At 42.2% G+C, this 269,066-nt stretch overlaps 1 protein-coding gene and 1 long non-coding RNA gene across 2 annotated transcripts; both read right to left on the reverse strand.

Moving 5' to 3' along the window:
- Positions 1-93,976: 93,976 nt before the first annotated feature.
- Positions 93,977-232,750, reverse strand: Ola1 (Obg like ATPase 1). The gene is made up of 11 exons (XM_059260699.1): positions 232,582-232,750; positions 231,172-231,272; positions 215,640-215,783; positions 212,084-212,211; positions 162,055-162,230; positions 147,771-147,851; positions 147,365-147,462; positions 101,102-101,242; positions 100,319-100,415; positions 98,177-98,299; positions 93,977-94,896 (listed from the first exon to the last, which is right to left on the reverse strand). Exons 2-11 carry the CDS (start codon positions 231,270-231,272, stop codon positions 94,795-94,797), a joined length of 1,191 nt encoding a protein of 396 aa, XP_059116682.1. The 5' UTR covers positions 232,582-232,750; the 3' UTR covers positions 93,977-94,794.
- Positions 232,751-258,890: 26,140 nt separating this feature from the next.
- On the reverse strand, positions 258,891-261,783 carry LOC131908117 (uncharacterized). Its single transcript, XR_009378549.1, has 2 exons — positions 261,578-261,783; positions 258,891-260,155 (listed from the first exon to the last, which is right to left on the reverse strand). It is a non-coding gene; the product is annotated as an uncharacterized LOC131908117 (long non-coding RNA).
- Positions 261,784-269,066: the final 7,283 nt, after the last annotated feature.

The raw sequence follows: 269,066 nt of genomic DNA on the forward strand, positions 1-269,066 counted from the left end.
CGCGGTTGAGAAGTAATAAGCAAACCCCCACTTGGAGCCCAGAGCTCAGAGGGACTCTACTCGGCTACCAGACACCCCCTGGTTACTTAGGCAACTGGTGGACTCCCCTTCCCACACTTGTAGGCCTGTGGGTGTGCAGGGGGAGGGGCCTGCCCCCACTGCCTCGTTCTTAGTGCTTTCTTGGCCATCTGCCTGCCTTCCTCTGGCAGGGCTATGCTGCTCTTGCACTCTTGGCTTATTCCATAAGAGAAGGTCTCCCCGCCTCCACCCTTCATTCTGTTTGGTCTCTCCCCAGATGTCTCAAACTTTCTGTGGGAAAGAATGTTCTTACTGCTAAAGTGAGACTGTCAGGCCTTAGGAGTCTGCCTGGTCTAGGTGGTGGGTGAGGGGTACCACCAGGAAGACACCACTGCTCTGCTCTCTCTGCCCGCCTCTGGGTCCCCCCAGGTACCCTCTGTTCTCTGATTCCAGAGCATCCAAATATTAGGTCTTTGTCCTGAGAACAACCCTCCAGCAGCAGGATTGATGCAGATGTGCACCATGGATGCGGTCCAGCTCTGGAGGAGCAAGCAGTTTCTGTTTGGGGGTTTTGCTTTAAAGGCTTTCTTGAGCAAAGAAAATCCTCTCCATTCACACAACCTGTGCCTCCAACTTAGTGAACTTCTTTACCTAGACTTTTTCTTTCTTTCGTTCTTTCTTTCTTTCTTTCTTCCTTCCTTCCTTTCTTTTTTTTCCGTGTGTGTGTGTGTGTGTGTGTGTGTGTGTGTGTGTGTGTGTGTGTGTTTGAGACAGGGTCTCTATGTGCCCCTGGCTGCCCTGGGACTCACTATGTAGTCTAGGCTGGCCTCGAACTCAGAAACCCATCTGCCTCTGCCTCCCAAGCCGTGAGATTAAAGGTGTGGCCCACTGCACCGGGTTTTGTTACCTAGACTTTTGAATGTTTTTCTCTTTTTGCTTTTTCCAAAAGAAATCCAGGCAAAGACCCCATATGAGAGAGGGATGTCAGATAATACAGCAGTGGGAGAGTCAACCTGTTGTATCCCAACACTAAACACGCGTGTCAGGGGCTGTGCTGGTCATCACCTCTCTCTCCAGCACCCAAACCAACGACACAGCTCCCAGGAGCAGATGTGTGGGTACCTCCCGTCTCTGAGAATAAAAGCACCCACACAGAAAACTGTATTTGCAGCCTGATCTGATAGTCAGCAAGACACTCCTCCTGAAATACTGTTAGGACTTTAAAACCTGTTGGAACCATCACAGATTGTGGTTAGGAGCAGAAATGCCCCAAAGGCAGATCCTCCCACTGAAGCAACTGACAGGAAACACCCCGCCTGGAACAGATATTCCTTCTGCAGGGGCTTCTTGCAATTCTCAGATTTGTGTTTTTGTTTTTCTTCTTTTAGAAACCAGAAAACACGAAAGAGAAAAAAAGGGCTCTGGTTGTAAGCATCTCACCGAGGCCTGGCCCCATGAAAACCAGGAAATGGCACCAGAGGGCAAAGCTAAGCTCCCAGCCCTCATCCACCCTGGTGAAAGACAAGGAGCCTCCTCAACAGCTCGGGGTAGAGGACGGAAGCAGCGGGGAGGGGGTGGGCAGTTTGCACAGCGTGCAGAGCAGCATGGCAGAGCAACAAAATCAGAGAGCCACATGTCAAAGAATCAATATAATAATCATCATGACAACAGTAATGGCCACGGGACTCTTTTTTTTTTTTTTTTTTTTTGGTTTTTCGAGACAGGGTTTCTCTGTGTAGCTTTGCGCCTTTCCTGGGACTCACTTGGTAGCCCAGGCTGGCCTCGAACTCACAGAGATCCGCCTGGCTCTGCCTCCCGAGTGCTGGGATTAAAGGCGTGCGCCACCACCGCCCGGCAGCCACGGGACTCTTACCCACCTCTGCCTTGTGACCTTGGGCAAATCGTTTAAAGTTTCTCTTCCTTCATTATAGAAAGATCACTGTGTACCTTGCCCATGGCTTGTCATAAGAACCAGGTGAGAGTATGTGAAAGCTTTAGAAATATAAAGTTGATTTATAAACTGTTTCAAGTATTCATTATTAATACTACTTAAAATGAAATAGATCTTCCAAGACAGATACGATGCTTAAATATTATTCCCATAGGAAGTATGGTGATTACCTTTTGATAATTGACTGTGCAGGATTTGGTGAATCCATCTGCCATGTCGTATTTTTCTTGTAATATTCCAAAGTGTTCTTGGAGATATGTAAACAGCCTCATTATGTAAAAGCAGTTTTCGTGGCTTATGCTAAAGTGGGTTTCTACCTAGCAATATGGTAGAGTTTCAAGGATCCCCGGGGATCCTCTGCACAACTCTGAGTGGGTGGTGCAAGTCTTTAACGAGAATACATAAAAATTATGTCTATTCTCATTGAATGCAGCCATCGCTATGATTTGTGAGTGGGCTGCTCAATGAATTCAGAAAAACATTCCCCTCCAGCTCCAGCTGGCAAGATGTCAAGACTGAAAAACACATCTCTTGGTTCTTCTTCTTGCCCCAATTGGGATAGATGAGCCTAATTCTCACCACCCCATTTCCTTAAGCCATTAACAGTGATTGAATCTCTGCCCATCCCAGTGAGCCGCACACAGACCATTTCGATGCACAGTAGCACCCGTAATATGGGAAACTATGTTGTGAAACTTCAAATCTACTTTTAATTCCGTCTTTGACAGACCGAATTGAAGCCATGGGTTCTGCTTTGCTATGGCCACTTAACAGCATCTGAAAACTCAAGCACCCTCAGGTTGAAAGCTTCTCTTTCCTATTAGTGTCGGGTCAGACACTATCTGGATGGTTTCAGTCCACGGAAAAGGGTTTGTGTGGACCGGAGAGGGGGCAAAAAGGACAATCAGACACTATTGTTCCTGAAGAGTCGGGGATGAAAAAGGAAAGAGATGATGGGGCAACCTAGAGACCGTTTGCTGTGTGTTTATTCGATATGCATAACCTACGAGTTGCTGAGCTTAGGAGTTTCACGAGACACAAACCCTCCGAAGCAGCAGGAGCCGTCAGTTTGCGGGGGTGGAGGTGGAGGGCTTCTCTCTGCATCCCTGGTTATCTTGGAACTCATTCTGCAGACCAAGCTGGCCTTGAACTCACAGAAATATACCTGCCTCTGCCTCCCGAGTACTGGGATTAAAGGCGTGCACCACCACCGCCTGTCCCTTAGTCACTCATCCTTAAGTGACCACAGATCATTGTATTTATTCATTTCAAAGTGTTTGTTTACGTTTTTCATCTACTCTGCTGTGCACTGTCAGAGGAAGAAAAAAGATAAAATAACATCACAACTAATTATTATTTCTCTTTATCTTACAACAAACACATGAGGTACTTATGATCCTTGTTCCATAGATGAGAGGCTTAGCAGCATTGCATAACTTCCTCAATATTTCCTAAGTACTTGGTGGCAGAGAACAGTTCCAGCCTAGATTTATCAGATTCTTTGCACTTAACTGGTACATTCATCTGCCTCCCAGAGTCGAGAATCTTTTTGTTTTGTTTTGTTTTTTCAAGACAGGGTTTCTCTGTAACAGCCCTGCTGTACTGGAACTCGCTCTGTAGACCAGGCTGGTCTCGAACTCACGAAGATCCACCTGCCTCTGTCTCCCAAGTGCACTACCACTGCCCAGTGGGAATCTTTTTTAAAATTAATTTTGAATTGGCTTTTCAGGGTAACATATGTGTTTGGGGTGGCCTTGGGTTGCAGAAGAAGGGGAAAGAGTGTATTATACATCTGAGTTCATTTCCTCAGGGCCCCAAACAGTGTCTAAACCAAGTATCTATTAGATGGATGGATGAATGGATGAATGGATGAATGGGTGGGTGGATGAATGGGTAGATGGGTGGGTGGGTGGATGGATGGATGAATGGGTAGATGGGTGGGTGGGTGGATGGATGGGTGGATGATGGAGGGGAAACAGTTTAAACAAAACCATGGAGATGAGTATCAGGATAAGAACCAGGGCTGGGAAACATAGAGGAGAAAGGAGAAGAGGACAGAACAGAGAAGGGTGTTCACTCTAGTCAGGTAGGAGCCAAGGCCAGCTAAACCAGGGAGAACCATTTGGTGGAGGGCTTAGAACTCCAGGGTGTGGAGTTTGAAGTCAGTTCTATGAACCACTGGGAGGCTAATGCCTGAAGATGGGCCTGATAAGGCAAAGGCTGTGCTTGAGGGTTCATTTGGCTCCAGGGTGTCAAGGAGCCTAGAGATGAAGACATCAGAGAGCAGGGCAGAGGATGACTCACAGGAGCGCCCTTGGATGGCCTGAGGGCTCAGATTTGAGGAGTTTGCCAGGCATCCTGCCATGGCTGGAGCCATGACAGAAAGCACAGGACTTCAGGCTTGCTGCCCAAATGGGCGCGTTTAAAAGTATTGGGTCGGGGCTGACAAGATGGCTCAGCAGGCAAAGGCACTTGCTACCAAGCCTGAAAACCTGGGTTCAATCCCTGGAACCTCTATGGTAGAAAGAAACAACTCCTGCAAGTTGTTCCCTGCCCTCCACGGGTGTGCTGCGGCATAGTAAACCCACCCCCACCCCACCCACCCCCTGCGCCACCAATAGACACACCAAGACATACAATAAATAAATATAATTCAGCTGGCAGTGGTGGCGCACACTTTTAATCCCAGCACTCAGGAGACAGAGGCAGGTGGATCTCCGAGTCTGAGGTCAACGTGGTCTAACAGAGCAAGTTTCCAGAACAGTCAGAGCTACACAGAGAAATTCTGTTTTGAAAAACCTAAATAAATAAATAAATAAATAAATAAATGTGATTAATTAAAAAAAAAAAACACCTTTAATTGTCAGGCAAAAGGATTGACTATTTGGAGGTACAAGTAGGTACAAGTGCTTTTTAAGCCATCTTAATTGGCCTGAGAAGAAAAAGAGGCCCTCAAGTTAGAGCAGTCCCTTTGTCGAGGCTGCTGATAAAAATCAAGAGCCATGAGGCAGCCAGGACTGTGAAGACTCCCCTGGTGGTATGGCAAACCCATTAAGAACAACAGCAGAAACAGCTCCGTTTTGAAGCCTCCCGGAGAGGTCAGCACCAGACATACAGAAAGTTTCATGGGTCACCTTGATGGTCTCAAAAAACAGTCTACTTCCAGCTACCGTCTCGTGCAGAGATGCCATCAAGTGATTTTCAAAGACTACTCAAGGAGCAGGGTGTGGTGATGCACATTCCTAATCGCAGCACCCCGGGGCTTGGGCGGCCAAAGATAACTGAGGCTTCGGAGGGAGGCCTGAAAACAAAAGCCAGCTCCTCAGAGGAACTCGAACCCCAAACATCTGCACCTCCACTTTGATCACTTAGAGGGATCCTGCCTTCAAGAAATGTACCTCATGCCCATAGTCCCAGGCACTCTGGAGGCTAAGGCAGGGGAGTCTCAGAATCAAGGGCAATCTGGGAATCAGGGTTGGGGAGAGAGACCAAGGCCTTCCTTGGGGTTAGGAGTAGCCTGTGGAAGAGGACTGGGAGGTGTAGACGCACAAATGTTTGTCTAGTCCTTCAGCAATGTTTACTATCTACCTACTACAAGCCAGACTCAGTTTGGGGCATTAAAGTATCTTTTTTTTTTTTTTTTTGGTTTTTCGAGACAGGGTTTCTCTGTGTAGCTTTGCGCCTTTCCTGGAACTCACTTGGTAGCCCAGGCTGGCCTCGAACTCATAGAGATCCGCCTGGCTCTGCCTCCCAAGTGCTGGGATTAAAGGCGTGCACCACCACCGCCCGGCTAAAGTATCTTTAATCAGAAGCAGCTCAGTAATCTTGCTGCCACGGAAGTCTCCTTCTGGTAAAAGGAGATGATAATAAATAGTAAACATAGTAAGTCAGTTACTAGATCAGAAAGTGGCATGTGATACGGAAAACAACTATGAAGTGTAAGGGTTGGGGAAGTATCGTAACTGTAAACAGGTCACCAGCAGGCATCATGGAGATGGTGACACTGATCAGAGCCAAGGACAGGACTGTCTTTGATGTCCCTTGGTTATAATACTTACATTTAACATCTTTTTTAAAAAGATTTATTTATCTTTATTTTCTTTGTAGAGTGTTTACCTGCAAGTATGTATGTGCATCAGGAAGAAGACCCCCTCCCCCCAGAAAAGTGGCTTCTTCCCAGATCCCGGGTTAGGCACGAACCACACCCAAACATGTGTTTTCACAGAGAGATTCTTTACTAAGTGGGGAAGAAAAGTTAAAGTGGCTGCTTTCTGACTCAGGCAGAAAAACAGTGGCCAATGACCTTGTGAGTGTCGTTTTTAAGAGGAGAAGAAGAGGAGGTCTCTGTTAGGATGGGCTAGGATGCAATGGTAAAGGAGACAGGGGAGGAGGAGGAAGGGGACAAGGGAAAGGAGGCAGGAGTATTTGTCCCAGAGGGACAAAGGACTGCCTCTGGATGGAGAGGAGACAGATGTGGCACATAAGAAAATGGTGGTTTATAGAGATAAAGGGGGATCCCCACCCCCACCTCGTGTTAGGATGAGGTGTTCAATTTTAACTGGGCATGTTAATTATGTGAGCCAAAGGGGGCTTCTGATTGCTGGACTTCGGCAGTCAGTTTCAGGAGGAGGAAGTGGCCAAATAAGGGAGTGGACCTCGGGGGCTAGCTTTAGGAATGTAATCTAACAGTTTTCTGCAAGGCAGAGGGAATGGGGGAGAAGGGCAAGGCCTGCCAGAGCCATGCTCGCCTCGTGCCCTGAAGCTGGCCAGAGTCCTTTTACACTACACATGCAGGTCTGGTACCTTCGGAGGCTGATAAAGGGAGTCAGATCCCTTTGAACTGGAATCATAGAAAACTGTGGGCTGTCACGTGGGTGCTGAGAAACAAACCCAGGTCCTCTGCAAGAGCATCAGGTGATATTTACCACTGATGTCTCCAGTCCATTAACATCTTTCTTAAAATACCAAACTTCAGGTAAAAATAAGACATTTGTTTATAACTGATATAAGAAGAACTGGAGACATCTTTTCTCAGGATGAACCTAATTAGATACACATTCTATGCTTGCATTTAACAATAAAAGCAATTAGGAGACTTTTTTCCCCCTGGGGCAGAATTTGTTCAAATACTACTTCCTAAATCTTTTTTGTAAAACAAAGGTTACTTTGTTAAAACTCTGGGTCCAAGCCCGGCAGTGGTGGCGCTTGCCTTTAATCCCAGCATTTGGGAGGCAGAGCCAGGCGGATCTCTCTGAGTTCGAGGCCAGCCTGGTCTACAGAGTGAGATCCAGGACAGGCTCCAAAGCTACACAGAGAAACCTTGTCTCGAGAAAAAAAAAAAAAAAAAAAAAAAAAAGGAAGGAAGGAAGGAAGGAAGGAGAATGCCCATGCTTCTGCTCCACGGACTATGACTGGGTTTGTGGGTGGTGTTCACTGCTGCTAAGCATCGATCAGAGAGTCGCCCCGGGCAGCCTCCCTGAGTCCACCTCCTCCTCCACATCTCCCCTGGCCCCTCTGTATCTTCAGTTCTCACTTTGCTCAGCACAATTCCTGACTCCTCAGCATTGGCTGCCAAGACCAGAGTGCATGGCTCAAACTTGAACTCATGTGAAAGCAACCCACCTCCTCCTTTTGATGGGCAGTGGCTTTATTCCCATTTTCTCTATTAAGCAATTCCACCATCACAGAAAAACATAATCAGCAGCTGTTTCAAAATCCAAATCATGAAAACAGTGATAATAAATGAAACTGTGCTAACCCTTGATGTAGCTACCCCAATTCACCAGCCATACCCGGCAGTGAGCTGTTAAGCCTTTTCATAGGGGAAAAAAAGTTTTAAAAAACATGTCCTTACAAAGAAAATAAGCCATGGTTTGTAGTGTGAAGTAGCAGGAAACACTTCCCATTCCAAGCAAGAGTATCTCCGACCACTAAGCACTTTGGTGTTGTGATCTCAGCTGAGTGTTAACGACACCCCTTCATTTCCCCATCTTTGCTCAGAACTCAAGTCCAAGGCTAGAAACAATCGATCCTGTTAACGCACAGCAAGAAATGGGAGCTTGCTTTTTTTTTTTTTTTTTTTTTTTTTTTGGTTTTTTGAGACAGGGTTTCTCTGTGTAGCTTTGCGCCTTTCCTGGAACTCATTTGGTAGCCCAAGCTGGCCTGGAACTCACAGAGATCCGCCTGGCTCTGCCTCCCAAGTGCTGGGATTAAAGGCGTGCGCCACCACCGCCCAGCCGGGAGCTTGCTTTTATGGGAAGTTGCAACACAGCAACACTTCTGTGACTTGTCCATGTGTTCATTCTTACCTGCACCTACTGGGCAGCCCTGTAGCTCACCGGAACTTCAGCCACACCCCTTATTGTGGAGATGAAGTCACTTCCGCATGACTTGTGCACAGGGGCTTGGACTGCAATGGGACTGGGGGCCCCTGGCTCCAGCCTGGCACTTACCAACACTCTTTCATCCAAAGTTACTAGAGTAATTATCAAAAAGGTAAACGATCTATCAGTGTCTTAGCAACACCCGGCTCTCCAATGTCTCCGTCTCCCTCCACATATGCAGCCTGGGACTCTTATAAGGGGGACCTTCTTATTGCTGTCACCCACATATGCATCCAATGTCTCTTTTCCATCCTTTGCTTGAGAGCCGCCTGCCTTCCATACAGGGCTGATATTCAAGTTATCAGGCACGGCCACTGCCTAAGCAAAAGAGACACGGCCTTATTGCTGGACCAAGGACAAAACTCATCTCCTGCAGTATGTCGGGTTAGCTGCAGGTTCTGGTGATGGCAGGAGAGTCTCAGGCCCCGCTGAGAGGCAGCTTCTCCAGGAAGCCTCATGGAGGTAGACATGCTGGAGAAGGGATGATTGATGCTCAGACAGCTACACACAAATATGAAAGTGTTTGGACCTTGGTTTTCCCATCACCTCCAGGTCCAGCCTTCTGGGATGTGTATATACAATGTGGAGAACATTACGGGAAATACAAAGTCAGTCAGACATTGCCTTATGACCCATCTCTACTTCCTGGTAGAACAGATAAGAAATCTGCACTGCACAGTTGTTCCTGTTTACAGATGTGTCTGGGGAAGCAGGTGTGGCAATTAGAAATGGAATTTCAAAAGGAATGGTGGTCTTCTCAGGTTGTAAATCATAGGCGGTCCCTCAGAGCACTCATTTCAGCTGGCTTTGGAAGTGTCGGGGAGGGTCTAGCAGGGATAAGCAGTGGGGGTGGGGTGGGTGAGGAGTCCGGCATTGGTGGGAAAGAGCAGCCATCTAGTCTGGCTGACCTGAGGGACGCCTGAGGTCACCTGTAGCTCAAGTGCTGGCATCAGCACCCAGCGGATGTGGCTGACAGGTAAAAGAGAGGATAGGCCACCACTGCTCCTGGCTGAGGCTCCCCAAGTTCAAGATCTGCTCCCTGGAGTCCTCACACTTCTAAGCTTCACCAGGCACCTTCTTACGGAATGCATGGTTCCAGCCACCCCAAGGAAGAAGCGGTTATTTACCAAGCCGTGGGGTTACAGACTCTCTGGGGAGGAACCTAAGAAGAATTGGCAACTGAATGCTACCCCCTGGAATGAGCAAGCGTTCTCCAAGGCTGCTTGGAGGCAGCCCAGCCCCAGCCTGGCCCTCGTCCAATCTGGCATGACAGACTGAAGGGAGTGCGTGTCTGTGGGCGGTGGGTACTCACTGGTTCCTAGCACCGACTCAACAGAGCCTGGGGGTGGGCACATGCTAGGGGAATGAGTGACAGCCCAGGCTGCTGTGGACAAAAATGAGCAAGTGTTCAAAAGCAGTTTTGCCGTTACCTCGAGTATAGAACGGGTCCCTCATAATTTCAGTTCAAGGACAAAAAGTAGCCCAGTGCTGACTGGAAAGGTGCGGGCTGTGGCATTTCACCCAAGTCCCCTTGTAAGTGGAAAGCAATTCTATTTACCTAGAAATACTGTTGGCAGGAAGGGTCTGTGAATTCAAAATGTGAAGTCTAGGAAAAGGTCAGAGGGAGAGAATCAGTCCCTAGTTCTCTACCACGATGCAAAGAAGAGGGTGTCGTCTGCCTGACGGGGAGAGCCTCTGCAGAAATCTTTGCACACCGATGCACACAGGACAACGAGCTTCCCTTAACTAGCACCCGTTCCCTGACAACAGCTGACGTTCCTCGGTCTACCAGTCTGCCTCCTACTCTGCACCCCTCTTCCTGCATGAACCTGCTTGGGAGCATCCTGTGAGCATACACTGCCCAGCTCTCAAACAGGCCTTTCTCCCTATTTAGATCGGAATCTAAATCATGGCCTCAGAGCCGAAGAGTTCATTATAGAATATTTAAGGTTTTTTCATCTGTCTTCATTTTAAGGATGAGTAAATGTTTTCACACACATCAACAAACATCACTGCTGTCTTTTGAGAGAGCCCAGCAGGTAATAATCAGCAACCACTCTGGATTTGTATCGGTGACTCTATTGATCAAGTGATCACCTCTGTAGGGCCCTGGTCTCCTCCCATATTGAGTAAAGCCGTTGCCTGCTTGCCGACCTTGACCAGGTGTCCTCCCTATGCTAATTCCCTGCCGGTATCCACCCTCCTGAATGCTTTAGGGAAGTTCCTTGTTTGTGTATCCTGCGTATTGGGCGTTAACAGCTTAGATGCAAGAATGTAGAACATTCAGTAGCAAACTTCTGCCCTCAGGGGATCTGCCATTGTGCTGTAAGCCTGTATTTAAGGTTTCCTCCCTCTTTCAATAAACGGCATTTGGCATTTGGCATTCTGCTGAGGCAAGTGACCCGCTGTCTCTTGTCCCTTATTTTTTAATCCACAGCCCCTCGCTCGGACATGGTGAACGGGTGACAGTAACGCGGGCGTTACTGTTACACACCTCAAGTCTCCTGCTAGTTTAAATTAAATGTTAAGCTGAGATATATTTGAGAGTGTACATGATTCCAAGTGTGAGAGATACTTTTTAATTAAAAAAAATTACCTTCTCTATCTCTGTTTGTGCATCACGTGTATGCCTGGTGACTAAAGAGTCCAAATGAGGGTGTCGGATCCCCTGGAGCCAGAGTTACAGACAGTTGTGAGCCACCATGTGGGTGCTGGGAATCAAACCTAGGTCCTCTAGAAGAGCAGCCAGTGGCCTTTGCCACTGAGCCATCTGCCCAGCACCTGAGAAATACTTTTGATAATGAATAACTCAATGAGCTAGTTTTCAATTGGTCTCTTACAAGCATAAAGCTGTGGGATGGATCCTTTTCAGCTTAACTATCTTCAGGGAGGGGGCCCAGGGGTTACTGGATCCATAAAGCTGAGGACCAGAACTCGTTTATTACTACCAATCTATTGCCAATCGATGAAGCAGCTGTCCACACGGTCCCCTCCTGAAAAGCTCTCGCTTCTATGTGACAGGTGTATTGTAACTAGGTAATCACTCAGACTGGTCTTAGATTGGAAATAGATTTCTCTTATCCTGGCTAAGTCCCTTAATAATTGATTTGACTTCAGCAGCCCGTCACATGGGACGCTGTGCTGGGTCGGGTGGTCCTTGGTGCTAAGTGGACCTGTCTCTGCCCCTGACAGGGTACCCTAAGGAGTTTGCAACTCCACGAGAGAACAGTGAGATGGGGACACGTATGGGAAATTCAGGGGCAGGGTGGGTAGGGAGCTGTCTCTGAGCTCTGAGATTAGCTCTGGTGGGACTATGAATGGTTTCCTCCAAGGTGCGTGGGCCTGAGCACTGGCATGCAGAAAAAGGAAAGCAATACACCTAGACACACCATATAACCTTGCTCAGAAGCACTCCACACAGAAGACAGGCCTGACTGTAAGATGCAAAGCTATGAACTCCTGGGAAAAGAATGGAAGAGGAAACCTAGATGGCCTCGGGCCAGTGATAGGTTTTTAGACATGCTACCAGAGGCTTCTGTGCTGGTTACTTTTTGTCAACCTGACACAAACTAGTCTTCAGGGAAGAGAGAACCTCAGTTGAGGAATTGCTTCCATCAGATTTGCCTGTGTGCACGTTTGTGGAGCATTTACTATATCAATAATTGTTGAGGGAAGGCCCAGCCCACTGTGGAAGGAGCAGCCAAGGGCAGGTGGTGCTCTGTTGTGTAAGAAAGCAGCTGAACAAAGTATGCAAGCAAGCCAATAAGTAGCATCCCTCCATGGCTCCTTCTGCATAAGTTCCTGCCTTCAGGTTCCTGCCTGCACTCTCCTTGAGATGATGGACTTCAATCACAATGTGTAAGCCAAATAAACCCTTTTCTCCCCTGAGTTGATTTTTGGTCGTGGTGCGTATCACAGCAATAGAAAGCAAACCAGACCAGCATCCGATAAAAGAAAGAACTGGCCTGGCATGGTGTCACACGCCTTTAAACCCAGGAGGCAGAGGCAGGTGGATCTCTTGAGTTCGAGGCCAACCTGGTCTACAAAGGGAGTTCCAGTACAGCAAGGACTGTTACACAGAGCAACTCTGTCTTGACAAACCGGAAAAAGAAAGAAAGAAAGAAAGAAAGAAAGAAAGAAAGAAAGAAAGAAAGAAAGAAAGAAAGAAAGAAAGAGAAAGAGAGAGAAAGAGAGAAAGAGAAAGAGAGAAAGAGAGAAAGAAAGAAAGAAAGAAAGAAAGAAAGAAAGAAAGAAAGAAAGAAAGAAAGAAAGAAAAACAAAAGAAAGAACTGCAGAACTGCCAGGTGTGGTGTCACGTACCTTTAATCCCAGCACTAGGGAGGCAGAGGCAGGCGGATCTCTGAGTTGAGGCCAGCCTGGTTTACTTTCTGAGTTTCAGGACAGTCAGAGCTAAATAGTGAGACACTGTTTCGAAAAATCAGAGAGAGAAAGAGCAAGAGGGAGAGGGAGAGAGAGAGAGAGAGAAGCAATAGAGATATCCACACATCTACTCAAACAGCCCAAATCAAGAACACCAACCATCAATGAGCATGTGGAGCAAACAGAGTGCTCATTCATTGCTGGTTAGGAATACAAGATGGTGTACACCACTTTTAAGAGAAGATAAAACATATTTTTACCACACAGCCTAGCAGCTGCACATCCTGACGTTTACCCAAAGGACTTGAAAAGCTGGGTCCGTACCGAAACCTTCACACAGATATTTACAGTGGTCTTAGTCATAATTGTCTAAACTCGAAAGCGACTGTCATTTCATGGCCTCAGTAGGAGCCTTCTGTGCCCCTAATAAGTGAAAGAAGTAAATTTGAAAAGCATACATTCTGGATGAGTCCTACCATAGAATGTTCTGGAAAAGGAAAAACTATGAAACAGTTTAAAAAAAAAAAAAGTCAGTGATTACCAGTGGGTTGCGGAGGAGATGACCAGATGCGGCATAAATTTGCAGAGCAGTGAGGACACTCTCTATTGTATTTATTTGTCCAAATCCTGAGTGCACAACACCAAGACTGATGCACAACACCAAGACTCAGGGTGATGATGCATCAGTGAAGGTCTCTCAGTGGTGACAACCATGCCACCAGGGAGGGACTTCCACAGTGGAGGAGGCTTTGCATGGGGTGGGGGAGCACACAGTAAAGCTCTGTACTTCCCTGTCACGTTTGCTGGGCCCCTCCAACTGCTCTAAGAAAGCCTTTAAGCCAGTTTTTAGGGGAACAATGCAACCGAAAGACTTCTCAGGGTCTGAGTCACTCACTGAAGCAGTCAATGTGCTTTTGAATACAATAAATACAGTAACAGAAAATGAGCCGGGCAGGGGTGGGGTGGGGGGTGCTCACTGTTTTGTGTAATTATAAGGGCAGAGGTAGCCCAGCCTCGGGGTGGAGCCAGTGACTCAGCACTGTCCTCACGGTCCCTCTCTTTCCGTCACCCCACCCTGCTAAACCCTGCATTGATCCCACCCCCCACCCCACCCCATACCGGCCCTCCTCGTGGCCACAGTATGGTTGTCAGAAACCTTCAAGTCACAGGCCTCCTCACATGGTGCCGTGTCTGCTCAGCATTCCGAGCAAGAATTACCAGATTTATTCCATTAGAGTCTATTTGGATATCTCTTTTCCAGGATTGGACATCCAACCTGTTAGAAGATTGGTTCTGTCTTCAAAACATACCAAGGATTAAAGCCCTTCACTGCTACTTGCCCAGTGTCAGCTATGAACCTCCTTATCTGGATGACTGGAGTCACCCCTAAGCAGTCCCTGGGCTTCAATTTTGCTTCCCATACGGCATCCTGAGGGATAGTTTTAAAATATGTCAGGCCAGCACTGAGAGGGGGAAGTGGACACTGGGTCCCACCCCTAATCTAGAAGCTATCTGCAACTGATATCTACAGGCAACGGGAAAAGTAGTTTTCTCCAAAGAGTTAATGGGTATATCAATCTATATTAGTTAGAGATCTCTAGAGTAACAGAACTTATAGAACTTCTCTCTCTCTCTGTCTCTCTCCACATACACACACACACACACACACACACACACACACACACACACACACACACGGGATTTATCAGAATGATTTACAGGCTGCAGTCCAACTAATCCAACAATGACTGGCTGTGAATGGAAAAGTCCAAGAATCCAGTAGTCGCCAGGAAGTGGTGGTGAATGTTTTTAATCCCAGCACTCAAGAGGCAGAGGCAGGCAAATCTCTGAGTTCGAGGCCACCTTGGTCTACAGAGCAAGTTCCAAGACAGCCAAGGCTACATAGAAAAACCCTGCCTCAAAAAAAAAAAAAAAAAAAAAAAAAAAAGTAAAGAAAAGAAAAAAAGAAAGAAGGAAAGAAATGGATCTACCTACTTCAAATTAAGCAAAAAAATCTCTCACAGGTGTGCCCTTGATTTCTGGATTTTAGTTAATTCCAGATGTTGTCAAGTTGACAACCAAGAATAGCCATTCCAGTCGCACCTAGGGCAGGCCCCATTCTCAGGAGTAGTTGGCTAATATAAAAACAAACTCCATATTTTTGTTTGTTTGTTATTTATGGCCTTTTTGTTTTTTTCTGGCTTTTGTATTTTAAATCTTACTTTTTTGTGTGTTTTATTTTTGGTTATGTGTGGGGTTTTTTTGTTGTTGTTGTTTTTTTAAGACCATGAAGTTGGTGTGGGAGACTGATGAAGAGGATCTGGGAAGAGTGGAGAGGAGGGGAAAACACAATCAAAGTTTATGAAAAAAATTAAAAAATATAGTTTTGACACATACACACACATACACACACACACACACACACACACACACACACACACACACACAAATGTGACTCCGCTCAAGCCACTGCTCAAAACTCTTCAGTGGCCCCTGTCTCACTCACAGTAGATGCCAGTGACCTTGGTATGTCCTTGTGAGGTGCAATATGATCTCTTACAACCTTTCTTTGTTTTTTGTTTTTGTTTGTTATATTTGTTTGTTTGTTTTTTGAGATAGGATTTTTCTGTGTAGGCCTGGCTGTCCTGGATCTCACACTCTGTAGAGCAGGCTGGCCTCAAACTCACAGAGATCCTCCTGCCTCTGCCTCCCAAGTGGTGGGATTCACGGTGTGCACCACCTCTTCTAAGCCTTTCTAACATTAGCTCTTCTACTTGCTCCTTTTCCCTCCCGCTCAGCCACAGTGGCCCAGTCCTAAAAGCCGCAGACCTTTCCACAGGAAGCTCAAGGGTGGGTCTCTAGAGCGTGGAGCCTAGCCTCTGCTCTAAGAAAGAAATGGGTCTGCCGTGGGGGGAGCTGTTCTGCTCTGCCCTCCCCACCAGGGTAGATGGAAACGTCTAACTCAATTTTAGCTTCATGAGTAAATAGTACTACAGTATTTACCCACTCCGTCATTGGGCATATAGGCTGATTCCTAACATGGTTCTGAGTTATTCATTACATCTATTGTTCTGTCATAAACACTAGTACACAGGCTAACAAGAAAAGACACTGTTTATGTAAGCATACACAGAAAACCAGTGAGGTTAGTAGCATCGATGTGTTTAATGTGTTTACTCCTTGGCACCAGCACAGATCTCCAGAACAAAACCTCTGGGGAAAGAGAACATCATTTTACTTCACTTTCCTTCCTTTTTTTTTCCCCCTTTAAACTCAACATTCACTACAAATGAACCAGAAAACTTCTACTTAAACTAGTCTAAATGAATGGGGTCCAACTCCAACCATTGCCACACCCTTCTGTGTCTGTAGAGCTGGCCTCCCCTGAGGCTATGATTCCGAGCATACACTTTGCCTTTTCTGTTGAACGTGAATAAGTTTCTCCAAACCAAGAGACACATGAACTATCGCAGGATACAGGCACTTTATGTTCCCAGTTTTGAAAATAAGCCAAGTGAAAATGATTAGATGAAAGTAACCAGAGAACACCGGTGTTCTGGCTTTAGTAGTGAGAGATTAAAGTCTAATGAAAATAGGGTCAAGCAAGTAAAAAAAAAAAAACAAAACTACCTAGGATTAATGGTCATATTTGTTAAAAAAGAAAAACAAGAAAGAAAAAAGGAAAGAGAGAGAGAGGCAGAAACAAAGAAACAAAGAAGGAAGGAAGGAAAGAAAGAAAGATAAATAAGAAGGATGGAAGGAAGGAAGAAAGAAAGAAAGGAAGGAAGAAAGAAAGAAAGGAAGGAAGAAAGACCATTTGAATCCAACTTCAAGTTCCTTCAAAGACCTTAAAAACAAACAGCCCTTGGTTCTTGGTTGTTTTTTATTCTTTATTCTCTTTGTTCTTTTGACTCTTTTGGGAGGCCCACCATCCAGCTCCCAAACAAATCATATGGAGGCTTATTCTTACTTATAAATGCCTGGCCTTAGCTTGGCTTGTTTCTTCCTAGCTTTTGTTAACTTAAATTATCCTGTCTACCTTTTGCCTCTGGGTTTCTCTGGTTCTCTTACTTCTGTAAATCTTACTCTTACTCCATGGCTTGCTGTGTAGCTGGGTGGCTGGCCCCTGGAGTCCTCCTCCTTCTCTAGCTACTTCTTTTTCTTTCCTCCCAGATTTCCCCTTCTATTTATTCTCTCTGCCTATCAGCCCTGCCTATCTTCTCCTACCTCACTATGGGCCGATCAGCTCTTTATTAGACCATCAGCTGTTATAGACAGGCACAGTAACACAGCTTCACAGAGTTAAAGAAATGCAACATAAACAAAAGTAACACATCTTAAAATAATATTCCCCAAACTAGGTGATTCCTTCATTTGTTGGAACTGGGATAGTCTGGGGACTGTGGAAATCCTTGGTAAGCAAGACAGGTATGCTGGGCAGTGATGTGACCAGAGAGTGAGTAAGAGAACTGAGGTAGCCAGTGGTGATGATACGTGTACTCAGGAGGCAGAGGCAGGTGGATCTCTGTGAGTTCAAGTCCAGCCTGGTCTACAGAATGAGTTCAGGACACCTGGGGCTGCATAGAGAAAGCCTGTGTCAGAAACAAACAAACAAACAAAACAGCAACAACTGAGGCATAGTAAATGATTTTAACATCTCAGAAGCGCTTCTTGGATTTTGGGGTGGGGTGGGGGAAATGAGGGTTGAGGGGAGGGCGGAAGTGGGGTTTAAACCACATTTGGGGAATGTTTTTCTAATACTGGCTAAGAAACAAATAGAGATTACCAATAATTTTGTCACTAGACAGAGTCATATGGTCATTTGTCAAGCTCCGCCATGGAAGCAGCCCTCAAAACAATCTATGCTAGTTTTCTGGGGGCTTCTCTAACAAAACACCATAAACTGGATGATCTGGACAACTAGCTGTGCCACTCTGCTATAGGCTGGAAGGTCATCAGTAGTTAGCCCCTGAGAGCTGTGTGGAAGAATCTGTTCCCTGGGTCTCCCCAGGTTCTAGGGGTTGCCACAACGTGTGGCTTATAGACACATCACCCACTCTCTGCCTCATCTTTACATGAAGACCACCCCCCTCTTGTGTGTCTACGCCCCAATTTTTCCTTCCATATTGGGACCAGGCCCACCCTACTCAAGTCTGAGCTTGCTCATCTTAGCGAATTACTTATGCAATGACTGGATTTTCAGATAAATTTATTTTCTCAAAAAATAAGCACATTTGTTTTAATTTTTTTTTTAATTATGTGAGTGTTTTCCTTGCATGTATGTCTGTGACTCGTGTGTGTGTGTCTTGTGCTGGAGCAGTTCAGAAGAATCCATCGGATCCTCTGGAACTGGAGTTACAGGTGGTTGTGAACCACCATGTGGGTGCTGGGAATCAAACCCCAGATCCTCTACAAGAGCAGTAAATGCTCCCAACCTCTGAGCCATTTCTCCAGGCCCCAATACATTTATTTTCGAAAGTACTAGAAGTTAACACTTCAACATGTGAAATGGAGAGACACACAATACCCATCTCTTTCTTTCGTATTTTGAAGTCTTCAAACAACTTCTGGGGCTGGAGATACAGCACTCCCCTGGCATGTAGAAGGCTCTGGTTTCCATCTCAGCCAAAACAAAGAGAAATGGGATTGTACTGACCTTTTTCTAGCCAACAGTACAGTTCCTTAAGCACCTAGGATTTAGCAGTGAGGGTCCTGGAGAAAACACATGAGTCTATTGCTCAATGCATATAAATATCCTTATTCTGAACTGGTATTCTACTCATTTATGGGTATTCAGTGAGTCTGGCTACCACGCAACAGTCCCTGAGAGCCTGGTCACTGTTTACATTGGCAGTGTGAGGTTTGAAGACCATAAAACTTCCCTTTCAAGCCATGGTTTGAATGCATTTCTTAAAGATTTGTGGTTTAGGAACTTAATCCCAAAACTTCTGTGTTAATAGCTTTTGGAAGTAGGGCTTCTGGCAAATATTAAGATGCGATGAGGCTGTGAGGATGGGTCTCCATCATGGCGCTGGTGACTTGACAGGAACAGGAAGAGAGACTAGCTGGCATGCCCGCTGTGCTTGCCATGTGATGTGTGAAGAGAAACTCTAGCTAGCATGCCCACTGTGCTTGCCATGTGATGTGTACTCCCCCATCACCACGTGATGATCCAACAAGATGGCTCTCGCCAGATGTGAAGCAGATGTCAACATCATGCTCTTGGATTTCACAACCTCTAGAATCCTGACCCAAATAGACATGTAGTCTTTGTAAATCACCCTGTTCCAGTGTCTTAGTTACTTTCCCTGCTACAGTAAAAAAAAAAAAAAAAAAAAAAGCTAACAAGGCCACACAAGGGAGAAAGGGTTCCCAGGTCTAAGTTCCAGATCACGGTGGCAGGGAAGTCCTTGCAGCAGAAGCACAGGGCACGTGGTATCCACAAACAAGAAGCAGAGAGCAATGGAAACTTCCACTTAGCTCCTTTATTGTACACGGTTCAGGATCCCACTCCAGGAAACCGTACCACCTACGGGTGCCAGGTCTTCCCACTTCAATTCACCTATCCCAAAGCATGACCACAGGCCATGTGAGTCTAGATCTCACCAAGTTAACAACCGAGATGAACCATCACCAATCTCCCGCTTGTCAACTTGATATTCAAACACATCACTGTAAATCATAATCTTCTGTTACTTGTCCTCAAAAATCTCCTATTCATCGGTACTGGCTGGTTTTGTGTGTTACCTCGACACAAGCTAGAATCCATCAGAGAGGAAGGAGCCTCAGTTGAGGAAATGCTTCCCTGAGATCCAGCTCTAAGGCATTTTTTTCAATTAGTGATCAATGGGGGAGGGCCCAGCCCATTGTGGGTGGTACTATTCCTGGGCTGGTGGTCCTGGGTTCTATAAGAAAGCAGGCTGAGCAAGCCAAGGGGAGTAAGCCAGTAAGCAACAGTCTTCCATGGCCCTTGCATCAGCTCCTGCCTACAGCTTCCTGCCCTGCTTGAGTTCCTGTCTGGACTTCCCAGTGATGAACAGCCATGTGGGAAGTGTAAACTGAATAAACCCTTTCCTCCCCAGCTTGCTTTTAGGTCATGGTGTTTCATCCAAGCAATAGAAACCGCAACTAAGACATCATCCCATAATGCAAAATACAATCCAACTTCAAAAGATTCCCTTAGTCATGAACAATTCCAACAAAAAGTCCACATTCCATTTGAGACTCAAGACAGTCTCTTCACTGAGAGTTCCCATAAACTAAAAACAACTTACACACTTGAACATAGACACAGAATAAGTATTTCGGGTCTAAAGACTCGGGGCACAGTGAAGAATAATCAGAACAAAGCAGAACCAAATTCCAGCAGGACAGACACCCAAGCCTGCAGCTCCCTGGATGGCTCCTGGGACTCACATGAAACTGACTTGAGTAGTCTCTCACACTGGAGTAGTCTCTCACACTGGAGTAGCCTCCACCCCTCCAGCTCCGCTGCCGCCAACACACACAGCTTCTCCTTCAGGCTAATTCCATTCCATGCCGGAAGCTTTCCACAGGAGATGTCCCATGGTCCTGGTGTTTCCAGTATCCTGGGGTTTAGGCTTCCCCTTCACAGACTGACACAACGTCTTGTCAGGGCCTCCGTGAAGGGCCTCTGACCCTGCGACCCATTGCCTGGCCTCAGTTACTCTCTCTGAAACCGAAACAAGATTCCACCATATCTCACCCTTTCATGCCTTCAGAATTGGTACTCCACGTGTGCCACGGCGGAGTTCTGCTGCCGGCGTGAGATGGAACCCGGCCTCCTTTGACCGATGACTGACCCCGGGCAGCGGCTTTAGGGGGGCAGGGAACCCCTTCAGCTACCATCTCCCTTACAACTCCGCTCGGTTTCTCAGAACATGGGCAGGATGGAGCCAGATTCTGGGCTTTGCTTATTTTCTCCTTTTCGTACAGTTCAGGAGCCCCTCACAAGAGGTGGGCCCCGAGTTACTCACAACAGATCTCCCCACTTCAGTGGACACAATCAAGATTAATCCCACAGAGGCATACCCAGGGGCCCATCTCTCAGGTGACTTTGGATCTCTTGAAGCTGACCGTTGAGACTTACCGTCACAGGAAGAAAATAGATGAAGAAAGGCCCTATTTATAGAATTGATTGCTTTCTCTCTACGGCATTATTGGTCCTTCTGTGTAACTGCAAAAGGGACTCCATCTTAGAAAATTAAGAAAAAGAGAGAAGTCAGGAGATATGCCACGGTGTGCATCTCACTAGCCCTGAGAGTGAGGGGTGGGACAGACCTGCTTCCGGGGCTTTCCACCCAACACCCTAAAACAATGAAAGCTATCACAGTAAGTACCCCAATTAAAAGGGATAGAGACACCTGAGGCACAGGCAGAGATCCTCAACTTTCTATGTTGCTATTTTGTTTTTCAAGATAGGGTTTCTGTGTAGCTTTGGCTGTCCTGGAACTCACTCTGTAGACCAGGCTGTCCTGGAACGCAGAGATTCATCTGCCTCTGCCTCCCGAGTGTTGGGATTAAAGGCATGCGCCACCACCATCTGGCAGAGACCCTCAACTTTTAAAAGATTTCTTAGGTGTGTGTGTATGTATGTGTGTGTATGTGTGTGTGTGTGTGTGTGTGTGTGTGTGTGTGTGTGTACAGATGTATGTGTAGTTGTCCATGGAGTACACAGAAGGCCACTGGACCCCCGTGGTGCTGGAGTTACAGGCAGTGTTGAGCTATCCGACTTGGGTACTAAGAACCGAACCCTGGTCCTCTGCCAGAGCACCAAGTGCTCTTAGCTGCTGAAACATCCCTCGAGCCCTGGCCCTCAGATATTCTACAGTAGATAATCCACCCACCCTATCCCAAACAGTAGGGTTTATGAGAAGGGATAAACTTCTGAGCGTTCAGCCTACAGACCAGGATAAAGCAGCTGTCCCCCCGCAGCTTCATTGTGCTCTCTGGCAGGATAACCCCCCATGCCTTCCATGTCTTCACTCCCTAGGGAGGAGAAGGGAGGCCTCGGCTGAAACCTTAGTATTCTTTCTTGCCATAGCCTTTTCATGACTCCACCAAATATCTTTCAAGTTATGTGTGGTGGAGAAAGCACAGAGCTATCGACTTAAGGGGAGGTTCTTAGAGTCTTCAAACGCTGTCCTGAGCTGGGAAAAAAAATGTGTTTTTAGATTAGCTTAGACACTCTCTCAATCTATCTCCTTGCTTTATCCACAGAAAAGGATATGCTCAAATGGCTTTAAATTGGCTCAGTGATGGCTGATTAAATATGTAACATGAACTTTGTGGGCCATTGGCATCGAGTGAGAGCCTGAGAGCTTTAGATCCAGGCCAGGTATCTTTAACACTCACACCATAACCGCCGAAGCTTAAGTGCCACGATATTCCAAACCCTGCTGGTGGACCCAGAAATTCAATCCAACAGAATTTTAATACAATAGAACTCCCTTCACAGAGCGCTGCTTAACCAACTCTCCGGGTGAACTGACGTCCTGGATTTCTCTCCAGCAGCCCTGATGTCAGGGCCCACCCAGGGCTAGGACGCTGCTCTTAACACAGCCATTTCCAAATTCCAGGTCTTTGTACCAGTTTACTTGTTGGCATTGAAATAGACTCACAGGGTCACGACTCGTGCCTGAAAAATGAATACAGAACACCTGAGTTATGTGTGTAGAGTCATTTATTTGTTCTAAAACGTGTTTATGTTATTATTTTACACAGTGAAATATGAACACAAAGAAACCCTCCACAACAGCAAAACAACTTCAAAAATGAAGTTAAATGCTTTGAGAGGGCTCCACGAAAGCAGGGCAGTAAAAACTGAAGAATAAAGACTGTTGGCAAATTACCTGTAGGCTACAAAACAATAAAAAGATGAGGAAAGCAAATTTCAAAACCTAAAACCACTCACGACCGATATTGCAGTTCTCTTAGCATAAGAAAGCAAAGCGGGTTTGCTCAGTGGTTGGGGCACTGAGTGCTGTTCCAGAGGACCTGGGCTTGATTGCCAGCACCCGCTGGGTAGCTTCCCACCATCTGTAGCTCTAGTCCCAGAGGATCCAATGTCATCTTCTGGACTCCGTGGGCACCAAGCATGCATGTGGTGCGCAGATATCAAATAAATTCATCTTAATGAAAAGAAAGAGAACAGCTAGAAGTCATAAACCAGTGTATGAAGGGTGGGGCTGACCCAGGGAAAACAAGGAACTCTGACACACTAAGCCAGGCATCCACTGACTGGGAATGAGTGTCATGATATACCTGACTTAAAAGTAAATGTTTAAGGGATATGAGTTTACTAAATTCAGTCAAATTTGATAAAAGTCAAACATATTTTTTTTAATGTGGCCAATTTTAAAACACAGTGGAATAGGATGGATTATAAAATCCAACAATCTGAGTGTTACAAATTCATTACTAAAGGAAGGTATCACAAAGCACATCCCTAATGTGTCCAAGAATACAATCAGAATGGCAAGTACTCTAACTCGATTAGGGCAAAGTATAAAAACGAGTCTCATGTAAGGGAGAGCTACCTACTTAAAGGATGAAGATTCACCGTCAGCGGGAGAAGTAGTCCTCAGGGAAGCTTTTCCTGCTTCCACATCCGCTGCTATCCCTCTGCCTCACCACAACCAGCTGATCTCTCACCCCACTGGCTTCTCTGTCTGCCTCAGTAAACTCCCGAGACAATTCCTTATATGTCCCTGTGTATGCGAGCCTGTCAGCCAGACCCTGGGCTCCAGGCCTCTCGTGGTATCCCCGGCTCAGCACTGAGCGTCAGTTGATACTTAGAAAAGTTTTGTTGAGGAAATGGCCCTGTGCACAGACTGTAACAAGCTTTCTTGTCGGACTATCTTTGGACTGCTAGCAGCAAATAATGACTCAGAGACTTATTATTAATTACGAAAGCTTGGCCTTAGCTTGGGCTTTCCCCCAACTAGCTCTTAAGACTTAATTAACCCATATATTTTTAATCTACGTTCTGCCTCGTGGCTCGGTCACCTCTTCTCAGGAGGGCACATCTGACTTGCTCCCAGTCTGCTGGCAAAATTCGTGCATCTGGGTTCCTCTCTTTTCCAGAAGTCTTGCCTATTCTTTCCTGCCTAGCTACTAACCATTTAGCTCTTTATTACACCAATAAGAAGGCATCTTAGGCCGAGACACATCTTTACAGTGTAAACAAATATTCCACAACAACAGACAAACCCACATGCTGTCCTAATTTTCAATACAAATGGAAGGTAATTCTGAAGTCAACTGTAAATTTGGATTTTCTTTTTCTAGTTTTTGAGGAGTCAAACCTAGGATTTTATACATGGCAGGGCCAGCACTCTACCATTGAGCTACAAACCCACTCAAGAAACTTTTAAAAAAGTAACAAGGTGATTTAAACAGGGGAGAGTGGGTGTGTCTTAGTGTCTGAAATGAGAGGGATCACTGGAGAGGTTATCACTAGACCACTGGTTGAAGGAACCATTAACTCCACTCTACTCCATTTACCTCGTCTGCATTTAACTGCGGCCCTCCAGGATTCTTATTCCTTGCCTTGAAATACACACACATTTGGAATATAGATATATTTTGGTTTTTCAAGACAGGGTTTCTCTGTTTAGTCCTGGCTGTCCTAAAACTCACTTTGTAGCCCAGGCTGGCCTTGAACTCACAGGGATTCACCTGCCTCTGCCTCCCAAGTGCTGGGATTAAAGGAGTGCACCACCACCTCCCACCACCTTGGATATTTTTCCAAAGACCTTTGTTTAACTTTATTCTTTGACAATTCCATGCACGTATACAAAGCATCTTGATCACAAACACCCCTGTTCTCACTCCTCCTCCTGTCTTGGCATTTTGAAGAAAGTCCCCTTGGACAGGAAAGACAAATCCTCTCCCTGCTGAAAACAAGTTGTCTTTATCCTTTAAACCAAGAGAGACTGGTTTCCTAGAACAAACCGGTAAGGATCGGCTCATCTCAAAACCAGTGAAGGAAAAAGGAGAAGGCTTCTGTCTGCTCTTAGGATATTTTCCCCTCTCAGGCCTCACATCCCTAACTATGGAAAATAAGATCACACACACACACACACACACACACACACACACACACACACACGCATGCACACACACACACATACATATACGCACGTGTGCACACACACACACACACACACACACACACACACACACACGCACGCACGCACGCACACACGCCCATACATTCAGATCAATAATATAAAGTAGTTTTTCGAAGCAACATTTGAAGTATGTCTTGGAAAGGACCCAAAAAGATGAAATGGAGCCGGGCGGTGGTGGCGCACGCCTTTAATCCCAGCACTCGGGAGGCAGAGCCAGGTGGATCTCTGTGAGTTCGAGGCCAGCCTGGGCTACCAAGTTCCAGGAAAGGCGCGAAGCTACACAGAGAAACCTTGTCTCCAAAAAACAAACAAACAAAAAAAAAACCAAACAAACAAACACAAAGATGAACTGGAAAGGGGAAATATCAGTCACCTTGCTATGCTGAGGCAGTAACTATAACAGCTGACCTGCTCTCTTCAAATTGTATTTTACTTTCTTTATTGACTTTTCAAGACAGGGTCTCCCTGGGTAGCCCTGGTCATCCTGGAACTCGCTCTGCAGACCAGGTTGTGAATTACTGGACGCCTCTACGGCCACCATGCCCGCATGGCGTACATCTGCCCAGCCCACCACTGCATCTGGCCAGCATGCCGACAAGTTTTCCCTCACGTGTGGAATACCCTGGCCTGGCCAGCTGGGGTTCCCCACGTGTGCATAATTCATAACAGGGTCTCCCCCAGGATCTTGACCCTCAAATCAGAGACTTCTGTTAGAGACTGGACCTGACCTTCAGCTGAGCTATGCACAGGCGAGCAGCCTTGGAGAGATAGGCTTAGGACCGTAGTTAGGAATTTAAAAGTGTGAACCTTGTGTGACGACCCTCAGCATAATAAAATGTAACTTTCGTTATACCAATTCTGTGTATTACCTTCTTGCTTGCAATACATGGCAAATGCATTTGTATATCTCTAGATTGACAAGCTACTTTTTTTTTTTTTTTTTTTGGTTTTTCGAGACAGGGTTTCTCTGTGTAGCTTTGCGCCTTTCCTGTAACTCACTTGGTAGTCCAGGCTGGCCTCGAACTCACAGAGATCCGCCTGGCTCTGCCTCCCGAGTGCTGGGATTAAAGGCGTGCGCCACCACCGCCCGGCTGACAAGCTACTTTTTATATTGTTTTCTTTTTCTTTTTTTTTTTTCTTATTTTCTTTTACTTCTGGCTGGCCTCGAACTCGTGATCCTCCTGCCTCCACCTCCTTCAGCAAATCCTACCAGCGTGCGCCACCACAGCTGGCATATATTGTTTTCTTAATTCATCCTGTCCTGTAAAGAATTTTCTATAACTCTGAAATTCCCATTTAAAAAAAAGAAAAGTTTTCTCTAGGTATCTGTGAGCTTTTCTTGATCATTCAGTCTTAGGTGGTGAAGCCAAATAAGGGTTAGATCTAGAGGGTCCTACCCTTATGAATGGATTAATGTCCTTATCTCAGAGAAGGGTTGTCATAGAGTAGTGTGTTTGTAAAAGTAAGTCGGACCCTGCTACCCCTCCATTCCCTCCTACCCTCTGCTATGGGGTGACGCAGCTCTCGACCCCTTGCCATGTGTGTGTGGCGTGTTTGTGGGATTCACATCTTTCAGAACCTTGAGCAAAAGGAGCTTTATATTCTCTTACAAATGTCCCAGTCAGACTGTGATGGCATTGCAAAACAGTCCAAAACACTTGAATCATTTCGGCTAACCTTCCAGGCAAGCATGTGGGGTGGGTGGGTGCTATTTTTATTCCCCCACTTGATAGCAGGGAAACTGTTATAGGGAGGAGGTTAAGTAACTTCCAGGAAGTCTGAGAACTGGTTTGAGCCGGAGCTCAGATTTGACTCTGAAAGTCCCCTGACTTCTAGGTGATGTCCAAAGGCCTGGGGGAGGCCTCGGATCCTATGTCAGCAGAGACAGCTTCCAATCTGGGCTCAGAAGCAGTGAGTGAGAGGTAGGAGGAGAGATCACACACAGCAGCAGATCTCAGGATGGCCACGGGCCATGCAAACGCAGGAGGCGGCCAAGTGTCTCTGGAGCGTTCACAGCCTCAGCACGGCAGTCACGTTGCAAGACAGGGCTTTGCTGTGGATCACAGGCCTTGGGGACCTCTGCAGAGTGGGTCAGTCCCTCTGCAGGTAGCCCAAACTTCACACCCCAACATGGAAGTTTGGGGAGAGAGGTGCCTGAGCCAGAGACCCTCATCCTTCACGGGTGTTCATTCCAGCGCACATATTCCTACACTCCACTTCCTTCGGTTGCAAACGAGGCCCATTTTCAAAACAAGGGACTCTTTGCAGGGGTCGATGGAGGAATTTGACAATCCAGACCTTTCATTTCAAAACCCTACAACTAAGATGTACTCTTGACCCTTGCTTTCCAGGCGGAGCCTGATCTCAGCTGGCTGCTCAGCAGGCTCCCGCCGCCCCCGGCTGTGTGCACCGGACAGGGCTGGCTCCAGCTGCCCTGTCCTAGGCGCGGTCCTCTCTGGGTCTTGTCGCACCCCGGGGCGCCCGGCAGGGAGGGCAGCGAGGTCAGGACCCGCCTTCCGGGGGCTGACGTGTGGAGCCTGGCCAAGCCCATCCCCAGGCTCTGGGAGTAGGGCCTGTGGGAGAGGTGAGCCATGAACACGAGGTGCCCCTCCCAGCCCCCGGGGATATCTGCAGCAGGGGAGCAGCTCCTTAGAGAAACAGCTGGGTGGGTGTGGAAAGAGCAAAAGACCCTGACAGAGGGAGAAGGAGTCCGACCCCGCTGCACAGTGCCGAAGATTTTTCGGTGTTTCTGTGCGACGAACAGCAGCAGAGTCTGACTGCAAGTTTGAGAGGTGTAGAATACAATTCCGAATCTAGGAATTTACAACCAACATTCTGACTGAACAAAGAAAAACCTAGATAACTTCATCAAACAAACACAGCACACAAGAGACATACAACACACACACACACACACACACACACTCACTCACGCGCACACGATGGGAGTCACCAGGAGAATACAGTGATTTAAGTCTGGCTAGCTTTGGGCTGAAATCAAGCGACTGACACGTCCCCGGCACTTTATATTTCTTCATTTGTAACACAGAGTAACACCCACACTTAGAGTTGCTGAGAGGGAAATTGAGATCGTGCATTCCATCACAAACGATTACTAGCGTACAAATGTGAACTGCCGCCTCATCAGAGACCTCTGCAAAAAAGGAAAAGAGAAAAGCAACAAGACTTTGCCTCATAGTGACAGCAGTGGTCCCCACAGTGGTTTTGACGCTAGGAGTCCACCAGATGTCCAAAAATTCTTGCTAAATTGTCTTAAACTAGAATACCTTTAGCTCACTGTCATTAAAAAACAGCCTGCCAGCTGGGCAGTGGTCGCGCTCGTCTCTAATACAAGCACTTGGGAGGCAGAGGCAGGCGGATGGATATCTGTGAGTTTCAGGGCCAGCCTGGTCTACAGAGTAAGTTCCAGGATAGCCAGGGCTACACAGAGAAACTGTGTCTCCAAAACAAAACAAAAGAATAATAGTTTTTTAAAAAAATACGGCTTGCCACTTTTTACTAAAATGTATTTGGGAAGAGAGATATTACAAAATCAAACACTGGGTGTCAAAATAATGAGAAGGGAAATGATTAGGAAATATTTGGTTAGCTGGGGTAAAAAAGGTTCTTTGTTAGTTTACCCCAGAACCTTCTGAGCCTCGGGTTTGTGCATTTTAACTCTGAACAGATCTGCTTCAGGGCTGATCACCAAGGCTGTCCCTTACTCAACTCCTCACCAGGAGCTTGGACTAAACGAATACTTAGGATTTCTAAGCTTTCAGGCCTACAACATCAACTTCCCCACTTGGGGAATACTTGTGAAGAACTGAACTCCATAGATCCATTAAGCAAAATGTATCCAATGAGTTTGCTCCAAGCACTAGGATCCACAGACACAGGCACACGAAGCAAGTAATTAATACACAGAGTTGGAGAGATGGCTCATCAGTTAAGAGCACTCTTTCAGAGAACCTTGGCTTCATCCCCAGCACCCATAATGGTGGCTCACAACTATCTGCAACCCAGGGAATTCAACAGGTATGACTTGGTACATAGGTGTGCATATGGGCAAAATATTCATACACATAAAAATAAATAAATAAATCTTAAAAAGCTTTAAAAAAAAAAAAGGCATTATGTTAGCTCTGGATGAATTCCCAGACTCTATGGAAACAGACACAAATAATGACGAAATAAAATCAGCCATTACTTCGAGCAGCTGCCGGGTAGATTAGGGTGGGGCCTATTCTCAAGAGCTCTCACTGGCCAGGTTGGTTAGGCAATGATGCATGGCAGGAGCTGTAGAGAATGGACGAGGAAAGGCCAGGTCCAAAGGGAATGTCACAAAGGATGTGCTGGCATGCATGATCAGCTGCATTCATCACTGTTTTAAGAAGAGCCAAAAGGTTGAGGGTTTTTTTTTGTGTGTGTGTGAGATTATTGTAGACAAATTGCTAAATGGTCTTATTAAATAAAAAAACACAGAGCCAGAATTTGGGGTTAAAGCTTGAGAGATCAGTGGAATAGGAAAAGCCACAGCTAACCTCACCTCACCAACTCGGCGGCTTCCATGTATACCCATGCCTGTATGCCTTTCTGTTCTGTTATCTCATTTGCTTTCCTGTCCAGCTACATCACTTCCTCTTCCTGCCCAGCTCTGGCACTTCCTCTCTGTCTATACAGACCTCCATGGTTAGCTAGTGTTGGAATTTAAGGCGTGTGTGTTCCCAGTGTAGCCTTGAACTCACAGAGATCCAGACAGATCCCTGCCTCCCAAGTGATAAGATTAAAGGCATGTACAACCATTGCCTGACTTCTATATTTAATATAGTGGCTGGCTTTTTTCTCTGATCCTCAGATAAATTTTATTGGGGGACACAGATAAAATATCACCACAGATTATCTCATTTTTAATTTTCATTTTATGTCTTTTATTTATTTATTTTGGCTTTTCAAGAAAGGGTTTCTCTGTGTAGCCCTGGATGTCCTGGAACTCACTCTGTAGACCAGGCTGGCCCCAAACTCAGAGATCCACCTGCCTCTGCCTCTCAAGTGCTGGGACTAAAGGCGTGCACCACCACATCCTGCCTGATTTTTTTTCTTTTTTTAATATTGTTCGCTAGTGCAAGCATTTAGGAGAGCAGTTGTGGGGCCATCAGAGTTCATTTCTGTGCTCAGTAGTAGAGTGTTCATCTAGTATTGGTAAGGTTCTGGGTTCAGTCTTATCCCACGAGACAACATAACACATTATCTGGCTTCCAGTTTGTGACTTCTGGGCTATATCTACCTGTTTCACAAGAACCCAGAAAAATAAAGAAATACTATTTTTAGCAACTGTGGTGATATTTTGTTTGTGCTCTAACAAATAAAGTTTACCTGGAGATCAGAGTGTGGAGCTAGCCACTAGAGGCCAGGCAGTGGTGGCACACACCTTTAATACCAGCACTTGGGAGGAGGAAACAGGAAGTGATATGGTTGGGTGGAGAGAGGAAGTGATAAGGCGGAGGAGCTCAACACTCTCAGTCTGAGGATTCCTAGAGGTAAGAAGTCTTTCTAGTGGCTGGCTGCTCTGCTTCTCTATCTTTCAATTTTTACCCTGATATCTGACTCCAGGTTTTTATTATCAAGACCAATTGACATTTGCCCTAAAGTAACTGTGACTCAAGGACACACAAGTGCCAAGGAAACAGTACTTAATACAACCATCCCAAAGATTATAGCACTGGGTGCTGGGGAGACAGCAGGTTAAAGCACTTATGCAACATGAGGACCTGAGTTCAAACCCTCTGCACCCACTTAAAAAGCTCAGTGATAGCCCATGCACCTGCCACCCCAGTGCTGGGGGTGCAGAGACAGGAGGATTGTTGGGACTTGCTGTAAATCAGTTTAGCTTCAGGTTCAGTGAGAGACCCTGTCTCAAGGAAATAAAGTGGGTAGTGTTAAGAGCAGAATACAGGATGTGCCCGCCCCTCTACCCCAGTGTGGCCCCATGAGCACACACACGTACCATACACACATTCTACACTACAGTACACACACACACACACACACACACACACACACACACACACACACACTATGATATTAGTATGTGTTGACATCTCCAGGAATGAGTCTCACTGTTCCAATTATAATTTGTGTGACTAAGTCATCAGACTACTGTATTTCAGCTTATCTAGCAAAAAAAAAAACAAACAAAAAACCCCCCATTATTTAGTAGGCTGGCAGGATCGCTCAGTAGGTGAGGGCTCTTGCTAGGAAGATTGAAAGAGGCAAGCTCAGTCCCTGGGATCTATAAAATAGAGAGACGGTGAGAACCAGCTCTTACAAGTTTTTCTTTGACTCCACATGGGCATTATGGCAATGGTGCCCACACACATACAGGCACAAAGTAAATAAATAAACACTGTCTTACAACCCCATCTCTTGAGTTTGGAAAAGAAATCTAGTAATGGATTTCTCTTTGGGATCCAGCCCCCAAATAATGACACAGAGACTTACCAATTATGAAAGTTTGACCCTAGCTTAGGCTTGTTTCTATCTATCTCTCTGTAGACCAGGCTGGCCTCAAACTTACAAAGATCTGCCTGCCTCTGCCTTCCAAGTGCTGGGATTAAAGGCGTGTGCCACCACCACCTGGCTCAAAGCTTTTTTTTTTTTTTTTTTCCTTCGAGACAGGGTTTCTCTGTGCAGCTTTGCGCCTTTCCTGGATCTTGCTCCTAACTAGCTCTTATAACTTAAATGAACCCATTTCTATTCCTCCACAATCTGTCACATACCGTCTATCCTGCTTCCTCTGTGTCTCCTGGAATCTCTCGAGTCTCTCTTGAGTGCCTAGATTCACCTCCTACTTCCTCTCTCTCTGCCTGGAAGTCCCACCTATACCTCCTGCCTAGCTGTTCAGTTCTTTTTGTTTTGTTTTTGTTTTTCCAGACAGGGTTTCTCTGTGTAGTTTTGGTGCCTGTCCTGGATCTCGCTCTGTAGACCAGGCTGGCCTCGAACTCACAGAGATCCACTTGGCTCTGCCTCCCGAGGGCTGGGATTAAAGGCGTGCACCACCGCCACCTGGCGGCTGTTCAGTTCTTTAGACCAGTCACAGCAATGCATCGTCACACAGTGTACAACTATCCCAGAACAGAATCTCATTGTACACCTATGCTAACATAACCGGTGATTCCATCTGAAATTGTTGCTCCATGCAGTTTGCATTTCGTTGCTGATCTGTCACCCAGTTACATTTTGGTTTTGATGTCTCAGGGACTGGGCGCAAAGACGCTGAAGGAGCGCTGATTAGGAGCCCACTCCTGGCCAGCCAGCTTCACTCTCGGTGCCTGAGGGGCCTTCTAAGAGAACACGAAACAAAACAAAAGCAATTGATCTACTTGGTCAAGACTGAATTAGCCGGGATGCAGACACTAGAGGTTGATGAGCCTAGAGAGTGGTTCTCAACCTTCCTAATGCTTCGACCCTTTCATACAGTTCCTCATGTTGCGGCGACCCCCCACCAGAAAATTATTTTTGTTCCTACTTCACAACTGTAATTTTGCTACTGTTATGAACTGTAAGTGCACATATCTGTGTTTTCTGATGGTCTTAGGCTACCCACATGTTGAGAGCCTCTGGCCTAGGAAAAGGTACCCAGCCAATGGAATGATCTCTAAGGGTCTCTGTAAAACGTGAACACCAGGGACTGACCTCCTATATACCAATGCCTATTGTGTTCAAGTCTGCCCATTTCCAATGCTGGATAATGAGTGTGAACATGTCATGCCTATTAGTGAAAAGGAAATTTTTTTTTTTTAGGGCTGGCTTGCTGTTAGGCCTAAACCAAAGGCTAGATATAAAACTGTGTGACTCAGCCAGGCGGTGGTGGCACAGGCCTTTAATCTCAGCATTTGGGAAGCAGAGGCAGGTGGATCTCTGAGTTCAAGGCCAGCCTGGTCTACAGAGTGAGTTCCAGGACAGCCAGGACTGTTACATAGATAAACCCTGTCTCGAAAAACCAAACAACAAAAAAAGACTCTGTGACTCCTTATCAACAAAAAAATTAATATTAAAAAAATTTAACTTCTTGGAAGCCTGAGACAAGAGGGTTGTAATTTGAGGCCAGCCTAGGCTACTTAGAGACATCATGTCTTAAATAAACACAAAAAAGTTACTCTCTTGAAAACAACCAATTTGCCTATCAATTAATAAATAGACAGATGATTGAGGTTTTTTTTGTAGTGATATTTTGCTTGTGCTCTCACAAATAAAGCTTGCTTGGAGATCAGAGTGCGGAGCTAGGCACTAGAGGCCAGGCAGTGGTGGCACACACCTTTAATCCCAGCGCTTGGGAGGAGGAAACAGGAAGTGATATGGCTGGGAGGAGAGAGGAAGTGATGAGGCAGGATGGAGACAGGAGTTTGGCCTTTTCAGTCTGAGGATTCCTAGAGGCAAGAAGTCTTTCTAGTGGCCGGCTGCTCTACCTCTCTGATCTTTCAGCTTTCACGCTGATATCTGACTCCAGGTTTTTATTATTAAGATCAATTAGAATTCACAAAACAGTTTTTGGCAAAAAAAAAAAAAAAAAAAAAAAAGGAATAGCGTACACCATGATGATCCTTAAAAATACTATGCAAATATGACAGAAGGTCATAAATCATGTCATGACGTGTCCAGAATGGGCAAACCCATGGAGACAGAAAGATTAGTTTTAGCTAGAGCTGGTGGTGGCTCTGAGGAGTTTAATTGGTACATACGTCCTATTGGGATAATAAAAATATCCAGGAGTTAAACAATGGTGATGGTTATACAGCCCTGGGACTAAACTAAATATCACGAAGTTTCACCCTTTAAAATGGTTAGCAGGGAGTTTGAGGCCAGCCTGGTCTACAAAGCCAGTTCCAGGATAGCCAGGGTTGTTACACAGAGGAACCCTGTCTTGAAAAACCAAAAAAAAGCCTGGCGGTGGTGGTGCAAGCCTTTAATCCCAGCACTCAGGAGGCAGAGCCAGGCGGATCTCTGTGAGTTCGAGGCCAGCCTGGACTACCAAGTGAGTTACAGGAAAGGCACCAAAACTACACAGAGAAACCCTGTCTCAAAAAAAAAAAAACAAAACAAAAAAAAACAAAACAAAACAAAACAAAAAACCAAAAAAACCCAAAAACCAAAAAAAAAAAAAAAAGTAAATAAATAAATAAGATGGTTAGCAGGGCCACCTTCTTTACCTTTTACTTCTTCTCCCTCCCTCCTTTCTTCTTCTTCTTCTTCTTCTTCTTCTTCTTCTTCTTCTTCTTCTTCTTCTTCTCCTTCTCTTCCTCCTCCTCCTCCTCCTTCTCCTTCTTTTGGTTTTTTGACACAAGCTTTCTCTGTGTAGCTTTGGAGCCTGTCCTTGGAACTAGCTCTGTAGACCAGGCTGGCCTCAAACTCAGAGATCCACCTGCCTCTGCCTCCCTAGTGCTGGGATTAAAGGCGTGTGCCACCACTGCCCAGCTTTTTTTTTTTTTTTTTTTTAGGCCAGGTCTCATTGTGTAGCCCAGGCTGGCCTCAAATACCCTCCTACCTCAGCCTCCAAGGTGGTGGAATTACAAACATCATCGGACCCAGTCCATGCTTTTTATATTATGTGGATTTACTGTGGTTAAAAATGTGCCTTGTTGGTTGAAAGAAAAAAATAGGTAAGCCTTGTTTCATTCTCTTCTTCCTGGATGAGGTCATCCGCGCCCACAGCTGCTATTACCGTGTGGACTATCAGACCTGGGGCTCTGTCCTGAACTCTGGGTCAGTGTGTCCAAATGTTACGAGTTTCTTGGGGCCGAGCCTAGTTGAGGAATGACTAGTGAGATCAGAGGGCAAGTCCGGTGCACACACGTACAGGAACAGCTCCCGGCCGCCAGGGGGAGCCATGAAATGAGCGGCCAACAGCACTTTGGTCACGAGCCCATTTGGTCCCACCCACATGCAAATTAGGCATTGAGTTAGGACTAATGGGGTTTGCTAATTTGAAAGTACGTGGGGGATTCTGATTGGCTGATGGGTCAGAGGCCCACCTTGGCTTTCTTTTGTCCTTTGACCATTGAACAGTACTTCCATGAAAGAGAAGGGTACGAAGTAGCCCGAGTATCCTGAGGAACTGAGCAGAGAAGTCTGGTTTTAAAGACAGAGGACAGCAGAAACAAAACAGAAGTTGCTTTCCTTGGAAAGCTTAAAATAGAGTAAGTCTTTTGTCATGCCAGCTAACACGGGCTTGTGTGGGAATCTGACTATTATTTCTCGTCTCCTGATGTCTCTTGAGGTCAGATAATTTGGCTTCAACTCCTCAGTGAGAAACTCCGGCACACTGTCTGATCAACAGGGCCTAGTGCAGGTGGCCAGAATAAAGGAGGGGCCTAAGAGAGACTTTCTTTTAAAAACCTTTACACAAAAGGGCTCTGCCTTTCTTACGGGGAAAATACCCCAACCGAAGACCCTTGAGGGACCCCCAAGCTTAGTGCAGGTGGCCAAGTCACCTGTCTGCACTGTAGGGCGCCTCCTTTGCGTCATCGATGCTTGTCCTTAACCTCCAGACTGCATGGAGGACTCCACCGTTCTGCTTCTCAGCCACCTTGCTCTTCATCCTCGGGACCCTCAGGAGCCCTAGTGGTTGTGAACAGTGAGCAGATGCATGCCGCTTAATGCTGTCTGGGCTTGCTTCGGGGGTCAGCAGTGCCCTGCACCCTACTGATCATGTCACTCTCTGTGTTGGTTCCACAAAATGGTCACCTCACTGGCCGATCATAGTTATCATTCTGTAACTCTGATGAGTTTACAAAGAGTTTCTTCAAAGCTACTGGCCATTTGGACCTCAAGTATCAATACGAGGCAGATGTGAACTGAGAAAGCCTGTCTCTGCCCTTTGTCTACACCCTGGAGGAAAAAAAATGTCGTCAGCACAGGTCAGGGACCAAAGTAGTGATGAATTTAAATTTTATATTCTTTCATCTAAAGACTGAAGCCACATGTTAACCAGCTATACCTTCGAACTTCATAGAATTTTTTAAAGATTTATTTATTTTTATCTTACGCATATGAATATTTTGCTTGAATGCATGTAAGTGTACCATCTGCAAGCAGTACCTGCAGAGGCCAGAAGAGGCGATCAGGTCCCCTGAACTGGAGTTACAGATGGTTGTGAGCCGCCAAGTGGGTGGTGGGAAGTCAACTCGGGGCCTCTGCAAGAGCGGCGAGTGCTCTTGTTGCTGGGTCGTCTGTCTTTCAGCCTCTTAAACTTCACAGCTTCTTATGGAAAGAAACTAGAGAGTACCACCAAAAGAGCCCGAGGTGTTTGTCTGCAAAGGTAATAATAATGACAGAACCGCAATTGATAACAGTGAGCGCTTCCTGTGGGGCAGACGGTGCTGAGCGCTTTGTGTGCTCGGACTCAGCCCTGGCTAATGATGAGACATTCGGGCAGGGCTTCACTGAAGATACACAGCAGCCAGTTTGTCCCCAGAGCCCATGCGACCCCAGAAACAAAGGCACCTTCATCGCCATCACCGGAGTTCTGGGGTAAAGGAGATACAGCTCCCCACTGTCACCTTTCACAGCTTGAGGAGTCCCTTAAGGTCTTAGGGACCTTGCTTCATGCCAAACCAGGATGTATGTGTGTGTGGGGGGGTGGGGTGGGGTGTTGGACGCTGAAAAGAATTTCAGGACCAGCCTGTTTATGAAGCAGAGTTGCAACTTTCATTAAAGATATTTTAACATAGGTTTAAGCATGAGGATTAGGAGAAAAGGCAGCTTGGAGTGGGAGTGTGTGTGTGGGACACATCCAAATGTGAGCAGGGCTCCCCAAGGTCTTATAAGGGATCTGAAGTTGCCATCTTATCAATGAGTGGCACCTGAGGGCACCTGACGGAATTTAAACCAATAAAGTAAGCGGCCAGCCCAGTGGGTTTTAGGGCAGCAGCCATTTTACAGCCAACAGCGTGGACAGTAGCGATTTTCTCATAAACGTCTGTGATGGAAGGAATAGTCACCCTATCCGCGGCCTTTGCGGCCCATTGTGCTGGGGTTTTGTTTCCCAGCTGGTGAGAGGCTTCAGTCAGACTCTGGGGTGAGGGCTCCTCTCCGTTCTTGTGTCCCAGAATTTCCCTGTATTTTTGTCCCACCTCGCTGTGACAAGCACAGGGAAGGCTGACTTCATCTGTGGTCCCTTTAACCCTCAAAGCGTCCTCATAAAGAAACACAAGTACTGTTCCTCATTTTACTCAGAGGGCATGTGGGCTTGCACAGACGAGCTGCCCAATGTTACACAACTTTCATGTGCTAGGAACAGGGACAATTGGACTCTACCACTTCGACTACTGCTCCAAAGAAAAGGATCTGATCTAGGTTTAAACAACTCACTAGCACAGCAGCAGGAGATTTCTTAATGCCCTGGGAGGCCCTCTGAGAAATGAGACATTCGAAGATTAGGACAGCAGGGTCTGAAAATGCATGGTAGGCCTGGTAAATTTCATCCTGACAGAAAGTAAAGCAGTGCTCAACTCTCTCTTTCTCTCTCTCTCTCTCTCTCTCTCTCTCTCTCTCTCTCTCTGGCACATTCACACACATGCATACACATGCATGCGCATACTCACATATTCAAATGCATATACACCACACACACACACACACACACACACACACAGAACAAAACTTTTTAAAAATGGATGAAGCCGTATCAAAGGCCACAGGAGAGCAGGGTGTGGTAGTTCACACCTGTAATCCTAACACTTGGCAGCTGAGAAAGGAGAATTCATGTCGTTCAAGGGCAGCATGGAATAAATGACAAGATCAGTCTAGCCTGGGCTGTAGAATGACATCCTGTCTCAACAAACCAAAACAAAAGGCTGCAGGAGCAAACCTGAAGAAGCTCCCAAATGCCCAAAGCTAGAATAATGTGAGCAATAAAATAGCAATAGAAATGGATTACAGCCCAAAGGAGAGAATAAATACCCCTCAGTACATATAGTAATGAATTACAGCCCAAAGGAGAGAATAAATACCCTCAGTACATATAGAAATGGATTACAGCCCAAAGGAGAGAATAAATACCCTCAGTACATATAGTAATGGATTACAGCCCAAAGGAGAGAGTAAATACCCCTCAGTACATATAGTAATGGATTACAGCCCAAAGGGGAAAATAAATACCCTCAGTACATATTGATGTAGACAAATGATTGGATAGACAAATTAGAAGAGACAGAATGTTCCTCCAGACTGTAAATGTAGAAGGATGAGAAGATCACCATTTGACTGCTACAATAACAACCTCCGTGGACAAAACTCACGCATGCATTTGAAAATTAGCGCTGGTACTTTAGGGAGAAGCGGAAACACCATGTAGCCTCAAAGTATCCACCCTAAAATATTAGTCACTCCTTCAGCTTCAGCTTATGTCCAAAAACTGTTTTGTTTGTTTTTATAATTTTATTTATTTTGTATGTGGTGTGTGTGTGTGTGCTTTCGCACATGTGCATGTGGAGGACAGAGGACTATGTGTGGAAGTTGGTTCTCTCCTTCCACCATGTGGGTCCTGGGGATTGAACTCAGGTCATCAGGCTTGATAGCAGGCACCTTTACCAGCTGGGCCATCTTATCACTCTACTAACAAACATTTCTTTTTTTTTTTTCTTTTTTTCTTTTTTGGTTTTTTTCAAGACAGGGTTTCTCTGTGTAGCTTTGCGCCTTTCCTGGAACTCGCTTTGGAGACCAGGCTGGCCTTGAACTCACAGAGATCCGCCTGCCTCTGCCTCCCGAGTGCTGGGATTAAAGGCGTGCGCCACCACCGCCCGGCAACAAACATTTCTTTACTCCCTTCTCCAGAACTGGAACTCAGTTCCTTGTCCTTGGAGTAGGAACTGAATTTCATGGCTTGCCTGTAACAAAGAGAGGATGGAACAAGAAAGTGAAGTGGCTGGTGATGTAGAGTGCCTCCCTAGTCTGTGTAAGGCCCTTGGTTAATCCCCCAGGACCACGGAGGGGAGGAAGGGAGGATTGGTAACTTCAGAGTTGTGAAATTTGGCACCCTGTAGACTCTAGCCTAGCAAATGTTCAAGATCCACATCTACCATGTTGCTGTCACATCCCCCCAATGTGTTGTCAAGAGAAGGGGCACTGTCCCTATAGGTTATGGAAGCAAGGAGAGCCTGAGAAACTATCAGACCCAAGAAGAAAGAGTAAGGACACAGCTAAATCTTGTGTAGTGTCTGCTTCTGACTCTGGGAAGGCTGGCAGAATCTAACTAGTCTGTAGTTAATAGTTTCACATCATTCAGGCAGGTAGCACACATCTATAATCCTAGCACTTAGGAGGCCCAGGCAAGAAAACCACAAGTTCAAAGGCAGCCTGAGCTACATAGATAGCTAAGGGCTGAGGATATAGGTTGTATAAAGTCCTGGGTTTGATCCCCTACACGGAAAACAGCAACAAACAATTGAAATTTCATGTCAATGCAATCTCTCAGTGTTTATAATGGAGCCCCGGCTGTGTAGGAAGCTGAATGGAAGGCTAAGGGAACTCTTACTGATGGTTTAGAGGAGAGCAGGGACAGACACTGAGAGCTGGTGTATTAATTTCGTCACTGGAACTAGAGAGGAAAGGTGTCCTGTGGCTCACTGGTTCAGAGGGTTCCCTCCAGGGTCACTTGGCTCCATATGCTTGGGCGGGACTTCAGCGCCTGGAGCATGTAACAAGGAGTGTTCCCATTTTGTCACAGACAAGCAGAGAAAAAGGACAAGAAGGAAACAGGGACAAGACACCCCACGGACCTGCCTGGTGACCTACTTCTACCACCTAACTTCTACCTCCTAAAGTTTACAGAATTTCCCAAAACAGTGTTTCTAGCTGCGGTCCAGGCCCCCAACATGAAAGTCTTTGGGGAGGATACGGCATATCCCAACCACAGCAGTCAGGAGGAAGCTTCTGAACATGCCTGATGTTCGTCCTCTGCTTTCTCTGTCTGTTGGCTGGATATGTTTACTCTCCTTCATCAGACTTGGGATTCTCTTCTGTTAGTCTTTGAAAGTCTGGAAGGGACTTAGAGAAAACAGGCAGCTGGGTGTGGCTAAGGGAGAGCTGGCATGTAGACAAATCCAGCTAATGCTTAAAACCAAGAAAATCAGAATGAAATATGGACCTCAGTTAATAGCATATCATTATTAGCTCACAGTTATAATGCACACCCCACGATTATGTAAGATAGTAATAACAGAAAAAGCTAGATATGAGGTATGTAGAGATTTTCTGTGTTATTTTCTTAAATCATTTCCTTTTCTGAAATAGCCTATTCATAAAAGAAATCGTCCCATCTGTGTGAGGTAAACAGAGTGTGGAGGACCCCTGATGGTCACACAGGCCTGGCCTTTTGCTCTGGCTGCAAGAGACTTGGAGGGTATCCAGAGAGACTGCAGATGAGGCACACAGAAACACAGGACATGATGGAGGGCACACGGTCATTCTTAGCAGAGCAGGACGACAGACACCCAACGAATTCCTCTGCTCGTCTGCCTCCTGCTTGACACCTCTCCTGACCTCGTGGCCACTGTTTGTCACTGGCACTTGTTCCCTTCTCATAGGCTGAAGACTGTGTTAGACATTCTGTCCCTCCAGGTCACTGCTCTTTTTCACCCTGCCCTGGCTCCCCTAGGGCCCGCCTGGCAGGTGGAAGTCACACAGGAGGGCTGAGAAGGGAGGACCATGGGCTTGCGGTCCTTAGATCCCTTATCTATCACCACGCCCCAGGAGGCCATGTCTGTAATAGAGGGCACAGCACCACGGTCAGCCTTGTCCCAGCAGCTCTGATTGGCCCTGCTTTTGCCCCATCAGGGCTGGAGAACCCTGAGGGAGAAGAAAGCACAGCATTATTCCTCGATGCTCCCTTGGGCTCTCTCTGCTCTGGGTAAACCCTCCCATTATTAACTTCTTCTCAGTTACCTGATGAGCACATCATTAGTTCCCGGCTGGGACAGCAGCTGTTACTGAGAGCCCCTTACTATTTTGATGGTCTGCTCTTTGTGTTTTTTCTTCCTCTGGAGAACATAAACTCCAGGAGGGCAGAGATGTTGAATACTTTGTTTACTGTGGTGGCATGCCCCAAATAGTTGTGGAGTGGACGAGAGCCTTGATTTATACTGTCTCATACAGTTGTCACTGGTGCCTGTGGCACATGAAATGTGACCAGTGAGAATGAAAAAAAAAATTTTTTTTTTTTAATATGGAGTCATCTATATAGGCCATGCTGGCCTCAGATGAACGATTCCCCTGCCTCATTCCCCTGGTGCTGGGATTCCAAGCATGCACCACCATGCCTGGCTTCAATTTCTTTCTTTTATTTTTAATGTTTTAATTTTTAGATTTATTTTATGTGTATGGGTTTTGCTTGCATGAGTGTTTGAGCACCATGTGTATGCCTGCCTGGTGCCCGAGGAGGTCAGAAGACGGCATCAGATTCCCTGGAACCAGAGTTACAGACAGTTGTAAGAAGACGTGGGTGGTGGGAATCGAACCTGGGTCCTCTGTAAGAACAACCAGTGCTCTTAACCACTGACTGGCATATACATACATACATACACACATATATATATACATACATACATATATATGTATATATATACATATGTGTGTGTGTGTGTGTGTGTATAGTTTTAGTGTTCTTATAGCTGTGAAGAGACACCATGACCATAGCAACTCTTATAAAGAAAACATTTAATTAGGGTGATGGCTTACAGTCTCAGAGGTTCAGTCCATTATTATCATGATGGGGAGCATGGCAGCGTGCAGGCAGATGTGGTGCCAGATGTGGCGCTGGAGCTGAGAGTGCTACATCTTGCAGGCAACAGGAAGTCGACTGACTCACTTGCCGGTATCCTAAGCATTGGAAACCTCAAAGCCCACCCCCACAGTGACACACTTCCCCCAACAAGGCCACACCCACTCTAACAAAGCCACACCTCCTAATAGTGCCACTCCCTATGAGATTATGGGGGCCAATCACGTTCAAACTCCCACATACATACACAGCACCTATGCAAAGGGTTATGGTGCTTGTCTGAGGCCATGTCTCCACTCTTAAGGCAACTGGATTCCCTCTAAAGTTCACTCTGCCCTATGAGGATTAAGACCACTGCTCAGGGCTGAGGCAGCAAAAGCAAACGGTCTGGTTCTGGACTGTTTCTCTGCTCCTTGGGAGCTGGCGTGCTGGCTTTTCCGACTTCTCTCTGGACAGGCAGGCGGATTGGAGAGTCTTCATCCTGCCTTTAAGCATTTCCATTTTAAAATGATCAAACAGTTCCAGTGTGCTCCCTAGGCCTTCAAAACTTGCAGCTTCTCAGACCTCTGGCTCCCAGCCAAGGGAGCCTCCAGCTGCTGACTGACCCTGCCTGGAAAGTCAACTTGGAAGGGACGCAAATGTCCTAATCCTCTTCCAAACCACTCTAAGTAGGTTTATCCAGTGACCTGTAAAACCAAATTAGTAAAAGGGACACTTTAATTCCAGCTCGTTAGAGAGCTTCTAAAATCTTTCTTTAAGAAAGCCAACACAGCAGATTCTGTACTGGGGGGCGGGGGGCAGGGGTGCGAAGGCACACCTCCCGTTTTCAGACCCAATGTCCTTGCTTTTCAATGGTTATTCTGCACATACACTTTTCTAGGGCTTTCTTAGGAATCCCAGCGAAGGTAGGAAGCAAGTTTTGAGGAGAACAGGATGGCAGCCCAACGAGGTCAAATGATCCCCACCTCACCCCCACCATCCAAACTGGGCCGTGTCCAGTGGCGCTCTGGCCTGACTGCCCGAGCCTGTTGGCGCTGTTCTTACATCTCCCCGGAGCTGGCCTGTTGCGCAACACCAGGAAATGGTCCATATGAAACCCTGGCTCGCAGAGCGTGCATGTTCTGGTTTTTATTCTGCAGCCCTTTTATAATGCGTGTTTTCCTTTCCCATAATGTCATCTGGAAGCAATTCCTCCCAACAGCTGGATCTGCTTTCACAATTGGTAAACACGTAAAATGGAAGGCTGTGGAAGATGCGGAGACTCGCAGAGAGGCTGCTTCCCCGCCTGCTTGGCTCGCCTTCTGAGGCTTATCTGGGGTCTCCGCACAAGCCTCATCAAAACCCAGAGTGTCTTCAAACAGGCAACCCGCATCGCATTCCCTTCTTCAGAGGGTCAACATGTTCTCTGAGGGAGAAATTTTCTGAATGCCTTGCAGATAAAATTGATCAGATGCAGGCCAGATCGCCAGCTGCCAAGATCTGCAGGCTCCATGTGGAGGCCAGCCCAGCAGAATCTTCCCAGCATTCCCACACCTCCCTGCGGCCAGCATCTCAGGGTCCCCAGGGATATCTTCTCAAGAGCCCAGCTTTCCGGTGCTGCTGCCACCAACGCCCATCAAGAGAGAACCAGAGCCAAAGAAGACTAAGTGGGTCGTTAAAGGAGACCATCCCCCTAAATGTGATCCTCAAGAACAAGTTTGCAGGCAGTCTCAAGCTGGAGACCTGCCCGGTTCTGGAAAGACAGAGCCCAAGAGCGCAGCTGTCCAGCCGGGGTTGGCTGGCTCTCTCCACTCTGCCCCCAGAGACCAGGCGCTCACTAGCATGGCTTGTTCTGGTCCAGAGAGTCCAGGGGCATGTGCCAGCTGGAATACAGTATAAGGGACAAAGTTTAGGCTCTGTATCTTCTATAGAAAAAACGAAATTCTTCTGATGGAAGTTTCCAACGCAGGGGTGGGGAAGGGCCGAGGGCGGGGCGAAGCTGAACACTTTCTGGTCCACCTTCAGAGGGAGTTTGGAAGTGTGCCTGTGAACACCTGCCCAGCTGCTGAGGAGGTCACAACACAGGGCTGGTCCTCTTCTGGGATGGTGGGAGAACTTTCTTTCTAGAAACACTCTCCTTTCAGGCGGCCAGAGCCACACTCGCCCTCCACCCCACCACCACACCCCCACACCCCCGCCACACACAAAGGGGATTTGCTAGTCTCTAGGCAGAGGTGTGTAATGGGTAACTTTAGTTATCAAATTGACACATTCTACAGTCACCTGGGAAGAGGGATTGCCTATATTGGGCTGTCTGTGGGCGTATCTACGGGTGGGGTGTGTTAATTGAAGAGGGAAGATGTACTCTGAAAGTGGGCAGCACTGGTCATGGTCTGGGTCCTCTACAATAGTGAAAAAAGCTGTGTAGGGGGCTGAAGAGATGGTTCAGCTGTTAAGGCTACATACTGCCCTTGCAGAGAGAGGACAAGAGTTCTGTTCCCAGCACCCAGCAGGTGGCTCACAACTGTAATTCCAGCTCCAGCGGACCCAACTCCCTCTTCTATCTTCTGGGAGCACCTATATGCACATACCCAAACATGTTTACAAAATTAAAAATAATATGAATTTTCAGCCAGATGTGATGGCACGGGCCTTTCATCTCAGTATGTGGCAAGCAGATGTGGGCAGATTTCTGTGAATCAGAGACCAGCCTTGTCTATGCAGCGAGGTCCCGGTTGACCAATGTTACATAGCAAGATCCTATCTCACACAAAAAGTAAATCTTGGTTTTTTTTTTTTTTGTTTTGTTTTGTTTTTTGTTGTTGTTGTTGTTCTAGACAGGGCTTCTCCGTGTAGCTTTGGAGCCTGTCCTGGATCTCACTCTGTAGCCCAGGCTGGCCTCAAACTCACAGAGATCCTCCTGGCTCTGCCTCCTGAGTGCTGGGATTAAAGGCAAGCGCCACCACTGCCCGGTAAAAGTAAATCTTAAGAGAAATAAATCTAGCCGGGCGGTGGTGGCGCACGCCTTTAATCCCAGCACTCGGGAGGCAGAGCCAGGCGGATCTCTGTGAGTTCGAGGCCAGCCTGGTCTACAGAGCGAGATCCAGGAAAGGCGCAAAGCTACACAGAGAAACCTTGTCTCGAAAAACCAAAAAAAAAAAAAAAAAAAAAGAGAAATAAATCTTAGACAGCTAGCCGGCTGAGCAGAATGGCAGCGTGTGTGTATTTCTCTCTGCTCTTCACTACTGCGACTCCCTGTTCTCACTTCCTGCAGCCTTGACTTCCCTGCTGTGATGAACTGTAACCTGGCACTGGGAGTTAAAAGTTTGTCAGGGAATTTTATCACCACAAGAGAGAGGAAACTAGGACTGATGGGCAATCCTTCCTGAGGTCAAGGGACCAGACTCACCAGAGAAGCCTAAGGAAGGTGAGTGCCAAGCTCAAACCACAAGCACGATTCCTCCAGAGAAGCCACAGGGTCTCCACCTACAGAGCACATTTGCTCAGCCTGTCTATTGGGTGGTCCCTCTCCATTCTCCCTCCTCTGAGCTGAAGTGCAGGAACAGAATCTACCTCCCAAGTTTTTCCCCCAGATTTGGTGGTCTCTTGCCTGGACCTTGAAAATCCGGGAGTTTTGAGTTCCATGCCAAAGCTGACTTCCTCAGGCGCTGGATGCTCTGGTCTGGCTTTGTGGATGACTGGGAGGAGCCTGGGAGTCACTTGGAGAGTGTCGCTTGGTTGAACTGCAAACTGATCGATCAAGGAACCGAAGACAAAGCAGCCAGATGTAACACGCAACGTGGAAACCTTTTTTGGACACTAATTTAAACCAACTGTGAGAAGATATTTTGAGATGATCAGGAAATTTTAAATTGGGACTGCATATTAAAAGTATTTTGAAGCTGGGCGTGACGACGCAAGCCTTTAATCCCAGCACTAGGAAGGCAGAAACAGGTGGATCTCTGAATTCTAGGCCAGCCTGGTCTACAGAGTGAGTTCTAGGATAGCCAAAGCTATACAGAGAAACCCTGTCTTGAAAAAAAAAAGCAAGGCATATGTGTAGGGGCTGGAGAGATGGTTCAGTGGGTAAGGGCACTGGCTGCTCTTCCAGAGGACCAGATTTTGGTTCCCAAACCCATACTGAGTGCCTTATAACCGCTTGCAACTCCTGCTCCAGGGGACCTGGCACCTTCTTCGGCTTTCCTGGGTACCTGTACTTATGTGTACATACGCTCACCGAGACACACACACATAGATACAATTTTTAAATTATGTATTTTAAAAAGACTGTATGTGGAAATATGTAATGCTGAATTTCAGTGTCTGGGGTTTGTTTTTAAATGTTTCTGGAAGCGACAATAGCCAAAGATAAAACAAGAAGGCTATGGTGTTGGTGGATGGATCTCAGAATGCATATAAGAGCTCCTTTGTGGGAGTCTCTCCATGTTTATGTATCATGAAAATGCTCTAATAATAGAGTTTCGACTATAATCTTACCACAAACCCTCACAGAGAACCGAACACACACCTGTCTCTAAACTTGTACGATAGCTGAATTCTGCTCGTGGGTTTATGCCACTGTGTGACAACTACAAAGTTCCCTCTATTGCTGCCACACCCCAGATCTCTGCACTGTCCCATGAGTGTGCTGACTGACACCTCCGTTTACTCAACAGACTGTCCTCTGGGAACAGCTGGATGTACACCTTCCTGCCGGTGCAGACAGAAGCTGGAGACTTCTTCCAGGACCCCAGAGAAAGCTTCCTGCCAGAAAAGCTAAAGCCAGGCCTGGCGTACACTTGCTCCCTCTCTGGTCCTGGTACCAACTCCCACTTCCGTTCTGACTTTTCTGTGGCCTCGTCCGAAGGCTCAGCCTCTTTTCTGTCTTCGGGCTATTCTCTGAAGACTTCCTTCTGTTATGAGCTAGGCTTGATGTGTCATTTGTTAGGTATATGAACCAGTTGTCAGTGGACAAAGACTGCAGAGTTAGACCTTCATAGACACTTGTCAGCGAGCACTCAAGGGTCCAGATACTCTGCACAGAAGGAGACTGGGGAAGGTAAATGGATGAAGTTCAGCAGTGTGAGATGCTCAAAAGCCAAAGTCAGCAGCTTGGTGTGATAGTGATGTAACTTCAACACTTGGAGGGCTGAGGCAGGAGGATCCAGGCCACACCAGGTTTCCTTCCTTCCTTCCTTCCTTCCTTCCTTCCTTCCTTCCTTCCTTCCTTCCTTCCTTCCTTTCTTCCTTCCTTCCTTCCTTCCCTCCCCCCTCCCTCCCTCCCCCCCCTCCCTCCCTCCCTCCCTCCCTCCAGATTTTTGTTTTTAAAGCAGAAGTAAATTTCTTCTCTTAGGATACATACCTCTAGTAAATCATCCAATTTATCTGATAAGTAAGCAATTTGAAAACAACATCCTAACTGGGTCATGAGAAATACCACGGCCCTTACAATAGAAACGTACAATTGCTGGGCCCCCAGCAGGCTGAAAGTACTGTGTGAAAGGGAAGTAAATTTTCTGCCACAGAAATCTAGCAAAAGAACTTATTTGGGGATTGAAGTCTCAGAAAAAAGGCCCAAGGAAGGAGGGCAGAGAAAGGGAGGTCTTTGCTGGGGCCCAGAGATTAGGAGTATTTAGAGCTCGCTTACGGAAAAGCCCTGATGGTGTCTGGGTTTGTGCCTCAGTTTGACCGTGTTCCTGCGAACTTGCTGACGGGGAGGTCAGAGTGTGATCACTACTGAAGGGGATTCAGAGGCATTGCGGCCCACTCCCGGCTGAGGAGAGAACAAGTTCCATTCTTTTTTTTTTTTCCTCTTGGTGTCAACTTCTATTGAAATGTACTGTTGTCAAATCAAAAGGGGGACGAAGTTGGAATTTTACAACTCTGATAAAAGTGAAATAAAAGGAAATCTTGCCATCTTAATCAAAGCATGTGCCACCTGAGGTGGCTCCCTGGCTCGGCCCTTGGCATTGGCGACTCAAGCACTGGAGATTAAGGGTTTGCTAGAGAAGAGATTAAGTGTCACGTTTAGTGTGATGTGACATGCTCTTCATCATGGCAAGGGAAGATGGGGGCCATGGGAGTTTTATAGTTAGTTCCCAATATAAATTAGGAGTCTAGGGGAACGGGAGCTTTTGCAGTTGACCTTGACCTTTCAAGGACCCAATGAATGTGTGTATGTGAGAGTGTGCACACGTGTACGTGTGTGTGTTTGGAGAGATGGTTAAAAAGGGCAGCTTCCTGGCCTGGGCTAACGGCCAGGTTTCCCCACTTGGGGTTTAACTTTCCATTGTCACACAAGGCTGTGGGGCTAAATTTGCCCTCATTCCTGAAGTGCCAGGCAAGGGTCTCCACGCCTTTCTCTCCTTTGAAATGCTAGGGTTGCCACTGCTGAGATTCAAAGATGGAGGAGCAGGAGGAAGCATTCGAAGAGTCCCGGGCCGTCTCTGTCTCCCCTTCCACTGAGAGAAAGGGAAATGGATAGAGCCAGAGCCTCTGAACCTAAGATGTGCGACGCGCCTTCAGAACTGGATTCTGATAACCTTGAAGCAGTGGAGGCAGAGAGAAAATGAAATACAGGGTCACCCAAGGCTGCCCCAGAAGGTTCATTCAGGAGACAAGGAGATGGGGGTGATCATGCTTAAGGAAAATGTCTCCAAAGAGACAACTCCCACCTCATGGCAAGCCCATCTCCAGACCAAACTTCCTACAATGTCACCTACACTGGGTCCATGACCTGCTCAAAGCCCTTCAGCAATTCTCTCATTGCCTACAGTGGAAAGTCTGTACTCCACCCTGGCACCATAAGCCCATTCTGGGCACTGCCAAATCCAACTGTCTTCTCACTGTCTCCCAAATGCCTGACTACTAGCCTTGCCCAGGTCACTCCCTCCCTGGAAAGCTGTGGTGTTTCTCTTCCCCATGGAGGGGGCTACTCATCTTCCTCAGGCTGGAGGATACCATTCCTGTTTCAGGAAGGATCAAATGCCCACTTGGCGTAACCTCAGCTCCTTTTAGTTAATGCAGAATCTGAACTGAGAGCCTGCTTGGGCACCTGGGATGGGACAGAGCAAAACAGATAAGGATGCCTGCTTTCCAAGGGGCCCTCTGCAGTCCTGGGGGATCCTGCCAGCAAACTGAAGCAGAATGCAGAAGCAGGTTGGAATGTAGCTGAGACTTAGGAAGGGGAGGGAGCAGGAACTCAGGTAGCTTGAGCCGGAGACATGGTTGAAGGTTAGGAACCTATTAACTCCAGGGAGGTTCTAAAGCAAGCCAACCAAACATCTAGGGAGGAAAGGGTGAAAGCTGGAACCTTTGACCCAGCAGTCCCAGGTCTCCAAAGGCATGGTGCCTTCTCCCCAGCTTTCTGGTCTTTGGGAGGTGTGGTGGTCTGAATGAGAATGGCCCCCATAGGCTCATGTATTTGAATGCTTGGTCCCCAGTTGGTGGAACTGTTTGGGAAAGATTAGGAGGTGTGCTCTTACTGTAGGAGGTGTGTCACTGGGGATAGGTTTTGAGGTTAAAAGCCTACTCCAGCCCAGTCTCTCTCTCTCTCTCTCTCTCTCTCTCTCTCTCTGTCTCTCTTTCTGCCTCCTGCCTGTGGATCAGGATATAAGCTAGATACCATTCCAGAGCCATGCCTGCCTACTTGCTGCCATGTTCTCTGCCATGATGGTCATGGACTCTAACCCTCTGAAACTGTAAGCTTCAATAAAGTCTTTCTTTTCTAAGTTGTCTCAGTCATAATGTCTCTTCACAGACATAGAAAAGTAGCTAAGACAAGAGGAAAAGAAGTCCTCCTCTTTGATTTCTTCTCCTAGGGGCTCTGTAGTCAACTGGGCTCTGGAAAAGAGTGTAGATTAGGAAAAGAAAACCTTTGTTGTTGAATACTGAGTGCAAAGATATATATATATATATATATATATATATATACATATATACAGACACACACATATATGTGTGTATATGTGTAGTTATATATGGAATCCTATCCACCCTTACCTCCCCCACACATATATTATATGTGTATGTGTGTAGTTATATATGGAATCCTATCCACCCTTACCTCCCCCCACCCCCACACACATAACTCTCCATGGCTGACTCACCACTCCCCCTGCTAAGCAGTGCCTGCTTCTCTCTCTGGCCTCTTCACCTGGTCCTGTGAACCGTCTCCTTGGACAGTTTCCTAGCCTTAGTCTCATGTCCACGCCATCTAACCTTAAGGGTTTGTGTCTATGCTCCTTACTTCCTACCAGTGCGACCATGGACAAGTTCTTTAGTCAGTCAGGGTCTCAGCTGGCCCATCTGTAAAATGGGTTGGCACAGTGTTATTCTGTGGTTCACTTCAGATACTCCATGCATAGCACTGGGCACAGGGCCTCGTTCATCTCTGAAGCATACAAGTGCTTGGGGGAGTGTTCTGACGCCTGGGTTTCATGCCCTGCTGCAAATGGCTGGCTTCCTCTTTCTGCCATGAGTGTGCCCTTCCACACATCTGCTCTCCTCACACACGACGTTTCCTGTAGTTCTAGCTTCTCCTTCTGACCACACTTCCTCTGCTGACCCACTCCCCGTTCTATCAGTCGACACCACCCAATTTCTCCTATCCAGCCACCCCCCTCCTCCCATGTCTCTCTGCTTTACCTCCCAGTCTCTATTGATCTGGCAGTCTTGGTGTCCTCTACGCATGCCAACCTCCTTGACCTCACCCCCCTCCTCTCATCTTTTTTTCCAGTCCTGTACAATACTCCCTAAGTATCCACAGAGATTGGTTCCAGAGTCCTTAAGGGATACCAAAGTCTGTGGAGGCTCAGCTCCCACATATAAGATGGTGTCTGCATATAACCTAAGCACATCCTTCTGTTGTAGAATATCATCTTAAGGTGTGTTACTTTTGTTTATGTTGCATTTGTTTAACTCTGTGAAGCTGTGTTACTGTGCCTGTCTAAAACACCTAATGGTCTAATAAAGAACTGAACAGTCAATAGTAAGGCAGGAGGAAGGCTAGGTGGGGCTGGCAGGCAGAGAGAATATATAGAAGGATTAATCTGGGAGGATAGAGGAAGAAGTAGCCAAAGAAGGAGGAGGACTCCAGGGGCCAGCCACCCAGCTACACAGCAAGTCATGGAGTAAGAGTAAGATTTACATAAGTAAGAGAACAGGAAAAGCCCAGAGGTAAAAGACAGATAGGTTAATTTGAAGTTAAGAAACGTTGGCTAGAAATAAGCCAAGCTAAGGCCGGGCTTTTATAATTAAGCATAAGCTTCCGTGTGTGTGGTTGATTTGGGAGCTGGGTGGCGGCCTCCCAAAAGAGCCAAAACAACAACACCCTTCCATATACTTTAAATCATCCCTAAGTCACTAGCATCATCTAATGCAATGTAAATACCCTGTCATAGTTGTTATATTGTATCTGAGAGAATAATGACCAGGAAGAGGAAAGTCTGTGTTTTTGGTGTGGGTGCCACCATAGGCCTGACAAGAAGGGCTGGGGAGTAACTGAAGATGGACAAAATGGTGAGCCCTGCAACAGGACTTTCCTGTTGGATCCATGTGCTGGATCCATGCGGGTTCAGTTAATGCTTGGCACCCAGAAATGTGAAGTTTTGCTTTTTGGAACTTTTTTCCTGCGTGTTTCGATTGAGGATGGGTCAGATCCCTGGATTCAGACCCCAAGCCTCCTTCTCACTCCTTCACTTCTGACCTGTCATTTATTTCTTTTACTGATCCAAGCTCTGGAGCATCGGGGTGTTACCATTGTTCCCTAAGAAGTGGTCCCTGAGCAGGGACCTTCCAGCTGTCCCTACCCTCAGGGATCTCCCAAGCCAAGAGGAAAGTACTTGGACAAAAGCAGGAACGGGATTTAGGCTAGGAGGTATGAGGAGAGAGGCCCGCCTGGCCCCAGGGCTCAGGGGCTGTCTCCACACAGGGCTGGAGGAGGCCCGGCAGGATTGCAACAGCAATGGACCCGAATAAGCACCCCAGGGGTGGACTGGAGAACTAACCAGCTGCCCATTGCCTCTGGAGAGGTGACCAGCATAACTTGGCTTGCAAGGTCGCCCAGGCTCAGCACTTACGTAGCCTCTCTCCCCTTGGAACAGACTTTAAATGCACATCAATTCCGTATCTTACATCATTATATTGCTGATTCTGTGAGACTTCATATAACTTTATCTTTAACATTTATTTGGTTACCAAAATAAGAACAACTAACAATAAGTAATTGACTATGATTTCTTTCTAGGTCATATAGATAAAAAAAAAAAACAACAAAAAACAAAAAAACTAACCATTATCTTGTTATTAAATGTAATAAAATGTTTGTGTGCTCCAGATAGTAAGTAAGGGTGGTCAGCTGAGCACAGTGATCCAGCCTAAAGTCCCAGTATTTGAAAAGTGAAGGCAGAAGGATCAGCAAGGCTATCCTTGGCTATATAGTAATTTTGAACCAACTTGGGCTACTGAGACCTTGTCTCAAAAACCAAACACGAACAAAATAATGCTACTGGTGAATTTACATTTTATAGCCACTGAAATAAATACTAGGTGTCTTAGTTAGGGGTTTTTATTGCTGTGAAGAGACACCATGAGCATGGCAACTCTTTATTTATTTATTTATTTATTTATTTATTTATTTATTTATTTATTTATTTATTTGTGGTGGCACATGCCTTTAATTCCCAGCACTTGGGAGGCTGAAGCTGACAAATCTGAGTTTGAGGACACCCTGGTCTACATAGTGAGTTCCTGGCCAGCGAGGGCTACCTCAAAAAACAAACAAACAAGCAAACAAACAAAAACAAAACCCCCACAAATCTTGATCATTTTGCTCAAAATCTGTTATGAGATGAAGGAGTGAAATCTGAACCTGGGATGTCTTCTCTGTGGCACTAACAACTCTGCATTGGGCCAAAAGCCTTAAGACTAATTTCTCCAGAACTGGAGAGATGGCTCAGTGGTTAAGAGTCGTTGTTCTTGCAGAGGACCCAAGCTCTGTTTCTGGTACACTCATGGTAGCTAACAACCATCTGCAACTCCAAGAAATCTGACACTGTGTCCTCCACCAGCAGCAGGCACACCTGTGGTACACAGTCAGGCAAAGCACCCCTATTCATAAACTAAATATTTTTACAAAGATTTCCTCCATGGTTCATGCTCAGTGAGTGTCAATGCCTAGAAACATGACAACTCTTACAAAGAACAGCATTTAACTGGGGCTGGCTTACAGTTCAGGAGTTTAGTCCATTATCATCATGGCAGAAAGCATGGCAGCACACAGGCAGATATGGTGCTGGAGAAGTGGCTGAGAGTTCTACATCTGGATCCTCAGGCAGCTGGAAGAAAGAAATGAGTCATTGGGCCTGGCTTGAGCATCTGGGACCTCAAAGCCCACCCCCGGTGACACACTTCCTCCAATAAAGCCACACCCACTCCAGCAAGGCCACACCTCCTAATGATGCCACTTTCTGTGAGCCTCATTCCTGTGAGTTTGGTTTCACTCAGACCACTACACTCAGTAGTTTTAGTTCTGCCTTGTGTTTTGGAACCAAGTCTCTTCAGAGTCCATTTCAAGTGTTTCTGTGGGATCTTGGCAGATTTGTTGTCCTGGTGGGAAGCTTAGGTGCCTGAGCCCTTGGAACTGTGTTTGTGTGAATCAAGCTGCAGGCCAGGTTACATGAAAGATGTTTAGAATGTTAAGTTGGTAGGATTAAGTGAACGACCTGGTGTTGTGCAGAGGGAAGACTCCAGGGTGACTTGGAGAGTCTGGGTGACCAATGGAACCATTCCCCAAAGACACAATGAAGGAGGAAAAAAATTAAACCAAGGAGTACAGTTTGGTCTGAGCACATTAACTTTAATGTTAACACATTCAAGAACTCCCAAGTAAAAGTGTCCAGGGGTCTTTGGATGAATGGGTCTGAATGTGAGAAGAGGTCTCTAGGATGACTCACAATCATTATATGAGCAGTTGACAAACACAGATTGTGGACTTATGAAGGGCCAACACCATGCCTTTTCTACCACCCTCTGGAAGGCATGGCCATCACTCCGTATTATATGTGAAATTGGGCCTCAGGGAGGTGAAGGGACTGGTCCAGTGTCGTGCAGATATAGGTCATGTTACTCCACCCTACTCTGAACCTCTCAGTTTGGAAAATGGGATGGAATAGGAGGTAACTGATGCCTTGAGACAAGAGGTAAAGATTAGGGTTACAGAAGAAACACTTCCTCAGGGAATGTCTAAATTGCCAGAGTCTGTGGAGGAAAAGAAACCCAACAAGAAGGACCTGCTGAGGATCCTGCCCCACATGCTTTAGGGAGGCTGGATGGACAGAGCCATGACTGTGAGTGTTGCCAAGGTGGTTCTGGAGACCTTTTGGGCACCCGGAGGTAAGTCAGCATGGCTCTTCCAGGGTGATAGGAACACATGAGGCCACCTTACCCTCATCCCTTTCCCCAAACTGGGTATCATTGCCCCAGCTGTGTCCCTACCAAATTATCTATGGCCCAGAGGAGCTCAGGATTGGTGGCCCTAGTGAGGACAGGGTTAGGGCAGTGGGTGTTATGATGGACAGGAGACAGATTTTGAAGTTTAGCAGCAATGTGTCTTTTAAGTTGCTGGGCTGGAAGGGACTGAGGAAGACAGTGTTGCCTGGAGCAGAGGCAGGGGAGGCAGTTTGTCAGGGAGCCCCTTGAATTGAAAGAACCTCAACTCCCTGGGACCAGATGATAGGGAACGGGATGCTAGGCTCACCCACTTACCCGCCCAGGATCTTGCCTACTGCTCCTGCCTTACCAACCACCAACTGTAAACTCCAGTTTGAATTCCCTGTGTCCCATCTCACCGTTTCCTCAAGAGGTGACAATTATGTCAACCCTGCAGAAAGAAGGGAGCCAGGCAGGCAGTTTGCTCCAAAATAATGCTGTTGCCATGTCGCCTGGGATGTGATATTAGGCAGCCAAAATGCAGGCAGCTGAGGGTGTGTGGACCCAGCACATCAGGGGATGTCACTTCCTAAAACACCCTCTAATCAGAAGGCATTTTTGAGGTTCACATACATGGTTCACTCCTGAAAACTCTCTCCTTTACCAAAGTAACATAAGCTTCTTCGAAAGCCTGTCTAAAGAAAAATTAAAATTGAGCTGTTATGGGCATGTACTGCCCTAGCAGAAAATCTGAGTTCTTTTCCTAGAACTAATATTGGGTGTCTCACAACTGCCTGTAACTCCAATTCCAGGATATCTGATACCTTCTTCTGGCCTCCATGGGTACCTGCACTTATGTTCTCATGCACACCACACACACACACACACACACCACACACACACACACACACACCACACACACACACACCACACACACACACACACACACTTTAAAATAAAACAAAATCTTTAACAATTTTTAAAAGCATGAATCTCCAAGCTCACAGGGCTATGTTCACTCGGTATACATGTATGTATTCATGCTGGTTTAGGTAGAAAGCAAGCTTGCTTCTCATATACGCTTTACCATACATTCAGAAAATACACTTCTCATTAAGAAATGGACTTTCTTACAGTGACCACTTCAGAGTAAACAGCGCCCACTTCAAGAAACAGCATCATCAGAACCCTGATGCCCTACCCAAGGTGTTCACACACTGCCTTTCCACCTGGTGGGTTGGTTTTGTGAATTGCTTTGTTAGAATTGTCATTTCCTGGATTACTAGAGGAACCAACTGTTTGTCCACATCTTAGAGGATGAGTATCAGTTCCTCTTTTCATCAATCATCATTTTAAGTTCTTTGTCCAGGAAATGGTTGGCTCTTAAGCAATCTTTTACTGTCAGCTTTGGCTGAAGTGTGTTTACTCTCTTACAGACTCGCCTGACAATACAGTCTCTTCAGTAACACTTCTCTGCTGCAAAGCAACATGGCACCTCTCTTGGTAACATCTGGCAGGAGTAATTTTTTGGTGACGGAGCTGAGCCTGATGCTCTTTCAGTGTCTATGAGAATTACAGAAATAGGTCACTGAACCTTTTTAAAAATAGAATTGACACATTTCAGGAAAGCTTTTTTTCCCCCTGCTGAGATAGCATACAGTGCAAAACGAAGCAATCTCCAGAGGTAGAATTTAAAAAACCCATTTTAGATTTATTTACGTTATGAGTTTGACTACTTTGCATGTGTGTGTTTTATGTATGTATACCATACGTGGGTCTGATATCAGAGGAGGTCAGAAGAGAGTGTCAGATCTCTGGAGTTATGGGTGGTTCTGAGTCACCCTGTGAGTGCTGGAAACTGGTTGAACCCGGGTCCTCTGCAAGAACAAGTGCTTTTAACCACAGAGCCGTATTTGCAGCCCCCAAAAGTAGAATTTAGGCACTGGGCATTACATTTAAACATCCTTTTTTTCAAGACAAGGTTTCTCTGTAACAGCCCTGGCTGTCCCGGAACTCACTTTGTAGATCAGACTGGCCTCAAACTCACAGAGATCTGCCTGCCTCTGCCTATCTGGTGCTGGGATTAAAGACATGTGCCACCACTGCCTGGCACATTTAAACGTTCTTAATGATAGTGACTGACATACGTTGTCCTGTGTGTGTCTTTGCTAAGAAAGATACAGCTACCTGGACAGCTGAGACAGTTCTGAGGCATGAACATTTCCCTGTGACTTTTTTTTTTTTTTTTTTTCCGAGACAGGGTTTCTCTGTGTAGCTTTGCACCTTTCCTGGAACTCACTTGGTAGCCCAGGCTGGCCTCGAACTCACAGAGATCCGCCTGCCTCTGCCTCCTGAGTGCTGGGATTAAAGGCGTGCACCACCACCGCCTGGCTTGGCAATGACCTTTGATGGAAAAGAAGAGCCACATCATCAACCGTGGGCAGTATTTTGTGCTCTCTTGCCAAAGTCACGATCTGTCTTACTTGGGTTTGTCTTCTTCCCATGAAGTTAGAACACAGTCCACCAGACCGAGTTTGGGCGATTATCAAATATATGGCTGCATTATAAGGGACAAGACTGCCTTGTCACCTTCAAGTAGCATCTTCCCAACTCTTCCAAGGACTTGGCTTATTGGCCTTAGGACAGCCATATTGTATTTTGCCCAAGGCTTCTTAAGACCCAGCCAGAGTCTTGGTTTTTGTTCTGTGGGAGGCTGTCTGTGACCTGCTCCTGAGCCGTCTCTAGAAAGTTCTCTTCAGCTCTCACCCATCTCCTCCTCACACCAGCATTGCTGTTTCCTTCAAAAGCACACCAGCTTCCGGGGGAATTCTCATGTCTCCTGACGATTTCCAAGGAGCCTCTCACACCTCCATACTTGGGTCTGGTGCAGAGATGAGTGTGGTCAGCTGATTAGGAAACCCAAGCCTCGGGTGACCGTGAGAAGGACATTGGTTCCAAGAACAGCAGGAGAAGATGCACAAGGGTCTGTCCCAGGAAAGGGAGGGGAACGTGACTGAGGGGGGCTGTAGGGCTGGAGCACGGTAAACTGAGTGTTGGGAAGGTCTGGTTGCAGGAAGGACTTACTGTACTGTTACTAGCATGGTATCCAGTCAGCAGCCCAAGTGGGGAGTAGACGGGACAGCGAGACACGTTTGAGAACACAGTCACCAGGGAGTGGGGCGTCAAAGACCCTGACGTGGCATTTCTAACTGGAGCATACAGCTCTCTCCGTACTATGTGCATCGTTCATGAGTATGCAATGGGTGCTTACTTTGCCTGAGATGTTGCTGTGGACTCTGCAATTAGTATCATGGTTCAGAAGGTTCGTCCATTCAGATAGGAGGGGTCCAGGCTGTGTGGACAAAAACCAAGTTAGACAATATTCTAAAAGTTCATTTTCCATGCTGACAACCACTCTTGGAAAATGTTCTGGGCCATGGAAATCCATGACCGGGAAGGATGTTTCTAAGGCAATCAATTCCATTCAAGACTTCAAAGATGCAAAGGTACCCATCAAAGAAGGTCTTGGACAAAACATTCTAGTGAAATAAAAGTGCTTCAGCAAAGGCCCTGGGGGTAGGAAAGGTCTCCACACACTTCAGGACCAGAAAGGGGACCACTGTGGCATGGCCAAATCCAGGTGACGTTCTGACCTATTTGTCAAGCTGTGGCTAGAGCCACCTGACCTTGGAAATTTACCTTTGGTTTCTAGATACCCTGGGTCCTACCTATGTCTCTTTCGTCTTTCTCTTCAGACCAGCTAGTACCAGAGAGACATTAATAGACACAAAAGCCCACCTAGGGTGTGAGAAGGAACTGGTACCCACTTAAGTCACTGCAGAAATAGAATGGGGAGAAACTCTGGGGCCAGCCTGGCTCCCCTTTCCAGGGTTATGGGTCTTAAGCACTTTGACCCATGAATCCCTTCAGAAATCGGACATATAAAAATTACACATATACAGCATTCCATGTACAGTTTCAGAAGTGTTGGCGACATGAATGAAGTCCAGCAGGACTCTCCTAGGGCCCTTCAGCAGCTCTTTTTAAGCTAGCTTGTTTCTCAAAAGACAGGGATAGAGGTGCAAAACTCACCTTATAAACAGGCATCAGCCTTTATAGCCACCAGTTCTTAGGACTATCCTATATTCGAGAGAGACACGCCTCTGCAGGACAGGATGGAACATAATGACGGGAAAGCATGTTTGCACAGCAGCTCTTACTTTGCAACACACGTGGATCGTCGTATCCCCTTGGCACGCTTTGCGCGCAGGCAGGGCTGACGTTGCCCCATTTCATATATGGGGAAACTAAGGGCAGAAGGCCCAGCCGGTGCCCGCAGTAGCTGCGGCCAGCTGGTGGCTGCCGGGGAATGAAAACCTCCGTCTTGTCATTTCCAGCTGCAGGCTCCTCCAGATGCTCGAGTCAGGGCAGTCAGCATTGTGTCTCTCCTCTGTTCCTGGGCTTGGTGACAATCCCTGCAAAGGCCGTCCCCACGCACACTGTGGCCCCCGCGGACCTCCAGTGGGAGCCGAGATGTGGGGGCAAATACTTTCCAACGTGGGGCGAGAAACACGGAGCTTGCCTCCAGAATCTAAGGCTGTGAAGATGAGGGGAACTTTCCAGAAGGATGTCTTCTTGGTTGGTTACATCTCGTGTCATTTCCTCTGTCTTTTGAAGACTTAACGTTTCTTGACAAACTTCAGCAGAAGGAACCCTGAGGACCGCCACCTAGTGGCCTGCACCATAAGGCTTGACACTCATTTTTCCTCATGTTCCACGGGGTAGCCTTGCCTAGAAAACGGCGCCCATACTTCTTGTCGTTCACCAGGATAAATTCCAAGTGGATCGGGAATCCTGATGAAACCATACAAATGTCTGGGGGAAACTTGGGTGGATTTATTTATATCCTGGGTGTGCGGGAAGTCCATGATTCAAACTCTGTGTGTAAGACACCTGTAATCACGCCAGATTACAGGAGTGACATGAGGCACACCCTACCCAACGAGAACTAAGGATCCCTAACTTGGGCTCATTTCCTCCAAAGAGGAGATCAGATGAGAAATCAGTTAAGTTGGTTGGGCCCACTCCCCACCTCGCCTTCTTGGCAGAAGGTTTAAAAACAAGCCTTATTTTTGCGCCTCACAAAGGGAGACAGTCTATTGGTCATGGTGATGTATTATACCTCAATCCCCGCTAGAGACTGAAGCAGGAGGATGACTTGGACCCCAGAGTCCTAGAGCACCTTGGCACCACAAAAAGAGAGGGTTGAGGGGACACCGGCGAGCGTCACAAGGCGTGAAACCCCATCTGAGCCCAACCTAACACTAAGACAAATGTTCTCTAACGAGAAATAAAACATCCAAGTGCAATGAAAGATAAACATCAATAAATTCAACAATCTTATTCAGAAATGATTGCCTCTCAAGGGAAAAAAAAAGCTGGGAGAAAATTCTTGTAAAATTTATCCTGGGTACAGTGTATCCATGATATTAGGGATATGAGGGGTATTTAAATATGGGAGAAAAATGTCACAACTTAATAGAAAAGCAGGCAAATGGCATAGGTAGTTTACACACACATAAAAACGTTGCCAAATAGACCTTGAAAATATGGATATACGGCAGCTTCCACTCACCCTCCTGTAAAGGCCGATCCGAAGTTTGACAATGAGCTCTGTTAGCATGATGCAGGGAAAGGGGCCTCTCTCTCTTCACAAGTGAGAGTGAAAAATGGTCCAATCTCTGTGGAAGGAATTTGGAAATATTTATAAAACCACTATGTATTTACCTTTGACCCAGCAATCCTAACTCCAGGAATTTGCCCTGCAAGTGTGTGTCCACAAAATAAGACACCTTCAGAGTTATTCATGGTGTGCCATTTGTCAGAACAAAGTGTTAGAAGCAACTTGCTTGCTCGGTTTCATGAGCTCTAACGGGATAAACGATGAAGCACTCCCATGGTAAAGAGCCCCACAGCTGAAAGGAGGCAGATGAGTGTTCCTGTGATACAGTGTGTGCAGAAAAACAAAGTAATAGACAGCAGATGGAGCCCACTTTTTTTTTATATAAGTAAAAGGCATACAGGAAAAATAAACTAAAACCCAAAATGTCACTATGAAACCTACTTATTTGTTCAGTGAATACAAACTAGTTAAAAAAAAAAAAGCTCAAAGGAATAAACCAAACACTAATAAAGCAGACGCATAGGGATTGATAGGAGCTCAGTTAGGAGGAAAGAAGGATGCTGGAGGAAGACTAGTGATTATACCTTCACAGTTACATAAACATAACATAAACATTTTCCTTATTGGAGATTATTCTCTTATGGACTTATTAAAAGATTCATTTGATTATGTTTTTAGATTCAGTGTACAAGTGTAAGTGTGTGTGATATTAGCAGGTCTGTGGAGGCCAGAGGTATGGGATTCCTGACCCTGAGATCTGCAGTTACAGGCAATTATTAGCCGCTCAACATGGTTGCTGGGAATCGAACTCAGGTCCTCAACAAGAGTTATGAACACTCCTAATTGCTAAGTCATCTCTTCAGTCCCCATATTCTTAGTTATTTAACATGTAAAAGATGTTTAAAAAAAGAGAGAGAGAGAGAGTGAAAAATATAAAACTAAATGAAAACAGGAAAAAATCAAGAACTTAACTGCATATGAAATTGATGATCGAGTCATACAGGAGAAAACATGTAATTCAGAAATATAGTATTCTGATTCTGCACCATCCGTGAAATATAGCCTAAGAGCCAACAGAAATAATGAATTTTGAATGTTTGTAGAAGTTGTTGATCTGGGAATGTTACTGGAGCAGCAATTCTGAAAGCATTTTGGGCAATTACAGGATGGAGTGAAGGATTAACTATGTTGACACCGGCACGAAGCAAGTATTGGGGAGCGAAAATGTCAAATACAGAATGGGAAGGTGAGGGAGAACACCATAAAACTGGATTTGAACTAGAGGAAATTTCTTTACAAAAAAACTTCTCATTTATTTAATTACTTCTATGTAGCAGGATATTTGATCACACTGTGAACCCCAAGATTGCCTTATTTACTGGAAAAACCTGCCTCTAGCTGTGGTGTGGCCCAGCCTTAGTACACACCCTTAATCCAAGAGTTTTCTGTTTATTGTAAACAGGATTAAATAAAATCAACTGTAGATCAAGAGACAGAGCAAGCAACCAACTGACAGGAAGTAGCCATAAAGATAGAGAGGTGCACAGGAAGTAGTAGGGAGGGACTTTGAGTTTGGTGGTCCTTTTTGGTTTGGGACGGTGGGAGAGAAGCTCTCTTTCTGAGACACTAGTGGAGGAGGAAGGTCAGCTGGCTGTTTTCTCAGCCTCTCTGAACCAGCAGGTTTTCACCCCAGCATTTGACTCCCAAGTCTTTATTGGGAAAATAAAAGGATAGAGACTTGGTTAAAAACAGTATTTGTCTCCCTCTGTGGAGACGGCTGAGGCGGTGGCTGAGGCGGTGGCTGTATCTTCGGGACCCAAAGGCTCCCCCGGACTGTGGCTTGAGCAGTAATGCAGTAGCTGCTGAGATGCAGCCGTCAACAACTGAAGCTGCAATAGGATTAGGCGCAGCCATTGTGCCGCAGATACAAAACAACACTTCTACAAAACGCATTTCCTCAGTCTATGCACTAGAAGGGTCTGTAAGCTATGACATACTAGTGGCAATGAGCAAACCTCTGAAAGCCCCCCACCCCACCCAGAGTAACCTTGGAGAAATGGCTGGTCACAGCTCTGGTGCAGGGAAAATACAAAGTGAGTCAGAAAATAAGGACCTCTACAGTCGTCAGGTTGAACGAACCTCCATTCACCAACCTTGGGGCAATCAGAGTATCAAAAAATAAAGTAACATAGGTACAGAGGAGCAGGTTAGTGACAGAGTACTTGCCTCTCTGCTAATATTCTAGATCCAGGCTCTATCCTCAGCATCATGAACCATAACAATGGCAATGATAATGAAGAAGAAGAAAACAATCCAGCTGGAACTGAGCTGGAAGCCTCCCCTCCACGGGCTAGCAGTTTTAGAGCCAGGAAGTACTATGCAGGCTGCTGGGGGAGAAAAGTCACTGATAGTCTTACCCAGCCATGAGCCCTGAGGGCTACAGTACTAACCAGCCGGGTAGAATGTGCCCACTGGTGTCCCAGTGGCATGATCACCCTACCTAGCCAGCAGAGAGGAAGCTTCCAGCTCAGTTCCAGTTTAACTGTTTTATGTCCTGCAACCATGGATGTCTTTAGCAGTAGGTTCTCATCATCTAAACGTGGTCCTTTCTAGCTTCCTGGACTCTACCCGTACTCCAACCAAACACACAGATCTAAAACTTTGAAGCAAGGATCTTCAAATAAGAGAGAACACACAATGATTTTCTTTCTGGGCCTAGAATACCTCACTCAGTACAAATTTTCCCAGTTCCATCCATTTTCCTGCAGATTTCATTTTTATTTACAACCAAATAAAACTCAATTGTGTATATGTGTGACATTTTCATTAATCTGTCCGTTCATCAGCTGATGGACATCTAACCTGGTTCCACTTCCTAGCTATTGTGAGTAGAGCATCTACGAACATCCCATAACTTTTGAGTTACTCTACTCTTGGGAAGAAAGTTGCTAAGTCCAGCTCACACTCAAGGAAAAAGGACTCAAAGTGTGTAAATTCCACTCTCTCAGCCGTTGAAGGCATCACCCATCATGGAATAGACTGGCATTATGTGCCTCCAGGTACAACGGCTCTAGAAAATATACATCATCACTTCAGTAGCGTTATCAGGAGAGAGAGGAAGGAAGAGACAGATATAGGATGTGGACATTCTCTAAGATAACTAGCCTGGACTCTCAAAACGTCAGCATACTGGAAAAGAAGTCAAGCTGTTCTGAACTATGTAATATTAAATTTCTGCCTGGGCAGTGGTGGCACATGCCTTTGATCCCAGCGCTTGGAGGCAGAGGCAGGCAGATCTCTGAGTTTGAGGCCAGCCTGGTCTATATAGCAAGCTCCTGGCCAGAGCTACATAGAGAGACCCTGTCTTTAAAAAAAAAACGAACAAATTAATTAATTATTAATTAATTAATTAATATAAAATTTCTGATTATAGCCGGAAGCCAGGGAAACCTATGGCAAAAGTCACGCTACAACCATCAAGATATTTGAACCCAGACCATCTAAAAACTATCAGTGCAGTGTCAAATTCACTGGGTGTGGTAGTGCTATGGTGCCTATCTATGGAAGAGAATCCCTTTCGTTAAGGGAAAAATTTAGGAGTCAAGTGTTAGGAATCACCAGGAATGTTGGCACATGCCTTAAATCCCAGTCCTTGAGAGGTAGAGGCAGATGGATCTCTATGAGTTCAAGGCTAACCTGGTCTACATTGTGAGTTCCAGGATAGCCAGGGCTAGGTAGAGAGACCCTGACTCAAAACAAAAGAAAAGTGTTATGAGCCACAGAAATACAAATTCCAAGAATGTGGTACTTATGAGTTGGGAAAAATAGAACCTAATCTATCATTCAAACTAGGTATAAGCATTTTAGATCCTCACTGTGCTATGAACTTTTCCCTGCCTTTAAAGTTTTCCAGCTAAAAGGTGGAGGTGGAAGGTGTGTATGACTGTTAGGAATGCACCCCAAGGTCTTCATGTGAAGAACCTTGGCATGTGCAGGGCCATCCTTAAGACTCCGGGGGACCTTTACAGCCTACGAGTAGGTCTCAGTGTACATGTTGATGATGGCCAGAGACATCCCTCACCCCACCAGGTAAAGTTTAAAATGTGTGTGCTTAGACCATGTGTGCTACTACAGCAGAATTCCTGAGACTGGACAATGTATAACAAGCAGAAATAATAATATTGACTCACAGTTCTGGGGACTGGAAAGATGAAGCTCAATACCAGCGTCTGTTGAGGGCCAGCCTGCTCTAATGACACAGAGGAGCGAGAGGCAAGATAGGCTTGTAACCGATGACTACCATCTATGAGGGAGGAGCTGCTATGGCAACCAAATTCCAGCATTGCTCTTGGAGGAGACATCCGAACCAGCTGGGCACGGTGGTGCACACCTGTAATCCTGGCCCATGTAGGCTGAGGCAGGAGGACCATGAGTTTGAGACGAGCTTGGGCTAGACAGCAAGTTCTGGGTCAGTTTGCGCTATATAGTGAGGCTTTGTCTGGGGAAAAATCAGTCAAGAATCAGACCATAAGCAGGTGGCTTAGGGAGTCCGACAGACCTGGATTCCAATTCCTGCTTGGCTGTGTAACTTTGGTCAGGTTGCAGAATTTCTCAGTTTTTGTCATTTATTAAAGTGGGAGTGGCCATGCCCACTCTGCATGACTGTGGTAATGTCCTAAATAAATACTTTCTCCCAGGCCACTTCCCGCTCCCCCCCCCCCACGTCCAATTCATCCACTCATCAAACATTATTGCTGTGTGTGCTTATGAATCAAGTCACTTCGGGGAGCTCAGATCAGGTGGGAGACCACTGTGGTCAACCCATGAAGGCTCTACAGGGTGAGGACTTGCCTCAGAAGGTTTCATGGAGGCTGCGGAGTTGGGCTATCTGCAGGGGTGAGTCTGGTGGCCTGTGCTTGTGAGAAAAGAATGTTCTGTGCCAAGGATGCTCCATGGCAAAGATATTAGGTAGTTTAGGAGTCCAGGAGGTGGCTAGACCTCCTTGGAAAAGAGCTTGGCATGTGGGCAGGGCCACGTTCAGGAAATGGGTCACAAACAAGCAGTATTAGGCCTGGCTGGGTGATGGTGTACCTTTAAAGAAACATTTCCAAAGGCTATTTACTCCGAATACGGTAAGCCATGATGTTTGATTTAGAAAACAATTATGTTATATTGATAGGGGACGAGGAGGCGCTTTAATTGATAACCAGAGGGAAACTCCGGGGCTTAACCTTCTCCCCACCAGACGGGGAAGAGAAAGCCTGGATGGGAACCAGGCCTGACCGGGGAGTGGGGGAGTGGTGGGAAATGGGGGGGTGCAGTGTGTGTGTGTGTGTAAAGTGTGAGGCTTATCTGCCACTTGCTACATTTTATCCAGTCTCTGTTCCCCGAAGCACCGAAAGTCCCATCTATAACCGAGACTGCAGAGGCTTCTTTATTTTTAAGTTACTTTTTAAATGTGTAGTTTTGTGAAGTATAGTGAGATTATCCAACACATGAGTGCAATAGATTAAACCAGGGCGCTCCGTTGGTTGGTTTGTGGCTTTTGTTTCTGTTTTTTGAGGTCCTGGGGATGGCACCAGGGCCTTGTGCATGCCATATTGGTCCTCCACACTGGGCTACATCCTCAGCACCTGGCAGCTGGAGAGAAACTCTAGAATTGGCTCCTACCTCTGGAGAGCTCACCCAGCCTCCCTCTACCAGCCTCCTACACACTACTGCTCTGATCACACATTTCTATTATATGTTCACTTTCTTTTCACCACAAGCATAAATTATATTTGATGAGATTTTTTTAAGGTTTATTTTCATTATTTTAAACTCGTGTGTGTGTGTGTGTGTGTGTGTGTGTGTGTGTGTGCGTCTGTGTCTGTGTGTGTGTGTCTGTGTGTGTAACTGGAGTTACAGGTGGTTGTGAGTCACCCCATGTGGATGTTGGGAACAGAACTCAGGTCTTCTGGAAGAGCAGTAGGCACTCTTGACCTTTGAACCATCTCCCCAGCCCCTTATTGTTGGTTACTTTTTTTTTTTTTTTTTTTTTTTAACAAGGCGGAAGTTGAGAGAACTCCAAGCATCCACTTCCCATGCCAAACTAAGTGTATCTTCCTAAGATCCATTTCCTGCTGTCCTGGTCCACCGTGTTTCCTCTGTGTCTTCTCCCCATTTCTAGGAAACAAGAAAGAGAAGAAGAGAGCATCCTGGCATCTTTGAGCAGGCCACAAGAGCGCCAGGCCTGCGCATTGCTGAGAGCTGGTGTTCCCTGTCCCTAGGGACTTGACCCGGATCTGGGAACTGGCCTCTCAGACCAGGAAGCGTCAGACTGCTGCGCACACGCACAAGGAGGCCTTTTGCGTCTCTCCAAATTATTTTTCTAAGAACAAAAAGTATGCACAAATAAGTATTTCCATCTTTATTTCAAATTCTAGGTTTCAACGACAATATTAATGCTACTCCGTGGTGCTGCAATAATATATCATTATTTCTATTTTTACAGTTCTCTCCTTAAAGTAGCGAAGCGAATATTTGAAACAGCAAAAACCCGCAGCCCCACAATTCCCGGTTCAGGCTCAGAGTCTGTACTCTCCTTTCAGAATCGCGCTTAATTGAAAACAATGCAAACCCCCGATGTGCTAAATGCCACAGTCATTAAAGCATTTTTTTTTTTTTTTAATTTTTGGGATAAAAGATCGTCCCTGTGGTTGTGGTTATTATTTATTTATTTTTAGAAACCCCAAACAGACTTGCTTCCTGTTCCCAGACTGACATCTGCTGGGGACCACAGGCTGGCGGGCTTGGGAGGCAGGCCCGCAGCCGGCTGCCACTCCGCGCGCTGGGGCTCCTCAAAGCCACCCCGAAGCCTGCGCGCGGCTGGGGCGGGACCCGAGTTCGGCAACCGCCCCGGGGGACCCCACTTTCTCCCGCGCTTCTAGCAGCCGAGATAAGGCTCAGGATGACACCGTCTTGGCACAGGATCCCTGGGTTGGGGGCTCTTGCAGGAAACCGATGGATAGGGAAGAGGCGCTTGGGCAGGATGTGTGACCCCCGTGTGACCCTCATTCAAGTGTCCCTGGGTCTGTTTCCTGCCTTCTTCTAGATGTGTCCGCGTGTATCGCTCACTTCTCTGTCCTGCTCATTCAGTCCTGGAAGGCAGGTCCCAATTCCACTCTCTTCGTGTTTTAGGAGTCAATCTGGCTTTGCCCTGCAGAATGAGGCCAGAGAGGGCCCTTGGCCTATTTCTGGGATCTGCAGCAGCCTGGCTCTCCCTTCACCGCCACCTCCACATGCCTGTCCCCTCCCCACCTTGGGAGCCAGCCCTGGAAGGCTTGCAGAAAAGACCCTTTGCCCTCCCCCACACCCACACTGCCAGTCAGGTAACGAGCCCAGGCCTCCTGTCTCTAACTTCTTACCCCTCTAACGGAAATGCTCATCTTCCTCTCCCCTAAAACTACTTCTGTAAGATTTGTTTTTATTATCTTTAACTGTAAGTATGTGGGGCAGGGGTAGGGGGTTGGGGGGATGTGTGTGCCCCCACCCCCCACCCTGCGCCCCATTCCCTTGGAGCTGGAGATACCGGCAGCGTGGTGTGGGTGCTGAGAACGGAACTTCCCTCCTCTAGAAGAGGCGTAAAGCACTCCTGACTGCTAAGCCATCTCTTCAGCTCCCTCTGAACTGTTTTGAAGAACATCTCCAAGCGAGCGCATTTCAATACCTTTAGCGGAAAAGTCACAGAAAATCCCTTGGCCTGATGTTCAGATGCTGTGTGCTACGTCCCAGCCCAGTGTGTGTGTGTGTGTGTGTGTGTGTGTGTGTGTGTGTGTGTGTGTGTGTGTGTGTGTGTTGGGGCGTTCCCAAAGCCTGGGAGCCCATGGTGGGGACCAGGGACTACATGGAATGATTTCAGAGGGCATGAGAGGGACAGAGAGTGGAAGGACTGAGTAAAAGGTGAACCTGAAACGGAAGGTCTGGTTTAGTGCTATTTTTCTTTTAAGTTTCTAATTTTAGAATAGTTTTAGTTTATAGAAAAGTTGCAGGAACGTTCCATAGACTTCCTGTGTGCCCTACAACACTTCCTGTGTGCCCTACAACCAATTTCCCCTCTGTTTGCTAGTCAAGGCTCTAAGACACCCCCTCCCCACAAGGCCTGTGTGATACTCTGGCAGCACAGAGGATCCCTCTGCAGAACAGCAGGGCACAAAGGAGCAGGCTCTAAGAACAGCGCTCAGGTTCCAGTGAATACATTTGCTGGTACCTTCTAATTCTTGGAAGTGATGCTACGCACACAGATGGAAAACCAAAAAGCCCCCAAAAAGAAAGGGTTTGTGTAAGTTTGGCAAACCATATGTAGTCTTTGTCCTGTTCGGCATCAATATTCACACTGGCCTCTGAGCATTCATCCGTTCCTTTGTCCTGTAGGGGTGTTTTCTGATGTAGGGTGAATGTACTTTATCATAAAAAAAAATCAGAAAAAGTCTGTGTTCCACGCCACATCTGGCACTAGGTAGGAGCTTTCCACCTGTGCTTGGAATAGAAAGTTTCTGTATCTTTCTTTCTTGTTTGTTTTTTCAAGACAGGGTTTCTCCGTGTAGCCCTGGCTGTCCTGGAACTCACTCTGTAGTCCAGGCTGGCCTCGAACTCACAGAGATCTGCCTGCCTCTGTCTCTGGAGTGCTGAGATTAAAGGTGTGCGCCACCACCACCCAGCTAGAGGGTTTCCTGTAAAAATAAAATTAAGAATAATAAGCACATTGTAATACAAATGACTTCTTTTCTCCCCCCCTTTGGTTTCTTTTACTTATCCCCATCCTTCAAAGCCAAGATGGAGACTATGCATTGCCCTGGGATCCAGTTGGAACCCCTCAGCTGGACTTCTCTGTGTGACAACCCTTCACCCTCACTCAGCCCGGACCTTCAGCCCCTGCACAACAGCTCCCGCCTGAGGCCCTTACACACTAAGTTCTCCCTACTCAATAGGTTCTTCTCTCTTCTTCCCCTGGTACTCCTGGCGCTTCTTCCAGCCTCTGCTCAGAGCCGTCCTCTCCAGGGAGTCTCGTGGTCAGCTCTAAGGTCCCACGACCTGCAGTTCACCTCTGGGGTAAGACAGAGGTTTGGGTTTGGTTGTCCTTTAATTATGCTCCTGAGGTTTAACTGGCACAGTGAGTAACAGTCGCCACTGGCCACTGAATCCATTCACTATTCTAATCCTGTCAGCAACACTGACAGGAAAGGAAGGCTTAAGATTCCCGTTTTTTACAGATCAAGAGATTGAGGCTCAGAGACAGGAAGTTTCCTTCCCCAGGCTGCAGTAGGCTGGAATAGCCAGGGTTTCTCCGCCCTTCCCTCTTGTCCTCCACCACAGAACAGCAAGGGCTGAACACCATGTGAACGTCACAGGGTTGCCGGGACAAGATGGCTGGACAAGGGGCATCTTCAGAGCGCCAGGCCTTGGGACAGGGTTCTCCAGGATCAGTTAGGTGGGAGCTGACTGATCTGCTCCATGGCAGTCTCAGGCAGGAGGCCCGCAAGAGGCTGGTATCTCTGCTTCTCATCTGTACATTTTCATCTCTTCACTGGAATTCTCCTGTCTGGCCTAAGCCAGGCGAGGCCTTCCCGTGTTGTTTCAAGCTCTGCTCCAGGCTTACAGTTTGAGCCTTTTCCTTTGAGCTCAGGAGAGGAAGATGTAGCCAGTTTATGTTCTTCTAGTACCCTGCACATGGGCTGAACCCATGGTAATTGTGAAAAGAGTAAATGATGAAATGGATGGATGGACGGATGGATGGATGGATGGGCGGATGGATGGATGGATGCGTGCATGGATGGAAACTAACAAGGAAGAGACACATTTTTGTCCTTAGACATTTCTTACACACTTGACATGCCGTGACTGAAGGAGAGTGAAAACTAACATTTTCCAGATAACACTTCTCCAACCAGATGTTCAGAGACTAAACAAAAAAAGGGAAGAAAAAAAAATCGCCCTTTCCACTGCTTTACATTCTATGGCCACATTTCTAGTAGACTGATGTGGCAGTCACATTTCAACACGTATGGTCTGCACTCGGGACGGACAGGTCAGAAACGGAGCACTTGACATTCATGATAAAGTTAAGACATAGTAACTGGAATAGAATAAATGTGATGGTCTCACGCAGCAGTTCTCAACCTGTGGGTCACAACCCCTCTTGGGGTCGAATGACCCTTTCACAAGGGTCATCTAAGACCATGGAAAACGCAGATATTTACATTACAATTCAAAACAGTAGTAAAATTACAGTTATGAAGTAGCAATGAATACAGTTGTGATTGGGGGTCACCACACCACGAGAAACTGTATTAAGGGATCACAGCATTAGGAAGGTGGAGAACCCCTGGTCTCACTGATAAAGTGATAAAGTGCCAATATCATCGAGGGAAGAGCAGGTAGTAGAAAGTTCCAGACCAGGGCCACACAGTTCAGATAGACGCCTGCCCCTAACAGTGTTGGAGAAGCTGATCCTTATGGGAAAAGTAAAAAGATGACCGAGTGGTGGTCTGGAGCCTAGTCTGTACAGTTTTCCTCAACAGATGTGCGTTCAGCATCCATGGCTGCAGTTGGTCATGGGAAAAAAAAAAACCAGCTTCTGTACTGCGCACGTTTATAGCCCTTGTTCATACCCTACACAGGAGGGTAGATATGTTCTACATAGTGTTTGCATGGCACGAGGCACTAACAGTCTAGTGATGATTTAAAGTATATGTGGGGAGAATCGTAGGGTATACGCAGATCCATGTCATTTTATATGAGGGGCCTGAGCATACGTGGGGTTTTGGTATCCACAAGGCTCCTGGAACCAATCCAGTAGACATAGACGGTATTTCAGTGATTGGGACAGGGTGACATGTCACTGACATTCAGTTTATGAGATTGCATTGTCTCAGTATTTTTTACTCTTTTGAATTCGTCAGTAAAAGGATAACACATCCGTTAATGAGTCTAGTTTTTAGAGGCAAAATGGCTAAATGTGGATGAGAGGACACTGTTTTGTCAGAGGGTACAGACCAGCCCATGAAGCTAGGGATGGCACTCTAAGACGCTGCCGTTTAAATTATAAGCTATTTGTTTGTCTCCTTATTTACAATTAGCACCTGCTAATTTGCTGATCTTATGGAGGTCCTTAGGATCTGTTACCATAGTTACCACCAACGTAAATGCTCTACGATATAAAAGAAACAGTTTAGAAATGGCTGACTAGTAAGTGGTGCCTATTTAACTGGTTTGGGAGACATTTTATTCTGGTGGAGTTCTTGCATTTTGGTCCCACTTCAAAGTCCATGCATTAAGTTTTTGATGGGCTTTAAGATGCTTTCAGAGCCTCATACTCTCACAGTAGGGAGCTGAATGGTCTTCCAAAGAGCCCTGAAGAAAGTGGCACCTTGTAGAAAACAAATGTAATGGGTGGAGAGACACGCACGCACGCTCATTTAAAAAGTGTTCAAAAGTGCAATGGGTGGAGAGACACGCACGCTCATTTAAAAAGTGTTCAAAAGCCACCAAAAATAGCAACATCTCCTCCCACAAGCCCTCAGGCTCTTATGGCAGGCCTAGAGGTTCCCAGCAGCTGTGCCCAGGCCTTTTGCACCCATCCTCCAGCAGGGCAGACAGAACTCTGCAGATGAAAAGGCCCCCCACTGCCTCCTCTTTGTTACCAGAGTACAGGCTGTAAGGCCACCCTCTTGGCATCCACCTGGCTTCTTAATAGGCCACTGGGAAGCCATTTGCAGAACTTTCAGGCTATGGCCCACAAAACACGGTTACCTTGGTATGACTGGTGACAGGTCAGATGTGACCCCTCCATCTCTTAGCTTTCTTCCGTGTAAGCAGATGAAGCACAAAGATCATAGGTAGGGAAGATCTCTGCTGTGGCGGGAAACAAAACAGCCCAAGTTCTCAGGAGAATTCAGGGGTCTTCACCCCAACTTGGAAAAAGAGTTTGAGGAGAAAGAAAAGGAAAAGAGAGATGAATGAAGAAGAGGGGAGAAGGGGAGGGGGAGGCAGGAGTGGAGGAGGCCATGTCTAAGACGCTGTGGTTCAGCAGAGCCTCGGGCTGGCCTTTAAGCCCAGGGGGCTGGAGAGACAGTCAGCAGGGTCACTTAGACCAGAGTCGCAACCTAAGTGCTGTCAGGGTTAGAGCAGATGGTAAGGCAGGCAGGGGGAGCAGAGGCAGCAAGGCCTGGGTCTGGAGAGGGAACTACTCCACCCCAAAGCAAGAGGATCCCTTTGATTTGAGTAGATCCCCAGAAGCAGGCCAGGGCCTCAGACCTGATAGAGTCATATGGACAGGGATTGGGGATATCTGAGCAGTGACTAAGTGTGCTCGAAGTGGGAATACACAGGTACCCCAGAAGTGAGGCATAACCCTGGGGTACCTATTCCATTAAAGAAGGAACTCAAGGGACTTCCCCCATCAGTCTGGAAGAAAGGCACTCCAGATCAAAAATCAGTTTCTCGTGGACTTCAGTCTCTGGACTGAGATTTACGCTCACGTCATATGTCTGGGAAATGCTTATTTTACAAAGTCAGTCCAACTTCTTTATTGTAAGATTTCTCAGAAATTTAATATTTGAAAATATTCCATTCAGTAGATCACTGGTGTGCTGGCAAATGATTAATGACCAACTTGAGAATTAAATCTGGGCTTAAAAGCCTTGATTTATAGTGTTGCAACTTCCATGATGGAAACCCAAAAGTCATTCCAGTTTAAGAGTGCCCCCGGGGCTGTGGAGGACTTTGTCACTCTGTCAGTCTGCGACCCTAATCCCAGATGACACCCAAACAAGTAGGGGGTGATCCAGAGGGCTCCTCTCTATGACAGACTCAATGAACTCACGTGCAAAACTCTACTTCGCCTGACGTAACGTGGCTCAAGGCCCTGTGCTCTCACAGGTCAGACCGTCACCTTGACTCATCGCGATACTCCCACGTAAGCGTCTGTTTTTTTGAGAGACACTTTCTTTCTTTCTTTCTTTCTTTCTTTCTTTCTTTCTTTCTTTCTTTCTTTCTTTCTTTCTTTCTTTCTTTCTTTCTTTTTCTTCTGTTTTTCGAGACAGGGTTTCTCTGTGTAGCTTTGCGCCTTTCCTGGAACTCACTTGGTAGTCCAGGCTGGCCTCGAACTCACAGAGATCCGCCTGGCTCTGCCTCCCGAGTGCTGGGATTAAAGGCGTGCGCCACCACCGCCCGGTGAGAGACACTTTCACTACATAGAGTAGACTTTGTACTCCTGTGGTCACAGCCCCTGGAGTGATGGGATTACAGGTGTGTATCACCATGTCGTTAGGGTCTTCTAAGTGACCATACTCATGCCAACATGAATGATAAAAAGAATTCGGGACAGACAGGGTCCCTGTGCTATGCTTTAAGGTGGCCCCACATAATTCCTGTGTGCTGGTGTTCATACATAGCCCTGTGGAGGGCTATTGTCCCAACAAGGTGGTTGGAAAAACAACACTGTGTGACTTCGAAACCTACATGAAAGACAGTACAACCTTTGCTTTGTTCTTTCTTGGGCTCTCTCAACAGAGGTCTGGATGAGTGTCACACTTCCTGAATGGCTTCTGGAACAGCACGATTGGAGTCCAGGTGGCAAGAAACTAAGAGTCTCAATTTGCTTCTGTGACCATGACCCTACCCCCACCCCAGAAGGGAGGCTGCAACTCAGTCAAGCTTACCCGTGCGGCTCAGCCATGCTGGAGCTTCAGGCTCAGAGAAACTGCTAGATGATGTTGTTGTAAGATGCTAAATTTGGGGGGTAATTTGTTACGCCACATGATATAATTAATGCAAAACCTAATCTGTAGGAGCGTTTTAACTTAAAAGGGAAGAAAAGATGAAAATGAATAAAGAAAAATATGTGAAACCAACCAGTATGTGGATAATTATGTACTGATTGTTACAGAGTTCTGAGAAATGGGGTGGGGGAGGGAGAAGGCTGTACAGTGGAGAAACAGGAGGCTTATTTAGGAGACTTCCTAGAGGTTAATTTAGAAGGAAAAGAAGCCTGAAGAAAGGCAAGACCACATCATGGGGCTCTCTCCTTTGAGCAGAAACCAAATCTTGAGGAGTTCACCTGAGTGGTCTTTGTAAAACTGTGAAACTCACTGGAAAATCGAGAGTCTGTCTTGAAGCCCAACATGGTGGTGTAGCACTGTAGTAGTCCCACTCGCTTGGTACTTGGAAGAGGGAAGGTCACATGAGCTCAGATGTGGGAAGCACATGAAGTCCTGAGTCAATACATGTTGTTGATATGAGTGCAGTCATGTCAAAGACCCTAATGCCTCAGACCCATGGAAAAGGCAAAGTCTTCCTTTGGTTCAAGTATTAGTGTTTACGAAGTTTGATCAGTGTGAGCAAAACCCAGCAATTCAGCTACCTCTTCGGGCTGCAGGGATGACTGCACCCTGAGACTGCTCCCCGCAAAGACCTCCTACCAAGATGAACTCGTCCTCCTTATGCTGTGCAGAATAAATTCACCCCACCCACTACGCTTCTGGGTTGAGTAGTTGGTGTCCCCCTTCAGAACGAGCACAGCCCAGTGGATCCCAGCTTTCCTGCCTGTGCGCGTCATTTCTTCATTCCTAAATTGCCAGTTAGGTTTCCAGGACCACGCTGTGCAGGACCCAGCAGCACTCACAAGTTTGAGGGCAGCCTGTACAACACTGTGTGATCCCGTGTCACAAAGTAAAAGGTAAATAAAACAAAGGGCCGGGGATGACAGCCAGACAAGCATGAGGACGTGAGTCTGAAGCTCCAGGACCCACGTAAAGTTGTGCACAGAATTCCCAGTGTGCGCACAGCAAGATGAATGGAGAGTACACAGAAGAAACCGGCTGGTCGTGCGTAGGCAGCAACAAACACCAGAACCGTGACCCTGTCTCAAACAATGTGGAGGTAAAGACTGCACTGGGGTGTCCTTCCATCTCCACATGTGGGCGACAGCAGCTCTCCCCACCACATACACACACTCACACATCATACATACACGCAAAGGTAACAACAAAACAGATCCAGATCTTTAAACAATAGATGAGGAGTCATTTTTTTTTTTTTAGTAAAGTCATCCAGACTTAAAAGTTAACTCAAATTAAAAAGTGCTTTACCAGTCTGCAATCTATCATCAGTGATCACTCATTACCAAGGGTAATTATTAGATTGGATTAAATGACAGCATCAGAAGTTTCAGTTCTTGGGGAGTTGGTTTCCATGCTGGAGAAATAGATGATTTCTATTTGGCTGAAAGGAACAAACCAACGCCCCTCAGTCAACCAGAGACAACAGCGCCTCTCCACATCCTCTCTTGTTTCCTACTTCGCTTTGGTCAGGAGGTAGAAGTCAGGAGGCTATGAAAATTCTGGCTGCAACAGAAGTCCAGCAAAACTTGCATTTCGCTCGATTCTCACTCAGTGCCTTGGAGGACGTTTGTTTAAACCAACGAGAAAAGCAAAGTGCATGGATAAGCAGCTTCACGAAAAAGTAGCAGAATAAAAAGTAGATATATAAAAAGCACAGTCAATCCCATCAACAGTGCAGGCTAAGATGTAGGGAGACTGAATTTCTAAAACCTTTCCAGAAGGGCAAAGTCTACAAAGTCTGTTAGTGCTCCGTAGTGGGAGCTGGGGGACCTGGGGGACTCACAGGCAGGTGAGATGTCAGGTGGCAGAACCATCCCAGACAATCCGAGGGCACTAGGGTTGACGGCACATGCACAAACCCCTTGTCCAGCAGTTCTGTTCCCGGTACTTTCTCCTTACTGTGACTGTACAAGGAAGTGCAAGTGTAAGGACATTCACTTCGGCCTCTTGGGGAATCGTAAGTTAGACATCTCAATGTGTGCAAAACGGGGCGGGCTAAATAAACAAATGGTAACAAATAACATGTGTGCTGGCTTATTTTCTGTATGGTTATGAAATTGTGCAATCAGCCAAGAGCCCTCGGAGTTGATTCATTCTTGTCTTAGGATGGGGCACGCATAAAGAGAAATACCACTCAGCCATCAAAAAGCTCAGAAGTAGGTCCAGATGTGAACACACAAAGAACACTCATGAAACAGGAAGTTTCAGGGCAGGCTGTGGAGCATAAATCTTATTTATGATTAAAATAGTTTTCTATAACAATATGCATACATATGTATTTATATTTATGCAGAAAATGTTTGCTACGCAGAAGAACCAGAAATGAACAGCTAACAGGGAGGCCTTCTGGTTGTATGGAAGGAGGGAGACTCTGCTCTTTTGTTTATTAATTATTCTTTAATAGTGCTCAGAGCTAGCCCAACTGCCAAGGCGACGCCAGTGTTCTCAAGCCTACTTTTCTTCCGACACTAACTATATATCTGGGTGTTCTAGTCACACCTCTCATTGCTGGAACCAAATCCCTGACACAAACAACTTACAGGAAAAAAAAGTCATTTCAGCTCTGGATTCCAGAGGTTCCTGGTTGCCTGGCCCTTGTGTATGGGCAGTACAGAGCAGCATGTCCACAGGACCTTGTAAAGGGAGGCCTTCTTCACCTCCTGACAGGGCGAGGGAATAGCTACAATTTTCAAAGTCATATCGCACCAGTGAGGGACCACTTTGCTTCAGCTAGACCCCCATCGTTTAAAGTTTCCAGAACCTTCTAAAATAGTCCATTGAGGACTATTAGTTTAAGATGCGTTACATTCATTTATGCTGTGGAATATTTGTTTAATGATACAAAGATGTATTACATTCTTTTGTTTTTATTTTTTTGAGACAGGGTTTTTCTGTGTAGCCCTGGCTGTCTTGGAACTCACTCTGTAGACCGGGCTGGTCTCAAACTCAGAGATCTGCCTGCCTCTGTCTCCTGAGTGCTGGGATTCAAGGCGTGCGCCACCACCGCCCGATTGTGTTGCATTCTTTTTTTTTTTTTTTTTTTTTTGAGACAGGGTTTCTCTGTGTAGCTTTGCGCCTTTCCTGGAACTCACTTGGTAGCCCAGGCTGGCCTCGAACTCACAGAGATCCACCTGGCTCTGCCTCCTGAGTGCTGGGATTAAAGGTGTGCGCCACCACCGCCCGGCGTGTTGCATTCTTTTATGTTGCATTTGTTTCACTCTGTGAAGCTGTGTTACTGTGCCTGCCTAAAACACCTGATTGGTCTAATAATGAGCTGACTGGCCCATAGCTAGACAAGAGAGGTACAGGCAGGGCTGCCAGGCAGAGAGAATAAATAGGAGGAGAAATCTAGGGAAGAGAACGAGGAGTGAGAAAAGGAGGAGTGGCAGACACCAGGGACCAGCCACCCAGCCACAACCAACCATGGAGTAAGAAGGGAAGAAAGACATACAGAATAAAGAAAGGTAAAAACCCCAGAGACAAAACATAGTTGAAGAGAAAAGGGAAATTTTAAGTTAGAAAAGTTAGCAACAAACAAGCCAAGCTAAGGCTGGGCATTCAGAAGTAAGAATAAGTCTCCGTGTGTTTATTTGGGAGCTGGGTGACGGGCCCCCAAGGTGGGAAAAAAACAAAAAACCAAAACCAGCTACAACAGTGCAGAGCAAGTGTACAGTATGGAAGCCTGTGGGAGTGTTTCCTATCCAGTCTGTAAAGGAGCATAGGGAACTACCCTCAGTGTTTTATTTAGGGTTCTGTTGTTGTTGTTGTTGTCTGGTTTTTTTGAGACAAGGTTTCTCTGTGTAACAGTCCTGGCTGTCCTGGAATTTGATCTGTAGACCAGGCTGGCCTCGAACTCACTGAGATCCGCCTGCCTCTGCCTCCCGAGTGCTGGGATTAAAGGCGTGCACCACCACCACCCGGCTAGTTAGGGGTTTTGTTGCTGTGAGGAGATACCATGACCATGATAACTCTTGTAAAAGAAAGCTTTCAGCTGGGGCTGGCTTACAGTTTAGAGGTTTAGTGCATTGTTGTCACATCAGGAAGCATGGTGGCACATAGGCAGACTTCTCCATGGTGCTGGAGAAGTAGCTTAGAGTTCTACATCTGGATCCTCAGGTGGCAGGAAGAGAGAGTGACATGGGGCCTGGCTTGAGCATCTGAAACCTCAAAGCCCACCCCTAATGACACACTTCCTCCAACAAGGCTACACCCATTCCAACTCCTAATAGTGCCACTCCCCATGAACCTATGGGGCCATTTTCATTCAACCCCCCACACTCATGCTCGATAACTCACTAGAGACACACTGAGCTCATCAAATGCTATTATTACACTCATGCTTCTAGTTTGTTATGGGGGCAAGATAAAGATTAAAAATCAGAAGAGATGCACAGAGTCTGAGACTGTGTCTCAAAAAGGAGAGAGAGAGAGAGAGAGAGAGAGAGAGAGAGAGAGAGAGAGATTCTGACTGAAATGGGCAGTGGTCTTGCCTGCTGGGTCCAGGCCCAGGCAATGTTTACTAAATTTAAGGAGCAACTATCATACTTCCAGCTTTCATTCTGGTGATGCAGGAGATGAAACCATTCAGTTCACTTGCTGTATGTAGTCTGTGCTCTACATGGGATTTGAAAATAAGTTCAACAACCCACTTACACAATGCCCATCGGCCCACAGTTCTGCTCGGACTAAATGGACTGAAAATGCTTTGGTCCTAACTTGGCCTGCATACTTTTTCCCTTTTCTCTCCACTCCCAGCCCATTTAATTAAGCAAGTAAGGCATGCCTACTCCCTGAACTAAATCTGTCTTGAATACCTTAAGAACTAAGACCCTCTCAAGCTGGGTGGTGGTGACACATGCCTTTAATCCCAGCACTTGGGAGGCAGAGGCAGGTGGATCTCTGTGAGTTCGAGGCCAGTCTGGTCTACAGAGCAAATTCCAGGATAGCCAAAGCACTATCTCAACACTATCTCAAAAAAAACCAAACAAACCAAAACACCAAAAGAACAAAAAAACAACAAAAAGAACTAAGACCCCTGAAGGAAGGAAAAGTGTGTATCCCTTTAGGCCTGTTGCTCAGTTTATTCCAGTGTGCGGGTGAATGCTAGATTATGATTGTTTTGCTTATTACAAAACATCAAGGCTCTCCTGAAGCTGCTTTCTTCCCTAATCGCCTTAATTGTTCTCCAGGCAAGGACACTGAGAGTCTGGCAGGTTGAAGACGCACGTTTGGTAGTTGATTCTATGAATCTTCACAGTGCTGTCTGTATCTGTTAAACGGACCTAGTAGTCACCAGGGTTGGCTGTGCTGCCACATTTACAGAGACACGGTGAGAAGATGCAAAAAAAAAATAAATAAATAAATAAAAAGAAGAAGAGCCAATAAAAACATTAAATACACCCCTGACTTAAACATCCTAAGGACTCTAAGACAACATGCCACAGAGATACATGCACAGCACAGTTGTGGAACCAGCCATCAACAGACGGGGTGTGTGTGTGTGTGTGTGTGTGTGTGTGTGTGTGTGTGTGTGACATACACACAACAGAATTTTGTTCAGTTGCAAAGAAGAATGAAAATACAGTCTAAGCAGGAAAATAGATGGAACTGTAGATCACCGTGTTAAGCGAAACAAGCTACACTCAGAAAGCTAAAATACCATATACTTTTTTCTCATATGCTGAACCTACATTTAAACGCACACATACCACACATGTACTTTTGTCCTAACTTGGCCAGTATTCCATCGACCCTTCTTCTCCCGAAGCCGACTCATCTAGTTAAGCACACACAGATCTGGGCACATGTGTGTGCCTGTATGATGAAAGCGGAAAGGGGACTTTGAGAAGGGACGAAGGAGAGAGGGGAACACGGAAGGGTGGGGAATGAAACTATGTGTATGAGACATGAACAGAAGGAGGGATTGTGTGAGGGGAGGAAGGGGACCAGTGAGAAAAGAAGGGGTGGGAAGGGTGGGGTGGGGGAAGCAAATAAAACCACAATTGTCTGTGTATGAAAATGCTACAGTGGGAATCACCACATGTTACCGAAAAGCTACACTCTAGGCAGACAGTGGGCGACTGCTAAAGCTACAGACGATAAAGTAACAAGTGCCACGTCTTAAAAATGGGTGATGCTCTGGGTTTTGACAATGCAGGGGTGGCTTTGCAACAGTTAAGAAAAGGCCCTGCCTTAGGCACTAGTAGAGGTTATTACTGGTGGCTTTCCAATACTTCCCAAAGGCTGTGTTCTGTTTTCTGTAGGTCGGTTACTAAACATCATTTGTTTGTAACATTCCATTTAGCCAACATGTGTGAGCCAATGGGAAGAACGAAAACACCTCCCTTCAACAGTGCTCTTGGCGAGTCAACATATTTAACGAGTTGTTAAGGAACCAGGCCTTGACAACCCAAGTGCTGGACAGGGAACTGTTCTCAGGGAGCCAGGATGCAGAGTGGTAGACATACTCAGGGGCCTGCAAGTTCTGGGGAGTCAGGTGTGTGGGGGCTTTCACCTCCAGATGACAGCGTACTCCGCAAGAGTGGCTTTAGTAATGAGGGTGCTTAGTTCTTAAGTCTGTTGGGAGGCAGCTTCCACACTGCTAGTGAGTTACCCACAGCCTGGGGGCTGCCTCTCTGCCTTTGCCCGCTTTCTCTTCAGAACTCCAGATAGTGTTCTTCTGTAATCCAGCCCCTCCTTTCTCTTTCTTCAGTTCAGGGGATACTGTCCAGGGCCTTAGCCACCCTAGTTTGCCCAGGCAAACACTCCCCAGAGTTGGTGACACTAGCTTATGAAAAGTGAGACATTGGTCCCAAAGCTGGAGCTGTTTGTTACTACTCAAAGACTGTAGGACCGGGACCTCAGTCCCAGCACATACCCTGTGAGGGCTAAAGTTATGTTTTCAGTTTAAATTACTGTGCTTAAAAGACCTATAAGGATGGATATCTTCCTGGAATGCTGGGGGCTATTGTTCATGTTGGATAACAAGCCACATGTTCTCACTTCTGTAAACAAGGTTAGTAGCCTCAACGGCATAGGATGTGTTTGATCACACAGAGGCGGGAGTTACCTAGCTGGAAGTATGTCAGGATGCGTCAGGATGTATGCTTGCCTTTATTAGCACCAGACTAACATAATTCAGCCACTCTCTGGGAATCCTGGGTATGGACCTGGGCTGTGTCTATTGCCCAGGCCAGTATTTTTTTTTTTTTATTGGCTGGAGAGACAGCTGTGGGTGCTGGGAACCGAACTCTTATACTTTTGGTTGTGAGCCTAGCCTTTAACAGCTGAGCCATCTCTCCAGCCCAAAGGGTTTTTTTGTTATTGTTTTGTTTATTTGTTTGTTTGTTTGTTTCTTGAGACAGGGTTTCTCTGTGTAGCTTTGGAGCCTGTCCTGCCTGGCCAGTGTTTAATAAAGCTTGCTTCAAATTTGGCTCAAAAATTATGGTAATGCTTTTATTCTTGCCCCGGTGGGAGTAACAATCCGTACAGTTTTAGAGGAATTAAGCACAAGGTAGACTCTTTCCTCGGAAATCCATAGAGATATAATTCTTTATTAAACCTATTTTCAAGTTTAAAAAAAGAAAAGGAAAAGGAATAAGGTTCTAAAATCCCTGATAGTCGGTCCCAAATGACCAGATACAAGAAGCCGAATGCTGAAGTCACTAACCCACAACTTTTGACCAAAGTACGTAAGCTTGCTCTCATCCTGTGTTGAGAAGAGTAGGAGTGGAGAGGTCAAGAAAACACAGAATTCTAAATCGAGGGTCCTCAGAGCTGGAAGAGAGACATTAGTAACTAGGGTTTAGTTAATCCACTTGGACAAGAGCTTCCAAAGTTCAAGAGAGGGTCTCTCTCAGTGGCACTTTCACTGGACTTCAAAGGATTGGAAGGAAAGACTATGGCAGCTCACACATGCGCACTCAGGACCTGCACGTGCTCACACACAGTCCGTATCGTTGATGACAGCAGCTAGACTGCCTGGATTGTACTAAAAAGCGACTAACTTTTTTTTGAAAGGTAGTGACCCTAAAAGCTGCTTGGATTTGGAGGGCTCTTGAGAACAAGAACAGAAAACTAGAAAGCTGAAAGGTAGACTCTACAGAAAGGCCACCTCGACCCTGAGTCCCTGAGAGAGGCTGACGTGAACTGTGGTCCTCAGAGCTCTGTAGCCGGAAATTTCTCCAGGTCTACCTGGCCCTGTGGTCCCGCGGTCATTTATAAAATAATCACACAGAGGTTTATATTAATTACCAATTCTATGGCCTATTGGCTCAGGCTTCTCGCTAGCTAGCTCTTACGACTTAACACCGCCTATTTCTATTAATCCATGCATTGTCACGTGACTTACTGGTACTTTTACATCTTGCTTCTCCTGGCGGTGGCTTGCAGCATCTCCCTGAGATCTCTTCTCTGGGCAGCTCCTAGGCCCATGAATGACTCATCATTAGCCAAGATAATGAAATATGATCCTGACCCTCCCACCATCCAGCAACTAAAGGATTAATGAATGAAGGCGCTTGGGGGTTCTGAGCAGCTCTTGGACCTTAGACAGACAGACAGACACACTGGAGCTATGAAGAGGGCCTCATAATACCTCCACTGCCTCTTCAGATCTGCTCTCTCCAAACTCTCAACGCTAAGGGCTTTGGCTGAAACTTCACCTAGAAGCAGCAGCTACCCTCCATCCTCTCTGCCCTTGCTCAGCAAAGGCCAAGGCCGAAAGGTCTCAGTCCCTGCAGCTCTGGGACAATGCTGCTCTCTCATCTACTGGCCCTGAGCGCTCCTCTTAGAAGAAAGCCTTATCAACATCTAAACATGCTTTAGCATAGTGGTCCTGATGCTGCGGCCCTTTAATACAGTTCCTCATGATGCGGTGACCCCCCAACCATGAAGTTATTTCATTGCTACTTCATAACTGTAATTTTGATACTGTTATGAACCATAATATAAATAAATGTCTGATATGCAGGATATCTGATATGCCACCACATTTGGGGGTCTTGACCCACAGATTGAGAACCACGGTTCTAGCACTTTCCCTGGCTAAAAAGAATCAATCAACCAACTAAACAAACCAACAAAAGCTCCTTTGCTTGCACAGCTCCGTGCAACTTCTTCCCCATCAGCTTTACCTCTTGTATGTTAGATCTTCTCAAGGGTATTCGGACCCTTCTTCGTGATGAAGCAACTTATGAAGTATCTTGTTTTTCGATGGCTGGTTAGCCCGCGCTTCACGGGCTGCCTCTCCCCGCATGCTGTTTCTTAGACCTCTGCAACAGCCTTGCTGACATCTCTTCTCTTCCTCTAGACCCTTTCCCTTGTCTAGGCCATCTACTCTAGTCCTCAGGATTTGAATATGTTTCCTAGAGTACCGATTCTGAAAGCAGGTCCCTGCATTCTGAGACTTAACCTCTGAGCTTCTGATGCACGTGACTAGCTGTCCACTAGACACGTGATGCATCAGAAGTGTTTAGTACGGAGTGTTTAGTAGCCACTCCGGACCTACATTCAAAGCTTTTTAAAATAGGGCAGTTCGCTTCCTTATCATCCACTTGCAAGAGTTTCTTGTGTATTTTGGGTAGTAGGTCAGATACAACCTTTACAAGACACATCCTTTGTGAAGGTTTTCTCCCCATCTATCGTTTTCTCGAATTCTTAAGTATCTTACTTTTAGTGTAGTGTCAGCGATCAGTTCTTTCTTTCAAGGGGAAGATATAAAAATGACAAAAGATAGATTATTAAATCTATTATGAAAAGAAAAAAGAGAGAATATGGATATGATAAGATAAAAAGGTCAATTATTGAATCTACTTTTAAAAACGAACTACTTGTTTTAAATAGGATAAGTAATGAAATTTTTTTGTCTGAGTTTATCAAATGTTACTGGACTGGACATTGTTAATATATATAATGGAGTTTTTTTGTCTGAATCTGTCTAATGGTAATGGACTAGACATTGTTGATGTAATTCTTGACTGTATATATTGTATATACTTATTGGATATAGTTTTTCTTGTATTAGTTATAAGCTTTTTTAAATTTTAGACAAAAAAGGGGAAATGTGGTTGATATATTGTGCACCCCAATAAACTTATCTGGGGGTCAGAGAACAGAACAGTCATAATATTAAACATAGAGGTTAGGCAGTGGTAGCACACACCTTTAATCCTAGCATTCTAGAGGCAGAGATCCATCCGGATCTCTGTGTGTTCAAAGCCACACTGGAAACAGCCAGGCATGGTAACACACACCTTTAATCCCAGGAAGTGATGGCAGAAAGCAGAAAGGTATATAAGGAGTGAGGACCAGGAACTAGAGCTGGTTAAGCTTTTTTTTTTTTTTTTTTTTTTGGTTTTTCGAGACAGGGTTTCCCTGTGTAGCTTTGAGCCTTTCCTGGAACTCACTTGGTAGCCCAGGCTGGCCTTGAACTCACGGAGATCCACCTGGCTCTGCCTCCTGAGTGCTGGGATTAAAGGCGTGCGCCACCACTGCCCGGCGAGCTGGTTAAGCTTTTAGGTGTTTGATCTAAAATGTTATCTCCACACTCAAGGTGATCTAGGCTTTACCCTACCTCTAGCTCTGTAGTCTTGTACTTTTTTGTTGTTGTTGTTTTGCTTTTGTTTTGTTTTTGTTTTGTTTTTCGAGACAGGGTTTCTCTGTGTAGTTTTGGTGCCTGTCCTGGATTTCGCTCTGTAGATCAGGCTGGCCTCGAACTCACAGAGATCCGCCTGGCTCTGCCTCCCAAGTGCTGGGATCAAAGGCGTACACCACTGATGCCCGTCTCCGTCTTGTACTTTATACTTAGGTCTATGATGCATTTTGAGATCCATTTTAAGTGAATTGTTGTGACAGGCTTAAGGTCTGTGTTTAGGTATTTCTTTCCTGTCTAGTCATTCCAGTACCATTGGTCAAAAAGTCCTATAACTGTTTGTTTGAGACAAGGTTTTCCCTATTATGTAGCTCTAGCTCTTCTGGAACTTACTACGTAGACCAGGATGGCCTCAAACCACCTGCCTCTGCCTCCTGCATGCTGGAATTAAAGGCATGCACCACCACACCTGGCTGTCCTGTGGTAGTTGTAAGAAAAAAATCAGTTGACTTGTTGTTAATTGGTTGTCAACTTGACAGGATTTACGGTCCAGGGGAGACACCTCTGGGCATGTCAGTGAGGGAGTTTCCAAGGTGGGGAGGGGAATTGGGAATACTGGGATAGCAGATATCTTAACTGTGGTAGGCACTATACCATGGGCTGAGATCCCAGACTGAATATAGGAGAAAGTGAGCTGAGCACAAGTGCTCCTTGCCCTCTGATTGCTGACTGCAAATGCACCCTGACGAGCCGCCTTCAAGCTCCCGAGGTCATGTCTTCCCCGTCATGATGGACTGCATCCTCACACCGAGAGTCAAAACAAACCTTTCCTTCATTAGAAAATTATCTTTATTTTACGTGTACGGGTTTTGCCAGCACGTTTCTGTCTGTGCACCACATGTACACCTAATGACTCAGAGGCCAGAAGAGGGTGTTGGATCCCCTGGAACTGGAGTTAAAGATGGTTGTGAGCTGCCATGTGGGTGCTGAGAATTGAACCCTGGTCCTCTGGAAGAACAGCCAGTGCTCTTAACTGCTGCGCCAACTCTTGGGCCCTACACCCTTCCTTCTTCAAGTTGTCAAGGCAACAGGAAAAAGCAATTCAGGTGAGTCTGTGTCTGGGTTCTGTTTTATTCTTTGATATTGTCTTTCCTTCCCCATTCCATACTGCCGTGAGTCATCAGCCTTAATGTAAGTCTTAAACTCAAGTACTGGCTGCCATCGACACCCAGAAGAGATTCTGTCATCTTCACACACATGACACATCCCTGCCACCCTCCTCTTTCCCATCCTAGGAAATGCCTCTGCATCCAGCTGTTCAGGTTAAAATCCTAGAAGTCATTTTAATTAAAATAATTTTTTTTTGTTTCCCGTTTTTTGATTTTTGTTTGTTTTTGTTTTGTTGAGACAGGGTCTCTTAGCCAGGCTGGACTAGAACTCACTTTGTCACCAAGGATGACCTGAACGCAGCTTCCTGTCTCTGCCTCCTGAGTGCTGGGATTACAGGCGTGAGCCATACCTGGCCAGAGTTGCTTGTGTGTGTGTGTGTGTGTGTGTGTGTGTGTGTGTGTGTGTGTGTGTGTTAGGCTAGCAGTCAAGTTTGGCTGTCTTCCTGAATTGCTCTCTAACTTATTTTTTGAGGCAAGTTCTCTCACTGAACCTGAAGCTGATTGCTAAGACTGGCTGGCTAGCAAGACCAAAGGATTCCCTGTCTGATTCCGCCCGCTGGCAGCCATGCCCAGCTTCTACATGGGTGCTCAGGATTTGAACTCAGCTCTTCCTTCTTGCACAGCAAGCTTGTTACCAACTGAACCATCTCCCCAGCGGCGGAAGTCATTCTGAATTCTTCTTTCCCATTTACATCCAGTCTACATGTCTTGTCGGCTCTTCCTGCCTCAGCGAAACAAACCTGGCTGCATCTGTTCCACTCAGTTCACGTCAAGAGTGGATCTCACTGGTTCTGCTGTGCCGGGTCTCCCTCCCTCGTGACGTCTTTTTATCTTAAAAGAAGATAGGAGGGTTTACCAGACTTTTGAAATTCAGTCTTAAAAGGAAACAATCCGCCTGGGGAATATGAGTGTTTCTCATGAGATGTGGAAACCGGATGTGGTTGAGAGTTCATATTAAAGTCCTTCGGAGGGAAGGCAAAACCCTGGCCTTACCCAGTCACGAGGAGCTACTGAGCACTGGGAATGTGACTAGTGTGGCTTGAGTTATACTGTGAGATTTGCAGGCTGAGGACAGCAGTCCTTACCTGAGGTATTTGGGGTTTAGATTACAGAGTTTTTCAGATTTAGGAGTATTTGCATAGATCTCACTTGACTGAACATTTGTAACCCCCAGTTCCTAAATGGTTCAAATCCAAATGTCTTTCACATCAGTGCTCAAAACGTTTTGGATTAGGGATGCTTAACCTGTGTGAAAAAAAAAAAAAACCTAAAACATATTAGTAATTTTAAGGTTGGTCACACATTGAAATAACAACTTGGGCACACTGGGTTAAATAAAATATATTATAAAGATGAACTTTGTTTCTTTTCTTTAAAAAATGTGGCTACTAGCCAGATATGGTGGCATACACCTGTAATTCCAGCACCTGGGGGTCAGAGGCAGGAGGATTCCCAAGTCTGAAGCTAGCCTGGTCCTCAGAGTGAGTTCCAAGCCAACCCATAGTGAGATTCTGCCTCAAGATCCCAAACAAACAGAACCAAAACGGCTGTTAGAAACAGACAGCACCCCGGCACACTTCCTTTGGACAGTCCGCTGCAGCTCGGGCCTCTGGCACCCCGCTTCCTGCTCCCTCCTCCCTCTGTCTCTTCTGCACCGCACTAGCTGTGGGGTCTTCCTCCCAGCCAGCTTGGGACTGCGAGGACCGGGCAGACAGCAGATGGGGCAGGATGCCAGCTGACCTGTCGAAATCTACACACATCACAATGCACGACGTGTTTGAAAGCCTACGGGCTTTCCACTGAAGCCGGAGGGAGATCCAGGGTCCCGCATCACGTGGAAGCGCACTCCAGCCAACTCGGCCCTCTGTTCCCCTGGGCACCAGGCTCTTTCTGGCCGGAGCCTCTGCATTTGCTGTCGCCTCTGCCTGGTTGCTTCTGTCCCTTTTTTCTTTAACATTATAAACGGGTTTTCATATTTTCGAGTAAAGCATCATCTACCATTTTTTGCATTGAAGGCTGCATCCTTCCCCTCAAGTCTTGGTTTACCTACAAAAGTCCTCAGACACAATGTCATTCTAGGCAGTTTTACATTGCCTTAAAACAGGCTCCGTCAGTGAAAAAGTCACCAAATGATACGTATAAGTTGTTCTCATGTATGCAAAATATATGTAGAGTTATTCACACGTGTAAGCACATCATTACCTCTTCAGGAGGACACGTACCGGATAGTTAACTGAAGTTTTCTCTGGGATCCTACGCCACACATTGTTCTGTGGCTCTCTTTCTCACAAAGCAGTATGAATGAGCAATCTTTCTATGCCAGCTCATATGGATGTATTTTATTCTTTTTAATGGCTTAAGGTACTCTTTTGTATGGGTGCTTTATAATTCATTTTGCCATTTTCCTATATTGATAGATATTTTAAATTGTTTCTAATTGTTTTTGCTGTTACAATTGAATCTTATTACAGCTCATCAGATTTCAATTCTTTGGACCACAGAAAATAATTTACCTTCCCATCTACGGGAACCAGTCTTTTATTGCTTCTGAAATGGCACATACAGTTTAGTTGTGAAACAAGGCTGTCTTAAGCATCAGCAACTTTTCATATGCAGCTTGTATGTTTGCATGATTTCCACCTTAACTAACATCTTTACAGTATTCAAGCACATGAGTACTTCCTAAGACCCAATATCTGTAATAATGTATGTACAGTGGCTCTAACAACTGTTTGAAGGATCGATTTTTCTTTTTAAAATTGAGATATAACATACATAGTATAGTGCACAAATGTTGAATAATTATGTGTATGTGTATGTGTATGTGTATGTGTATGTGTATGTGTATGTGTATGTGGGTATTGTGTCTGTGAATACATCAGAAGAGGGCAACAGATTCCCAGGTGCTGGAGCACAGGCAAAATGAGTGGCCTGATGTGGGTGCTCGGAATTAAACTTGGGTCCTCTCCAAGATCAATAAGTGCGCTGATCTCAGAGCCATCTTTCCATACTGTGTGTGCATGCGTGTGTGTGTGTGTGTGTGTGTGTGTGTGTGTGTGTGTGTACCGTAAAGAAGCAATATGTTTGGCTATATACATATATAATATACATATGTATAATACACATATCCACAGATAAAAATATTTAACATATCCTAACACTCTTTGAGGAACAATTTTTTGTTTTGTTTTTTCAAGACAGCGTTTCTCTGTGTAGCCCTGTCCTGGAACTCGCTCTGTAGACCAGGCTGACCTCGAACTCAGAAACAAGTCTGCCTCTGCCTCCTGAGTGCTGGGATTAAAGGCGTGGGCCACCACCGCTGGCAAGAAACAACTTTGTTTTGTTTTGTTTTTTCTCTTTTTTTGAAGATGCAATCTCTGATGTCCAGGCTGATCTTACATTCTTATGCTCAAGCCTTAGCGTGCTGAGACAATGCCATGCCTAGATATGGACAGCACATTTTATGTGGTACACTTTTAAAGTTTTCTTCCCTTGAATTTCCAGTTTTCTTTGGGATGAATCCCTTGTGATTCTATGGTGCCGGCAGTTTGGAAAAGAGAGTCAGGGAAGCAAGGGACCTACAAGGAAGTTTGCAGTTTCCCATCTCTACTTAACTTTTAAAAAAAGGGCTGGTGATGGGCAGCTGGATTTAATGGGAAAATAATGTGTTGCCGAAAACTTTCAAGTTTATTTGATCAAAGTCAATGGAATTTTCATTCTAGTCTCTCAAATGTGGCAATATTCATGTGAGGGCTGTTCAATACAAATAGTTGCTGTTCTGTATTGGTTTTAAAATTAGAAAAGTGTAACAGAAAATAGAGAGCTGTGCAGTTTTGGTTATGGAATCTAATGTCTATGTCTAGACAAGCAGGCGTAGTGGGAAAGGCTGGGGCAGGAGGCTGTGGCCAGATAACAGACGGCCTCCATCATCAAGCTGAGAATTCAAGAGCTCGTCTCTTCTCTAAGGCGTCCAAGGCCCCCGTCAGCACCACAGTAGCATTAATGTTGAGTAAACTTTTGGAGGTACCTGAAGTGCTGCCTCAATTTTATGCGATAAAATTAACTCTAGTTTTTAGAATACAACTTATTCATTCATGAAGCCATCCCAGGTAGTTTCTGCAGGACGGATTCTCAGGGAATCATAGGAAAATATGCTCCATAATTCTCTCATGTGTGTGTACTACACAAGGGCTTGTTATTGGTGTTTTCTTCTAGGTCATACCAAATGGAGGTATGTAGGAATTAACACTGAGTGGCTCCTAGCCCTTTAGGAGGAAGCCATTTCATCTATTAATACATCAGTGTTATTTCTGTCACATCTACGAAGACCCGAAGGCTGGAAGAGTAAGTAGCAATGGGTGACATCTAAGTGGAATCTAGATCTGATCAAAAGCCCACTCCCCTCTATACGGCTGGTTCACAGCAGAGGGCAGGAGCAATCACGCAGCTAAGGCATCATGGGAACGACTATAGGACTTGCCTGTATTTGCTGGAGTAAAAGCCAGACTGCTACTACCGAAATGTTAGCTCAGACACTAGAGCTTACACCCTTAATTCTTCTTTCATGTACCGTGGTAAGCAGCCAGGGCAGTGGGTAGCTGGGCACCCCCGAGATGCAGGTTCCTGCCGTATTGCTTGTTCTCAACCTTCCCAAGGCTGCGACCCTTAATACAGTTCCTGACGTTGTGGTGACCCCCAACCATAAAATTATTGTCATTGCTATTTCATAACTATAATTTTGCTACTGTTGTGAACTGTAGTGTAAATCTCTCTTTTCCAATGGTCTTAGGTGACCCCTAGGTTGAGACCTGCTGCTTAGGGTGTTGAGTCTGTATGCATGATTAAGGAGTCCTCCGAAAGGAGAAACAGGAAGGAACACATGTCCAAGTGGCAAATAACCTTCTTCGAACAGCAGCAGGTGGCCTTGACCCCAGAGTAGCTTTTTTTTTTTAAAAAAAAAAAAGTATTTTATTTTTTACTTTATTTGCATTTGTGTTTTTGCCATGGGTGTCAGGGTCCCCTGAAACTGGAGTTACAGACAGGTGTGAGCTGCCATGTGGGTGCTGGGAATTGACCTCAGGTCCTCTGGAAGAAGAGTCAGCACTCTTAACCCCTGAGCCATCCCTCCAGCCCCAGAGTAGCTTTTTAATAAAACCATACGGAGAGGACCTGGGAAGTATGAATGGAACACACCTCAGATGTGACACATTCTTGGCACACTCTAAGGCAACCAAGTAGGGCTCCACCAGATGCGCCCACCCCCACCCCCCATAGCAATGTGCACAGGGACCAGAAATTCAAAGAACACAAATGGCACCATCCTTTTCTTCCATATTCGGTGGCAACAGAATGCATGACTTTCCTGGCTGGCCCTTGGGCCTTCAATAGCAGGTCACATAAGCAGGTTACATATGAAGGCTTCTTCCTTAGCCTCTTGTCCAAGTGGGAAGGAACATAATCCTCCACAGTATGAAAGCACAGAGATGCTCTGGAGATGACACCAGAGTCAGACCTTCATCTTGGGAAACAAACGCTAGCCTGAGAAGCTGGATGCAGGACTCTGTGACTGCATTCCTTTCGTTTCATTAGGAAATCTGCCCCACCCTGGAGCTGTGCTCTGTCTGCGATACCAAGCAGGCAGAATGTTGGCTCCTTCTGTGTCTTTTGAAAAAATACCTGTAATTATCTGTGCCCATCATTTCACTGTGACCTTCCAGTGGCAAGACTAAACTGACTTACTGATTAAGTAAGGCAAATGTTTTGTTTATTGATTGATTGATGGATGGATTGGTTTTTCGAGACAGGGTTTCTCTGTGTAATAGCTCTGGCTGTCCTGGAACTTGCTTTGTTGACGAGGCTGGCTTTGAACTCACAGAGATCCGCCTGCCTCTGCCTCCCAAGTGCTGGGATTACAGGCATGTGCCACCACCACCTGGCTGACAAAAGTATCCTTAGTAGAGAACAGCCACTTTTCTCTCTCCCAACTTGACTTGCACCAGCAACTTTCTGTTGCATAATTTTGTCTGTTGAGTGGATGTGGACACAAGAAAGCATTCCGTACATCAGAACTGCTACCATAAACAATCAAGAACTTACTAGGTGCTGAGGGATTTTTGTCACTTTCCTGTCTAAATTCAACCCTCACTAAAGGCCTACATCGACTCAGACTGCTCAAGTAACTTGTCTAATCAAGTTTACACAAGTTGGAAGCCGCACAGACAGCTAAGATGCAAACCTAACCTGGCTTCCTTAGACCTCGTTCTGAGATGCGCTCCTGCGCGCATGTGTTTGTGTGTGGTGAGTCTTCGGTTTTCAATTAACTAACTGCAACACGGGGCTTTCACTGAGGTACACACTTGTAAGTGATTCAGGGTATTTACAAGTCCTGAAGGTAATTCAAGAACTGTCAATAATTTTTGCTCTCTTGAGACAGGTTCTCATTCTGTAGCCCAGGCTGGCCTCACATGTGTGCATCACCTAACCCAGGAAGGATTGTCAATACAATTTTTAAAAATTAATTTTCATTCAGTGTGTGTGTGTGCGCGTGTGTGAGCATGCACGTAGGGGCCAGAGGACAGCTTGCAATAAGCAGTCGGTTCTTCCCTTCCATCATAGGGTCCCAAGGACTGAACTTGGGCTGTCCGGTTGGGCAGCAAGTGGCCTTACCCTCTAGGTCATTTTGACATCCCAGAACTGCCAGTTTTTATAAGGGACCCCAGAAAATTGTAGGGAGCCAAAAATCACCCCAAAGCCAAACCCTCTTTTAGCATATTGTGTTTCTACAAGCTTAAAAAATATGTCCAGATCAATTTTTCCAATTTAAGGAGTCAGCCATAAGATCCAGCATGTCTGAAGGGTCTGTGAAAATTTAAATAAAGCTGACTGCTAGAAAGCATGAGGCACAAAGAGATCTCGCCCTCTGACAGGGACTGTCTGAGGCAGAGTCATAACCCGAGTCCTGACACCATGGTAGGGATGGCTAACAGTGATCAGCCAGGCAGTATTCTAATACCGGAAGTTGATAAAGCATTTAGGGGAAGACTTACTCCAGCATGGTGCTGGCGAATTATACATGAACAAAACCTTTATTCATAATTAAATGAGTCATGAACCATGAGGAGAACTTGGCTTCTTCACCAGCCCTGCTTCCCATCCAAGCTGTGCCCAGTGCAATGTAAAAGTCATAAAGGCCACACAAGAAAATCCAACGGAAGGCTATCAAAACATTTCCCCAAGCTTCTGGCACAAATCAGTCTCCCGGGTACAAGCTTGTTTGGGATAAGGCTAGACAGGTGCAAAAACATTTACCTAAAATTTTAAAAATATAAACTATATTTTATACATCCATATCACTAAAAACATTTCAGATACCTTTTCATCCATAGGCAATAGTTCCTAGAATTCTAAACTTGTGTAGAAAATTTAATTCTGTACATTGCACATTTTTAGCATCTAATTTCTGCTCTAACAATGTAGCTACTTCAAGTCTCCTTTCTCCTGTTACTGGTTTTCCCATGGTGTGCAACCACCACATTAGAAGTTAGAAAGCTGAGTTTGATCATCTTCAAGCCTTTTTTTGGTTTTTTCGAGACAGAGTTTCTCTGTTTAGTTTGGTGCCTGTCTGGACCTTGCTCTGTAGACCAGGCTGGCCTCAAACTCACAGAGATCCACCTGGCTCTGCCTCCCGAGTGCTGGGATTAAAGGCAAGGCCACCACCGCCCGGCCATCTTCAAGCTTTTCAACACATCTATGCAGGTTACTGTGATGGTCAGAAATAAGGCATTTGATTTCTTTATGTTACCAAAATGCCCGATAGTCACTGAGCTACAGTAGTCTAAATGCAGACCCAGTAAGAACTCACAGCAAGCGTGGCCAACACCACTGCAGCTTTGTTTCAATCCGCAGTCACCAGTTTCTAAGTTATATCCACACTCCACTGAACTATCTAGTGCTTATTTACTGACTGATTATTTTCGAGACAGGATCGTATGCTCTAGCCTAAGTTTGTCTGGAACTTCACTACGTAGTTCTGGTTGACCCATCCTCCCAAATGCTGCGATTATGGGCTACCATGTCCAGCTTCAGTCTGTTTTTTGAGGCACGTTCTCATTATGTTGCTCAAGTGGGCCCTGAACTCACTATCTTCCTGCCTCAGTCTCCTGAGTGCTGGGATTACAGGCTTATGCTACATGCCAGGTAACTGCATCTGCTTTAAAATCTCTCCTCAGGGCAGCCTAATCTCCCTAAGAAACACTCTTCCTTCCCCTCTTGTGCACCAATACTCCTACATAACAAACTCCTACAGTAAGAAAGAGGTTCAGCTGGGTCTGAGCCCTCATTTCTTGGAAATGGCTCCTCTCGCACTTGGAGCACAGAGGGGCACTCAGGGTGGGCAGAGTTGAGGCTGCCTTAAAAGGACGAGATGGCAAATGATCTCCAGGTAACTAAGCTGCAAATACTTCAACAGCAAGTGTGAAGGACGTTTCTAAAAATGATTAAAGCTGAATTGTTTCTCAGTAGTTTTTAAACCAGTGTATGAATCTGAATTGAAATAAAAATGCAACCCCTCAGAAACAAAATGTCAGTTTTTAAAATTTAATAATTTTAAAGAAAAGTGAAAATAAAGATGTCTTCCATTTGGTTAGAACAATAACAGCAAACAAAATTAACTAATGTTGAAACAAAATGATTTTCTTTTTGGGTGGAGTCACCTATGTTATAACCTTTGAAATATCACCGCTATCATCTTTCAATAAATGTCCATCTACAAATTAATTAATTTTTTGAGACAGTCCCTGGTATCTTATTCTTCTAATTCCCATGAAAGACTCACTTTTAAGATACAATGCAGCTGCCCCACACTGACAGTGGCTGTACCACACACACAAGCCTTAAATTCTGTAATCAGCAGCGAGCAGGTGCCATATCGCATTCAACACACCACAGCCAGTCAATACAGACATCCCCAAACACACCAAGGCTGGTTTTGTCAATGTTTTATTGAGTGTAGACATCTGGAGTACTGTAAAACATGCATTATCTGTAGATTCAAAAAGGAGCAAGCCACATTGTCCTCACTGTCAAACGTGTCAGGCTTGGCATACATGATGGAGATTAATGGAGTATCATGAGAGTAATATGGTTCTTGAAAAGCTTCTACAATCTGAAGGAGGGTCTTAATCACGTGAAAAGCAAAGCTGTTCACGTTTAGTAACTCGCATTTCATTGAAGGTACACAGTATTTTATAATTTAAAAACAAATAAAAATAATTTGTTTGTAGAAGATTTCCACTTCTAACTTTGTCTCTTTAGATTTCAGAAACTTTAATTTAAAAAACAAAACCCCAAAACCCAATATATGCATTTTAGAAGTATGTTTATCTGAGCAATAACTAAACTTTATTTCTTTTTTGGTTGCTGAGGTGTATTAAATTTGAAGAAGATAATATCTCCATCTTCAACAATATAATTTCTGCCTTGTTGTCTGTATTTTCCAGCAGCCTGCAAAGAGAAAAAACAAGAGGAAATGGCTTATCACTTATAACTAAATACACAGGAAAAACAATGCAAAGAAATGCTCTGTGGGTCATGTTATAAAAAGGATGAAAAAGAAGAGAAGAAGTATGGGAACACACACAAGTTCTAATGCAAAGAAAAGCAGACCTACGGCAGGACTACGTTTCCACACATACGTGTACATAATGGATTCTCAGTCACTGTTGATACATAAATGTAATTATACCAATATCATTAAGTTTCATTACATGCTGTTTATGGTACAATTCTGATGTGTCTGCAAACATCAGCAAGTCACTCTAAGAAAACCCATCAAAGGAGGCAGAAAAAAGCTACAAGTGCTTTGTTGGCTTAAAGAACTCTTTGGTGACTCTGGTGACATCTTAGAGACAGTTTGCTCTAAGAAACACTGTGCTCAACTGTGGCACACATATGTGAATTTCTTGTGCTCAACTGTGGCACACATATGTGAATTTCTTGTGCTCAACTGTGGCACACATATGTGAATTTCTTGTGCTCAACTGTGGCACACATATGTGAATTTCTTGTGCTCAACTGTGGCACACATATGTGAATTTCTTGTGGCCCAGTTTGATCTTTTCCACAGTGCTGAACAAGTGTGCATTCGGAAATTAACTTGGAAGTTTACTAACAGTGTCGTGACAAGCACACTCTAACAGGTTGGAACTGCAGACAGCTATTTTTCCACTTGTAGATCAGTCCGCAAAGCACCTGATTCCACCTGCTGGTATGCAGATCCAGACATGCTCTTGGTAACTGTACATAGACAAAGCAGGTTCATCGCATGGCCAGCACACACTTCAGGCTCCTCAGCACCCACACTTGACACTCACACAATTAGCAGTCTCCTGCGACCCCGGCACCAAGTACTCCATGGGGACCTGAGGATCCTTTGGAAAAAATTCTCAAAAGTGTTTTCCTTCTACTAGAATTTCTTGAGAACATGAAAACTTTGTCCAATGTAAGATTACTACTTCCTATTGTCAATACTAAAAGTTCAAAGCCAAGTGGAATGATAATAATCATAGTAAAAACACTAAAAGATCATACATCTGAGGTTTAAAATCAACAAAGCAGACTGAAAAGCCCTCATGAGCATATTTTTGATAGTGCACTACACAAAGACTTTTGCCTACTAGTAACAAATATGCTTTTAACATGAAGCTTAGCTTTAAAAACACGATGTGCTTTATCATTCTAAAAGATATAACTAAATATTCACATGATTTTTGTAAAGATGTGATGTACTGAAAGCCATATGCTACGTATTTCTAGAATCTAAGGCCTACTATTATTAAACTATACAGACAAGTTAAATGAAATACATATTGACATGACATATTAGTGTAAGTTTATATACTTTGTTACACTCAAGTTTACTATTAATAGTGACAGTGTTTCTTTAAATTCTCTAGAGACCATTTAATCCATTTCCACTGCTATCAGAAACACTGGTTGAAAAAACAATCAATACCCATTTGTGAGTCTTGAGTATGTATTAAACCAGACACGTCTAAGCAGTTCATTTGCACTTGAAAGCGGCCATCTGTAGAAGGCAGCTTTCCCTAAGCAGATATGATTGCTAATAGTGTGATAGCCCTGTAGACTACAAAGCCACAGAGCCATTCAGTGTATAGTTCACAGCACTGCGCTGAATTAGCTATGCTGCACCGGTGGTAGAAACACACACACACACACACACACACACACACACACAGAGTTGTGTTCTCAAGCTCAAACTTCTTGTCATGTACAAGTGAACACTGTTGAATACGGAGTATAAAGCAGCTCATAAATCTTTCATTTAGTCAGAGTTCACAATTTTAAATGTTAGTTTTGGAAGTTAAAAACCCACAAGACATTTAGTGATATTCTAGGTGGAAAAGCCAGATGCCAACCTTTCCCTATTTATGATATAAAGCACTCAGCCTTACATATTATTATAAGCAGGAAATATCATTGCACTGTGTATTATAGTTTCTGAATTGTTAAAGTAGTCACGATTCACGTTATCTATTATAACAAAAAATCTACTAAGGATTGGTAAAAACCAACTTAGCATATGTAAGTATGAAAAGGAAGCTTCTATCTTGACTTCTAGAAAGGGAAAATATCCTCATTTGAATCTTTTATATGAAAAGAAATATATGCTAATGTGATATAACATGTCGGAAAATCAGATATTTTTAAGTCTCATTAGTATTCTTGACAAAATTCACCATTAATATTTACATACTTATCTATATCAATACAGATGACACCAATGAAATTAATGGCTTTGTTTAGTTATAAACTGTAACTTATTCTTTTTTTTTTTTTTTTTTGTAAATCCAAAATGGTTTTCAATACTGAATCACTTATATGAAGATTTTTCCCTTCCTGCTTCTAAGGTTCCAAGAGTCCCATTAAAACCATGCTGTTTAATATGAGTACTCTAATAATACTGGTAAGAATATACCAAACTTGAAATATCTTTCACATTCCTTTCAAATTATGAAACAGTCAACATAAGAGTCCTATTTAAATCATTCAACATTTTCTATGACAGTCTTCAAATTAAATTAAAGCAGCTACCTACAAGGTCAACTTTAGTTAGGTGAACTACCTACTTATTGGATATTAATACGTTTCTTTGTGTAGAATCAAACAAGCTAGAAAAATGAATTTGCAATAGAACTCAGATTAAAACTCGCTTAGTACTCATATTTAACACTGCTTCACTATCTGTGTCTGTAAATCAAATTATAGTTATTAGCTAAAAGAAAGCACAATTTTGGACCTGCCCTCTAGTGTTGAAAAAGCAAATCAAATTCCCAAAGATCTAGGAAAAAAAAAAAAGAAAAGAAAAGAAAGAAACCCATGAAGTTTCAGTATCGTTCAGCAGGTTCACCTGACTAGGCACCATTATCTGTTTCCTTGACTTAACCAAAGGTGTTTATTTCTAGTTCATATACTCAAATGGATTACTATGACTTTTTCATTAGCTACCAGTGAACAAATTCTTTTTTTTTTATGTGACTTAAACGTCTCTTTTTATTTTCAGTTAGAGAAAAGCAAACACATAAACAAATCCCCTCCATACAGCTCTCTAAAACTGGCCTGAGAGCACATGGGCAGCCCCTCATCAGGGGACAATGGGATCCTAACAGGCTAGCAGCACACAGTTAAAACAGCTGTAATTTATCATGGGTACCACATGAGTGCTAAAATTATGAAATTTGCAAGTAAAAAAGTCATTCCTTACCTTGACTGCATTTTCAGAACCCTCCTCTTTAAAGTCTTCGTATTTCATGACTTCAGCCATAATGAATCCCTTTTCAAAATCTGTGTGAATCTTTCCTGCAGCCTGAGGAGCCTTCGTTCCCTTCTTTGAAAAGGACCAGAGAAAACGAATTGCATTTAAGATGACTGATTATAAGCACCGAGTTTTTTCCCTCTGATCTGTAGTTGGCTCAACTCAAACTTGAGTTTAATAGCAGTTAGGGTGTCAGCCACACAATCAGTACATTTTCATCAGTGGACACTGTGCAGCAGATTGAACAGACACGTCATAGGTGTTAAAGGGATACAGCTCATAGCTTTGTTTTTCCTAACAGTCATCTATGGTTTTATTGATTTAGATGCACTGGTGGGGTTTGGTGTGGGTTTCATTTCGATTTTCTATTCTTCACAGTGGAAAAAAAATAAAGATTTTTAAGTAACTTTCAAGTTGAATTATAAAAGGTTTAAAAAAGATAAAAAGCCCTCAAAATTTCAGCTGCTCTAAAGAACATATAAAAGTCAATATATAAAGGGATATTTTAAGGCATTTCTAGTGAATCAAATAAGCTATGGTCAGCAAATAATTTTGACATAATCAAGAAATGTTAACAGTAAGATTTTTGAATATTTTTTATACTATACCCTGCCTCTAACCATCATGAAGGAAATTCAAGTCGAGATGGGAAGAGAAATATCTTGTAATTACCCCATATGCTAAATTACAAGAACATACATTCCAGACAGACACAACAACTACAGAAAGAAATCTGAGAAATAATGGTGACCGTGAGCTGCTTAATAAAGCATGTTCAAGTGCTAAGGAGCCTGACACTACAGAGCACAGTTTTTACAATAAAAGATGTATTGGGTGAATGTGGCTACTCGCTGATGCTTACCTGACCGAGTGTCACAGCATATTAAATCATGGGAACGAACAATCAGTCTTAAGACAAACCAAGCTTTCATGTTTCAAACCCAGTGAATGCTCTTTCCTGCTTCACACACTTCAGTTGGAAGTTTTAAGGCTTTAAAATACATCTTTTAAATATACAGTAACAACAAACACTGGCAATTTGTTTACCAACTTGGCTATGCTTTGACATTATTTTTAAAGTTTATATAAAAGGACCTCGGTTAGAAGTCAATCAGACACTTTTCTTCTTCAAAGGAGGAGACATAAAGGAGAGTGAATCTTGGATTCACAGTCTTATCTAACACTACTGACCATCTCCATGTTTCTATCCATACCAAAGAAAAACAGAACAGAAGCCCAAGTCAGAACAGTACCGATCACCACAAAGCATGTATTTTAAACAGCCTTAGTAAAGACTTACTGAGACACTGAATCTAAAAGTTCCAACCTGTTTATATTCTGTAACACATCATTTAGGACTATATATATTTCAAAATATTTTTCAGTAGGAAATACTATATTACAATATATTTACACTCAAAAGCAAGCAAACCATTATACTTCAGTCTATTGTCCTCTGGGAATAAATTAGTCACTCTCCGTAGTCAAATTCAGTATACACTAATATCTACAATATGTATCACACTCTTAAAGAAGTTGAACACGTAACAGTGAAAACAAACATCACTTCTATGAATTCAATAGAAAAGAATGAATTATTGCACACTGAGTTTAGCTTTTTGAGCCCAACTGTGTATCTATGAAGAGCATAATGATGTCATATTGCTTTTATTGCTGAAATGTAATCCGAGCAAAGCAAAGGAGGAAAGAAGCACCCGCAACCCAAACAAACTTAGTGAATACAAAATGAAAAGCAACATCAATTTCAGCACAGACAAACCCAGTCACACAGATTAAGCAAGCACAATACTGGTACGTCTTATCTCTGACCACAGGAGGAGGGTAGGCAGATTCTACAGGATGAAGAAATTCAGACTATGTAATAGGCAGAATCAATTGTTACCTGCCTCAATCAATGCCGCTCCACTTTCACTGTTCAGCAGCTCACAAATAATTAAAGTTATCCTGGACAAAAACCTCATCTGTAATGACTAGCTAACCGCCACCATGACAAACTTCAAAGTCAGTGATATTAATCTGAATTCAATAGTGTGGAACTGGATAGAGCTGATGAATAAGTATGAATCTTACCCTGATGGTCCACGCACGCACTTCATCTGGGCCTGCAGTGAAAAAGTATTCTAGCTGGAGGGCTGCAAACCCAGCCTTAATGATCTTTGGCAAAGCACTGAAATAAAATGAAACAAATTCACTCAACATTTAAGTTGACTCTGCCAGGGATCCGTCTAGAACTAAAATGATTCATCTTAAGCAGATAATGGTAAAGATATTAGTAAATGACCATTTATCTTCCATAGCACACTTGAAGAGGTCAGAGAGCTGGGGCTATTTCTTAAAACACCCATTCTAAAACTGGCTTTAATTGTATTAGCCTGAAGCATTTTGAACTGTTTACTATTAAAAATGAAAAACTGTATCTTCCCAGACTACAACTATTTTCATCCAATATTAATTATTTCCAGAACTTGAGCCATGAAAGCAAAATTATTTGATTGAAACCCAATCTTCTAACAATATATTATTGTTACTCAGAAAAAAACTACGGCAAGTGATTCACCCATTCCCCTCCCCCCACTGAACATGACGAAAGCGTTTTGGCGATCATCCCTCCTCAAAAATATACATAACTAATACCTATGTTATAATTAAAACACTGTTCGGAGATGACAGATGACAGTTAAAAACTTAATTTCAAATAAATCTTTTCACTCTGTCTCATGGTAAAGAAAGGAGAAGATTCCCTCTTTATAATGGTAATTACTCTGTCATTTATTATTCTATCAGCGCAAGCAATTAAATTACTGCAAGGAAATAGTTGATAATAAAGTGTAGGGAAAATGAATGCTAATTAACCTTTGTGTCATGTTCGCTTCCAGATACTTCTGTCTCTCCTCAGCACTCAATTCTTGCAACTTGAGTTCCAAGGCCCCACTAAAAGGAATGACCAAGGCACCTGGGTCATACTTGTCCACCCACTCTTTAATTTTTATCAACCTGTAGACAAAAAAGGGCACAACATTATCTTGTAGTGCATGCATGACTGTACCACATTCATTATTATCAAGTAGCACATACATATTCATAAGAACTGCACGGTTTTATGATGCCATCTTTTTGTGTATAGCTTTCCAAGGTCAAGGCATTAGCAGGCAGCGATTTCTTCAGGTACACTCGGGGATTTTCTATTGTCATCTAGTTTTACTTTAGCACACTATCTATAGGGACTCTATTACAAATATTACCAACTTTTTAAAATCAAACTGAATTTGTTCCGCATTAACACCTGTACTTCTGAACAAGACTCTGTTTCATAATGTCTAATGTCCTTTACAAAGTAAATTTTAGAAAAGAGAAATCAAAGTTGCTTATACAGGAATCATACTTAGAAATGCCAACTAATTTTGAAGCATCTCTGAAAAATAATTTGTCCTACCCAGATATCTACTGACTGGGTTAGTTCCTTCCTGAATGAATAGAACCAGCAGCTACCATTGGTTTCCAGGGAGGTTTCTGCTAACATTAGCAACAACAACAATAACAACAACGCAAAATACAGATTTACAAATATAGCCAATTAGGTACATGCTATCCTATAAATCCAAACTTCCGTAGGATCATAAATAGAAAGACAGAGGAAATCAATTCCTTTGATCACCAAAGTTATGGAAAGCCAAGTCCATTAGGAAACATAGTAGCTATTGCCTGGAAAAGCACTCTGAGTCTTCCTCCTCCTCTAAAGTGAGCATTTCTGAAAAGTAGTGATTAGAATTGAAGTGAAACAAATGTACCAGATAGAACTAAAAGGTTCTTCTCATGGTTTCTTCTTCTCGGGTCAGGACCTGTTTCTAAGCCTGCTGCAGAAGTGGAAATAATAACAGTACATATTATACTGTAAAGAACCTAGGAGCATAACACATCCACTAAGCAGGTAATATCTTCATCATTCCCATGTAATCATAGCATATTCTCCTATGAGTCTAGGGGTTTTACCCAGGGCTGCTTACAGATTGGGATAAGTACCGTAAGTCACTGGGGTCTTACATCATTCTATCAGCATCCTGTAGTTTACATTTATTCTTGATTGGTGCACACACACTTGATCCCATGTGCCATGGAGGTCAAAGGACAACTTGCAGGAGGCAGTTCCCTCCTTCCACCATGTAGGCTCCAGGAGCGAACCTGGGCCATCAGGTTTGGCGACAAGCACTTTTACTGCTGAGCCATCATTTCGTTGGCCCCACCCTCCTGTATTGTGACTAAAGCTTAATAGGCATTATTGGCAAAATACTGTGGGAGAAATATCTTCAATAATCAATGTTCAGCTACTTTTAAGGGCAAAGAAAAGGAAGAACTAAAGACCAAATTCATCAAAATTCAAATATCAACCAAAATGGCAGGAATTCAAATATCTATTAAAAAGTTAAGAATATAGCCAGGTAATGGAGGTGCATGCCTTTAATCCCAGCACTTGGGAAGTAGAGGCAGGTGGATCTCTGAGTTCAATGCCAGACTGGTCCACACAGTGAGTTCCAGGACAGTCAGGACTACAGAGAAACCCTGTCCTGAAAAACAAGAAAGAAAGGAAAGAAAGAAAAAGAAAGAAAGAAAGAAAGGAAGGAAGGAAGGAAGGAAGGAAGGAAGGAAGGAAGGAAGGAAGGAAGAGAATATGGCCAGCTGCACAGGATTCAGGATAGAAAAAGAAATGAAAATTCATACAAGGGTTGCATATGCTTATCATACAAAGGTAATTACATATTTAATGTTATTAGTGACTTTTGACCTTCATAATATTTGTATCTTTTGTTTACATCCTAAAAAAGTATACTGACCCCTAAGAATTATTTTGGAATAAAGTATATGGCCTTAAATTATTATTTAAACTTGGTATTTTCTTATGGAAAATTATGAAGGGTATAACAAAGCAAAAAGGGGACTTAAATAGGCATTTTTGCATATAATAACATGGCATTCTACTTTATAGGTAAACTATTCAAATCTCTATATTAAAATGTTATCATTAAAGGCTTAGTAACAGACTTTTATTTTACAAGTTAGAATCAAATGTGTCATTTTAAAAAGCACACCAAATACAGCTTCATGAAAGGCAAACAGAACAAACCCATGTGCAAGGATAATGGAAAATGTCATATATCTGTCTCTTAAGTATGGTCAACATACCCAGTAAAGCTAAAACTGTTAGGCAACAAGGTAAGAAATAATTATTTTGGCTAAAACATCAATTCAGAATAACAATAGTTCTCCCAGTCATTTCCACAGCCTTTCCTGCAGATCCTCAGAGGGATTATTTGCATTCCTCAGGTGTTCTACTGTACAATTCAGATGAATAAAGACTCACAAATCAGTTCTCTACCGCCAATGTGAGACTTTGATCTGGTGAATACACCATTGTACCTTAACTATAATTGGCAAAAAACCTGACAGTGTAGAGCATCACACGCTTAATAACAAAGGGCCGATCTCAAAGTGTTGACAGATGATCTTCATAATGCAGAAGCAGAGCGGGCACGGTTTAGCAGTAAATGAGCGCCGAGGTCTAAAGGTCTCTAAAGTGACTGCCATCAGACCTGCTCCAGCCTCACTGAAGAAAAAGGTACCGTCACACTCTCGGGAAAGTGAGTTCTGCTCATTGCTGCTGCCTGGCTCCACTTTTGTGACTCTGCTGTCACAGACAGCACGGGAAGATGAAAAGTGACAGGCTCTTTGGCTGTCTGCTTTACTTTTGTGACTTTCACTATCAAACAAAAGTGAGAAACAGCCCAAAGTGATTTTTAATTGCATACTTGAAATAAGCCTTGGGTAATTAAAAAATTAAGCTCAATTCAAGATTACAGAGGGAAATACATATAATATGCCTATTAGGTTTGATGGTTTTCAAAGTGTGATAATGAGGCTAAGATCACAAGTTTGAACCCCATAGGGACCTTCTGCAGAAAGACATGTCTATTCTCTTGCTACAATCCATGCCCCAAACTATAGCCAGCCATCTAGAAAATGTGTGCTATTGGCACCTGATGGACTCAGAAAATTCAAAGTTGAGCTCACTTGTCACTACTCCAATATATTTCTAAGCACACAGTCAACGTGTCTAAACAATAAAATGTCTCAAGAAAGCCATTCAGTTGCTAGGGACCGAAACTGCGATATGAAATCGTCATGGAGTGTCAAATGACAGGATGGCAGGGAGAGACGCAAGCATCAGGAGGGACAGAGTACTTGCAGATTTCAACCGTAAACACCGCGGTCAGAGCGCGCAGGTTACCAGTTTACACGCGCAGATTACTGCCAGGGTATCCGACCCCCTGATACGGAGCCCAGCTGGTTAGAAGGGACAACGGGGAGCACCGCAGTTGACCTGCACTGTCCCCCAGGCAGCAATCACACCAAACCGGACAAAGAAGGGACAGCTAGTTCTGAGCCTAGAAGGGCGGGGCCTTGAGCTATACCAGCAGGTCCCAACCTGTCAGACTTTAGCAACGCAAACTCTCCAGGATTGTTTCCATGTAGAAATCCTAGGTTCCAAAATCTGGTATTTCCACTGGGTTACTTTACATCAGTGGTTCTCAAGCCTTTCTGGGGCCAAAAGACCTTTTGCAGGGGTCTCATAACAGATATCCTACATATTAGATATTTACATTACAATTCATAACAGATATCCTACATATTAGATATTTACATTACAATTCATATCAGATATCCTACATATTAGATATTTACATTACAATTCATAACAGCAGCAAAACCACAGTTAGGAAGCAGCAACGAAAACGCTTTTACGGTTGGGGTCCCCACATGAGGGACTGTATTAAAGGGCCGAAGCGTTAGAAAGGTTGAGAAGCGCTGCTCTACATCCTGTGGGCTTCTTTTCCTAGATAGTAGCTTTCTTATTTTTTATGGTTGATGGTGCTGGGCACGGAACTTAGCACTCTTGTGCACTTAGGCAGACCACCACTGAGCTACCTTACCTGTTTTATTTTGGGAGGAGGGATATTATTGTTTAATAAATTATCTGTCCCTTTCAACAAAAAATTCTCTCCAAACTGCTTTTTACATTTAGCAGTCAAGTTCTAAGGGAGTCTTGTGGTCCTGGAGTGAGATGAGATGCTGTCTTAGTTAGGGTTTCTATTGCTGCAACAAAACACCATGACCAAAAAGCAAGTTGGGGAGGAAAGGGTTTATTTGGCTCACACTCCACATTGCTGTTCATCACTGAAGGTAGTCATGACACGAACTCAAACAGGCAGGATCCTGGAAGCAGGAGCTGATGCAGAGGCCATAGAGAGGTGTTACTGGTTTTCCCCTGGCTTGCTCAGACTACTTTCTTTTAGAACCAGGACCACCAGCCCCGGTGTAGCACCACCTACCGTGGGCTGGGCCCTCCCCCATTGATCACTAATTGAGAAAATGCTTACAGCTGGATCTCATCGAGTCCTTTCCTCAACTGAGGCTCCTTCCTCTGATGACTCCAGCTTGTGTCAAGTAGACACCGCAAACCAGCCAGTACAGATGCATCTACAGTATAGTTTTGATTCTTTTAGGAAAAGATCCCTTGGAAGTCCCGGGCTCTGAGTCATTTATTTTTAAGGTTTATTTATTTCATTTTATTAGTTATATGAGTGTTTTGTCTGATGTATATATGTGTGTCTCTGGTGCCTGTGGAGGTAAGAAGAGGGTATTGGATCCTCTGAAAGTGGAGTTACAGATGGTTGTGAGCCACCATGAGGGTGCTGGGAACTAAACACAGGTCCTTTGCAAGAACAGCCAGTGCTCTTAACCACTGAGCCATCTCTCTAGCTCTCTACCTTTTCATTTTTAAGTTTAGTGTTTCTGCACTTGGTTACAGGCAATGTCTGGGTGCAGCAAGTGTCAAGCTCCTGAGCTTTTGTCTGAAGAGGTGAGGTTACCCGCTGGCGGTGCTTTGAAGGAAAATGGCTCCCAAAGGGAATGGCACTATTAGAAGGTGTGGCCTTCTTGTTGGAGTAGGTAGTCTGGTTTTGTTAGAGGAAGTGTGTCACTGGAGGTGGGCTTTGAGGTGTCATATATGCTCAAACCATGTCCGGTGAGACAGACCACTTCCCGTTGCCAGAGCAAAATGCAGAACTCTCAGCTCCCTCTCTAGCACCATGTCTGCCTGCATGCTGCCATGTCCTACCATGATGATAACAGACTGAACCTCTGAACTGTAAACCACCCAATTAAATGTTTTCCTTCTAAGAGTTGCCATGGTCATGGTGTCTCTTCACAGCTCAAGTTGGTACCAGGGACCGGGTATTGCTGTGATAGGCCTCACCACACTTTTGTTTGAAGGGATGTGGATCTTGGGGCTGTGGATTAGAAATGTAGTTGAACACTTGAAGTGCTGCTCAATGGGCCTTACTAATTGGAGCATGGAAGACAGTGGTACTGAGTGTGATTTGAACTTTGGGTGTCTGGATCAAGAGGGTTCACAGGAGAAGAATGTTAGTATGTGGCCTAGAGACTGGTCTTGTGATATTTTGGTGAAGAATGTGGCTGCTTTTTGCTCTTATTCGAAAAGTCTAAAGAGTCTGCCTGAGGCTAAAGTGAAGAGTTTTGGATTAATTCCATCGGCAGAGGAAATCTCAAAACAGCCTAGTATAGACTCTGTTGTGTGGTTATTAATGTTATGGTGAAAAGGAGCAAGCTGAACAAATAAAAATACAAAGTGTACAGATTGAGAAAAGGGGTACCAGGAAGTGTAATGGAGCTATAATCCTGTTTTCAAGAGATAAACGAATTAAGAAATGGAATAAAGGGCGGTGGTGGTGGTGGTGGTGGTGGTGGTGGTGGTGCACGCCTTTAATCCCAGCACTCGGGAGGCAGAGGCAGGCAGATCTCTATGAGTTCGAGGCCAGCCTAGTCTACAAAGCGAGTTCCAAAAAAGGTGCAAAGCTACACAGAGAAACCCTATCTCGAAAAACCACAAAAAAAAAAAAAAAAAAAAAAAAAAGAAAGAAAAAAAGAAAGAAATGGAATAAAGGGAGTGGTGACCTATGGGCAAGATCCCACTCTGTTAGGTTTCCAACTTGTGGAAAGGAATTAAAGAAAAGCTTAGGGGCTGGAGAGATGGCTCAGTAGTTCAGAGCATTGGCTGCTCTTCCAAAGGACCTGAGTTCAATTTCCAGCACCTACATGGCAACTCACAACTGTCTGTAACTCCAAGATCTGACATCCTCACACAGACATACACGCAGGCAAAACATCAATGAACATAAAATAAAAATAAATAAATTTTAAAGAAAAGCTTAGAGCCCTGTGGTGGTACACACTTTTATCCTAGCACTCCAAAGGCAGAGGCTAGCAGATCTCTTGAGGCCAGCCTGGTCTACAGATCAAGTTTCAGGACAGCCAAGCTTAGGCAGAGATGGAAACCATGGAAAACAGAAAGCTGATGAAGATGGAATTGAACAAGGAGGCCATGTTCCAGCCCCAGTAAGCAGTAGACCTTGGCAGTTTCAGCCATATGGTTCTGGCTTTAGAGTCCTGGAACTCTCTTTGGAGACCAGGCTGTCCGAAAACTCAGAGATCCTCCTGCCTCTGCGTCCTGAGTGCTGGGATTAAAAGTGTGCACCATCGCTGCCCAACTAGCTCAGCTTCTTAACTGAAAACTCTACTACATACTCACTTCATAGTGTTCTAATACCATAACTTTAGCCTTTCTTGGCTGTCCTAGAACTTGCTACGTAGACCATGCTGGCCTTGAACTCACAAGAGGCTTTGCCTCCCAAGTGCTGGGATTAAAGGTGTATACCACCATGCCTGGCTCAAGCTATTTTTTAAGCCAACATTAAGAAACTTAAATATTAAACTTCAACTCAAACATGGAGTACTGAGGTATACTCTTGTATATAAACAAACTGAGATTCGCAAACAATACTTTCCTTACCAAAAGAAACAGGACAATCTCAATAATACTATTTGATATTTTCCATAAAAGCCAAATTCTTGCAACTTAAAACATGCCTAAGCCAGTCTTCTCTAGCATATTTTAATGAGGATTTTGTCTTCTTTTCTAGAGCTCATGTCCCTGTAGCTTTTCAACGATCTCTAGCCCATTCAAATTCAGACTGTATGTTCTGAAAGTACTTCAGAGATCAGTCCAGCACTAGGTCCAAATTACACTGCCAATCATGGTACCTTTGCTGCACATCAGAACTTCTCCATACTTGCTCATTATCCTTTGCAATATCAAAGTTTATCTGATTTTTAAAAATGTGACACACGGTACTGTCGGCCTCTTACTCATGCCTTCTACGGTTTTGTGTCTGTCTGTGTGTGCGCAGTGACATCTGCTTCTGACTGAAGGTGACTGGTAAGAAGACCCATAGGCCAACATTCAGAAAAGGCCACCGTTTACAAGAGGCCACTGCAGTGACTTAGCAGCCATCAGGCGGTTCAGCTAGCCTTGGGTGAGCTAGCTCTGGCATGTCTACACTGGGAAACACTGAGGCCACGCTCTCCTTCCTGCAGCTTTTCCTCTTCTATTACACCGTTCAGAGTCCAAAGAATGCCTTCCAGACAAGACAGTCCTCCCCATTTCCCAGACAGGACCACTGCAAATTAAGGCTGTTTCACTTGTGGTCTAAAACCAGAAAAGACAAGGGCAATTAGGGAAAAGTAAAGTTATTTTCCTAAAGATTATTTTGTAAACAAATGACAACAACTAATAATGGGACCTACAATCAGATTTGTACCACATGCAACATATAATGACTTTTTTTTTTTTCTTCAGAGCTGAGGACCGAACCCAGGGCTTTGTAAGCTGAGCTAAATCCCCAATTCCAACATATGACTTTTTAAAGTCAAAGAGTTAGCTCTAGAAATTCAGACATCAACTTTTCCAAATTTTCTACCTTAAAGTAAAATTACTAAAGTACAACTTTACTGATAGGCATTCTCTGAATGGAAGCCACTAAGGAAGTCCATAATTGGGGCTGGTGGCACAAGTCTGTAATTCTAGCTACTCAGGAGGCTGAGGCAGGAGGGCTGGTAAGTTTAGGGCCAATCTGACCAACAGAGTGAATTCCTGTCTCAAAACAAAAATCTGTAGCTTAGTGGTAGAATGCTTGCCTAACATACATGACTCCTTGGGTCTGATCCTCAGTACTGAAAAAAACAAAACCAAAAACCAAAAGGAAGTTTGTAATCTAAAAAAAGATAGAGCCTAAGTGGTAGTTGCACAGGGCTTTAATACTAGCATTGGGGAGGCAGACACAGGCAGATCTCTGTGAGTTCGAGGCCAGCCTGGTCTTCCAGGACAGACAGAGCTACACACACACACACACACACACACACACACACACACACACACACACACACACACAGAGAGAGAGAGAGAGAGAGAGAGAGAGAGAGAGAGAGAGAGAGAGAGAGAGAGAGAGATATCTTGTCTCAAAAACCAAAACCAAAACAAAACAAAAAGTCAGGCTGGAAGAAAGAAGAAATACCAAGATCTAGTTTCGACTAGTGTGTAGAAGTCTACACAGTGTCGGAAAGACAGCCTCATGTTGTCACAGGAAGAGATGTCAAGTTTTGGTGTTATGGCCTAACTTCATGGGGCTCTAAGTAGAACAATGCCAACTGTGACAGTTCAGCTCTAACTCCATCACTTGAGTACATGTTGGGAAGGCAGAATCTGCATTTTTAATGAGACCCTAGGTCATTCATGCACACATTCCATTTTTAGTAGCACTAACCTAAGTCTGTGAAAATAAGACATTTAATGTAATGTACAATGAAATGACTGTGTAGGGCACAGACAAGGCAGTCAGCGTGTGACCCATTCCACCAATACAGCAAAAAGTGATAGGTGAATCCTGCTGCTATGTCTCCTGGGCTCAAAACCAGAAACAGAGAAGGTCATGAGAATGTCTACAAGTCTAAGAAGACGTTCTGTCTGAATCCCATGCCATGTCAAGACAGTTTCAGATTGACAGTAAAATGATGACCTAATTCAGACACATAGATACGGTTAGCATTCTGTACTTTGTTAAAACACAATTATGCTATGCGCCTCCATACCTGGAAAAACATCTGTAATCTGTTAACTTTTGGGTCCAGATTCTATTAGGAAGGATTTCAGTACAGGACTTGGTGGAATGAAAGGAATACTGCTATAAACTTTCCTACGAAGACCTCAAAGAATCGCTGTGGTCACCTTACAGTGTATGTGTGCTTGTGAGTGCTTATGAAAATTAACAAACTTGAGAGAAATGAGCATTAATTTTGCAGCAAATAAAAATTCACTCTGACTCCTTTTTCAAGAAAAAAAGTCTTTGACTCTACTAACAACTAGAAAGCTATCACAAAATCCAAATAAATGAAAGATGTTAGGATGAGTAGGCAACTATAAAAACAAAGCAGAAAAAGTGGAATACATGTGGAAACACATATAACTAATCTCTGATGGCCTTGTAATCAATATCTGAAAATAGTTACTTTGTTTAACAGAAAGGCTACATTAAAAACAAAAAGAGTTCTTTGGGCTGGAGAGATGGCTCCCAGCACCCACATCACCAGGCTGACAACATCTGTAACACCAGCCCCAGGGGATCCAAAGCATGGGCTTCCAAGGGCACTTGCATGCACCTGCACACATACCCATATGTAGATTCACACACCTACACATAATTTAAAAAAGTTCCTTGCAGTTAGTAAGCAAACAGAAAGAAAGTATCAGGGTAAATTCAAATCAGCTCGAGCCAATCACAGCTGATTTCCTAGCAGACACACTGAGAATGGCCTGGAATAGCCTACCAGGAAGCCTCAGGGCAAGGTTTCGAAGTGTTCATGAGGCTCCTAAAAAGAGAAAGGAGGGTCTCAGAGGCCATGGCTTAGATCTCACCACTGGTACATGAGCAGTCAACATGTGAAGTAGGAAGGCTAGGAGAGATGCTTGATCTAGGTGATAACATGGGGACGTTGACTCAACCCTCTCAGGACACAGGCTCCCTTTGGTCTTCTTTTGTATCTTTTGGTCTGTCCTTGTTATAAGTGCCTAGCAGCACCCTGATACTGCTGCTTCCCAGGGAATTACCCTCATTTAAGTGACCTCTTAACCAGAGCAACATCAATGTGTCCTTTAAGACACAGTCCTCCTTTCGACAAGCTCCCACATGGATAAGAGCCAGCACAACATTCTACCTATATTATAAATGGCTTATTTTGCCCCTTTCTGGTCTCTCTCTCCTCCCACTATAGAAAAACTATTGGAGGGGGTCAGGGTCTTGTTATGCAGCCCTGGTTGTTGTCAAACTTGTGAGCCTCCCCCACTAAGTGCTGGGATAACAAGTGAATGCCACCATACTTGGCTTTAGATGTCCCTGTCCCCACAGTAGCGGTTGAATACAAGGTCTCAATGCACTAAATAAACACACAGTTTACCACCAAGCTATATTCATGATCCCTCTGGTTTTTTTTTTTTTTTGAGACATGGTCTTATTAGGTTGCCCAGGCAGTCCTTGAACTTATGATTTTCCTGCCTTGGCCTCTGGAGTAGCTGAGATCACAGACCTGCATCATCAGACCAGGTTAGAAAAAAACTTAAGATCAGGTCTGTGTCTTTGTTCCTTGCCATCTCCACAAAGCATTCCTAAGCACAACACCTGGCACACAGTGTGTCTTAGTTAGGTTTTCTCTTGCTTTGAACAGACACCATGACCATGTCAACTCTAATAAAGGAAAACATTTAACTGGGGCTGGCTTACAAGTCCCCATAGTCTATAACAGTCTTTTACAGTCTCAAACCTGTAAAAGTCCAAAGTCTCTTCAGAGACTTATGCAATCTCTTAACTGTAATCCACTGGAAATTTCCTCTGCCAAAGCTGTTAGTCCAAAACTCTTCAATTTAGCCTCCAGCAGATTTTTTTGGACAAGGGCAGAAAGCAGCCACATTCACCAAAATACCAGATGATCTCTAGGCCAATATTCTTCTCCTGTGAACCCTCTTGAGCCAGGCCCCCACAGTTCAAATCACCCTCAGCACCACTGTCTTCCATATTCCTACTAGGATGGCCCATTAAGACCCACTTCAAGCATCCAACTGCTTTTCTAATCCAAAGTTCACATTCCTCCAAACAAAAGCATGCTCCAGCCTATCACAGCAACACCCTAGTCTCTGGTACCAACTTCTGTCTTAGAGTTTCTATTTCTGTGGAGAGACACGACGACCATGGCTACTCTTAGAAAGGAAAACATTTCATTGGACTGGCTTACAGGTTAAAAGTTTAGTCCATTATCCTCATGGTGGGAAGCATGATGGCACACAGGCAGACGTGGTGTTGGAGAGGCAGCTGAGCATCTAAAACCTCAAAGCCCACCCCCAGTGACCTACTTTCTCCAGCAACACCACACCTACTGCAACAAGGCTACATCTCCTAATAGTGCCACTCCCATAAGCCTTTGGGGGCCATTTTCTTTCAAACCACCCCACAGTGGATGCTCAAATACTCTTCGTAATTCAGACTCAGCATCTTTAATCTAAAATGCTCTGATATCCAAACTTTTTGAGTTCCATGATGCTAAGAAAGTTTCAGAATGACAAGCACTTCAGATTTTCAATTAGGGGTATTTAATCAGTTTATACAAACTTTGTACAAATATAACAAATCTGAAAACCTCTGAAATCTAAAACATTTTGAAACTTTGGGTCTCAAGCATTTTGATCAAGGGCTAGTCAACTTCTAAATAGTCGAGTGACTCCATTGGCTATTTAACATCTTAGTTTGGTCATCTATAAAATGGTCTCTGTTAGCAACTACAACCTATTCCGAGTTTCCTGAGGGATTTCCCATGGTGCTGGGAAGAAAAAGGAAGAGACAGCAATGGCGGAGCTCTGGGAGCTGGGACTGAGCTCTGGGACACACTCTTGCACTTCAATCAGAGCTTCTTGACTAGTACGTTGGACTTCTGAGTACGATTTCATTGGAAGACAGAACTCTGTTGTTTTCAACCATTCTAAAGGTCACTGATGAGTGACCTTCTTCAGATGGAAAACTGCCATGCCAGGCATGTGCCCAGCATACAGAGGAGCCAATACTGAAATCCTCAAGCACTTCATCCCCATTCTGCTCAGGTATACTTCTCAGCATCTTTTTAAATAGCCTTCCTTCCCTTTTCTGTCCCTCTCTACTTCCACACCTTGACTTATTTCTCTTTACAACGCTTACATTGTGCCCTTGATAATTTGTTCTTATACACAATAATTTATTCTTATTGCTGGATCCATTTGTCCATATTTTATCAGTCATTTTCAACACCACTTAGAAAAGTGCCCAGCACAAGCAGATGTGATGGGAGCCATAAGACTAAGTGACCCTTGACACACATGCCGCCATATTTGGGCTTCCCTCCTCTTTTCCTAGATCTAGGCCTTGCTTAAGTCTCCATAGCACCAGAACCTCTTCTCAGAAATCAGGTGACCGCGCTGCAGTTAGGCAGCTAGGCAAGAATAGATAATCCTCATAGCAGCATTCCCTGCTGGCTGAACAACCCATGATTAAAGTCCCCTCCCTGCTTGCACCCCCCTTTGTCCCCACCTATATATGCCTTAAGAGGAAAATAAAATTTTGGAGCTTGATCAGACGTCCTGTCTTGCTCTCATTCTTTGTGTCTCTTGTCCCTCTCTTTCGCCGGCCCTCCCTTCAGGTCCCTGTTGAAGACCCCGCTGGCCGGAGCACAGATGTTCAGTAGATGTTAGGTGGACCAATAAACAGAAGGAATTAAACTTACTTTTTTTTTTTTTCCTGAAGAAAACATTTAAGAGCTGGGGAGTTGGCTCTGCTGATGAAAGTACTCTATTCAAGCATGGGGACCTGAGCTTAGATCCCTAGAATCCATGTAAAAAGCCATGTGTATGCACTTGTAATATCAGCTCTGGTGTGTGTGTGTGTGTGTGTGTGTGTGTGTGTGTGTGTGTGTGTGTGTGTAGACAAAAAGGATCACAGGAGCTTGCTGGCCAGCCAGGCAAACCAAAAACCAGTGAACTCCAGGTTCAATGAGAGACCCTGCCTCAAGGGAATAGGCAGAAGAACAGCAGAGCTGGGCACATCTTCCTCTGACTTCCATGGTAAATGCACTGGTACATACAACTGCATATACATGCACACACATGCACACATAAGGGCAGCTAAAAGAATATTCAGAAGGATGTGTAATTCCTACAGATTCTGCTTATCTGTCTTCTGTAAAACTAATGTCTAGAAAACAGTACGCTACAATGAAACTGACCATTGGAGGTAGGCTTATTTTTCAGCTGGAATGGTAAGTGAAAATCACAACAGAATGGGGGAGGTGTAACTAATTGTTGTATTGCTCTATCAACAAAAATAGAATCTTAGGGCCATTTTGTGAAGAGATTAAATGGTTGTATGTGTTCTTAGCCTCCTGAAGCAGCCAGTTTTTCCACACAGAGTCTTCAAGTAGGAGATTTAGAAATCGAATCTCTTCTTTTCTCTCCTTGTGAGATTTTTTTGTTTTGTTTTGTTTTGTTTTTTTTGGTGGTCTTCAGCTACCTTCTTACACTTTATGAGGAACCTCATCTAAGGTGATAGCAACAATGCTACCAACAAGACGGCTGTTCACGCCATGAACTCCTGTGCATGTACTGGAAATCCCGACACTTGAGGAGGAAAGCCAGAAGTACACTCAACTGTAGGCTGCTTCGCTCATAAGGACACTGGCCCTTGGCCAGTAAGTTTAGAAATGCCCAGGCTGGTAAAGCAGAAAGGAGAGCAGAGAAACTTCTGGCCATGCTTTAGACACTACTCTGGCTGCAGAGACAAATATGGACCAAAGAAAAGCAGCTGTGAGAAGAGCTGCAGCAGAGATGCACAACTCGCTGTTTGACTGAACCATGACTTTCAATGGCATTACTATGGCAAAACGTAGTTACCCTGCACAGGTGCCTCCTCCTGGTGCTTATACTGTGGTGCCCTCTAAATGCCAGTGGGTATCGGGAACCTCACGAAGGGCCAAAGAGCTTCAATTCTAAGAGTGGACAAGGAGGATCTTCTTACAAGTCTGGAATGTTGAAAGGCAATAAGCTTCAGGCCATTAAGACTAGTCCAGACAAAACACAAAAGTAGATTCTCCCCTGGAAAGCCTGGGGAAAACGAAAAGGAACAGGAGAACAAGCAGACCTGTCATCCTCATCTCTACGGGGATGAAGACTGAGAAAGTCAGAGGAGAGCAAAGCAGCACCTCCATGGAGACAAGAGGAATGTGAAGATGGAAAGGATGGTGATGATGAGGATGGGGAGGAGCTACAAGCCAGAGTTGGTCAGGATGATGAGGCTGAGCAAGGAGAAGATGAAGAGACAGTACCATGGCTCTCAAGATTTAGGAATCTTAATCCTACTATTTCTTTACCTTCTCCATGTCCTCCACATGCTCAATGATCCATAACTGCCCTGCACCTGATTCCTTTTCACTTCTTTTAATTTCCTTAGTAGCTCTGTTAAGTCTTACTCTGTAATTTTGGCCTCCTTACAACCTAACAAAAGATGTTTGCTTCTTATTTAAAAAAACTAGAAAGGTAGGTCAAATTCATTCCCAGTTTTTATCTGATAACTTGAATCCTCAAGTTTCACTGTGCAAGTATCAGAATGAACAGCTCAAACCTAGGATGCTTAGCTTCCTCCATGTTTACTCCCTGAATGCTCTGCATGACCTCCAGTAACAGAGCTGTCTGGGGCACTGAACGAAGGAGGGAATGAAGAAGAGACAGCCACATGCACAGGCAAGCTGGGGACAGGCAGACTGTGCTCTTGGATGGAGAAATGGCAGCAGCAGCCCAGAGGCTCAGCGTGTTTATTAGATACTGTCAATGGTGTGTATAACATGGAGGCGGGGTTACTGCAGACTGCTGAACAAGGAGGTGGGATTATTACATATAGATAAATAGAAGGTTTATGGTATAAAGCTGGATAAAAGAGCTAGGCTTAGTTAATCATGGTGGGAGCAATATCTGTAAACGCCAGGAGGAAGAAAGCTATGGTGAACATTTTCTGCACAAACTATCAACACTCACACTCAGACCCCCAAGGAAAGCTTTGCCATTTCACTAAGCCTCATGGGGGATGGGCAGATACTCTGCCATTTCCCCTGGGTCTGACGCTATGCTCCTTGATATGGCCCTGCACATGTCAACAGCATACATTCACTTGGGGCTTTCTCCACTCCCAGTTACTAAGACTTGTATCAATCATTAGTGGCCCCAGAAAAGCACATTTTGACACTTAAGAGCAGTGTTTCTCAAAATAGCTTGTGCACAACCTGTGAAATCCAGGGTTTTAAAAATTATCTAAGGTTAGGATCTATAGAAGTAACAATTTATAAAACTTTGTCCTCTGGTGTGTGAGTTGAGAGTCACTACTGAATCTGTATGTTGTTGGCAATTTTAAATATTACCTATAGAACAGTTCTACAATTATAGTTGTCATGAGTTATGAAGCCCATATTTATACACTGAGACTAAAAAACTCTGTTAGCTACAAGAAAATTTCCAACTATGGGATGACCTTATACAGGATAAAATTATTTCCCAGATTAACCACTCCCACCTTTTTTGTTCGAATAAGTACAGTGCTAGGAATATACAAAGAACTTTTATTGTTATAATACAAGAATAAAAAGATAGAACCTAAACAAATACAGGAAAAGACTGAATAGATCGTTCTCCAAGGAGGACATACAAACAACAATAAGCATATAAAAAGATGATCAACACTACTTATTAGAAGAACATAAATTAAAACCTTCATGAGACACTACTCCACATCTAGGAGGTTACAAATAGAAGCACAAAAAATAATAAGTGGCATATCCACGCAAGACAGTATTATTTAGTCAAAAAAGGGAGAAATGAATTATTTTAATGCGTACAACAATACAGATGAATACTGACTGAAACATTATGCTAAGTAAAACAAGCCATATCATGCATGATTCAAATAACATGAAGTAGGTGAATTCAAGTAGGCAGACAGTAGATAGGTGCCTGCAGGGGTAGGTGGAAAGGGACTGCCTGTTAATGGGCATGGCCTTCTTTTCCGTGTTATCAAACTGTTCTGATGGTGACACAGTTCGAGAAACCAAACCAAACCAAAAACACCAAAAAAAAAAAAAAAAAAAAAAAAAAATCCCAATAAACTGTGCACCTTAAAAGGGAGGATTTTGTATATGTGAATTATTATATATATGTATATAATTATACATATCTACAGATAGGAAGATTAAAAAAACCCTAAAACCCTGAAAGTAAGCTAAAACTAATCTAAAAACTAAAAAAGATAAAAAACAAACAAGTTATAACAGTTCCACATTATGATTCTGTTGAACTTTCCATGTTTCCATAGTCCAGTCCAATAAGAACCCCACAGATTTGAAGTAAGGCCAATGCCACTTCAAACTATAGTTCAAGTACACAGTAACTATGTGATCCTGGAAACACCATTTGAGCTTTCTGAGCCTCAGTTTAATCACCTATAACAAAAATCACACCTACCTTGTAGGCTCCATTTTCAGTAAAGTGCTCTAAAGAGAAGACCTTTGAAATGCTAACCTCTAACCTCAGTTGTCAGTGTGTGTGGGGGGCACATTCTAGTTGCAGGAGAGTTAAAATTTCTGTCAGACTGTCCACATGTAAAAGGAGTGGGAACTGGCCGGTGGCTCACACCTTTAATCCCAGCACTCAGGAGGCAGAGGCAGGCGGGTCTCTGAGTTCAAGGTCTGTAGCAAGCTTTCTCGTCAGACTTTCTTGGACCACCAGCCCACAAATAATGACAGAGACTTATTATTTCTGAAAGCTTGGTTTTAGCATAGGCTTGTTTCCAACTAGCTCTTATAACTTAATTAACCCATATTTTAAAAAATCTATGCTCTACTACGTGGCTCCGTTACCTCTCCTCAGTAAGGCACGTCCAACTTGCTCCAAGTCTGCTGGGGATCTGTGGACCTAGATTCCTCCTCCTCTCTCTCCCTGGAAATATTGCCTATCCTTTCCTGTCTAGCTATTGGCCATTCAGCTCTTTACTAAAGCAATCACAAGGCACCGTAGGCAGAGACACATCTTTATAGTATAAACAAATATTCTATAACAGAGGCTAGCCTGGTCTACATTTCTATGAGACCTTGCCTAATCAATCTGTATGGAGAGGGAGGTGGTTTGCTGAAAGGAGAGAGCTTCAGGCACACTAACGGCAGAAACATATGCTGAAAAATTATGTAGAGTAGGTAACATTATGCTAGATCTTGGTGAATACAACTTTGAGAAAGGAATGGAGGGAGTAGGGAAAAAAAGAAAGAAAGAAAGAAAAAAATAAGAAACTGCAAAAGAGTGTAAGTTTAGGACAGAGGAAATGAGGCTCTGGAGACACAGAAAAGGGAGAAGACACAGTGGATGAGGGACCGACATATTTAGTGATCTTTAAAATTACAGACTTACAACACTGAGGTTAGAGTAAGAAAAGCAGCAGCAATAATAATAATAAATTCAATAAAAATAGTAAGCCAGAATTTTATGAGGCCAGGAATAAAGTAAGGAATGTCCAAGGGGAAGATACATGAGTGTTAGGTCCTTCTTCTGAAGTCATCATATGTCAGCCACTTGAGGACGGTTCCCTAGTCTCACAGGAGCTCATCTTATGATCCCACTTGTCCATGTCCTCTACCCATAATGCAGGTGTCTGTGCATCTCATGAGGCAGCGGACACAAAGATGAAAGCAAGACTGAGTCATGGGTGTCCGCATCTCTGGAGCTGAGAAACAAGGAACTTATAAAGGGGGAGTGGTGACCCTCACACAAACTTCCGTACTCTGGAGGGTACAAAATCCCTCTCTGTAGAGTAGAATTAGCTTCAAAGAAGTTAACTGAAGCCATGTTAGACAGGAAATGAAGCCTCCGAAACAAGCAAACAACCAAGCTACTTTCTAGCCTTTCCCCATCGATGGTGTGGTGTGCAACCTGGGACGTAGCTTCCAGCTGCTTCTGAAAGGTGATCTGGTCTCTAGCAGGAATGTTTGCTTCCATTTAGTACAAACAGTCTTATGTAGAGTACCAACTGGTCTGTAATGAAAGTTTTGACACAAGAAAAAAACATTGGGAAATACATTGAAGAATTCTAGTCACCAAAGTTTTTAGTTTACAGCTTATAGTTTGATCTAGCAATCAACAATAAGCCAGAGTCTGTTTTACTAAAGATATTATATGAAAAATAAGAATTTTTAACTAAAATGTAAGTTTATTTTTTCCCCTAAAACTTGGTTTTATGTGTATGAGTGCTGTGGGATAATGCTTTTGTACACTGGTTTAATAAAATGCTGATTGGCCAGTATCCAGGCAGGAAGTACAGGTGGGATAAGCAGACAAGGAGAATTCTGGGAAGAGGAAGGCTGACTGAGGAGATGCCAGCCTGTTGTCCAGGGAGCAGCATGTAATGGCACACAGGCAAAGCCATGGAACGCGCGGCAACATACAGATTAACAGAAATGGGCTGAGTTTAAGTGTAAAAGCTAGTCAGTAGTTAGCCTGAGCTAATGGCCAAGCAGTTTCAATTAATATAAGCCTCTGTGTGATTATTTTATAAAAGGCTGTGGGACTGTGGATGAGAGATTTGTTCTGACCGTGGGTCAGGTGGGACACAGAAAAACTTCCGACTACACATGGGTGTTGTGCCTGCATGTATGTCTATGCATCATGTGCATACCTGGTGCTATGGAGGTCAGAAAAGGGGATTGGGTCCCCTGGAACTGGAGTTATGGATGAGTTGCTGGGTGGTGCTGGGAATCAAGTCTGGGTTCTCTAGAAGAGCAGCCAGTATTTTTAACTAGCTGCTGAGACATCTCTCCAGATCCATGAGTTAATTATTTTAAATGGGGGAACTAGATAAAACTAAAGGACTCCCAAGGACAGTCAGTGTGGTGGTCTGAATAAGAATGCCCCCCATAGGCTCATAGATTTGAATGCTTAGTCATCAGGGAGTGGCACTAGTATGAGGTGTGTCTTCATTGGAGGAGGTGTGGCCTTGTTGGAGGGAGTGTGTCACTGGGGGTGGGCTTTGAGGTTTCCGAAGCTCAAGCCAGGCCCAATGGCTCTCTCTCTGGCTGCCGGATCTGAATGCAGAGCTCTCAGCTGTTCTCCAGCACCATGTCTGCCTGTGTACCACCATGCTACCCGCCAGGACAACACTGACTAAACCTCTGAACTGTAAGTAAGCCCTGATTAAATGCTTTCTTTGATAAGAGTTGTCGTGGTCACTGTGTCTCTTCACAGGAACAGAACACTGACTAAGACAGTCAGTTTGCAAAGGAGGAAGTATATAATATATGGCTGTACAACACTGAGGCTAGACAGAGAAGGTGTCCTAGCTATATCATAGTCTTCTAAAGCCTTAGTTATGCACCTAAAAATAGAAACAACATTTCTTTCACAGAGTAGTTGTGAAGATTAAATGAGGAAGTCTATATAAAATGCTTAGCATACTATCTGACACAATGGAAATCCTTAACACATGATAAACATTACTTCCTATAAAGAAAGGATGGCTTTATTTTTTTCTGGATCATCAATGTTCAGACTACAATTTCTTACACAACTATCTTGTACCTATTTGTGACCTGGTGATAATTAGATTTACTGAGAAAGTAAGTAACAGCACTATCAACTTCAAAGGCAGGTTCTTACTCCTTTGTTCTTTCTGCTGCATAGACAAATGGATAATTTAGCTACTCCTTAAAAAATGCATTGTGTGATGGTACCACATTTGGGATTGTAAGTTTAAGGTCTTCTTCAGTAGCCTTTCTAAATATACCAAAAATGAACTTCCTAAAAAAGGAAATTAGGGGAAAAAAATCCACTCACAATAGTTTCAAAACCAACCAACCAACCAACCAACAAACCAAACCAAAATGCCTAGGAATACACCTAACTGGGGACATGGAAGGCCTAGGAATAAAGCTAACCAAGGATAGGAAAGGCCTCTCTAATGAAAACTTGAGGACACTCAAGAAGGCACTAGAATATACAAAGACCTCCAGTGCTCATGAGCTGTCAGAATACTGTAAAAACAAAATTTATAGATTATATTACTGAAAGCAGACTAAACACAATTCTCATCAAAACTCCAGTTACTAGAAAACAACACACAGGGAAGGAAGTACAAAGGATTCCAAACACCCAAAGCAATCTCAAGCAAAAAGAACAACACTGTAGGTGCAGCTGATTTGAAAGTGTAATACCCAGACAGAGTACCAAAAAACTGGCATACAGAGATAAAGACCAACAGAAGAGAGAACACAGAAAGAAGTCAATAGATGCAGCCACCTCATTTTGAACAAAGGTGTCAAGAATATACATTGGAAACAAGACAGTCTCATCAGCAAATGGTGCAGAGAAAACCAATGTCTGTATGTAGAGGAATGAAAATAAATCTTTATGTCACTCTGTACAAAAAAAAAAATTCAAAATGGATCAAAGGGGTTGGGGGATGGCTCAGTTGGAAAAGTACTTGTTGCACAAACTCGAGGACCTGAGTTTGACTTCCAGTACCCAGGTGGAGGGCCAGGTATGACCACTCCAGTACCCCAGTGTTGAGAGGCAGACAGACCGACCCCAGAGCTTATTGGCTAGCCAGCCTAGCCAGCAAGCCCAGGTCCCCGTGGTCAGCTCCTGATAAAGGGCACCTGAGGCTGACTTCTGGCCTGCACCCCTCCCCCGAGGAAGCCCAGCTGGAGAGATGACTCAGCAATTAAGAATATTTGTTTTTCTAGTAGAGGACTCAGGTTTGGTTCCCAGAACCCACAAGGCAGCTCAGTAACTGTCCATTACTCCAGTTCCAAGGGACTCAGTGCTCTCTACTGACCTCCGTGGGCACTGGGCATGCACATGGTGCACATACATACATGCTGGCAAAACCCTCACACACATAAAGTCAATAAATCATTTAAAAATGGATGAACGACCTCGAGGTGAGACTTGAAACTCTGATGCTGCTGGGAAAAAACATGTAAACACTTCATGATCTAGGTAAGATCTTCCTAAAAAGAACTCTAATAATACAGGACTTAATCCCAACAGGCCAGTGGGACTGCAGAAAATTAAAAAGCTTCTGCATAGCAAAGGAAGAGTCAAGAGACAGCCTACAAAATAGGCAAAAAACAAAAAACCCCAAACCAAAACAACCCACCTCTGCCAAGTATACATCTGACAGGGAATTAATACCTAGAATCTACAAAGAACTCAAACTAGGACAAGAGTGGTGGCACGTACCTTGAATCCCAGAATTTGGGAGGTAGCAGCAGGCATATTTCTGTGAGTTCAAGTACAACATGGTCTAAATGGTGAGTTCCAGGCCAGCTAGGGTTATACAGTGAGACCCTATCTCTATCTCCACCCCTCCCAAGCACTTGCACACGCGCATTAACTAAAAATATTGAATAGCAAAATTCAACTACCAATGGTGAACGAATCAAGTAGAGTTCTCAGAAGAAGAAACACAAATGGCCAGTGAGTACTCTGAAAAGGCTCAGCATCAGGGAATATAAACTCAAAGTGCTCTGAAATTCCGTCTCAACCCAGCCCAAATGGCTAACATCAGGAGAACAAATATCACATGTTGCTGATGATGTGGGAAAGGAGAACCTTTACTCACTGTTGATAGCAACGGGAACCCTTGCTGCCATAGGAAAGTCACCAAGGAGAAGAACTAAAAATGACCTATGACCCGGCTACGCCAGGTGCAAATCTAAAGGACTCTAACACAGCACACTTTGGAGATACTTCCGGATTCATGTTTACTGCAGCAATATTCACATTAGCTAAGAAATGGAGCAAGCTTTGATGTCCATTACCAGATGAATAGATAAGAAAATGTTGTACATATTATGCAATGATGTTTCTTCCAGCCTTAAAAAAAATGCAATCATGACATTTGCAGGAAAACAAATGAAGTGGAGAGGATTACCTAAAATAAGCAAGATTTAGAAAGACAAATACCATGTTTCCTCACATTATGTGGAATCCAGATTTAAATGTATATGGGGAGTACAGTACTATGAGGGAGGAGGATATCTAAAATAGGGGGAGAGGGAAAAGATGCTGGAATTCACATGACATGGAAGTGGAGTGGGAGACTATGGGAGCAAGGAAGCAGGAAGGATGGCTGTCACTGTTACTTACTGTTAGTCGCTGTCCTATTGCTCTGAGAGACACCATGGCCAAGGCAACTCTTATAAAGAAAGCATTTAATGGGGGGTTTGCTTACAGTTTCAGAGGTTAGTCCATGATCGTCATGGCGGGGAGCAGACAGGCACGGTGCTGCAGCAGTAGCTGAGAGCTTTACATCCTGACCCACAGGCAGCAGACAGAGGGACACTGGGCCAGGTGGGAGTTTTTGAAGCCTCAAAACCCACCTCCCCAGTACCACACACCTCCTCCAACAAGGCCACGCCTCCTAACCCTTTCTAAACAGTTCAGCTACTGTTTAGAAAGCACACAAATATCTGAGCCTATGGGGGCTATTTTCATTCAAACCACTACAATGGGGAAAGGAACGAACAAGAAAGAAGTATAATGATACATGTATGAAAATGCCATGAAGCCTTCAGTTTATATATGTAAGCATAAAAAATAATTAAAATAAAATAAAAATATTGCTAAATAATACCCCAAAGCTTCTAAGAGGTTTTAAGAAACAGTCTAGAGTTGCAAATATCATAAAAGAAATGGAGTTGAGACAAATAAGTAGGAAGAATACTTGATTTTGTTTTATGACCTAATATAATATCACTTGGTACCATCTGCTACTTGATTCTGCACATAAGAGTAGTTTCCTAAATCCTATTCTGTTTCTACTCCTGGTGCAAAGATTTCACTCTACCACTGTCTTAGGTTTTACTGCGGTAATAAACACCATGATCCCAAAACAACTTGGGTTTATTTTAGCATGCCGTTCCACATCATAGTTCCACCACCCAGGGAAGCCAGGGCAGGAACTCACAGTAGGAACCTAGAAGCAGGAACTGAAGCATAGGCCTAGAAGAGTACTGCTTACTGGCTGGTTCTCCACAGCTTCTTCAGACTGTTTTCATATAGCTGCCAGGGGTGACACCACTCACAGTGTGTGGTTCATCCTACATCAATCCAAGAAAATGCACCACAAGCTTGCCTACAGGTCAATCTGGTGGGGACATTTTCTCAAGCAAGGTTTCCTCTTCCCAAATAACTCTAGCTTGTGGCAAGCCGACATAAAACTAGCCAGCATAACTACCCTGTCACACTGTCTCTTACTAATAATTCATTTGAAAAGCAATTGCCAAAAATAATTATATTAAGATGAATTATAATTAAATGAATGTTCTTGAATGTTTTCTCTTTATGTAATATTTCTGCTCAAAATTTTAGCAAAATAATAATAACAAATGAGAAGTGCTATGCAATTAACTTAAATCCATTTTTATTTTTTTCTCCTCAGTAGAGGCATAAAACAGGTTTCCATCTTTTAATAATTCATTTTCTAGTCATTAAATGTACCAACTCTCCATTGTGACCCAATAAACAATAATAATAGTAACATATCATTGCTTATCTATCAAATTATTGAACATGAGAACAGCAACAATCCACAGCATCGCATGGGATTAAGAACAATGCACTTTCTTGAATGGTAGCATGACATTATTCAGTACACTTTATTCCTTTTTAAAAGGGGAAAATTAAAAAAGGAAGACACTGGAAGACCTGGAGAAATGTAGTACCTTAATATACTACCACGCAGCACCCAGAAACAGTACTAGAAAACATTAACATACTGAGAAGATTCAGCCACACACTCATTCACTGGTAATACTTAACTCTGTGTCAGGCATTGTGCTAGCTAGGGACAGTATCTTTTCTTCCTGGAGATTACCCACCTGCCCACAGGATTATATTGAAGTCATAGATACTTCAGTTTGTAGAAATATATTCTATGTTTGCATGCGACGAAATTGCCTTGTTACACTTCCCCAGAATATCTCCATTGCTATGCCGTGCATGACTGTGTATTTACACAGACTTGACAGAAACATTTCTTTTTAAAATTATTTTAAATTGAGGCAGAATTAACAAAGATTTAAAATGCAAATATCCTAGATGTTCAGTTTGATGAATTTTGTACACACACACACACACACACACACACACACACACACAAAACTTGTCCCATAAAAAAAATGATCAGATCATTTGCTCTCTCCAGTAAGTTTCTTAAGCCCCATTTGCAGTCAATCCCCTCCACTCTCCAGGCTGCTATGTGCATTTTATTGGTGAGGTGTATGATATCCACAAGACAGAGATCCCATAATCTGGCCAGGAAGACGGTTCAGTGAGTAAAGGTACTTGCCACACCAAGCCTGACAGCCAGAGTTTGGTTCTCAGAACCCACATGGGGAAACGAGAAAATCAACTCCTGCAAGTTGTCCTCTGACCCCACACACACTGCCCCTCCCACACAACACAATTAACTAATTAAAAAAAAATCTCAGACTTTATCTACCCATTTTACTACTGATAACACGTGTTGTTTCCAGTTTGGGGATACGACCATGAAGTTGCTCTTCAGAGTCTTGTCTAACGAAATTTGTGCATGAACACAAGGACATACTGGAAGTGGGAAGCTGGTGTCACTGGATCACAGTGCAGGTGGATGCTTGCCCACTTTCTAAGTGGCTGTGCTGGTTCTATTCCCGACATTTCGTGACTGCTCTCACAGCTCTCAAAGCCATGCAGAACAAAATGCCATCAAGTTTCTGAGTCCGATTTATTCTGACAAAGAGACAAGTATCAGAAGTCCTCCTTCATCCACTGTAGATCTCCCCCAATCTCCAACCTCAGTTAAGAGTCACACAAGAAATTTTAACCATGATGTACTTTCCATACTAGCACTCATTTAAAAATGGAAACCTGTATAGTAATAATAAAACATAGTTATATGACGACATTGATTTGAAAGAGAGAACTGATAGCCTCTCAGCTTTGTAATTTTATTTAATACTTAAGAATGTTTAGAGACTGATGATGGATATAGGATTCTAGTCCACCCAACCACAAAGTTCTTGATTCTTCCACTATTCCAAGATGCTTGCTCATTTCTAAAAGTTCAACTAGTGGACTTGTGGGGGGCCCACCCCCACTTTTTCTTCCAGGGCATTCTTGAGCAGGGAGAAATAAGGAATACGTAGACAGAAATATAGAGGAAAGACAGACAGTTAGAAACATAGGATAGCCTCGGGAGGGCCTGGGTCAAAACCCACCAGCCCCCTGACTCTACTAAAGGGCTTTTAAAGGAATGCCAAGGGGTGGAGCAAAAGACCTCCCCCCAGCACAGCCAAGTGCAGAGCATCCCAAACATCTGGTGACTATGCACAAGGTCAAGCCATCCCCTAATGCAGCCCTGGTGGGTAAAGCAAGCTCAGGTCTCACTAGGAAGCTTTTGTGTACTCCCACATGGACTGAGCAATATTTTTCAAATGACATTAATTACCCACTTTTACTCAGAAGACTGCTGATTTTTTTTTTTCCCCGTTTTGGTTTTTTAGAGACAGGGTTTCTCTGTGTAGTTTTGGTGCCTGTCCTGGATCTCGTTCTGTAGACCAGACCAGGCTGGCCTCGAACTCGCAGAGATCCGCCTGGCTCTGCCTCCTGAGTGCTGGGATTAAAGGTGTGTACCACCACACACACACACACACACACACACACACACACACACACACACACACACACACCCCGCTCTTTTTTTTTTTTTTAAACTGCTCAATTGACAATGGTTATAGTCATTCTTGTCTCCCTGGGGAATTAGTGCTAGAAACTCCACAAATTCAAGGTAACGTGTCTCTTTATAAAATGGTATATCTGCATAACCCACCTGATTTTTTCCCATATACTTTCATTTCTAGGTTACTCAAAATACTTAACATAATATCAATGTTATATTACTAATTGTTATATTGTTTAGAGAATAATGATTAGGGGAAATATTTGTACATGTTTACTAGAGATGCAATTTAAAAAATAGATTTAAAAAATCTGTTTTATCTAATACATGAGTGTAGAACCTATAGACAGGAAAGGCCAACTGTATATACAATGCTTTCCAAGAGGAAGGAAAAGTGAGCTATAGTGTAAAAGACAAATGAGGTTAAAACAAGTTATCCCAAAGATGGGAAAATAAGATCAGAGTTACGCGCTTCATGAAAATATCTACTAAGGAAGGAAAATTGATGATTCAGAAAGAGTTATTGGAGTAGGTGAATGGGGCTATCTCATCCCATATACAACATAAAGGATAATTATGGGCAGGTGTAACTTGGAGCTAGCAAATCATTACAATGTTTCTTTTATAAATTATTAGATGACTTCTTAAGGAAAATAATAATTTATGCCAGTAAACTCACCTGATCTTCACCAGATTTCAGGACCTATAAATGCAATGCTCCTGGAACAATGGCCTGACTGCTTGGCTACACACTGTCTACTACTGCTTTAACTTTGCAGTGACGAAGCTGAGAAGCTGCAGAGATGTACTCTCTGACTCACTGGAGAGAATGTGTCGACCTGAATAAAATTTCACCTGTGTCCTAAGCCACAGAGAGATCTGAGCAGAACAGCCTAACTCTAAACCATCTAGATTGCTTTACCAAGGAAGACGGAAAGTGAGTATTGATGGGATGTCTACATCACATCCCTCCCCTCAAGGCTTGGGATCTATGCTGAAGAGGGGCAAAGAGCCAGAGGCGGTGGATGATGTCCAGAAAAGTGGTTTCCAGACAGCAGGGCAGGTGCCCATGTGAACTCAGAGACTTTGACAGTATTCACAAGACCTACACATGCTCAAACAGAAAAATACCCCGGTCTAGAGGAGGGAGGTGGGCACAAAGTCTCAGCCCTAGCTGAGGAGCTACAGGCATTTGACAACCGCCTGGGGGAGGGCAAGTACAGTTTTCTTCACTGGAGTAAAACCTGGTCTATTGACCACACTCCAGGGCAGGCCCTTCATCCAGGAGTATCTGGCCAGTACAAACTGGACCTAGTGGGTTTCTTCTTTCTTGGGGTGGGGTTGGTGGAAAGGGAGAGAGAATATGATGTTGGGTGGTCAGGAAGGTGAGGAGGATCTGGGAGGAATTGGGGATAGGGTGAATATGATCAAAATTAATTGTATGAGTATCTCAAATAGTAAATAAAACATTACTTTTTAAAAAGTGTTGAAATCAAGAAAGTAAAAAACAATGGATTTTTGGTCAGGTGTGGTGGCCCATCCCTTTAATTCCAGCACTTAGAGGCAAAGGCAAAGACTGAGGCACGTGGGTCTACATAGTGAATTCCAGGCCAGCCACAGCTACATACCAAGATCTGTCTCAAAAAACAAAACAAAACACAACAACAACAACAAAAAAAAAAACAGGCCAGGCAGTGGTGGTGCACGCCTTTAATCCCAGCACGCAGGAGACAGAGGCAAAGGAATCTCTGGGTTTAAGTTCAGCCTGGTCTGCATAGTGAGTTCCAGGATGGCCAGGGCTACACAGAGAAACTCTGTCTTAAAAAAACCAAACCAAACTAAACCAAACCAAAACTAAAATCAATGGATTTTCCATCACTCTTCACTCATTCATTACTTACTAAGTCCATGGCCAAGCACTGGAAATATAAAACAAAGAAGCAGCCTCTCCCTGTTCAGAGACAGCCAAGACAGCTGAGCAAGATCATACTGTGTAATAAAGGTTCCAAAGAAAACACACATGAGAACATGATAGACAGGAGGGAGTGGAGGGAGTTACCCCACCACAGCTTGTGAGAAGGCACTAGGAACCTGGGTGGGAGGATGTGTATGGCTAAGGCAGACAATTAAATATCCTTAGACTTCCCACAGACACAGAAGCAGGCCAAGAGAAAGGACACTGTGAGCAGCATATGCTGACTACTTCCACTGAGATTTCAGTGGTGTTTCCCACTACAAAGTACACACAAGTGTAATTAGGTAAGTTTGAATGGTTCAGAAACAAAATCAAAATAATAAAAAAAGTGCAACATCACAGCATCACTTAATTACGAAGCAACAGGATTGGCTCCAGAAAGACACAGACACAGACACAGACACAGACACACACAGAGCAAGTCGTGGCCCCCCCCACCCCCCGCAGTGGGAAAAAACACGTAGGATACTGGCATATCAAACATACCAAATAAAATTTAAGTAGTAGGTATTGCTTAAAGTAAAATTAGGCCTCTTCTCTTTTATTCTATAAACACAATAAAAAAATTAAATAATTCTAGAAACAGCAAAATATTCTTTCGTTGTATTCAATGCAGCCTAACATACCAGTTGAAGCTTGAAAAATGATAAGCTGTAAACCTGGAACAAGCGCTGGCCTCACTGGATCATCTCAACAGAGTCCCACATAATTTGAAAACAGAACTTGTACCTTCTCTAAGTTACCTTTGCAGTCTGTTCTACGCCTAAGATTAATTTTTGTTATCTTGGTTTTAGAGTACAAATAACTTTCTACTTACAATTTCAGCAGGTTGAAGCAGCAGGAAAACCAACTATTTTAGACATTTATAAAATAATCAGGCAATTCTAGCTGATTTCTCCTTATGAAATGTCAGAAAGCATGCTTTCCAACCATTTGAAAAGCCAGATAGAGGTCTATCAAAATGTAAGGTACAGTTCAATGCAATGATTCATAGTGTCTCTAATAGAAAGATCCAGCAGTTCTCAATCGAGACCTTTATTTCTTCTCTGAATAAATGATGCCTGAAATTTTTATTCTTGTTCTAATGGAATTTCAATGGCCTTCACTGCAAATCTACTGGAAATTTTTGCATATTAAGTGGAAAAAATTAAATGATGTTAACCACATTTTAATGTGATTAAGGCTGACAGGGTCATTATTTCTGCTAATCACTCAGTTTAAAAAGCTCAAACAAAACTTTATAACAGACAAGGTTTTTAATTTTATGTATATCTTGTTGAAATTTAAAAAAAAAAAACTGTAGAAGAAAGAAGAGAAAAAAATCCTAGAACACACAGTCCTTGAAGAAAGGAAAAGCAGTGAACAGCGTTCCAGTCTGCAGATGGGTTTCATTATACTTAATCTGGTGATGTAAAAACAAAAATGCAAAACAATCTCATGCCGCACATGCTCCTCTGGTCTCTTTCCTTTTAAACACGGAGTGGGTAAGAAATGTACTTTGTAGAATTTGGAGTTCTGTGTTTCCTATTTGCTGCTAAATGGAAACAAATATCTTCTTTTTTTCTTTAGATCTTACAGCAAACTAAAAACAGAATTAATTCATAATACTGCCTCAAACAGTTCTTCATGTTCTGTATTCTATTTTAAACTATGCCATACACCGCGAGTATTTCAGACGTATAAAGATAAACGAAAAGCCACTGATACCAATCTCCAGCAGGAGTGGCACTAATTGCTATCAGCGAGTGACAGGGATTTTAATGACCAGCAGGACATACAGATAATCTGTTGCTTCTATTTTCTGGCACAAGAGTTACTTGGCTTACTGGTCGTTCTACACTAGAGGCAAACATTAAATTAATCCTCGGGTTCATGGGCAACATGGAGTAACTTTGAGGCTCCATTTTCAAAGGGCAATTTGTGACAGCACACCCTAATATTCCTAAGCAAATGAGCAGGAGCCAAGGCCAAAGAACTTAGTGTCTTCTCTAATTGCCTGAGCATTTCAGTACTCTCCCTGAGAAGTGACCTGTAGCTAACTAGGGCTGTAACATACAGACCTCTGCAGGACTGCACTGAATACCTTACTACCTCTTCGTTGGCTGGAAACTACTTAACCAATACTGTTGGCTGAAGATTACCTTTCAGTTACTAACATGGTAATTTCTAGAAGTGGTCTGAGGACTATAGCTCACCCTGACATATGAATGTGATGGGAACAGCCCTAATGCAGGAGTCACAGTTTTTCCTGAACTAGAATTATTTAGCTTTTAGAAGACTCTGATGAGCAAATGGTTTTTTAAAAGAAACCCACACCTGGAGTTCAAGCAGCCTAATTCATGTTGACTCCCCTCAATCTAGTAAACTCACACCAAATTTACTAAACTAAAAACAAACATCTCCTACACAAAAAGATTAGATACATTTTTCATTGTAGTTTCTTAAGGCAACATGAAGCTATGATCATTTCAAAGAACAAAGTAGCAATTAGAAAACTTCAGCTACAGGTGCAGTACCTTATCCAAGACCGATGGTCCTTTGCATGGTAAATTACTCAATTGCATGCAAACAGAAAAAGGAGTTTACCTCACTGATCACAATCTAAGCAGCTAACAAAAGCAGAACACCTGGCCATAAGCGAGTTCTCTGACTGTAATTTATGCTAAAGTCTGAAGAATTGCTGCTCTACTTTCGTATTAAAAACCAGACACGAACTACTTTTCAGTAGGAAGCTCAGGCTTCTGTGCAGAGAAAGTGATTAGAGTCTGAGTAGATTATATAAATATGGAGAAAAGAATTCAACTTGAGTGCTGCATTGTGCCGTAATCCTTCTTGTCCGCAGAAAGAATTAATATCGTTGAACTTTTTTCAGTGATGCTATGCACTGGTGCATCAACTAATAACCCTCCAGAATGACTCTGCTCATCTAAGAAGAGTCCCTGCTGAATGTTCTAATGCATCTTATTGTGAGTCTTCAGCAAATACAACTTCATGTATGAGCTCATGATGTGCTCTGCTGCCGGAAAGTCGCAGGCTCTGTGGGAAGCTCTTTATCTTCCCAGCAGTCCGTTCTCCGAGAACATCAGTGCAGCTACTGTAGTTACCTGTAGATTACTTGTATTTTCTCACATCTGTGTCCAGCAATCTAAACCATGATGATAAAGGGTCATTAGGTTTTGAGTGAGGAAGGGGGTGGACTAGACAATTTGCTCTGATAAGCTCCTTGTTGGGAGCTCCGGTTTAGAATGTGAAATGTCGGACATACAGTTTTACACTAAAAGGGAAAAGAATTTCACTTTTCTGCACAAACAATTAAAAATAAAGCAGTCTAATGCCTCATTATAGTCTGCTGATGCTCATTTTACTTAGGTGCTTCACAATTAAAAGCATTTAAGACAAACAATTTTCTGCTTTTAAAATGGACGTCCACGCTCTATTAGCCACAAAGAATTCGGGTACAATTACTAAGATAACTGCTGTTTGGTGCACAGCAAAGCAATTTCCCACAGTGGGACTTACAGTTCAATTTACCAGTTGGGCAAATATTTTGTGCTCTGTAGTGGCCTAGAGAGTTAAAAGCCATAGGTAACGTCGAGAAGTGTTATACTTGGAGAAAAGTTTCTTCAATACAGATCGATGGTTTAGGTTCCAAAGTATCAAGAATATCCTAAAAACACCTCCCAAATTAATATTATAAATTTAAAGACTAACCCAAAATACAACTGTTACATAGAGTATATCTCACTTCCTTCTCACTATCCCAAAACAAAGGCTGAGAACTTAAAACTCACTAAGCACAATGTTATTTTCCTGTTTGCAATGGGTTCGAAATCATTCTGATACTAAATCACATTTTCTCAGCAATCAGCTGACAGAATGTTATATTCTTGATTAGATTATGAAACAGCAATGCTAATTACTTAATTTTAAATGGTTTAGAATGATTGTGTCAGATTACAGGAATACATGTTTAAAAGTTTGTTCTCTTGGCATCCTTCAGGTAAGTGCGTACGGAGGGTTGAAAGGGAGATGCGTACAGCTTGGTGAACACGGATTCTCTTTAGAGCCATGACTCCCTCACGCCTAGGTAAGCTTACTCCAGTGCACCAGTGTGTCCTCTTCTGAAAGGATATTTTAAAAGAAAACAGTGACTGGTATAAATCAAATACTGCCCAGCCTCGAGGAACTACATTAAAATAACAAAAGTATGTGAATAAAGGCATACAATATTTTTAAATGAAACATCAAGTAGTGATTTGAGGCTTTTCAGGGGGTGGGATAGTTTAAAATGGTATTTATTTGGATTGTTTGAAGGCTTTCCAATGTTGCTGGAGAAGAAAAATAAAAATACTATTTTCAAGGTCATTTGCTAGCATTAAACACAAGCAAGCAATATTTTCTAAGATTAAAAACAAACACAAACATTTAAACTCCTGCTCTGCTTTTAAATAAAAATCACCAGAAAACCCTCTTACCAAAGCTGGAGGACAGGGCACTATCACCAGTGTAGACATTTCCTAAACTAAAAATGATCGGAAAATGAAACATTCTGGGAACTAACATTAACATCCTAAGGCAATGTGAGAACACAATCCACGGTAATTATTCATGCGCCAAGCCACTGTAAACCTAAATCATTTCTCAAGACCTGGATGTGTCAGGAACTTTGACAATTATGACTGGAGCCGGGAAACTGTAGCACTGCAGAATTTCTTATGAATTTCTCCAGTTACTTTTTATAAATGCTGTCTTGGATGACAGCTTAATGTGTACCACATGCAATATTTATTCTTCTTCAGTGTCAGACTGTCTAGCCATCCCAGGGAATACAAAGAATGTCACTTATTAAGATAAAAGCACAAGGAAGGTAATCAAGGACACATGTAACATCAGCCAATCATGCCCCATTTCAACATCCTACTCCATTCATAACAGTTCAACAATTATTTGCTTGCTGATAACTTGCTTTCAGGCTGTTTGTGTTCCCCATAATGGTGGTTTGCATTTATTTTGCTCTTTAGAATTGGACACTTGCTGTGCCATACGTATTTGTCAAAACTTTATATCTTCTGTCAGAAATGGGTTAGAATATAAAATAATTTCTGTTTGTCGGGTACTACTAATACAACAGTCAGTAACCCTTGATGTCAACAGGGCACTAAAATAAACTATAAAACTGCAAACCATAACTATTAAATATTTCGTAGAGAAAGAAGTCCCTAAGTGATACACTGTAAGAAAGCAGGTATTCCTAGCTAAGTGCACACGTACCTTCTGCACATGGTAAGAATGCTGACTAGTCTCACTTTTCCTTTTGTTTCATTTTCTCAAGCTTCTGAAGCTTATAGAACCCTCCAGTCTAATTTGGTGATCTTGAAGCTATATATTCTAAATGCCCAAGTAATAACACATAAATACTTGGCACTCCATACATATTTTAATTAATAACATTTAAAATAAAATATCTTAGTATATATAATAATCATGTTTTGTATAAATTTAAAAAACACATAATTCCTTAATCATACTTAGTTTAAAAGCTTTATTTACAGATACAGCTTTGCAGCTGTATTATAACAGCCTTAAAAGCTCTTGATTCAGACAACACATGCTAACTCTGAATATAGAGAAGAAAATCTATGGTTGCTATCACTGTATACTCTTGTTCTGTTCTCTTTTGTCTCCACTACAGATCTGGCCTGAATTAGCTTAAAGTTCTATGACATAAGAAATCGTTATACAAACTGTTCTATGTAACTCCTTAAAATATAATTGGGGGGGGGGAATCCCATTTTCAAATAATAAAAGTATTTTTACAGATTTCTTTTCCAATCTCTATTTAAGAATTGTCTTATAACATAACTTTGTTATTTAATATATTAAGTGATTTACTTGAAGTTATACAGTACTACAATATAGCTAATGACTAGAAAGGGCAATGTAGAGAATGGAGATGCAAGACTCCTTTGAGTTAGAAAGGCAGAGGGACAAGTTTTCAACAGTGGAAAAGGAGACACAGGACGATGTCCTAAGGGCTGCCTTTCCGTGTAAGTCCCGAATGCCTATAGGGCAGTAAGGCACAGGTGAATCTATACAGCAAGGACTGGATTAAGAGAATTTACTGTGTCATGACAAGTTTCAGGCACTAAGTAACTCATCTACTCAGGTTCACACACACATATGTGCTTTGCTTTTCTCACAGAATCAGAAGAATTATATAAAATCACACTTAAAATGAACCTCTTTCTACCATAGAGCAGGTCAACTTAGTAAGTATCCATACAGCATTTTATTTCTTTCTCATAGCTCTTTAAGAAAAACGTCTGACAGGTAAAAAAACCAAGAGGTATAAGGAAGCCAATCAAACTGTGCTGAGTCATGTCTTTCTGAATTTTGCAATTACATTTCTTCTCTGGCAGGTATGAATTTTGGTATAACTTTACTAGGATATAAACAATATAGAAAATTCTTTGCATGCTTTTTGCTGCATTAAAATATGCAATAATGAAAAAATGTTTTATACTTTCTCTTCTGAGTTCAAACTAAAAGAAATCTTCCAAATATTTAACTAGGTTTCTTATTTCCCTTCTCTAAGCCTTAAGCTGACTTCATGAAAGAAGTTGTACTCTGTCTGCTGAGGCTGAGGAAGACTAGACAGAACATATCTAAATGCCCCTAAATTGCTGGGCGGTGGTGGCGCACGCCTTTTAATCCCAGCCCTTGTGAGGCAGAGCCGGTGGATCTCTGTGAGTTTGAGCCCAGCCTGGTCTACAGAGCAAGATCCAGGATAGGCACCAAAACTATACAGAGAAACCCTGTCTCTAAAAACAACAAAACAAAATAAAAAAAAAAAAGCCCCTAAGTCAGGTACATAATAAACATTTAACAAATGGTAGTTATTTCTCCCAAAGACCTGTCTATATATGCACATATATGCACACATGTAATACTCTTTCTATTACACTGCTATGTATTAAAATAGTAATTACACAGAGTAGTGCACAAATCATTCACTTGTACTTTGTAAAAGAGACACCCAAACACAGACAGACAGACAGACACATACACATACACATCTCTGTTTTAAAATTAGTTCACAAAAGCAAATCCTTATGCTGAGAAAGGGAAGAACAGTCTCCCTCAGGGAAGAGCATAGCAATGGTTATCCAATACCAATAATAAGCGCAGAAAACACACACAGAAGTTACAATATACAGACTGAACAGGCTGTACTTATGTATTTAGGAATGTATGTGTACATACACACACACACACACACACACACACACACACACACACACACACACACACGTAACAACAATTAATTGAAAATGAGGCCATGGTTTGAAAGAGAACACGGAAGGGTATATAAGAAGGTCTGAAGGGAGGAAAGGGAAGAGGTAAATGATGTAATTATACTATAATCTCAAAATAAATTAAAAAATAAAATATAAAAGCAAATCCTTGTTATTGAAAATGTGACGAGTATAGTAAACTAGTATGTGGTTAAAAACACGTGTGGTGCTGCGAGTGTAGTTCAGTGGTAAAACACTTGTTAGCACCCTGAGGCCGGAGTTTGATCTCCAGCACTAGAAATCAAAGAAACAGACAAACCAGGGGTTGGAAAAAGCAGTTGTCTTTTCTTTTTTCTTAGATTGATTTATCTTTTTATTTTATTATGTGTATGAGTGTTGTACTTGCATGCCTGTCTGTGACCATGTTCATGTCTGGTGCCCACAGAGGACAGAGGAGGAGCACTGGATACCCCGGGCCTGCAGTTACAGATGGCTGTAAACTGCCATGGCAGTTAGGGACATCAAGAATTCTTAACCACTGAGCGATCCTTCTAGCCTGAAAGCAGATGTCCTAAAGAGAGTAAATGTATATTTTCTACATAAAACCAGATAAACTATTTTAATGATTGTCCCTACAAAGGCTGTTAAATTGGAAAAGAGTTTCAGAGGTAAGTCCATAAATATAATAGATGCATTGAAATGTTATTTTCAGTTGGCATTTCCTAATTATATTATGGTAAATTTTTAATCTCAAAAACTTTTCAAGTCTAAAATGTATGTGTATGTGTATGTCTGTATGTGTATATCACACATGTGCAGATGTCCACAGGAGGCAGAAGGTGGTATTGGAGCCCCTGGATCTAGAGTACAAATAGTTGTGACCCACCAGACATGGGAGCTAGGAACTGAACTTGGGTCCTCTGGAAAAGAGCAGGTGCTCATGACTGCTGAGCCAAATCTCCAGCCCTCAAACTATATGTATACCGTGATATATTTAACAATAAGAAAGCTTTATTGACATCAAATGTGCAGTATAGGAATGTGCCTGGTATGTGACATACTTCTCCGGCCCTTTCTATACTGGCAGCATCACCAATGACCTGGTGCTGATGCTGAATGACACGTAGTGAAGAACACAAAGGATCTCTGCGGAGACTGCTTAGGCTTCCATCCTAATACCTCTTGCTGGCTATTAACTCTGGCCAACTTCCTTAAGTTCTCTACACATGTTTTTCCTTCTTCAAAAGGTGAGAGGTGATAATATCTACTTTATAAGGTTGCTGGGACTCGTAAATACAAGTGGTACATAGTTAAGATTGGCATGATGTTCACACCCAGTCCAACATTAGGCATACAAATTTGCCACAACTCCAGTTTGTGGTATACTCTCCTTTCAACAACTTGCTCAACCTGGCAGTAAACAATTATTTTTTAACAAACAATGGTTTGCTACTTTTAAAAAGGGGTCAAATATTTCCTTTTTAAAGTGATTTAGCAAACATTTCCTTATCAAAAACATTAGACTGTAAGACTCACCATAGAAGTTTATTTAACTTGTAATGTTGAAATAATACAGTTAGCAAAGATATACTTTGGTATCTGTGCTCATTATTATCACCAGTTTTTTTATTTCTGTTGGAAAATAAGCTCATCTCAGTATATAAAAGCTAGTGTGTTATATTTTGGGGAAGTCTATACTGTGGCAATAACTATTTTGGATTTAGCAGTTTTATACAATTTTTAGTTTTCAGTTGTATCCACAGAATTTTCTCTACCTGAACTTTACAGCATATGCTTAAGAATGGATGCTAAACTAGACGCTTTTGCCTCTTAACAGGAAGGTACTCAATGACAAGGGGGCGGCAGCAGCAGCAGCACAGAAGCCGCACATCCTAGAACAGCACACAGTTCTCAGGGCGATGGGAAGCCATGCTATAGCCTGTGCTTGCCGCTTGGCTCCTCGTCACCACCCATAAACAAGCATAAATACTCCAACCAGCGGGATCTGCTTGTCATACACACGCATGCTCAAGGGTTTAGGCACGGTCTATAATCTCTCCAACTGTCCTATCTGTAAAGTGTGCATGCATGATATTATTTACATAAGCTTCACAAAGTTTTGATTAATGTCTTAGCAATTTCTAAGCTTCAAGTGCCTGTCACACAGCAGAAACTTTAATAAATGGTGATCTACGGTGTGTCTTTTGGTTTGGCATAGGAAAAGCCAATCAATGACATTAAATGTAGAAAAAATAAAGAATTAAATTTTAGAATGCATATAGGATATGCTTAAAATTTATTGAATTACATTATCTTTAAATAAGAATCCTAAGTTCTTTTTAGGTAGTTTCTTGATGCTTCATAATATAGTGAAATCCAGTCTCACAATGGCCACACTGACCACTGTCTCCCACTCAACCTCCTGGTCTTTAACTTATCCCTGTGCTGACCCCACCCATGCTCCCTCCCTGATCAGATTCTAGGTGTGCCGGCCCCTTACTTCACGAGGTCTTTCTTCCCTATGTACATCAGGGAGATGGCATCCCTTAACTGCTTTGCTTTTATTCATTGTTCTAATAATTTCTAGACATTATGCTTAATGTCTTGTTGAACGTCTGCTACCACAAGACAATAGCCTTATGGGAACAAGGGCCTTTTCTGTTCATAAACCCAGATAGATATATGATACACAGAAGGGATCAATAATTACTTGCTTAGAAAAGGAAAAGCAAAATAAAACACAATACTTAGCCCCTCAGTGAGCTCAAGATGGCCATAAAGAACATACATTTGAACTGTGTATTCTTTTAAAAATATTTGTTAAGTGTGTGTATGTGTGGGTGCAGGGTCCCTTGGAGCCAGTCACAGCCATTGAAAAAGCACCCAATGTGGGTGCTTTAAATCAAATTTGGGTCCTCTCGGAGAGCAGCAATAGCTGTTAACTGCCAGACCACCTCTCCAGCTCCAACACGCATACAAATACACACTTAAAAATATATTTTATTATTTACTTATGTGCACGTATGTATGAGCATGTGTGGGGGGGGGCCTGAGGAGCTGAGGAGGCCAGAAGAAGGCCTAGATTCCCTGGAATCAGATGGTTGTGAGCCTCCACCTCCTCCTCTGGTCCTCTGGAAAAGGACCAAGCACTCTTAACCACTGAGCCATCTCTCCAGCCACCTGAATATTCTTAATGACACTTCTTATAAAGTTAATTTCTCTTCTTACTATAATAAAGCATTGTTAAAAAGACAGAATGGATACTTACATGAAGTCCTAACTTTATAAATAAGGGTGTACTCAAAGTTCATATGTCAATTATCTCAGAACATATTTTTGAGCAGAAAAACTGGAAAATGGTCACAGATACCAAAGTATGTCTCATCTAAACTGAACTTCCTGCTACAATGTGAGTTAAATAAGCTTTTATGGCACATATCACAAGATTAGTGTTTCTGAGGGGAAGATGCTTTCTTGGAAACTTAAAAATAAGAGAACATAATAGTTTAGGCAGTATTATTAGTCTCCAATATAGACATGTCAATTCTGCATGTGCATTTTCTTTTCTTTTTCTTTTTTTTTTTTTTTTTTTTTGGCTTTTTCGAGACAGAGTTTCTCTGCGTAGCTTTGGTGCTTTTTCCCGGAACTTGCTCTATAGCCCAGGCTGGCCTTGAACTCACGGAGATCTGCCTGGCTCTGCCTCCTGAGTGCTGGGATTAAAGCTACACAGAGAAACCCTGTCTCGAAAAAACAAAACAAAACAAAACAAAAGAACCCAAAACAAACAAACAAAAAGACTCTTCTGCTCTCTCCTCCTTCTCCTCTAGTATCTTTCCAACAGGCCTGGTCATACCCTCTTCTGTCCCTTCCTTCTAATAAAACTCTGCTCTGATTTAAAAAAAAAAAAAAAAAAAAAAAAAGCATGTTCTTTTCACATTCCCCCAGCTCTAGCCAAATCAGCCACTGCTCACAAGAGGGAAGATGAGAAGACACATGGTAAGACTCAGAAAAAAAAACAAAAACAAACAAACAAAAAAACCCTCAAAAAAACCCAAAACCAACCACCTCAGTTTCAAGAGCTAAGATGGGGAGAAAGGATGAGACCAGGGGAAAAGTCAGGTCTTAGCTCCAACCTGGCCAGAAAAGATGCTCCTAAATTGGGTTTCAGCCTGGAAAACATTCCATGAAGTACCAGCTGGGGAAATGGCTATAAACTAGAATGTGAAGATTGAGAAGCTCCTGGATATCTGCATGGGCATCTTTGTCTTTATAAATCTGCAGTATGTCCTGTTAGAATCACAACATTCGGAGGCTATATGGGGATGGTTTAGTGACAGAGCACACGCGGCATGTGCTGAGCAAAAGTAAGAGAACAGCCTGGGAGGAGCCTTGTCGCTGAGGACCACCTCTCCACTCCTCACTCTGGGGACGACAGCCTTCATCCTTACTGTCACTGACAGTGCACACCACACACATGTGAGGGAAACTGAGGGAGAGGTTTTCAAGGGCTTTGAAAAGAACAAGTTCTTCATTTATTTTTAAAATGATGCAATGACAACTTAAAAAAATTATACTAGTGGAAGCTAAGCAGCACCAATAAAATGATGTAAGCTACTGCAGGTAAAACTGCAGGGCCATAGCGAGGATGACTGTGACGCCAGGGGAGTCTCCCTGAGCACTGAGCTACGATGACATGTGATGCATTTTGTTTCTTTACTCATGCCACAGGAGAGAAAGCATGGGACATATCCAGTATCCAGCAGAGAACAGGACAATTAAATCCTTTTTCCTGTTACTGGATTAATTTTGAGCTATGATATTTAAGTTTGGAGAAGTTTGTTTATATAGAATACATTTTATATGAACAATAGAATAAAGTGTTCTCTACAAGAAAGCCTATGTAATCTGCCTGAAGTCAAAAATACTGAGTACCAAAGACCACAACATTATTATTTCCAATTGTAGTTACTTTTCTTTTTTGTTTTTCTTCCTCTTGTGACAGTCTCCCTACGTTGCTCTGGATGGCCTTTAACTCAGAGATCCACTTGCCCCTGTGTACCACACCTGGCAAAGCAATGTTTTTCCCAATAAATCAAACTTCTTGATCACAGCTACTCCCTCATTTACGACTAGAGCATAAGAGTTTCTGAGAGTCCATTTTTCTTACTCAACAATGTTATTAATGGTACCCAGCATTTTGGGATAGCCTTCAGAAGTCTGGTGAACTACAACTCTAAATGTAAGCCTTGTACCTACAGAATATGCAGCAGAGGGGCAAGGGGCAAAGGTCAGAGAAAGTAATACGCTCTCCTATACTGCACAGGCAGGGCAGAATGGACAAAATACTGAAATAGTCCAAATTAGCTTTTTCCTTTGCCTTGTTCCAGGCAAACATGCACACTACCTAAGACTCCATTCTATCTTTGTAAGGTTACATGTCTCAATCCCAACAGTCTTACACTTTCTGAACTTCCAACTTCTCCTCCACATCTATGCACAGCTAGTCAGACTCCCATTCTTTTTATTATTATTATTATTATTATTATTATTATTATTATTATTATTATTATTATATTTAATGCGTATGGATGTTTTACCTGCCTGCATGCCTGATGTCAATAGAGACCAGAAGAAAGTGCTAGATCACCTGGGACTGAGTTACAGATGGTTATGAGCCACCACGTGGGTACTAGGAACAGAATCTGGGGAAAAGCAGCCAGTGCTCTTACTACTGAGCCATCTCTCCTGCCCCTTGAATTCCCATTCTTGATTATAGCTCATCTCAACTTGTTATTTTGGAAACAAAATCAGATGTGAGGTCCTTAATCTTTGGTACACAGACTTTTAAGGAGTTTAATTTGAATTATCCTCTAGTGGGTAAAGACAGGGCATCAGGAAAATCCTTCATGAACATGAATTGCTGGTAATCTGAAGAAATGCAGAAATTACAAACAAAATCCTTTCGTCTCCTAGATCACAGGTGTCTCTGTCCATGTATGACCACAGTTTTCAACCTGTGGGTCACGACTCCCCGGGAAGGGGGTGAATAACACTTTCACAGGGGTTGCAAAACAGATGTTTGCTTTATGATTCATAACAGTAGCAAAATTACAGTTACAAAGTAGCAGTGAAAATATTGTATGGTTGGGGTCCCCACACCATGAGGAACTGGATTCAAGGGTCGCAGTACTAGGAAGGTTGAGAAGCACTCATGTATGAGGAAATACACATTTGAACCATTTGAGAGACTCCTATGAAACACCTGCTGTCTTTTTTTTTTTTTTTCCGAGACAGGGTTTCTCTGTGTAATTTTGGTGCCTGTCCTGGATCTCTCTCTGTAGACCAGGCTGGCCTCGAACTCACAGAGATCCGCCTGGCTCTGCCTCCCGAGTGCTGAGATTAAAGGTGTGCACCATCGCCGCCCAGCAATACTTGCTGTCTTTAAAAAGGGCTTAAACCTTTTAACCTCTTGAAGTTAGAAAAGAAATTATGAAATATTTCCCGTTTATATAGAAAAATTTATCCTATACGTTTGATGAATTATCACAGAAATCACTGTTAGATGATGATGCTTATGAAAATTACAACTCATACTCTTAATGGATTATTTTTTAAAAAATTAATGAAATACCCTGCAAATAGAAGTAATTAGCCACAAATCATATGGAAAAAAATGCAAACAGGCCTCCACATATGCATTTATTGTGGGACAGTAGTCTTTTCTTTACACAGAAAGATACACTTCTATAATTCTCACTCTCATGATGTGAACTAGTGTATTAGTCCTGCTTGATAAGGATTGGAAGTTGTTGAAGGAACAGCCAAGCCATTTAGTGAAAACCAAACACATCCGGCTCGCCCACACTCCCTGTGTTTGAGAAGCCGAGACAAGAGGATTGCTTCAAATTTAAGGCCAATCTGGGATTCACAAAAGAACAACAAAAAACCAAACCTAAATCAGAAAGTTACAAATGGTAGTACATGAACACTGTATTAAGATGCAAACACACACATGAGAAGATAATTCAGAGGCTGGTGAGATGGCTCAGTGGGTAGACACTTGTCACCAAGCTTGACATCCCGAATTCCATCCCAGGACCCATACAGTGGAAGGAGAGACCCGACTCCCTAAGCTGTCCTTTGATGACTACAAGCATGCCCTGACACCTACCATGTACATATATATGTAAATAAAAAAACGGAATTTACATTAAAAAATAATTTGGTGCCAGGCATGGTTGCACACACGGTTCCAGGACACCCAGGGCTGTTAACACAGAAAAACCCTGTCTTGAGAAAAGCAAGCAAGTAAGCAAGCAAACAAACAAACAAAATGAAGGTAAATTAGGAAAAGATAAATCTATTCTATGATTTTTCCCCTACAATAGTCACACAATATATATCATTTTGAAGTTATTTTTGGTTTTGTAAACAAATATGAAAAACTAACAAAAGCAGAAAGCTGGGCAGAAAAAAACCTGAATCAAAGCCAGGCAGAGGCAGGCAGATCTCTGAGTTCAAGGCCAGCTTGGTCTACAATGCAAGTTCCAGGACAGACAGGGATATACAAAGAAACCCTGTCTCCAAAAACCAAACCCAAAACCCAAAAACTTGAATCATACATAATAGTATAAAGGTTAATAATAAAACTTCTGTGAATATAAAATTTATTTGGTAAACTTGACATATTGATTGTTCTAAAGCTTGAAAAGATTTCCAAATGTTTATCTATGAATCTTTAAACAACTTCATCATTTAAAATGACTCAATTATTAACCAAGATGTATGTAAGAAGTATGTATGTTTTAAATTTTAAATTTCCTAGTATTTCTAGATGGACATCTATATGGTACAGCAAAATCCAACTGTCCTCATCAATAGTTTACAGAAAGGTAAAGACAAAATAACACAGAGTGAAACATAATTGGTAGCTATTAGGTGTAAAAAGTCTCTAAAATTAGTTTGTTCCACTGATTCCATAATTGCACAGCATATATTACTAACAGAGCAGCAACAGTGCAAAGATTGGAACTGAAACCTCCAATTAAGCAGTGCCTTGACAGTCGGAATGCCCCATACCTGCTTGACACCATGACTCACTACGCAATCTAAAATGAAAATTAATACTGTGTATAATCTTGCCTGTAACAACTGATCATGTTTAGAAAATGGATTATTAATAAATCATTAGTAGCTACCAAAGTCAACCAAAGTGTCTACATAGTTCTATTTACTCAACTGTAACAGTATTAGTGGTCTTTGTGGATTCTTCACAGTATCCTGATGACTGTCATCTCATCATCACACAGCCACAGCCAGCCTGACTGCCACATCAGCCTCTCTTTGGGACCTAGATCTTAATCACCCATCAATGAAATACTGAATTCAGCACTTCTAACACAGTAGAAAGCTGGACTCACTATAGCTTTTACCTTCAAAAGGTCAGTATGCCTCTAGTTAGTATACAATAGCCTTATCCATGGAAATGCTTCTTTTTTTAAAAAAAAAACTAGCATTAAAAAATAACATGCTACCATTTCAATTTAAAGTGAATTTTAGCCAGTAACCAAAATGTTTATCACTCTAGAAATGTGGCTCACTCAAATGAAGAGAGTCTTCCTCTGGGTTCAAGTCAGTCCTTTTCTGATCTCTTCTAACCACTGAAAGTAACTTTCTACATTTTAAACACAGGGGTGTGTGTGTGTGTGTGTGTGTACACACGCACGTGTGTATTTTAAACTTTTTTCCTTTTGGTGCTGGAGACTGAACCCAGGGCCTGTATATGTTAGACAAGAACTTTACCACCTAGCAGTCCCCAGCCCTTGTGAGCACATTTATTACTGCTTCCGGTATCAGTGCTAATTTGCTACAGTAGTATTACATGTTAACCTTGAAACAACATCTTTTTTTTCTTGGTGAAGGAGCAACTGATGCAAATGGGGTTTAGACACAAACCAAAAACCAAGATGCTAACAGAGCAAATGGATTTAGGAGTTCAAATGAATTTTAACTATTTACATCTGCTGCAGTGTCATAAATGGTGGAAACCTAGTGTTCATGTCCTTCATAATAAAAATTCATTCTGTGCTTTAATATGAAGGCTATGTTACATAAACAGGGGATTTAAAGCTTCGGCAGAGTGGCTGAATGGAAGGAAAGTGGCAATCTTTCTGGCTCCAGTAGATGCCATTCCCTATCACACAGTGTTTCCCACTCATAAATACATGACAAATACTTCCTCAATCATGTTTTACGAGCAGGGATGCACAGGGGGTAGTCAATGGCTAGCTTGAGGGAAAATAGGAACAGCAGGCGGCAGAAACTGTACAGAAAATGGCTATGTGGTAAATTCTCTTCTGGAACATCACTCAGTTACCCGGTCTTTGATGTTTCAGCTACAATTACACTAACTTCCACAAGATCTGGACACCTCCCCCCAACACACATATCCCAACCTCAGACCAGATCATTAGCTACACATAAAACCTATGAAAATTTGGTTTTGTAAAATAGAACCATTCATACGTCTATGTTGTTACAAATTAAAATTTGTTATTTAGACAAGAGTAGTTTCAATGGGCTATAACCATATCATCATCACAACTGGTCTCACAAAAAACATGGGGTGTCTGGCGACAGCTAAATCACAGGCTGGCGTCTCCTAAGCAGTCTGTCTACCATTAGGGTCTGGGAAATGGTATTTACTATACAATTAGAGCCAGGGAGTTCTACCTGTAATCACTGAAATACAGGTGTGAGAAGCCCCTTTGGGCAGGAACTGACTCATCCCTTTTCATGTAAACTTTGATGTCTGTATTGTTTTACCTAACTCAGGAAAACTCACCATTCATACTTCCATGAGAAGATTGACTAGCTGAAGTCAAACAGTCAATTTTAAAATTCCTTCTTAAAGGAAACAATTTTGACACATTAATCATCAAATTTATTAGAGTTTGAAACAAGACGGAACTGATTATATTTTAATTGCTTTCTGGAGGACAATGACCAGTCTGAACTTCATTTTTATGTTAAATTTATGTTTTTCTAAAACATTGCCAATAAAGAGGTTAAACTCAGCTTGCTATCAGGGACACAGAATGTCTTACAGGAATATCAACAGGGCATTTTCAGTCGCAGTAATTTCACAGAGTTTATTCTAATGATTTATTGGAGCTAACCATCTGACATTAATTATTGTTTTGGCTTCCAGTCTATGAATGTTTATTTTTCAGTTTAAAGCCTTCTCACTCTTTGATATCATATGGAAATGAGAATTTTTAATGGAAAATTGAAACCATGTGCATCTAAGTACTTAATGAAGTACAGGGAGAAACCGACAATATATTTTAGGAGAATTCAGGTCTTTTGCTTTGTATAGATTTGATTTGTTTCTATGACTCAAGAGTATAAAATGCTGAGGGTCTAGTGAGGGAGTCACAGCGAGCACTAAGCCAAATGTCTCCATGCCCACATGAACGCAAGAGTTCTCTTTGAATTTTTAAGGAAGGGGAACAAATCTTGCACATTTTAGTTACATATTAGAATGGCAACATATACATGCAGTTTTTACTTTGTTACACTTTGGAAGTTTCAAGCTAGTGTCTGAACTTTTTTGCATCCAGGTTTAGCTTTTTTTTTTTTTTTTTTTTTTTTTTTTTAAGAAACGATTCAATCTGGATTTTAAAATTTATGTCTGGCTGTAACCCATGGTAGAGGCTTTAAGGTCGACTGCAGTATCAAGAGGGCTAGACATTCTTGGCTTAAAACACTTTATCTCTCCAAATACACTTTCCTCTCATTTTGTAGCAAAACTAAACAACAACGTTTAAAGAACTTAAATTGGAAAAGCAAGTATGTAGGATTCAAAATTTCCTAATTTAATTCAGTTTTGTAGTGTTCTCTTAGTGCAAATCATTTGGGAGACTCATCTTTAAATGCAACATGAGGCCAAACTTTCTTACCATTTTCAACATTTTATAAGGAAAAGATATTAAAATCAAACACATTATACACATACCTATATGCTTTGTGTTAGATATATATCCAGAAAAGAAGAACTTACCATTTGTTTTTCTTTCTTATATAGTCTTTTTCAGAAAGATTAACCAAGTAGACCATTGGTTTTGAAGTCAAAAATAAGTGCTTATTCAACACTTCAATCTAAAGTAGGAGACAGAGAAAGAACCCTTTTCAAAGCTGAGTAAATATGGAGTAAACCACCGACTAATTTGAACACAAATACTGTTTGAGTAAACAATTTAAGTTCTTTGTTTATAAAGGATGAGATGTTATAAAATATCTCAAGTGAGAGATGGGGCAAAGGAAAATGTAAGCTTGGGAATATGTAACAGCTGACAGAAATCAAAGTTTAACCATATCTAATACTAGACACAAGGTAATGAGTAGCCAATTGGTTCTCTAAGGAATCAGAGCAAAGGCAGTAATAGATATCAGTATTTATAACTTACCTCTTTGTCATTCCAGTCATGATAGAAGCGTACAGGTTTCTTTTGATCTATAACCCAGGATTTGACTTTGCACATTATATCCTGTACACACGATCAAGGAAAAAAATACAAGATGAACAGTTAAGCACTTGATACCAAGTACTAAAAGTATCAAGTCCTCAAAATAAAGATAACTTTGTAATGAAAGGACATCTATCTAAGCTATACAAACAATATTTTGCATCTCAAAATAAAACTGATGAAATATTGATGAAGCATTATTTTAGTGTACAAAGTTAGCAAAATTAGTTAACATAACAATATGAAAAACTGCAAGACAATTCAATCACATCAAAGTCAGAATTTAAGAGTCAACATTATCTAGTGATGTCACATGCCATTATGAGGTGGGGGGAGTATGCTGAAGAGAGACTAAAGTATATTTTTTCCTAAAAAGAAAGACAAAGTAACTAATTTAAACCTGCTATTGATTATTTACTCTACAAAATATTAAATGAACTGACCCAAACCTTTTTTCTTCTGAATTAATTTTTTGACACCACCTTCTCCCTGCCACTTCTCACTGCTTCCCCCACCCCAACCTGCCAAAGCCTCCATTACACAATGGCAAGAGCCCTGCACTGGTGACCTCCAACCAGCTGCATTCACTTTCAGAACATCTCTCTCGGCTGGAAATCTAAAGGCCTTTTAGTTAGCAAGCTAGTGTGCATTCAGAAGGAGTAACTGCGGGAAGAGCCCAATGCGCTTTGTTTCTCTGGCCTTTCTTCACAGAAAGATTAATCATCTGTGAAATGGAAACGGCAAACAGCAAGCGACACAAACTGAACCCTTCAAGCCTTTCCTCATGAGCCCTGTGGGTCTGAATCTAAAAGCTGCGTGTGGCAAGGCTCTTCTTACAGGCAGGTGCTAATAAAAGGCTCTCAGGTCCCAAAGGTCAGACTCAGCTCTTCCAGAAGAGGCACGGTTGAGAGTCATCTGGGCTTTTTGTTTTGTTTTTGTAAAGATAGTTTATGAACCTGTTTTAAATATTCATTTCTTAAAATCTGTTGCAACACAATCATTAGTAATAGATTTCCTGAGAGCACTTTATGTTACCACGACCAGTTATTCTCTTACAAATGTCCACTTTTATAAATTATCACACTATTTAGTATATCTTCCTTGCAAATCTTACTGTTACCAATAAGAAAAATAAGGAAAAAGCCCTGTATCCTTAGATCCTGATTTGAAGCCCTCCAGGGAAAGGACTTCCCACGGATTTTAACAAGGAAGGGGCAAGACGAAAACTTTTAATGAAATCTAACATGTTCTGCTTAAGAATAATCACTTTTACTCTTCTATAACTGAATTTCACTCATAAATGTTTAAAAGTGGCTAATGTAACACCATTTCCTACAAGGAGAAGATCAAAGTGCTATATTACAAATGCATTATGATTAAAAAAGCCCTGTGCAGCCTTGCTATTAACTGTTCTTTAAACCCTAAAAGGCTTCCCATAGATCTCACTTGGCACTGCATATACAACCTTTGACAAGTAATGTAGACCATTTTTATTCATTGCCTAAAATTGTAGGCAATTATGTGCGTCACACTGGCCACCTGCAAATTCTGAATGCCTGCTGCAGTTGTCAGCGCAAAAAAACTAATGTCGGAGGGGATTAATCTAGGGGGAGAGAGTCCTCTTTAATGGCTCCAGCAGGTGAAATGGCCCAGCTGGTTACTATGATGAGTGGCCAGAACAGCTTATGTAGAGACACGCAACAAGATTATACAAAAGAAGAAAACAGAGGTACCGTCCTATACTTCATTCCATTAATCTTTCCCAATTAAAAAAAGAAAATAGACAAAAGGAAGCCAATTCAAAAATAAGGAAGGGAATTAATTTTAATCATATAAAAAGTATAAAATGCTTTTGTGACAATAAACATTTTTACAAAGCCAAAGGGTCTCGATGAGTGCTGATCACCAGTGAAGGAATTTCAGGGTTGCTCTTCACTTAAAAGTAACTAGATTCTTGCCTCAGACACAGAAGCCATATCATAGAAGCACTGTGGCATTAGTTTTCAGTTTTTCTTTCATACTATAGACTAGGAGCATTGCAGTTTTACATAAAGAGAATTAAGTCATATATGAAGTTCGCCAACAGTATTTTCCTTAGAAGCCACAGTTAAGTGTTAGATTACTAAAAGACGCCAGTTTTATCTAAGACAAAACAGAAGTAGATTGCAATCAGATAATATTATTTCATATAAATAACCAGTAGATGCTATATTTTCGGTGTGTTCTTTTCTTATATAAAAGAAAAATTAATTTTAATAAGGAATGTAAATGTTATAGCCTATCTGAGAAATTTCTAATTAGACCAAAAGGGCATGAGATAAAATGCATAATAAGCTAAGTAAATGTTTCCCTTATGCTTGCATATATAAGCATATATTAATAGCTATAATATATTAATAATACATACAAAAATTAATAATAATTTCCAGTTAAATTTAATTAGGTAAAATATATATACTTTATCCACATCCAGCAAATGAGCACATAGTAAAAACACTACTTTGTATTGATCCTCTAACGCATTTAAGTCATTTTGAGATTTCCTATTTAAGATGGTTATTCATTTGTGTCTGCCACATGTGTGCAGGTGTCCATGGAAGTCAGAAGAGGGCTTTGGAGCCCCTGGAGCTGGAGTTAGAGGCCGTTGTGAGCCTCCTGATATTTGGGCTGGGAATGAATTCAAGTACTCTGGGAGAACAGCAAATACTCTTAAACACTGAACCTTCTCTCTAGCTCCTGAGATTTCATATTTCTTCTTTATTTTTATGACTATGACTGTTTTGCCGGCAGATGTCTATGTGCTATGTGTGTGTCTGCTGCCCGAGGAGGTCAGAAGAGGGCACTGGATCCCTCAGGACTAGAGTCACAGATGGTTGTGAACCACCAACACAGGTGTCAGGAACTGAACTCAGGTCCTTTCTCAAACAGGCAGTGCTGTTAACCGATGGATGAGCCACCTCTTTCCCACAAGACCTCATACATCTTCCTATCATTATGTAGAATGAAATTATACAGACTCGGAATATGAACCTGCACTGCTTTTGTAACCATCTAACATTTCATTTTAAAAATATATTCTGTATATTATAAAGAATAAACTTGCCGGGCAGTGGTGGTGCATGCCTTTAATCTCAGCACTCAGGAGGCAGAGGCAGGGGGATCACTGTGAGTTCAAGGTCAACCTGGTCTATAGAATGAGTTCCAGGACAGGCAAGGCTACAAAGAGAAACCCTGTCTCAAAAAAACCAAACCAAACCAAACAAAAAAACAAAAAACAAAACAAAAGGAAAGAATAAATTTGTCACCTGAATTTTGTATTAGCTTGTACTTCTATGAGTATACTAATCTTAGAGCTAACAAGACGCAGCTCAGTGGGAATGACTGATTGGACAGGCCCCTGGGTTTGATGCTGGCACATGGCCCCAAGACACAGTGGAGGACACTGGGCTTGCGGTCGTGCTCTTGCACTTGGTTTTAGATGCACTACCTTGTATGTTTGAAAAACCAAAGGGAAATCAAGTCAGGATTAGACACACTCACTGGAGCTCAGAGGACAGATCAAGGCTAGAGAGAAAACTTTAGAACTGACCTGTCTTTAGACAATGAACTGTAACCACAGACAGGGATGTGACCACACAGGGAAAAACTTTATAATAAGAGGAGCTGTTAGGATTTCAATGTGAAATGTCTCCCACAGGCTCAAGTCTTTAAACCCCTGGTTCCCAACAGCTGCTGAGGTTGTGGAACTATTACAAGGTGGGGTCTAGCCGGGGAGTGGTCATCGGGAGAAGGCCTTATGTTTCATAGCCCAGATGTGCTTCCTGTCCTGTCCTGCACGGAGCTATGAGCAAGCAGCCTCCTATCTGTGGTGGAGCCTGGGGCTGCTCCTGCTGCCGCGCCCTTCCCATTACGATAGAACAAGCCTAACAACACAACTCAAAGAAATTCTTCTCCCCTTGAAGTTGTTTCTTGTCAGGGTTTTGGCTACAGCAGCAAGAAAAGTAATCGGTACACAAAACTGTCTCACCATGTGGTTCCTAAGTCTTTGGAACCAGTTTACAGAAGAAATGAGAAAGAGTTCAGAGCTGCCGGCTAAAGCAGAGCTCCTAACACTTTCTCCATTGATAACGGCTTTACACCTGAGCAATTTCTAATGACCCTGTGTATACAGGTCTGTGAAATATGCAAATGAACCAAGCATTTACGGATAAACCATAAAGAATTTATTTTGAAATCATTTGTGCATGCATAGAATAGTGCCAGTTACTAGAAACAACAGCACATTATGGTTACTTTACATAAAGCGTTAAACACTGGCTGAGTACTCGATACCACAGAACGTACAGCACCTGCAGTGTTTTCATGGTGACTGTCAATGCTGAGAAGAAGGCTCTTCACAAAAACACAAGTACACGATGGCAGAAGCAGGTTTTGGGGCCATTTCAGAAATTCCTGAAAACTGTCTTAACTCCAAGCCCAAACTGCCCAAACTTTTCATTTAGTAATTAAAAAAAAATTTTTCATAATAATAAAAAATTAATAATAATTAAAAAAATAAAATAAAACTTCAGCCAGCAAGTCAAACAATAATTTTAAAATCAAACAGGCAAATGCTATCAGGAACACTATTACATATTTAATCATGAACTAATTTTTGGTTGCCACATTTTTTCCACAGTTCTCTTATGTGTGGTTATGAGGGTTGTGACCCACAGATTCGTGGTGGTGCATGCCTTTATTCCCTGTATTTGGGAGGCAGAGGCTGGTGGATCTCTGTGAGTTCGAGGACAGCCTGGTTTACAGAGCTAGTTATAGAACAGCGAGGGTTATACAGACCCTGTCTCAAATAAAAATCATCATCATCATCAATGAGCTAGATAAACCCTGGGATACTGTAAATTAATCTTAATGGACCATTCTGGTGGGAGTAAAGACTATAAGGCTGATAGAAATGTGAACAATGAAGATTGTGCTAATGAGATGCGACAAAGAGAGTCTACTGGAAGTTAACCTTTATTGGCCAAAGGTCATCCATGTTACTGTCTGACAGAGAATCTCACCGTCTTCTGCCTAGCTCTTTTGTTTTTTTTTCTTTTCTTTTCTTTTTTTTTTTTTTCCCGAGACAGGGTTTCTCTGTGTAGCTTTGGTGCCTGTCCTGGATCTCGCTCTGTAGACCACAACAGCCTCGAACTCACAGAGATTCGCCTGCCTCTGCCTCCCGAATGCTGGGATTAAAGGCGTGCACCATCACCGCCTAGTATCTGCCTAGCTCTTAAAAACTGAGCTAAGCTGAATTCAAGTCATGGACAGTAAGCATGCAGGCTGTGGCATAGTTACTGCTCACTGCTTTCATCCAAGTTTATAGGGAAAGAAAGCAACAAACAGAACAGAGTGTGTGTGTGTATCTGCAGTTTCATGGGGGTCGGGGGAGGAACATGAACTATAAAGGTGATAACAAGCAGGGTGAAGACAAAACATCTGTAATTGTTAAAGACATTAGCACCACTAAAGGCTGTAAATACAAATAACTTTCTCAGAAGTTTTTAAGAATAGTAAAGAAAATGCAGTTGGTTCTGCAAGCCTAAAGACCTGAATTCCATCCTCAGAACCACAAAGGTGTCTTCTGACCTTTGCATGCATACCCTGTGTGGCACGAACACCCACACAAACACAGTAAAATAAAAAATTTAATATAAATGTAACTAAAGGGGGTATTTAGAAAGTTGTGGTCCAAAACTTTTTCTTTTTGGTTTTTTGAGACAGGGCTTCTCTGTGTAACAGCTCTGGCTGTCCCAGAATTTGCTTTGTAGACCAGGCTGGCCTCAAACCCCGAGATCTGCCTGCCTCTGCCTCCTACTGGGACTAAAGGTGTGCCCCACCATAGCCCGGCCTGTTCAAAACTTTTTATTTGACAATGAAAAATCTTGAAGCTGTTGAAAAGAATCTAGTTTGATAGAGACAAGTCCTATCTACATAAAACTGAGAATTCCATGACAGGCATGGTAGCTCATGCCTTTAATCCCAGGCAGAGGCCAGTGGATCTCTGAATTCGAGGCTAACCTGAACAGCCAGGACGGCACAGAGAAACCTGTCAGGGGAGGGGGGGGTAACAAAACAAAAAACCTGAGATACCCTAATTCAAAAAACCTGGAAACCTCCAAACTCTACAGCTTCCTGAGCAATGACACGACAACACAAGGAGAAATTCCACATCTGATTTCATGTGATTAGTGGCGGTCAAAACGAAGGCATACTAAAAATACTGCATGAAACTGTCTTCAGGCAATATGCATAAATAATGTATATGAAACATGAGTGGATTTGTGTTTAGAATTTGGATTCTGTCCTCAGGATATAAAAGAAGGTGTAGGCAAATAATGAAGAATATGAAAAAAAAAAAAGAAACCCTATCAGAAACATATCTGCTCCCAATAATTTTAGATAACATTTAGCAATCTGTAGAGGGAAAAAGGAAGAAAATATTGCTCGGGACAAGCACAACTTTTTGAATATCCTAAAAGCCCATTGCATTGTACACTTTTAAAGGGCGACTATTTTAGTATATGAATTATATCTAAAAAGCCATTTAAAAGCCACAAAAGGGAAAAAAAAAGAGTGTAAGGTTTCCTGTGGATAAGAGGAATAAGTCAGCTTCAGACTTGGTTGGTGAAAACGGGAAGAATTCCTATGTCTACAGACTTTATCTGTTTCTCTGGAGTCATCTGGTGGAGTCAGGAATGGATGGAATTACAGCACAACGTGAGCACAACGGAGAGGTTTGGGGAGCACAGGAAACAGCGGCAGCAGAGCAGGAGAACAAACAGAGAAGCTAGATGCTACTAAGGGCCCTAGGAAGATGGTATTCGTGGACACTAGCTTGTCTTCTTAAAAACCTTTCCTGTGTTTGGCAGGTTACTGGGAAAGAAGAAGTGAAGAGGGAGAAATATTAGGGGAATGTCTCTCTGGCATATGTATCATAGCATTGGGATATCTAAGTATACTATGTGCGTGAGCATGTATGTGTGGAGGTCAGAGGTCAATGCTGGGTAGCTTCCTTGATTGCTCTCCACCCCCAAACACAGCTTTTATATTGGTGCTGAGGATCCCAACTCAGGTCCTCAAGTTTGCCCAGCAGGCCCTTAAGTCAAGTTATCTACTCAACCACGATCTAGCTCTCTGCTGTCACTTGTGTGCTTGTTGGTTTGCTTGTCTGTTTATGACAACTTCTCACTCTGGAGACAGGCAGCCTCAACTGTGATTCTCCTATGCCTCCCTTTTGATTTGTAATTTTTCCTGCTGTTTTTGACACAGGGTCTCACTATGTAGTCCTCGATGGCCTTGAGCTGCTGGGGCTGCAGGCTTGTACCAGCAAGCCCCACTTTTGATCTACTGTTTTTGATGCCTGAGATCAAACTTGTGCATCCTACCACTGGTAAATATCTCTCTTTATATACACCAGTGATATACCTAGTCTTCTTTTATATCAGTTCTTACATGAATTTACTTCTGTCTTATGTGCTATATAAACTGATGGTCCTAAAATAGTCTGATCTCAAATGAATTGAATATTTGGGACACTTGCTCCAAATTCAATGCTCACCTCTGCATTATCTTGGGAGGTCTCAAACACCTCTGCACTTCCTAACTTCTGCCCTCAAATGGAGAACGGGGTGTGTAGGTACTCATACCATCTTATACAACATACTGAACACACTGTCCACCATGGTACTTAACTCCTTCCTAGTCCTTGTCCAAAGTAATATGGCTCAGTCTACAACTTCTGTTACGAGGTTAGTTTCTCAGCCACAACTAGTGGGCATCTGACCCCATGCAGAGGTGTCCTGCAAGAGCTCTGCCAGAATGGGAGCGAAGGCAATGTGATGCTCAGGCTCCTGAATGTGGATCCCAAAATACAGAGTAAGCATAGGAAACAGTGAAGAGAGGCTGAAAGAACACCAGTAAACTACCTGGAACTAAGTAGGCTAATTTTAAGTAGGCATACATTATAAAGAAGCGAAAGTCAGAAATAAAAATAATATCTAAGGCAAAACATAAATCGTGGCGGCAACAGAAGGAGAAGTGGGTTCCTCTGTGACGACACAGAGATAGCATCCCTGACGCCGTGAGAGGAGAGGCAGACTGCTGAATTCCTAGGAGCTGTCCTGGTAGGACTTTCAATTCAACACCAAAAGGCATGTGACTATACAACAAACCGTTCTTGAGTATTTTCTTAATCCCACTGCATTTATTACCTTGTATTTAAGACTAAAATCCCATTTCTTTAAAATAATCTTAAGCTGAACCTGGCTCCTTTCAAGTAAAAGCTTCAACTTAAAAATAAAATTTCTGAGAGTAAATGACATAGAGGTTTTTCATCTCTAGCAATTTTTACCTGTATGTTCACATGCTATACAACCAAGAATGAAGTCAATTTTTTTTCCCTAAAACCTTACAATAGTTCTTTACCAAAAATAATGACTATAAATTAAGCAAAATATAGTGTTAGGATTATTTGGTTAATTGTAGTCAATTATGTAGAGGTTCTCATGTAAAAAAGCAAAAAGGAAACACTAGCTCAACCTTTCCAATTGTTGCTTAAAAGCATCATTGTTCAAACCCCTCATCAGTGTTTAGAATAATTACTTTCGCACCCATGAAGTAGTCCAACCTACCACAGTGTGGTGGTCTGAATGAGAATGGACACCATAGGCTCATGTATTTGAATGCTTGGTCCCCAGTTGGTGGAACTGTCTTGGGAAGAACTAGGAGGTGGCCTTGCTGGAGGAGATGTGTCACTGGGGGTTGGCTTTCAAAAACGCACCCCCTTTCCAGTTGGTCTCTCTACCTTGAAGCTGTGGATCAGATATGAGCTACCACAGCTACAGTTCCAGATCATGTCTGCCAACCACCATATTCCCTGCCGTGATGATCATGAATTAACTCGAGGAAGCAAGCCCCCAATAAATGTTTCCTTTTAGAAGTTGCCTTGGTGACACTTCATGGCAATAGAAAAATAAGACACAAAGTTTGAGTTCCACATTGATATTATTACATCAAATTAAGAATTTTATCCCTCTCACTTTGAAAAACTTTACCTTTTAAACTTTCTGAATGTATAGAATACATAGATTCAAATAATAAACTATAATAATCTAATTAAACTCCTGATGAATACACATTAAAAAATAGATGTGTGTGTACGTCTGTACATGTGTGTAAGTGCCCACAGAGGCTAGAAGGCATTGGATCCCCAGGAGGTGGCATTATAAGTAGTTGTGAGGGGCTGGACATCGGTGTTGAGAACTGAGCTTAAGTCCCCTGCAAGAGCAGCAGGCGTTCTTAATCAATGAGCCATCTCTCCAGTCCCCATCACTTTTCTCTTATGTGTGTGTTCATGTGTATGCAAATACATATGCATGTGCTTACGCATGTGTTCAGATGGTGGCCAGAGGACAAACTCCATGTCACTCCTCAGGAGTCTCTCATTGGCCTGGAGTTTACCAAGTAGGCTGGGCTGGGTGGCCAGTAAGTCTGAGGGATCCTGCTCTCTTTTTGTCCCTCTAGCACTGGGATTTTAAGTGTGCCAGAGCACCTGGATTTTTATGTGGGCTCTGGGGCTCAAACTCAGGTCCTCTTACAAACACTTTACCAACCCAGCTACCTTGAAAAGTTCATGACCCAGCCTACGGGTCATGAACTTTTAAACTGATGGATGTACTTACGTATTTTTTAACTTTAGGGTTTGTTTTCTATAAATTTATTTTATAATAGCAATAAAGAAGCTGGAGAGACCACTCAGAGGTTAACAGTACTTGCTATTCTTGTAGAGGATCTGAGTTCAGCTCCCAACACCCACAGGCTGGCTCATATCCAGTTACAGGCAGTTTTGAGACCTTCTTCAGGCTTTTATGGGTACCAGGCACACATGTGATACACATACATGTGAGCAGACACTCACATATGATACACATACATGTGAGCAGGCACTCACATATACATATAAGTAAATAAAAGTGATAAAAAGAGAGGTATATTTAAGCATTTGATATTCTTGAATGTATTATGTTTAGTGGAATAAACCAAACAGAAAAGAATGAAAATCATTTAATTCTATTCTATAAGACATCTAGACTAGGCAAATCTTTGGAGACAGAAAGGAAAACAAAAGTTACCAGGAACAAGGATAAGAAATGTGAAGTTATTGTTTAAAGACCACAGAATTTCACTCACTGTAAGTTCATGAAAAATTCCAGTGATGACTACTTAACACTGAACTGGTTAATGGAGAATGTTGTGTTATGTACAGTTTACCATGATAAGCACCATTTTTAGAGTGGGAACCTTCTGTCTCAGCCCTTATTTTAATGCATAACTAAGACATTGAGGGTGACAGATGTCTGTGATCCCAGCACTCAGGAGACTGAGGCCGGAAGTTACTGAGTTCACAGGCAACCTGGCCAGTATGGGGGAAGAAAAGGACAGGAGGAGAGGAGAGAAGGAGAAGGAGTGTGGTAGCCGGTGCCTGTCATTTCAGCACCTAGAAGGCTGAGCCAGGAGAACTGAGTTTGAGGCCAGCCTGGGATATATAGTGAATTCCAGGACAGCCTGGGCTACAGAAACAGATACAGGTTTTCATTTTAAACAACAGGACTTCATTAACTAGAGACTACCCAGAAAGATGGAAGGATGTTGTTCAGTTTCAATGAATATTACTCTTAATCTCTTTTTCTTTAGAAATGATGTTTTTAGGGGCTGAAAATGTAAGTCAGATGGTAGCATGATGGCCTAGCCTGAACAAAACTCTGGGTTCTGTGCCAGGCAGAACATGAAGCCAGGTGCAGTGGCACACTCCTGTGATCCCCAAACTTGGAAGATGGAAACAGGAGAATCAGGAATTCAAGTGCATCCTTGGCTACTCGGAGTTTGAGGCCAGCCTGGGCTATATGACACTGCCTCAGTGACAATAACAACAAGAAGCTATATTTAAGTCATTTAAGAAAATTCCTAGCCTAGAGCAGGTATATTTTTACACACTCAAAATCGTAGATCTTGGAAGCCCAAGGTCAGGAGGATCACAAGTTCAAAGCCAGCCTGGGCTACACATTTCATGAATGAGTTTTATGCATCCTTCCAAGAATTCTCCCCCCACCCACCTTGAGAATTAGTTAAAATGAGACCATAGTAGAGTGGAAGGAGTCTTCAGTATGACTGGTGTCATTTTAACAAGAGGACTGTTAGGACACAGGAAACATAACCATGTGAAGGCTAAGATAAAGGGGACTTCCTCTGTGGCTGTGGCTCTTGGAAACTATGTTATCATCTGCCAATCCGAGGATTTAGCAGAGAGCTAACATGCCACAAAATTCTTTGAGTTATGACCAAGGTAACATTCACTGGAATAGAAAGAGAATTATTTTAGATTTTAGTAAAGGGAGCCGAACAATAGGCTTTCCAAATGGGGGACGGAATCAAATATGATGATTTCCTTAATACTGCTAACAACAAAATTAATCCCAAGTAGATTATGGACTTAAATGTGAAAGGTCAACAATAAGCTTTTATAAGACAAGCTAGGAGATGATTTTTTTAAACATATATTTACATATGTATTTATGTATGTACATACACCTGCATGCATGTAACTCAGGCACACATGATCAGTAGACACCTGTGGGAGTCAGGTTTTTCCCTCCCACAAAGTGGATTCTGGAGCTCAAACTTGGATGTCAGGCTTGGGTGGCAGGTGCCCTTACCCACTGAGCCACCTCACCAGCCCAGTTTTTATTTATGAGGCAGTTTCTCTTGTAATGAGTAAAGCTGGTCTGTAACTCCTGATCCTTCTTGCCTTGACCTCAGGTACATGACAGGTATTTGCCATGCCTGGCATTTGTGTATGTGTGTGTTGGGGGTGCATATTCATGTATGTGAGGGTATTTATGTATGTGTGTGCACACGCCAAGCAAGCACTCTACTGCTAAGCAACATCTCCATCCCCAGAATATTATTTTTGTCCTTGGTATTAATTTTAAATATGTTTTATATATTTTATTAATTCTTTCATAATTTCATACAATGTATTTGGATTATATTTACCTCAACTCCTCCCAGATCTATCATCCCAATACTGTAACTTTTTTTTTTTTTTTCAGTAACCCACCAAGTCCTATTTGTATTGTTCATATCCTCATCAGTATGGGCTATCTACTGCAGCACAGTCCATTCAACAAGGGACACACCTTTAAATAAAACTGACTCTTCCTTCCCCAGAAGCCATTAACTGTCACTAGCATTTCAGTTAGGGATGGGGGCTTGTGAGCCCCTCAAAGCTCCACGCTAAAGTGTGGACTGGCTTGTCCTTATGCAGGCCTTGTGCTGGTAACTACAGCTACTGAGAGTCCATGAGTGCAGCATCCTGTCATATGCAGAAGACACATCCACTCCAGTCCCCCGCCCCCACCCAAGGAATGTTTTATACTCACTTTGCATTTTCTTCTCTATCCTAACCCTCATGCAACTTTATTAGACACCTCTCCATTCTCTGTTGCACGTGAACAGGAAGTGACCACAAAATTAAGAGAAGTAAAGAACACAAAGGAAACCGGTAATACACATATCTTCCTGTCTCACGTCAAACTTCTCTTAACTATTATTTATTGATCGTCTGCCTAAATTCAGAAGACAAGCTTAGGATCTTTCCTTCTTTCTGTCCCTTTCTTCCTTCCAAAAAACCAAAGTTTGTTAAAAGAGGACAATTTTATTAGTTTAAAAGAAATCCCCAGGGTGGGCAGCTGTAAACCACAGAAGAGAAACAAAGAGGACATGCCTTTTAGTTAAACACCGCGGAGGTCAGCCACACGGCAGGAAGAGGGGAGCTCCAGAAAGCCAGAGCCCAGAGTAACAGAAAAGGGCTGCTTAGAGCAGACAGATAAAGACTCAGAAGAGCAGGCAGGCTCAGGAAGTGGTGAGGTGTAGCTCTGTGAGCTACTACAGTTTCTTCCTAAGGAGTACAGTTTTATACACACTGAAAATAAATGTAGGAGGGGAAAGATGGCCTAATCGGTTTCTGAAAACTAAAACAAATGCTTGCAATAAAAATAGAAAGATATTTCTACAACAAAGTTACACATAAAGCACGAACAGTTACTAGAAGACGTTAATAAATAAAAAGTACAATTATGGTATTCCTTTTTAATGAAAAGTAGAATTCCACTATATAAAACTGACGTTGAAACATCTATCTAATACTACTAAAAATAATTCACTAATGTGATTAAAAATATATCCAAATAGTGGAGATAATGGTGGCTATTTCCATTCCATAAAAACATAATTTCTGTCTACTTTAAAAGTGTATTCATTCAAAGCTGGCATGGCATGGTAGCTTATCTGTGTAATCCCAGTACTCAGGAGGATCACAGCTAGTTTTGAGACAAGCTTGGGTTACTTAGTGACTCTGAGGCCACACTGGCTTACAGAGTAAGACCTTATCTCAAAAAAGGCAAAACCAGGAATGGGAGATGGCTCACTAGGTAAAATGCTTGCCATAGAAGCATGAAGACCCAAGTTCAAATCCCTAAAACCCATGAAAAGCCATGAACCATAGTAAATATCTGTAATCCCAATGTCCTCAGGTAGGAAGACAGGGAATCTCCTGAAGTCTATGGGGCAACTAGGCTGGCACATACAGTGGCAAACAGCTAAAGACCCAGTTTCAAAGAAAATGGGAAAGAGAGGACCAACCCTGAAGTTATCCTCTGACCTCAACATGTACATGGTACCATACGTGCACCTATATCCCACATACAAATGTGCATATGTACACACAGACACAGACACACACGAGTGTATTCATTCTTGACTACCCCAAGGTAAGACCAATCTTTTGTGTAAATTACTAATTCAAATCCATGAAGTTCATATATTCATCGTATGTTAAAATGCAGTTAATTTTTCATTGCAAAACTGTTTCACTAAGCACTAAAACTCAGAAACCTACCCCACAACCTTATACATTCTCAGTATTACTACTACACTATGGCTTGCTAATCACCATAAACCGTCATTGTGCCCTCAAATCAAACTTCTCAAAAAAAAAAAAAAAAACCTTTAGAAGAAAAAAATTATTTTAAAATTCAGTAATAATAGCAAATATTTTAGGTGCTTTATTTTTAAGCCAGGAAAAGTATACTTAGGTACTGTTTTCAAAGCGTAAATGTTTACTTACATACTCAGGCTTTAGTTTCTTATCTCCCCCTCTCACAGCCACCTTCTCTAGTTTATCTATAATGGGCCCAATCATTTCCTCATCTTTCAGCTGAAGCTCTTCGTGAATTATTTCTATATCTCGAATGGGATCTACACTTCCTTCAACATGCGTGATATCGTCATCTTCAAAAGCACCTAAAGTGAATAAAAGAGAATAATTCAATAAGCAGATGATGAAGAAGGACACTGCAGTGAACAGAGTGAAGACTTTCAGACGGTGAACAAGCAGCTCCAGCAATCAATTTTTCTCAACTCTTTTCAAGCAGACCAGAGCATCCTCCCACCATTTGGTAATACTTAACACACTAACCACAGAAATAGTAGTTCAAGAGCGTCAACATTTAAAAAACTGATACAGACAAATAAAATTATTATCTTTATAGGAAAAAGAAATTTGATTCCAGAACTTCTGGTTGTTTTCAAGTTTGGTATATAAAAGATACTGAATGCCAGCATGAAAGCCTGAGGCCTGAAGTTCTAAGCTGCACTATTAGGGTTTCCAAGGGAAACCAGATTTTGGGGGGTGGGGTGGGCTCAAATCATCTGGCAGACCTCTTCTCTGCTCAATCTACTTTATCACTGTGGTTCTGACGGTGATTAGATAATGAACCACTCAGACACACAATTTACACAGCAGCTAATTTCATCGGCCTGATTTGAGGGTATGGTTTTTAGGGGGCTATCAAAGAAGCAGATGAAGGTGCATTTGTCATATATGAGTGACAACCATTCACACTATCTGAACAAAATGGTGCTGGCCCTTATTAGAAACACATGCTATTATCACATATTTAAAGTGCAGTTGAAGCCATAATTTCAAATTGCCAACTAGAAACATAAGGGTAAAACAAGCAGATATTACTGAAGGATGTGTCCTGACTTTATGCCCTTCTGAAGACATAATGTGGCAACATAATTCAGCTGGGATTTACTCACATTACCAGATAAAGAACAGTATCATAAAAATGAATAAATGCTATGAAATATTATAAACAGAAAGCAGTGATATAGGTACAAAACAGCAAACACACATAAACAAATTAATTTCATGAAAATTGTCCATTTGATTATACTGCTTAAGAGATGTTTTCTAACAGAGTATCAATTATTTTAGACAGAGGTATTATAGGAATCATGAGTTAGCTTGAATTTGATAAAGAAACAGCAAATATAGTTCATTTTTATGCAACACAGACTAGGATATTCTTATTACAGGTTACTGCTATTAAAATGTAGGTATTTAAATATTTAAGTGCTTTGGGCATGAAAATGATGTGTCAGATGGTGTCAGAATTTGTATCAACAAAATAAGCAAAAAACTAAAATCAAAACCAAAAACCAAAAACCCCAAACTGGGTGTATTTCCTACGAAACACAACAAACAAACACATAAGCCCCAGCTGACAGGCACAATAATATTTCTTGCTATGATTTGCCTTACATAAAGACAAGCAGAGCGACCTACGCAGCGTGGCCAGTTACTGAGATAGTTAAGTCAGTCTGCAGTGCAGTTGAGTTGGTAGGGTTTCTCTGGCGTGCAGGAAGCTCTGGTTTGATCTCCGAGAGTGCTTAAACTGGGTGTAGTGGGACACATCTGTAAACCGAGTACTCATGGGGTAGAAAGAAGAACATCAGAGGTTCAAGGTCATGCCTGCCTATACAGTGAATTCAAGGTCAACCTTGATTATGTAAAAACCATGTCAAAAAGGAAGGAAGGGAAGAAAAGAAGAAACAACTACATCTTCTGTGACACTCTGTGAACAATATCCTGTACAATTATCTTTATACAGAGGCTAATGACTAGCGAGTCAACAAGATCCTGAGAATATTAAGATCCAGAGCAGACAGCAGAGAGGTGCAGTATGCACAGTAGACAGCATTTCCATCTTACCCCAGCAAGAAGAAACAGCTGGATGAAAACCAATGACATGGAGTTGGAGCTTACAAACACCATGCATGTTTCCTGAGGATCTAAGGCTAGGTTAGTTACTAGAGGGGGAGGGTCAAGCAAGTAGGAGAAGAGAGGCTTGAAATGAAGACGTTAGTAAAGGAAACATGACAGGATTGCTGGGGAATCTTTGGGGTGAATAAATTAGTTTATGGCTAATTGTTTTTAAATAAATAAGAGTTTGAAAAACAAAGGTTTGTTGTATTTAATATTTTTAGTCTTTCTCTCTCTACACACACACACACACACACACACACACACACACACACACACACACACACGGTTGGGCACAACATATAGCAATAATGATTTTCTCTTTCTGGCTAATTACTGTAAGACCAAAACTGTAACTAAAATTTAGATACTTTTTTTGAAAATTAAACTTATTTATTGCGTTTTAGAAAGAGTGGCTTATTTTTATAAAAACTGTTCATTGTGAAAAGTTTAAGTGAGACAAAACTTAAATTAATGTTTCCATGCTTTTAACAGAATTTCAAACACCAGGTTCCTCTCCACTAGCTGCTTGGATAACATTGAGGGCTGTAATTAAGAAACTGCCATTTAAATTTTCTAATGCATTTACCGTAGGGATGTTGTTAAATACAACACTAGCGTCATTAGCCTCTATATAAGTATAGACAATTGTGCAAGGTATTTTTCAGTCTGAGTGTCACAGAAGAAGTTAGTTCTTCTTTTCCTTCCTTCCTCCATTCCATCCCATAAATGTTTGCTCCCACAGACTGTTCCTTTGATTTACTGAGACCTTAGGCTATTAGCACTTCCTCCATTTCACAACTTCTTTCCCTCAAACATTTCAGTAAAATTAAGATTCTACACTAAATCAAATACGTCAATCACTCCAGGACATCAATCTCCCTCTAGTTGCTGCTTCCTTTCCTCCAGTTCGGAGGCAAACGTTCGGAAAGCACTGCCGATGTCTGCTAAATCTCCATGCCTTGACCTCTTTATAACTCAGACCACAGACCTCTGCAACACTTTCAGAAATCCATCCTAGCAAGGACAGCACAGGAACCAGCCAGGTATCGAGGGGCAGCCATGGATTCCTGGTATGTGAGAGAGAGGGGTGCAAGGTGGAAGTTTGAGGTTAGCCTGGGCTATACAGCAAGAAGAAAGAAGGGAGGACCGACCACAGTGACTTGCCTTCATGATACTAAGTCCAATCTCTAGTCTTCAAGACTGACCGCTCACTTCGGAGCACTGAAGTCTCATTGCTCCTGTCTAAGCCTAGTCCCGTGTTCTCCACTATCATCTCCATTAGGTTCTTCTCAGGCCCTTTTCTTGTGCATGGTGTTGGTGGCTTTTTCATGGTCTTTTTTACAAACCACAGGCCATGGATGTAATATTCTAAATAGCATATCCAGGGCTTTCTTGTGAATAAAAGGATACATGGTCGAAACGGACCTATCTTTCTATCCTCTACCACTATATAATGCAGCAATAAAGAATTACTTGATATGCAAACTACCACCCTCAACACATATGCAAACTACAATATGACTCGCTAATTATAATGTTCCCAACTCACAGAAGCTCCCTTATAAATCTACCAATGTGTTAAGTCTGTGAGAATTTAAAACAAAACCAAAACAAGATTTTGGTCTTGTAAACTGTGTAAACTAGTTGGCAAAACAAACTAGTCTGTTAAAAAAACAACAAAAAACAACAGTAGGATCTTAGATATAATTAACACTTTTAAAATATAAAGGTGAAGAAGTCATGCCGAGTAACAGGGTACACCATATTTAAAAACTGAAGGTTGAAAGGAACAAGGCTTAGTGGAGAGAATTCCACGGAAGAGTTGAAGACACAGGAGTTACAGACAGTGGGGTTAAGTGTGGCTCTCGTCTGCTGGGCAGCAGGACGCCAGCAACGGCTCTTACACCAGGGCGTGGTACGCGTACAGAGCATTTTTTCAAAGACTAACCGGAAGTAGGCAACAACTGAGGGGAACTGCCGCACTGAAAGATAGGATGAACAGAGACAGCTACCACAGAAAACAAGTCCAACGAGATAAAAAACGGTAATGAAGCCAGGCAGTGGTGGCACACACCTTTAATCCCAGCACTCAGGTGGCAGAGGCAGGTGGATCTCTCTGAGTTCAGCCTGGTCTACAGAGCAAGTTCAGGACAGTCAGGGCTATGCCGAATATTCAGAAGGCAGAAAGAGAAGCTGAGAGATCACTGTACGGTTTCAAGCCAAGGGATGTTTATCTGCATTCCAATAAAGCCAATGCATATAAATGTAAAAGCCCAAACCAGGTATGAAGGAAAAGGTATTATATAATCAAAATGCATAATTGCTAGGACAGTGGTTCTCAACCTGTGGGTCATGGCCCCTTAGATAAAATTCTTTCTCCAAAAATATTTACATTACAATTCATAATAGTAGTGAAATTACAGTTATGAAGTAGCAGTGAAAATAATTTATGGTTGGGGGTCACTACAATATGAGAAACTATATTAAAGGTGTGCAGCATTAAGAAGGTTGAGAACCAAAGTTCTAGGAAAAGATAAGAAACACTACACATATAGTCATATCAAATCAGCATCAAGACATCTGTATATCATTACATTCCAGTTTGTCTTTCATGGTGAATAGCTAATGTTCTGAAAAATCTACATTCTGATTCATTCCTACAAAACCACTAAAAAATTAGGAAGTCACATTTCTAAAGCAGAAGCTATATGTACAAAATGCTTTTATTGTTAAGTCAGCATACAGAATGATGAGCTCATTCTGGTACTGCCATTCATGGGTGCCCTTTGACCTCACTCTGACTCATCTCCCTACCCACACTTCCCCTCTTGGTAGTCTCCTACCTTGCTTCAAACAGTCCCCTTCTGCTTACATATTTTAAAGTGCTTTTACTTATTACCACTCTCCATGTGAGTGAGGGCACAAAGATGGCCCAGCACACATGTGAGGCCAGGGACAAGCCTGTGAGCAGGCTCTCTCCTCCCATCTTCACGTGGTACCTCAGCTCAGTGTCTAGTGCTGTGATGACACCACAACCAAGACAACTTACAGAAGGAAGGCCTTAGTTGGCTTATGGTTCCAGAAAGGTGGAGTCCATCACCATCCCGCAGGGAAGCATGGTAATAGGCAGGCATGGCTACCGGAGCAGCTCAGAGCTCGGCTCTTAAACCACAACCGCAAAGCAGAGAGCCAGCCTGGAACGGCATCTGGGTCCTTAACTCTCAAAACCTCCATGTGACACATTTCTGCCACAAGGCCACACCTCCTAACCTTCCCCAAACAGCACCACCCACTTGGAACAAATGACGAGACTGCTGGGGACATTTCTCATTTAAACCACCCACATGGGTTCTGGGGACGAAGCTCATGTCACCAGGCTGAGGCCCCTCACTGGCCACAGCTCTGCTGCTGTTCTCATCAGTTCTGGGAACCAAACCCAGGGCCTTTCACTTTCACCTACAGCTTAGGGCCTTGGGCCCAGCAGGCAAGCACTCTGCCACTGGCCTATAGCCCCAGCCTTTAAAACAGATTCTTCATTCAATCCAATGTTGGAAATCAAGACAAACATACCATTTCTAAAATGGGTATCTTTTCAAACTTCTAATCAAGTCTTCAAAATTCCATGGACATCAGACCACCATTCAAACTTCTTTCTATTTTTTCTATTCTGGAACTCACTGTGTCACCCAGGTTAAGCTCCACTTCTTGAATTCCAGAAGCCCTCACTCCTTAGCCTCCTGAGTAGCATAGCTAGTACCACAAAGCAACTCTGTTCAGCAGTTTATTGTTCGGGCTTTTTGTACTTGTTTGATGGCGCTAGGATCAAAGCCAGAGCTTCCTGCACCCCTGGAGGCCAAGTGCTCTAAGAGGGGTGAGCGTGCATGGGCAATACCCTCACCATCTTTATGGCTCTATCACAAACCCTGGAAAATGCAAGTTACCATTTACTTTTCATAAAAACAATAAAATGCTTCACTGTATAGAGAGGAGAGGTGGTTGGGGGTGGGGGTGGTGAGCTATTTACTCTAAATGCTCTGATTTACAAGTGCAGTTTAAACCCCAGCTTAGAAGTACACTAAAATTCTAGTCTCAATCTATAAAAAAAGACCCACCTTGACAAGAAAACAATCTAATTCTCAGCTGGACCTCAAAATTTGTAATTCATACCTGTGGATTAAATAACTAACTACTTTAAGTTATGAAAGGAGAGGAGAGCATTTTAATGTATTTTGTTCATTTGTAAAAGTCCATTTTCGGGGCTGGGAAGAACACAGTAGGTGAAGTGCTCACTGCTTGAGCCCGAGAACTCGAGCTGAGAATTCGGATACTAATACGAAAGCTGGGCAAGGTGTACCTGCCTGTGACCCAATACAGAATGTGAAAGCTGGGCAAGGTGTACCTGCCTGTGACCCAATACAGAATGGGGGAGGGAGGGGGAAGGTGGATCCCAGAGTCTTGCTGGCCAGCTAGTTTAACCAAAACCACAAGCTCCAAGTTCAGTGAGAGATCCTACTTCAAAAACTAAGGTGGAGGATGATCAAGAAGACCACCTGACATCAAGCTCTAGCCTCTACATTGGCAAACACATGCATACACCACACACGTGCAAATGTACATGTATGTATCAATAACAACTAGTCGATTTGCCTTACTTAAGAATTGATCTGAGTTCTCAAAAAATCTTGGTAATGGGTCCGGAGAGATGGCTCAGAGGTTCAGAGCACTGGCTGCTCTTACAGAGGTCCTGAGTTCAATTCCCAGCACCCACAAGGAGGCTCACAACAGTCTGTAACTCCAGCAGTTCCAGGAGGTCTGACACCTTCTGATCTCTGAAGCACCACTCACTCACAGGGTGCACATACACACACGCAGGCAAAACACTCAAATACCCAAAATGAGGTCAAATTTTAAATCTTAGTAAAACAAAATGTACATGTGGCTGACTTGGAGAGGCCAATCTAAAATTAAATAAATTATAAATGATTCACATAGGGCTTTTGCACCAAACAGTTAATTAACTTTTATGGAAGCACTCAAGAATGCTGTGATTAAAAATAATCCAGATTTTAAGACAAATATGTATTTAATATAAGACAGAATAATAAAATGGGTCAGTTGATTTTTGAGAAACTTAAAAAAATCTTGTTCATTATTTTCCCCTAATTTTAAGACTTCATTAAAATTAAAAACAACAAACTTTTAAGCAATGAATCAAAACAAAAATATTGGGTGAGAAAGATGAGATGGAAAGAAACAGATATAAAAACATGAACTCTGTTTAAAATGGAAGCTTCTATTGGAATAGTCAGAAGCAAAAACAAAAACAAAAAAACAAAAAACAAACCTTTCTGAATGACATCACTTAACTGACAATTATTTCATATATACAAAACACCAGAAAATTCTGCCCAACAGTCACTAGTACTATTCTTATACTGTAGATAATTATACAATCATACCATTTAAGAAATCCTTAAAGTCACTTCAAAGTTATGAATTATAATTCAGAGTCAACACCTGTAGTTAATTACATTCAACTGCTCAAGAGTTTTACATTTTTAGTTGCTGCAACACATCAACTCTTTCCAAAGAAGTAGACAGAAAAGAAGTTCCTTAATGAGAAGAGGATCCCCCTGCTTGTTCTATATTCTAAGACACTTTCGATACACCAAAGACAAACCCAATATTTTTATTAAAACTGGGATCCACCCTGTGTCCAGTGCTGAGCTACTTGTGCTCTCCTTACCTCCCGCATAACTACCTCACTAGCTTCCTGACCTCCAAACCACCACTGGTCTTCGCCTAGAAAAAGAGCCTCTCCATAACTTTCTCTTCTCCATGCGCAAATCCTCAGCTCAGGCCACTCATTAAGTCCCAGAAGTTCCTCAGATTTGTCCCTGTATCTCCACCCATCCCATTTTTGAGCTTCAAATACACACACACACACCTCCTTTCTAAGTTACATCCTTCTAAGTACCGGATATTTTTAACTGTTATGCATTTCCAATTGGATAACTGGCCACATTTTAGTTCTTCTCAATTTGATACCATCCTCCTTACCCACTAACTAAACAGTCTTTGTAATTCTACTTTATTTTCATTCAGGTTTGACTACTCTCTTGTCATCTATATACTTAACTGCTCTATTGTGATCATTAGTCTCCCAAGCTATAAGTCAGGATTGGTAGAGATCTCTCAGACCACATTCCTCCAAGTACACCATGCAAATGGAGGAGCTACTTTATTTTACCGATGGATGTAAGTTGGTTTTGATGCAAGCTGGCAGGATCATTTAGACAGAGTGTAAGTGAGCAAGTGAGAAAAATCCTAAGACCACTTCCTTCTCTGGAAGTCTACGCAGGTGCTTTACAATCTAAAGGATTATAACCTAGCACCAACAGATAAGGAATTCAGAGGTGAAAAGAAATTATAAGGATTTTACTGTATCTGCTAACTTAGGTGTTTGATATGCTTAGCACTGGTTTCCTAGCAATATTTGCTGAATACTTTAATGTGTGCTGTGAAATTTATCTTTTTTTTTTTTTTTTTTTGGTTTTTTGAGACAGGGTTTCTCTGTGTAGCTTTGTGCCTTTCCTGGATCTCGCTCTGTAGACCAGGCTGGCCTCGAACGAAATTTACCTTTTGTTGTTTTAGCTTCTAGAATTTACAATTCTTCTCTGGGGTCATTTACTTATTCTCAGTATGAATAAATGCACAAGCATTCATTGATTCTCTTAACTTATTATTTTACCTTATACCGAACTGTGTGTACATCAGCACTGACCAAAGCACAGGTGGGAATGGAAGGGCAATTCACAGACAGTCCTCAAGACCAGGCAGCTAGGAACAGGACCATATGCTTTAATATTTAATGTGCATTTTACAAGTCATATGAATAGATGGACAGATTACTGTAGCAGTTTAAAGGGCAGGGTCAGAAGAAACACTGTCATGGAGATTTCATTTCAGTGAGACTGAGGCTATGAAAGATACTGTGTATGACTTGCTTTGGAAGGCAGGAGAGGGGGAAATAGTCTCAGCAGAAGCATGAATGACAGTATAGGAGATGAAGAATGGGAAGGCTGAGTTTCAAAGTGCGTGCACTATTACGGCCCCAACATTAGAAAATTCAACACTAAGATTTGCTGCTCAGTCTATTTACTGAATGGCAGGTCGTTCATGTGACCCCCTTCACTATCCACAGAAATGGTAGTGAAAACCCATTCTACTTCCTCGGCATTTCCCCCTCCTCATAATATTACTCCCCAGAAGTATATAAAACTGATTTTCTCAGAAACTACATTTAGAATAATATATTTCTCCCGGGAATCACACCCAGGGCAGTATATTCAATAATCATTTTTATTGTACTTTATTCCAAAGAAACCTCCAAAACTCTTTTGTGAGTCAGAGGTGGTACAGAAAGTTCGATCTGAATTCTTCCAGGGTTGCCTTGCAGATGAGGAAAGACAAAGCTATGCATTTTAAGAATGAATGGGAGCCTGGCAGTGGTGGTGCACATCTTTAATCCCAGCACTTGGGAAGCAGAGGCAGGAGGATCTCTGCTAGTTCGAGGCCAGCCTGGTCTACAGAGTGAAATCCAGGATAGCCAGGGCTACACAGAGAAACCCTGTCTCAAAAAATAAAAACAAACAAAAAGGATGAACATAACTTTTGTTTTGTTCTGATTCTCTTGTCTACCGCCTGAATGCTGGGATGATATGTGTGTACCACCATAAAAATACACATCTTAAAAGACATTTTCAAACAAGTGTCTTAGATATAGGGTAGAAAGCCCCTTCTTCAAGATAAGAAAACTGGAACAGCCACGCCAAGCAGGTTCCATGACTCTGAGCTACTACTCATCATTGTGACCCCCGAAGAGCACGCTCAGCGACGAAGAGCATAAGCAAGGAGATGAGGCACAGCTCCTGAGCAGGTGTCTGACCAATCCTGACAACCTTCACTGAGAAATGACCCAATCAGCAGCATTCCAAACACGACAGACACTACACAAGTTTTTAAGAATGAATGGAGCCTCATGAAAGAATGAAGGTCACCAAACCGGAGGGAGTCACACAAGGTCAAGCTCATGGAAAAGAAGCTAAGCAATACCTGAGCTACCATGAGGAAAACAGCTGCCGAAGAGTTCAGTCCCTTTCTTCAGCTATGAAACCTCCACAGAAGGGAGAAAAGGCTGAATCAAACTGCTTTCTGCTCTCCAAGATATTTATAATCAAATAGGGAAGACAGATGAGCACGTGATAAATGTAAAAAAGTTAATTTAGAAAGGAGGATACCAAAGAAGAGTAAGTATCCACTACAAGTTGATGGGGAAGGAAAGACAACCTCAAGTTTTCAAACTGGAAAGCAGGCGTCATACAGAAGCAATTTAAATTTAGACTCAGATTCACCTACAGGTTTGGATGGAAGATATTTAAATGTATTGATGCTGTGAGAAGAGAGAAAAAATTGCTTCCACTGGAGTTTGAAGCTGGTGTTTATATGCTTGAAAAATGTAAACATGTAACAGTTACTAATAAAAATGGCTTAATTAATAAAAATACCTATTAATTTTTAAAACAGCTATTTTATACAGCTTTCTTCAAAATATCAATGGATTTTTACTTTCAGTTCAGTTTTCTAATATACAGAAGGGGGAATAAAGAAATAGAAAAGGAACACTCTTCATTTATTTGGTATTGGAATAGGAAGACGATGACTACATCCACATTATACCAGGGGATCACATCCTTGGATCCAAACAAAAAGGACTATGAAAGTAGTAGATACCCCCAAACCAGGCACCATATGTCAAAAAATGATTATCCTCTTGGTACACGACTCACAGTTCTAAACTGGGAAAGGAAGGATGGAAGGCAGGCTAGGACTAGAGAGCCTAGGACAATAAACACTACGTCCTTTGGAAGCCGGCTGTGTTAAGTCGGCTCTTCCTTCCCCACTAGTCTCCCAACACAACCCACTCGAATTGGCCCAACAAAATATGAACCAACTACTTGAGAGATTTCTAGAAGCCTACTTTGTGAGATCTTGTCTGCCCACACAAATCTAGTCATCACCACTGATAGTTAAGTCAAAGCAAGCACTCACCACCAGGTGGTGCCAAATCAAAGCCGGTGCCAGAACGACCTGGATGGGCCTACACCTCGTGACCTTCATCACCGCCTCCAGTTAGTTATGCAGGTCTACCCCTGCTATTTCCTTCACATAGCAAACAAAACAAAACCAAACAACTCCATATTTGATGCAACTGACACTTGTGGGCCCACATACACATTATAGCACAGAAGGGGCAATTAGTGTATTATACTTTTGAGGGGAAAGAGGATAATAGGACAACTGGGCTTACTGAAGACTAGTTATAAATGAGAAAGTTTTTTTTTTAAATTGTACTCTATTCTATTTCATACGCAGTCTTCAATCAAGGAGCTATAAATAAGAATGCAGCACACAAACACTCTGGCATGACCAAGACTTCAAGCAGTTAACTATGAATACAATGAAGACTCTAAGCTTTACCCAATGGCTGCACTAACAACCATGGTCTTCATTCACTCCAGAGCTTCAACAAAAAAGGAAAGGATGCAACATTGCTGATCCCTTTGAAAATGTTAAATGACCATGTTAGACCTTTCGCTTTTAGTGCACAAGACAAGGAACTACAGTAATAAGATAAAGGATCCCACCACTCACCCCCAAAGTGGGGGAATACAAATATTTTTTTCTAAGTTCCTTCAAGGATCAGCTCAAAAATTCCAGCGAAAGACTTTCTGGAGAAGTTGCTGACCTCCATTTCTATCCTATCACCCCCACCACTCGATTTTTAGCACTGCCTATAAGTTATACCTGTCAAGATCTGATGACGGTATGTTATGTATTCATCTGAACAGAACCACTACACTTAGTTACAGGCTATCATCAACCAATTCATTCTCTTGCTAAAATCAAGTCATCCAATTACTCCTTGACTAATCAAGGCTGTTTTGGCTTTTTCTTTTTTCAAAAGGTACTCAACAGCATAAACAGTTCACTTACAAGAAATGGAAAGGGGCTAATCAGCAGAATTATTGTTTTGCTGCTACAATTTGCGGTATTTAAATTTAGTTGCTGATTGGACTGAAAGTTTTATGATATAGCATATGAAACTACTTTAACACAACTGATGCTGTGTAGCTGTATTGTCTTGCCGTGTCCATACTGGCCTACTCTGTAGGAAAGATAATTAACTAGTGTCTTTGAAAATAAGAGTATTTAAGGTTACGTTTCAGTGCTCCTTCCCACATACACTGATTTTAAAAATAAAGGGGCTTGAAGAACTAATTCCCAAGCATTATTTTAAAGTTAGCAACTATGTCTACTCTTAGAGACATGTTTGTTACAGTGAATAAAAAACACAATCACATGGATTATTCAATTACATTTATTTGGCTTTAAACAAACTAAGATGGCACTACTTGGTTAATATTTAAGAAAATAAAGTACCTAAATAAGTATATATTTTAAATAAACATACTACTTATATAACAGTGAACATTACATTTATAAAATGAAGAGCATTTCACTTAAATTCTAGATGCACATAAATTATAAAAAGATATTACATTTCAATATGGCTACACTTATCAATACAAAATTTCTGAGAGAATATCTAACAGGATGACTGAAGCTGACCTCGAACACAAAACCTTGAATTGTTTTTATATTATACTTATATTCATTATAAGTTCTTTTCAGGAAGGTATTTTTACACTTCAAACTTTGACTCAAATATTAGAAAAATTTTGTAATGAGATGTAATGAGATACATTAACCCAAATAACAAATTTTACTTTGTCATTTTGCTATTATTGTATGCATTATTTTAATTATAAAATAATAATTATTTTCTAAAATGCTGTTACATAAAATGACTAGTTTATCTTTTTAAAAATATCAACAGTGAACAAATTCTCTATACAGTAAAACAACATCATGCACTACCCATCAACTAGAACATAAACCACAGAAAGGGGAAGAAAAGCATACTGACACAATTAACACAAGTCCTCAGTCTTTTCTGTGTGTGCACATGCAGAGAACCTGACATCCTAAGTCCTAGCTAGAGAAGAATTCCATACAGAATTATAAAAACTATACTCCCATCACATGTACCATAGGGTCATCTGATGCATACATAAATATTTCGGAGAAGTCTTCATTTCACAAATGTGCTGACAAGGCATATAAGTACCAGCACGTTTCAAATGAATTATTCATATATATTTTTTAAATGCTACCATTTTAATATATTTTTAAATTAAACCTGATTATCAATCTTGAAATCCAAGGAAGCAAATAAATGTAAAAGCAGAGTAAATTAACAACAGAGCACTAATATTCTGTAACAATGAACAATTCTCCAAGTGGGCACACCTGCCAATACATTAAGAAAGTAAAATCAACTACCCAGTGCAGATCCAATCCACGCAGCCCTGACTTCTCAGGCCGGATTTCCAGCGTCCTTTGTGCTTTGTTTGGCGCCACGGCCCTTTAAGTTTTGTCTTCATAAAGCCCTAACTAGTTGTAATCATTTGCAGCCTAATTGTGGACATTTATCTGCTTTTCTTATGCATAGAACATAGCTATTAAAGCTGAATGGTGATGGTGTGAAGTATAGGTTAAATTGGGTGAAATTAAAGCAAATTACTCCGGGATGTGGAAATCTGAAAATAGAAACCACCAATGATTTGCAAGCCTCTTGATGATCAGCTTCACAGAACCCTAAACGACAAGAAAACTTACATATTTTAAAGTTAACTAGGTTTTTAAAAATAATATGTAGAAATGTATTTCTAACTACATGTACTACTTATAATGGTGGAAAGATTATCTGTTTAACTCAGCTGCAATGTCAAAAAGATCTCAGATTTCTATTTTAAATAGTACAGTTCATCTTTAAAATAAGATTTTCTTTCCTTTATATAAATTTGTACCCATAAAATGTGCTTAATTGTATCAAATATGATACCATGCTACTGTTAGCTAAGTTTTAACCCCAGATAAAACTATTAATACTAGAGACAATATAAAACTGAAGTCATAATAACAAATGCAAATTAACAATGTAAACACAAACATATCTATATCCTATTTGTACATATGTCAAATACAAATCTATAAATCTGCATGTGACTAGCATAAAGCCCTGTATGTGGAAGCCCCACAACACATGTAAAAGGTTCAAATATAAGAATTACATTTTCACTTATCTAAAAGTGAGTGAAGCAGTATAAAAATCCTACCATGTCACAATTTATATCAGCTTACAGGAGAAACAAACAGGAGCAATGAAAGCGATAATCGTCTGATCAGGAAGCTCAACAAGAAGCGTGCTTTAGGCATCGGGGAGGGACAACAGTAAACAGCATGTTGCACACTTTCAAGGAGCTGAAGGTCTAGCTGGTGCAATAGGTGCACACGGAGCCAAGACATGGCTGCATGAAACGGAACCTGCTTAAAGAGGGATGCTGAACTCACTCCCACACAGGAAGGAAAGGGCTTAGAAGGGAGCAGAGAAAAGGAGTTCACAGAGCACATGGCCCTTGGAGGAGAAAACAGTGCTCCGGCTAAGCAAAGACAAGGACGGAATGCATAAGGTACATAAAGACACAAAGGGTCTGTCTGAGGGAAGTCCAGAACAGAAAGAGTATGCTAGAAAACACACTAATTCTTAACAATAAAGAGTCTTAAAAACTAGGGAGTGAGTGACTGGAACCCCAGAAAGGTGTGAGGCAGTAGCATAACCAAGTGTATTAACTCTTGAATGGTGACAACTCTAATTTCTCTACGGTTCTATAACAATTAAAGGTGATTAACACCAAAAATCTGGGTCCTGGAATATTAACTATATTCCCAGATGAGGTCTTTCCTTTTCTGTGTCTCATACCAAGTCTGAAATTACTGCTCTCTATTTAATAAATGTATGCTCATGTATTCATTATCTTTGTCTTACAGTCAGCACAGATAAAACTCAATAGTCATTATGATAATAGTCAGCTACTGCTAGATTTTCATTTGTGTATATTTTAAAGCAGACAACAATACATCCTTCGAAAGATTATTAGAAACTTAACCAAATGCACATAATTTTCGACTTTCTAAAAAGCAGGCTTACTCCCCAACCCTACCCAGGGTATGGGAACAAAATTCCTGGACAGAATTAATTATAATGTGATATAAGAATTGTTGCAAACTGGAGCTGAAGAGATGCCTTGAAGGTTAAGAGCACTGGCTGCTCTTTCAGAAGTCCTAGGTTCAATTCCCACCACCCTCAAGGCAGCTGACAACCATCTGCAACTCCAGTCCCAAGAGATCCAACACCCTTTTCTGGCCTGCAAGGGCACTACACACACATAGTGCACAAACATGTATGCTTGTAAAACACTTATACACACAAAATAACAGAATAATAATTAAAAGCTAAAATTTAAAAAGAATAGTTGAGGACCCTTGCTCTGGGAGGGTGTTGGAGCCCATCTGGGTTTCCTGGTGGCTTTGCCTAGCAGGTCTGCATAAAGAGGATGATTGGACCATGGGCCTGAGTATCAGGTGCTTGGAAGGGTCTACACTTGGCTATACTGAGCAAAGGGGAAATCTTTTGCTCCACCCCTTGACATTGTCATAAAAAGCCCTTTGGAATAAAGTTCAGGGCTGGTGGGTTTGACCCAGGCCCTCTCGAGGCTATCCTGTGTTTCTGTCTTTGCTCTAGTTGTCTAGGTCTCTCTTTCTAGCTAATATTTCTCACTTCTCCCTACTCCAGAGTATCCTGGGACATAAAAGTGGCAGCTGGTCCGCCACCAGGGTGAAACTGGAGGAGGAAGGAAGGAGAAGAGCAGTTCTGTGAGTCCTCCAGCATCCAGCTGACTGCCAGCCGTCTTCCTGCTTTAGGACTGCTAGGCTGCTACTTGAGGTTCTCCATCTTAAGAAAATATGTCAATGAGGCAGATGGTTCACTGATCATAAAGAGAGGACTCAATAACCTTTTATTACAAAAGTCAGTTAAGTGGTGGTAGAAATAAAAATAAAAAAAGAAAGTGACCTTTCAGAAAAGATCAACAGAACTGGGTGGCAGCTTATAGAAATCATACATATCAGTATTATATCTACATGAAAACATGGAGTGCCTGTGTAAAAGGATAACACAAGGTTTTTTTTTCTCCCTCTCCTGGAGTACAGAACTACTTCATTTCATCAAACAAAGACAAAAATAATTAGATTCACACCACATCATCCATTACTGGTACAGGCAGTTCAGAACCAGTACAAGCCGATCCTGAGAACAGGGAGGCTTGGAATCCACTGTTTTATGTTGGCTATCCCACAAAAGAATGTCTCACAGCCATTTTCATGAACAATGAACTTTACTACGTAGTTAATGAAGAGGAAATATTTTTATTACAATTCTAACAATGAAATTTCATCAGAATTTCATGGCTTCAACTCTCATAATATCTTTTAAACCAGTATTATGAGGTATTACTATGATAAGAAAGATACTTTCCAGTCAGGAATCACATTCGCCCCTAAATTAATTATTTGTTTGTTAATTTGCTTGCTTATTTATTTATTTATTTATCTATCTATTGATTGATTGATTTATGGTTTGGGGGGCAGGATAACTCTACATAGTCCTGGCTGTCCTGGAACTCGCTATGTAGACCAAGGTTGTCTTGAACTCACAGAGATCCAACTCCGAGTGCTAGGAGTACAAGAGTGCAACACCACATTCGGCTTTAGTTCCTAAATTTTACACACATAGTTCTCCTGTGTAAGTTAACACAACATTCAAGTTTGACAATGATGTGTACTGACTTGCTCTTCTCCCCAACATCTCCTCTTCCAGGCACTCAACTGCTTCGTAGGAACTCAGACTGTTGCAGATTAGATTATTCTATCTTCCTACAGTGACTACTCAAGAATCAGGCATGGGACTTAAGCTATCCATAGCAGAGTAAATTTACTAGGAAGGCTGAGACAAAGCTATTCTTCCATCCTAGAGCAATGTGAACTAAAACTGATGAGGCTAATTAGAAGCTATGTTAGGCCTGTTGAGTGTGCATGCTCAGAGAGAGGCCAATTCATGATGATTCGCCTTTTCATGACTTTGAGCCGGGAGCCAATGTTGACAACACAGTTCAAGAAGCAGGTAAACACAGTACTCCTGACTTGGGAAGAAAGAAAACAAAAGCCAGAAACTGTATCAATGAAAAAGCTCAAAGGAAAAGGAAAGAGCCAGAAAAAATAAAGGAAATCCCTACAGTTAGTGTGTCTTCAACTCCTATTAGAACCATGGATAGGCAAGGCAGACTCAAAGCAGATCAGAGGCAAAGTGTCTGAAGTGAGGCTGGAGGCATCTCCTAAGAGGTGCAATCAGCAATCTAAGACCAATTTCTAACCAATCCAAGAAAGCCCCACATATCGGAGAAAAGCAAATAGGGAATCATACTATTCATAATATCCAGGTGCAGTCCAGAAGTTCCTGTGGGAGGCCAAGCTAGTGAGAGAAAAGAAAACAAGAGAGATTGAACTGCGAGGTGACCTGGATGCTTGAAGTAGCTTAAGAGACTGAAGTGCCCCTCAAAACTACTGTCAATAAATGATGTACGTAATGAACAAAAATATACGCACCTCTACTAGACAGTAAGAGAAAGAGGAAGTAACGAGGAGTGGTAGGAGGGAAAGGAGTAACAGATTACATATCTTTAAGGAAACTATGGACATTAAAAACAAACAGATGACTAGAGAGTGAGTATGCGCACTCAAAAAAAAAAAAAACCAGAAACGATATAGCTTGACTACAGATGAGTAAGACTAACAAAAATGAACAGAGCCCTAGGAACAATGGCCTAATGCGACAGGAGAGCTAGAAGAAAAAGTATATGGCAGAAAAATTTTAAATTAATACATAAAAACTGGCCCAATTATTGCAAGAAAGAAATTTATATAATTAAGTTCAATGACTGCCAAGAAAAATAAATTCAAAAAACTTCAAGGCTGACAGAGTAGTAACGAATGTCACAAATATCAAGAGTAGAGACAGAAAATTGGCTCAATTCGTGGCTGACATCTCATAAGAAACTAAGGTGGCTACAAGACAGGAAAAAAGAACCTGTTAACACTTTTTGAGACAGGGTTTCTCTGTGTAGCTTTGTGCCTTTCCTGGAACTCACTTTGTAGCCCATGTTGGCCTCGAACTCACAGAGATCTGCCTGCCTCTGCTTCCCGAGTGCTGGGATTAAAAGTGTGCGCCACCACCCGGCTCATTAAAGTATTTTTATGAATGATCTGAAATGAATTCATTTCCAGATGAAAGAAAACTGAGAATTCATTGCTAACAGCCTTAGGCTAAAGGTCTTCAGGGCTAAGAGAGCAGTGGTAAAATAGGTAAGCATCAGATTTGTAATGCAAATACAGAAATATATCAGGAAAGTCGTTTATGGGATGTATTAAATGTCACCAAAAATGTCCCCTTTTGAAATGCTCTTATGTAATGTGAGTTTGATTTCCGTGCTTTAAATCGGAAGGTTTAGAAAATACATACTTAGTACAACTACAACATAAAGAATGGACAGGGAAATGGGCTCAAAGAAACATTCAAGTTTTCTCTATTTTATAGTTAATACGATATGAACTATAAAAAAGAACACTTGCTCACAACTCAAAAGTTAAGGATACAGACTGTGATCACCAGTGAAACCTCTAAAAATGATGTACAAGTCCAGTCAATGAGCAAAATTAATATTAAGATCTTAAGATATTTAAATAACCAAATAGTACAAAAAAAAAAAAGAAAGAAAGACAAGAAAAAAAATAAGGATAAAGCATGGTAACAAAGCAAAACACCATATATCAAATCAAACCTATAAATAATTGTGTTAAACAATGGGCCAAGGCTGAAGTTATAAATATTTACCTAGGACACATGAGGCCCTGGGCTTAATCTGGAGAATTGGGACAGGGGGGAGGAGAGGCAAAGACTGCCAGAAGTGATACTAGATATAACCATCTACAGTGTACAAGATACAACTAAAACATGTCAGAGATGCACAGACTAGAGGTAGACATAGCAAACAATAAGCATGAGTCTACCATAATAGCTGTTAATCAGATAAAAATGATTTCAAAATAAAAATACTGTCAGGAATGAGAAATATTTTATAGTAAGGAAAAAGTGCATTCATCCTCCCTTGTCTACAGTTTTGCTTTCTGTGGGTTTAATTATAAGAAGTATTAATTAATTACATGAAATATTACATGGAGAATTCCAGAAGTTAACAATTTATAGATTCTTAAACTGTAAATTCTCCTTCTGCATAATATGATCAAATTGTGCTGTCCACTTAGGCCAGGAATCATCTCTGTCCAGCACATCCATGTGGAACATGCTATCTACTTATTAGTCACTTGGTAGCCAGGGAGCTATCTAGGTTATCAGATCAACTGCACATTACCACAGTGCTTAAGTTCAAGTTAGCCATATTTAAATAAATAGTAACCCCAAGAAGCAAGTGCTTTAGGTGGAAAGGTAACTATTCCTGACTGAAAATAAGCACAGATACAGGGTTTGATGGTGTCCACACTTTTAGGCCCTCACAGTGGGTCTGGAAACATCCCTAGTAGATAAGGGATGCTACAGGACGTCAGTAAGAGCGATTGCCATTGCTCTCTGGGCTTTGTCACATCAAGGGCTCAGAAACAGTAGAAGAAATAAGACAAAGACCAAGTGAGCAAGTCTGGGTCAAGGCCAAAGAGAAGTGGCCAAAAAGCAACATCCAAGACAAGCTCAACAAACTACCCTAGTTCACAAAGCACTATGCAACAAACTCTATACCTACTCACCTGCTCAGCTTACTACACTTGCTATGTCCGCAGTGGCCTCTGGGACTGAAGATGTGCAGCTCCCTGGCCAGGCTAGCCCTTCGGGAGCTCTGCAGGAAAGGACTCATCAACAGAGCTCAAATAATTTACACCAGAAATACATGCGTGGAGGCGTCCCAGCTATTGGCAAAGATGTACAAACAAGTTCAATGGACAGTAGTTTACTTGGAAAAGAAAAGCTTTATTAAATAAAAAGGGACTATGGAAACTGACTGGGAAGGCATAATACACACAGATGTACAGCCTCAGAAGAGTTTCCAACCATAGAACACTGGCATAATTAAAGGCAAAATGGACACTCTACTTTCTATTAGATACACATGTATAATCTATAAATACTAACTAAATTGATAGAACTAGACAAAAAAAATCAGTAAAGACATCAACAATATTATCATCATTTGTTACTGCCACTGACTATTCAGTTATAAAGGAAACATCTCCCTTCCTACCCGTGCTCCACACTCTTAAATTCTCCTGCCTCACCCTCCAGGGTAATGAAATTACAGGAACACACCAACATGCCTCTTTTGTAGAATATTATTTTAAGGTGTGTTACTTTTGTTTATGTTTCAATTGTTTAACTTTGTGAAGCTGTGTTACTGTGCCTGTGTAAAACACCTGGAACTAGTAGCCAATGGTAAGGCAGGAGAAAGGATAGATGGGACTGGCAGGCAGAGAGAATACATAAAAAGAGAATCTGGAAGGGAAAAAAAAGTAGCCAGAGAAGAAGGAGGACATCAGGGACCAACCACCCAGCAAGTCACAGAGTAAGAGTGAACGTAAGATTTATGAAGTAAGAAAAGGAAAAGGCCTAGAGGTAAAAGGTAGATGGGTTAATTTAAGAAAAGCTGGCTAGAAATAAGCCAAGATAAGGCTGGGCATTTCTATTTAAGAATAAACCTCTGGGCTGGGTGGTGGCACATGCCTTTAATCCCAGCAGTAGGGAGGTGGATCTCTGTGAGTTCGAGGCCAGCCTGGTCTACAGAGTGAGATCCAGGACAGGCACCAAAACTACACAGAGAAACCCTGTCTTGAAAAACTAAAACTAAAACTAAAAAAAAAAAAAAAAAAAAAAAAAAAAGAATAAACCTATTGTATGATTCATTTGGGAGTGGAATGGCGGGCCTCCTTTAAGAAAACACATTCTTTCAACAGCACAGTACATTTGACTCACACTGAGACAAAAACTAATTCTCAATGAATTTTAAAAGACCAAAATCATATAGCTGATGATTACTGACTATGAAAGAATTAAGTCAGAAAGCATTAAGAATACTAAGAGATTCTCAAATATTTAGAAATACAGATACATTTCCCCCCCTGCAATACTGAGACTATACAGGCTATACCAGTGCACTACCATTGACGCCCCCCTCCATCCATGCACATCTCCTTAAATCCCTGGTTCAAGGGCTGAACATGCTAGCTTAGCAGAAGAGCATTTGCTTAGCTTGCCAAGGCCCTGGGTTCTACTCCTAGCAAAATAAAAAATAAAACAAAAATAAGAGTTCAGGGGGCTGGAGAGATGGCTCAGCAGTTAAGAGCAATGGCTGTCCTTCCAGAGGGCCCAGGTTCAGTTCTCAGCACCCACATGGCAGCTCACAACTGCCTGTAACTTCAGTTCCAGGGAACCTGATGCCCTCACACAGACATACATATAGGCAAAATATCAATGTATATAAAAATTTTTTTTTTAATTATTTTTTAAAAGGGTTAAAAAAGGCCAGGTGGTGGCGGCGCATGGCGCACATCTTTAATCCCAGCACTGGGGAGGCAGAGGCAGGCGGATCTCTTTGAGTTTGAGGCCAGCCTGGTACACAGAGCAGAGCGAGTTCCAGGACAACCAGGGCTACACAAGGAAACCCTGTTTCAAAAATGTAAACAAACAAACAAAAATGGGGGGAGGGTCAAAGAAAAAATATTTTAAAGCAAATGATAAATAAAACTGAACTATAAAAATATATGGGGTATAGATGGAAAAGTACTTAGAAGAAGTTTATGACTTTAAATATAATTAGGAGAAAAGTTCAAAACTCAATGACCTGAGCTTCCCCCCCCTGCCCCGCCTTTTTTCATAAGAAATTAAAAAGAAAATATTAAAGCCATATACAGTGAATGCAGTGGCACAACTGGAAATCTCAGCTGTTTAGGAGGCTGAGGCAGGAGAGTCATTTCTGCCTAGGAGATTAAGAAGCTTAAGAGTAGTCTGGGCAACAATTGAGACCCTATCTCAAAAGGAAATTACACACACACACACAGCAGATAAAAATGAGACTGGTGAAATAAAATGAACAAATAAACAATAATCAATGAAACCAATGTCTCTTAAAAAGATCATTGAAGGGGTTGGGGATTTAGCTCAGTGGTAGCCTAGCAAGCGCAAGGCCCTGGGTTTGGTCCTCAGCTCCCAATTAAAAGAAAAAAAAAGATTATTAAAATTGATTAGGTCCTAGGTAGATTGATCAAGAAAGGACAAAAGATAAAAATTATGTCTTACTCCAATATCAGGAATGAAAGAGGGGTATTACTATAAGTCATAATGCACATAAATGATAGATTAATAACTTTATGCTAATAAATTCAACAATGTAGCTGAAACAATACAAATTCTAGAAATTAACAAATGACCAAAACTGAACAAAAAAAAATATATAAATTGTCTTGTAGCAACTCAGTAAGCTGAATTTGACATAGAAACTTCACCATAATAAACAAACAAATAATCTGGGCCTAGAAATGGCTCCACTGGTAAATTCTTTCCATCCTTTACGAGAAATGAACAACAATTTTCAACAAATCCATCAGAAAATCACCTGTTAATTCCCAAGGCTAATATTATCCTCGTGTGAAATCAGACAAAGATCACGAGAAAACCAAACAACCGACAGGCCTTCAAGCACACCCGTGAAAAGATCCTTACCATTCTAGCAAGCCAAATACAGTGACCTCTAGGTGTGATGATACTATAATGCAGCTCATTATTCTGTATGTGAAAGAAATTAGTTAGAAACATATATGCAACAAAATGAAAATACAAATTTAACTACTCTATATAATAATCCCAAAATATAATGACCGTCAGCCATGACAAAATGACTAAATGACGACCAGAAATTCTAATAGTATATGCCAAATAATTTTCATGACATAATGGTCAATGAGGATATAAGTTCTGTAAAAACCAGAAATAATTGGGCCTGCAAACCTGTCACTTGTATATAAACAAACAAAAAACTTGGCCAGTCTAAAATCATGTAAGAAGATCGTTATGACAGTGAGTTTATATTAGAAACACAAACTTGTCTATACAGTTCATTGGCAACTGCTAGACAGGCTATGGAGGGACTATGGAAAATTGTTACAGCCACTTTGAAAACCAGTGTGGTAGTGACTTAGAGCAAAACACACATTTTCTACATGCTTCCAGCAACCCTACTTCTAGGTACTTACACCCCACCAAAAAATAGAAATATATGTTCATGTAAACACTTGTACACAGATGTTTATAATATAGTAAAGCCGAAAACAAATTACAATAGTCACCATCTCACAAATGGGTCAGCAAATCTTGACATCAATAGTATTAAAGACTATCTGGCAATAAAATATCACTGTGCAAACTATGGACAAACTCAAAAGTGTGCTAGTGAAGCTAAATACATACACACACACACACACACACACACACACACACACACACACCAACACTATCGCAATGTGATACTACGTGGAATCCTAAAACGCTGAAACTGTGACGAGGAACAGTGGAAGGGAACAACAGCAACAAAACCTGAAAAACACCATAGAAGGTGGAACACTCGGTGTTTGCATGCATGACGGTGGATACAGAAAACTGCCCACCAATGGGCGGTGGCAGTGGTGGCACACGCCTTTAGTCCCAGCACTCGGGAGGCAGAGCCAGGCGGATCTCTGTGAGTTTGAGTTCCAGGACAGGCTCCAAAGCTATACAGAGAAACCCTGTCTGGAGAAAAAAAGAAAAGAAAGAAAGAAGAAAAAAAAAAGAAATGTACACACACACACACACACACACACACACACACACACGCATATTTTCTAGCTTAATGATGTTTGGAGAAAATGCCACTTAGAGAAACTTGATATACAAATGTCTTGCAGGAAATTTCATATATGTTTACTTAAGTTTGACATTACTGGCACTTATCAAGCAAAGAGTCAATTTTATTTATTTTGAAACTTTTACTAGGGAGGATAGCAGCTTACTAATGATCATATGAATTTCAAAAATTGTTCTGTTCTGCTCTTAAGTTGACACTGAATATTTCAGTTAATAAAAACAGAAAAATCAATCTGAAGTACTGCTACAAATGCACATAAGGAACACTCTGGTGTCGAAAGGCACTTAAGATTCTATTCCTATCCATTTGGAACGTGTCCTAGACTTGTTCTCAGTGGGCTCATCCACACTCCTTAGGTGCTCCTCCAGTTCTGTGAGAAGGTGAACCTCACCATGGTAAAGCCTTGGACTTTAAGAGACAAGGAGCATCCTACCACCAACATGTATGGGAATTAAAACAGAACCAAGAAATCCTCTTTCTATTCAAATTTTATTTCCAAGAGGAACCATTTTATTGTGACATTAAACTCATTGGTGCCAAATCTTGTTTTCAGAAGATCTCCTCAATAAAGCAGTCCGCTCGGAGCTATGCAGTCCGCTGTGTAGGACAGCTCCAGGCTGCACCAGCCAGGACTGAGAGGCATCTTTTGCAGTTGCTGTTGTCCTACATCATTCAGAACAAACCTTTTTAGATCGTTAACTACCACAGGAGTGCTGATTACACGGGCACCAGCAATTTCCTAACCAATGACCACCTGAACAATGATGTGTTCAGCTTCCCAGACCCTGCAGCCTTTCAAAGGTGAATCATTTCACAGTTTGGAACAAGATCTCCATAGCAACTTCCCTTTGAGGGTTTTAGAATCACCATCCAGTAATTCTATGATCATCAAGCTCAACCATTCCCAATGGTTCTTTTCACAGCAGATGGAAAAGGATGCCTTGAAATTTTACAGTCTATTTCAAGCAATTCATCTGGCAGCCTATTAGAATTCAAAATATTTCGACCTTCAATCACAAAGCATGTTATCTGAAGCTGTGGTGATCTCAAGTCAAGACAAGCAGACGTTTTAGTCTAATCATCCATGATGAGAAGAGACTGACAAAAACTCTTAATTCAACCACCATCAAAATGCTTATTTTAACTGCATGAAAGTCTTTCAACAGGCAATGAAAACACACCATGTACCATTTTATCACAACCTTCTGTTCAAGGAAAATATGAATTCTGAATATTGACATGGATCTCAGCACTTCTTGGACTACTTAGAACAAACATATTCTTTAAAGTTAGCCTAAATCCAACAGAAGAGCTCTTCTCCACTACCAAAGCCAGAAACCATACACAAATGGCAGTGCACCTTAGAGAGGGTTAGTCTAATAATTCAAGAATATTTGAATTACTTATTTTTTCAGGCACACTTCATCACAAGCAATACAAAAATTAATGTAAACTCCTCAGGAAATTAATTTTGAATTATAAAAAAGCCATGTGCTAAAATAATCATAATGTACAAAATGGTGGCAACCTTGCAGTTGTTCACCAACTACATTAATTCCCAAGTGATGCCAAAATATACCAACTTTCCTGTTTTTAAAATACTGGATTGAACCACTTACTACTGAGATGTGGTTATTTATCTAAATCTTTTGAACTTGAAAATTCAACTACAAAGTAATAAGTTCACTAATTTTCAGCATTTACAAGTACTAATTATAGGTATTTATTTCCATTTTTTCCTTTTTGTTTTGTTTTATGAGACATGGTCTCACTGGGGGCCCCAGAGCAGCCTCTCAAGTGCTGGGATATTAGGCACACACCACCACACCCGGCGTATTTCAGTATTTATTACAGATGTCCAATGGGTATTAGAAGCCTATCTATGCAAAACAACATATTCTCTAATTACTCGTTAAGTCAGATCACAATTCCTGCTGAAGAAGTAAGCCAACTTTAAGAATGTTCGAAGTGAATATAAGCACTCATAAACAAGACAATTTAAATTTATTAATCTACCTCTTTTGTATTGTATATAGGTACACAATAATAAACTGGCACCACTCTCAAGCTTTAATGATGAAGAAACATGCGATCTAAATTTAAACACATGATGAACAGAAATGAAATATTCTTCCTCCTTAAGACAAATACATACACACACTTCACATGATCCAATTATGAAATTTATTTTAAGCAAATTGTGCCAACTACTTCAACTTTCAGTTGGGCCCAAGTCTCCAGTATAAATATATATATTATATATCACTCTCTGCTCACAATCTTCCACACACGAGCTTTGAGTTTGGTTTAAATGATCACAAAACAAAAAGCAAAATTATCTGCAAAATTAACTAGAACAAAAAGAAATATACAAAAATCTAGAAACTCCTAACTTCTGGAAACAAGTAAAAATTCTGAATGAGAACAAAAATTGACAATTATTTCAATGAATTCAACATCAAGATTTACTTCTTAGTACTACTTTTTGTTTTTAAAAGTTCAACTCCCACTGGAAAAATGAATCCTAGCAATAAAGATAAGCTGGGGGAGGTGAGGCAAGCCTGAGTATGTAGTGCTTCGGAGGCTGGTGCAGGAGGCCTGCTGGGGGTCAAGGCCACCCTGGGTCACACAGGAAGAGGTATTAAGGAAAAAAAGGGGAGGGATACGGAAGAAAGTGAGAGAGGGGTCAATCATAACATGCTCTGCTTTGAACTGGCTTATGATCTGAGCTATGTGACTGACATTAAAATTAACTCATATATAAAAAGTAATGTGAGTGAGTAGAAATTTAAACCAAGGATAATGCTCACATTAAAAAGGAGCAAAAGACTATATACATATGTGTGCATGTGTATTTGTATTTTTAACAATAAGCATTTTACTTTACTTACATTTAAGGATATAATACAACTAAGGAAACAAAAAATATGAATAAATAGAAAAATAGCTTACTTGTGAAATCCTAATTCCCAAGTTTTGTGTGTTTATTTTGTGGTTTGTGGTTTTTTTGAGACAGGGTTTCTTTTGTTGTTGTTGTTTGTTTTGTTTTACTTTTCAAGACAGGGTTTCTCTGTGTAACAATCCTGGCTGTCCTGGAACTCTCTTTGTAGACTAGGCTAGTCACCTGCCTCTACCTCCTGAGTGCTGGGATTAAAAGCATGGGCCACCATCCCCTGGCATCTTTGTGAACTTTTTATGGAGAGATATTATAATTTTACTAACCTGGACCTTAGAGCTTCCATATGACATCATAGTTAATAAATGCTGTTATCAATTATTAGCCAATAATAATGGCTAGCTCATGTTTCTGAAACATTCTAGACAGGCATTTAATTTATAAATCATGTCTAGCTACACAATAAGAATAAGAAATACAGATTAATTTAATGAGAAGAGATAATTGGTGTTTTAGTATTAAATAATATTTTTTACTTATACCTTCACTTTCCTCAAAAAAATATGTAAAAAATCTACTCCTAACAGTTTGTTAAACTACAAAGTACTTTAACTGCCTAGAGTAACCTTAAATTTACTTTGTAACATATAATCAAGCAACATAGTGTAATTGAAGCATACTGAAAACAGCAGTTACTAGCTAATTAACATTAGTGGAAACATTTCCCTCAATGCAGATTTTTAAAATCCATAATAAAATACAGTTTGTTATGAATATATTTGTTATACAAAAACTAATTTTACATCTGATGTAAGTAACACTAGCACAATTTTTAAAACTGCATTCATTTTTATTTTTATAAACAGTATCTACATTTGAACACCAAATGCTGGAAGCATCAGACGTCTCAGATTTAAGTATACATCAGAAATCCAGCTATAGAACCAGAGTAAAATTGGTTGCATGTATATGTGCTTATGCTGTATTTCAATAACATGGCCCAAGTGCAGCTATCAGAGTACTTGGCCAGACTGGGACAAAAATGTAAAGCAAAGCTATTCCTCAAATTAAGGGCTCATGAGGTGGGGCGTGGGAGTGGAAAGGGAGAACTAACACTAAAGACCTTTGAGAAAGTCATGTGGAAACCTACCATTGCAGAAGCTTCCTAAAACCTAGACACCAGTGTGTCGAGGAGACAGGAGAAAAGAAAGAGGGAGGGAGGGAGGTGAGAACCTATTGCAGAAGACAGCACAAACTTGAGTCACGGAAAATGGAGAAATGAAGCTGGTGCTGACCTGGAACTGTCATCCCCACTGGCCAGTTGTCACTGTGCTAGAGGGTGCTGTACACACTAGCAGAAAAAAAGTCAATCAAATCTTATGCAGCTCTGAGTCCTGACAGCTACAATAATGCCTGGCCTGGCAGGATATGCCACAGTGTAATAGTGGTACAAATGTTACAGGAGTAATCAAACAACTTCCTGACAAGATTTAAAGCCCATTCCACAAGACAAACTCATGCCTGGCACCATAATCAGGTGCAAAAACCTGCTCTGGCTAGACAGTCACAGGCCTTAGGAAGAACCTCCTGCTGTTATTTTCTGCTAAATGGACAGAGTATTAAACCAATTCTTAAAGACTTATCATTACACCCAAAGATTAGTGACCCTCATTGGAGAAGCTTCCTGTAGCAGTCGATAGCAATTAACACAGTGACCCACAGATGGCAACATAAGGAGCCTAAGAGACCGCAGGAGTGCTCAGCCCTAAATAACATCACACCTCTCCTCTCAAGGCTCAACAGCATCATGGAGAAGGGAGCAGAAAGGTTCAAAGAACCAGGAGGGGGATGGCTGCAATGAAACAGTGTTTTTGGGACCCAACATATGAACTCACAGTGACTGTGAATGTATACACAAGATCTGTGCAAAATCAAGCCAGACAAAACCCCACCATTGGGGGAAGAAGAGAAGTTGGTCCTGAGGCCCAAGCCCTAGATGAGAGGCTACTGGCAACTAATGACAGCTAGGAAAGAGAGGGTTTTTTTTTTCAAAGATGCAGCCCGAGTTGATACCCATGCAGCCCCACACCCATTCACAGACTGGCAGCTGAGTGGACTCAAAGGAACGCATTTTTAAAAAGAAGAAGAAAGAAAGAAAGGAAGAAAGAAAGAAAGAAAGAAAGGAAGGAAGGACGGATGACCGAACGAACACACAAAGTTGGGAAGGAACAGTTGGGAGAGAGTGGGAAGGGGTCAAGTAGGAACTGGAATGAATAGACTGGACTTAATCAAAACACATTAAAAAAAACCCATTTTTTAATTGGACAAGCAGGTTAGCACACACCCTTAATTCCAATACCCAGGATCTTTGTGAGTTTGAGGCCAACCTGGTCTACATGGTGTGCTCCAGGCCAGTTAAAGCTACATAGTAAGACTGTCTCAAAAAACAAACAAAAACCAAAAAAAAAAAAAAAAAAATTATCGCAGGGTGTGGCCGCACATGCCTTTAATCCCAGCACTCAGAAGGCAGAAGCAGGCAGGATCTCTATGAGTTCAAGGCCAGCCTGGTCTATTGTGAGTTCCAGGCAGCCAGGGCAGCATAGTGAAACTCTGTCTCAAAATTCTCCAGGCCTACTTCAAAACACATTTGATGATAACACAAAATTCTCAATAAGAAACAAATGTCACTCCACTGTCTCCTAGCTTTCATAGTTTCTGACAAAAAGTCAGTTCTCAGGTCCTTGATTGCCTGGACTCTTCCCCTCACCTCCCAAGTTCCTGACTACAGAAGTCACACCCTGCACAATTTCTATTTCTAGTCTCTGGAAGCAATGTTTCTGTAGATGCCTTTGAGACTTGCCTTCTGTTTCTTGTTTGTTTTTTTACCAGTACCAGTTACTGAACCCAGGACCTCACACAGGCTAGGCAAGTGTGCCATCACTAAGCCATCTCCCCAGACCCATTTCCTCCCACTGCAGTGTGTGTGTGTGTGTTATTTATATTGCTTATAATTATTAAGAGTCTTGGACCTGTGTCTCACTAATTCTGGAAAATCTTTGGTCACTATTTAAATAGTGATGAGCACTAGGGATGTTTACTCTGCAGCAGAGTATTAGCCTGAGTACAAAGCCCTTTTGGGAAAACTTCATACATATACATATATATGGGGGGGTCTGAGTCACACAATAATGTTTTGGTCAACACAAAACTATACACAATAGAAGTCTCAGAAGATTATATTTAGCGGTAAATTTCCAAACTACTATTTTTACTATAATTTCTCTGTGTTTGGATACACAAAACTTAACATCGTGTAGCAATTTCCTACATTATTCAGTCTAAAATCAGCAGCCTGTTTCCTGCAATCTAGGTATGTAGTAGGCTATCCCCCTAGTTTTCCATACTCAACCATGTTTATACAATGAGGAAATTACCTAAAGTGTTTCTCCATGGACGATTTCCCTTACATGTTAGTTATTTGTTAGCGCTTCTGATTCTCTTGAGTTTTTCTTCTCTTTGTGTTTAGTTTCAGGCACTACTTCTTACTGTGTGAACTTCACTAATGAGTCTAAAGAATCTGTTGTCTGTCACTGTCCTAGTTAGGGTCACTATGGCTTCAATGAAACACCACAATCAAAAGCATGTTGGGGAAGGAAGGGCTTATTTTTATTTGGCTTACACTTTCACAGCACCATTCATCATTGAAGGAAGTCAGGACAGGAACTCAAACAGGGCAGGAACCCGAAGGCAGGAGCGGATGCAGGGGCCATGGAGGGGTGTGGCTTACTGGCTTGCTCAGCCGGCTTTCTTACAGAACCCAGGACCACCAGCCCAGGAATGGCACCAGCCACAATGGGCTGGGCCCTCGCCCATCAATCGCAAGTTTAAAATATGCCCCACAGGCTTGCCTCAAGCCCGATCTTATGGAGGCGTTTTTTCTCTCTGATGACTCCAGCAGTATCAAGCTGACACAAACCAGCCAGCACTGTCACCCTAGTTCCTATCCAGCGTTCCTGTGGTCCTTCCATCCTTTCATCTCTACTGAAATCACCCAACTCATCACCCACATTGTCCACTTCTTTAGAAAGTGGTTGACTGGTTATTAAAAATTCCTTGTCAAATAGTAACATCTATTACACACTTAAGGCTAGTTTCAATTACTGATTTTTCATTTAGTGTGTTTTCCCTGCTCTTTTAAGCCTTATAATTTTCTATTGGAGAAAAAAAGAAAGAAAGAAAGAAAGAAAGAAAGAAAGAAAGAAAGAAAGAAAGAAAGAAAGAAAGAAAGAAACATTGTAGGGAACAGCAGAAACTGAAATACTTTTTATATGCCTAAACAGAGCAAATCTTTTGCTATTTTTTTTACACTTATTTAGTGTGTGTGCACGTGTGGGTGCCATGGCACACAAGTGGAGTCAGAGGACAACTTGTAGGAGTCGGTTCACTCCTCCTACCTTTAGGTAGGTTCTGGAGATTGAACTCAGGTGGTCAGGCTTTGGTAGCAAGGGCCTTCACCCACTGAGCCACCTTAAAAGCCCACCTTTTTTTCCTGGGACTTTAGTAGAGTTGCGTTCATTGAGCGAGAGGTTGGACTGGAGGCTGTATGTGACTCAGTGACAGAGCACTTAGCTAGTACTCAGAAGAGTTTCTGTGCTGCAAAGGGGTGAAGTGTGAAAGGCTTAGACTTGAAAGTAGCACTGTTGCTGACTTCCAATTCCTAGGGAGATGCGATGTTTAGGATGCCGTTTATTAGTAATGTCTGTTCAGCTGTGCATTGGCATCTCTCCTTTGCACTAGGACTATCTACTCTTTTTCCCCTACGTAACTCAACCATGTTCTGTTGTCACTCACTAGAAACATGTTACTCTGATGGTAAACAGCTGTTGGAAAGGGAACCACCCTGTTGTTCTGACCAGGCTGCAACCTTAGTCATGTGACTCTGGGTCTTGAAAGTATAGCCTTTTCAACTCTCTTCATAACACTACAGACACAGCTGTGGACCTAACAAATTCCTGAGAAAGTGAGTATATTCCACCTACCCCAACATTCTTTCTGGCACTGCAATGAATTTTAATCAATGCCCTTATTTATTTGTTTTATAACAAAGAGGCAGAGGAACCTGACTCTACTATTTTCTGTTGGTGAGAACAACACATACTTGAGTGATGACTGCCATCTTCCATCTCCATGGGTTCTTACCCTACCCACTGGGGCTTAAGAAGAAGGGTAAACAGGATCCCCACTTGGCGGATTTCATGGATTTCACTGCAGCCAGCCTTTACACAGCTTCACTAATTTGTCACAAGTACAGCTAAAGTCCTCTTACCTTGTCCACCTATGTCTACCCCCAAACAGTGTATCCTCTTTCTTCACAGGTGCTCATGCCCTTACATTCAGAAGTCAGTCAGGCCCTTTCACTATAAGGAATGATGTTCCTTCCAGCTTTCTACATCCCAGGACATGAACTTACAAATGAGTGTTTTGTTTATTTTATTTACAGCAAAGTTACATGTTGTTCAGCTTTAGATGGCCCCATAGTACCACGTTTGGGTGCCAATTGTTGTTAATTGGTTTTTTTTATTATTTACAGTGACTGCCCCTTAAGCAACAGCTGTCCTAATCAGAGATTGCAACTCCACTGCTATAGTTCAGCCACAAGGGCTGCAGCCTGAGGGGATTCTGTTCCCTCAGGCACCGACTCTTTCAAAGCTACTAAGGGAAACTTTATCGAGATCTCTATCCCTCTATAGAACTCACAATTCAAAGGTTGAGTGGAATTCTGCTGCTCAGAGAGACTGAATAGCAAGCTAACCTTCTCCCTTTGCTTGTGTCTTCCAAATGACCCAACCGTCCTTCTGCTTAGTCCCCACTTAAGAACCCTAGCTACACATGGTTCTTCCCTATGACTTCCTGCCAGCTACTTGCTGACTCAGCCTCCTGCTCGCAGGTTAATTTTATTTAACCAAACAAGTGTAACAAACATATCTTTGCATTGTTAACAAAAGCAGTAGGAAAAAATGCAACACACTTTAAAATAACATTCCACAACAATTACATTTGTTCAGCAACAATGATCCAGTTTAGAATTGTAATATATAGTGGGGAAAAAAGTGTTTTCAAACTCCTAGCATATCAATTTTTGAGATTCAGGGACAAGAAATCAGTATTCCCAGAAATTTAAAAGTTAAGATTATTTTTAACATACTTCTAACAATCTTGATACTACTATCTAAATAACTAAAGTTATTTTTTAAATAATAAAATATACTGCTTAGTGATATTTACAAAGAACTGCAGCCTAGAGAATATTGAAATAACGAAAACTATAATTTAAAATTCAGATCTCAGCTAGGTAGTGGTGGCTGTGGTGGCTGTGGTGGCTGTGGTGGCGGCAGTGGCGGCTGCTCATGCCTTAAGTCCTGGCACTTGGGAGGCAGAAGCAGGCAGATCTCTGAGTTCAAGGCCAGCCTGCGCTGCTACAGAGGAGTTCCAGGGCAGCCAGGACTACACAGAGAAACCCTGTCTTGAAAAACCAAAAAACAAAATTCAGCTCTCCCAGTAAGACAACATCTCTCTTCATAGAATTCCATGTGAACACTGCCAATTAAATGGCTTGTTGAACACTGAAAATTAAGGGTGATTTTTGAGACAAAATGCATACTACTGAGTTCATACACATACATGTAATACAACTTTCTCTGTCTCCCTCACCCCACTCCATCTCTGTTCAGAAGGCACCCAGCTATGGTCTACATTTCTCTTGTTACAATCGCTGTATTTTGTAAGACATTAACACCTATGTGTCTGTAATGTAAAACTCTGACCACGAACAACCAAAAGACATGAAACAGTTAACGCTGACATACTTATTGCCATTTCCTGTATTTCTATTCCCAAAAAATGATCATTGCTATAACTCTATTTAGATATCACTAGCACAAAGTTTCCAGTTCCATGCATAAAAAAATTTAAGATGCTGTCTTCATACAGTGAGTACTCCAAAATAGAAAACTATCCTTGTAGCAACTGAAGTCTCAGGGACAGATGCACTGATTAGAGATTTCACAGCATAACTCAGGCCGTCTCCAGGGCCTTCTGAGCAGATGTGGCATCTTATGACTCATTTAGCCATTTACTCTGCATTAATGTCCACTCCACTAGATCACTCACGTAAAAGTAACCAAGGAGCCAAAAAGACTCCTACATTTTGTTCATGTAAATAATAAAGCTTCCATTTGAATTTAGATTGTTTTTAAAAAGAACAAAGAGTCGTGCTTGCAAGCTCTTTTTTGCTTTTTAATCTTTGAAGGTATATAGTTTCTATACGGGGAACAGTGCTGCAGCTCAGCAAGTCTGTTTATTACATCATAGGAACACAACACTAGATATACCAGCTAATGCCCTTATTCTGAATTAACCTTTCACATCTTACAAGAAAAGCTAAATACTGACATTCTTAAAGCTTTTTACAAAGTACAAGATAAACTTACCTTCATCAAGCAATTTTCTTCAATTATTTCTAAAACCTGTTCATTGAAATAATTATCTGAAGAAAATACTTGTAAATGTAAATAATGTTAATATACTAAGGTTGTTAACAATTTAAATAAATTATAACCAGAACTATTTAACAACAGATCAAAGGGGAAATTCAAGGGAAAAAAAGGCACTGGTAAAGTTTCTACCTATCTAGACTGCAGTGTGGAGTTAATGTTCGTGCAAGTACAAAAGAAGTTAGCTAACAGTCTAAATATTTATTCCAATATCAATCTTAAACTTTAATTGAATAGTTATACTTTGTTCTTCCCAACGGGGGAAATGAATAAAAATAACTGTAGCACTTTTTAGCAGGAGTTTGAAAATTAGAACAATACCATTAGTGATAGTGAATGTTTGCTTAAAGCAATAACTCATCAGAAATAAAACTGTGCAATTGAAGGACATTTCACATATGTGGAGTTTATAATCTTACTAATCTATAATGAAGATCAACTCATATTAGAAAAATATAAATATATAATATATAAATATAATCATGTTTTTACTTGTTACCAAAATCAGGGAATTTTTAATGAAACTGCCATGTTAAATAACAGTCAATAGCTGCATACATTTAGTCAAATTTGGTTCAAGGAAAAAAAAAAAAAAGAAAAAACACTCTACATCTCCATTTAGTGGCTGCTATTTAGATTATTCTAGCGTGTAATATTTTAATTGTACAAAACAAAGCTGATGTCACAAATACAAAAGAACTTTTTGCAAAACAAGCACAAGTCATTTCTATGCTTCCACTGATGGCTGACAAGTGACGAGCACTTTGTTCAAATGTGTACGCTATGCACACAAAACAACAGGTGTTATACAAATCAAACAGAAGGAGAAGGGAAGCCCCCTGCTCTACCAGAGCCCACACCAGCACCCAGGTCCCCAGCCCACACCTCAGGCAGAAGCCCCCTGCTCCATCAAAGGCCACGCCAGGACCCAGATCCCCAAATTGGAGCCTGGCATAATCATCATCAGAGAGGCTTACTAGCAACTGACGGGAGCAGATGCATAGACCCACAACCAAACATTAGGTGGAGCTCCAGGAATCCTGCAGAAGAAGGGGAGGGAGAACTGGAGGAGGCAGAGGGATGAAGGTTACCACAAGAAAATAGCCCACAGGGAGCCAGTATGGGTCTGACCTAGGCCCTCTACATACATATGTTATGACTGTGTAGCTTGGTGTTCCTGTGGGACTCCTAAGAGTGGGAGTAGGGGCTGCCTCTAACTCTTTTGCCTGCTTCTGGGACCCTCTTCCTCCTACTGGGTTGCCTTGTCCAGCCTTAATATGAGGGGGATGTGCCTAGTTTTATTATAATTTGACATGCCATGTTTGGTTGATAGCCCTGGGGGACCTGCCCTTTTCTGAAAGGAAAGAAGAAGTTGATCTGGGGGAGAGGGGACGTGGGGGGAGGGAGGACAGGAGGGAGAGGAAACTGCAGTCGGGATGCAATATATGAGAAGAATAAATTAAACTAAGTTTTCACAATAAAGTTTGAAGAAATGAGATTTTTTTCACTTTATAATACATATAATATGTATATATAAAATCTACAGAGAACCTTTTAACACTTTATAATCAACACTTTTCTTTTTTTTTTGTTTGTTTGTTTTGGTTTTGGTTTTTCGAGACAAGGTTTCTCTGTGTAGCTTTGCATCTTTCCTGAATCTAGCTCTGTAGACCAAGCTGGCCTCGAACTCAAAGATCTGCCTGCCTCTGCCTCCCGAGTGCTGGAATTAAAGGCGTGCGCCACCACCGCCCAGCTCTTTTTGCTTTTCAAGACAGGGTTTCTCTGTGTAGCCCTGGAACTTGCTCTGTAGACCAGGCTGGCTTCAAACTCAAAACTCAGAGATCCACCTGCCTCTGTTTCCCAAGTACTGGGATTAAAGGTATGTACCACCACCACCCAGTTATAATTAACACTTTTATAATATGATTTGTTAGGATATCTGCTGTAATCTTTATACAATGAAACATTTCATGAACAGAAAAATACAGTATACTCAATCTAAAAAAGGGAAAGCTTAATCAGACAAACTAGGGTTAATATTGAGATAAAGTTGTTTTTATGAGATAATGTATTCACATATTGCCAGTACATCAATGTGTTGCCAGATATTATATAATAATCCAAGCTACATATTTAATTATTTATGGTTTTTAGAGACAGAATTTCTCTGTGTAGCTTTGGAGCCTATCCTGGAACTCATTCTGTAGACCAGGCTGGCCTCAAACCCACAGAGATCCGCCTGGCTCTGCCTCCCGAGTGCTGAGATTAAAGGCGTGTGCCACCATGCCTGACCTAAATTTTTTAAAAAATAGGTCTTACAAGACAGGAGTAGTGGCCATATAGAATTATAACCTAATTCAAGCACTCAGAGGTAAAGGATCAGAAGTTCGAAACCAACTTCAACAATGTAGTAAATTCATGGCCAACCTGAGCTACATAAGACACTGTTTCAAAAACTGAAACTCTGTCCTCATTTGCTAATATATGTGTAGTGTTAGTGATGCTGGACAAAACCTTCCCAGTAAAGCAAATCAAGGGACTGGGAAGATGGCTCAGTAGGTAACGTACTTGCCTGAGGACCTGAGTTCAGATTCTTAGCAACCAAAGAAATTCTAAGAGGGTGTGGTGACCCAGCTATATCCCAGTATTCTACAGGCAGAGACAGGATTCGCAGAACAAGACTAGAAGACTAGACTACCTGCATAAGGAAGCTGTGGGTTCAAGTAAGAGACCCTGCCTCACCATGTAAAACAAAGACTGATCAAAGAAGACATCACATCCAACATCAACCTCCAGCCCCAACACACAGGCGGGGCTGTAAGAATGCCCACCTGTGGCCAGGCGGTGGTAGCTCACGCCTTTAATCCCAGCACTTGGGAGGCAGAGCCAGATGGATCTCTGTGAGTTCGAGGCCAGCCTGGTCCACAAAGCAAGATCTAGGACAGGCACCAAAACTACACAGAGAAACCCTGTCTCAAAAAAAACAAAAACAAAACAAAAAAAAAACAAACAAACAAAAAGCGCACCTGCACAGAGCCATGGACTCACACACACACACACATGCGTGTACAGCAAAACAAAAGAGAGGACAATGGCAAGCCCTGCCCAGCTGGAAGATCCACCTGGGAAGCTGCCCAAGGTCAAGCAGCAGAAAGTATGAGGGAAGAAAGTGCTGTTCACCACACACAGAGACCAGGAGGACCAGAAGAGGGCACAGTGGAGGGTGTGGTGCCCAGGCAACCATCAAGAAAGGATCTGAGGGCTGGAGAGATGGCTCAGAGGTTAAGAGCACTGACTGCTCTTCCAGAGACCCCGAGTTCAATTCCCAGCAACCACATGGTGGCTCTCAACCATCTGTAATGAGATCTGGTGCCCTCTTCTGGTGTGCAGACATACATACAAACAGAACACTGTATACATAATAAATAAATCTTTAAAAAAAAAAAAAAAGAAAGAAAGGATCTGAAACCTCCCCTCCCCCATACACCAGAACAACCTCTCCCACACACAGCACCTGGAGCCAGCAAAAAGAGAGGCATTTAAGAACTTCATCTTTCAACTCAGCGCAGGTATGCCAGCAATCACTCCCTAAGCATTCTAGTTCTTGTTTCCTATTATTTAACTTGCACTCTTACGTCTGTCTCCCAATAGCTTTGCTCCTGCTTGTATGATGCTCAGTTAGGCTTTAGGACTGCTGTTTATGTTTCCACACCTAGTTTACTATAAGGTGATCTTCAGCTGCCTCTCATTCCTGTCTTCCTTTCTCTCATCTTTATTCACTTCCTGTTTTTACTTCTTAATTATGACATCACATACCTTTAGCAATCTCTAAAATCATGTTCCCCAACAGTATCCCAACTTCCCCCTCCCAGCTACTTTACTCAACTCAAATATTTTTTCTTTTCAAAGTCAATCTACTTAATCCTTATTTTTATCCACCCTATTTCCCTCCCACTCCTCATCTTCCTAACTAAAATCTAATATGTTCCATAGCACCCTTGGCTATTGATCTTCCAACAGTTAATTAAGTCAAAGTGCCACTATAATCACTGGCTACTAGAGGACATCTGCAGATTACAAACACATGCAGATTACAGACATCACCTGCAGATTACAGACGACATCTGCAGATTACAGACACCTGCAGATTACAGACATCTGCAAAATGCCAATACCAAGCAGTTGTGGCTGCTCTTGAAGTTAGTATCATCACTGCTGTGGGAGGACTACACTTGGCACAGAAAGCAGAGCTGAAGGTATCCATGGAAAGTTTGCAAAAGGACAGATTGTAAGGAAACTGGTTCCATTCCTTCAAGGAAGACTGCCAAGGACTGCACTGACTTTCCAAACCAAGCCTGTTCGACACTCACATTTTTAACTTGACAAATGACAGAGTTCTGACAACTAAGAATGTGGTTCAAAATTTGATGCTTGAAGACCAAGAGATTCTCCTGGACCTCAGAAGTCACTCTCATTTCCCTGATTAATTTCAACTCATTAATGATTCAAGAACTACAAAAGAACCCTACAGTTGGCTATTTTGGGCAGAGGACAGGAAATGAGGCCTCCAAGTTACATCAGAAAAAATATTCAAGAAAAAGAAAGAATGCTCCAATCACCTAATAGATAGAAGACCACCAAAGATATAAGGATATAGCCAAACAATGAAACTGCAAATACCTAGTAGACTACACAGTTTCATATAACATTGCAATACGAAGTAGAGGGAACTGTTTCTGCTGTAGTATTTCCCACAGTAAACAGGTTGGTTATTAGAATGCTTTGTATATGTAGATGAGAACTACTGCACAATTAGTTATCCCATTGAATTTGTACTAAAGAAACAAAGAAAACATATGGGATTTGGTCAAATTATTTGCTAAAGTCCAATACTAGATTAATTTAATAAATGCTGCTGAAAAAGATAATTACAGAACCCAAGGAGTGGGGGGAAAACTCCATTATGTTAGAATACAATCAAAGACAACTTTATATTGGCAATTTGTGTCTAGGCAAAAATGTGTGACTCATTTAAAACTTCTAAATGACAAGCTTATGGAAGGGGAAGGGGGGCTCTTGAAAACAGAAATTTATGTTCCTGGTAATTAAAGGTGATTTACTAACATATAAACACCTAACTTAACCTAAGGGGGTGGGACAGTTGAATGAAGCCATGTTTACCTTCTCATTTAGCAGTTCAATAAAGCAGCAGTACCTCGAGGGCTCTAACTCCAAATCAGCTAAAAAGGCAACTAAACACTGCAGGCCCACCTTCAGCTCTTTCTAGCCAAGCGGCCACAACAAAACCAAAGGAGCTCTCTGGAGCCGTGTTGTTGAAGCTCTAACTAAACAACTGTGACACATGAAATCAAACAGATAGAGGGGCTGGTAAAATAAAATAGGAAGAAGACACATCTGCCATTAATAATACAGGAGAAAGGATAAGGGCCTTTAGCTTTCCTTGCCAAACATTCTAATCATCTGCACAGAAACCATCGTTCCATAAACTGATCTTAGATGTGTCCATAAGAACTGGGCTGACCAGCTTAAGAGGGAAACAGGCCAAGGGAGAAGAGTACTGAGCAAATGCTTACTTACAGTCCTACTTGTAAAGGAAAGAGGGAAGTGTTTTATAAGGATTAAGACTGAATATTCAGAAACAAACAAAAAAATGGCATCAAAATACCAAGGTACAGGTGGGCGTGGTGACACACACCTTTAATCTCAGTGCTTGGGAAGTAGAGGCTGGTGGATCTCTGTGAGTTCGAGGCCAGTCTGGTCTACATAGCAAGTTCCAGGACAGCCAGGACTACATAATAGAAAGATTCTGTCTAAAATAAATAAATGAATAAAATAAAATCCCATGGTACAACTAGCAGTTATTCTAAAATCTAAAATGCTGTATTTACTAAATTATGCTTACTTTATGAAATAAGCACTGGAAATAAAATTAAAAAGAGAGTAAATTACTGGCTAAAAAGAGGTCTTGAGCTTAGTATTATAATTATTCTGAGAGTAAAAGTAATGAATTTCTATGCCCCGAAACTGGCATACATTACATTTGCAAAGGACATCCGGCATCATACTGTTAACTCCAGACCTCTGGGATACGGGTACCACTGAGGGAGAGTGGAGAGCGCTTACTGCTGAGAGGGTGTGCAAAAGCAATCAAACACCATCTATGAGCTCACTGGCCTCCCTAGCCACACAGAAGTCGACAAAGTTACAAGTTAACAGCTGATCAAAACAATTGTCTGAGGCATAAATATTAAATTGGAAAGAGTCTACTGGATATAATACCTACATTTCTATCCCCACCCAACCATCTTCCTTTTCCCACAAGAAGAACATGGATTTTCTTTGCTGGTTTTCAAACCTGTAAAATGTATACCTCTCAAATTAACTACAACACACTACAAAGCAAATGCCTTTGCTATTCATGGTTTTCAATCTCCCATCTCGAAACAGTCTTTTCAGGACTTTGGAAAATGAGTAATGTTTCAGGACACTGATAAATAAGCAGTACTCAAAATCTGTGGCAAAATCAGGGACCATCTTATCAACTTTTCACTCAAGTCTGAGTTATGGGCCCCCCCCATCTTGAGACCTCCAGGCTGGACTGCTGAAGTGCTAACTGTTAATCCTGCTTCCCGTCTTCTCCCATCAAGCATCTTTACATTCCTTTACATGCCCATGAGGCTACGTACTTTCCTGAATAAAAACTGTAATGTATCTATTACTTTAAAATGTAAGTGCATTCTTTAATCTTGATATTCACATAACTTAATCCAGTTTATTTCTGTAACTTCTCATTTTGATATTCCACATCATCAATTTGATGTGGCATTGACTGACTTGACACTTTCTCTTTTCCTTTTTTGGTGTGTGTGTGTTTGTGCGGAGATCAGAAGGCGCTGTCCTGTGCTGCTTCCCTTATCCTCGACTTCTTATGGATGTGTGTGTGTGTGTGTGTGTGTGTGTGTAGGTAGCTTGTTGGTGTAGGTGTGTGCAGGTGTGTATGCGGGGTCACATGTCTGCACATGTGAATGACAGAGGTTACACTGGTGGTTTTCCTCAACCACTCTCCACTTTTTACTTTCTGAGCAAGAGTCTCTGGGAACCTCAAGCTCACTGACTCCTCTAGATCAATCAGAAAGCCAATGAGCTTCAGAGATGTGGTGCAAGACATTGAAAAAGGAAATCAAAGACAGAAAAATGTCTCATGTTCTTCAATTAACAGAATTACTATTGCAAAAAAAAAAAATGGCTATACTACCAAAACTAATCTACCTATCAAAACTCTGATGTCATTTTTCATAGATTTAGAAAAAAACAATTCAAGAATTCATATGGAACCATAAAAGACTATGAACAGCCAAAGATAAGAACACCGCTAAAGACATTATAATACCTGGTCTCCATGCTACAGAGCTACAGTAATAAAGACAGCCTGATACTGGTATAAAAATAGATTGGGTAGGCCAATGGAACAGAATGGAGGTCCCGGAAATAAAACAACAAGAAAGTTATGCCTGCTTAACTTTAACAAAGAAGACAAAAACAGACACTGGATAAAGACAGCCTTTTCAATAGTGCTAGCAGAGCTTGATTTCTACCTGCAGAAGGATGGAGTTATTAGGTTCATATCTTTCACCTTGTACAACAATCAATTCAAAATGAATCAAAAACCTTAATTTAAAACCTGAAATGCAGGCTGGAGAGATGGCTCAGAGGTTAAGAGCACTGGCTGTTCTTCCAGAGGTCCTGAGTTCAATTCCCAGCAACCACATGGTGGCTCACAACCGTCTATAATGAGATCTGGTGCCCTCTTCTGGCCTGCAGGCTGAACACTCACTGTATGCATGATAAATAAATAAAATCTTAAAAAAAAAAAAAAAAAAACCTGAAATGCTGAAACTTCTCAAAGAAATCCATAGGGAATTCTCTTCAAGATGCTGGGGTAGGCAAGAATTTCCCGAACAGGACATGTAACACAGGAGCCAGCCCCAACTATCAACAGATGGGACTACATTAAAATAAAGATTGTGCACAAGGGGAGCTGGAGAGATGGCTCGGAGGTTGAGAACCTACATTGCATGAAGAGACTCTAGAGCAGATATCAGCAAACTAAAAGTTTGTGGGTTATGACTTAGAGCCAACATGACATTTATATCTTCCAAGCATTATAAACACACATTCTCAAGTACACACAGGCTTGACTCGGCTCAAGCGGGAAAACGCGGCTGGATTTAAGCTTTTAGCCAGAACTTGTGGCTATGCTTTCTTGCACGCTCTCCCTCTCTCTCTCTCCCTCTCTCTTTCTTTCTTTCTCTCTCTCTCTCTCTCTCTCTCTCTCTCTCTCTCTCTGGATTCACACCTCGGACACAGGGTGGCTGTTTTGAAATTCCCTCAGATTTCTACTGTTCTACGCAGACTTGGTAAGTCAATTAAGATATCAGATATTTTAAAGGAAACTATTTAAAAGAGAATTTTTTTTCCACATTTAAAAAAATGGGTTTTATATGTACATTGGAAGAAAATTGGGCTTTGTTTGAAACTTTGGGCAGTCTGACAATGGAACAACTATATGAGAAGATTAATATTGATCGAATTGTGCACTTTATTACTTTTCTTTTTTTTTTTTTTTCTTTTTTTTTTGGTTTTTCGAGACAGGGTTTCTCTGTGTAGCTTTGTGCCTTTCCTGGGACTCACTTGGTAGCCCAGGCTGGCCTCGAACTCAAAGAGATCCGCCTGGCTCTGCCTCCCGAGTGCTGGGATTAAAGGCGTGCACCACCACCGCCCGGCTATTACTTTTCTTATCCTCATTTTACTATTTAAAAAGATATTCAATTTAAGTGCCAGAATAACAGTTTTAGAAAAACCTGTTAAACCTGTAAAAATGAATTATAGAGAAATTCAAATTCAGACAGAAGAAATTAACGGTGAAGTTGTTTCAAAATTGGATCACAAGGTTACAGAAAGAAAGCCTGTTTTCACATAGTCACCCTTAATTTATCTAGTAACCGTACAGCAGCTACCTGATCAAGTGAATACACAAAATATTTGGACGCCAACTGAAATGTTAGATTTATGAAGGTTTAAGGAGGCAATAGTATCTTATGGCATGCATTCCCCATATGTAAAACAAATGTTAAACACCTGGTCAACTTGTAATAGGATTATACCACAGGACTGGCGGGAGCTGACACATGCTGTTTTAGAACCCGGACAAAAGCTTCAGTGGCAAATGTGGTTTAAAGAGGAGGCTAGGGCGGTGGTGGCGCACGCCTTTAATCCCAGCACTCGGGAGGCAGAGCCAGGCGGATCTCTGTGAGTTCGAGGCCAGCCTGGGCTACGGAGTGAGTTCCAGGAGAGGCACAAAGCTACACAGAGAAACCCTGTCTCGAAAAACAAAAAAACAACAACAAAAAAAAAAAAAAAAATTGATTTAAAGAGGAGGCTAAAAACATAGAAAAACAATGGAGGAATAAAGGTATACAAGTCTTCCAGGATCAGCTTACTGGAGAAGGCCAATATGCTTCAACACAAACACAATGTTTATATGATATCCAAACCTTAATTCTATGTCGAATGGCAGCCTTGAATGCATGGGACAGAGTTGAGGAACCAGGAAAGAAAACTGAGTCATTTATAAAGGTTATACAGGGCCCAAAAGAATCTTTCACAGATTTCTTACTAAGATTGACTTCAACAGTAAAGAGAATGGTCCCGAATTCAGAAGCCAGTCAGACAATAATCAAATCTTTGGCTTTTGAGAATGCAAATGCAGCGTGCAGGAGAATAATCAGACCATTAAAGGCAAGATCTGCACCTTTGGAGGATTGGATTAGAGACACCTGGAGGATTGGATTAGAGACACAGTTAATGTTGAGGCTCATGACCATGATGATATGTGGGTAGGAGAAGCAATTTCAAAAGGTTTGAAGAATGTTAGATGTTTTGGATGTGGAAAGCAAGGACATTTGAAAAGGGACTGTAAACAGGTCATTGCTAGAAACAATGTTTCTTCAAGGAACAGAATGCCCCTTCCTTCTGGAGTATGCAGAAGGTGTGGTAAGGGAAAACACTGGACCAACGAACGTAGATCAACAAGGGACAAGCAAGGTAATCCTTTGCCTCAGGCTTCCTCCCAGAGGGGCCTCATGCAGGCCCCCATAGCAAATCCAGTTCAAACCTTTCCTGCAGTTGTAGAGGAAACCCCTACTCAGAACAATTAAATAACCACATGCCTATTGGAATAGATCATGCTGGTCGGGATGATGAAACAGAGAGAATAGAAAATTCAAGAAAAAACATAAAGAAAATTTTTTGGCAAACTTCTATTAATGAACAAAGACCAAAATTAACGATAAAAATAAATGGTGTTTTGTTGTCTGGTCTGGTAGACACAGGTGCAGACGTTACCATAATTGCATCAGAATTTTGGCATCCAACTTGGTCTCTTCAGGAGGTAAACGTTCAAATGTTAGGAATTGGGACATTATCTCGAGTGAAACAGAGTGCAAGATGGCTCGAATGTATAGGTCCAGAAGGACAGAGAGGAAAATTAAAACCATATGTGGCTAACATAGCTATGAACCTGTGGGGTCGAGACCTGATGCAACAATGGAATACTCAGATTAACATCCCTCCAACCTCAGAAACAAATCATAAACTAGCACATGTTTCTGAGAGAAATATTAGAAGGCATTATTAGAAGGCATTATTCTAATAAGTGGTCACCAGCCATCCATATTATACAAGAACAGGGCACAACAACTGATGATCTTCCAAAGACACCAACAGCTCTACCTTTAAAATGGTTAACAGACAAGCCTGTATGGGTTCAGCAATGGCCTTTAACAACAGAGAAACTCCAGGCTTTAGAAGAACTGGCAGAAGAACAGTTAAGTGCTCAGCATATTGAAGAATCAACCAGCCCTTGGAATTCTCCTGTATTTGTTATTAAAAAGAAATCTGGTAAATGGAGAATGGTAACAGACCTTAGAGCAATTAACGAAGTAATTCAGCCAATGGGCTCTCTACAATCTGGAATTCCTTTGCCTACTCTGTTACCAAAAGGATGGCCTCTCATAGTTATTGATTTAAAAGACTGTTTCTTTTCAATACCCTTACAAGAAAAAGACAGAGAAAGATCTACCTAGCTCTGCCTATCAAGTGCTAGGATTAAAGGCGTGTGCTACCACTGCCTATCCTCTATGTTTAATATTGTGGCTGTTCTGTCTCTGACCCCAGATAAGTTTATTAGGGTGCACAATATTTTGGGGAACACAATACCACCACAAGAATATACAATGAAGAGTAATATATTTACTAAATGGCCATTAAAGAAAAAGTTTTCCGGCGGTGGTGGATTTAATCCCAGCACTTGGGAGGCAGAGGGAGGTGGATCTCTGTGATTTCAAGGCCAGCCAGGGCAACACAAAGAATCCCTGTCTCAAAAAAAAAAAAAAAAAAAAAGGAAGGGAGGGAGGGAGGGAGGGAGGGGAGGGCAGGCAGACAGACAGACAAAGTTTCCCAATAAATGCTCTACTAGGAAGCAGGAGATGCTGCAGAAGGCTCAAGTGGCAGAGTGCTTGTCTAGCATGCATGAGATCCTGCACTCGATCCCCAGCACAACATACAACAGGAGGAGCAGTGGTATGGATCTGCAACCCAAGTGTTCAGCAGGTAGAAAAAGAAGGATCAGGAGTTCAGAGTCATCTTTGGCTATCAAGTAAGTTCAAAGCCATTCTGGGGCTGCATAGCAGTCTGCCTTTAAAAAAAAAAAAGGCCAGGGGGCTGAAGGGATGGCTCAGTGGTTAAGAGCATTGGCTACTTTTCCAGAAGACCTGGGTTCAATTCCCAGTACCCATATGGCAGCTCACAACTGTCTGTAACCCCAGTTCTAGGGGATCTGACACCCTCATACAGATATACATGTAAACAAAACACCAATGTACATAAAATAAGAATAAAAAAATCATTAAAAGAAAATGTTTAACAGAAGAAAAAGAAAATACCAGGAAACTAGTAAGTACCAGTAGGTATAAAAGTTAAACAGAAAAATCATAAAGTAAACAAGAATAATATTTATCAATGTATACCCTCCTATTACATATTTTAAACCTCTTTTATTCATTATTAAAAAATTAAAACTCTCCTGGGAATGGAAAAGAAACCTGGACATATCTAGAAGAACTTTAAATGTGTATTACACATCCCTCACTTACTAATCCTTCTGCTAAATCTATCTCTTTGAGAAATACCAGAGATGTACAAAGCCAGCTGTGGTAAGAATAATCATTGGCAGCCAGACAGTGGTGGCACACACCTTTAATCCCAGCTCTCGGGAGGCAGAGAAAGATCTCTAAGTTCGACCAGCCTGGTCTACAGAGAGAGTTCCAGGACAGCCAGGGTTACACAGAGAAACTCTGTCTCAAAAAAACCAAAACCAAAACCAAAACAAAAACAAAAAAAAAAAGGGGGGGGGGAAAGAAACAAAAGAATATTCATTAGCAACAACATCTGCAAATTTTAAAGTTATACCTAATAGGAAGCTATTCAGTAACCCATGAACAATGATGTAGCAGTTAAATAATAATGAAGCATGGAATCAGCCAGTCTCAAGAAGAGCAAATACTGTACGACCCACTGATTTGAGATACTTAAGTGTAGTCAGATTCAGAGACAGAAGAATGGTGGTTGTCAGGAGCTGTTGGGAGGAGGGAGTAAGGAGCACTGTGGAGTGTGCACAGTTTCAGTCTGAGATGATTGAGAAGTCTCTTAAAGGGGCTGGAGAGATGGTTCATTGGCTAAGAGCACTTACCTGCTCTTGCAGAGGATGAGGTTAATTCCCAGCACCCACATGGAGGCTCAAAAGCATCTGCACTCCATTTCTAGGGGTCTCTACCCTCTTCTGACCTCTGTGGCCAACACATGGTGCACATACATATATGAAGGCCAAACACCTATACACATTAAAAACCAAATCTTTGGGGCTGAAGAGATGCTTAGCAATTAAAAGCAGTTGTTGCTCTTGCAGAGAACACAGGTTTGAGTCCCCGCACAGACATGGCAGCTTATAACCATGTACAATGAGTTCCAGGGGATCCAATGCCCTCTTCTGACCTCCATGGGAACCAGGCATGCACAAAGTGCACAGACATACAGTATGAGCAAAACATGCATGTTTTAAAAATCTAAAAGAAAGCAGAATAAGACTTTCTAAAGTCTCTAAAATAGATGGTGATACTGACTGTTCAACAACGGGAATGCACTTAATACACTGAACTGTACAGATAACAATGATTAAAACAGCAAATGTTATGCATGTTAGCACAATCTTTAATATTTAAAAAGAGAAAATACACTGACATTTAAAATCTACATTCACACACGGATATAGTGACATATGCCTTTAATCCCAGCATTCAAGAGACAGAAGTAGGCAGATAACTGTGAGTTCAATGTCAGCATGGTCTACATAGCAAGTTCCAGGCAAGTCAGAGCTACATAGTAAGACTATATCTCAAAAAATATATAAAATAAAACAAAACCTATATTCACAAAAAAGCAGCATTATAAGTAACAGTTTATATGTGCTAACATAAGATATTTCATATTTCAACTACAAAATAGTTATGTAGGTAGTACAGCACTGCCGTTCTCATTTTACAAGAAAAACTCCGCCTGCCTCTGTCTCCCAAGTGCTGGGATTAAATGTGTGCACCACCTCCACCTGGCTTAAATTTTTTTTTTTAATGCGTGCATGTGTATATGTATGTATGCCACATGTGTGAAGGTGCCTCTGAAGGCCAGAGGGAGGCTCCAGATCCTCTGGAGCTGGATAACAGGAAGTCCTTAGCCACCTGACAAGAGGGCTGTGAACCAAACTCAGGTCCTCTGGAAGAAGAAAAGCACTCTTAACCTGCGAGCCATCTCTCCAGCATAAAGAGCATGCATTTTACTCAGTAACACAAGTGACGTGAAACAAAACAGTATACCTAGACAGGACTTAAAGACACATCAAACACTGTGTTTTAGCCCAAATCTCCCAGGTGTTTGTTCCACGGAGCTGACATAGGCACTGAATGGAAATGGAGTACTGAGGGTTATTCGGGTTTGTAGGAAACTGTCTTCAACATCTCAGCTTCAGAGAGTATCCCTTGCAAGAACCTGTGCCACTATTAAAGTGAAATGCTAAGTATAACCTAACAATTTGGACAATGTATTTTTCAGTCCTCCAAGATCAGTCATCTGTTGGGGGATATTTGATCACACTGTGAATCCTGAATTTGCATTTGGGTTATTTAAATAAAATTAACCCTGGGTCAGGAGGCTGCATTAGCAACTAGTTGACAGAAAGTTATCGTAGGGCATCAAAGTGCATCTGGGAGAGATAGAGAGACACAGGAAGTAGTAGGGTGGGTTTGGGAGTAGCATAGATTTTTCTGGTTTGGCAAAGCAGAAGCATGGGTCTATGGGAGACACCAGCAAAGAGAGAAGGTCAGCTAGTTGCTACTCAGCCTCTCTGAGCGAGCAGGTTTTCACCCCAGCCTTTGAATCTCGACTGTGGGAACAGAATTCCTGCCAGGCTGTGGCCTGAGCGGCCAGGCTGCTGCTAGAGAAGCAGGCCGGTAAATGTGGAATTGCAATTGCTGGCTGAAATAGCAGTAGATTAAGGTGCAGTCACTGTGCCAGGGTTAAAACAGTCATCAGCCCGTGCCTAAGTTTAATGACTTCCTAGCATCCATGTTCTTAGGTACACAGTGACCGTGGGGGACTTCTATGTTTGGTGCTAATATTAGAATTAGGCAGAGCAATTGCCTATATGTTTTACTGTTTTCGGGTTAGATTCCTCAAGTTTCACTACTTTTCCTCCCTGATTCCTGTCAAATGATGATCCTCCAATCTTGGTCTTTCTCATGTCCTTTTGCTTATAAGGCTGAACCATCTCTCCATCCCTTTGGGTTCAAAAGAGCCCAAGGTTCTTACTGTTCTTTGCATTCTAGCTTTCCATAAGCACCAGCTGAGACCATTTAGACTTCCTTCTTACTCCCTGTATCTGCAACAGACACCCTGGGTACCTTTCCCTCCTCTGAAACAGAAACCCCTTCCCCAATTCTGCCTTCTCAGCTGAGGAAAAGCAGAAGTGCAGAGGAGTCCCACAGCATAAGGAGAGGCAAAGCCTTGTGCAGAACTCTCACCTAGCATGCATGCAGTTCTGGGCTCAACCCAGCACAACTCAAATAGATTAGAAAAAAAAAATGCCTTTATAATCACCAAATCAATTCACACAGAAACACACCTCAGGTCTCTAATCCAAAACAAGGGATAACATTCAAATGGACTTTAATATCATGGAATACACTTGCTATGCCGTGATCTCATGGGGGAACGACAGGAACATTAAGGTTAGAAATCAATAGACTAATTCATGATTCATCTTACAAAGCAAACCACTTTCATCTATAAACCACTCATTTCTATTTGGGCAATATGGAGAGACACACACAAACATTAGTCTTCATTAGTAAACAAACAACAGTACTTACGTGTTAGATGAAAAATCCCATCACAGGCACTAATATGAGATAAAAAGGCATTCCCCAAGCCCTGTCCATTGTGAGCTCCTTTCACAAGGCCAGCAATATCCACTACATTGAGGAAAGCAGGAATCTTGCTGAAATACAAAAGATAAGTATAAAGAACCTGCTTATCAACCAACTGAATTCTCCAAACATTTCACATAAATTAACTACTTGCTTCTTGGAACAAAGTTTGGAAAGTACATAATAATGGATAAATTAATAGCCCTCCAAATAAACGGTCTATATAGTGTGACTTTTTTCTGTCTTTCAGTTTTTATTACATTATTATTTTGTGCATGCGTGTGCACGTCTGTGCACATGTGCCACAGCTCACTTGTGGAGGTCAGAGGACAAATTGCAGGAGTCAGTCCTTTCCTTCTGCCATGTGGGTCCTAGGGATCAAACTCAGGTCATCAATCTTGATGGCAGCCTCCTTCACCTGCTGAGCCATCTCGATGGCCCTCTACTGTGTGTGCATGTATGGATGAGTATTCAGAGGTGAATGGAAGTGTGTGTGTGTGTGTGTGTGTGTGTGTGTGTGTGTGTGAGCATTCACAGGTGTCTTCAAGAGCACGTAGTGGCCCAAAGTCAATGTTGGGAGTCTTCCTTAATCACCATCTACTTTACTCATTGAGACACCATCTACATTTACTCTTCCTCAAACACCATCTGTTTACTCAAAACAACAAAACTGCTCAATTCATAGAATTCATAGACATGGCCAGCCTGGCTAGCCAGCTTCCTCCAGACATTCCACCTCCACCGTTAGTGCCCTGCATGTGCCTGAGTGATGGAGATCAAATGCAGTCCTCACACTGGTGTGACAAGCCCTTTACTCACTGAGCCATCTCCACTTCCCCTTTCTGTGTACATGTGAATATGAGCATGCAGTGTGTGTGTGAGTATTCACTGGGCATGTATCCCATAGAACCAGAGGTCAACCTCAGGCATTGCTCCTCAGCTATCATCAACCTTGGTTTTTGAGACAAAGTTTCTCATATATCTGGAGTTTGCCAACTAGGCTGGCCATCGACCAACAAAACCCAGAAATCTATCTGTCTCTGCCACCCCACTGCTGGGATTACAAGTGCATCCTCATCATGCCCAGGTTTTGTTTTGTTTTAATGTAGGTTCTGGAGAATGAACTTGGGTGTTTGTGAGTGTATGGCAAGCATCTTATCCACTGAGCCATCTCCACAGCCCACATTAAGACTTCCTTACCTAGGAAAATGAGGGAGGAAACTATTGCCCTATCTCTGAAATTAAAACTCCAATGAGTTATATTACTAAAAGTTCTGTTGGCACATGTACATACCAAGTACCAAAATCAAGCAAGCAACTAGATATGCTTGGGATTCTGCAGAATCCAGGATTAGAAACAGAAACCTGGTATTTATCATCACTTCAAAATAGTGAATAAAACTATTTTGTGAATGAATGTAATACTGAACGAAAAGTTAGCGAAAAGCTAAAAAGAAAACTAAATTCTCGGTAATAGTAAACTTTATATATATATACTTTATATGCACATAGTAGATAATAGAAATGATAGTTTCAATTTGTATTTAATCTAGAAAGTCATTTTTCATTAAGTATGTATTTTAATCTTTAACTAGACAAAATGAAACTTTATTAAGGAGAAAATAAGATAATACATTGTAGGACATTGAGACAGAAAGTAGATACACAGTGAGGAGTGACTGGTCACCTCAGGTGTGATAAAACAGGTACAACTATACTGAGAAGTCTATCCTTCAATGTGTATACACAAGCACAGTATATGGGTTTTCCCTAGAGTATTAATAACTTCCTGTACTTATTTCTGAATGTATATTATAGGCTACCAGCTCTCTCTAATCCTGCCCATCTAATCTAAACACTGCAGAGTTCCCATTGGCTTTCTCCTTGTCTGTACCTATTCCTCTCTCCTCCAACACTGATCAGGTGATGCTCCTGTGACGCCTGATATATTTGCACCTTTGCTGAACCCCTCTCCATAATCATTCTCTTGACTCCATCAGGTCACTGTCTAATTTGCAGCCCCTCCTGTCTGGGCCCTGGATATTGCTGAGGTTGTGCTCCTGCCAACAGGCAGTCCTTGTAAAGGTCCAAGTGCCACTGTACGGTCATGGGATGCTGCTGAAAATTTCAAATATATAAAGACATAATAAATCTTTTGATATTCAAATCTGTTGAAATTTTAAGTAGTAAGGGAATGAATTCCTCAAAAATTTCCTTGTTTTCCTTTACTAAAACCATCGATTAAAGGCTCTTATGGAAATAAAGAGATTGAAAGGGAGCCTGTCTTCTGCAGTTTATAAGGTCAAAAATACAACCTGTATGAAAACGTGACAGCAGAACTAAGGTACAACTAGAACTCGTGTGGTGGCCCACACCTGTAATCTCAGGACCAAGGAGGCAGAAACAGGCAGATCTCTATAAATTTGAGGCCAACCTGGCCTATCTACATAGTGAGTTCCAGGCTAGCCAAGGCTGCACAGTGAGACTCTGTCTCAAAAACAAGACAAAACAAAACAAAAAACCCTATATTATGTATTATATACAACCTTATATCCCACCAATCACAGATCAAAAATATTCACAAGAAAGAAACCATACCTACAATGAGCATGCAGATTTTTTCCTTGTCATTATTCCCTAAACAATAAAGTACATAACACTTAATTGTGTAAGTAATAGAGTTGATGTGAAATATACAAGAGGTGGGGCAAAGGCTCTATGAAGGAAATGATTATAGCATTTTAGGTAAGCAACTTTTGATATCCCTAGGGTCTAAGAATCAACCCCCCATTCATGGATACCAAGGGAAAACTACACAGTAAGAAAATCGTCTTAACCAGCTGTAGTGTTGTATGCCTGTAATCCCAGCACTGTAATCTCAGGCTGAGGCAAGAAGACTATGGGTTCAAGGCCAGCCTGGGCTACCTCATTAAACCTTGTGTTAATAAATAAAAAAACAGCCGGGCGGTGGTGGTGCACGCCTTTAATCCCAGCACTCGGGAGGCAGAGCCAGGCGGATCTCTGTGAGTTCGAGGCCAGCCTGGGCTACCAAGTGAGTACCAGGAAAGGCGCAAAGCTACACAGAGAAACCCTGTCTCAAAAAACCAATAAATAAATAAATAAATAAATAAATAAATAAATAAATAAATAAATAAACAAACAAACAACCAAAAATCACCTAAAAAGTCCACTACCCAGAATCATCAATAAATTTGTGACCTTCACTACACACCTTTTCCTATGCATAATACATGTATATCCTTATAATACATGATGAGATCATATAATATAAGCTAATTTCTCCTGCTACACAATCTCAGAAAAAAATAACTGTATTAACATACAAAATCCTTCCTTCTTCCTTTTTCTATTTTACATTGCTTTTATAATCATGCAAAGTAATGCTACATTAATTTTGGAAGATTGATTCTGAACATATCAAACACACATATTTACCCCATCTATGAGCAAATGAATCATGGCATAACGTATTTCTTACCTGGCTGGCTTGTGATACTGGCAAAGGAAGTCAAACCTCTCATCCGGCACAGGCACTCTACTCTCATTAGGGTCAATAGTGCAGAATGGGAAGTTCTCTGCAGAAGCTTGACTATTGGTTAATACATTGAAGAAGGTGGACTTCCTAAAGTAAGGAAAGACTTTCAGTCAACTCTTAAATTGCTAAGAAAAACACATCTGATGCTAATTTCAGAGCTCAAGATTTATAAGGACAAATCTGGGAAAGGAGAAGAAACAGTTTTACTAATGCAAAGTATCAATTTGATATATAATTTATAATTTTATAATCAGGTTATATTCCCTATTTCAGTCTATTTGAAATTTGAAAAGAATATTCCCAAAGAACCTTTGTTATAGAAGACAACTGAAGTTTTATATAATGTCACAAAACATATTCTTCTCATAATGTACCCCATAATGCCGATATCATTTCACCCATATCTAACATAATCTTCTCTAACATGACATACTAAAAGCTAACATAACTTCTCAAAGCATCCCAAACTGAGGAGTGGCTGCTATTTGTGAAGAAATGGGAGGTCAGAGCTCACACTAATTTCTAACTGTTACTACACAAGGATTACTGGTAAGCCTCAAACTATGAATTCTGAAAGTAAAAAGTGTGAATTTTTTCACTATATGATTTAAACCAAGATAAAAAGTGCATTCATATGGAATAAACTAGTCACTAATTTTCCAATTATCTGATTCATATCAAGTGATAAGTACTTAAAAGATGAAGCCAAACCACAGTAACACCGGTCATGTTTGTAAGATGTGCCAAAAAGCACAGTAAAATCTGAAACAAAATGAGACATTTGAGGACTTGCTGATTTGCTTGAACTACTGTCCAAACTCCCATCAACATTAGAGACTGTAGAGACCTCACTACAATGACTTTCCCTTGATCCAGATCAAGGGCACAAGGAATCTAAAATGAGAATTAGTGATTTATAGTGTTTTTTGGCTTCAACCTGAAGAATTGAGAAAGCTAAGGATCAGCTGGTAATTATGAGGCTAGAACTTACAAACTCTGGTTAGATGTGATTATGTAAAAATGTTTGTATATGCACTAAATTTGGTAACAAAGAATATTCAAAGAATATAATAATTGTGTTACTATGGTGGATTTAAAATGACTATTTTCCTTCCCCTCCCCCCAAATTTTAAGGTAAACTTGTGTCTTCAGATGAGGTCTAATTAGCTTATATTCTAATTAGCTTATATTCATCAGGGGAAAAAAAATCATACTTAACCACAGCACACCTGTTAAACTTTTAAACCAAGGAACCAGTCCTTTGGTACATAATTTTGAGAGCCCTATAAAAAATGTGATAAACAAAAAGTAACAATCAAGGCTTACCTTAGTGCTACTAGTGAGAAGTGTGCTTTAACAAGACTCTGAACTGCCCCTACCTACCAGTCTTTAAATACTGTACTGACATCAGTTGAGACTAAACATTTCAGAGTTAAGTAGAAATGATGCTAAAATATGCATATAAATCACTGCTGGTTGGAACACCAATGGTCCTATCAGTGGCTTTCGAATGCCTACATAGGCTGCATTACAGAGGGTAAAGGTGGGCATTATCAGGCCTCTTACAAGATTCACCAGTACACAATTCCATGTTTTAAATATATTCAGAAATATGATATAAAGGCAGGTTTTAGAAAAATAGGGCTAGATTCACGCTCAGCTAACAACCCACAAACTAATGGTGACTGCTGTAGATTTATAGTAGCAACCCATAACAACCCAGTTTGCAGGGAGCAGAGGAAGCCCTGGATCAATGTGTATTGTTGATACACACACACAGCCATGATAAATAAAGATCAAGGCCTTGGGCCTACATGGAATTTGACAAAGCTGGTTCCTATAGAGGCCAGGCTCCACAGGATAGCAAAACTTTCGGGGGGTGGGGGTGGGCAAGTGTAACAGAATGACCACTGTGTATGAGAAGCAGCTACTGCAGCTTCCTCTTTGAGCTCCCTTGCCCTATGCTGAGGCTCCATCAGAGCACACAATCCACCTGACCCAGCTTTTCCTGTCCATGTGTCTGTTGTTCCTTAGTGTTACTGTCCTCTCTCCATATCCTTGTCACCCCTGGTCAGAGTTCCAGGACCCAAGTCCCATGAGACACAGTACTAGTAACAACGTCAAAACTCTAGGACTAAAAGGATTGAGAGGAAATCACTGACTTCTTATAGAACTGCTCCTTAGTTTCAATCTTACAAAAACAGATGTCATACACTTAATTTAAAATGGTGTGTATATATTTATAAAAGCATAATCCATTTACTTTCCAAAAAGGATGTACAGCCTGAGCCAGTGAGGTTCAGCAAGTCTCTACACACAAAGTTGCCACACAAACCTGGTAAGCTGAGTTTGATCTCTGGCACCTCTTGTAAAGGTGGGACAACTTCCACAAAGTTGTCCTCTGACCTCTAAAGACACACCTAGTTAGTAACAAGGCTGAGCTATTAACCAAGCATTTGAAATTAATATTAAGCCTCTGAGTGATTATCTGAGAGAGGCTATGGGACAGGAAAACTCTGACAACAAATGGCGCCCAACGTCCAGGGCCACATATATCCACACAAAGCCTGAAGAAGCTTAAAAAGGATTCTAAACACACAAAAGACAGTCAAGCATGGCTTCTTGGCAACTCCTTTTCTCAGTAGGCTCTGTCTGATAGCGGCAAGCAGAAGCGCAGTTCCTTTAAGAGATGGCTTCCGACAACACAGCACCAAAACGTGGGTGCAGCTCCTTTAAGAAGCCCTGCTAACACTTAAACGGGGTTCATGAGCAGCAGGTGGTGCTCTACTGGTGGCAGCGTGGCCCCAAAACGCCCCAGAGCTAGGGCAGTAAACATGTCTCCCGCAGATACCTCTGCCATGAAGCTAAGCTCTCATAAACCAACGAGGGGGCAGAGCCAGATGCCAAAGCCACAGCTTTAGTCCTAGCCATGCTGGTTAGCAGTTTAGAGACTCATGTGGTCAGAAAAGGAGAGAAACATGCAGTAAAAACAGATTCAGCCAAAACAAACAAAAACCCTCTAAACAGTTTACAGTGTGTTTAAATATACATGAGCTTGGGAGGGAAAAAGAAAGGGCATAGTCACAGATTTTAAAATATAGTTTTAAAATAATAAAGTGGCATCCTTAAAAGGGGAGTAAAGTAATATAAAAGAAAAAAGCCACATAAAGATGGGAAATATACAGAGAATCTGGATACTGTGTGTTACTGTATTGTCTTTGAATTTTTTGAATGCTGACAAAAAAGCAATAGCTGCTAAGAGACATTTGAGTATAAATGCTGTTGGATTAAAACCAACATATATGTGTGTGTGTGTATACATATATATACATATATATGTGTGTGTGTGTGTATACATATATATACATATATATATGTGTGTGTGTATACATATATATACATATATGTGTGTATACATATATATGTGTGTGTATACATATATATACATATGTGTGTATACATATATATGTGTGTGTGTACATATATATACATATATGTGTGTGTATACATATATATATACATGTGTGTGTATACATATATATGTGTGTGTGTATACATATATATGTGTGTGTGTGTGTATACATATATATATGTGTGTGTGTGTATACATATATATACATTTATATGTGTGTATACATATATATATACATATGTGTGTGTATATATATATACATATGTGTGTGTATACATATATATGTGTGTGTATGTATACATATATATGTGTGTGTGTATACATATATATACATATACATGTGTGTGTGTGTACACATATATATATATGTGTGTGTGTGTATTAAACATGTCTTGACTTCAAAATGGAAGCCAAAAGATATGTTACTTTGGAAAGGAGGTTCTGCTTTTATTTCCATAGAAAATAAAAGGCTGTGGATTCATTCAAAGTTAAAGAAAATCAGATGATTGAGAAAGACCCCCTAAAATCCTGATAACAAACATTAAAAAAAAAAAAAAGCTAAAGAAAAATCAAGACACCTGATGTATACTTTACCTGCTCAAACATAAAACAAAATATCATCTTTGGCTGACTTGTGTACAATACACAGTCTATACTTGTATTAATACAGATATGTATGTTACCTTTAAAAGTTTATGTACTTTCAGAGCAAAGAGACCAGACCAATGAAAACAGATAGCCCAGGTGATCTAGTATCTCAAAATCCCTCTGTCACAGTCTCCTCAGGATTCTGCATCCAGAACAGCTTCAAGGCTGCTGGCTGAGATGATCCAGTTGCACAAAATTCTCCAGTCAGGACTTGACCATAATCCTAAATTTTTCTCAGGGTCCCCCAAAGATGGCTGTGCCCCCTAGATAGCAGGAAGCAGTCTAGAGAAAACAATGTCCACATTCCCAAAAGATGGATTATGGATGTTTGTCTTTGTTTAGGGTAGTTGGTTACAAATTATTATTGGTCATGGTTAAAAAACAAAACAAAACAAAACAAAAAACTAGCCAAATAAGTTTGATTCAAAGATCTTTCTCTGAAAGAAAAAAGCGGGATATAATAAAGAAATGATGAGATAAAAAGGTAGATTGTTGAATCTACTTTACTCCAAAAAACAACTATTAATCTTAAATATTTTACATTGGCATGGATTTTTGGTTTATTTTTATAAACTGATACAAATCTAAGGTTATTTTTGTTAGAAGCTACTGTACCTACATTTCTATTTTTTTTTTTTTTTTTTTTTTTGGTTTTTCGAGACAGGGTTTCTCTGTGTAGCTTTGCGCCTTTCCTGGAACTCACTTGGTAGTCCAGGCTGGCCTCGAACTCACAGAGATCCGCCTGGCTCTGCCTCCCGAGTGCTGGGATTAAAGGCGTGCGCCACCACCGCCCGGCTACATTTCTACTTTTGTGTAAGGTATTGTACCTATACAGCTCACTTAACAATGTAATATAAATTTCTAGTCCTTGAAAGTTATTATTACAGTGCTGTGGGATGTTCTGTATGCTAAATGTGTTGCTCTGAATTGATTAATAAATAAAACATTGATTGGCCAGTAGCCAGGCAGGAAGTATAGGCAGGACAAGGAGAAAAGAGAATTCTGGCAAGTGGAAGGCTGAGGCAGAGAGACGCTGCCAGCCGCCGCCATGAGAAGATGTTAAGATACTGGTAAGCTACGAGCCACGTGGCAACTTATAGATTTATAGAAATGGGTTGATTTAAGATATAAGAACAGTTAGCAAGAAGCCTGCCACAGCCATACAGTTTATAAATAATATAAGAGTCTGTGTGTTTATTTTATAAGTGGGCTGCGGAACTGCCGGGGCTTGGCGGGAACTGGAGAAAACTCTAGCTACATTACAGACTATTTAGGATAATAAAGAAATGCAGGTTAAAAGTTAGTCACCTATTACAATCAAACTTGAAGTAATGTTATGTATGTTTTCAAGGTCCAAACAGAGATCTATTTTAGATAGACAGGTGGTCTTCAAACACTTCAGAGATCTACAGAATATGGCACTTAAGATGTTTTAATAACATAAGGCTTTTTATGACAGTGAGACATGTCTGCTCCTGGCAGCATCAATCTACTTCAGAGAAGATGATGGGCATCAAAGAAACTCCGTATGGAGTTTGTTTCCTTTATGGCAAAAGCTAGCCATGTGGGCAAAGAAACTGTCCTTGCCTCAATTGCTGACAGTTACTGTCCAAACTAGACCAGCAGGACACAAGAAAGGGGACTGCTAAACTTTGCCAAGACAAGGTAGGACAGTATTTCAAAATTCTCTGCTTCACAGAAAAGTCTGTCAGATATGCTAGGCCTGTAGGCCAAAGTTGGATGCCCCAACATTACAGAGGAACTTTGGGTGACTGTCCAGGCAGCAAGATATCCTTGTCATTAGGTAACATTTCACCCGTCTGGGGTCTTTGATGGAGTTGAAGACTAAATAGTTATAGTTTTTCCTTAGTTGTGATAAAAGGTAAATTATATACAAAACTTTGGAATCACAAAGATAAAATAGATAATGGAATATTTTCTGAGTTTTGCCAAATGCAAATACACTGGATATTATGACTATGATTCTTACTTGATAACTGTTTTTGTTGTATATAATTTTACTATGTTAAAGTTAAAACCTACCTTTTTAATTAGACAAAAAGGGGGAAATGTTGTGGAAAATCCTTTTGTACACTGTGAAGATTTGTCACTGTGATTGGTTTAATAAACAAGATGACTGGCCAATAGCTGAACAGGATAAAGTTAGGTGGGAGAGCCAAACAGAGAATGATGGGATGAAGGGCAGAGTCAGAGGTCAGAATGAGTTGAACACACAAAATAGGATAGAGGTAAAAGCCACGAGCCTCCGGGCAGCACACAGATTAATAGGAATGGGTTAAGTTGTAAAAGCTAGTTAGTAACAAGCCTGAGCTATTGGCCAAGCATTTGTAATTAATATTGAACCTTTGAGTGATTATTTGAGAGTAGCTGCAGGACAGGAAAACTCTGCCAACAATGAGTTGAGTATAATGATACATGCCTGCAATTCTAGAATGTTCAAGGCTGAGGCAGGAGGATCTTGAGTGTGAGGCCAGCCAGGGCTATACAGTAAGATCCTGCATCAAACAAGAAAACACAAATAACAAAGAAATAACCTGGAATCTCAATTTTTCTCACAGAACAGAGGGAAGCTATTAATAGTTCTGGAGCTGTGTGCCTGCCATCCCCACTATTTCAGAAAGCTGAGGCAGGAGGATAGCTTTTAAGCCCAGGATTACAAAACCAACCTTGGTAATACAACACGACCAAGGTTAAAAAAGAAGAAAATAAGAGAAGGGGAAAAAGCTATTTTAGAGCCAATTTGAAAAGGCAAACTAACTAAAGGTCCATCAATCTGAGCACAAATCAAAATGGTAAAAAACATTGTAAAAATCAAATAATTTTAATACCCATACATAGTAAATAAACCTCAAAAATATATTCTCATTGTCCACATATTAAGAATGCTAAGAGTGGCTGAGATATAGCTCAGTGCCAGAATACTTGCCTACCACGAGGAAATTCAGAGTTCAATCCTCAGCATCACACACACAAAAAAGTAGTTTATTCTTCAGGGCATATACCAAAGCATACACCAGAAGAAATGCCCCTTAGTTCTTAGGGAGAAAAAAAAAATGTAACATATTCAAAGTAAACTTAAAAGACAATTCTCCATTTTTCATAGGCCATCTCACCTTAGATAGGTTTCAAGTTTTAGAAAGGCCCAGTAATTCTACAGGCATGAAAAAGGAAATAAGGAAGGAGGAAACAGAGATGTCTGAAGATTATTTCTGTAGACTTCAGTGAAGTCTACAGGACCTGTATCTTCCAATAGCTCTGTAGGTAGCCCCCCCCCAAAAAAAAATGAAATAAGGAATAAGAAGAAACTAGAAAATAACTAGGATTATTACTATGGACTTCAATGGCAACTTAAGACATTTTTGATCTATTTAAATCTATTCAACTAATACCTTGTGGAGGCAAAGAATTTTGTTTTGGCCTAAGACAGAAGACAGGCTTTTTGTGAAATGAAATTTTATACATACATACACATTTAAATCTCATGAGATTATTATTAAAACTTAAGATAAGCAGAAGACTCAAACTTATAGGAAATTCACACAAGAATGAGTTTGAAGGGCTGGAGAGTTGGCTCAGGAATTAAGAGCACCTATTGCTCTTGCAGAGGAATTGGGTTCAATTCCCAGTACCCACATATTGGCTCACAACCATTTTAACTCCAGTTCCAGGGGAATGTCCTCTTCTGTCCTCTGTGAGCATAATCAGCAGAAGGTACACTTGTGGTGCACACACACACACTCATACACATACACATACAATAAAAATAAATAAAACTAAACAAAAGAATTGGTTTTCACAAAAGGACTCTTTCAGCAATAATGGGACTTGAAGAAACATAGCCTAGTGGTGCATGCCTGTAATCTTAGAACTCAGGAGGCTGAGGCAAAATTGGTATTTACAAACTACCCTGAGCTACACAGTGAGTTTGAAGCCAGCTTAGGCTACAAAGAAGACAGTATCTCAAAATAAAAACATAATTAGAAAACAATGGCTAGACTTATTGTGTAGTCCACTACTTAAGACATAAACACTTCATTTTGGAAATTATATATTTTAGTATATTAACAAAATCTAACTGAACAGGTGTTTTCCCTGAAATCATAGTAAAATTCCAATAGGTAAAGGAAAAATATGAATATTAATGCAAATTCCCACAGCACACTGAATTAACATTTATACCACACACCAAGACACAGACAATGGCAGAATGTCCTTTCAAACTTTCATTTCCAACTTTAGTTATACTTTTCACTTACTTCCGTAGTGTGCCTGCATGTGGAGGTGCACCTTAGCCGCCACATACATGTGGAGATTAGAGAAGAGTGCATATAGGACCCAGTATTTAACTCAGGTGGTCAGGCTCAGGGCCCTTCACCTACTGAGTTATCTCATCAGCCCTAAACGTTCCTGAATTTAGATACTTAACTGTCAAAAGCATCTATCCAGCAGAAAAATACAAAAGACAAATGAATGCCAATATATATGTATATGCACAGGTCAGTGTAGCTACACATATTTCACAACTATTAGGTAAAGGGGCCTAAATTCAGTAACACACCCAGGAACAATGATCATACCTAGAGATCAGAATATCAGTCTCTTAATGTCATTCTTGAATAAAAAGAAACAGGACTCCCTGGACACAAGACCCAAACAAGAAAGAAAATGAGCCTAAAAGTCATGTCTCCTTATGTTTTTAGATATTTCTTTACTCTGAAAAACAGGTGAGGGGCTGGGTCAAAAGTCCACTCGGTAAAGTACTTGCCACCAAAGCCTGAGGACCTGAGTGTATATCTCCTGAGCCCATGTAGAAATGGAGTGCTTCCCCATCTGTGATGCCAGTGCAGGCCATGTGCTAACAGGTGGATCCATGGAGCTAGCTGACCAGCCAGTCTAGCTGAGCTGAGCTCCAGGTTCAGAGAAAGACCTTGTCTCAAAAACGAAGGTGAAGGCTCTCCTTCCTGCCCTCCATCAGCCTCTCCAGTCTCATTCCCAGCCATGGGGCAGACAGCTTGCAGGGACCTATCCTCCCACACAAGAACCCTTCCCTGACGACTCCTCTGTATCTTGCAGCTGACCGAGCTTTCCTCCTCCCTGTGGACCTTCCCAGCCCATTCCTGTCCCTCTGTGTCAGCCACCTACATCTAGAAACCCTTTCTGCCTGGGATCCCCAGCAGCCACGCACCTGACCTGGACTCAGATCAGTGTCTAGCTCATCATCAGAGAAGCTTCCTCCTGCAGTGGATGGGAAGAAATACAGAGACCCACAACTGGACAATGCGCAAACAGTGGCCTTCGAACTCAGTCTTAAATGGGATGTCTCCATCATATCCCTCCCCTTGGGGCTAAGGATCTATGCAGAAGACAAGAAAAAAAATCTTTAAAGCCGGGGGGATGGACGACATCAAGGAAACATTGCCTCCCAGACAACAGAACTGATGCACACATGACCTCCCAGAGACTGACTGGGGCAGCGTGCACAGGGCCTGCACGGTCCAAGCTAGATGGGGTCCCAGTGCTGAGGGGAAGTAGACACGAGCCCCCATTCTTAACCCAGAAGCTATCTCCAAGTGCCAACTGCTCAAAAAGTTTCCTCCAATGGAGTCTCACTGGGTATAAAAATCACACTTAAGAGAGGCTAACACAAAACAAACTCAATGGTACTTTTGGAGATTTTTGTTTCATAGTGCTGTGGGCATTTTTTACCTTACTGGTCTCTTGCTTATATATTATGGTTTCTGATTTTGTGTTTTTATGGGGCGTGTGAGGGTGTGGGGGGGTGTGGGTATGCTTTTTCTTTGGCTTTTTTATCTGTTTGTTTTGGTTTTTTGGGGGGTTATTTGTTTTATTTGCCTGTTTGTTCTCTAAAGAGAGAGAAGGCATGGAGCTGGATGGGTGGGGAGGTGGGGAGGATCTGAGAGGAGATGAGGAGGGAAAACTGGGATCAGAATATATTATATGGAAAAATGTATTTTCAATTAAAAAAAGTGGAAATCAACTAAGGCAGACACCCTTCCCTTTTATAATCCAAAGAATAAAGTAAGCTCATTAATACTACACAAATGATTTAATAAATAACTAACTCAATATTCAAAGACAAGAAGCATTTCAAAAAATACACGAAGAAGGAATAGGGAAGTGGGAAATTACCTTTGGATTACCTTTGGAATGACATATTAACAGTTCCTATAGGCAAGACATAATGAGACCGAAGAATTAAAATGCATAAAAATAAGGCAAGCCAGGTGTGGTGGCTCATGCATTTAATCCCAGCATTCAGAACTTTGGAAGCAGAGGCAGGCAGCTCTCTGTGAGTTCAAGGTCAGCCTGATCTACATAGTAAGATTCTGTCTCAAAAAACAAACAAGTGAACAAAATAAAATAAATAAGGCAACTATCACTGAATCCCTAGCACGATATATAAAGTATTTAAAATTACACACACACACACACACACACATACACACACACACACACACACACACACACACACATATATATTTAAGATGTGTGAAAATCTGTCCATTCAGCAGGCATAGGAATTTTGCTTAACTGTGTCAGCTCTTTTAGAATGAAAATACTATGATCATCAATATCTGCGGCCTACAAAATATTTTCCTCAGAGTTCCTTTACAAAATCAAGAATGGGGGACTTTCCTCAGCAGTTAAGAGCACAAAATGGCTCTGCTCTTGCAAAGGACCTGAGTTTGATCTCCAACACCCACTCACAATCACCTGTAACTCCAGTTCAAAGGGAATCTGATGCTTCTAGCCATATGCATACCCACATAATTTTTTTTAATCTAAAAAAGAAAAAAATCAAGAATGGAATCAGCTAGAAAGAGAAAGTTGTAGGCATACTAAAGAATAGGCGTAAAGCTACACAGAGAAACCCTGTCTCAAAAAAACCAAAAAAAAAAAAAAAAAAAAAAAAAAAACCAAAAGAATAATTCCCTGATATATCAACCAAGCAAGAGAATTACTTTCTTGGGGCAGCTAGCTCTGGGGTGCTCAAACAGAGGATATAACATGTCTCCCAGCAGCGAGTGTGTGTGTGTGTGTGTGTGTGTGTGTGTGTGTGTGTGTGTGTGTAGATATGGACTACATTTCCTGACCTTCATTCTTGTAATACACTCTGGCAAAGGCATGGTAGCATGAGTATGGTACTGCAGTTGAAAGGAAAATGCTGCTAAATCACTGGGTCCTTTGACACTGTGGGTAACCAGCTGTCTGGAATTCATAGCAGCCTAGGCCATAGGAAAAGGCCACAATCCTAGGGACTGCTAAGCTATGAATTCCCTAAGGCAATCATAAAGAAGGTCCACTATGACTAAAGCAACCAATCTCTGACTGCAAAACACTCCTTTCCATAACAAACTCTTTAAGCCAAGGTTATCTGGGCTGTTCGAACATCAACATCGTAACTCAACCTAATGCAATGGGAGAAGAGCTATCTCTGACACAGTCTAGAACGTCGAGTAATTTCCCCCAAGGGCTTCTAAGCCTTACACTCACAATAATACAATGGTCTAACAAGAGGTAATTTACAAAGCACCCTGAGGTAAGAAACAGTAAGAGAGAGCTAGAAACTAAATGTCCATACTCTTGGCATGATACTCTTTCTTCTTCATTAAAAGCAGCAATAAAACATGTTTCTTTATCACTAAGCCTACATACAGCTATCAAAGGGGGCAAATTATCCCATTCACAAATAATTACTACCTTCCACAAATAATTATTGGGTGTTCACTATGTTACTAACACCAGTCTAGGCACTAGAAATATGTCAATAAACAGGAACAACACAATCTCTTCCTTTACAGTCTTGAAAGTCCAATCGGAGATACCAAACAGCTAACTCAATTAGATAACATGTATCAAACACTCAGAACAGAGACTTGCACATAGTAAGTGTTTACTAAATGCCAGACTAGCTTTCTGGGCAAAGGGATTTACTCCTGTAGCCCCAGCATTCAATAAGCACAGGCACAAAGATCCCTGGGGATTCAAGGACAGCCTGGGCTAGACAGTAAGTTCTAGATCAGCATGGGCTACAGAATGAGACCTTGTCACAAATGAAATGACATGGTGTGGTAGGATATGATATAAAATTCAGCTGGGCTCAGTGATGCATCCCAGCACTAGGGAGGCAGAGGCAGGAGGATCTCTGTGGGTTCGAGAACAGCCTAGTCTACATAGTGAGTTCCAGGATAGCCAGAGCTACATAGTGAGACCTTGTCATGAAAACAAACACAAACAAATCAGTTTAGCTACAAGTATAACCTCTTAATTTCTAGTAATTAGCTTTACCGGTATATACTAAAAAAGCAAGCATTCTTAACTAACTCTCTAAATATCAAGAGATTCCTTAGATTAGTTTCTGTCCTGGATAGTTTTATGCCAACTTGACACAAGCTGGAGTCATCTGAGAGGAGGGAACCTTAACTGAGAAATTGCTTCTATAAGATCGACTGTAGGCAAGCCTGTAGGGCATTTTCTTAATTAGTTCATAATGGGTGAGAACACCCTTGGCCAGACGGTCCTGGGTTCAATGAGAAAGCAGGATGAGCAAGCCATGGAGAGCAAGCCAGTAGGCAGTACTCCTGCATGGTCTCTGCATCAGCTCCTGCCTCCAGGTTCCCCCACTGGCCTGAGTCTCCACCTCGGCTTCTGTCAATGGACGGTGATTCAGAATATGTAAACTCAATAAAAATAAACCCTTTCCTCCCCAAGTCGCTTTTGCTTTTGGTCATGGTGTTTTTATCACTGTAGCAGTAACCTTGACCAAGATAGTTTCTACATGGATCATCCTTATTTCCACCAGCAGACCATCCTTAACTAAACTACCCTGGCAGGGTGTGGTGGCTCAGGCCTTTAATCCCAGCACTCAGGAGGTAGAAGCAGGTGGATCTCTGTGAGTTCGAGACCAGCCTGGCTCACAGATCAAGTTCCAGAACAGCCAAGACTACATAGAGAAACCCTGTCTTCAAAAAAAAGAAAGAAAGAAAAGAAATAAGAATCATCCAGGTCAAGAATTCATGTAGCTGAGCTCCATGTGGACTCAATACCTGCCTGTACCACTCAAGCTCTTATCCTCCTAAAGTCTAGCTGTTCACTCCTTCAGCTTCTTAAAACAGTCAAGATTTGTGTTTCACACAGTGAACCCTACCTGATATTGTTTAATAGAAAGATCATTCTATAAAAAGAAATTTTACAACCAAGCACACTTGCCAAAATTGAATAAACTATCGCTTAAAAACAAATACATTTTCACAAAAGCCCTGAGTCAAATCTTCAGGACCTCCCTATCAAAACGGAGTAAATAAATTCAAGCCAGCAAGACGGCTCAGCAGGCAAAGGTGGCTACCACCAAGCCTGACGACCTGAATTCAACCCCCTGAACCCACATGGTGGAAGAACCAACTCCCACAAGTTGTCCTCTAATCTCCAATATTTGTGTCATCATCCACAAACAAAATAAATACAAATGTAACTCAAAATACTTTGAAGGAAAATTTTACTCTATGTAAAACATCTCAATAAAACTGAAGAGGACTATTTTAAAGCTGAAAGCATAAATACCACAATTATACTGAATAACAGAACCTTTTAGGTTTTCTCGTATATTAGTTATTATTATACTCTAGTTCCCCCTCAAAAAAAAACTTACATAAAAAACACTTAAGATCTTAAGATGGCCCTTTTCAATTAGTACCATTTGAAGTCTAGATCCTCTGACTACAGTGATTCCAAAGAGATGAATGCTAATATCTAAAAACTATCTTACTGGTGCAGAAAAGCTCACTGCAAACATTATAATCATATTTTGCTTTCAAATGTATTGACAGTACCCTACAGTACCTGGCTTGATTACTTGTTTTGCTGTATTTCCACTCTCTGTTTATTATTACTTTACAAGTAGACTCTAGCACAGCAGGAAACTCCTTCAAAATATACCCCACTCTAGAAGAGACTGAAATTGGGACATATTTGCTCCTGTTTTACATTACAAGAATCTAAGAACTGGGTCCTTGAGCATATCGTGTGCCATTCACTGAAGACTGGAACAGGAGCTCCAAGGAGCAGAGCACAAAGTTGTTCTCCATGCCACTAATGCTCTAGTGAGCCTCATAAATCCACGCTGTGCCTACTACCTAATTAATCACTTGTTTGCTTGTTTTTGTTTTTTCGAGACAAGGTCTGTGTATCTCTGGCTGTCCTGGAACTCACTCTGTAGACCAGGCTGGCCTCCAACTCAGAGATCCACCTGCCTCTGCCTCCCGAGCGCTGGAATTAAAGGTGTGCGTCACCACCGCCTGGTTAAACCTAACCACTTGTAATATGTGTGTGTGTGTGTTTCTTGTTGTTACAAGATCTTAATATGGCCCAGACTGGCCTCAATCTCACAGTAATGCTTTTGCATTAGCCTCTCAAGTGCCAGGATGAAGATGTGAACCATCATGCCTAGCTAAGATAGTTTAAATAATGAAAAGAGCAGACAGTGAACATTAATGTTATATGTGCAAAAAACTATATGATAAACTCCATACATACTGCTATCACTGCCTTACATGCAAATATATGGCATATATGGTTAATTTTGAAAACATAACAAAATTCAGTACTTTGTGCACATAATTCCCAAGTTTAAACACTTTTTTTGTGTACACATGTGTATGGCATGCATTTATATGTTCAAATGTGTGTAGACATGGGTGCATGTGTGTATAAGGCAGCCTGACACTGACAGAAGTGTCTTCCTTGAGGGCTTGCCACCTTACCTACTGAGGCAGGGTCTCTTGCTGAACCCAGAGCTCACTATTTTGGCTAGCCTGGGTAGCCAGCTTGCTCTGTGGATTCCCTGTCTCAGCCTTTAAACATGCTGTCGCAGAAACTCTTTACCCACCTTCCAATAGTATATTCGAAGTACTCGCCTCTCTCTCCAGTAAAAATTCACCCCCTAGACAACCGTCTTCTCTCAAGAGCTTTATAAAAAAAGTTTTAAAACTATTTCCTAAATTGTTCTGTAAAAGGTTCCTGGTAACAGCCTAGGTTGGAGGTACAATTCCCAACAAATGCAATACTATGCTTCTCCCAACATTTCAAGCAACTGTATTGGACTTGCCTCATTGATATTTTGATATTGATATTGCCTCCTTGCTTCTTCCTGAGGCTAGCAAAACAATATAAACAACTCGTTTCAATGTGTGCAAAAAAAACTAAAATTAAATAAATAAAACACATGTAAGTTAAAGCCTAGGTTTGTAACAGTAATATTCTACCCCCCCCCCTTTTTTTCAATTGCAATTCTTATTGCCTTGTGAGTTTCTATTTCTACAACAGGACCCAAAAGTTTATAAAATAAAAGTATGAAAAGTCCCAGTTTTTACTTACCCAACATTTGGCAATCCAACAATACCAATTTTCAGTGAGGTTCCAAATCTTCCAATGATTGGGGGTGGTTTAATTCCATCTCCTGCCTTTTTCGGGGCCATCTAAAATGTCAAAATAAACTTTTTAAAGTACCCCTACAAAAAAATACACATTTCTGTATACAGAATATATAACTGGGTAACAGAAAATAAAACATACTGTATATATCAATCTTCAACTAAAATAAGAGCGAAATCCATTCGGTTTTTAACACAAGGGAGAGGGTTCTGTAAACATATCAGATTCTAATGTTTGTCAAAGAGTCACTTCTGAGTAGTCCCAGAAAGACTGTGACAGAAGGAATCAAAGATGAACATAAAACTTAGCTCCACTCTTCCATCCTGGCTGCTGACAACCACCTTCTTGCCCTGTCATACGAAGGAAAGCATCAGAAGCCGGGGCAGAGACACAAGTCAAAGAAAACCCATTCTGGAAACACCAACCAGTCAAGTCTCCTCTCACCAGTCATTCCTCCATTACCTGGGACCCGCCCTTTCACCTCTCCCCACAACTCAGTGTTTACCACAATGCTCACTGCAGGGCCTGGAGGTCCTCCTAAGCCAGACTCTTCCACCTTTGACACTGTAGGTACGGCTAATCAGTCCTTATAAACAGTCTTCAAAACCCACGCTCCACACACTGGATACTTCTCAGGGGCTCACCTCACCCCTTTTAAAATCCAACCCAGAGCTTCAGGTATGCTAAAAAGCAAGGGCTCTACCAATAAGCTGTACAGCCCCCATTTCAAATACTTTCAACCTTTTGATTGACAGGTCCAAACTTTCTGTCTTTGCTTGCTCGTTGTGGCTCCACGATCCTCTGTGCAAAACTGGATCCCACTCTACACTGCAATAGGAACCGACGAGGAACAGCACTCTCGCGTCTCAGAAGCTGGAAACTAAAACTACCCTGTCTTCTGGCTTGTACCTCTTAGAGCCACGCAGGGGACCCCGCTCCTGAAGTGATAGTCCAACCTGTAATCCCAGATCGGGAGGCCAAAGATCTCCCGTCTTAGGGTCTTGACACCTGTTCCGGGCCCATCTCCAGGCCTCCAACGAACAGCTGCATGGGGAGAGCCGGTCCAGTCCTGTGGCCTACAAGGGGTGGCTCGCGGCCCAGCTGAGCAGGACCCCCGCACACCACCTTTCCCCCTCCTGACCCGGCACTGACGTCCTGCCCTGAGGCAAGGCTCTGCCCAGACTGCGGCGAGGGCCGATCTCGTGGCCGCGCGGCCTACTCCGAGGGCGCCTCATTCATCCACACGCCCCACGCCGTCCGCTGCCCTCAGTCCATCCCGGCGGCCCGGCTCCGGCCTGGCGTCAGCCTCCAAGCCACTGGCCTAGGCGCCCGTGGGCTCCCTCAGGAACTCACCGTGCGACGGGCTGACGATCGCACCGGGTCCCGGGCTGCAAAAACCCGTGTAGCCGGCAGCCGGAGGTGGGGAGGAAGGCGGAGAGAACGCAGGCCCGGCCCTCCGCCGAGCCGCACGCACGACGGCAGAGGCGACGGAACAGGCGGGCCGGGGCGGCACCTGTGCGCAGGCCACGCCCCGCACACGAGCCACGCCCATTGGTCCGGATGCCGCGTTCCCGGTGGGCGGGGCTTGCGAGGGGGCGGGCACTTAGCTGCTGCGCCAGGCTTCCGCGTCTCAACACGTGGGCTTCGGCAAAGCCTCCGCGTTTCCTTCCGTTTGGCTGCTCCGGGTCCTTCACCCGCTCCACCTCGGATTCCCCTTGGCCCAGACCGACTGCGCCGAGATCCAACTTCCGCCACCTGCACGGCGCAGCCCGCCCCCCCTTTTCCAATAACTTCTTTCAGACAGGCTGACGAGGAGAGGCCATTAAACTTTCTTCCAGGGAAAATGGACCAAGTAAAACTTAGGATCCAAGGCGCCCCTAGCAACCACACAAGTACAGAAAACAGTTAAAGAATCTTCGTATCCTTTCCCACTGCCACAGGCACATCCCTTTTTTCAGGGTAGTTAAGAACAGAGGACTTTGGAGTTTGGGAGAACATGATATCCTTCTGGTTATAAAATGAGACTAGGGCTGGAGAGATGACTCTGGTTAAGAGCACCTACTGCCTTCCAGAGGACCCTGGTTCAATTCCCAGCACCCACATGGCAGCTAACAACTGTCTGTAACTCCAAAATCTGACACCCTCACACAGACGTACATGCAGGCAAAATGCCAACTCACATAAAATAAAAATAAATTTTAAAAAAATACAATAAAATGAGACTATTGCGATCCATTCAACGAGGTTACTGTGAGGATAAAATGAGATAATATGCATAAGTCTCCACACCTGCTGAGTACACTATGAACTCCACTGGAAAAAGTATTTTTTATTAGCTTTTCTTCAGTGACCTTCAAGGATTTGTTGCAGTAAATGTCCAAAAATTATAATAATTTTTTCAAGCATACCAGCTCCAAGTAAAGGAAAAGATGTGAACTGGTTGCTATCCCCAATTTGCAGATGACAAAATAGTATCAGAAAGTGACAGAAGACACATTTCAAACCCTGATCTCACCGCAAAATCTGGTTTTTTTTTTAAAAGTACGTTTATTATGTATTATATGTGTGCGTGTGTGGAGTGACTCATGCATACCACGGTTCAGGTGAATTCAAAGGACAACTTGGAGTCGGTTCTCTCTCCACTTTGCGGGGTCTGGGGATATTCAGATCATGAGGCGTGGCAGCCGGCAGCTTTCCACACTGAGCCATCTCACGGCTCTGAAACGGTTCTCCTTCTGTCCGAGTCCTTTTGATCAGTGACTTAGAAGCAGCAACTGAGCCACTGTTTATAATAAAACTGCACTAGGGTTTTTCTGTCACCCGATGAGAGTGATCTGAGGAAAGTGTTAGAGCTTTTATGAAAAATATCAGACATTTATTACTGTTATTTTTTATTATTGTTTAAAGATCATTAACTGTGGCCGTGTTCTCACTTTATACAGTTAATAATACACTATCCACTCAATCTAGTATCCTTGTCATCAAACCATGTACTTGTAAAAATAGATGTCAGGGGAAACTAGTACACGTTTTGTGGCCACCATCAATGTAACGCATATGAATAGCACGAAGTAATTCCTCAGTAATACTCGATTGCTCTTTAGTAATGAAATTCTATAGCTGGGTTCAGAGTGCTGCTTATGAAACAGAAACCACACACACACACACACACACACACACACACACACACACACTCAAGAATCCCAAACAGCCCCTCACTCTCAGCAACCAGCCACTCCAGTACCAACTGAAAATTTCTCCCAGTGTGGAGTAGTGGGATCAACTTCAACTTATCACGGTCTTTTAGTCAAATCTAGCGACTTCTCCCATCTCAAATCTACCCATCCCCTTACATGCCCGTCAAGTCCTTGAGTCAATTGCCCTTCTCTTTGTAGCTGCGTCTTTCCTCCCAGCCGTTGGACTGACTAAAGTCCCTCGCCTAAGCAGGTCATCCAAATAGACCCACAGCGGATCTGGCCATTTCTCCAGGGACCAGTGGCTGCTAGTCACACTTGTCTAATACACAGTGGTCCTCAGCCTAAGGGTCTTGACCTTTTGAGGGTCAAATGACCCTTTCACAGGGCTCACATATCAGATATTCTGCATATCAGATATTTACAATTTGTAACAGTACAAAATGACAGTTATGAAGTAGCAATGAAATGATCTTATGTTTGGGGGGTCACCACAACATGAGGAATGGTATTAAATGGTCACAGCATAAGGAAGGCTGAGAACCACTGTAGTAACTGGACTCCATTTCCAACTTACAGTGAAGAGTCAGGAGGTCAACTTTTATTCATAGGAAATATCTAATTTGCCTAACTTTAATAGTTTTCCTAAAGACCCAACATGAAAGGATGAACGCTGTTTGGTCGGTGGAAGAGTCACGGGCCGTGGTTACCAGAGTTAGAATGGGCTTTATTAGAAAGAAGAGGGGACAGCGGGGAGAAGCCAGGCCTGGCAGAGGCGGGTAAGCGGGGCAGAGCAGACAGCAGAGAGGAAACAGAAAAGGGAGGGATGGGGGGTCCATGTTTGATTTTTTAAAGTGGTACGTAGTCGCCTGCTGATGATGTAAGGCTCCAGACAAGACCCCGAGCTGCGCATGTACAGAATCCTAACACAACTGAATCAGCCAGGTAGATAGGAATCATACAAATCATAATCAGAACAACCCTGTGTGTGACTTCCCTATCATAAAGCAGGTAGTTCTGAGAGAATACTGTTACAGGAGACAAATACAAAGCACACCATAGCAACACCTATTGACTAGTCCTGACGCTATTCTTCATAAGACGTAAGTGAAAACAAAACAACATTATTCTCTGCTACTTTCATCTCGTTTTCCTCTACACTAAGGTTTCGCCATATCCAGTATCTAATGTATAATTGAAAATTTTAGAATATCTATTTACATTTTGTTGTCTGTATACATTTGTGCTTTTGTACACCCTTCTACTCCATCCCAGGCAGTAATCTTTGGAGTTGTGAAGAGCAAGCTGAATAGAGTCCTTTGCCCTTGAGGAATGTGTGATCTAGTGGGGAGACAAGTCCGTATGCAATAAATATACGTAATAACAGCCTGGAAATCTCTTCAGATGGAGGCTGAAGGGATACCTCAACAGTTGAGAGCACTTGATATTCTTGAAAAAGATCCAAGTTCAGTTCCCAGCACCCACAGTACACAAAAGTCCAATTTCAGGGGATCCAGCACCCTTTTCTGGCCTCCTCAGAGATCAGGCACACACAGTGCATTTACATACATGCAAGCAAAACACTCATACACATAAAGTAAAAAGTATTTTAAGAAAATCTACAGATGGGCTGGGTATGGTGGCACATGCCTTTAATCCCAGCACTCAGGATGCAGAAGCAGGAGGATTTCTATGAGTTTAAGACTAGCCTAATCTACCTGTCCAGCTCTAGGCCAGCCAAGGCTACATAGTAGAGCTTGTCTCAAACAAACAAACAAACAGACAAAAATTGACAGAATAGTTATGTAATTTAGCTACAGTTAATTAATGCTAATTTTAAGATAAGCTACTTTGGTTTTCCCTGACTCAGGACATCTGATCCTATACTGGGTCTGTGACTGGTCATCACCCCCTTTCCCTATTCTGTCACCATAACACAACACTCAGCCTGTTAAGTACCAGCAAAGAATCAAATTTTTCATTTTCATTCTTCCACTTAACAGACCATGACCTTTGAAAGTTGCCCGTAACTTAACTGGTGAAAGAAGACATTTAATCACTGTTTCTATTCCACTCAATAGCATATAGGTATTTGAAATCTAATCAATGTCCCAGTTTAACCAATTGCTCATAGTATATGAAATAATACAGGTTAGACACTAGTAGGTTCATGTTATGTTATTACCATTGTGATTCACAGGTAAAGACTTAGGAATTCTGAGAAGAAAAAGTCCATATGCTATTTTCCTCAGGCAACATCACAATGCACCTGCTAATCTATGGATGTAATTACACAATCAGTGTTTTGGGCAAGCCAATGATCTTAGCTCTGAGTAGCAAAAAATTCTAGTTCCGTGAAAATTTATCCTGTTTAACAAAGTCCAAATAAATAAACAGCAAAGTTCAAAAACAGAATTTCAGGTCTGATAGATTCAATAATGATACTATTTTCAATTACTATGGGTCCCCCATATCGTGGCTTTATGTTGCTGGGCCTTCCTCTGGTCTCATCCTCTGGCTAACAACAAAAAGACTATTGCAGTTCTAGGCAACACCAAAATTTGGGGAGTAAGAGAGAGAAAGACATCTCTTCTAGTGGACCTCTTAGGAAAAAAGAAAATGTGCCTCAGAAGCCTCTAGCAGACATCTTCCATTTCACTGGGCAACACTGGGTGGCTCCTACATGACTCACAGGTGAGAGAGATTTGGAGTGTGGATGTGTTGGGCCACGTGATAAGTTAGTCACATCCCAAGCAGGAGAGAATAAAACAGCATAAGACTGCATTGCGTTCTTCAGAATGACAGGACTTAAAGCTTGGGAATTACTTATTTCTGGAATTTTCCCTTTAATATTCTAACACTGTAATTGGGCATGGCTAAATAAAACCACAGAAAGTAAAACGACAGCTAAGGGGATGGGACTATTGTACTGCAATCAAGATGTCCCATTTGGGGGTATAAAGGCTCAGTAGTGAAGAGCACTGGCTGCTCTTCCAGAGGGACCAGGTTCAATTCCCAGCACCCATCTGGCAACTCAAAATTGGAATTCCTGTCCCAGAAGATCTAATGCCTTCTTCTTGCCTCTAAGGGCACCAGGCAGTCACATAGTGCACTGATATCCATACAAAGCACCCATCACAGAAATACAAAACACAACAGGAAAAAACCCTTCCCTTTTTAAGAACTATTGTGGTAATACATTGTGAACCCTAATAATTTGCCTGAGGATCAGAGGACAGAGCTAGCCACTAGACTAGACATTGAGGTCAGGCGGTGGTGGCACACACCTTTAATCTGATAGGATGCCTCCACTCGGGAGGCAGAGATCCATCTGGATCTCTGAGTTCAAGGCCACACTGAGCTACACGAGATTGTTCCAGTATAGGAGAGAAACAGAGCCAGGCAGTGGTGGCACACACCTTGAATCCCAGCACTTGAGATCTCATGCCTCTGCTTGGGAAACACACACGCCTTTAATCCCAGGAAGTAATATGGCAGGGCAGAGAAAGGTATGTAAAATGTGAGGAAACAGGAACTCACTCTCTTTAGGCTGAGGATTTCACTGAGGTAAGAACTAGTGGCTGGCTGTTCTGTTTCTCTGATCTTTCAGCTTTCACCCTGATATCTAGCTCTGAGGTTTTTTTTTCACTAAAAGACCATCTAAGATTCATGTGTGTATGTTTAGGTGGGTATGTGGAGATGTGTGTGTGTGTGTGTGTGTGTGTGTGTGTGTGTGTGTGTGTGTGTATGTGGAGGCCAAAGATCAGCCTCTAGCATCATTCCTCAGGAGCCAGCTACATCTCTCACTGGGATGACTGGGACCTGGATCTCACTCATTAGGCAAGGCTGGCTAACCAGTAAACCCCGGCGATCTTCCTATATCCACGTTCCCAGCACTGGGATTCTAATCACACAGCCTCCACACCTGGCTTTTTATATGGGTGCCAAGAATGAAACTCAGCCTCCCTCATGCATGCGCAGAGTGCACTTTACCAACTAAGCCACCTCCCAGCCCTTCTTTTTTAAAGACATACTCTCACTGTTTCAAGGCTGGACTCAAACTTATAATCCACCTGCCTTGGCTTCCTGGGTGTTGGGATTACAGGTAAGCAGCACCACACCTACATAGGCTGCCCCTACTTTCAAAGGGTCATCTCAGAGTCACCTAAGATGGTGACTGATTACTGTGAGGACACCTACACATCCCAGGCCCCTTCATTCCTTTCAGGCCTTCCTGTTTGTAGCATGTGAACCTTCTGGCCATAATATCTTGTACCAGGGGTAGCAAACCCAAACTGAAGAAGATTCTCTTTTTTTCCCCGAGAAGTTGGAGTTAAGCCATAGTAGCAAATGCTACTGGCGGCTTAAAAGAGAACATAAAACCAAGGATAGGGACTACGTTAGGCACTTTTTATTTTATTTTATTTTTGAGAGAGGGCTATTCTAAAGAAAAAAAAATAAGGCAGAAATGAGGCAAGTAATCATAAGATGGACCTGGAGAAATTGAGAGAGAGGAAAGAGCAATCACAAGTTCTAAGTGTCCAATTCCAAGTGGCTAATCCATCTAATGGCCTGTTTACTTTTTAACCTTAGACTCTCTGATAACCTCGCTTTCTACCAAGAACTTCCATTTTCTGTTTAAATTGGTTTACAGTGGCTTTCTAATAGCCAAGCAATATTTGCAGTGGGCAAGGCAGAAAAGAACTTGTACCCTCCAGAGAACTATTATGATGTATATCGGAGGGACATCGCTCCTCTGTTCCTCTCCTCTGCAGCTTTAAATGATACAACAGTTCCCCCAGAGCATGCGCTATGTATCTGTGATTCTCCAAGAAGCTCTGCTGAAAAAGGGATGCAGGATCAGGAAGCACTACATAATCGTTTTGGGAGACCGGTGTATATAATAGATAAGGGTTAGGTTTTTGTTGTCGTTTGGGGGAATTGGTATAAAAACACCTCCTTTTTTTCATTTGTTTATTTTATGTGTTTCACTGTTTTGCCTGTATGTATGTCTATACACCACATGCATGCCTGGTGCCCACAGAGGCCAGAAGAGAGTGTCAGATCCCCTGGGACTGGAGTTTTATGGATGGTTGTACACTGCCATGTGGGTCCTGGGAATCGAAACCCCCTGCTCACTGAAAGAGCAGCTGGTGAGTGCTCTTAACTGCTGAGCCATCTGCCCAGCCCCATGAAGACACCCTTTAAAGTTCAAGAGCTGGCAAGCTGACTTAGGAGGTAAAGACTGCCACCCTTGACCGCCTGAGCTTGAACCTCAGGGTCCACAGGGTAGAAGAAGAGGACAAGCTCCCATAAGTTGTCTTGTGACCGTCACACACAGGTGCACACACATACACACACATATGTGGACACACAGAAATAATAAATATCAACGTGTGGTGGCACATGGCTTTGATCCCAGCACTCAGAAAGAAGAGGTAGAGGGATCCCTGCGAATTCATTGTCAGCTTGATCTAGTCAGCCAGTTCCTGACCAGGCACGACCCTGCATGGAGGGAGGGAAGGAGGGAAGGAAGGAAGGGAGGGAGGGAGGGAGGGAGGGAGGGAGGGAGAGAAGGAAGAAACTGTCAAGAAGAAACAACATTCAGAGAACTTAAAGTCGGAAGAGCCATTCTGAAAATGCTGATGGTTCCCAGTCTATAACATCTTGGAAAGGCACAAACTAAGCAGGGTGGAGACATCTGCGCCTGCCCAGGGCTGGAGGGAGGGAGGGAGGAGTGACTGAGCACACAGGGCTTTAGAGCAATGACCTGACTTTGTATAACCTAGAATGTTTAGTGACTCCGTACATCTGTCCTAAGCCAAGGAGGCTCAGCCCCAAAGTGAACGCCAGGGTCTATGGACTTTGGAGGGGAGGTGTCAGCCAGGCTGTTAGCAAGTATACCGCTCCAACAGGGAGATTGACAATGGGATTCCACTCATTGTGGGGAGAGGGGGTGTGTGAAAAACCTCTGTACTTTCCTCTCCATTTTGCTGTGAGCCTAAGACCACTCTTTAAAAATAAAATGAAATAAAAGCACCTATTGAAAAAGAACTGTGTGTGTATGGGTGTTCTTACAGGATCAAAAGATTAATTCAAATATTTAATGTACAAACATCGACTTCAAAGGAAATGTTTGGCTAGGATTTCTTTTCTTTAATCATGACCATTTCAGTTTGGTCAATGTGATTATTAACTGTTGGAAGACATATCATTGGCTTCAGTATTCAAAGACAGACAAGAGCCTGTTACATGAAGACTCCAGCATTAGTGACTTGACCAGGATTATCTAAATTGAGGCAGTGATTAAAATGTTTTGTCAGGGAACAGTTTCTGCAGGGAATCTTGGGTGAATTGCTGTGAAATCACTGGTAAGACATTAAGTGATGCATGTAACAGGAAGATGAGATCGCTGAACTATTTCTTCTCATTTCTTCTGTCTTTTAACCTCAATTCTTAACACAAACATGAGCAAAGCTGTTTTCTAATGATGTTTCTAAAGTAAGACAGAGAGCATTGCCTTACAAAGTACCAAAAGACTGTGCTAAAATAAAGGAACTATTGATCAAGTTAATGATTTAACCATACAAAAATAATTTTTGTAATCACTTTTTAGAAAATAAGACCTAGTATTTTTAGAAATATATATGCTATGGACAAAAGGCAAATTTTAAACATTTTAATAGTCTCATATTAAAAAATGTTGGTATCATTTTGAAACTTCTATGGATATTATAGAGTAAATTATGTTAACATGTTTAAATAAAAGCTATAGATAGAAAAACAAAGAAGGGGCTAGTGAGCTGGTTCAGCTAGAAAAGGTGCTTGCCGCCAAGCTGACCACCCAGGTTCAATCCCCAGAATCTACACAGTGGAAGAAAAGACCCACCAAGTTATCCTTTGATTTCCCCATGTGTATGGAGGTGTGTGTGTATAAACACACACATACACACACACACACACACACACACACACACAGAGAGAGAGAGAGAGAGAGAGAGAGAGAGAGAGAGAGAGAGAGAGAGAGAGAGATTAAATATACAAAAACCAATAAAATATCTGGGTATGGTGGCATGTGTCTTTAATCCCAACACTCAGGAGGCAGAGGCAGGTGGATCTTTGTGAATTCCAGACCAACCAAAGTTATATGTTAAGAACCATCTCAAACAAGCAAAAGAAGAAGCAAAAACTTTGTAAGACTTTATTTCCAGTAAAAAAAAAAAAAATTAAACACAGTGACAACCTAGTGTCAACTAATAGTCACACAGCAATTATGCAATTTTTAAGATTGCTGATTCCAGCCCAGAGGTGGTGCACACCTTTAATCCCAGAGCTTGGGAGGCAGATGCAGGTGGATCTCTGTGAGTTTGAGGCCAGCCTGCTCTACATAGTGAGTCCCAAGGACAGCCTGAGCTATATAATAGAGATCATGTCTCAAAAACACAAAACAATGATTGAGAATTCTATGTCTGGGGTAAGAAGTGTCTCAAATGATTCTGGACATCATGTACCTGAAAGTTAGGAAGATACCATTAAAGGCTCCTAGGTCATGTACTCAAGACCTGTCCTGTTGCTGTGATAAAGCACTCTAAAACAATTTAAGGGGGAAAGGATTTACATTGAGGATACAGCCCATTATGGAGAAGTGGGAGGCAGAGCTTGAGGCACGAGGTCACATTTCAGTAAGTGCGGTCAGTAAGCAGGGGAAATGAACCCTAGTACACAGCTTGATTTCTACTTTTAATTAAGTCTAGGGTCTCAGCCCGTGGAATGGAGCCACCCACAGCTAAGGTGGGTCTTCTCATCTCAACTTTAATCCCTCACAGGCTTTCCCTGAGGCTTGTCTGCTTGGTGATTCTAGATCCCGTCAAGTTGACAATAGTAACCATCACAGGTCATATCAAATGATACACAAGCCTGTTTCCATTCAGTCTTCCACCAAGAAAATACAGAGAACAAGAATTAGCATCCAAAAGAAAACTCAGTCAACTGAGTGTGTGGTTTGAATGAGAACATCCCCCAAAGGCTCAGAGATTTGCTTATTTGGTCCCCAGGGGTGGTACTGTTTGGATAAGTGTAGGTATAGTTTTGCTGGAGGAAGTACGTCACTAGGGGAAGGCTTAGAGGTTTAAAAGCCATACACCACTTTGAATTTTCTCCCTATTCTTCCTGCTTGTGGTTCAAGATGTGAGCTATCAGCCTGCTGCTGCCGCCGCCATGACCTCTAACCTGCAGATGTTTCCTTCTGTAAGTTGCCTTGGCCACGGCAATAGAAAAGTAACTAGTACAGTATGTAAAGTCACAGGACAAGAAAAAAGGGTCATGTAAAAGAAGTTTCACAAGAAGCCAGCACTTACTATTAGAAAGAGTCTTGTTTACGTGGGCTCACATAACAGAGTGCCGCAGGGTAGGTGGCCAAACAAGAAGAATCCAGAGTCCGGAAGAAGGACGTTAACAAGGTTGGTTTCATCTGAGACTGCTCCTTGGCATCTGTGTGGCCGTCAATACTCACATGGTCTTCACTCCGCACTTACAATCAAATCTTCTCCTCTGATAAGGACATAAGCCAGTTTTGATTAATATCTTTATTTTAAATCGATTGCTTCGTTAAAGACCCTATCTCACAATACAGACACTGGGGGTTAGCTTGTAAGAAATGGATTTGTGAAAATGCACCTCAATAGGGATAAGCATCAAGTTCTTACTTTGAAAGTAAGAAATTCAAAATCTTGTTCTATCTGACCCAAGCAAACCATATCTAGAATCAGTAAATAGTATCAAACTTTCTTGTCAGACTACCTTTGGACCACCAGTACCCAAATAACAACACAGAAACTTATTATTAATTTATGAAAGCTTAGGCTTGTTTCCAACTAGTTCTTATAACTTAACCCATACTTTTAAATCTATGTTCTGCTTCATGGCTCGGTTACCTCTCCTCAATATGGCATGTTCAACTTGCACAGAGTCTCTGGAGAAATCCACGTGCCTAGATTCCTCCTCCTCTTCTTCTCTCTCCCTAGAAACCCTGCTGATCCTCTCCTGCCTAGCTATTGGCCATTCAGTTCTTTATTAAACCAATCAGAAAGTGCCTTAGGCAGAGACACATCTTTACAGTGCACACAAATACTCTGCAACATTCCCCCCTTTTTGTCTAAATAAAAAGGAAAGGGTTTAACTCTAACACAGTAAAACTATATATAATAAGAACAATGATCAAGTAAGAGTTACACTCACAATATCTAGTCCATTTGTATTTGGCAATTTCAGAGAAAATACTCTATTATCTATCCTATTTTGATGAGTCCAAAGTTTTATACCTAAACTATTTTCTATTATAACTTGTATTACCATCCCAAAACTATCTTCTTAGACCTCAAAACATTTTCTTAGATAAACAACTTAAGTTTTTATGTCTCTTAACCTTATACACTTTACACCTGTGCTGTGGGATGGTCTGTATGTGCTCTCATTGGTCAATAAATAAAACACTGATTGGCCAGTGGCCAGGGAGGAAGTATAGGCAAGAATAACAGAGAGGAGAATTGAGAGAACAGGAAGGAGGAGGGAGACACTGCTAGCCGCCGTCATAACAAGCAGCATGTGAAGATGCCAGTAAGCCACAAGCCACGTGGCAAGGTATAGATTTATAGAAATGGGTTAATTTATGATGTAAGAACTAGATAGCTAGAAGCCTGGCCATTAGGCCAAACAGTTTAAATAATATCAGCATCTGTGTGTTTATTATAAGTGGGCTGTTGGACTGCCGGGGCTTGGTGGGACCCGGAGAGAAAAAAATCCAGCTACACACCTGTTTTGTGAGTTTTTTTTTTCTTTCTGAATTTGGTAACAAGGAAAGCTGTAACTATAACTATCTTCAACTCCAACAAAGACCTGAGAAGAATATACTATTACCTGAGTAAATAGGAAGTTCATAGCAAACAACTTCCAAAACTAAGAAATGACAGAAACAGCTGGCTGCCTAGACAGTCACCCAAGGTTCCTCTGTAATGTTGGGGCATCCATCTTCTGCCTACAGGTCTAGAACATTTGACAGACTTTTCTGTGAAGCAGGAATTTTGAAGGACTGTCCTACCTTGTCTTGGCAAAGTTTGGCAGTCACCTTCTTTTGTGTCCTGCTCATCCATTTTGGACAGCATAGTATCAGCAGTTGAGGCAAGGGCAGTTTCTTGCCCAGTGGCTAACTTTGCCACAATGAAAGCAAACTCCATATGGAGTTTCTTCAATCCCCATCATCCTTTTTTGAAGTAGATTGGTGCTTCTAGGAACAGACTTATCTCACTGTCAAGAAAATCCTTATATTATTAAAACATCTTAAAGGCCATATTCTCTAGGTTTCTGAATTGTTCAAAGACCATCTATCTAAAATATATGTTTAACCTTGAAAACATACCTAATATGACTACAAGTTTGATTGTTATAGATGTCTACTAACCTGCATTTCTTAGTTATCTTAAACAGTTTGTAATAATAGCTTTCAAAGACTAGAACGTTGCATTTTAAAATGAGCTGCACAGGTACAATACCTTAAAAAGAATAGAAACATATATACAGTATGTGTAACAAAAGTAATCTTAATTTTGTATCAATATACAAAACCCATACCAATATAAAATATTTAAAACTAATAGTTGCTTTTTAGTCTAAAAGTAGATTCAATAATCTACCTTTTTAGCCTATCCTTTCCATATCCCCCCTTTTTCTTTTCAAAAGGAGATCCTTGAATTCAGCCTCCCTTGCTTAGTTTTCTCTCTTACTATGACCAGTAACAATTTGCAATCAAACCCCCTAAATGATGACAAACATCCATAACCCACTGAATGACCAAAAACCACCCACTCCACCTATTGGGAATGTGGACATTGTGTTCTTAAAACTACTTGCTGTTGTCTGGGTGTGATGGCATCTCTAAGGGACCCTGAAAAAATTGGGATAATGGTCAAGTCCTGGGAGAGATCGCTGTATTATTTTTTGTTCAGTCTCTGTGTGATGGGAAAGTGTAGGGCTTATCTGAAGTCCTGGCTAGAGTAGTCTGTAAGGCTGGACCATCTCAGTTAGAACTTTGAAATTGTTCAGGGTGTAGAATTTTGAGGAAACTGCAACAGAGGCATTCTGAGAGGCTGGATCATCTGGGCTATTTGTCTTCATTGGTGTTTGGTCCTTTTTTTTCTGAAAACACAAACTTTTAAAGGTTTGTATATATCTGCATTGACACAAGTATGGAATGTGCTGTGTGTGCAAGTCAGCTAAAGATGATTTTTGTTTTATGTTTGAGCAGATTAAAAGGCATCTGGTAACTTTAAAAGTCTGTTTGGACTGTATAGCCAAACCTACCCATTTCATATGAAAGGATGGCATGGAATAATAAGTCATGAGGACTCTATAGCCAATAACTTTTATCATGTCTCAGCTAGTCTCAGAGCTGTTCTCATGTCAAGGGATCAGCTTATAAGTCACCTATTCTGTAGTTTTTCTTGTTGTTGTTTTTTCCTTCATGTCTGTAGTCAAAATCCCTAGGAGATCTCCACCCATCAAATCTGGTTAATTTTGAAGAAATCCATAGCTTTTTGTTTCCTGTGAAAACAAAAGCAAAACCTCTCCCCCAATGCAACGTCTTTTCTGAATTCCATTCTGAAGTTAAGACATTCTTAAAATATATAGGTTGATTTAATTTAGTAGTTTCCATAATCCAATGCCTCAGTAGCTATTGTTTTTTGTTCATTAGCATTTAAAAAATCAAAAGTCAACAAGACACCATACAGGATCCAGACATTCTGTGTATTTCCCATCTTTATGTGGCTTTTTCCTTTTATATTACTTTACTCCCTCTTTAAAGACATTACTTATTATTTTTAAACAATTTATTTATTTTTTGATGGCCATCTATATGCATTTTCTTTTCTTTCTTCAGCATCTAAGCACATTTTTAAATATACTATATCATTTCAGGGGTTTTCTTGGTCTGAACCTGACTTTCTCCGTGTCTGCAGCATTTTCTTTCTTTCTTTCTTTCTTTCTTTCTTTTTTTTTTTTTTTTGGACAGGGTTTCTCTATGTAGCTTTGTGCCTTTCCTGGATCTTGCTCTGTAGACCAGGCTGGCCTCGAACTCACAGAGATCCACATGGCTCTGCCTCTCAAGTGCTGGGATTAAAGGCATGCGCCACCACGCCTGGCCTCTGCAGCATTTTCTGACTGCAGGAGACAAACCTTAAATGGCCATGCCAGCTGCTATGTGGCTCAGTGCATGGCGCTGGTGGTTGGCTCCGCCCCCTTTGGGTCCACAAGCAGTGGCAGGAGCTGGGCCTAACCTTCCCAGCAGCACCTAACTGCCCCAGCCGTGCCTCTGTATGCCACAAGCACACCAAGAGACTACGGTTGCCAGGCTGTGGCTATGTAGTACTCCATATTTGGAACTTTTTTGGTTTAGCTTTATCAGGCCCTATGTGAATGTATATGCCAGATGTTGGGTGCCAAATGTATCAAGCTTTCTTGTCAGACTATCTTTTAGATCACCAGCCCCCAAAATAATGACACAGAGATTTATCATTAATTATGAAAGCTTGGCCTTCAGTTTAGGCTTGTTTCCAACTTGCTCTTATAACTTAATTAACCCATATTTTTAATCTATGTTTTGCCACATGGCTCAGTTACCTCTCCTTGGTAAGGTATGTCTGACTTGTTTAAAGTCTCTGGCATAAATCACAGTGCCTAGATTCCTCCTCCTCTTCCTCTCCCCAGAAATCCTGCCTATCCTCTCCTGCCTAGTTACTGGCCATTCAGCTCTTTATTAAGCCAGTCAGAAGGCGCCTTAGACAGAGACACATCTTTATAGTGTACACAAATATTCCACAACAAAATAGGCCTAATGGTAAGAAATCATGTTAATAAATGCAAAAGAAGTGGTATATTTAGAAGAGTACCATTATGTGAGATAAACAGTGCTCGTCAGGGGATAGTAAAGCCACTAGAAGAAAGATTGGTAGTGCACTGTACAATATAAAGGTTAAGCCATTACTTCTTGGATATAGCTATCAACTTAGCATCACTAAAAGTGAGACAAACAGATATTATATGCCTTCTGTCTGAGTTACTTTTCTATTGATGTGTGTCTTAGTTGGGGTTTTATTGCTGTGAAGAGACACCATGACCACAACAACTCTTATAAAGGAAAGCATTTAACTGGGGCTTGCTTACAGTTTCAGAGGTATAGTTCATTACCATCATGAGAGGAAGCATGGTGGCATGCAGGCAGACATGGTACTGGAGAGGTAGCTGAGAATTCTACATCTGGATCCATGGGCAGCAGGAACAGAGAAAGCCTCTGGGCCTGGCTTGGGCCCATGAAACCTGAAAGCCCACCCCCAGTGACTACTTTCTACAACAAGGCTATACCTCCTAATTTTTTCAAATACTGCCACTCCCTGATAACCAAGCATTCAAATCTATGAACCTATGGAACTCATTCTTATTCAAACCACCATACTGTGATAAGACACCATGACAAAGGTAACTTATAAAAGCAAGAGTTTATTTGGGGCTTATAGCTTCAGAGGGTTAGAATTCACGATCATTATGGTAGAGAGCATGACAACCACCAGGCAGGCACAGCACTGGAGCAGTAGCTCCAAGTTTACATCCTGAAACACAACCATGAAGCAGAAAGAGCTAACTGAGAATGATGTAGGCTTTTGAAACCTCAAAGCCTATCCTCAGTAACACACCACCTCCAACAAGGCCACACCTCCTAATCCTTCCAACACAGTTCCACCAACTGGGCACCAAGCAACAACTCATGTGGGAGCCATTCTCATTCAAACTACCATGCCTTCTGTTATGATAGCAATATAATGCTGTATTGCCAATGAGATACTCCTGTTAGAGAGCTTAAAACTGAATCCAAATGAACCCGGTTTACAAGAAACGCAGTGACTAGAGGGACAAGTTCATGACACTACAAGGAAGCAGTCATCCATATCCAACGAAATGATTGACATGATTTTGTCAATAGATCAACGGCATGAAAAAGGAAGGGGCACCAGCCAGATGACTCAGCAGGGAAGGCCCTTCCCACCAAAGTTGAGTTGGATCCCAGGAGCCCACAGACGAAAGACTGAACCAATTCCTACAGTTGTCCTCGGATCTCCACAAGCGGGCCACAATGTGCTACACACAGACACACACAGACAGACAGACAGACAGACACACACACACACACACACACACACACACAGACACACACACGGGGAACAACAGCTACACAAAGTGTCCCTAAGATTCTTAAGGGCATTTGGTATTTTTGAAACTCAACGTAAAACATTTCTTGAGCTGTGGATATGGCTAGGGACAGAGCACTTGCCTACCATGAGCTAAGCTCTAGGTTCAACCTCCCCACAAATGAAACAAAAACAGTCTGAGAACAGTAGTGCATGCCTTTAATCCCATCACTTGGAAGGCAGATGCAGGGGGATCTCTGTGAGTTTGAGGCTAGCCTGCTCTACATTGAGAGTTCCAGGACAACCAGAGCTACATAATAGAGAGGCCCTATCTCAAAAAAAAAAAAAAAAAAAGTGTGTACCTCCAGTTCTAGGAGATCCTATGGCCTCTTCTGACCTCTTAGGGCACCAGGGATACATGTGGTACACAAACATACAGACAGACAAAACAAACATACATACACATAAAATAAAAACGAAAATATTAAATTCAATTTCTAAGAATATTATATATATATATATATATGTATATAAAATGTGTGGGCACACACCTTTCCAGAATTGGGGAGGCAGAGGTGGATAGATCTCTCTGTGCATTTGAAGCCAGCCTGATCAGTATAGTGAGTTTCAGGCCAGGCTAGGCTACATAGTGAGTCCCTGTCTAAAAATAAACTATTTGTGATATATATATATATATATATATATATATATATATATATATATATATATGATAAACTGAGAGAATATAGTTTTTAACTACCACCTAAAGTTCATTGTAACAGCATAAATATCTTTGAGTCTTAGTAAGTCCTTCAATAAAGATTTTTTTTTTTTGAGACAGAGACTCTCTACATAGCTCTGACTATCCTGGAACTCATTATGTAGACCAGACTGACCTTGAACTCACAGAGATCCACATGCCTCTGCCTCCTGAATGCTGGGATTAAAAGTGTGCACCATAACCCTCACTCGGTAAAGCTTTCTAGAAGAAGTAAAGTCCTGTTTTCTTGTGGTTCCCCTGAAGGTGCCTTTCTAAGACTTGACTGTCCCCTCCTGTAAGATCAGGGGTCTTCGTTTTAATTTTCACCTTTACTAGGCATTTAGTAAAGCTAATGCCATGCAGATACTGTGCTCGGAGAAGAAAGATAAAGACTGCAACTCCTCCTTCAACAGTTCCTTAACCTAATGGGGGAAGAGACAAAGGACTCAGCGTGGTAAATGAGCCTTCTAGTGTTGACAAGCAGAGTGCAATGTGGCACCAGGCTGAAAAGGACTGCATCCTGAAGCGGGGGAGCCATACGAAGATGGAGATAACTGAGAAGGCTGGAGGAAGTCTCAGAGAAATACCAGGATACCATTTCCTCACAATGCAGAGCTTCGTGTGGCCAGGGCAGAGTATGGGGTGTCTACTGCCAGTGGACAGAGCAAGAAGGAAAAGGACTTGCCTGCCAGACCCTTCTCTCCACAGGTGTCCCCTCCACTCCTGCTAACATCCACAGTTGTCCCCTCCACTCCTAACATCCACCATTGTCCCCCCCCACTCCTAACATCCACAGGTGTCCCCTCCACTCCTAACATCCACAGTTGTCCCCTCCACTCCTGCTAACATCCACAGTTGTCCCCAGCACTCTTGATAACATATTCAATTAAGGCATAATAAAGTTCCAACCAACTGAAAAAAATAACCATAAAGCAGGCCAACGTGTGATAGCTCACAGCAGGGGGATAAAAAGAACTGAGTACCTCCAAACAATTGCTCACATTTATATGAAACTATTCTTCTAAGACAGACTAAGAGGTCTTTGTATAGAATTGTTAGCTAAATATAACTACCTAATAATTGGTGAATAAACTGGAATGAGCTATCTTGGGAAAGTATAGAATTTTCACTGTTCTTTAACCATAGATTTTGTCTTCAGTATGAGGCTTTGAAGGTATTTCATGCTGCTTGTTTTTTTAATGTTCGCCTTCCGTGTTCTCTCCTTAAAAGTCCAACTTGCAGAAATGTGCCCGCTGTAAGCATTGGTCTTCCACTGTGCTTTCTGAGACAAACACCAACTTCAAAGAAAGTCTAATGCAATGACTAGTTCTCCACCTCACTAAACAGTACAAGGCCAGCCAAAGGCTCTCACGAGTGACAAGATTTTCCCATAGAAATAAAAACAAAAATGTAGTATCAAAATAAGCAACAAAACAAACTTCCGATTTGTCTTAGTTGGGGTTTCTATTGCTGTGATGAAACACCACAAAAGCAAGTTGGGGATGAAAGGGTTTATCATTCTCTCACTTCCACATCACACTTCATCATGGAAGAGTAGTCAAGGCAGGAACCTGGAGGCAGAAACTCATGCAGAGGCCACGGCGGAGTACTGTTTACTGCCTTGCTCCTCATGACTTGCTCACCCGGCTTCCTCATAGAACCTATGACCAGCAGCCCAGGCATGGCACTACCCATAGTGAGTTTGGCCCTGCCATGTAAATCATCAATCAAGAAAATGTTCTGCAGACTTGCCTGCAGACCAATCCTATGAAGGCAGTTTCTCCATTAAGATTCCTTCCTCACAGATGACCCTAGCTTATGTCCAGTTGACATACAAACTAGTCAACATGCTATTATTTGGATTATTCACGTACAAAGAAGAAATTAAGATCAATAAAAGTCTCGAGATTTGAGAAAGTAAGGATTTGGAGATATATATCCAAATAAAGCATATATATGTATGTGCATTATGTACATATACATAAATACATATATAATACCAATATATACATTATATGGTAGTACATATAAAATAAGGTTTATTTCTACTTAAGAATATGCAAGGTTTTTAGAATAGAGTACTATAAATTACAGATTGTGTTTTTCTCTATGTTAAACTTTTAAGTTTTTCTATTAAAGTATTGGTGAATGTTCTGTTAAACTAGAAAGAACAAAAGCATATTACATTACTTAACTGCTCACTACTCCCCCAGGGAACTCTAGAAGATAGATCCAAAACTGTTATACCTATTTGGCTAACAGTGTTGTTTGCCATCTGGGGTCCTTCATTAAGGCATCTGAGTTTCCACTCAGGTGTCTCACACTCTGGGGACTGACAGCATTTCAAGAACAAGAGAAAATAGAAGCTGTCATTTCTCTTGAGGTCACAGTCTGGAAGTCCTAGACTATACTTTTGCCCACGTTCTTTCAGTCAGTAAAGACTTTCAGTCAGACTCAAGGAAGGAAAGAAGTTTCATCTCTTGATAGGAGCAAGAGAAAATATATAGCAGCAGATGAAGTATTTGGGAATGAGGGTGGAGGGTGATTAACTTTAGAAACTAGCTATTAGAGCCTACCCTCAGGACGCAACAGTTTACAGCCCTCCAATGTGGAAAATACACTCACCCCTTCTCAAACCCTGGAACGTCTCACACAATTATGGCATCAACTCAAATTCCAGATTGGTCTAAATCAGCCCAGGGGTGGGGAAGGATCTTCCAGCATGTTTTCTGATGCGGCAGCCTGAGAGTAAAGACCTACGATCTGAAAGATGATCTGCTGCACATGCAGTGAAAAAAATGCAATGATGGGAAGGGAGCAGAATATCCACAATTGGTACTTCCCAAAAGGGAGACAATTATTAAAAAAAATACTGGATTCTGATCCAACGGCACTGTCCTTGTGTCCCCTTCGCAGTTTCCTTAAGGCTCTTCTCAGCTCTGCCTTCCAGCTGGTCCCGAACCAATGCCACGTGACTTAGATTTGTTACAGCAACCCCTGAGGTGAATCTAGTTTCTGTCTTGTTATTTATTGCTATGTAAAACCCTGAAGTTTTACTGACTTAAAAACAACAGCACTTTATCACTTCTCTTGATTGTATGTGCCAAGAATTTACCTGAGTAGTTCTTGTATGGGGTCTCTTATGTAGCTGCAATCATAGCAATTGAGTTTTGTTATGGAATAAATGTTTATGTCTGTCCAAATGCAAATGTCTAAATAATACTCCTCGATATGATGGTATTGTAAGTAATGACCTTTGGAAAGTTATTACATCATGAAGGTGTGAATAGAATTAGTCCTTTTATAAAAGAGACCCCAGGCCTCGGTAAGTGATTGCTGAGTTCAAACTCCTAGATGTTAAAAGCCATGCCCACCTATAAACTAGGAAGGAGGAGACAGACGGGAGGAGCCCTGGGAATAGCTGGTCAGAGTTCAATAACAGACCCTGACTCAAAAAGAAGGATGGAGGGCAATTGAGGGAACAATACTGACCTCTGACCTGTACACACACACACACACACACACACACACACACACACACACACACGAGAAACATGTGAACCAGGAACAGAAAGCATCTGAAAGGCCAGTTTTAGAGACTAGCTATTGCAAAAGTTAAGTCTAGAGCTACCTTGTTTGGGGTAAATTAAAAGAGTGAGTTCTGGACCCTTTGCATGTGGCTCAGATTTATAACGAAGAACCAGCTCTCATGATTACGGAGACTGAAAAGTCCCACAGTCTGACTCCTGCAGTTGGGAAACCCAGGGAAACTGTTGATGAAGTCCTGAGGACCAGGGAACTGACTGTGTGAGTCCAGTCCCAGCAGAAGACGGGTGTCCAGCCCAAGAAGCCAGGCAGGTAGGATGGATTCGCCTGTCTTTCCACCTTCCTTGTGAGACCACTGTTCATTTTCAATCATTCATCAATGGCCAGATAACTGGATTGTTTCCCCCCTTTGAATCATTCTAACTCCACGAATATTTATTTACAGCTTTATTTAATTTAGACTAAGGGCTCTGTCGAATGTCTTAAATAAGATGAATGCGTTTGGTTCTGGTGGGGTTTGTATGTTGTCTTTTTTCAGTTTTTGTTTTAAGATTGGAATCTGAAAGTCATCTAAAAGAAAACTGATTTCTGGAGGGAGAAAATAAGGCAATAATGTATATTTAGATAGTGTGAAGTTAGGAACTACCGGTCCACTGTATTAATCACACCCCAGGAGGAGGAGGACCGGAACATAAAAGAGAATTCATGCTGTTTTTCAGAGGCAGGGGAATTTATATAACAAAACTTAAATAAAAGTTCTCTTATTTCAAGATTTATGGGATGTATAAGCCAAATAAAATCACCTTATTACGAAGATTTGTGTAGAGAATGCTTTCCTTGCTGGTTATTACCGTGGCGAGAGGTAGAGTCCTCACCTCCCCGTCCTGCTCTTGCTCTAACAGTGTTTTTGTTTTTACATCTAATTAATGGTCCCCAGATGTCCTTGCTCTCCAGAACCCATCCTCTCACTTTCATCTTCCTTAGGGACAGAGGTTTTCAATATTTCCCTACCCTTGAAAAGGGCCCAACAATAAAGCCATGTTGACAGAACTTTAAGAAAATGCTTCCTCTGGGCATAACACAAATAAATCTCTCCTGTGGAACTCGGCACATGTCTCCTCTTCTTTAGCAGCGACTTTAAGACTTGTCACTACCTCAGACTGTCCTTCCTCAGACATCTGTCACGGGCAACCTCATTTTTTTCTAACCACCGAGCCATCTGGCCGTTCGTTCTGTGCATCCTGAGACTTAAGCCCCCCCAGCTCTTTTCTGTCTTCATATGCCTGGTCCCAAGTGGTCAGCCACTCTCTTACTCTCTCACAACAGCCTCAGTCTTGGATTCTGACTTTCTCAGCCTCTATCCAAACAAGTCCTGTAACTTTAATCCCAACCCTAAAAGTCCTGGAGTTACAAGGTAGCTCAGGAATTACTTCCTTTCCTTCTTTCCTTTCTATCCAGGGTGCCTGCCCTAAAACCTTGTTGATCTTCTCCAGCTGCCAACACCAGTCCCTTAAGAAGAAGGACAGAGGGGAAAAGGCAGTTAGGTTGGTACTCCGTTCATTCTCTGTTTACATACGTACCTGAATTTTTCTTTATCAGTTTTGTTTTGCTATGATTGGGATAGAGTCTCATTTTTTCACTCTGGTTGGCCTGGAACTTGCTATGTAGACTAGGCTGGCCTTGAACTCACTGGGATCTCTCTCCTTGCCTCTGGAGTGCTGGGATTAAAAGTATGAATCAAGCCAGGCGGTGGTGGCGCACGCCTTTAATCCCAGCACTCGGGAGGCAGAGTCAGGTGGATCTCTGTGAGTTCGAGGCCAGCCTGGTCTCCAAAGTGAGTTCCAGGAAAGGCGCAAAGCTACACAGAGAAACCCCGTCTCAAAAAACCAAAAAGAAAAAAAAGAAAAAGAAAAAGAAAAAAGAAAAGTATGAATCATCACACCTGGCCACACTTTTGATTTTATTTTATTTTTGGTCTATTACTAGAGGTTGAGCCTGGGCCTCATTTCCTCACGGACAGCTTTCTGTTTTCATGGTCTTTTAGCTTTCTGCAGGGCTGCCAACTTTTTTACATCCAGCTACTGTCCATACAGTCTCTACACTAACACTCTGCGGATGCCATCCTGGTTTGTAGTCTAATTCACCATTAACTTCCTAACTAGTTTCTGTCTCTTCAAACATTCCCCCTCTCTACAGTCCAGTCCCTGCACTGCAGGCTATTCAAAACACTCACCTTTGATTGGGACACTTCTTTTCTTTCCTTTTTTTTTTTTTTTTTATTTTCTGATTTATTGAGACAGGGTTTCTCTGTATAGTCCTGGCTGTCCTAGAACTCACTCTGTTGACCAGGCTGGCCTCAGACTCAGAGATCTGCCTGCCTCTGCCTCAAGTGCTGGGAGTAAAGGTGTACACCACCACAACCTGCCTGATTGGGGCATTTCTATGATTTCAGTTCTTTCAAGGCCTATAACCTCCAGGATGAAATCTTACCTTGGTAGATTAGAACCGTAAACCTCTGAACACCAGCCCCATTCTGCTTTATTTCAGATTACACTACACTTTTGCTACAATAAACAGTGATCTCATCATGTTCTTTCAAGTCCTCTTGCTCCCACAGACACGTTCTTTTTCTTCTTCTTTGTTTTGTTTTGTTTTGTTTTCAAGACAGGGTTTCTCTGTGTAGATTTGGAGCCTGTCCTGGAACTCGCTCTGTAGACCAGGCTGGCTTCAAACTCACAGAGATCCTCCTGCCTCCCGAATGCTGGGATTAAAGGCGTGCACCACCACCGCCTAGCAGACATGCTCTTTATTATGCATTTAATTGTGTCTCTCATCCAAATTCATATGTTGAAGTCTTAAAACCCCGGTATCTGAAAACGTGCCTATATTTGGAGAGGGGGGTTTAAAGAGATAGTTAAGGTAAATTGAGCTCATAGAATGGCTGAGTCTATTTTGTGTTGCCTTAACACAATATTTAATGCTGGGTATTTTATAAAGTAAAAGATGTTTATTTGGCTCACATTTCTGGTGGCTGGAAGGTCCAAACAGCATGGTAATCCTGGAGATGACTCCTGGCTTTGCCACAGTGTGTATCAGAGAAGCAGAAAAGGAACTGGCCACATTCACAAGGAGCCAAGCTGTAGAGTGCTGTTGTTTGTTTGTTTAAAAAAAAAAGAGATGTTCCAAGTCTAAAGTGCAGCCCTGTGGCAGGACGATTCCCAAAGTTACAAAAAACAAAATAGAAACACCCCAAAATGAAGACTTACAACCTCTGCCGGGCCAGTTAGAGTTCCTTCAAGATTCCCAAAGCCATTTCCTCTTCTGCAGTTTCTGCAGTAACAATGGAGACAGAATCCTGCTGCATGCTATCTGAGGTCAGTGGAGGAAGAAGGAAGAATTGGTGACATGGTCTGTAGCCATGGTCATTTACATAGCAGTTAAGGAAGACGGGCCCCATTGATTTGCCTGTGGTTACTGCTCTAAGTTAATGTCCTTTAGCTGGGCATAGTGTTTTGCAACTTTAGTCCCAGAATTCAGGAGACAGAGGCATGCGGATCTCCGAATTTGAGAGGCCAGCTGGTCTACAGAGCGAGTTCCAGGACAGGCTACACAGAGAAAGCCTGTCTTAGGAAGGGAGAAAGAAAGAAAGAAAGGAAGAAAGAAAGAAAGAAAGAAAGAAAGAAAGAAAGAAAGAAAGAAAGAAGAAAGAAAGAAAGAAAGAAAGAAAGAAAGAAAGAAAGAAAGAAAGAAAGAAAGAAAGAAAGAGCAGGGAGGAAGGGAGAGAGGGAGGGAGGGAGGGAAAAAGAAAAAAAGGTACCTACTATCCTCTTCAGTGTTTATCAAATGTCTCAGTCTAGTTCCAGTGTGGTTTTTTCTTTGTACTTGGTGTTTCTGTCTGTGTTCTCATCCCATACAAACTGCAATATCCTGTTAGCATGGATGAAGGCAGTCCGTTAAGCAATAGAAGACTGGTCAAAATCCAAGAAAAGGAACAACTTTCCCTTCCTCTCTCGGGGGCTCTTTCAGCACATGGAAATGAGATTACAGGCTTGTGAGCCTTCCTTATGGTATTTGGTATCTAATTTCTCTTTTGTCTCACCATCAAAAAAGAAGATCTCTTCCCTGGGCTGAAGGGGTTCAGTGGTTAGGAATGGTTCTTGCAGGGACCTGAGTTTGGTTCCCGGCATCCAGGTCAGGTGGCCCACAACCACCCACAGCTCTAGCTCCAGGGGATCCCTCTGGCCTCCACAGCACCAGCACACACACACCCCCATACACATAAATAAAAGTAAAATAAACCTTTTAAAAAAGAAATTGAATCTTAAATTGCAATTATTCTTTGGGTACATAAGAATATGCATGACTTTGTAGGTACAGAAATTTTTTTAAAGCCAGGCATGGTGGCACATGCTTTAATCCCAGTCTTGGAGGCAGAGGCATGAGGATATCTGTGAGTTCAAGGCCAGCCTGGTCTACAGAGTGATTTCCAGGACAGCCAGGGCTACACAGAGAAACCCTATCTTGAAAAACCAAATAGATAGATAGATGATAGATAGATAGATAGATAGATAGATAGATAGATAGATAGATAGATAGATGGATGGATGGATAAGAAGGCTTCAGTCATTGCTATTGCTGTTCTTAGGAGGCTTCAGTTCCTTGTCAGGTGGGCCTCTCCACAGGACTCCTTAGGTGTCCTTGGGAAATGACAATTGCCTTCTTCAGAGTGAATGGTTCAAGAGAGAAAAGATGCAACATCAGAGTCTTTTATAACTGATCATTTTCTCCATCATAATCTATTTCTCATTAAATCTAGCCAACATTCCAAGGGAGGATAATACAGTATTCTCTCTCTCTCTCTCTCTCTCTCTCTCTCTCTCTCTCTCTCTCTCTCTCTCTCTCCCCTCTCTTTCTCTCTCTCTCTCTCCCTCTTCTTTTCCATTTTGAGACGAGGTCTTGCTATGTAAACCACTGCATTGGTCACTTTTCTGTCACTGTGATAAAACACCGTGACCAAGGCAATTCACAAAAGAAAACATTTCATTGGCTTTATGGTTTCAGAGGGTTAGTGTCCATAACAGTGAAGAAAAGGCATGGCAGCAGGAACAGCTGGGAGCACACATCTGGATCCCAGGAGACAGAGAGCACACTGAGAGTGGCATTTGTCTTTTGAAACCTCAAAGCCTGCCCCCCCCTCCCCAGTGACACACATCCTCCCACAAACTGGCTAATCCTTCCCAAACAGTTCCACAAAAATATTCAAACATATGAGTCTATGGGGGCCATTCTTATTCAAACCACCATACCAACACCAACTTCAAGCTCGTAATTCTCCTGCCGCAGTCTCTCAAGTGCTGGTGTCACAGGTGCGTGCTACCATTTGTAGCTGGGTGCCGCTGCCTCCTGAAGGAAAGCATTCTAGAGAATCCAAGGGACTATTTTCATATTGCCTCCATGCTAGCATTATTTCCTCCTGGGCTATCATCGAACAAAGTTTTGTAAAAAGCTCTCTTAGTTTAAGTACTCCAGAGATGTCTATACCTTCCCACCTGTTCTCTAGAGGGTACTAGAAATGAACGTGGCCTTACAGGTACTGTTTTGTCCCAGGTATGTTTTGCCTTTGTTACTGCGGCTGGAAATGGTCCTCACTCTGCTCTTCTTTGCTTAGGCTCAGCTAGTTGTTAGGTAGCTTAATCTCCTGCAACCATACATGTTGTAGAGCTATGGGACAAGAGGCAAAGCTTGAGGGGGGTGTTATTTTCCTACACACAGAGGTAGAAATTGCCATGACACACTGCTACCCAGCCCATGGACTTACACAACTAGAGGTCAGAACTTCGTAAGACCAACAAATAAAGGATCATTTGCCTTTTAACAGCAAATCTGTCCTAAGAATTTAGACTGTAACATAGGACTAAGTAGACCATGTTATTACACATTGTAACTCTACTTGTTTTAATTTTGAGCTATACAAGACATAAGAGACACATCTGCAGATTTGTAGGAACCCATGACACTTGACACATTGTCCAGAAGTATCTGCCACCAGCAACAGCTTAAGCACCGGAAGCTCTGGGCTGACTCCCAGCCTGCCTTACCCGACGATTTGCAGGGGAGCAAGTGCAATCCAAGATGAATCAAATTCTCATTTTTCTCCAAATGCCTATTGTCCGTTTTATCAAGGATAGTCAATATAGACACAGTGCAGGCAATTGAGTCTCAATAACATCCATTCTTTCCTTTCCTCTACCTCATCTGCAGACTGTTGACATTCCTTTGATTTCCACACTGATGTTTTTCTTTTACATTGGGGACTTTAACGATGATGTTGTAATTGCTCATCACACAGCTGGCCCTGTTATGATGTTCTTATAGATGTCCCTTCATTTTCCTGATGGTCCTGTGATCCAATCTACAACCCATTTAAAAACAAAACATTTTCATGTGCTGCTTTCTGCCGTGGCTCTTTCAGGGAGTTCCATTCCAGCATCATTAATATTGATGCTGTCTGTCTCCCTGCTTATTTCAGAAGATGCGTTGAAATTAATCTTCAGAATGTGCTGTGATTTGTTGCTGTTTTGTGTGTCAGGCCTGGTACAACTTGTCTCGTTAATTTTGTTTTTCTTTCTTTTTATGCGTCTGTTACGGCTGTTCTCCTGCGCGTACGACTGGTATGTGTTGGGTTCTTTATGGAAACCCAGTTTCGTCTCTGCCTTCACTGTGATTTTCCATCATTAGGGACCTCTTGAATAAAAATGTCGCCCTTGTTGCTGACAGAGTTTCCGTTCCTCCTCTTTTCTTTCTGTGTGATTTCCCATCATTACGGTTCTTAAATTTCTTGAATAATGACATTTACGATGAACACACGGACAGAGCAGTTAGCAGCTTCATCAGTGTTTCCATGGTGTATCCGTGGCTTTGAGGGTACCCAGTGCTGCCGCAGAATCAACTACGTCTGTAAAAGAATTTTTTAAGTAGATTCCGTGGTCTGCTAGTGACAGTGCTATGGTGCATCAATAATTCACATTCTTGCTCAGAGCATCTGCTTGTTAGAATGCCATTTCCACGGTAGTAGGTTACAGACTGGCTTAGGTCTGACTGTCTTTGAGGAATAGAGGCGCAAGGGTCTATGAGCTTTTTTTCTTTCCTGTAACGTTTTCAAAGGTAGCCAAGGTTTTTCTTGCCCTGGAGTGCTAAATTGGAAGTTACATTCATTTGTTAAAAGTGAGGCAGAACCCAAACTTTTCTCATTTGAAATTCTTTTGTTGTTTTGTTTTTTTTAAGACTGGCCGGGAGCTTGCTATATAGACCAGGCTAGCCTCAAACTCATAGTGTCAGCCTCTTGAGCTGGAGTTAAAGACTGTGCCATTGGGCTCAGTTTTTATTCAGATTATTTTTGTTTGTTGGGATGAGTAACTTCACTGAATTAAATAGCTCCTTGATTCCAGTCACAAGCAGGCAAGGAGGCATTATGGGCAATAGACCAGTGTTTATGCTAACAATTACAATTGACTAAAGTTAAGTCAATAAATGCTACCAAACAGGAGTGTAAAACTGAAGACGTTGGTTGCCCAATCATTGCTATAAAAGGAAGAAGAGAAAGTGATCTTAAAATAATGCTAAAATAGGACACATAAAAATTACTGCTCACTGTTGGGTAAATAGTATCATCAGCACTCAAGAGGCAGAAACCCTGTGGGTTTGAGGCTAGCCTGGTCTATATAGCAAATTCCCTGCCAGCCAGGGCTACATAGTAAGACCCAGGCTTAAAACAAAACAAAACAACAATAGTATAAATAGTATAAGTGCTTTGCAGCCTTTGCAACTTGGGCCCGGCATAAAGGCTCCCACAAGGAAGCATGGCGTGAAGAAGAGCCATTCTGCCATCAACAGGGAAGTGGCCGGGTAACACACCTTCAACATTCACAAGCGCATCCATGGAGTGGGCTTCAAGAAGCATGCCCCTTGGGCACTCAAAGAAATCTGGAAATTTGCCATGAAGGAGATGGGGACTCCAGATGTGTGCACTTTTACCAGGCTCAACAAAGCCGTCTGAGCCAAAGGAATGTTCCATACTGTGTATGTATACATTTGTCCAGAAAATGTAATGAGGATGAGGATTCACTAAACAAGTTCTACACACTGGTGACGTACGTGCCTATTACCACATTCAAAATTCTACAGACTCAGTGTGGACAAGAACCAACCTGCTGGATATCAAATAAAACTGCAGAACTGCCAAAAAAAAAAAAAAAAAGCTTCACATTGACTACCAGAAACTATGGACACTCAGTGTAAGATGCCTATAGAATTAGTAAGTATCCACAGACAACAGACAAAAGAATGAAGCTCAGCTCCTACATCACATTATATATAAAATGAGCTCAAAATAGACCAAAAACCTAAACATAGGAACTAAAACTATGTAACATTTTAGGGGGAAAAAGTGCAAGTGTATATTCATGACCTTGGATTAGCAGTGTTTTCTTAATTAAGACACATGAAGTACAAGCAACCAAAGAAAAGGTAAACAAATTAAACTTCACCAAAATTGAAAGCTATGTGATTTAAAGAAAAGGACACTATTAAAAAACTAAAAGGCTCTGTGTCCCTACCACAGTCAAGGCTCCTGTCACCACTGATGGCTGTGCAGATGCCTGGGACCTGGGCCGACATCTGAGGCCATGATGGTGTCCAAGGGTCATGCTGTAGGGAAAAGGGGCTGGCTAAAGAAACCCACCCTGACCCTGGAGCCCAGAACTAGGGAAAGACAGCTCAGATCAGGGCAGAAAGAAACACAGTTTGGCTCAGTTAGATCAGAGCCATCTCTGCCCCTGGCCAACTGACTTGTGAAACCAGCCAATCACAGAGCAGGACAATAGAACCCTGGGCCCCAGTCAACCCCTGGTTGACTCCACCCTCGAGGCTTCATGTGTAAACTGCCCTGCCTGGTCAGTTAGAAAAAAAAGGCTGGTGGAGGCAGCTACTCTCCTGGACTCCTCCTTCCCAAATCAATCTCGTTCTCAAAAGAGTTTTGGGTGTGAAGACCTTCATTTGCTGTCATAGAGAAGATCCTTGCTGAGACGTCCCTCAGTGGACAAAACAAGGGACAACTGAAAGAACAGAGCAAGGAGGAGTTGAACAGAAAATCTCTGCTGAGACGTCCTTCAGTGGACAGAGCAAGAGAAAGCTGGAAAAGTAATACTTTTCTCCTGAGCCAAAGGAGATTGCTACATTTCTGCATTGGTTGCCCGTTTTGCAGAGTGAAGCAAAAGAAGCAACATCTTAGGCTGGAGAAGCAGAGCTCTGCTAGGAAGCCCCCTTAAGTGGCTCTCCAGGAGAGGAGCAGGATTGCTATATCCTGCGGGGAGACCATCCCCCATCACACCAGTTATACCTTGGCTTTCCTGAACAGTCAGGATACCCTTCCCTGCTGAAGTAGTTCCAGGCCTGACTTTCCCAAGAAATGAGAAAAATTTTCCTTCCAGGGTTGGGCTGCTTCTTTGCAGTTCCAGCCGTCAGAGCTGTGCTAAACAGCTCCAGGTGTCCGGGACACCTTCAGGGCAGAGCTGTTGTTCTGAGCAGCTCGAGGTGTCTGGGATACCTCGCCCTCCAGGGCTGAACTGTCTCCTCACAGCTTTAGCTGTCAGAGCTGTCCTAAGCAACTTAAGGGGTTGCCTGACTTCCTAGGTAGTCAGGACACCTTTCCAAGAGTTACAAAACTCACATTTTGGTGCCAAAATCGGGGACCAAACCCAGAGTTGTTGCAACCAATTTACTTACACATGCTGCTGCCAGGGCCATACAGATAGGCCTCTACATCCCAAGTGCTGGGATTAAAGGTGTGCTGGTTCAATTACCAGTACCCACATAGCAGCTCACAATCATCTGTAACTTTGGTTTCAGGAATCTAACACCCCCTTCTAGCCTCGAGGGCTTCAGACACACACATGATACACAGACATACGTGAAATCAAAACACCTATACACTTAAATTAAAAAATAAGTAAGTCTTAGAAAAACAGAAATCAAAGCGTGATGAGATATAACTTCATAACTAGAAGGAAAGCTAGAATGAGGAAAACTAACAAGCCAGGAGTGATGGTACATACTTTAAATTCCAGAGCTCAGGAGGCAGAGACAGGCAGATCTCTGAGTTTGAGGCAACCCTAGTCTACACAGCCAGTTCCAAGCCAGGGCTCCATAGTGAAAGCCTGCCCCAAAACAAACAAACAATAGAAGTGTCAATGTTGGGAACAATATGGAAAAGCTGGAATCCTTATACATTGATAGTAGGGATGTAAAATGCTTCAACAGTTTGCAAACAATTCAACAGTTTCTCACATAGTTACCATAGGATCCACTAATCCCATTCTTAAGTATATTTCTAAGAGAACTGGAAACATATTTCCACACAGAAACTTGTGATTCTTGAATGCTCCCACAGCAACAATACTTAAAAGAATTAAAATGGGGAACAACCCATATGTCCATCAACTGAGAAACCAACAAACAAAACATGGTATAGCCACATAATGGAATATTACTAGGCCATTAAAAATATCATGCTACACTAGTCACAAACCTTGAAAATATTATGTGAAGTGAAAAAAGTCAGATACAAAATACCACACATTAATACTATTTACATGAAATGCCTGGAATGGGTACACCCATAGAAACAAAATTAGGTAAGTAGTTGCTAATGTGAGGAGGTGGGGAAATGAGGAGCTATGGCTGATGGACACAGTCTCTTCCTGGGGTGATAGAAATACTCTTGAATTACATAGTGATAATGGTGGCAATGTTACTTTTTTGTTTACCAAAACCTACTGAATTGTAGACTTTAAGGGTCTATTTATGATGTTCTCTTTGGATTTAAAAAATTGTTTATGAGTTTTATTTCAGAAAAGAAAAAACAAGTGCTGGAGGAGGAGGCAGTGGTGGCATCAGCCTTTGTCCAGCAACTGTTTGGAAGACTAAAATGATCCTCTGATTTGGACAAGAGCCTTTTAACTGGAGAGTTGCATAAGTGATTGCTTAGACCTGGGAAAGATCAGTAGAATTGTACCCAGAGTGTAAGTCCAGACCGTAGGTGCATTCACACTGTCCGTATATGGGGAAAAAATCCCCTGATATTTCACCTGAATGAATAATGAATACACACCACACCGCACACACACACACACACACACACACACACACACACACACACACCCTAAAGTCCTTCCCAATGGGGTCCTACTATGAAGCTTTGGCTGGCCTGGAACTCAGTATATAGCACAGGCTGGCCTCCAGCTCACTTCAACCTGCTCTTCAGGTACTACATACAGAATGAATGTTTGTATGGTTACAACCATTGGCCTATTATATAACAGTGAGCGCCAGCCATCCACCAAAGCAGGAAAACCCGGGAGAAGAAATGACATATCTAGGGCTGGAAGATGACTCCATGAGTCACAAGCTTGCAAGACTGACACCCTGAGTTCAATCCCTAGAATCTACTCAAAGGTGAAAGGAGGGAATGGACTCCACAAAGTTGTCCTCTGACTTCCACAGGCTCTCACTGTGGCATATGTGTACCTGCACTCCCCCAGACACATACACACAACAATAACAATAAATAAAAATGTTTGACAACAAAGAAACACCATACCTGATTCAAAGGAATCACTAAATTCTGATCCGATATGAGCAAAGATGTTTACCTGAAGTAACACTATTCCCAACTCCGTTTTGAGAATTCGTGGCTCTAAGTTATGTCATAAACCAGACAGAAGGAATCAGAAAGTAGCAAGTGTGCCTGGCTCACAGTCCTTTGAAGTCCAGGAATGCTTGCAACTCCATGCTACATTCCTTTCTCCCTACTCCCAACAGACACGGCCATCATATTATCCGAGTACATTCTGGCGAGCAGCTGAATTCTAGGGCCGCCATCTGGGCTCCTGTCTCTTGACACAAGGTGGCAGGTTCCCGGTGGACACACACCTGAGCAATTAGTTCTCCATCAAGACTCCCTCCTTCACCGTGTCCCCCACCCAAGTCTGAAGCCTTGACAGCAGGGCTCCATGCTGTCCTGTTAACTTCCCCTGCTTTTCGTTCCAGTTAAGATGCGTGGGTCACCTTCCCACCAACACAAATTTGTTCCTGGAGGAAACAATGTCTGCAGAAAGTCTGAATGCTGTCGTGATTTACATGATGTTGGTCCTTTCATCTGCCACAGAAGAGGCTGCAGAAGGCCAGCAGCCGCCCAACTGCCATCTTATGTGGTACTTACTTCAAAGAGGACAGGCTAGTTGGGTGCGACTTCCAGAGATGCAGCCAAATTAATTCGTAGTATGCACCCATCATCAAATGGATCCTCTGGACTGACATGCCTCCTGGATACAATCTCTGTGACAGCAGAAACAGAGAATGTGCAGGGAGCAATATATATTCATTAGTCTTTAAAGAAAAGGCCTGCTGGGGAAGGAGGGCTGTGCAACAGCTGTTTTCTCCCCAGTTTTACACATAAAAGAATCCTATATGTAAAACACCTGTAGAGCACGGATTGTCTGATACGTTTACTATAGGTCCATTGCCCAGCATGTTGCTGATCCCATGGTAAGTCCAATTAAACATTCTAACAAATGCAATTCTGCCACTTGTAGACCTGCAGTCTAACTACCACTGACCACATTCTCCAGCCCTGAAAACCCCGCCAGCTCTCCTTTGATGTCGCCCATGGGAGAATGGATTAGTTCTCTCCAGCCAATAGAATGTAACCCAATTGAAAACAGGTTGGGTCTGGTGTATACTGTTCTTCTTAGAAATGTGTAGGATGCAGGAAACATTTTCACAACTGGTTAAGGAGAGGCAGTTTTACCTAAACCAAGCAAGTCTGAAGGGACTTAGGGACTAAAGCATATTATTTGGGGAAAGGAACACAGAGAAAGATGATACAGCCATCCTCGAGGAGGCAGACCTCACTGATTTTTTTTTTTTCTTCATATGAGTGGGTCTTAGGAGCATCCCACTGTGTAAAAGAAAGAATAAAGATCTGTCTTTAATCATGGTGACCCTGCTCACAGGGAATTGTGATCTAATAAGCTCCATCAAGTCCCCCATCCTATTGGGCCAAGAGTTTCCAACTTTCAATTAGTTATCTCAAACACTAGCATTCAGCTCCAAGTTGGCTTTAACCACTGTAGACCTCTTCCACGCCCAGTTGAAGTTAAACACTTGGTGAAGCTTAGATTGCTAGCCAAGCAATACCTAGGCAGACTCTACAACACGAGAACTGGCTGTTCTTCATCTCCTCTGGAAACCTCTACAACACCAGAACTGGCTGTTCTTCATCTCCTCTGGAAACCTCTACAACACGAGAACTGGCTGTTCTTCATCTCCTCTGGAAACCTCTACAACACCAGAACTGGCTGTTCTTCATCTCCTCTGGAAACCTCTACAACACCAGAGCTGGCTGTTCTTCATCTCCTCTGGAAACCATCTGCTGGGTGTCGTCACAGGACAACAGCCCACAGTCCTGCTGGACCACTGGCTACCTTGTCTCATGGATTCTGACTTTTCTTTTCTTAACTGCTAGGGATGGAAAGGAGAGGGATCCTCTCTAGTTTCTTGGAGTTTTATATTTAAGGCTTTTGTCAATAATTATGTATGATATAAAATAAAGGTCCAAATTGAGGTTCCTTTTTCTACCCGGCTACCTAGTTTTCCCAACACTATTGACATGACTATCCTTCCTCCCACCAGGTACCCTTGGCACACTTGTTAAAGATCAATTGACTATACATGCAGGGGGTTATTTCTGGGCTCTCTGTTCTGGTCCATCATTCCGTATTTGTCCTCACGCCAGTATCGTACAGTTTTGATTGCTGTAGCTTCATAGTGTGATGCCTCCAAGTTTGTTCCTCTTGCCTGAGATACTTTGGTTATGTGGAATCTTTAATGGATCAATATGAGCTTGGGGATGTTTTTCTATTTCTACAAAGAAATGTCTGTATTTTGATAGGGCTTCAATGAATTTATAAATTGCTTCAGGTAACATAGACATTGTAGTAAAATTAATTCTTCCCAAAAAAATGTCTTTCCATTTATTTGTATCTTCCTTAAATCCCTTTATGAATGCTCTATAGTTTTCAGTAATAAGTTTAATCTCCTTAGCTTGTTCCTAAGTATTTTATTCCTAATGCTACTGTAAATGGGACTGTCTCCTTAACTTCTTTTTGAATCACGTGCTGCTCGACAGAAATGTAACTGACTTTAAAAGAAAGAAAATAAAGTCTTCTTATGCAGCCCAGAGTAGCATGAAACTTGGTATGTAGCCAAGACTGGCCTTCAGCTCACCACCCTCCTGCCTTAGCATTGCGTGTGCTGGAGTTAGTACAGGTGCTCGCTATCACACACAGGTGAAAATCATTCCGTTTATTGATTTCGTATATTGCAACTTTACTGAATTCATTTATTAATTCCAACAGGCTTCTGTGGCGTCTTTGAGATTTTATTTTTTATATAAAACCAGGGCTTCTGCAGAGATAATTTTTCCTCTCAGATTTGAATACTTTTATTAATTTCTTGCCTAGCTGCCCTGGCTGTTACTATATTGAATAAATGTAATAATAATTAATAATAAATGGGCATCTCAGAGCATAAATTTCTAGAGGAAACATTAGTGGGCTCTTCTTGATACTGGTCTTAGAGATAATATCTTGCATATGACATGCAAATCACAGACAACAAAAGGGAAAATAAACAAATAAGATTATATCAAGCTAAAAGGCTTTTGAATTGTAAAGGAGATTTTTAAAAAACGAAAATACAATCTACACCATTTGTAAGCCATGTATTTGACAAGAGACTAATATCTAAAATATCAGAGAAACTCTTACAGCTCAATAGCAAAAGTATAAAGTAAAATAAAAGATACATTTTAAAATGGGCCAAGACCAAAGAGACAGTTCTCTAAAGAACATACATCAATAGCCAACAGGTACATAAAAAAGTGATTGGAGCCGGGCGGTGGTGGCGCATGCCTTTAATCCCAGCACTCGGGAGGCAGAGCCAGGGGGATCTCTGTGAGTTCGAGGCCAGCCTGGGCTACCAAGTGAGTTTCAGGACAGGCACCAAAGCTACACAGAGAAACCCTGTCTCAAAAAAAAAAAAAAGTGATTGACAGCTAATTGTCAGACAGCTGCAAACCAATGAGATGCCTCTTCACATCTATTAGGATGGCCATTATCAAAATTCAGAAGGAAGTAAGGTCTGTGAGATGTGGAGTGAGGGAACCCTTGCATACCATTAACAAGAATGCAGATTGTTTTGTCTGCCATTGAGAACATCATGGAAAAGCTCCAAAAAATAAAGCTAGACAACCACATGGTGGACAACTGCCATTCTGGGCCTTCATGTCCAAAAGAAATAAAACAAGTGTCTCAAAATGATGTGTGTACTTCTAGCATTATCCACACAAGCCAAGACGCAGAAGCAATCTAAACGTTCATCAAGAGAAGAAAATGTGGTGTATGAAACAGAATGTTACTCAGCCTTATGGAAAGAATTCCTGCCGTTAGTGACAATGTGACAAGCTAGATGGCATTGTGCTATCAAAATAAGTCAGAGGAGGTCAAATACTTCACACTTGGGGCTTTTCTTTAGAATCCCAAGAGCAGAGAGTGGAGTGGCCATTGATAGAGGATGTATATCTAATGTACAAAGTTAGAACCAGCAAAATGACTTAGCAGGTAAAGGCACTCTGCTCTAAGCCTGGGGACCTGAGTTTGATCCCCAGGAGCCACATGGTAGGAGGAGAGAACCAATTCCTACCAATTGTCCTCCTTCCTTTGCATGGGCACTGTGGCACCCACCTACACATAAACACATGTGAATAAACAAATACATAAGCGTGACTTAAATAGATAAAACAGTCTGAAATTCTTAAATGACAAAGATTTAGAAAATTTGTGTGGGGGCTGAGGAGATGTCTCAGTGGATAAAGTGCTTTCTGCAAAATCTTAAGGACCTGAGTTTGGACCTCCAGCACCTCCACATAGAAAACGTTGGATGCTGTAGTATACAGCTGTAATCCCAGGCCTAGGGACAAAGACAGGA

The sequence above is a fragment of the Peromyscus eremicus genome, chromosome 4, assembly GCF_949786415.1.
Source record: "Peromyscus eremicus chromosome 4, PerEre_H2_v1, whole genome shotgun sequence".
Lineage (NCBI taxonomy): Eukaryota > Metazoa > Chordata > Mammalia > Rodentia > Cricetidae > Peromyscus > Peromyscus eremicus.

What these genes read in the sequence shown, in the direction of transcription:
- Ola1 (XM_059260699.1), bottom strand. Translation starts at nt 231,272, where the DNA reads ATGGCCCCGAAAAAGGCAGGAGATGGAATTAAACCACCCCCAATCATT. An exon ending in GAAGCGAACATGACACAAAG is followed by an intron (nt 100,416 to 101,101) that starts GTTAATTAGCAT and finishes ATTTTATTTCAG; the next exon opens with TGCTTTGCCAAAGATCATTA. An exon ending in GTTCTGAAAATGCAGTCAAG is followed by an intron (nt 94,897 to 98,176) that starts GTAAGGAATGAC and finishes TTCTCTTTGCAG; the next exon opens with GCTGCTGGAAAATACAGACA.